The sequence below is a fragment of the Scyliorhinus canicula genome, chromosome 12 (assembly GCF_902713615.1).
Source record: "Scyliorhinus canicula chromosome 12, sScyCan1.1, whole genome shotgun sequence".
Classification (NCBI taxonomy): Eukaryota; Metazoa; Chordata; class Chondrichthyes; order Carcharhiniformes; family Scyliorhinidae; genus Scyliorhinus; species Scyliorhinus canicula.
Window position 1 is genome coordinate 158,090,945 of NC_052157.1, and position 288,358 is coordinate 158,379,302.

The following is a 288,358-nucleotide window of genomic DNA, read 5'->3' on the forward strand; positions in this document are numbered from 1 at the left end:
GGGACAATGTAACTTGGTCAGGTGTATCCCTTTCACTCCGTGCGAGCAGGTTTTTTCCCCCTCAGTCTGTTTAACCTTAAATTGGCTGCTATAACTTGGATCTCATTTCTGGACCCAAGTTCCTAATATCTCCCTCGCGTTACAGGAGGGACACCCTCTTCTCCAGGGTGAGCCGCAGATTTCAGCCTGCCTACGGGCGGCACAGTGGCACAGTGGTTATCATTGCTGCCTCACAGCACCAGAGACCCGGGTTCAATTACGACCTTGGGTGACTGTGGTATTTGCACATTCTTCCCGTGTCTGCGTAGGTTTCCTCCGGATGCTCCGGTTTCCACCCACAGTCCAAAGATGTGCAGGTTAGGTGGATTGGCCTTGCTAAATTGCCCCTAGGTGGGATTACGGGGATAGGGTGGGGGATTGGTGCTGTGTGGGGTGCTCTTTCGGAGGGTCAGTGCAGACTTAATGGGCTGAATGGCCTCCTTTTGCACTGTAGGGATTCTATGACGAACACCGCCTGGGAAATGGTGGCAGAGGCAGTCAGTGCTGTCAGCCTCACTAGGAGGAGACAGCTGGTGATTGAGAGGGGTGGGGGCCACTGGTGAGTCCTCTGCCTGAGAGGGGCAGGGAACCAGGGAGGGTTCCAAAGGTCATGATTCAGGTGTCCTCTGGTTAGGGTGAGCTCTGCTGATTCTAGGGCAAAATCCACAAAATGTGAAATCACAATCGCTGAATACCCCGCCTTCTTCCCCATAACAATTATAACACAAAGATCAAAACTCCCCACAAACTTGAGTCCCTCACCCAGATCCAACCTTTGAAACCATCAAACTGCCCAGGAACAAAGAGATGCAGACAGACACAAAAAAGCCCAACAACTCCCCACGATCACATACCAACCCCCAACATCCAAACACCTCACAGAAACCCCGATCAACTTGGACCCTGGCCTTGTTTTTAACAAAAGCCTCTGCATTCACTGGCACTCAAAGGTCACACTGACCCTTGCCAGAAACCCTAGCCCAAATTGAGTTCCATTCTTATATAGGACGGCCTTAGCTTGATTAAACGCCACTCTCTACCTTGCTAGTTCTGCTCCAACATCTTGATTCATCCTGATGGCGTGACCTTCCTATTTATAATCTCGATGATCCTTCACCCATCTCAGGATCCTTTCCTTCACCTGAAAACTATGGAACTTTACGATAACAGCTTGCGCCGGTTCGTTGGGACGGGGACGGTTTGCTGGGACGGAGCAGCACGGTGGCACAGTGGTTAGCGCTGTTGACTCACAATGCCAGGGACCCAATGCCAGGGTTCAATTCTAGCCTTGGGTGACTGTGTGGAGTTTGTACTTTCTCCCCGTGTCTACGTAGGTGCTCCCGTTTCCTTCCACACTCCAACGATGTGCAGGTTAGGTGGATTGGCCACGATAAATTGCCCCTTAGTTTCCAAAAGTGTGCAGGTTAGGGCAGGGAAGTGGGCCTAGATAGGGCGCTCTTTCAGAAGGTTGGTGCAGACTCGATGGGCCGAATGGCATCCTTCTGCACTGTAAGAATTCTATGATTTTATGGCTATTGACGTAGAGCCCGGTGCACTTGATCCAGCTCAGGAGGGGATGTGGATCCACCCTCCCTGACCATTGACCCAAACATCTTTGAAAAGTATTCTGTGGGATTTGGGCCTTCCATCCCCTCTGGCCACTCCATGCTTCTGAAATTCTGCCTCCTGGAATGATTTTCCAGAAGGTCCACTTTGGCCTTCAGGGCCTTATTCACCTTGGACAAATGCAACACCACAGCTTTCAGAGAGGCAATCTGGTCACTGTGCTTCGAGAGAGTCGCCTCCACTCCCTTTGGCATGATGTCATCCGCTTTTACCAGCTCGTTGGTCTTTTCCAACGCCAACTGAATGGGAGCTGGGGCCACTTCTCATTGACTACTTCTGCTTCTCAAATTCTGCTGCCAAGATACTAGTCAGGACCTCGGCCGTTCGTGGAGTGGTCGGAGCCGCAGCTCCACCCTCCACCATTTTCCCCACAGAAGAGCCCTGAGAAATCTCCGACTCTGGTGACAAATTTCCTTCTTCAGATGTCTTTGCCCTACTCTTTCTGAGCTTTTCCCTGATGTGGGCACATTATATCATTCATCAGGTAGGGCTTTAAACAAATGTACCTCCAGAAACAGGGCGTAAAGGGCTAAAAATTCAGTACTCTGGTGGGAGCTCCCTCGTGTGCGACCTCCCTCTACATACTGCCGCCGGAAGTCGATTTGAAATATTGACCTCAGAATATAGCAGCAGATTCAAGTCTAACACAGCATTAATATAAAACAGCTGCTTTTATATGGTGCTTTGGTCACCAGCTTCCGCAGCCTGAGCTCTTGCAGTTATTGGCACAATGAAGTTAATATGATTGGTTTTGTTAGACTAGCAACCAGGAAGATAATTCTTTCCCCTGAATGTTTGCACCTGTTACCAATCTAGATGTGCCTAGTAAAAATGCTACATTGGCAGGAATGTGATTAATGTGGGACTATTTGATAATGTCATAAAGCATAAGACCCTGTCCCAATTATGCTTTGTGCATTGTGGCATCAGTTGTTGATGCCATTATAGCACAATCACTTTGCACATCCACGTTGCTCAATTTGTCACAGCCACTCGATGCATTAGTTCCCATCTGCATCGAGTTCACAAGGGAATGCGATTTAAAAGTAAACCTAGAGCAACACCACTTCCTTGAGAGAAAGCTTGCAATGTAAAAGGCCCTGACAGTTTGACTGCAGACATATAACAGTACCTATGCAGCATCGGTCCATTTCCCCCCTCAAAGTGAATTACATTTTTCTTCCTCACGCCAACTGCAGTCACTTAAATGAATCTTCCTCCACTTAGATTGCTTCTAGCATGTTGTTTCTGCTGCTAGGTAATGGCCTGTTGATTCTTGGCAATATCTGTACAGGTACCAGAAATGGACGAGATCATGCAGCAACGGCAGTCACCCAAAAACCAAAATACTGTTCAGTAACAAAACAACTTCCGTAGTGTTGGTATTGTAGAGTAAACCGAAGATTGCTGACACCGATACTGTTTTTGCTGATGCATCTGCCAAATATTTACTTATAGCAATGATCACCTTTTACAGTGTATATTGCAAATTCCCTCACAGCATTGCAATGTAAATTGTAAATAAGTGACATTTAACAGTTAATCCAATACAAACAGTAAAATAAAAAAAATACAAAATGAAATTGCTAGAAATCTAATAATCTGGAGATATCCAGTAATTAAGTCAGCATTTACAAAGGTAATACAATGGTAGTGACATCTTGGGAATGTACACTTCATCAGACTAAAATAATTAACAAATTTGGAAGGAGGAAAAACAACAAATACACTGTGGAGAAGGGTGTGTTAAAGACCAACAAACTGTTTAATAGAAAACAGGTGATTATAAAGTTTACTCCTAACATTTAGTTTTTTCGACAGCAGAATAACATTGCTGTTAGAACATCAATCATCCTGTGATTTCCCAAGAGAATGTTGCAGGTTATTTATGCTCCAGCAAGTATACTTTGATGTCACTGTGACCATGAAACCATTGTGTGGAACCTTAGGGTTTACTAAAAGAAATGGTTTGATGCTATGATTAGAATACTGAAACATTGGACTTTCAATCAGGACGGGCTGTGAGGATGAGAAAATCCCTTCATATACCACTCAAGATCTGCCCAAGATGTTGACCAAAGAACAAGATTGACAATCTCTGAGAATATATCTGGCATCTGCCTATCCTAGCATATGACACCACTGATTTGGAAAAGGCAGCGCTGTAACATAGGGAAGGAAACCACAAAACAGCATTTTTAAAATTATAATGCGAGGCAATTTATTTTCTTGAATGTGTGTTTTATTCCCCATTCCCCCTTTCATCCTTTCAGGATGCGGAAATTTGCATTTCATTTTATTTAAATGCTTAAATATTTTTCCTTATTTTTGAAGAGTACATTGGCCTTTTAAACCTGTGAAATGTAAAGAAGAATGTGAGCTTTTCATTTTGAAGTGGTTGGAACCCCGTGCCCATATATTTCTTGCATGATGTGCAGTTTTTTTTTCCCTTTAGTTGGTGTTGCTTTTTGCTAACAGTAGAGGTCCTCATGGCCTCAGCTCCTGCACTGTAAGCTTCTGGTTATTCTTTCATGAGGTGTGAGCATCGCTGGCTAAGCTAGTTGCCCATCACTAATTGCCCGGTGGTGGCTTAAATGCTGCAGTCCATCCGGTACAGGTAAACCCACTGTGCTGTTAAGAAGGGAGTTCCAAGATTTTGACCCAGCAATAGTGAAGAAGCAGCAATATAGTTCCAAGTCAGAGGGCGCGATCTACCGGACGGTCCTGCTGAAACTGGGGTGCGATGTGACCGATAGATCCCGGGAGAGGCCTCTCCGGGATTTCCGACGGCCATTATACCTTGCGAGATCTAACCAGATCCTGTGAGACATCACTATCTAGGTCCTGCCCACAAGGGGTGGGACCCAGTCTTGCAGATTAAGAACCCAATTAACCATGCCGGCACCAGAGCTAACGGCTACCCGGCATCTCTCGGCTTCGCTGAGGAGACCCCAGCCTGTCGCCGATCAGTACTGGTCCCCACAGATGGAGACCAGGCAGAACGGTAGCTGGGGGGGTCTCCCATGCAATTGGGGCCCAGTGTGGGCAGAGTGGCATCTTGGCACTGCTGGTGCAGCCGGACACCTTGGCACTGCCAACCTGGCACCCTCCGGTGCCACTGGTGTGCCAACCTAGCACTTCCAAGGTTCCCAGGTGGCACTGCCATGCTGGTTCACAGGCTGGCAGTGCCAAGGTGCCAGGCTGGCATTTTGCCCACGCAGGGATCGGGCCTGGGGTGCCCTGCACATGTGAGGTGGCTTTCAGGGGGGCTTGATGACCCCCTTATAGGTGAGTTGGGGCGTTGGGGCGGGTCCAGGGGTTGCATCACGAGTGTCAAGAGATCGGTACGCCATTTAAAAATGGCGTCCCGGTCTCTTCCTATATAGTGGAGCTCTGCTTGCCAGAGCTTTTCAGTGCAGGAAATGACGCTGAGTGCGGCTTTTGGTGGGAGGAGGGTGTTACTCGCCAGCGCACTAAAAAAAAAGGTGCCGTTAAGTAGCGCTACGAGCGCTGGGAACAACTCTGCTAATCACACCCAGAACAGACTCATTTTTTTTTAGTTATATCGCACCCAGCATGTTGTGTGGCTTGAAGGGGAACTTCATTCTGCCGCTCCTGTCTGAATCTAGATGGTAGAGATCATGGTCTGGATTCTCCGCCAGCGGGATGCTCCGTTTTGCCGGCAGCCCGGGGGGGGTTTCCCGACGGCGTGGGACTGCCCCACAATGGGAAACCCCATTGGCCAGCTGGCGTAACGGGGCACCCTGCCGGCGGGGTGAAACAGAAATGTGGTGCGATGGGGAGGAGAATCCAGCCTCATCGCTTTGGATGGTAAGGTCGAAGGAACCTTGGTAAGTTGCTGCAGTGCACTTGTATAGTGGACACATTGCTGCCACTGTGAGGGTGGTGGAGGGAGTGAATATTTATTTGGTGGATGGGGCATCAATCGAGCAGGTTGCTTTGTCCTAAATGGTGTGAAACCTCTCGAATATTGTTCGAGCTGCACTCATTCAGGCAAGTGAAGAGTATTCCATCACACTGGATATTCCACTACACTCCTGACTTGTGCCTTATAGATGGTGGTCAGGCTTTGGGGAGTCAAGAAGTAATTCCCCTCAGAATTCACAGCCTCTGATCTGCTTTTGTAACCACTGTATTTATGTGGCTGGACATGTTTAGATTCTGGTCCATTTAACCCCCAAAATGTTGATGGTGTGTGATTCAACAATGGTAATGCATCGAATGTCAAGAGGATATGGTTAGATTCTCTTTTGCTGGAGATGGTCATTGCCTGGCGCTTACATGACACGAGTCTTCAATTCTACTGCCAGGATGTTGTCAGGCCCCACGTATCTTTGTAGTTCCCAGTTCTCATTTCATAGCAGTGCTGCTGGCAAACATGTGCTAAAATGTTCACAATCGAGGAAAAGATCTTCTGCCAAAAAAAACCAAAATTGAACAGACATATGAATGTGTACAGATTATTTTACTGCACAAAAATAAAAAACAAGTAGCAGTGAAACTGTGAAGCTATAGGATGATCTGTTTAGAAAAAACCTCACTCACTGATAGTTCTTTATGTGGAGATGCCGGCGTTGGACTGGGGTGAGCACAGTAAGAAGTCTTACAACACTAGGTTAAAGTCTAACAGGATTGTTTCGAATCACTAGCTTTCGGAGTGCAGCTCATTCGCCTGATCAAGGAGCTGCGCTCCGAAAGCTAGTGATTCGAAACAAACCTTTTGGACTTTAACCTGATGTTCTTTAGGGAAGAAAACTGCCGTCTTTATCCATTCTGGGCCGAGGTGACTTCATTGTAGTGCCTGTGCCCTCCAAAGTGACCCAACTAACCATTCTTTGGTACTGGAAGACGGTCCATTGCCACTTTCTCAGAAGAAGGAGATCATTACAAGTGGTGTTGGATTTTTTTCTTACTCTGCAATCTTTGTTAAGTATTTCAGAAGTGGAATAGAGCAGTCCCAAGTTCTTTTTCTCTTTTAGTCTTCTCATTGGGAATGTGCAAAAAACATAAGGGGCTGGATTCTCCGATTTTGAGGCTATGTCCCCATGCCGGCGTGGGAACTGTGGCGTTTTACAACAGAAAAAATGGCGCAAAACAGCCACCGATCCTCCGTTTGGCTGGGGGCTAGCATCAAGGAAGCGTAGAGCACCTGGCTCTAGCTGCCTGTACAGCCGGAGAATTGCCGGGTCCATGGCTGCATATGGCAGTGGCCTGCAACGGGCGCACCATGCAACGTGGCGCCGGAGGCTCGTGGACCCTTTTGGCCAGCTCGCACCCCGGGCCACACCAGTGCCCCCAGCCCCTGGCAAAGTCCCCCCTGCCCGCTGATTGGCCCTCCCCCGATTGTGGCGGCGCTGGACTGAGTGCGCAGCTGCCACGCCGAATTCCCGATGGGTGAGACCATGAGAGACCCACGCCATCGGGAACTCGGCAGGTCGGAGGTGGAGCATTGGGGGGCGGGCCTCAGGTAACATGCTGAAGCTGTCGATACATCGCGTGCCGTTCTTTAGAGGGGCAGAGCATCGTGAAACGGCGCCGCCCCTGATTTGGTCGTAAACTTTGATTCGCCAACCAATCAGCGAACACGATTTCGGCGTCAGCAACTTGAGAATCCCGCCCAAGGTCTACAATTGATAATTGATTTAAATTAAGACTGTCTGATTCTCATGTAGTGTTCTCCTGGCAAAAATATTCTTAGTTGACAAGTTAATAATAACACATGCTCGTCAATCCCTGTGACATTGCAAATCAAGCTCAATTATTGTCTTCAGCAGATAAATAGCAATTAGAGACTGAGGTGGGGGAGGGATAATTAAGCATATTCATAAATAATTTACCCTCATTTTAAAATCACACATCCTCTCTTTTTTTAAGTTGATTTATTATTTAGAGTTAAATAATCAAATTTCAGTTGAATTAGTCATAGCATTGGAATATTTTAGTGATACATAGCTGAGCACATAGGAACACACAAGTGAGGCATGGCAATGTCACCACAGGTGAGAGGGTGTCATTACAATGTGGAATAGTTACACAGTCAATTTACATTTCAAACATGGATTTAGGAATTTCAAATCAGAGAATGTTGACACAAAAATAGGATCAAAGCATGACAAGAGGAGGTAAGTTTTTGTAGACAAGAAGTGGATGCAGGTAGACCCATCAGGCTGAAAAATTGCATTTTGGAACATATGCCAGAGCACTATTTTCATGTTTAATGATGGCTTGTGCGGCTATTGCTGTGTCATCACCGGCAACAATTATGAACATGGTCAACAATGGATAATGACCAGATAGTCGGTTTTTGTGATGTTGATCAAAAGATAGATATTGACCAGGATAACATCCCCCCACCACCTTTCTTCAACAATAACCCCATGGGATCTTTCACAATCACCTGGGAGGGCAGGTAGGACCTCAGTTTGATATCTCATCAAAAAGACAGCATTTCCGTAGCACAATGCTCTCTCTGGGCTGCACTGCCTTTGGTTTTTCATTGGATCGAGCCACAAATTGGGACTTGAACCTTGTGCTTCAGAGGTGAGAGTGATACCGACTGAGCCACATTGTGCACGGACAATAGTGGCAAACAGATGACTTAATTGCCAGAATATTCTTCCATCAATTCTGAGAACTAAGACAAGAAGTGAGTTGCCTATGAATTAATTAACAAGAACGGCTGGATTTACAGATTACCATCAGAGATAAATTATTGTGGACATTTCTCATGAGGTAATATAGTTTGAATCTTGTGCAGGACCTTGCTCAGTGGCACCATTGATAAGAAGAGGATTTATTATCGTTGTCATAACTCTATCAAAATAAAAATGCTGCAAAATTGTTCCAAATAGTTTGTTCAAATAAAACACTAATTCCATAATTTCCAGTCACTGTCATTCCAATAAGCATTCGAGGCCTTTTTGCATTTTTCTTGTTGGATGCTTATATTGAAGATGGTCTCACTAGTGTGTTGCCAATTGCCACTGTATAGCAATATTACAATGTGCTTTTAGCACCTTATCTGCCAAACAAGCAGCATAACTGGAGTAAGTAAAGGAATTGTAATCTCCTCCAGCAACATATCCCGGCACTCCTACAACTCTGGCTTCTTGTGCATCCCCCGTTTCCTTCAGCCCACTACAGGCATCACTGTGCCATCAGCTGTCCAGACCCGAAGCTCTGGAACCCTCACCACAAACTCTCTTTTCTCTCCTCTTGAAACCTTCTCTTCTTTGACTCAGCATCAATTTTTGGCTGATTACACACCTATGAAGCATCTTGAGATGTGTTACTACATTAAAGTCTCTATGCAAATACGTATTGCAGTTTTCGTGTTGATGTTTAACTCATGGGAACATAGGAACAGGAATAGACCATTCAGCCCGTCGAGCCTGCTCCACCATTCGATACGATCAGACACTTTAATGCCTTTTACACACACTATTCCCATGTAACTCTAAGTTTTTGTTAATCAATCACTTCTCGACCTTTTGGCTAAGATCAAGTGTAGTATCTGTTCTTTTTGGCTAAGATGAGCGTGAGGTCAGGTGTGGTACTGGGTCTGGTGTGTCTCTCTTGTAAGAACCATGGGCGCGATTCTCCGCCCCCCACGCCAGGTGGGAGAATCGCGGGAGTGCCGGGCGATTCCCGCCATGCCGCCCTGGCACCCGCACGCGACTCTCCCACCCCCCCCCCAAAACGGCGTGCCGAGTTTTACAACAGGCCGCTCGGAGAATCACCGCTCGCCGTTTCTAACGGTCGAGCGGCGATTCTCCGGCCCGGATGGGCCGAGTGGCCTGCCCAATCCGACCGATTCACGCCAGCGCCAACCACACCTGGTTGCTGCCGGCGTGAACAGTGCGCGAATGCTGCGTGTGCGGCCTGTGGGGGGGGTGGGGGGGGAAGGGAGGATCGAGCACCAGGGGGATGCTCAGGAGGGGTCTGGCCCATCGATTGGCGGGCTGGCGTCTCTAAAGGACGCACTCTGTTTCCTCCGCCGTCCCACAAGATCAATCCTCCATGTCTTGCGGGGCGCCCGCGGGGAGGACGGCAACCGCGCATGCGCCAAGGCCCGGCGCGTGAAATTGACGCGGCGCCTCTCCTAGCCCCCTGGGGGTGAGAGAATAGGGGGCGAGGAGCAGCCTCCGATGCCAGAGTGAAACACTCTGGTTTTCACTCCGGCATCGGCACTTAGTCTCCTGTTGGGAGAATCGCGCCCCATAAGTTGGATTCAAGTTGGGTTGGTTTTTGGAGCGGGTAGGGAGCTGGATTAGGGGTTTGCCCCTGTCCAGACTCTGAGCTCTGGCTTTGTAACTGATAAAGTAATTTTAAAAAAGCTATTGTTAATCAGAAATCTATCAATCTCTACCGTTGACATACACAATGGGTGGAATTCACCCAAAAAATGGTTTGGCTTTAGACTCTCCAACCAAGGAAAATATTTTACCTGCATTTACCCTATTTCATTAAGTATTTTGCAGGTTTAAATTAGATCACCTCTCATTCTTCGAAACTGTGGAGAATACAGGCCCAGTTTTCCCAAACTCTCTTCATTCCCGGAATAAGTCTAATGAACCTTGCTGCATTCCCTCTATGGCAGTAATATCCTTTCTGAGGGAAGGGGACCAAAGCTGCACTAAGTACTCCAGGTGTGATTTAACCAAACTTCTATTCAATTGAAGCAAGTCCTCGCGACACATATACTCAAATCCTCTTGCAATAATGGCTAACATTCCATTAGCCTTCCTAATAGTTTGCTGCACCTGCATGTTAGCCTTCAGTAACTTATGGACAAGGACACTCAGGTCCCTTTGTGCATTTACACTTTCTTATTTCTTACCATTTAGGACATACTCTGCACATCTGTTCCTTCTATCAGAGTGGATTACCGCACATTTTTTCACATTATATTCCATCTGCCATGTTCTTGCCCACTTACCAAGTCTGTCCAAATCCTCCTTTGGTCGCTCTACATCTTCCTCACAACACACATTCTCACTTGGCTTTGTATCGTGCACTTTTGCATCATGTGCAAACTTGGAAATATAAATTGGAAATATAAATCATTGATATATAATGAACAGCTGGGGCTCAAGTACTGATCCTTGCTATACCCCACTGACTACAGCCTACCAACTCGGGAATTATCCGTTTATTCCTACTTTCTGTTTTCAGCCTGTTAGCCAATCCTTAATCCACGCCAGCATATCGCCTCTTATCCCAAGTGCTTTCTTTTTTGCCAATAAACGTCCTGCAGGCAACTTTATCAAAAGCCTTCTGAAACCCAAATATACATGGCGGGATCCCCCGCCCTGGCAGCCAGCCAATGGGGTTTCCCATTGTGGCCACCCCCACGCCGTCGGGCGCTGCTGGTGAAACGGAGGATCCCCCGATGGAGAGTCCCGCCCATTATGTCCTTCGACTATCCTTTATCAATTTTGTTAGTAACATCATCAAAAACTCCAGCAGGTTTGTCAAACATTATTTCCCGTTTGTAAGTCCATGCTATGTTCAATCAGATCATGATTATCCAAATATCCATTTGTCGCCAACTTTAATAATAATAATCTTCATTGTCACAAGTAGACTTACATTAACATTGCAATAAGTTACTGTGAAAAGCCCCTAGTCGCCACATTTGGGCTTTTCACAGTAACTTGATTGAAGCCTGCTTGTGACAATAAGCGATAATTATTATTATTATTTGGCGCCTGTTCAGGTACACAGAGGGAGAATTCACGTCTTTCGGGTCTTGTGGGAGGAAACCAGAGCACTCGGAGGAAACCCACGCAGACACGGGGAGAACGTGCAGACTCCGCACAGACAGTGACCCAAGCGGGAATCGGACCTGGGACTCTGGAGCTGTGAAGCGACAATGCTAACCACTGTGCTACCGTGCTTTATAATAGTCATTTTCCCTACTGCTGATGGAAGGCTAACAGATGTGGAGTTCCCTGTTTTCTCTCTCCCTCCCTTCTTAAATAGTGGGGTGACATTTGCTGTCTTCTATTCTTCAGGAACCATTCCATAATTTTGGAAGGTGATCACCAATGCATCCACTATCTCTGTAGTGACCTCTTCCAACACTCTGGGATGCATAATATCAGGTCCAATTTATTTCTTCTGAGTTCTGATTGATCTTCATAATTTCAAAATTACAAGCTGGTATCTATTATTTATTTTTACTTTCATCCAACAGACGATGCTGAAAGTTTAACAGAGGTCAATATACGTTGGATGTTTTTCTTCCTTTGAAGAAACTGCTACTTATGTCAAAAGTGACAGGGAAGCATCAGTCCTTTTTAACCCACTTCAACATTTTGTGTGCACGCAGGGGTTTAGTATGAAGCAGATGCAGTGCATGTATCTTCCAATCTTTATTGTCTTACTCAGCCCTCTAGCTGCCAGAACCTGTCTCACCCGATAGACCATGAGAGCAGTTCATACTTCCCATCTCTGTTGCTGCATTTCCTATAACAGGTTTCTCTGTGACTCCCCTAACCGGCAATGCCACAAGTTTTGTGGCATGGCTGGGCGCCTGCAAGAAAAAAGGCAATGTGGAATATCCCGCATGGAACTACGGGGTCGGAATAGTTATCTTCCCTGTGGTCCACGCGGAGTATCAACTCCCACGCTAGGGGCGGGGGAACTCTCATAAACAGTGTATATAAGGTCGGCCAATAAGATAGCAACCAGAAAGAGAAGAATCCGATAGGGAGCTACCGGTAATATATATAACATATTGTAAATAAATCTAGTTTGTTACTTTACTCGGTGTGGACTTCCCTTATTAAACAATGCACAGGCTCAGTTCATTTCAGAACATTCAACAATTGTTAGAGAGAGAGAGAAAACATCCATTCCATTAATCTGGGCTTGATTTAAACCAACAAACTGAAAAGAATCCTCTAATGCAAAGCACCGGACAGCCATTTTTTTTACTTTCTCTAACTTTCTAAATAAACTGAAAATTGTGAAAACTAGGAAATATTACAAAAGTTATTTGACACTTTTACCAATTCAGAATTTTTTTAGACTTTCCCTTTCTCCCCAAAACATAATGGCTGCGATTTAACCACTGCGTTGCTCCCAGCGTGGATCTGGGCTCGCCGGTTATTTAGCGAGGAAGGCCAAAATCAGTTTGCCATCTAACCGGCCTGCTCCCGATGCAAGTTCCGGATCTTGTCCAAATAGGGCGAGCGTGTCATTGACCCCAATTTGCATCAGTTTCCATCTCATTAGCAAGATTGAAGTAACGGCCTCCCCGGGATTAACCGGCTCCACAGCGAGAACTCACGTGGGTGTTGTTTAGTACCCCTTTCTAAAAACGTGAAGTTGCCACAATGGCTGCTGAGGGGAACTGAGGTGGTGAGTAGCAATTTCCATTTTCAGGTATGCAGCTCCAGGGTACTGGAGAGTGGAGGTTGAGGGGCTTGCCTTCTGCGTGACCTTCAAGCCTTCCTTCAACATTGTGGATACCCATAATAGGGGCAACTACAGTTGCTGCCTGGCTATCCTACCAAACACTTCCAGGACTGAGCCCTGCTCTTAGCTATATGCTGAAGCTTCTGACTGTGAGCTGCCTCTAGCTTCACAGCTGAAAGCTATTGCTAATAAGGAATTGGCTTTGTTAGTTGTAAGAGCACTTCACAGCTGCAGATTGTGTTTGCTGTTTGCTCCTGCTGATGGCTGCGGATGCCTGGGGGCTGCTGTTTCCTTCCTTTTCTGTGGCTGGAAAGAAGGACAATTTTTTTCTAAAATACTTGTGACCAGGAACATCGAGCTCAGGGAGCCGTTTGGGTCCAGAAGGCAATCTGGTTTGAGGCAAGACGATGCTGCGGGACCTGTTGTGCGACATTGATCCAAATGGGCTGCCTGATGATGCCGTTGAAGAAATGCTTTCACATGCCATGGCTCAGGCGATGGTTATTGCATCGTATTTTTGTTTGCCACAACTTTAGAGCCATCAGCACCATAGAGACAGCCAACAATCAAACACGCAAGACCTGGGCTTCAGCACTGGGGATATCCTCACTACCAAAAGGTGAGTGCGTGGATCAGGGGAGGGCACCTGAGCACGCTCTCCCTAATGTTCCCTGCAGGGATCTGGGTTCTGGGGTCAAGGGGCTCCCACTGTAGCCAGGATTAGTGTAAGCAAGCTTTTCCAACACAACTGGCCTGAGAGACGGCGAGACACATAAGAGTGGGGTAGGCTTAGGGGAATTGAGGGTCCCTCAATTGGAAGCCCTAACTGATTGCTGGTCCCTCCTTCTCCAATTCCTGACAGAGACCAGAATGGATGGTGGTGTTGATCCTGCAGAGGATGCCCTCACATTGTTTGTGGCAGTCCAGGCGGCGTAGAAGGCAGCAGCGTGCAGCAGGCTGGTGGTGGCACCCCATATCCAGGGGTGCTGCTGCACATCCCAAAGATCTGGCCACCCATCAGGCCGAGGAGGAACCCAGAGGGGGACGCCGGCGATGGCCCAAGGTGTACAGGTACCATTGGTCTTTCAAGGAGATGACTGACATAGAATCATATAATTTACAATGCAGAAGAAGGCCATTCGGTCCATTAAGTCTGCTCCGGCCCTTAGAAAGAGCACCCTACTGAAGCCCACGTATCTACCCTATCCCCGTAACCCCCACTTAACATGTTTTGGACACTAAGATAAATTTAGCCTGGCCAATCCACCTAACCCGCACATCTTTGGACTGTGGGAGGAAACCGGAGCACCTGGAGGAAACCCACGCACACACGGGGAGAACGTGCAGACTCCACACAGCCAGTGAGCCAGCCGGGACCTGGGACCCTGGAACTGTGAATCAACAGTGCTAACCACTACGCTACTTTACTGCCCATATGCCACAGGAGAGTCCGTCTCAACAAAGTGACAGTGGGGCACCTGTGCCATGTCCTCACAGGTGCCATGATACCCCGTGAAGGAGGAGGAAACCCTGTGGCCGTGAAGTACACCGCAGCCCTGAAATATATGCCACCGGTTCATTCCAGGGCTCAAGTGGAGACTTGTGCCGCATTTTTCAAGCCATAGCCCACAAGTGCATCCGTGAGGTCCAGGGGGTAATTGATGCCACACATGTTGCCTTGAGCACATCGGGCTATCAGGGAGTGTCCTTCATTAACAGGAAGGGGTTCCACTCTCTGAATGTTCAACCCGCATGTGACCACCACCTCTGCATCGTGCACTTATGTGCACGCTACCCAGGGAGTTTACATAGCAGCTATGTCCTGGAACACACGGGAGATTCCCAGAGTCTTCGAGGACCATCCCAGGATGATGGTTGGCTGTTGGGGGATAAGGTCTACCCCCTGAGGTCCCGACTGATGATGCCAGTGCGGAGACCGGAGACCAAAGCGGAGACTTGGTATAACGAGGCCCATGTTGCCACCCATCCTGTCATTGAGCGTTGCATCAATTTGCTGAAAATGTAGTTCTGATGCTTGGACCACTCTGGTGGTGCACCCCCAGAGGATCTCCTGCTTTGTGGTGATCTACTGTTCCCTCCAGTACCTGGCACAGCAGCGGGGTGACATGCTGGAGGAGGAGTAATGAGGGACATGGGACCTTGTCTGAGGAGGAGGAGGAGCCAGCCCAGGAGGGGATGGTGTACGAGCCTCAGGAATGTCCATCTGCGTGTGGAACTTGACCTACATCGACTGGGACATGATGTCGAGGCCCTCAGCCATGGTCATCACAGACTGAGCAACGCCTTGGGCACCACCACTCAAGACGCTGATGTCGTACTCCAGGTTTCCACTGCGGTCACCACCCCAGCAGTGCTGGCCTCGGTGCCACGCATTGTCGGCATCATCTCCTGCACCAATAGCCTTTGGGACTCCTCCAATCGGCTATGCACCCATCAGAGTGTCGCTGACATCCCCTCCTGAATCCCGTGGCTGTAACCTAGCGTCTGCATCAGCTCTGGGATAACCTTGTCCAGGGGCTCGGCACCTGACTGGACTCAATTGAGTCTTGGGATCCAGCGTACATCCGACTGCTGACTCCCATGGATGTTCCTGCCTCCATCCTGGGATCCAGCAGACCTCTAACTACTGAATTCCTTGGATGTTCCTGCCTCCATCTGATGTGCATCAGTAACTGTGTGCTGCTCACCAGACAGTGCCCCCCGAAGCCTGTCCACTAATGTCACCCACCGAGCTGTGTGTCTCTACAGTGGTGGAAGGTGGGGCTGACAGCTGAGTCGCCTCGATGGTGGTCTCCTCTCTTCGCCGAGGTTGTCTATTGGGTGGCAGGGGTGGGACAACTCGGGATGGCCCAGCCCCATCAGGTGGAGATCCGGCGAGAGAATGGACATGTGGTCAGTGAGAGGGAAGGAACATGAGACAGGTCATCGGGGCGGACGGCAAGTGGATCCTCACCTCCGTGGCGCAGGTCAACCTTGCTGTTGGTGATTGCTCTCTCCCCACTCAACCCTGCAACCACCAGGGCCCGTTCCTCACAAGAGGTGAGGACTTAAATCCCTGATATGTCGCCTCCCATCTTGGCAGTTTAATGCCTATTATGGGACACCTTATCCTGTGGGGACAGAGAGAGGGCATTGTGAGCTGCATGCTTGATGGATCAGGGGTATCTACAGCAGTTGGCATGTGTGGGCATCACAACTAGATATGAAGGGGTTGTGCTGGTGGGTGCCAGGGGGTGCTGAAGAACACGCACATGAGGAGGGTGTGTGAGGTGTCAGCCAGTGATTTCTTGGGGTGGTGGGATGTTGGGAATTTGAGGGGTGGCAGGCGGATTGATGTCAGGAGAGAGGTGGTAACTTATCATAGAATCATAGAATCCCTATGGTGCAAAAGGAGGCCATTCAGCCCATTGGATCTGCACTGACCCTCCGAAAGATTAGCCTACCTAGGCCCACATTCCACCCTGTCTCCACCTAACCTTTATGGACACAAAGGGACAATTTAACATGGCCAATCCACCTAACCTGTGTATCTTTGGACTCGGTGGAGGTTGTTAGTCTTCCGGCATTGTAAAGCGGTCCTCCTGGTCATGCTGCCCGCACTGACAGTCGCTGCCAGTGCCTCCCAGGTGGTATTGGTGGCCCTGCTGCTGGCCCTCCGAACCCCTCAGGGGAACAGGTTTTCCTGTCACTCATCCACTGCATCCAGAAGCCTGGTCATGTCGGCATCCCCAAAATGAGGAGCAGGTCTGCGTGCTGCCATACTGGTGTGTTGACTGGGAGTGAGTTGTGACGGAGTGTTTAAAATCAGATCCCCCGTGTTAGCAGCAAGCTGCTGAGGTACAGGTCTGGCGAATCAGGTGGAGAGACAGCCAGCAATGCAAGAAGCTCAGTGGGGTCATTTTTGGCACTACGTGCCGGTAAGTACAGGCCACGATCTTGCCAACGCAGCCATTGAGAAATACTCGGCCAATCGTGCCCAAAATGACACTTAGAACTTTCACCATTAAACCACATCCAATATCCTCCAGGCTGGCTGGGTCAATTGGGCTCATTAGCACCCATATTGTAGTCTTAGGCCTCTGAGATGGCATCCAAAGCAAACACGCACAGTTGTGGGTGAACCAAGGTGGACACTATATTGGTGTGGTTGCTAAAGCATTCTGTCAAAATATGCAAAGCAGGTAGATCATGATGCCAATCAGCATGCACTGTTGATTTGACACCAGTGGTGCTGTTTTGGAACTCAATGCTCCAGCTATCATTCTCCTCTAACCTCACAGCTGAACATGAGTTAAGCAACAGAGGACCCCCTGTTATTTAAATTACTTAAAGGGATCATCGACTACTTACAGATTACTTGCTTGTTAATTATTTCTGGCTGCAAACATTTGGTGCTTTCTATTGTTGTATAGAGTTGCAAAGGCCTACAGGGAGTGGTGTGGCTGGTGCTAAAGGATTTAAAAAAAAAATTTAGTGTACCCAATTATTTTTTCCAATTAAGGGGCAATTTAGCGTGGCCAATCCACCTACTCTGCACATTTTTGGGTTGTGGGAGCGAAACCCATGCAAAAGCGGGGAGAATGTGCAAACTCCACACGGACAGTGACCCAGAGCCGGGATCGAACCTGGGACCTCGACACCGTGAGACAACAGGGCTAACATACTGCACCACCGTACTGCCTCTAAAGGATTTTTTGATGACATCACGGGTCCTGCAGAAACTAGTTACTCCCAGACATGATTATTCTGGTTGGCATTCCCACTGGAATATAGCTTGACTTGGAGAATGAATAAAGGCCACAGAGAATTGGACAAGCTGTTAGGAGAGAGGATGGAAAAAGGGCTTTCAGCAGGTGACCATATCCACCGAGACTTTGTAGAAAGCAATACTCCTTTCTGAATCTCAGCAAGGAACGATTTGAAAGATGTCTGTTCTTTAGTAAGGAGGTCCTGACTGATATCGACTGCTGACTGTGGCCACACCAAGGAAGACAGCAGGAGGAGGGAAAAGATTTATTTTACTTTTGACAATAAACTACCCATGGCAGTAACTATCTACAGTCACAGTGTCTATTGGGACAACCAACATGCCAGTCCCTGCTCAGTCTGGCTTGTATGCTCGGTTCTAATGAGCCCCAGCTGGGTGGGTTTCCACCCCTTCCTGGGAAGATCGTACTACATGAACCCCTCAGGGAGATAGATAATGGTTTCCCCATGGGCCTCGTGGGGGTTATGACAAGATGTAAAGGCGTTAGAAGCAATTCAGAGAAGGTTTACTAGATCAATTCTGTTGATTGGCAAGTTGGCGCATGCGCGGGAGCGCCAGCGTGTGCTGGCGTCATCCCAGCGCATGCGCAGGGGGGTTCTTCTCCGCACCGGCCATGGCGGACCGTTACACCAGCCGGCGCGGAGGGAAAGAGTGCCCCCACGGCACAGGCCCACCCGCAGATTGGTGGGCCCCGATCGTGGGCCAGGCCACGTGGGGCCAGTTCCCCCCACGCCCCCTCACGGTCTCCGCAGGCCGCCCGCAGAGCCAGGTCCCGCCGGTACGGACCTAGTGTATTTTATGCTGGCGGGACCCACTGAAAACGGGCGGCCACTAGGACCATCGCAGGCCGGAGAATCGCCGGGGAGGCCGCTGCCAACGGCCCCCGACCGGCGCGGCGCGACTCCAATCCGGCATAGAATCCGGCAGCCAGCGTTGGGCATCGGGGCGGGATTCATGCCCCCCCCCCCCCCCCCCCCCCCCCCCCCCCCCCCCCCGGCGATTCTCCAACCCAGCGGGTGGTCGGAGAATCCCGCCCCAGGTGTGTATCCACTAGACTTCCTGTAAGAGTAAAAGGCAACTTGACCAAAACATTTAAGATCCTGAGGGGTAGTGACCACACGGATGTGGAGAGGATGTTTCCTCTTGTCGGGAAATCTAGAACTCGGGGTCACTGTTTAAAATTAAAGGCCATGATGTGGAAATGCCGGCGTTGGACTGGGGTGAACACAGTAAGAAGTCTGACAACACCAGGTTAAAGTCCAACAGGTTTGTTTCAAACACTAGCTTTCGGAGCACTGCTCCTTCCTCAGGTGAATGAAGAGGTAGATTTCAGAAACATGGATATAGACAAAGTCAAAGATGCAAGACAATGCTTTGAATGCGGTTATTAAAATGAAAGGATTCTCATTTAACTCAGAAATTAGAATGATTTTCTCTCAGAGTGTTGTGACTCTCTGGAACTCTCTTCCTCAAAAGGCTGTGGAAGTGGGGCCTTTGAATATTTTAAAAGTAGAGCGAGATAGATTCTTGATTAACAAGGGGGTGAAGGGTTATTGGTAGTGTTGCTCTTTTTAATGAGTGGAATACTATCCCACCAGCGTCACCAATAATTTTGCCAATAATGTTGCCAAATTAACTAGATATGGCAGTTATTAATGATAATATTGCTTTTCAGAGTCACCAGGTATCAGATGATACCACAAGGCTTTACTGGATATCGATCAAAGACCAAACAACCAGTTAGTCAGTTCAAGTTCAAAGATAGTTTATTTACACACAAGGATTACTTCGACATGCAACATAAAACACTACAAGTGAAACTACACCTAACAACTACAATAACCTATACTTAACTTAAGGGGAACCGGCTCTTTACAGATGAACAAGGCCTTTGTTCGCATCTTGCATGGCTGGGTAGAAGTGGCTTCGTTTCTGCTGGGCTCAACCGCCTGGTAGCAATCGTTGGTCTTGAACCTGTCTTCTGGTCGTAATGCTACACTTGGTGTTAGGCGTAGGTCGGGGCCAAGAGAGACCGAACACATGGCTGTGTCTCTTTTTATCCCTCTGGGATTTCGCGCTCTTTGGGCCGGTCTTTAGCTTTGGACCCAATAATTCAACAGGCTTCGATCACTGCCTTCGATTTTGGCCAATAAAGGGGCGGGTGCCTTGATGGCTGGGCGTGTCCTGAGCAGACATTGACCGTGGCTGTTTGGGCTTTCTTAGCAAAGGGACTGGCGCCAGTTAGTCTGCATCTGTATCGGTTACCTGAGTACAGTCCTTTTGTTCTAGGGAAATGGGCCATTAGAATGCAAACGAGCGGGGGTTTCGATCGCGTCTAGCTATCTGGGTTGCAAATATAACACAAGCTCGGACTGTGTCTGAGTCCTGGGTTGGCCATAATTCCCATGGTCCTTTGCTGGTGGCCATCTGAGATGGCAGGAATGTGGGGTTGAAGTTACAAGCAGATGAGCCATCACCTTATTGAATGGCAGAGAAGGCTTGAGGGGCCGAGTGGCCTGCTCCTGCTGTGAATTCAAATGTTAGGAAAAAAATGTTTCAATGTTTGCAAAACCTCAGAGCAGGGTAGGGGCCACACTGCCTATGCTAATGAAGGTAATGAACCTTTATAGGTGCTACTCACTTATCACTCAGAGCTTTCCGTACCAGCCTCCCCAAACAGGCGCCGGAATGTGGCGACGAGGGGCTTATCACAATAACTTCATTGAAGCCTACTCGTGACAATAAGCGATTTTAATTTTTAATTTTCATTTTTGTGGGCAACACATGTCAACTCTTCCTTATGCTAGAATCAACAGGGTTTCCACTTCCTGAACCTGCAATTGGTGTGTGGTGATGAGTAGAAAATCCTGCTTTTCAATGCTAGTATACTGACAGCAATAATGATGCCGTCATTCTGTGACAGCTTGCTGTGCTGTGCCCAGCTATGTTTGAACCACCACACCAATCCAAAGGGTAGCTCCTGAGCAACAAGAGCCATCTGCTGACAAAATGGCTAATGACCCCATTGAGCAACCCATACACATGAATGCAATAAAAGCCATGCTATGGCACAAAATGTGATTCCATAGAATCCCTACCGTGCAGAAGTAAGGCCATCGAGTCTGCACCAACCCTCTGAAAGATCACCCTACCTCAGCCCACTGCGCCACAACCCCATAACCCACATATCTTTGGACACAAAGGGGCAATTTAGCATGGCCAATCCACCTACCTTACACATCTTTGGACTGTGGGAGGAAACCCACACAGACATGGGGAGAATGTGAAAGCTCCACACAGTCACCCAAGGCTGGATTTGAACCTGGGTCCCTGGTGCTGTGAGGCAGCAGTGCTACCCATTGTGCCACCCTGCCACTCATTGATCAGACTGCTGTACTGAGGGAGTGCTGCACTGTCGGAGGTGCCATTCCTCCTCTGAGTCATTAAGCCAAAGCCCCATCTGCCCTCTCAGGTAGATGTTAAAGACGCAATGGCTTTATTTTGAAGAAGAGCAGGAGAGTTATTTCTTGTGTACTGGCCAAGATCTATCTCTCAATTAACACCACATTATCTGGCCACCATCTCTTTACTCTGTTGGAGCTTGCTGTGCCCAATTTGACTGCAGCATTTTGTGCGTTGCAGCAGTGTCTATGTCTCATGAGTACTGCATTGGTTGTAAAGAACTGTGAAACATCCGATGGTTGTGAAAGGCAGTAAGCCTTTCTTTCCTTCCTCATGGTGTATCGAATCAATGTTTTCAAGGTCTGGGTCACTCTGGATGAACTCTGCACTATCGGCAGAACGGGTGTCAAGATTCCTGCCAATGCTCGCATTCTAAGCATTGTCCGGCATCTTTGACTTTGTCTGTATGTTTCTGGAACAAACCTCTTTGTTCACCTGAGGAAGGAGCAGTGCTCCGAAAGCTAGTGTTTGAAACAAACCTGTTGGACTTTAACCTGGTGTTGTAAGACTTCTTACCAATGTTCCTGGTGGCCTGCAGAATGCTGCAAAATCAAATCATCATGTGGGGATAACAGTTTGTTGTACTTTTAAAACCTCTGATACGTTCGACCAAGTTACTTACTCAAAAGTTTTACTCAGGTGCCCTTAATTGCAAGATGAACAAAGGACAAAACAGGTTCACAGTTCAACGCAATTTTATTCAAAATTCTATTACTCAAGAAAATCTGATTCGGACTCACAGCTGAACTTTGGGTTTTACCCACACTTAGCAAAGGAGGCTGGCAGGCTTTGATCGCTCGATGTTGATGTCTTCTCTGGGTTTGAAACCCAGGGTCCTTTCTCCTTGCGATGGTTGTGCCTGGGGAACTCCCAGGTTAGCGCTCAAGATCTGTTCAATGCTCCTTTCATTATATTGGGAAGCTTGGATTGAGTCATATGTTTAAACCCACCACTGGCCATTGTCCAAGCCAGACCCCAGCTTGTTAATGAGAAAGATAGCATACTCCCGTTTATCCATCGTGGTTCAATCAAGACCTATTGTCCTCTGAAACTCCCCTTGTCTAACCAGCTATCAGCTCATTAACTAATCTGCTGGCTTCTTTTGTCTGTTCTTTGTCCTACTGCAAAGTTGATCACCTGTGTCTGGAAGTTTGTTACTGTGGTAGTCATCACTGATGTATATACTGTATATATATGTGTTTTATGGTAAGGCCCCTGTACTATAGGTACAGGGGTAGATCCCTGCCTGCTGGCTCCACCCAGTAGGCGGAGTATAAAGATGTGTGCTCCCCGTACAACAGCCATTTCGTCAGCTGCTGTAGGAGGCCATACATCTCAGTGTAATAAAGCCTCGATTACATCCTACTCTTGTTTTCTTGTAATTGATAGTGCATCAATTTATTACGCTGAGATGTTTCAGAGATGGACCTCCGCATCAAGCCGGATCGCCTGCAGCTGCATCCTCAAGCAGACAACGCCAAAAAGGACTTCAAACATTGGCTAGCCAGTTTTGAAGCGTACATCGGGTCTGCGCCAGACACAGGCCCAGAAGGACAGAAGCTCCAGATCCTGTACATACGGCTGAGCTCCAATGTCTTTTCCCTCGTCCAGGACACGCCGACCTATGCAGAGGCCATGGCGCTACTGAAGGAAAACTACGCTCAGCGGACTAACAAAACCTACGGCAGGCATCTCCTCTCCACACGGCGCCAACTTCCCAATGAGTCGGTGGAAGATTTCTGGCGTGCCCTGCTCGCCCTAGTTAGAGACTGTGACTGTCAGGCCGTTTCGGCCACTGAACATTCGAACGTGCCGATGAGCGATGCATTTGTTACGGGCATCGAGTCTGACTACATCCGCCAGCGCCTCTTAGAAGGGGCCTCGCAGCGACCAAAAACTAGCGCTCTCACTTACAGTCTCATCACGCAACATTCAGGCCTATGACCCCGAATGCACGGCCCAACCCCCCCCCTGTGCATCATGGACCCCGCAGACGGCCACCCCATCGTGGACCCCATCAGTGTCCGCCCTCAGCCAACCCCACGCCTGTGCTGCACGGCAGCCAACCAACCCCGGGGGACCCAAATGCTACTTCTGTGGGCAGTCAAAACACCCCCGACAGTGCTGCCTGACACGGAGCGCCCTCTGCAAGGCCTGTGGCAAGAAGGGACATTTCGCTGCAGTGTGCCAGGCCCACTCAATCGCCGCTATTGTCCCGGCACCCCCCACGTGCGGCCAGTGGGCGCCGCCATCTTCCCCTCCTCGGACCACGTGTGACCAGTGGGCACCCCCATCTTGCTCTGCTCACAACACGTGCGGCCCGTGAGCGCCGCCATCTTGTCTCTCCCAGGACCAATGGGCGCCGCCATCTTGCCTGCCCCAGGCCACGTGCGGCCCGTGGGCGCCGCCATCTGACCCGACTTGGACCCCTGCCCATCGGGCACCTCATCTAGCCGCTCTTCACCTGCAACCGGCGACGACCAGCTGCGTCTTGCCTTGGCCACGATTGACCAGTCTCGACCACACAACCTCGCGACCGCTTCGACAAAGGTGAAGGTCAATGGGCACGAGATCTCCTGCCGGCTGGACTCCGGGAGCACTGAGAGCTTCATTCACCCCAATACGGTAAGGCGCTGCTCCCTCACGGTACACCCCGCTATCCAGAGAATCTCCCTGGCCTCCTGATCCCACTCTGTGGCGTTCCGGGGGTACTGCATCACCACCCTCATTGTCCAGGGCATGGAGTTCAGCGGCTTGCGCCTCTACGTCCTCTCCAACCTCTGCTCTGCCTTGCTACTCAGCCTGGACTTCCAGTGCAACCTCCAGAGCCTAACCCTGAAATTTGGCGGGCCCCTACCACCCCTTACCGTGTGCGGCATCGCGACCCTTAAGGTCGACCCGCCTTCCCTTTTTGCAAACCTAACCCCAGATTGCAAACCCGTCGCCATCAGGAGCAGACGGTACAGCGCCCAGAACAGGACCTTCATCAGGTCTGAAGTCCAGTGGCTGCTTCGGGAAGGCATCATCGAGACCAGCAACAACCCCTGGAGAGCCCAAGTGGTAGTGGTCAAAACTGGGGAGAAAAATAGGATGGTCGTTGACGACAGTCATACCATCAATCAGTATAGGCAGCTCAACACGCACCCCCTCCCACGCATATCTGATATGGTCAATCAGATTGCACAGTATCGGGTCTTCTCGACAGTGGACCTGAAATCTGCCGACCACCGTAAGGCGGACCGCCCATATACTGCGTTCGAAGCAGACAGCCGCCTTTATCACTTTCTTAGAGTTCCCTTCGGCATCACCAACGGGATCTCAGTCTTCAAATGGGAGATGGACTGAATGATTGACCAGTACGGACTGCGGGCCACTTTCCCGTACCTGGACAATGTCACCATCTGCGGCCACGACCAGCAGGACCATGATTCCAACCTTTCCAAATTTCTCCACACCGCCACTCTCCTCAACCTCACGTATAACAAGAAGTGTGTGTTCAGCACAAACCGCTTAGCCATCCTCGGCTATGTGGTCCAGAACGGAGATCTGGGGCCCGCCCCGATCGCATGCGCCCCCTCATGGAACTCCCCCTCCCGCACTGCCCCAAGGCCCTCAAATGGTGCCTGGGGTTCTTTTCGTATTACGCCAAGTGGGTCCCAAACTATGCGGACAAGGCCTGCCCACTCATTCAATCCACTGTTTTTCCCCTGACGGCCGAGGCTCACCAGGCCTTCAACCGTATCAAGGCCGACATCGCCAAGGGCACGATGCACGCGTTTGACGAAACACTGCCTTTCCAAGTCGAGAGCGATGCATCTGACGTCGCTCTGGCCGCCATCTTCAACCAGGCAGGCAGGCCCGTGGCATTCTTTTCCCGCACCCTCTATGCCTCCGAAATTCGGCACTCCTCCGTCGAAAAGGAGGTCCAAGCCATCGTTGAAGCTGTGCGGCATTGGAGGCATTACCTGGCCGGCAGGAGATTCACTCTCCTCACTGACCAAAGGTCGGTTGCCTTCATGTTTAACAACACACAGCGGGGCAAGATCAAAAACGATAAAATCTTGAGGTGGAGGATCAAGCTCTCTACCTACAACTACGAGATTTTGTATCACCCCGGTAAGCTTAACGAGCCCCTCGATGCCCTATCCCGAGGTACATGTGCCAGCGCACAAGTGGACCGACTCCGGACTCTGCACAACAATCTCTGTCACCCAGGAGTCACCCGTTTTTACCATTTCATCAAAGCCCGCAATCTGCCCTACTCCATCGAGGAAGTCAGGGCTATCACCAGAGACTGCCAGGTCTGCGCAGAGTGTAAACCCAACTTCTACCGGCCAGACCCTGCGTGTCTGGTGAAGGCCTCCCTCCCCTTTGAACGCCTTAGTGCGGACTTCAAAGGGCCCCTCCTCTCCACCGACTGGAACACGTACTTCCTCAGTGTGGTCGATGAATACTCCCGATTCCCCTTTGCCGTCCCATATCCCGACATGACGTCTGCCACCGTTATCAAAGCCCTCAAAACCATCTTTGCTCTGTTCGACTTCCCCGCCTACGTCCACAGCGACCGGGGATCCTCATTCATGAGCGATGAGCTGCGCCAGTACCTGCTCAACAGGGGCATTGTCTCGAGCAGGATGACCAGCTACAACCCCCGGGGAAACGGGCAGGTGGAGAGGGAGAATGTGACCGTTTGGAGGGCCGTCCAGCTGGCCCTACGGTCCAGAAATCTCCCGGCCTCCCACTGGCAGGAGGTCCTCCCAGACGCCCTTCACTCCATTCGGGTGCTCCTATGCACCGCGACTAATGAAACCCCCCATGAACGTCTCTTTGCCTTCCCTGGGAAGTCCATCTCCAGGGTTTCGCTCCCAACATAGCTGGCAGCTCCAGGACCCGTTCTCCTCCATAGACACGTGCGACTCCACAAGGTGGACCCGTTGATTGAGAGGGTACAGCTACTCCACGCCAACCCGCAGTACGCTTATACAGCGTACCACGACGGCCGCCAAGACACAGTCTCCCTCAGAGACCTGGCACCAGCTGGTTCCACACACACCCCCCCTGCCCCGGCACCACCCTCCCTTCATCCTGCGCACCCCACCGCAGCCGCCTCTCCGGAACAATCCGTCCTCCCCTTGCTCCCACCCGGGGATGAAGAGGACGTCGACACGCTCCCGGAGTCACCGAAGACCAAGCCACCGCCTGAGTCGCCACCAGCACTGCGGCGCTCTCGACGGCAGATCAAGGCATCAGACCGCCTGAATTTGTAATATTATCTGTAATTTTAAAGAGAACTTCCTGTGTTTGGTTCTTCACCACCCCCACTGGACTCATTTTTAACAGGGGGTGAATGTGGTAGTCACCACTGATTTATATACTGTATATATATATATATGTTTTACGGTAAGGCCCCTGTACTACAGGTACGGGGGTAGATCTCTGCCTGCTGGCTCCGCCCAGTAGGCGGAGTAAATTTATGTGTGCTCCCCGTACAGCAGCCATTTTGTCAGCTGCTGTAGGAGGCCACACATCTCAGTGTAATAAAGCCTCGATTACATTCTACTCTCGTCTTCTCGTAATTGATAGTGCATCAGTTACATATTCATAGACTTGGAGTGGGTAATCACAAAGTCCATATCGCAATAACAGCTTTATGCCTTGACTTGGGTGCTTTTGCAGATGGCCAGTATCGATTCCAGCCAGGGGGTGGGATTCTCCCTTTTGGGGACTAAGTCCCCACACCCGCCGCAAAACGGGCGAGAATCACTCCGGACTTTTCCCTTGAAAGTCGGGGGTGATTCTTTGTTTTCCAGGGGGCTAGCAGGGCCCCGGCGTGCGTTCCACAGCTCTGGCTGTCGGCGGGGCCCGGCTGTCCAGACCGTACGACCACGCATGCGCAAGCGGCTGCAAGCGGGTCCGTGCATGCGCGTGTCGCCCGACATGGCAGACCCAAACAGTGGGCCCGCACGGAGTAAGGTAGGTCCCCCCAGATCGCGATGGCCCGCTGATCAGTTGCCCCCGATCGCGGGCCTGGCCACCGCTGGGGCCCCCCGGAGTCAGATACCTCCCGTCCCCCACCAGGACCGCCACAGCGGCCACAGATCCGATCTCCCGCTGGGTGGTATGTACCAGATGTAAACCACACCGGCAGGAGTTCTGCCGGCCGACCACGGAGAATCGCCGTGGGGGTCTCTTCCGACAGCCCCCGACTGGCGCCGAGTCAACCGCTCAAGCACGACTGGCAGGTTTCCGGCGTGAACGCCTATTCTCCGCCCCCGCGCCTGCCGCGATTCCAGCACGGAGGCTCAGAGAATCCCGCCCAGGGTCTCATGAGACAGTTTCTGTTCCTGGCCTATGTGTGTCTTTTCAGCCTGCTTTCAATACCACAACTTATCACCAGCTAGACTGTAACCAACCGAGCAGGGGAAAGAAGTAGAGGAAGGGAGGCGGCAACCCAAACAGCCCCTTTCTGTGTTGGCTGTCTGTGATGAACTCATCTAACAAACACAACCCTAATTCCTCATTCACCAACATTCCTACACCTGACCTTCGATCTGTCACTTACCATCACAGCATCGACTTGGCCAGAATGCAAAATTATAAAAGCCCCCACAAAATAAACATTCCAAACCATATGTATGAATGAAGTCATGTTGTATTGTATACAAAAGTCAATGAATCACTGTGGTGCTTATTGCTGGTCTTTCCTATGCCCTTCCCTGTCCTGGTGCTCCTACACATTACTATTCCCAGTGGCTGGAGCATGGCTAGTGGAATGCCACTGCCACTCTACTGAGTCCACAAGTATGCAAATAGAGCTAGCTACCACATATTGGAAAGGATGGACTCCAAGCTGTGCCAAGTTGCTACTATACTTGGTCATGCTGCTTGACATTAACTGCAGGCTTTTTGGCAGGCTCCCTGAAACAGCAAACATTTTGTTGTGCATCCCATTCACCGTAATATATTGGCATGAATAGGGAATTGGCTAATGGGCAGGACACAGCAGGTGGGGATAAGGGGTTAATTTTCAGATAGGCAACCTGGAGACAGTGGGGCTCCACAGGGATCAGTGCTGGGAACACAACGGTTTACAATATATATTAATGACTTGGAGGAAGGAAGCAAATGTATTCTAGCCAAATTTACAGACGACACAAAAATAAGTGGAAAGGCAAGTTGTGAGAGGGATAAAAACAGTTTGCAAAGAGATATTGTTAGGTTAGGTAAATGGGCAAAAAGTTGGCAAATGGAGTATAAATGCGGGAAAGTGTGAAGTTGTTTTTTTTGGAAGGGTGAACAAAAGAACAAGGTATTAATGAAATGAAGAAAAGCTGCAATACCAAGGGACTTTGGGGTACCTGTTCATGAAACACAGGAAGCTAGCACACAGGTGCAGCAGGTAATCAGGAAGGCTATTGGAATATTGGCCCTTATTTCAAGGGGGTTGGAGTATAAGAGTCGGGAAGTCTTGCTGCAGCTGGACAAGGTACTGGTGAGACCACATCTGGAGCACTGTTTTGGTCCCTTATTTAAGGAAAGACATTAGTTCATTGGAGGCGATTCAGAGAAGATTCACTAGCATGATCCCTGGGTATGGAGGGATTGTCTTATGAGCACCTGTTAAACAGGTTGGGACTCCACTCATTGGAATTTAGAAGAATGAGAGGTGATCTCATTGAAACTTATTGGATTCTTAAGCGACTTGACAGGGTAAAAGCTGAGAGGATGTTTCCCTTCATGGGGGAGTCTAGGACCAGAGGGCATAGTCTCAGAATAAAGGGAAGCCAATTTAAGACTGAGATGAGGAGGGATTTTTTCTCTCAGAGGGCGGTGAATCTTTGAAACTCCTTGCCACAGAGAGCTGTGGGGGGCAGATTCCTTAAGCCGAGATAGATAGATTCTTGATCAGTAAGGGAATCAAGGGACACAGGGGAAGGGCAGGAAAGTGCATGTGAGGAATGTTGGATCAGCCATAATCCTATTCAATGGTGGAGAATGCTCGAGGGATTCAACAGCCTACTCCTGTTCCTATTTCCTATGATCTTATCTGTAACTTGTAAATTAAAAGAGAATGTGGGGTATGGGGTAAGTGGGCGTGAGAAAAGGATTAGGAATGAGGATACCATCACCTTTGATGGTTTCAGCCCCGTCACTGGTCACAGCCTCAGCCATGGCACCCCAATGATGGCCAACACGTCTCCTCGTGGAGATGAAGAAATACAGGTTTGTTTATAACCCTCTGATTAACTCCCCCCTGACTCCATTGTGCACCATCTCATCCTGCAAGTGAGACGGAGGTGTCTCAATGAGAGTCCTACAATCTGGCTGATGCGACCGTCACTGTTAAATAGTTTGACAAAGTTTTGACAAAGAGTCATCGGACTCGAAACGTTAGCTCTTTTCTCTCCCTACAGATGCTGCCAGATGTTTTCCCCTACTGTTGAATAGTTGGTTGTTTGTTTGCAACCTGTGAGATGTGGGTGTGAAGCTTCCAGTGGTGCTAAGTATATGTTTGAAATATTAGGAATGAAGTCTAATTGAGGCAGATTGTTGCAAGGTGAGTGATGAGGTTGTTGTGATTTGAACAGTGGCTGAGACTACTAGTGCAGTTGGAAGATATAACTTTTGTAGATGTAGTCACTAGCCTTAATCACTCATTGAATTTATGAGGGCACTCATGCCAGATCCACGGGGCTTAACTTCTCCACGGCTGTCAGCTCCCACTGCCTTTGGACCAGACGTCAGGAAGGCCTGCTTCCCCCCAGTGAATACAGGACATCTCTCCTCCACTCCACTTCCTCCACCGACCTCCAATGCAGTGTTCGAAAACTTTGGAGCCCAGCTGGTCCCGCTGTGCCATTCTTCAGACTTTCCCAGGTCAGATTCTCTTCTACCATAACTCTCAGCACCTGATTCAGTCACAATGCACCTCCCCTATAAGAGATCCAGGCTGGCTTGGAGCAGTGCAGGCTAGGCTAGCTGGTTTAGCACAGTCGGCTAAACAGCTGGCTTGTAATGCACAACAATGCCAGCAGCACAGGTTCAATTCCCGCACCGGCCTCCCAAACAGGCGCCGGAATGTGGCAACTAGGGGGTTTTCTCAGTAATTTCATTGAAGCCTACTTGTGACAATAAGCGATTATTATTATTAGCTGTAACTGCTCCTAGTCACTCACAACATTGGCTTCATTCTGATGCGTCCTGCCAAGGAAGAGCAGGCTAGCACTGACCAGATGTAGAGATTATTGAAATGAGCAGATAGCATGCAGTTAGTATTGCATCAATGAACATCGTTCAGTCATCATTGTTGTTTCCCTGGCTGTTTTCAAGGGCTATCCAATTTAGCCCCCATTACATCCACATAACCTACTCCCAAGCCTTTGACATTGCCCCTCTGTTGATAACCAGCAGTATATATGAGTGTAGTTAAGATTCCTTGTTAATATTTTCCTTCTTTGTGGTGCAGGGAACGACTTTACCATGACAAAACAAATTTCCTTTCTTCAATGTGCAGGATTTTCCAGCCCTTCCCTCTGGTGGGATCCTCCAGTCCCGCCAAAGGCAACCCCCCCCCCCCCCCCCCCCCCCCCCCCCAACGGCGGGTTCCCCGGCGAAGAAGCAGGCAAGACATACAAAGGACCATTGACTCAACGTGACCAGTAGATCTGACCAGTGGCCAATGAGCTGCCTCCGCTGCCGGAAAACACTGGTTGGAAAATCCCGGCCAATTTCTCTTTATGCTTCCTCTCAGTAGAGGCCATGGAGTCTCATCCCAGATCCAACTAAATCGTATTCAGCAGAGTGTTAGTAACACAGGGGTCACTTAGCTCAGCTGATTGGATGGCTGGTTCGTGATGCAGTGTCACCAACAGTACAGGTTCAATTTCGGTACCGGCTGAGGTTATTCACAAAGTCCCCACCTTCTCAAACTTGCCCCTTGCCTGTGGAGTGGTGACCCTCAGGTTAAATCACCACCATTCAGCTAACTCAAAGAGGGGGAGAGCAGCCCATGGCCCTCTGGGACTTTGGCGACTTTCCATTTTCATTTCAGTAATTACCGGTCACAAGTGAGTAGCTTGTTCAGACCTGAACCCTCGGCAGGTCCATCCTTCAACTGGTATCTCATCTGCTCCCACGTTTTGCTGTTTTTCATTTTTGCAGCTCTTTTTCTAATTCATGCTAGTTGTCATTTCTTGAATTGCAGCTACCTCTCCTGTTTTTTTTCTCTAGAGCTTTCTTCATTTCTAAGCCAGTTTATTGTGGGTTAAAATATTGACCCACATCTCATTGATTTCATCCTTTTTCATTAAGATCATAAAATCATAAAAAGTAGGAACAGGAGTAGGTCATTGAATCACGTGCACTTGCTCCATTATTGCTCCATAAGGCTGTGTCCTCAGCCACCTACTATACTCCTTATACACCTATGACTGTGTGGCCAAATTCCCCTCCAACTCGATTTTCAAATTTGCTGATGACACCACCGTAGTGGGTCGGATTTTAAACAATGATGAGACAGAGTACAGGAATGAGATAGAGAATCTGGTGAACTGGTGTGACGACAATAATCTCTCCCTCAATGCCAACAAAACAAAGGAGATTGTCATCGACTTCAGGAAGCGTAGTGGAGAACATGCCCCTGTCTACATCAATGGGAACGAAGTAGAAAGGGTCGAGAGCTTCAAATTTTTAGGTGTACAGATCACCAATAGCCTGTTCTGGTCCCCCCCATACCGACACTATAGTTAAGAGAGTCCACCAATGACTACTTTCTCAGAAGACTAAGGAAATATGGCATGTTGGCTACGACCCTCACCAACTTCTACAGATGCACCATTGAAAGCATTCTTTCTGGTTGTATCACAGCTTGGTATGGATCCTGCTCTGCCCAAGACCGCAGGAAACTACAAAAGGTCGTGAATGTAGCCCAGTCTATCACGCAAACCAGCCTCCCATCCATTGACTCTATCTATAATTCCCGCTGCCTCAGAAAGGCAACCAGCATAATTAAGGACCCTACACACCCCGGACATACTCTCTTCCACCTTCTTCCGTCAGGAAAAAGATACCAAAGTTTGAGGCCACGTACCAACCGACTCAAGAACAGCTTCTTCCCTACTGCCATCAGACTTTTGAATGGACCTACCTCGTATTAAGTTGATCTTTTCTCTACACCTTGCTATAACTGTAACATTATATTCTGCAGTCTCTCCTTCCTTCCCTATGTACGGTATGCATTGTTTGTTTAGCATGCAAGAAACGATATTTTTCTCTGTATACTAATACATGTGACAATAATAAATCAAATCAAATCAAATCAGTAAGATCCTGGCTAATCAGATCGTGACCTTCACTCCACTCTCTTTCCCGGTACACGGAATTCATGACCCTGTTGGTCGTTCTGGGTGAGTGTGCTTAACACTCAATTTGGCTCTGTTTCCTTACTTAGCTCTGGAGTCGCCAGGTGTCGTTAAGACACCGCCACAAGCTCAAGGTGAAGTTCAAAGCAATAAAACCATACACCAATTAGTAAGTCCAAACAACTGAGTTTATTATAATACAATTATAATAACTACCCATGCACACGCTAAAAGGATTAAACTTATTCCTACCGCTAAATAAACTAATACTTATCTCGAAGGAACTGCTGGGTCAGGGAACAAGGCCTCTTGCTCTGCTATGGTCTGCAGACTTCAGGTTGGTATAAGTTAAAAGGGGTCAGGAGTGCCTATCTCTGGTAACGATCATTGTGAGGCACTTGTTGGCGGCTGTTGTCCGAACCCTCTCCTCTCTCTCGTTCAAGATCTTCTTGGCAAAAGCTGGTCGAGGTGCTGGTCTACGGCGGAGTGTTGGTCAAAGAGAGAGAAGGGCTGGAGGGCTGGATCAGAAGACTGAACCATGTGTGGGACCTGTCTTTTATAGGTCCCAGGGGATCCGCGCACCCTTGGGCGGACTCCCTTACCTGCTTGGAATCGATTGGGTCTCTTCCCAATCGATATGTTTGAATCCCCCAATAATGGGGCAGTTCGTCGGTCACTGGGGCGGTTCTTGGGACTTATTGTTTTGGACTTCTCTGGTGTTGAAAGGTCTGGCCTTCCATTCAATGTATCGATCTGTGTTTAACTTGTTTCCATTGTATCTGGGGATCGCCCGGTATCGCCTCACTAGTATGTTAACTGGTATCTTTTCACAGTGCTGTCTGGTTTCTGCAGCAGTCAAAACTGGTTTCTGCAGCAGTCCAAATATACAAGCACTTTGCAAGCTGCTTGCTTTACAACATGTCCATTTTCCCTGCATTCCTTGCAATCTTCCATTTTGTGTTGGGCAGTGGCCACCCCAGGTGGCTACAACCCCAACCCTTGCTGATCAAAATCTACCTGATGATTATGCCACCTGCAATCTTGATTTTACAAACATTTTGTTAATCCATCACTCACAGTTTCTATTCCTGTCGATCTTTGGTATCAAGATTTTCATACATTTTTTCCTTGGCGATATATCACTCATAATCCCTTTTTGCATTCCTTTTTGTAATGCTCCTTATCTTCTTTCAATCCTCATTGTTTCCACTTTCTTTAACAGTTCCTGCTTTTCTCTGCAACTTGCTGTGTTTTCATCCCACCAACAAGTTCTCTTTACCTCTTGTCTTTTGCTGTTTGGATTTCTTTGCACTCTGTGCTGAGTAGCCAGTGCCTCTCCTGGGAAGACTTTGCACTCTGTGCTGAGTAGCCAGTGCCTCTCCTGGGAAGACTTTGCACTCTGTGCTGAGTAGCCAGTGCCTCTCCTGGGAAGACTTTGCACTCTGTGCTGAGTAGCCAGTGCCTCTCCTGGGAAGACTTTGCACTCTGTGCTGAGTAGCCAGTGCCTCTCCTGGGAAGACTTTGCACTCTGTGCTGAGTAGCCAGTGCCTCTCCTGGGAAGACTTTGCACTCTGTGCTGAGTAGCCAGTGCCTCTCCTGGGAAGACTTTGCACTCTGTGCTGAGTAGCCAGTGCCTCTCCTGGGAAGACTTTGCACTCTGTGCTGAGTAGCCAGTGCCTCTCCTGGGAAGACTTTGCACTCTGTGCTGAGTAGCCAGTGCCTCTCCTGGGAAGACTTTGCACTCTGTGCTGAGTAGCCAGTGCCTCTCCTGGGAAGACTTTGCAGTTCCTTCCTTCTGTTGCGTGTTCTTTTCTAACTATGATGTAGTCCACCTGTTGTTTCTCCACTTCCACTGTTGTAGGCTATAAGCTGCTTTCTGCATTTCTGGTAATTGATGCGTCAGTTGGTATGACGCAGCAAACTCCAGGATTTTTGGCTGCTTAACATATTCAAAATGGGCGGCACGGTAGCACAGTTTTGCACTCTTGCTTCGCAGCTCAAGAGGCCTGGGTTTGATTCCCAGCTTAGGTCACTGTCTGTTTGGAGTCTGCACGTTCTCCCCGTGTCTGCGTGGGTTTCCTCCGGGTGCTCCGGTTTCCTCCCACAAGTCCCGAATGAGGTAATTTGGACATTCTGAATTCTCCCTCGGTGTAACCCAAACAGGCGCCGGAATGTGGTGACTGTGGGATTTTCACAATAACTTCATTGCACTGTTAATGTAAGCCTACTTGTGACAATAAAGATTATTAAAAAATACATTAAAAATGTATTTAAATATAACTCTTCAAAGTTCAGTGGGCAAATCTCAAAATGTAAATAATTTAAAACATGCAAAAACATGTAATCAGTGAATAGCTATTTCATGGGATGATGTTCTTAAACTTTCATAACATATTTCTGGTGACGACATTTATGTTCAGTATTTCAAATTACAATAGTCAGTCAGTAATAAATGGGTTAAAAAGAAGAGCAGTCACACAGGTGTGAATCTTCAGCCAAATTTATTAGGCCATTTGTGTTGTAAGCACATTGTTTCTCTTAATTATAGAAGCGAGTCTTCCTGTGAGACGCCAAGGAGTTAGATGTTTACAACCTTATGGTCTGGCTTGAATTCTCAGGGCTAAAGTATAGAACTAACATGAAAGGAATGCAACATGAATAAGTTTTGAAGTTTTGATCAAAGAAACGAGTGCACTGATTATTTAAATACAGACACTTACTTGGAAAGTCAAGTGACAAGACATCAGCTTTACTCGCATGTGGATCAAATCAAATTGATCCAGTAATTGACTCTTTACAAGGTCCAACAGTATTGTAATGGACTGGCTATTAAGTCTCGGAGCATTTATAGTTCGGTCCAAAGTTTTTGGAAGAAGGCAACATTCCGTTAAGAGCTGTTTTACAAGTCTGTAGAATTAAATGTATTAGCCTAAAAATGCACTGGTGCTGACTCTACCAACCTGGGATTAAAATGATTGTAGTAGCACTTGTGTGAACTGGGCAACTCTGAGCTAGTGGGAAATAGGGAATGATCTTTTAGAAATGAACTCCAGATGAGTCTGTCTGGCTGTACCAGAGACAGACTCTATTCCTGTGATGTCCTGAGGATTTGCTGGGCCCTGTTTAATAGAGATCGGCTGTATTTCTTTTACTGGAAGCTTCGGTATTGGGAATGTTTGGAGTTGTCTGGGAATCCTATGAACTTTGGACTTGTATAAATGATATACACTGAATCAGAAACAGCTCACTTGATTTTTACTATAGATAAAATGTATCTCAGGTCATTGAGATACTCCGTCCTCACAACACACACACCCACCCGCCTGCAGAATTCTGAGTGGTCTCAGTAAAGTACATCAGACTATTCTTCCATTTTGATTCAGTGTTTATCTATTTAACAGTAAACACATTCCGATTCACTCCTTCCCATTTATATCATCAGGTAGCAGGAAATATTTGTCAGCAGAATGAGTCTGATGCTATGAGTAGTTAGTAAGTACAAGGAATTTCAAATGGAATTCCAAGTAAGTTATGTGCCGTAAAAGTTGAAATGGAGACTATTTACACAGAGCAGTTGTATTTGAAACCAGTGGTACCATAGTCACAGATTTGAGGGTCTATGAATCTTCCTGGTTAAGGCTATAAAGTAAACACTGAGACAATCCCATATTTTCCATCTGGGCCTTTGTATTTAACATGGAGCCCAGTACGTCTAAACCTGAACAGAGTGCTGTAAGTCTCACTTTTGCTTGAAATAGAGGTGCAATCTACTGCCCGCGTTACGCCCAAAAGGCAGCGCATCATGGCTGGTAAAGGTGGGAGATCCCTCTTCCGGGATCTACCCAGCTCGCCATGCCTTGTGAGATTTAACACGATCCAGCAAGACGTCGCGATGTGAATCCCGGCCATTGTGCACGGATCCCTTTTTAGCAAATCTGCATATAGAGTGAGACAGCTAGCCTCACTCTGATATGTGCTCCCACGGTCTGCTCAAGGTGTGGGGATCTAACCACTTTGCCTTGGAGACCTCGGGTGAGTGCTGTTCAATGCTGGTCTCCACAAACGGTGATAAGATGGAACGGCACTTGTAGGTGTCTCCCAGGGAATTGGAGGCCAGCAGGTGCCTGCCCTTTGGGAAGGGTGGCAACCTGACACTACTGGTGCCATCAGAGAACCTTGGCACTACCAGCCTGGCACCCTGGCATTTTCCCCACAATGGTGATCCAGCCTGGGGGTGCCCTATGTGGGTGAAGGGAGGGTGCAGAGGTCCTGAGGACCCCTTATGGTGAGTTGGGGCTTTGGGGAGGTTCAGGGGTCACTTCAAGGGGTCAAGAGATTGGGATGCCATTTAAAAATGGCATCCCGATCTCCTACTTCACTGAGGCGTTCCGGTGGGCGAAGCGCCTCGGTGCAGGAAACGGGGCTAACTGCTGCCTCATCAGGGAGTTACCCGCTGAGGTCCCAAATCTACCCGATAGCGTGGGGTTTCCCAGCACGCCAAGAGCCAGGAAATGCCTGGTTAAATGCACTCGTTATGGGAGTCTGTTCCCATTCGGGTAGATCGTGCCCAAAATATCACACTCCTTGTAAGTATTATTATTTGGTCACACTTTGTTAGGAACAATATTATTATAAAACACAGTAGGGTACAAATTGAATCTTGTTGTTTTACACATGTAGGTTGGGTGCACTGAGGTTGAATTCACAGCCAATGCCTTGCACTTCAAGGTCATGTGAAAGATATGTGGCGAAATTCTCCGACCCCCAGCAGGGTTGGAGAATCGCCTGGGGCCACCGAAAGTCCCTCCCCCGCCGTGGCAGAGATTCTCCGCCACCCGGGAATTGGCGGGGACGGGAATCGCGCCCCGCCGAACGGCGTGACGTCCGCGCCGATCGGCGAGGCCCCTGCGCGATTTTCCGGCCCGCGATGGGCCAATGTCCCACCGCTGGGAGGCCTCGCCCACCGCCGAGGTTTGAACCACCACTGGTGGCGGCGGGATCGGCGGCGCGACCAGGCCCCCGGGGTCCTGGGGGGGGGGGGGGGGGGGGGGGTGGGCCCGGTCGGCGGGCGGGCCAGTGCCGTGGGGGCACTCTTTCTCCTCTGCCACCGCCACGGCCTCCGCCATGGCGGAAGCGGAAGAGAATCCCCCAGCGCGCATGCGCCGGTGGTAACGGCAGCTGACGCTGACGTCACCACCGGCGCTTGCGCGAACCGCCGAAGGCCTTTCGGCCAACTGAAAGGCCGCTGGTGCCGGTTTTGGCGCCAGTCGTCCTGGTACCAACCACTCCGGAGCGGGCTTAGCCCCCAAAGGTGCGGAGAATTCCTCACCTTTGGGGAGGCCCGACGCCGGAGTGGTTGGCGCCACTCCCCTACGCCGGGACCCCCCGTCCCGCCGGGTAGGGGAGAATGCCACCCATGGGACAGGATTCTGCCGTAATCAGCAGGGCGGGCAACTCCGGCGGGAAGGAGAGGCGTGAACCACTACGGCGCGGGCCACCCCAAAGGTGTGGAATCCTCCACACCTTCAGGGGCTAGGCCAGCCCCGGAGTAGTGTGCGCCGTGCCAGCCGGTGGGGAAGGGGCTTGGCACCACGGCAACCGGCGCCGAAGGGTCTCCGCCGGCCGGCGCGAGTTGGCGCATGCGCGGGAGCGCCAGCGTGTGCCGGCATCATTCTAGCACATGCGCAGAGGGCTTCATGCCCGCACCGGCAATGGCAGACCAGTACAGCCGCCGGTACGGAAGAATAGAGTGCCCCCACGGAACAGGCCAGCCCGCGGATCGGTGGGCCCTGATCGCTGGCCAGGCCACCATGGGGGCACCTCCCGGGGCCAGATCCCCCTGTGCCCCCCCGGGAACCCCGGAGGCCGGCCCGCACCGCCAGGTCCCGCCGGTAAGGACCTACTTTAATTTACGCCGGTGGGACTGGCAAAAAACGGGCGGCCGCGCGGGCCGGAGAATCGGCAGGGGAGGACGCTGCCAGCGGCCGCCGACCAGCACGATTCCCGCCCCCGCCAAATCCCCGGTGCCGGAGAATTCGGCAAGCGGCGGGGGTGGGATTCACAACGCCCCCCCCCAGCGATTCTCCGACCCAGCGGGTGGTCAGAGAATCCCACCCATTAAATCAAAATTCCCAAGGGAAAAAAACAGTTCGGAGCAGTTTTCTTACTTCTCAGTTTTTACTGTTTTCCTTCTTTCTGGGAATTGGATTGGATAATAATTCAGCACGTTCCTGGTAGCCACCGAAAAGGAGTACTAGGTCCATTATATAAGTTAATGATGGCCCAATGCCTGATTTAGGACCCATCAGGGAATTAGTACTGCAAGTAGCAAAGCAAGCTTGCACTCAGAAAGACCTGTATTTGGAGAAGGCACAACAACCACAGAAGTCATCCTTGAAGGAGAGGGATGAAGGAGAAAAAAAGGAAACAACAGAAGAAGGAAGACCACCTCATTGGTTTGCAGCAAGAAATATCGGGGGATAGCTTATACCTCAGTCATTTCAGGAACCTGCTCATTCCACTGCCCCAAGAACCTACATAGAACCAGCATTCTTGGCATTCCTTATTCCCCCTTCACCATTCCCTTCATCCAGAATGAAAGAATGTTGAAACCGTTAAGCCAACTTCTGTGTCTACAACATAAATGAGAATTCATACTCAGAAGTTGCTTTGAAACCACATTGGAGACAAAGGTGTAATTTAATACCATGGGGCGCGGTTTTATGGCCACGCTGCGCCTGCAAAGCTGCTTGCGGCGGCGCAGCATGGATGATAAAAGCCGGGAGACCCCATTCCCAGGGTTTACCCAGCTCGCTACACCTCGCGAGATCACATTAAATGTTTAAGCACAGTGGGCTAAACAGCTGGCTTGTAATGCAGAACAATGCCAGCAGCGCGGGTTCAATTCCCGTACCGGTGTGGTATTGTGTGAAGCAAATAATGGCATGATGGGAAAATAGTCAAGTCTTCTTGGTACAATTGAATTTAACCTAAGACACAGATACAAAATACAAAATGTTCGTCATCAACCGAGAAGCATTCTCAATAAATAACAAGCTGAACAATTGTCTCTGCCTGTATGTAAACAAGTTTGTCCAGTTCTTAAAACAAAGACAAGAAAATGATATGAAACTCAAGTCCCCTAAAGGTCAGAAGGTGACGCCATTGTAATGATTATTACTTATGTTTTACTTTCAATCAAATTCCTGACCAAGCTGTATTCATGTTATCTTGATCCTATAATGTATAAGAATCGCCTTCTTTTCTGTACTATTGCAGACTTGGGACGGACTCCGCAGTTTGTAATTGACTGCCTTCCGACTCCAAGTATCAGCCATTTTCTGCTAGCAGTTCTAATTAGTGAATAAAGTTCAGTTTTGCTTATCTAATGAATGCTGTTTGAATTTCTCTATCACAGTCAAGACGCGGGGAAAATATAAAATACAACACCGGCTTCCTTGAACAGGCGCCGGAATGTGGCGACTAGGGGCTTTTTACAGTAACTTCATTGAAACCTACTTGTAACAATAAGCGATTATTATTATTACTATTATTATTAAATCACGGTTTAGCAAATCTGCATACTAGAGCGTGACACCTAGTCTCACTGTAATGAGCAGATTCCCGAGTTACCTGAGGCATTGGGATCTATCCGATTTGCCTTGGAGACATTGGGCAAGCACCATTCAGGAGTGGTCTCCACAACCGGGCATCAAATGGCACTCATGGGTGTCTCCCAGGGGTTCAGAGCCTTCAAGTGCATGCCCTTTGGGCAGGGTGGTACCCTGGCACTGCCAAAGTGCCCAGGTGGCACTGCCAGCTGCACGGGTGTGATCGGGCCGGGGATGCTCAGGTGCTCTGCTACACTGAAGAGTTCCAGCAAGCAGAGCTCCTCCGTGTACAAAACGGGGCTGTGTGCCGCTTTGGCCTTATGTCCCCGTTGAGGCCCCTTATCAAATACGAGTTGTGTTTTATAACATTGTATTTCTCGGCCCTGAGCGCTGGGAAACATGTGGCTAAATGCTTTCGCTATGGGACTTTGTTCCCATTTAGTTAAATTGCGCCCCCAAATATCACCCAAATGCTCAATCCATAGTTTTTAAAAGGAGGTTTATTCGCCGCTACATCTATGAAATGCACAGTGCTACCATTAAGGTGGTTCAGGTAATGCATGAGCAGGCCACAAAGGTTAAGGGGGACTTTAAGGTGAGATACGTTGCACTTGACGTTGGCAGGGAGGGTACAGGTGGTAAAGGTGAATATGCTGCCAAGGTTCCTGTTTGTTTTCAGTCCCTCCTGATTTTTCTCCCTAAGGCCTTTTCCTGGAAGGTGGAGGCGCTGGTGTCAGAATTTGTGTGGGCAGGGAAGGTGCCGAGGGTGAGGAGGGCTCTGCAACTTAGGCAGAGGCAAAGAGGGGGGTTGGCGCTCCCAAACCTGATGCACTACTATTGGGCAGCGAATCAGGTTGGAGGAGAAATCCTGTACAGGCTCATGCTTGAAGGCACTAGTGAGAGCCCCATTGCTGTTAACCCCGAGGAATTATATGGGGAGTCGACTAATGAGATTTGGAATTAGCTGAGGAGGCATTTTAATTGGACCAGCTGGCGGGGTTGACCGGGGCGGGGGGGATGTACAGGCGGTAGAGGAGGGGTTGGACCAGGTCAGGGATATGTTCTCGGAGGGGAAATTTGCTGGGTTGGAGCAGCTGCAGGAGAGGTTTGAGTTGCCGAAGGGGAGTGAGTTTAGGTACTGGCAGGTGTGAGGCTTTGCGTGAAAAGAGCTGCCAACGATCCCCCACCATTGGAGTACCTGCTGCTGGAGAAATTGCTGCTCCCAGATGAAATGGGGAGGGCAGGATCGGGGACATATATGGATGGTTGGGGAAGCAGGGTAAGGCACTTGTGGAAAGGGTTACGCAGAAGTGGGATGGGGATTGAGGATGGGGCCTCTGATGTGAGGTGATGCGACGAGTAAACCCGACTTCCTCCTGTGCTAGAATGAGCTTGATTCAGTTTAAAGCAGTGCACAGGATCCATATGGCTCGGGCTCGGGTGAGTGGGTTCTTTCCGTGGTTAACAAATGGATGTGAGAAGCGTGGACCAGTGCCAGCAATTCATGTTCACATGTTTTGGGGTTGCGAGAAGTTGGAGAACTTCTGGAAGGTGGTGTTTGGGACCTTATTGAGGGTAGTGGGGACCGAGGTAAAGCCGGACCCCATGGTGGCGGTCTTTGGGGTTTTGGTGGTGCCGGAGCTGCTGGACCGGAAGGGAGCCGATGTTGCGGCATTCGCCTATCTGATCATTTTGAATTGGAGGTCAGATACGTCACCGGGGGTTGTGGCCTGGCCGGGAGACCTGTACGAATTTCTCTGGTTGGAAAAGATTAAGTTTACCTTAAAGAGGTCAGAAGAAGGCTTCAAGATATGGTGGATGCTGTTTGTGACAATATTTGAGGAACTGTTCATCGCGGGGTGGGGGGGGGGGGGGGGGGGGGGGGATCAAAAAGGAGAAAATGCACAAACTGTTAACTCTGTTTTGTTGGAATGTGGTTTTGTTGTTATTGTTTACATTTGGAATAAAATATCTTTTCAAAAAGAAATCTAGGAAATGCACGGAAGCCTGAAGCAGATTCTTCCGTACTCCCAGCCATGGTGCTAAATCTCCTTCACCGGTTACATGCGCTCCATGTGCAATGTCAGCAGTTTGCTACTCGTGGCTAGGCACCTGTGCCCCACATTTGTGTACTGCTCAGCAGAGCTTGGAGTGAACCTGGTTATCTGAATTCTCTCCTGGACTACCCCTTCCACTAGTATCTGCTGCTGCTCACTTTTACTCAATGTCATTCCATGTGTAGATCATTCTGTTGCACTATCTAACTCATTTGAAGTGCAATTGTCTGACCTGGGACGGGTTGAAAGCTTGATGGTGCATTCTCAGGAGATGTTCCAGCTCAGAGGTTTCAGACGGAAGTTCTTGAAAGAACAGAGGAAAGTAAACATAAGAACATAAGAACTAGGAGCAGGAGTAGGCCATCTGGCCCCTCGAGCCTGCTCCGCCATTCAATGAGATCATGGCCGATCTTTTGTGGACTCAACTCCACTTTCCAGCCCGAACATCATAACCTTTAATCCCTTTATTCTTCAAAAAACTATCTATCTTTATCTTGAAAACATTTAATGAAGGAGCCTCTACTGCTTCACTGGGCAAGGAATTCCATAGATTCACAACCCTTTGGGTGAAGAAGTTCCTCCTAAACTCAGTCCTAAATCTACTTCCCCTTATTTTGAGGCTATGCCCCCTAGTTCTGCTGTCACTCGCTAGTGGAAACAACCTGCCCGCATCTATCCTATCTATTCCCTTCATAATTTTATATGTTTCTATAAGATCCCCCTCATACTTCTAAATTCCAATGAGTACAGTCCCAGTCTAGTCAACCTCTCCTCGTAATCCAACCCCTTCAGCTCTGGGATTAACCTAGTGAATCTCCTCTGAACACCCTCCAGTGCCAGTACGTCCTTTCTCAGGTAAGGAGACCAAACCTGAACACAATACTCCAAGTGTGGCCTCACTAACGCCTTATACAATTGCAGCATAACCTCCCTAGTCTTAAACTCTATGCAATGAAGGACAAAATTCCATTTGCCTTCTTAATCACCTGTTGCACCTGTCAACCAACTTTTTGTGACTCATGCAATAGCACACCCAGGTCTCTCTGCACAGCAGCATGTTTTAATATTTTATCATTTAAATAATAATCCCTTTTGCTGTTATTCCTACCAAAATGGATAACCTCACATTTGTCAACATTGACAAGCTAGGATGGCAGATAAACACTAGACATCAGTAGCTGATAATCCTAGACATGAACCTTGCTGCATCCTTGTTGAGGTGAACAAGGGTTACAATTAATAAGAAGACACACAGCTTTTCAGTGCTGCCAGCCTCACTTTTCCTGATGCTTTTGGATCTGCTACTGATCTCCAGGGTGGGTCGCTCTGCAATAATGAGTCTGAAACTCCTCCCCACTCTTATTCCCCTCCTTTGCATTGGGAGCTGCTAGGTCAAGCAGACAGAGAGGGTGTGAGTCAAAGTGGTTGTGGTAAGTGAGGTTGCCCGGGGCTTAGGCATAGAGTGGAAGTGTTGACAGCTGTCTGCATGTCAGGATGGGGATGTGATGAATATAGAAGAAAGTGTGTGTAATGTGAGGTGAGGTAATATTGCATTCTTGACATAGTCGAGCGGTTTCTGTGCTTCATTAATCCCTTGAGCAATGTCATCAGGAGCTCCTTGTCCCTGATAGGGCCATTCATCATGACAAGGTCAGAGGGAGGCGCCAGCCAAAATGCGGTCCAAAACATCCTCAATACAGGACAGGCAAAGGAAAACTGTGCTTCTCACCGGCTGCGAAGGTGGAAGAAGCCTGCAGCAGCCAGATGGTCAAGTTCATCGTGGTTTGAATTGTCATTAAAATCTGAAGACCAACCTTTCAATATCAACAATGGCGCACCGGGTTCCCCTTGTTAAACAACGTCAGGCGCAGGCTTCTACCAGGGTCCATTTATCAACCCCTGTGGCAATGGAGAATTGGTAATGGGGACAAGGCAAAACCTAGTCAATGAGACATGAGGGGACAGATGCATGAAGGTTGTTGAAAAATGAAAAAAAAAAAGAAAATCGCTTATTGTCACGAGTAGGCTTCAATGAAGTTACTGTGAAAAGCCCCTAGTCACCACATTCCGGCGCCTGTTCGGGGAGGCTGGTACGGGAATCGAACCGTGCTGCTGGCCTGCTTGGTCTGCTTTAAAAGCCAGCGATTTAGCCCAGTGAGCTAAACCAGCCCCTGATGGGCTCCCCTATGGGCAGGCAGCTCGGGAAGGTACCCTAATAATGATCTGCCGGACCTCCCCAATTATAGAAATGAAAGACTCATGACATTTCACCTGCAGCTCAGCCACCAACATGCTACCATCATCAAGGCATATGCCCAAACCTTGATTCCCGTAAAGCTGTTAAGGAAAAGTTCGATTCTGAGCTTAATTAAGTCTTCATTGCTCTTCCAAAAGAAGAAAAAATCATGCTTCTGGTCGACCTTAATGCTAGGGTTCACTGTGACTCCGATGTCTGGAGTGGAATCATTGGGAAACCCAAAGTGAGACCCCACCAGATACCCCCAACAGAGACCCTGCCACCAAAGATCCCGTCACCAGAGACCCCACCACCAGAGACCATCCCACCAGAGACCCCAAATAGAGACCCCCAACAGAGCCCCTCCCACCAGAGACCCCCCATAACAGGGAAGCCCCTATAACAGGGAATCTCCCGTAGCAGAAAATCCCCATAGCAGAGAGCCCCTCAGAGCAGAAAGCTCTCCCATAACATGGAACCCCCCATAACAAGGAAATCCCCAGAACAGGGAACGTCCCATGTCAGAGAATCCACCTATTTAAGAGAACCCCCCCCCATCAGTCACCTTGCCTGGAAGCCAAAAGGCAGTCCAAGCAGAAACATTGACAAAATCAATGCTTTTTCACTTACCTGTATCTTACACCCACTACATCACTACAGATGTCTGGAAAACAGAAGCTGTAACTTAATTAAAAGCCAAGACCCAACACAAGGCTTTGAACACTCTCAGATCCTTTGATCTGCAAGGCTTCTATTCACTTCAAAGAGAAATAGCTTTAAGCAGTCTGTAATTGACATGTCTGGATTGATTACTTTTATTTCCCTTCACACTTGAATGGATCTCAAGTACTCTGCTGTGAAACTAACCATAATGTTTAGTGCTTTCACTTCCTCTTTTTCTGGTAGCAAGCACTTAACTGTTTTTGATGTGGTCATGAGCTGTCAATCATAGCTACATATTTATAAACATTGCACTAAGTTGACTTCCAGTTAGTCTTAGACCATAAGACATAAGATATAGGAGCAGAATTAGGCCGTTCGGCCCATTGAGTCTGCTCCCCATTCGATCATGGCTAATAATTTGGACATTCTGAATTCTCCCTCAGTGTACCTGAACAGGCGCCGGAATGTGGTGACTGGGGGATTTTCACAGGAACTTCATTGCAATGTTAATGTAAGCCTACCTGTGACAATAAAGATTATTAAATTAACATGTTTCTCATCCCCAATCTCCTAACTTTTCCCCATAACCCCTGATCCCCTTATTAATCAAAAACTTATCTATCTCTATCTATCTCTGTCTCAAAGACACTCAGTGATTTGGGCTCCACAGCCTTTTCTACACAATCACCACCCTCTGGCTGAAATATTCCCCCTCGTCTCAATTTTAAAGGATCGTTCCTTCAGTCTGAGATTGTGCCCTTGGGTTCTAGTCTCTCCTACTAGTGGAAACATCTCCTCCACTTCCACTCTATCCAGGCCTCTCAGTATTCTGTAAGTTCCAATGAGATCCCCTCTCATCTTCTGAACTCCATCAAGTACAGACCTAGAATCCTCAACCACTTGTCATATGACAAGCCCTTCACTCCAGGAATCATTTTTGTGAACCTCCTGTGGACCTCCTCCAAGGCCAGCACATCATTCCTTAGATACGGGGCCCAAATTTGCTGACAATGTTCCAAATTAAGCAAAATGGTTCCTATAAGTGAATAATTGTGAAATTTGAGCATTCCTTCTGTTGAGCTTCACACTTCAGTAAGCCCTGTCCATATAGATAGGGTAGGATAGATCTTGCCCAAACATCCAAACATACAGCTCAAACCTTGAAGCAGTGAAAACATACCAAGTTCATTTAACAAAATAGACAGTGTAATCTTCCTTTTATTATACTCCCAGGAAAGTTGAGGATAGCTGATTTGTACTTGTGGTTTGCCGAGCTATACACTTGTTATTATGATACTGTTGCAGCACTTATTTGCGCACTTTGTTCGATTTTGACTTCAAAACAAATAGGTTGTGGCTAAAAAAAAAGATCCCTCTGCAGAATCATTCTGTTTTCATTAAAAATATAAAGTTATGGTCCAATTCTGTCACGTACACCATGTATTCATAGTTCTGGTCTCCATTCTTCAAAATTTAACTGTACGATATAAACAGACCACAGCTTTTCTTAGTCTGCTGTATTGAATATGTGGAGCAGTTAACGATGTGTTGATTGCTTCAGACTGTCCTCTACTTGTGTATGAAAACAAGCTGACCAAACCTAGTTATTCTAAATTGCCAAATTATTTTGGCTCAGATATTGTGTTTCATGAAAGTTTGTACAGACTTTTAACCCATTTATGAATGACCTTCATGTTAAAGCAAGCCTCGACCTGAACAGTAATTATACCAGTGGGCTAATAGTTACAGTACCCAATTAAAAAGGCAAATTGCATGTTGGTCTTTATTGCAAGGGGCTTGGATATTAAGAGCAAGGAAGTCTTGCTGTAAAACTATAGGGCTTTGGAGAGAGCACACCTGGGGTACTGTATATAGTTAAGGGCTCTTTACCTAAGCAAGGATACATTTGCCTTAGAGCGGTGCATATTATGGGCATTACATGCTGAAGGGTCAAGCAAAATGAATACTTCCAGGATTCCTAACACTTAAAACCTAAGCAACTCACCATTGTTACTTCCACATGCCAGGCTTGTCAGCAGTAGCTGAGGCTTTTCAATAAATTGGATTAATGCCAGTCACTAGATTGATTTCTGAGTTGAGAAAGTTGTCCTCTGAGGAGAGGTTGAGTAGAATGGGCCTATGTTCTCTGGAGTGTAGATGAATAAGAAGTGATCTCACTGAAATGTAGAAAATTCTCAGAGGGGTTGACAGCTCTATCCACAGGCTAGAAAGTCGCAAACCAGCAGACCTCATGCAAGGATAAAGGTTAGGATTGAGCAGAGGAGAAATCTCTTCCTTCAGAGGGTTATGAATCTATGGTGTTCTTTGCACCCAGAGAGGTGTGGATGCTGACTTGTGGAGTATATTCAAGACTGAGATTGATACGTTTTTGGGGACTATGGGGATCAAGGCATATGGGATAAGGCAACAGAATATAGTTGATATAAATGCTTAGCTGTGGTCTTATTGAATGGCAGAGCAGCCGTGAGGATCTGTATGGCCTACTCCTGCTCATATTTCTTATGGTCTTATGTTCTAATCAATAGCAAGCCTTGCATTTACTCTAATCAACATTCAATAACATTCAATACCTTCAACAACACCATCAAAAAAGATTGTCTGGTCATTTACTTTATTTGTTCTTTTTGCACGTACTTTGTGCCATTTGGTTGTAGCTTTTACATATCTAACCTACATTAAAAAAAAATCTGTTGACACTGAGGCAAAGTTGCTAAAATGGTCCAGCTTGTACGTGGCTGTTAGTGGACCTTAGGTTTGTATGGTCAGATGACTTAGAGGAAACATTGCTTAACATACCTCTCAGAAAATATCTGAAATAATGAAACTGAATGCAAAACCATCTATTTTTATAAGTGCACTGACTGTTATGTGGATAAATATATTTTTCACACAGCAAGAGCTCAGCAATGAGATGGAAGACAGTTGGTCCAATATTTTGACTGTGTTGGTTGAGGGTGTCAGAAAACCTGTTCCTCAAATACTACGTCAGGATCTTCCTTGTACATAAAAACCACTTGAACAATGTTGTACCGCAATATCGTCCACATGTCAGCATCTTCAGTAATCCAGCATTTCCTGAGTGTTGCACTTGATTGTCAGCCAAGCACATGTGGTGGATCTACATCTTCAAAGACAACATAGCTAAACTGATGGATTCAGATTCACCGTTATTTACCAATCTCTCACAAACAAAGCACTACTTTCACCTCGGAGGCTCCGTTTCAATTCTCTGGAGTTTGTCGGGTCTGGGGCAGAGTAAACCATTTGCCTGGGGCCAGTGGGTACTTGCGCCACTTTGATTGCCCACCCACACGTGCTGGCAGAAAATCTAGCACCTGTCAGACCTGGGTGAGGAGAAGAGAGGGAATGTCCAGTTTCCCTTTCCCCTCCTCACACTTTGAAGATGCAGTTTGCTGCTCCCTGTGTAAGGAGGGGGGGGGGGGGGGGGGGGGGGGGGGTGGGGGGGGGGGGGCAAGTATTGAACTGAGTAGAATATTAATTGACCTCTGATCAGCAAAACCTTCCGTTCCAAGGGTGACGAGAGCGGAATCAGTTTTAGTCCTGAGGAATTTAAACTGGCTGTGCTAGTCTGTTTATAGGACCAGAATGGAGGAGAGCGATAGTGGGCTAAATTCACTGTCCCCCAAAGCCAGCAGCTAGAATTTTGATCGGGTGGAAAATAGCGGGTAATGCGAAAATCGCAATTTGCGCCAATTCCAACACCATGCTCTGGTCCCACTGGCGTTCTTAGTGACGTCCACACCCCGCTTCGGCAGGCCCACGTAAAACTGTCATTTGCGTGGATGTGTATGTCATTAACAGGTTGGATACAGAATGCTCCACCCCTCTGCGATGCTCCGCCCCTCTGCGATGCTCCACCCCTCTGTGATGCTCCGCCCCTCTGAGACAGGACTCACACGGATGCAAATTGGTGCAAATATTTACAAGCGGGACCTGGGTGCCATGGCTGTTGAGGGGGAGCGAGAGGTTAAAAAAACTCTCAAATCTTGTCTTGTTTGCTGGGGATGGCTGCCTGGCCTGGGGGGAGTAGCAGGGAACAATATGGTGCTGCATCTGTGCACTCAGGGGGGGCGATTCTCCGAGCCCCGCGCGGGCCGGAGAATCTCCGCAACCGTGCCATGACGCTCCGACGCCGGCGCACGATTCTCTGAGGTGTGGGGAATCGCCGCCATTTGTGCCGGCGTGTTTGGTGCGGTGCCAGCGGCGGGCCCAGATGGGCCGAGCGGCCGTTCTGACATGACAGAGTCCCGCCGGCGCCGTTCACCCCTGGTCGCTGCCGATGGGAACTCTGCGGGAACGCTCGGGGAGGGGAAGGGGGCTCCTTCACCAGGGGGGGCCTCTGATGGGGTCTGGCCCGCGATCGGGGCCCACCGATTGGCAGGCCGGACTCTGCCCCCCCCCGGGCCTACTTCCTGGTGCGGCCGGACCCTGAACACCGACCCCCTTGTTGGCTTGGGGCCGGCGTGTGTAAGAAGTTCCCCGCGTATGCGCAGGATGGCGCGGCCCAACTGCACATGCGCAGGATTGAGCTGCCCCAACTGCGCATGCGCGGGTTGGCACGGTGCCCATTTGGCACCGCGTAAGGAGGCTGGAGCGGCGTGAACTGCTCCAGCGCCGTGCTGGCCGTCTGTAGGGTTCACGATGGCGTTCACGACGGTGCAAACAGTTTGCCTCAATATCAAAGAATCGCCCCCCAGGTTGTCCCCCCCCCGGGATCAGGGTGGCTTGGCTCCGACCTCCAATGCTGCAGTATGTGATTTAAACGCACCCCTCTAGTGCTGCTTACAGGCTGTTCACACTGCTGACTGCTCATTGTGACCTGTAAATGCCCAGGGAACCTCTGGTCATGTGGGAACCACTCAGGCCACCCCTCTGGACACCAGCAGTATCATCAAAGGGATGCGGAGTCACTGATCCACCAGCGGTTGGCTCCCCTCAGAAACACAGGCCACTGCAGAGGAAGCCGGGGATTAAAATATCTCACTCCAACCAAAAGACACCTGCACTGTGGAATTTGGAACTGTCCCTGGTACACTGCCCATCTCAGAGTAGAGGCCTCACCAGTACTACCTACTGTTATAACCCACATGGGCCTTATGGGGTAGGTATGATTAAATACCCCGTGGATCTTGCAGAACACAAGCTCCCCTGATAAGGGGGCGGGGGACTCTGAACAAAACTTGTACAAATAGAGCCGGCCAGTAAGGCACCGACTAGAGAAGACCCAGTACGGAACTATTGGAGCTGTACGTATTAGTAATTGTAAAATAATGTAAGTTTTTGTTTTGACCTAATTCAATGTGGACTCATCATTGTGCTTACAAGGGCGACACGTGGCACAGTGGTTAGCACTGCTACCTATGGTGTTGAATCCCGGCCCTGGGTCACTGTCTTTGTGGAGTTTGCACATTCTCCCCGTGTCTGCGTGGGTTTCACCCCCACAACCCAAAGATGTGCAGGGTGGGTGGATTGGCCACGCTAAATTGCCGATTAATTTGAAAAACAATTGGGTACTCTAAATTTATTTTTAAAAAATCATTGCACTTACAAAACCCAGCCCTCAGGATCACGATCTGTCTCCTCCTGGTGAGATTGGCAGCACCTCCTGTCACCTCCCAGGCACTGTCCCAAGAGCACGAGCTTGAATTGACGGCCACCCTGGGGAAGAGTGTGTCCCTCCTCTCCTCAATGACATGGAGCAGTGAGTCCACTTCAGACTCCCTAAACCTGGGGGCAGGTCTTCTCTGGGTTATCTTTGTGACTGGAATGAGAGTGTGTGGTGAGTTAAGCGCTTATGAACAGCTCCAGCTTGACAGGCTCTTTCGTGTGAATTCTGGCCCCAGTGGGAATGGGAATTGCTTCCAAATCACGCCGGCAGTGTGCTGGCCCATTTGCATGTCCTGAATCTCGGAACAAACAACGCCCCCAACAGGAATGCAAATTGCACGCGATTCAGTTCCGGCGGGAACACTTACACTGGAATTCTCTGCCATTGGAATTCTCTGTTCTCGCCGGCAGCAGGTTTCCCGGTGGTGTGGGGTGGCTACAATGGGAAATCTCATTGACAAGCAGCGGGAACAGAGAATCCCGCTGCCAGAAAACGGTGCACCGCCAAGAAACATGGGCTGGGGGACTGGAGATTCTAACCCTTAGTCTCCCAAACGGAGAATTCAGCCCAATATATTTGTGAAGCCAGGAGGAGCACTCTTACTCCTGGTTCCACAAAGCATGCAAGAGCGCAAACTTTTCTGGGGCTGCTTTTGTAGTAGCCCTTTAATATCAACTGCTTCAGCCACACCCCCTCACAATGATACATGGGTAATGTGTGCACACTGCACGCTCCACCAATGTGTCACTTAGAACTGCAATTGGGGTCCTAATTATGTCATAGGGCACTGATTTGCATAATTAAACTCCTGCCGAGTTAGGGTGGGAGTTGATTAAGAGGCAGGGAAATTCAGCCACTATCATTTTTGTGTTTGATCTGGTGGTTCAGGGTGTCAGTGTGCTGACATGTTGGGCGGAATCTTCCAATCGTGCCAGAAGTGGGAAGAATGTTTGGTGGGGGCACCTAATTTGGCATGAGGCAAAATATCAGTTTCCCGATAGCGAGAACTTTAGCAATTATGTTCTCAGGACTTTAAGGTGGGTCGAGTTTCCTGACAAACAATACCAGGAAGCCCTTTTGCATGCATTAGCATGTCATTAAAGACCAGCCTGCCAGAATTATGTTCCCCCTCGAAATTAAGTTCCCCGTCAGTGAGAAATTAAAGCTTTCAATTTTAAGTCTGCACAGAAGTGCCGTGCATCTTCCATGATTAATTGTGAGGTGTGTGGTAGTATGACTAGGGGTATTACGGTACCTGGGAGTGTGAGTTGCTATTGGTGTAGAAGGCTTGATGCTCATTGGCCCAAGTGTTGGCTTCTCATTGGTCGAGAGGAAGGTAGCTCCGCCTATGAGGCGGAGTATAGGAACCCGTGTTTCCCAGCAGCCAGGTCATTTCTGTACTCCTGCTGCTGGGCACACTGCTTGTAGATTAAAGCCTTCGATTCGGACTACTCCTTCGTTTCTGTGTTCATTGATCGCGCATCAAGGTGCCGCTGCATCATCCTCCTTGGGAGTGTCTGGAGGATGATCAAGGAAGGGTTAGTGAGGAAAGGTGTTCCAGTGGTCAGGCAAAGGTTGAAGGAGTAGTACAGCATGCCCTTTAAATATGGCACCTTGACCCTAGGGGGTGACGGCGGAGACAGCAACTTCCTGCCTGTCACCGCAAGCTCCTGACAGAAGTATATTTAATAAATTGAACAGTTCAAGACCGCTCGTGGTCAGCCATTCCACACCCCCCTCCCCTCAGTGGGAGATTCCAGCCATTATGTCATAGTGTGGAGATGCCGGCGTTGGACTGGGGTGAGCACAGTAAGAAGTCTTACAACACCAGGTTAAAGTCCAACAGGTTTGTTTCAAACACTAGCTTTCGGAGCACTGCTCCTTCACCTGAAGCTCCTTCACTTCTCCTTCACTCACCTGAGGAAGGAGCAGTGCTCCGAAAGCTAGTGTTTGAAACAAACATGTTGGACTTTAACCTGGTGTTGTAAGACTTCTTATTGTGTTATAGGGCAGCAGAAGGCAGCTCCTCACACACAATTCTGAGTCGTTTAATTCCAGTTCAAGCAAAACTTTGGACCTGGAGGGTTGTCAAACAAAGCCAGCAGACAGAGCGGTGGAAAATTTGAACACACACCATCTGCACTCAGACTTGGACCCAACTGAAGATTAGCAGCACCAGCTGTTGTGATTTATGCTGGTCATAATAAAAGATACTCTGCTTCCAGGTCCTTTAGTAACAGGAGCAATTTTATGGGGCATTATCTTTTCCTTGTATTATTTGAAAATGCTCCATGTAGTCAGTCTTCTTCATGTATTTCACTGACTTTGCAAAATATTAAATGTCATTGATATTTCCCTCAACATTGTACGGTGGTAAAAATAATCAATTTTAAAATCCACTCTTGTCGCAAATATATTTGTCTGAAAAGTCGATGACCTGAGACACACCTAACATTGAGTCTTGAGCTTTATTTACATGAGGCTGTGGAGCAACTTGGTATCACCAGGCACCTCCCTGGCAATGAGGATTTCTCAGGTAAGTTCTGGGATGTGTAGCCATCTGGGATGGCCACTTTCGGTGTACAACATGGACGCTCACAGAGACTCTAGGGAAATATGGACAATACTAAGCAACAAGCAGGCACAGAGCCTGAATGTATATTTGGAAGGCAGTTTGCAGACGGAACCAAAACTCTGAGTCGATTAACATATTGATGGCCCATCTCCGGGGAACAAAGGATTAATACTCAGGTAGCCGATACTGTTCCAGACAGACCGGCGCCACTACCCCAACCAGAAAGACACAAACAAAGCAAGGCCAACGGCCACCTAGGACATGCCCAGTCATCAGGGCACCCACCCCTTTATTGGTTTAGATCGATGGCAATGATCAAGAAGCTGCCCAATTAATTGGGACCAAGTTTAAGGCCCGCCTAAAAGTGCGCAAAGCCCCTCCAAGTATAAGAAAGAACCCCCGACAAAGATTCAGTCTCTTGGATTCGGCTCTCAAGCGGAGAGACCCATCCACCAGCATCACCAGAAGCAGTAAATTCAAGGTCAACGCTCGCTACCAGACGGACGACCTTAGCTGTACTCCTGTTATCTCTTCGAACCCAACAGCCTCAGATTGGAACAACGGCCATTGTTCCTCTGACTAAGTGGGCACCCGAAGTTAAGTATAGGCGTTAGCGTTAGAGATAGTTTAGTTTGTAGTACTGTTGTGCACAAGTAGATCTTACTGTGTGTGTAAATAAACAGTATTGACTTTGAACTAACTAACTGGTGTACAGTATTGGCTCTTTGATCGGTATTCGGTTTGAACCTTGAGGCGGTATCTGGAGATACCTGGCGACTCTGAAAGTACACTCATAATTAGGATTAAGAAAGGCGACCATATTGACCACCATATTTACAGCAAGAAAACAGAGCAACAGATGGCTGGGGCAGTTATTGGAAGGGGGAACAGCGATTGAGAAGGTCATGATCACGAGGAATGTGATTGGGAGGAGGGAGGAACCAATCAGGAGAGGGCTAGCAACAAATGGGAGCGGGAACAATCAGCAAAGTCGGTGAAGTGATCTGGAGTTGTGGGGGGTAAATTGGGAGAAGGGGAACTGATTATCAGGAGGGAAGACAATCAGGAGGGATGGGGGAAATGACAGAATTGTTATGACAGAATTGTTATGGGGCTGGTTTAGCTCACTGGGCTAAATCGCTGGCTTTTAAAGCAGACTAAGCAGGCCAGCAGCACGGTTCGATTCCCGTACCAGCCTCCCCGGACAGGCGCTGGAATGTGGCGACTAGGGGCTTTTCACAGTAACTTCATTGAAGCCTACTCGTGACAATAAGCGATTCTCATTTCATTTTTTCACATAGGAGACCATTTGGCTCATTGCGTCTGCACCAGGTCTCCATACAAACATCATGACTTAGTGCCGTCCCCTGTCTTCTCCTTGTAGCCCTGCACATTGTTTCTATTCAAATAATCCTCACATGCTCTTTGGAATTCCTTGATTGAAATGACTTGGAAAGAGGGGAATTGATCAAGTGAGTTTTGATTGGGAGGGGAGGGTCTTACTGAGAGGAGAGGTCAAATGGGAGACAGATAAAGCAATCAAGAGAATGGGGCAGTAACAGTCTTCAGCACTGCACGAGAATGAGGAGGAGCATCCTGCTCCTCTTGGCTCTACATTCAGATCAGTACGTTTCTTCAAATTTACCTTCGTGGTGGCAGCTGCCAGCAGTTTCTTCAATGGAAATAGCACTGCAATATAAATGGTTAATGAAGAATTTATATTCAACATTTACAGGTATTAAGCAACTTGGAATCCAGAGAAGTGTGTTTCATATTGACTTTCATTACAGTATAAGTTTGATACAGATGTAAAGCTGGTGAATAATGGAAAAAAATATAGACTTGGATATTCGATGGCAGCATGCCCGTTGCTGGTTACACTGCACGTGAACCACAATTTCTTGAACCTGCTTACCGACTATCAGCTGCATTTAGGCCAAACAGGTGTTGGGCCCTCCCATTTGAATATGCAAAGGGACCAACGCTTGCTTCTGCCTTCATCAAGGGGCTGGTTTAGCACAATGGGCTAAATAGCTGGCTTGTAAAGCAGACCAAGGCCAGCAGCGCGGGTTCAATTCCCGTCCCAGTCTCCCCGAACAGGTGCTGGAATGTGGCGACTAGGGGCTTTTCACAGTAATTTACTTGTGACAATAAGCGATTTTCACCAATATGTTGTGCGCTTACAATCCGTAGGGCGGCACGGTAGCACAGTGGTTAGCATTGTTGCTTCACAGCGCCAGGGCCCCAGGTTTGATTCCCAGCTTGGGTCACTGTGCGGAGTCTGCATGTTCTCCCTGTGTCTACGTGGGTTTCCTCCGGGTGCTCCGGTTTCCTACCACAAGTCCCGAACGACGTACTGTTAGGTGAATTGGACATTCTGAATTCTCCCTCCGTGTACCCGAACAGGCGCCAGAGTGTGGCGACTAGGGGCTTTTCACAGTAACTTCATTGCAGTGTTAATGTGAGCCTACTTGTGACAATAAAGATTATCATTAGTGAGTGCAGCATCTCACCAACTTTCTTGGGTGCTAAGCTGATGTTTTGCAACTAGAAACGTTGGTAATTGATAAGTTGATAAGGCTATGACGTGTGCAAAGTACTGGAATCGCTTTCTAGAACAGAACAAAACATCAGGAAGGTAATGTTAAAATTAAGGCAGTAGCCTTGGCTGAACGGTTGCACTCTTGCCTCTGAGTCAGGAGGTAATGGGTTCAGATCCCACTCCAGATACGGCCATATAACATAAGCTGACATGCCAGCTGTAAACTGAGGCCCTCTTGTATAACGAGATGAGATGCTAATCTATTGTGCGGGTGTTAAAGATCCTAAGTCACCATTTGAAGAAAAGCAAAGGAATTCTTGGCTAACATTTATCATAAAAAGAATTATAATATCGGAATACAGAGAAAATAAAAAGTAAAAAATGAAGGAAAAACTTGGGCAGCTGTTCCTCAACTTCGACTAACAGTTGTCCAGTATGCCGGAAATCTCCCATACGTAACATGGAAACCAAGTGAGGCAAAATTTAGATTTATATTCTTAGCCTATTTTTACACACGGGCAGCTTTATGTGGCTTTCTCCAGAGTGTGCTGTCTTGATTCTGTTAAAGTTTTTTGCGAAACATAACTACCAATCCTGTTTTTAAAGAAGTACTTTTGCAATAAAGATGCAATGTTTTGCTGGTCACATCTAGTTTTATTCATAGAATCATAGAATATCTAAATTGCCCCTTAGTGTCCAAAAGGTTAGGTGGGGTTGCTGGGTTACGGGGCTAGGGTGGAGTCGTGGGCTTAAGTGGGGTGCTCTTTCTAAGGGCTGGTGCAGACTCGTTGGGCCAAATGGCCTCCTTCTACACTGTAAATTCTATGAATCCCATTAGTGGAGTTTAACCATCTATAACCATGCAGTTTATCAGAGATACTAGTACTCGTAAGTATCCTATTATTTATACATCTCAGATTACCCTACCAAAGATGTTTTTGTCTTGCAAGATGTCTGGAGCCAAAAAAAAGAATCCCAGCCCACAGATATTCCAATTGAAGCAAGATCCTCTTTGCAACTGTGCAAGGCAGTTAACATAGTTGCTGAGGAGAAGTAGTAGATGCTGCTTGGTGGTGATGATGTGAAAGTGAAGCAACACAGTTTCGCATCAACAATTAGAGCTTCTATTGCCCACAGTGGTGCTGCAAACTGAAGGGATAGTGCTCCACGTGACCACTGAGCTTCACACTTTGCCCCTTTGCATAAAATACGATGAACACTTTTATCTGACAATAGTTTCCATACAGCCTTTCATAATTGTAATGTGTACAATAAAGACAAGGCTTTGCTTGCAGCTGTGCAATGAATCTTTAATTGAAGAGATTCTTGATGACATTTAGTTTTGCGCATTAAACACATGGCAGCTCATCCCTATAACCCCGTCATTTGAGGTAGCAAACAATTAATTTGTATTCTCCCTAATGCAATGTAATTTATTTAAACCTTGCAAGAATGGTAAGGAATGTTGCAAATGTGCATAAATCAGGAGATTAATAAGTGGAACATCATTGATATATTGCACTATGGAAGCATGGCACTAATTTGAGCTCATAATTCTCCATATACCAAACCCCCAACTTTACAGATGCCATCTCCGGAAACACATGGCAGTACTTTAGGCACTTCCTCTCCAGGGGATTAAAAAAACAGGAAATATAAAGTAATGTAAATTACCTTAAGGTAATTGACTCTGGAGGGACATTGGTAGAACCAAGAAACAACCTGCCTACCTGCCATTCCAGTCAAGGAATCCTGATTATTAACTACAGTGCAATGCTGCTGTTTCCCATGTCTAGCTTTATTTTTTTCTCACATTCTTCATCCAAGAAAATAAGTATACAGCACAATTTGCATCTTTCAGTTTTTAGAAAGGATATTTGAAGAACGTATGGTATTCGTTTAAGAATTCATAATTTTGAAATAATTTTAAAACATATTTAGAAACATTGAACATGCTACACCGACTAACAGAAATTGTGAAGGTGGGAAATTAAAAACAAACAGGCTACTTACCTGCGTGGAACTTATCCCTCTCTCAACATTTCCAGCTTTATTCAGCAGGTCAAAGAGGCGTCAACCTAAATGAACCTCATGAATGAATTAAATCAGGCTTCAAACGGACTCCAATTGCATTATGGCTGAGGCCTGAACAGGGAGATCGTTGTAGTATTCCCACAAGTCTCAAGCAGGTCACCTCCTGGTCTTCAGGCCAAAAAGGTCCTCCAAGGTGTGCAAAACTTTCCTTAATGGGTCAGGAAGAGTGATCCTTTGAGTTCCATGAGGAAAGTCGCACCCTCCTCTGTCCAGGACTCCACCACCACCCTCCCTCCTCCTCTCGACCCTGTAGCCACCTAAGATGGACACTGGGCTACAAAATGGAGAACTGCTAAGGCTGCAGGGAAAAACAGTCTTAGCAAGGACAAGCAGTTTGCAGGAGACTAATTAGCATTCTGCACGTACAGAAACCAGTTTGTGGCCAGTTGCAGTTTCAGCCAAAGGTGTAAATGGCAACAAGATCTACATAGTAATGAGGTGATCCAGATCCAGACCCCGCACAATAGAAACATTTAAGTATCAATGGATACTTTTGAGTAGATGCCCAGACAGAACGGCACCACTGTATCCAACACAAAGAACCATAGGGACCGCCCTACCCATCGAGAAACGACCCTCAGATTGGGGGGTTTAGAAGATATCGATTGGGAAAGGCCCAATCGATACATGGCAGGTAAAAGGTCCGCCCCAAGGGGCACGGACTTCTAGGGACTATAAAAGTAGACCCCGCACATGGTTTGGTCTGTTTTGGCTCCGGCTCTCTGCTGTTTTGTTGCTCCGGCTCTGCTTTGCTGCTACATCGCATCCTGACTCCAGTTCCATCACCAGCCGTTGAGCCATCAGCCATCGAACTGTAAGTGCCAATACAACGATTGCTACGTGATCCAGACCTTGCTAGATCCTGACAACTTTAAGTACCTGAGAGTTGCAGACCAAGAACGGGACGAAGGCCTTGCTCCCTGACCTTGCCTGTTCCTGTCTAGATAAGTATTTTAGTTGTTTAGTATTAGAAGTAAGTTAGTCTCTTTAGCGTATGCATGTGTATTTATTATATTTGTCATAATAAATATCAATCGTTTGGACTTACTAATCGGTGTACAGATTTATTACTTTGAACCTGACCTTGATATACTTGTGAGGTGTCTAAATACGGCACCTGGCGACTCCTGAGCATAATTACATACACAGAGCCATAGTAGTGTTAAGCACACGGCCTTTAAACGGAGGCGTGTTAATACACTCCAGTAAAACGAGCAACAACCCCCTGTTCCCTCCCTCATTGTCATTTGCTTAAAGAATAGCCAATCATTCCATATCAGCAGCTGCTTTGTGTCCTCTTCCACTCTTCCGGGTGGGAAGTAGACCCAGCCGGGAGTTAAAATATCCTACATCTGAAATTCAGGCCAGCGAGTGAACTTCCCACTTGCCCTTACCACTGCCCTCTTAAAACCAGCAGTTTAAAATTGATCTCAATGTATCTGTCCCATCTCAACATGATTATTGTCGTTTTAGGCTTCATTTTGTAGATTGCTAATTACTATTTCTTCTTGTTTCTGTAGGTCTGGTTGGTTCCTACAGCTGTTTGGCATTGCCCACTGCTTCGAATTCCTGATACCACACTGGCAAAATGAGAAAGGAAGCTGTGAAACCTGACACGGAACATTGGCTTTTACTGTTGTTTCTTCACCTAGTCAATTTCCATATATGAAGCAGGTCTTTTATCTGCAACAGACATCTGATGGCAATGTTTACAGCCTATGTTTTAACTTATGTGGTAAACTTACAAGCCTATAAAAACATAAGTAACAAACTCACAGTTTCTGTGATTTTCAGAGTACGATAAAGCCATTTACTTAATTTGGATATTAGAATTCAATCCTTTAGCTGTTCTTTTTCAGATGCATTTTACTGTGTGATGACAAATTTGAATACTTCAGAATCAGCGCTATTAAGAGAAATGTCCTGCCACTTTTGTCACTGGAGAGTGTTCAGAATTGATTGTGGCACCTGACTCTTTCAAAAAGAATGCTGCCTGCAAGGCTAACTGCAGGCTAAAACAAATGTCAAAATAAACCAGGCTAATCAAAATCTCTGGAGCATGCACAGCAATTGTCCTCTCTAGCCACCCATACCACGTATCTCATTAGTCTCACTTAATTCAAGCATTATTCATTTCAATTAACCATTTCAGTACCAAAAGCTCATTGTATATTCTGTGGTAGCTGGCAGTTGTTTCCTGTTGTGATGTCTCTGTAAATGTTGTGGGATATTATACTGTGGAATTAGTAAAATATTTAGAGTATTTCATACTTTGCCTCAGATTCTTTCACCCTCTTGTTAGAAGTCCATGGATTAGAGACAGGATCAGTTTCCCCCACCAGTACAGTATCACCAAGGAATTGAATACATGATCCTCTGTTTCTGTAATAGCACGTCCGGTGCATACTCCAGCGATTGGTCGTTCAAAGCAATGAACCGGCGATGACAGGCACCAATAGAACTTATATGGAATACTTCTTCGTAATTCTGCATTCATCATCCACAATTAAAGAATCTGAGCCAAACATTCAGTTTTGAAGTCAAAAGTTAATACCTCATTTGAAGGTGAGTTAACTGTTTATTCTTTTAAATTATCATTGTATTTGGGGGTTTTTTTATGATACGGGGCAGCACATGCCTAAGCAGCCAGTTAGCTGGCCTGTGCACATTCCTGTAGTCAGAACAAGAACAAATGTAACAGGTTTTCAGATCTGTATGTGAATAAACTAAAGTATGGAAATTGTGTTAGGCCGTATGGATATGGGAACAACCAGCCAGAGCTGCCCAAGATGGCTCTAATCTAAGATGTCACACGTTATATGAAGGAAGGCAGTTTTCATTTAGTTTGCAGTTTATTTACTTTTTATGCTTGCGCTGTAGCTGCAGTGTGTACTAATTAAATGATGCACTGCAGTAACTGGCCAAGGCTTCTTCAACAGCACCTCCCAAACTCAAGGCCGCCACCACCTTGCAGAACAAGAGCAACATAAGCATAGAAATCGTACCACCTCCAAATTACACACCTTGGACACATATTGTTGTTCCTTCATCATTGGGTCAAAAACTGCCTATCTAACAACCATGTGGAAGTACCTTTGCCACATAAACTGCAACAGTTCAAGTGGGCAGCACGGTAGCACAGTGGTTAGCACTGTTGCTTCACAGTGCCAGGGACCCGAGTTCGATTCCCGGCTTGGGTCACTGTCAGTGCGGTGTCTGCACATTCTCCCTGCGTCTGCTTGAGTTTCCTCCAGGTGCTCCGGTTTCTTCCTACAGTCCAAACATGTACAGGTTAGATGGATCGATCATGCTAAATTGTCCCGTAATGTCCAAAACGTTAGGCTGGGTTATGGGGATAGGGTGGAGGTGTGGGCTTAGGTAGGGTGCTCTTTCAGCGGCCAGTGTTGACTCGATGGGCCGAATGGCCTCCTTCTGCACTGTAAATTCTAGAATATAAGAACCTTAACTTGGCGATAAATGCTGACTTTGCTAGTGACGCTATATCCCAAGAACATTTTTTTTTAACCTGTAAGCAGGGAAGTAATTGTTAGTCAATTAGAGGGAAACAGAAATCAGTTTATAATTTAAGTCATTTGACAACACAAGTCTTAAGGTTGGTGCACAAAAATAATAATAGTTGGTTTTAGATTCAGTCCAGCCGTATGTTTATTGGAAAATTAGAAGGACAAAACAAAAATTAAAAGTAAAACTGTTTATGATTTCACATGCAAAATGCTTTTAAAACAATGCAACAGTCACAAACCTAAATAATCAGGCACAATTAATGTAGCTGGTCTGCTCAGTGTTTTGTTTCCAATGGCTGTCCAGATGTTTTAAATTGCAAGGACTAATTTGAGAAAGTCACAAGATCACTTTGAATGAAAATGGATTTTTGGTTTGTTTGATCCCATCCTTTCTCAAAGTCAGCTGTACCATCTGCCCATTTCAGTTGTTTTTACGTCCACCTGCATAGCAGACAGAATCTTAATTTAACATCTCATCTGGAAGACAAACTTCCGAATTGTGAATTAGAAGTAATAAAAACAGATGTCATTTCAGAGGTCCAGCTAGAACTGTGGAGGTCAGTGAATGGAGAAACTGGGCTATGAATAGGTGCCTACATAATCCACGAGGAACTCACTTTCTGGTCTCCATGTGAATTCATCTTCTATACCCAAATCTTAAAGTTTCATTTCCATTTCCAAAGGGGCACTTTGCTGTTGTGGGAAAAGGAATGATAAACAAAGGTTTTGTATTGCAAAAAGAAAAGCTCTGAGAAAGAATGCACAAATGAAGGAGCAAAGTGAAATTAAAGTTGGCAATCGGAAAGAAGTTAAACTTTCAAACCCATACACAAAACTCCATCGTGACTTTTAAGAATCCAACTTCAAAACCTCAGATGAATAAACCAGTTGTGCACCTGTGTTAATGCACAAGCTGCACTAAGGGGAAGAAGGTGGAGCAAAAGACATGAAATGCTGCTCGGGATCCACTGAATAACATTTAAAGCTGTAACGATGCTCACACTGGTCAGCAATTTGGCTTCTACAAAACAGTGGCCCAAATTGTCTGACTTTTCTCCACTGAGAAAGTGCAGCTCTTCACTGGCACCAAGTGATCAGTTCATTCATTCATATGTGCCCATGGTTTCCACACAAACCTCCCGCCAGCGCTGATTCCAAGTGGAGGATCACTCGTTTTAAACAAAAAAGGCAAATATAAATGATTACAGAGTACTTTCAACTTTGGGATTAGATGTTGTAAGTGGCCCTTGTTTTTTTGATGAAATGCCTCCACTGAATGCACTCTACATTCTGGTACTCTCGAAGCCAAATTTAACAGACTGGAGAGGGTTAAAACATTTGAATTGACGTTGTCAGTGGCTTGGCTGGTTAAAACATTAAGTAGCCAAGTCCAGGATTATCGAAGGGGATGATTTTGAACTCTCTCTCCCCGTCCGTGAAAATGTCGGCGCAGGCTCAAAATCCAGAGGGAAATGAAGAATGTGATTCTCTGCCGCATGTTTGGCTTTTTGAATCTTACCCCCAAGCCCCACCCCCCACCTCGCCATGCCAGTGAGAATCACGCAATGCGAGCCCGGGACCCACATTTTAATACATTAGCATGTCATTAGCGACATCCCCCCCACCCCCACCACGGAATCTGGAGCCGACACTGTCATGACTTCTCGCCGGCATCATTTACACCACGTCTGACCAGGCGTGATTGCAGTCAAGGAGATTCCTCCCGGGGTACAGAGGTAAGGATATCCCCCGGGGGGCAGAGGGACATACAGAGTGCCATCCTGGCACAGATTGGCATTGCCAGGTTAGCACTGCTACCGGGCTGTACCAATCTGGCAGAGCCAACTTGTAGTGGGCACTGCCAGGGCAAGGCCTTAGTGGCAGCCCATTTGCGGGAGTACGGTATATGTACGGTGGGCAGGGAGAACGGACATTGTGGGGAGGGGACGAATCTGCCCATGATGACTGTTGGGAGGTGTGGGGAGGAATCTTCTGGTGTTGACTGTCAGGGAGGCAGTTGGAGGGTGGAAATCTTCCGGCAGTGACTGTCGGGGCAGGGGGGGGACGGCTCCGATAGGTGGCCTGGGTGCCATTTGGCTGCAGCATAGGTCAGGTGTCCTTTAAAGATGGCGCCCCAATCTGCTTGAAGCTGGTTCCCAGCTCTAAGAGTCCCAGCCTCGCCATGGTGATGCCATTAACTATGCCCACTCACTTTTTGTTTCCTAAGCGACTCGAGATTTCCTGAGAAATTCCGTCGACTCTGTTTTTCTCGCCAGGACTGACACTTTGTCATTTTTTGGTAAGATTCCACCCAAAGTTTTGATCTCTGGTGCTGTATGAATTATTCTAAGTCAGTGTGGAGGTGAAGGAAGCATAATTGGCCTCTACGTCTCTGAGATAAGGAAGGGTAAATTAAGCAAGATTCCCCCTCTTAATAAAAATCTGACCCCTCTGTGGGTACAAGGGGGTGACTAGTCCATGGGATGTAAATAAGCAAGGAGTCAGCCACTTCAAAAAGGGGAGAATATTGGAGGAAAAAGTAGAGAAAGAACTTTGAATTTTTGGATACTGGTTGGGGCAGTCTTTTGTTGCAACAAAGAAGGAAAGAAAAGGAAGCAAATTCTGTACTCTAGATCCCACCACCTCATGGGATGTCCTGCCTGAGGTTCTCAAGGACAAGCAGGTTGAAAATTGTCCTGTTCAGTCACATGAAGACCAATGGACGAAATTCGCAACCCTGAGTAGGTAGCATCCCCAAATCAAGGGACAGCAGACAATGTCATATCACCACCAAGAATAAACCTGCCATTTCTCAAACATTAAGATTCATTTTTAGGTATGTAGTCTGGTGGAGGTATTGTATGGTATGTGGAAGAAGGAAAAGCTGCATTGTAATCTGTATCATTTTCAGGCATTTCTAGGGTGGCATGGTGACGCAGTGGTTAGCACTGCTGCCTCACGGCACCAAGGACCTGAGTTTGATCCCGGCCCCGGGCCACTGTCAGTGTGGAGTTTGCATATTCTCCCCGTGTCTGCATTGGTCTCCCCCCCACAACCCAAAACTGTACAGGATAGGTGGATTAACCACAGTAAATTGCCCTTTAATTGGGGAAGAAAAATAATTGGCTACTTTAAAATTTAAAAAAGAATTTCAGGCATTTCTGAATGGCTAATTGATGCCTGGGAATAATTTTACTGCACACCCTCATAGGGTGAAATTACACTGTAAATTGCGACTCTTATAGTGTAATCTGGAGTTTCAATGCGTTTTGCTCCAATGTTGACTCTCCCTGATTCTGGGCTGAATTTTACAGGATAATTAACATCAATGTGAAACAAACCACAACAAAATCACCACTGTCCTTTAGTTAGGAAGTCCTGTAAATATTATGGGAATGGGAGAGAACAGGAAAAGAATAACAAGAAATAGAGGGAAGAATAAACATCATAAACTATGGATCTGTCCGTTTTCTTTCATATGGATTGTTGACAGCCAAATACACATGGTTAAAAGTTTGTTTGAAAACTTTAGACAAAAATCTAGATGACAGAATCACTCTGATAACACTGAAAATATTCATCTCTATATTTTAACAAAATAAAGTTGCCGATTACAAAGAATTTTTTTTAAGCAATGTTTCTGATCCCAAATATTGTACACTCCAAAGATTTTGTTTTTCTTTTGGACCAAACTTCTGATATGATTCATGAATTCAAGTCACAGCTAAAAAAATCTTTCAAGTCCACTTCAGCACAAACCTTGACAAAATCAAGACACCTGCTTTATAAAGATTCCAATATACCACCTATCATATAGGAGCATTAAAGCGATGTCCCATACGCCAGCGATATTGAGAATCCTTCATGTATAGCATTGACTATACAATTTCAGTTACAGTTTACAATTGCTACTGATCCGACAGACAGCTTGCTTCAGGGAAGGAGCACTGACAGTTCAATCTAATTGGAGTATTTAGAACAATGAAAGTTGTCTTAGAACATAGAACATACAGTGCCGAAGGAGGCCATTTGGCCCATCAAGTCTGCACCTACCCACTTAAGCCCACACTTCCACCCTATCCCCCGTAACCCAATAACCCCTCCCAACCTTTTTGGTCACTAGGGCAATTTATCATGGCCAGTCCACCTAACAGCACGTCCTTGGACTGTGGGAGGTAACCGGAGCAAACCCACACAGACACAGGGAGAAAGTGCAGACTCCGCACAGACAGTGACCCAGCGGGGAATCGAACCTGGGACCCTGGCACTGTGAAGCCACAGTGCTATCCACTTGTGCTACCGTGTTGCCCGGTCTTGCCTCAGAGTAAGTGAAACTGATACTTCACCAGATTCAGAGGAGTACAACACCAATGCTAACAAATCTGCTTGCTGATAAGACTAGAAGAATCCAGTGGCACTTCTAAAAATCTTGCAAGACCACAACCATCCAAAATTTTGCAGGTGAATGGGCTGGCAGTCAGATGTCAAGGTGTATTGAGGCTAATCTCTGACAGACACAAATGGTCTGACCCTTCTGACTGAAGCAGGAAGCATAGCTGCCGCAGATAGCATTATGTGGGGAAATATTTATATAAATCTCAATAAAGAAAAAACAATCTTATTGGGTTTGAAACAATGACAAAGATTTTTTTTTCTTTTCTGGCTAACCTGTTTGGATTGTAAGGAAGTTAAATTGTGCAGAATACAAATATCTGAAACATTGCAAATGCTCCGAGTAATGGTCCTCCTTTGAACGTTTGAAAAGATACATTGTTCTATCATTTACAATAAATAAAACAAGGTTGAAACAGTGATCCTCGCCTCTGGCAAGGTACAATATCCATTGGATATGATTTTTGTTCAATTGAACTGTTCATAATCCAAATATGGAAAGTGCTAATGCGAGTCCAATTAAAAATTACAACTACGACAAATTCATGTAAAATGTGTCACATTCAGTCAGTTTCTCAAATGAAGATTAATATTTAATTTCTGGTCCACATGACCCTTCTCCACCACCCATGAAGCTGGAAAAATTTTGACATCGCTGCTCAGCTCTGCTTTGGCTCTGTGCTCACTTGTTCCAGTCATTGGCTTCAAATAGCTTCTAACTGTACAATGATATCTCCATAGGCTCCAGGTTGCAGCTGAAATGGGTTCTCCCCGGCCATCAAGATTGAACTATGGAAGTCATCACTCAATTAATCCACCAGATAAGTCTGTCATTGTTTTTTTGTAAGTTAATTGTTTTTTAATGCAGCAATCTGGCCATGGTAAATATAGACAGGTTGGATTCTCGCCGAATACGATATTCACACAGCTCATGGATCTGATAACATATTTCTGAATTTGTTACTAGTGTATTATTCCATTGAGTTTTTTGTATAACATATCATACTCAATATGACCCCAGCATGTATCCTTTATATGCACGTTTAAAGCTGAATATAATGTAGTATAATGAGTTTAGAAACAATGTTTATTACCGTACAGCATATTCCTTCAAAATTGTTGACAAATTCCTCGAAGAATTTCAGGTAAAAAGACTATTTACAGGTAAAACCCGTGGCAGAGAATATCCAAAATATTCGATTACTTGTTTAGAATCATCAAAGCAGCGTTATTTCTTGAAGTTAAGTTAAAGCAGATGTTTACTGTAAGGTGACATTATTTGATGGAGAAATATAGTTTCTTAAGCAGCTGTGATAAATATAATGGGATAGATTGTCTCATGGCTGTGTAAATTCTAGCAATAAATGCTTCATATAGGAAAAGTGCAATGCTTCATTTTCATGGGTCCATTTCTGATGAAAAGTGAATGTTGATTCTGTTATCACCATATTGCCTTGTCCGGTACTCCAATGTCAACAAAAAACTTACATCTACGCAAAGTTTTACCAATTATTTATGGAACAAAAACAGGCCATTCAGCCTGATAGGTCGTTGACAGTATTTATGATCCACACAAACCTGCTCCCCCCCTTCTTCATCTAACTCCATGAACATATCCTTCTATTCCTTTATCCCTGTATGCTTAGTATTAGGGGGTTGGCCAGCTCAGTTGGCTGGATGGCTGGTTTGTGATCGGAGCGTCACCAACAGCACAAGTTCAATTCCTGTATCGCTGAGGTTATTCATGAAGGCCCTACCATCTCAACCTTGTCCCTCGCCTGAGGTGGTGACCCTCAGCTTAAATCACCATCGGTCAGCTCTCAAAGAAGAGAGTAACCTATGGACCCCTAGGACTGTGGCAACATTATATTATGTACTTATGTAGCTTCCTCTTAAATGCATCTTTATAATTCGTCTCAACTATTCCTTTTGTGAAAAGTTCCACATTCTAATCATTCTTAGTTATTGAAGTTTCTGCTGCATTCCTTATTGGATTTTTAAAAAATAAATTTAGATTACCCAATTATTTTTTCCAATTAAGGGGCAATTGTGGAGACAATAACTATTCACAGTATTCTATGTTTTAACACAAATATCTTTATTAGCCTTAAATGCCAGCTTAGCTCAGTGTAGCATACTTGGAGTGAAGATTGTGGATTCCATTCCAACTCCAGAAGTTACATGCATTAATTTAAAAACTTGGAGTGAGGTAAAATAGCCAGTCAATTCCTTATCGCCCATTTGACCCCATATGTGAGGATATATGGGGCCAAATCCACATCCAACCACACTGAGAAGTACACATCCTTATTCCAACCATCTGAGTCTGGGAATTAGATTCTTAAGTGGAGAATTAAATTGCCTAATGTTTAAACATTCAGGTGTAGCTAGGTGGAATCACTCTGTCCAAAAGGCATGGCGGTAAAAGGCGGTCTATGTCTGAAGTCCTTGTGTGTATCTTTCTTAAGTATAATTTTTAAAAAGCTTTTGCTAAATCTGTTCTCATTAAGTGTGTCTGACACTTTGGAAGCCATTTTAAACCAGCAGCCCGACCAATATTCCTTCTAAACTGTGCAGCCAAACACAAATTGACCCCTTTAAATCACCATGCATGCATGGTCGCACAAGAAAAATAGATGAGCGGTTCATTTAAATAAATCACACTACGAAAAAACTATAACGTATTTGGTCTTCAACCTGACAGAAAATGGATAGCTTTTCTCTCAAGAAATGTCAGTACAAAGTAACATGGCACCATATTAGGATGCTATGTATAGTTCTTTACATGTGGGCAGCACGGTAGCACAGTGGTTGGCACTGTTGTTTCATAGCACCAGAGTCCCAGGTTCAATTCCTGGCTTGGGAAGGAATCTGCATGTTCTTCCCGTGTCTGTGGGTTTCCTCCGGGTGCTCCGGTTTCCTCCCACAAGTCCCGAAAGACGTGCTGTTAGGTGAATTGGACATTCTGAATTCTCCCTCCATGTACTCGAACAGGCGCCAGAATGTGGCGACTAGGGGCTTTTCACAGTAACTCCATTGCAGTGTTAATTATTATTATTACATATACCTTAATTTTAAAATTCTCATCTTTGTTTTCAAATTCCTCCATGGTTTCACCTCCCCACCACCATCTCTGTAACCTCTCCAATTCGACAATCCTCAGCCACCTGTGCTCTAACTCGAACCTCTTGCATAGCTTCCACGATCATCTCACCGCCATTGCCAGCTGCGTCCTTAGTTCTGTTGCCTGGGGGCGCTAAACTCTCGTATCCCTCCCTAATCATCACTGTCTCTCTAACTATCTTGCCTCCTTGATAAAGCTTCTGAAAACCTATCTTTTTGACCAAGCTGTTCGTCACCTGCCCTTATATGTCCTTACGTGACCTGGTATCAAATGTTGCTTGATATAACTTCTAAATGCACACATTGTGCGTGATGTTCTTTATTAATCAATAAGCACATTTGCAAATTCATTTATAGATTCTTAATGGCAATACTGCAATTAAAATAATTCAAGCAATACTATTCTGCCAATAAGACAGTGCCTTTTAGAACTGCAAAAAGACAGGAGATTCACCGAGCCTAACACTTTAAATTCTTTAAAATAGAAAATTTCTATCAGCAGATTTGATTATATGTTGTCAAGTTTAGTTTTATCTTCTTTAGCGCTGTTTCCCCTCCTAATTGTGGCCTTTGCCACTGTAGACACAAACACTTATTAAACAACTGGTGGCTGAAAACATCCTCGTTTTATTTTTAAATGTCCAAACACACGGTTTGAACCATGAAGCTATGTTTTAAATCTCCACGGGACACCGGACTGTGCAAAGTGTGCCGCTGGCGAATCGAGGGTGGCATTTGATGCGTTTAAAATCATGCAAAGACGTCATGCCACGAAATACAAGGTGTGGATTTCAAACACCGCCTCTGCCTGTTTGCGGGACTCACTCCAGGTTCCAAGCTGCCAGATTGGCTACAAAAACAAGTGACCGCGTTGCAAAAGAGTCAATTTCAAAGCGTCTTGCTACGTCACAAGCCAGTGGAAAGGCGCTACATGAATGCAAGTGCGACATTTGAACATGCAGTGCGGCTCGGGTTGCACGAAAAGAAACTATTTCACCAAACATCCATTTGGCGCAATGCAAGGAGCAGAATGGAAGAATTGGCGCCAGGAGCTTGAGCGGCTTTGCGCTGCAATTATATTTTTCAGACTAGTTTAATACTTGCAGAATAAATTAAGACTTCTCTTATTTCACTGTGAGGATATAGAATTATTGCTATTTTTCTTCCCTCTCGGTAGTCTCCTGGTGTTATCTGTTTGTAGGAGGAGCTGCAAGTTGCATACAGGGGAGTGGAGGGGGAGAGAGAGTCAGGTCTGAGCCCAGCAGGCAATGACATCTTGTAGGTTTCCTTGCTCAAACCACAAAGCGAGTAGAAGATTATCTATTCACCCTATCGGTTGAAACAATGCACTGAGTCACAAAGAAATGACATTTTGCAAAGATCTCTGCGACGTTTAGTGAAATTGTAATGTATATTTATAAATAAATGCTCTATTTACAGCTTTGCCACTCCAGCGCAAGGGGAAATCTTTCTTCTCGGAAAGTGCCTGTAAGATTCACGTTTTTTGACCTCGAAGACTATGTTGTGCTGCATGATATTGTGTGTGGGGGGGGGGGGGGGGATAGCAAACGTTGAAAATAGAATTAAGAGGTTTAATGAACGCCAACGGTTGGAGCGTTAATTGCCAGCCGCCTGTACAGAGTAGCAGTGGCTTTAAGCACTAATCTGTGTCGCCAATTAAAACGCAGAAGGTCGCTGGTATGGGGCCTCTGAAATGTTGCAAAGATTCAGAAACGGTCTTGAGTTTAGGGTGGGGTTTCTGAAATGTTTCTCTAAAAGTGTTTAATATTTTTAAGGCACAATTGTTTACCAAATTGATTCACTTACAGTGCACAAATGGATGAATACTTATTTTGTTCGATGTTCTCTGCATAATTGAAAATCGCCTTTACACAGGTTTTACACTGCAAACAATTGATTACCCAAGTTTGCAAACAAGCGAGTTTTCCTATTAGAAACTTGATGTAAACGGCTGTATAGATAGTTGTGTCAAATTATGCACACGAAAATGGCTAGCTTATATGGGTAATTAAGCAAACAAATATATATTTGGCATTATTCAGTAACTGGACACTTTTGCAAAGATTAAATAACAAATAAAAAATAATAATAATTACAAGTTGGTGCTTCTGGCAGTGCGGTGGGTTCATTCAGTGATACACCACCATACACAATGTATGAACTTTGGTTCTCCCTGCACACGGCGGGCCCACAGACATCAACCAGGGTCAACCAATGGAAGGTGCTGGGTTAAAGTCATCCCTTTCCCAAACGAGGAAGAGCAAATTGATAAGCAAAGCTGCTTTAATAAAGACACCTCCCTCGGGCCAGTTGCTGCAGAGGCAGGCAGCTTGGCAACAGTTCTCCGGCCACACGCTACAGAATGAAGCGTGACGCCAAAGGAATAACCCAGCAGAATTGGGGGGGGGGGGGGGGGGGGCGGTCAGAGGAAGAAACATTGAAAAATAATTTCAGCTCCAGCCACTGAATTCACAGTCATCAAAATTATTCATAGATAGATGATTTTAAAATATGATACTGTTCTTTATATATTCCATTATTGGATAGAAGCACAAAATACTTGTCTTTTGGAGCCGTCCATAATGCATACAAGGATGTGCAGAATGCATTGATTTCCCGGTCTAGCCACGCGAAACTTCACAACTGGAGAGTACTGCAGCATTGCCCATTATGTCTTTCTTAGTTTACTGAAGACATCTTTCCAGTTTGTCATTGAGCAAGAATCACACAATCTGAAATAAGTAGTGAAAAGCCCAAGTGTTCTTCGAGGACTATTCTTGAAGACAACAATTGGGTATCTCTGATTTAGCAGAGTCAAGAGGAGGGAATGTAATCGAGGCAAATTCGAAGCTTTTGCACTGTGAAATCTACCTGCCCAACGTTAGAAAACCCGAACCGTTTCCGCATCCGTCTGACTAAAACTGTTTGGCTACATCAGTCCGAGTCAGCTGTCTGTCCAGTTTGTCACAGGTGGAGCCAGCCCGGAATGGTACTGGCTCGGTAACTCTCTCGGTAAAGATAGGCTCTGCGAGAATAGGAAGTCCCGAGCGTTCTGAGGGTGAGGGGAAGGCGGCACCCTCTCGTGTGGCGAGAGAGGAATTCTGTCTCGTGGGGAACAGGAAGAAATGGGTACCCGTTGTCTAACCTGGTGCTGAGGTGGGGAATGGTAGCCACTGAACTGTGAATCGCAAGGAGGCTGGGAGCTCTGTGCTGGAATGGTGGAGAGGTGGGGCAGCATTGCTGTGGTGGTGAAGTGAGCTGAGAAATGCTGATAGGGAACGGTCTCCATGGTCTGAACGCTGCAGTTACCATACGGCGGCACAGAAGCCCACATGTTGCAGTTTAATGTTTGTGGAGGATGTTCCTCGGCGGCCGCTCCTCCGGGCACATCAGTCCCAGGGGTGGAAAACATGCAGGCGTCCCTTATATCCGCCTCGTTCCGATAGGATGGACTCATCACCTGCTGGTCATATGGTGGCGGACGGAAGTAGTGTTCTTCGGCAATAGAAGCAGGGGCTTCAAGAAAGGGACGTTTGCAGGACAGATCTGGGTGGCCATGGGCTTCTGAAAGAAGACAAACAAAAAAGCGTGTCATTGTTGTCCATCCTATGGAAAAATCTAAACAACTGTTACACACCTTTCCGCACCACCAGGCAGAGTTAATGATTAAAAAGGCAGCAACCCACTGAAAACATTCTTCACCTTTGGTTCCACTAACAACACAAAACGTGTTTGCCAATTCATTTTTTGTTTCATTTTATAAACATCTGTCGATCTCCCTATTTCCCTGCTCTCAATTTTTAAATGTCTTTATTTTTTGCAATGATCAAGGTGACAGATGGTATTGTTGGAAAAGTGAACATTTCTTTTGCCATTTCAAAAGTGTTTGGTACCCTACTCTAACTTGTAGCACCAATTAATCCTCTATTATTCAATCTCCAAGAAATGCCTGAGCATTACCCAATTACTCCCTTTAAAAAAACGTTTAGTTCCAGGCAATAGTTTTTGAAAGCTGCAAAGGACAAGAAAAACTAGGAAAAGCACTCAATGATCAAGTAGTATTAGACTACAGCTGGGCTGATAGTGTGACTAAAGAAACCCCATTCCGACATGCAACCTCACATTTTAGGTCAAAGCTCTCCCATACTATTCCAAAGTGAAATAACTTATGTGCTTGTCCTTCCAGCAGATAATGTTTGTGTACAAGAAGGATAAATGGCGATTAGGCGGTTTCCTCAATGAATAAACATTCCTTCATCCCATCAGATGTTCTTGCCCCTGATGTAACACAATGACACATCCTCAAGTCTCCCTCCTGTAACCAAGATAAGTACTGAAAGAAGCCACGTGAAGATGGAGGTTATGGGTACTGGGTATTTCAACCACTGTAACTGTGAAGGGAATCATGATGACCTTTCTAAGTATGTGCTTATTATACTGTGCTGAAGTGGTTCTGTAAATTTTGAATGGTGGCTGTTAGATAGTTCAGCCAGAAACAGCCTGATTCTGAATATGTTTTATTGTAATACACTACTAACAACCCTTTAATTTCAGTGTTTAGTACACCGAGGATTTTGAATGTTTTCTGATCTCCAATCCAAAAATTCCTTGAGATTTAATTATATTTACTGTAATTTGTCCCACTAGAGAGTGTATATACATTCTTCTTCTTCTTGATCCTCTCCCCCATTGCATAACATACAACGATCATCAGCTAGTGCCACTGTAACCAAAAGGCACTTTTGCTGAGCATAGAACGATGAATTGTCCTCTAATATATAAACAAATGCCAAGCAGAAACCTAGAACACAGTTCTGGGGCTAAATGTGCAAATTGTTCTTTGTAAAGCAAGGGGAAGAATAATTGATTAAAGACATCATCAAGACTGAGACCCAGAATGTAGCTGAAGAACCAGAAACAATTGAGTAAAAGCACAATAATGTGTGTTCTGGAGATCTGAAATAAAAGCAGTAAGTTATGAAAAAGCGCGGCAGGTCTGGCAGCATCTGTGGAAAGAGAAACAGAGTTAATGTCTCCAGTTCATTATGACTCCTTCAGAACTTTTTAATTCCAAGAAGCATCATATTGCACTTTATATGTTAACTCTGTTTCACTTCACAGATGCTGCCTGGTCTGTTTTTCCATCCCTTTCTGTTTTTATTTTGGAAACAATTGAGCTCGAGATAGAGATCAGAGTGACACGCATAGTAAAATGAAGGTCCAGGTAGATCTGTGAAAATATCTCCATATCCTCGGCAAGATCGCGTAATTCCATTGGCAGGATAGACACACCAATGTCAGTGATCTCAGTCAGGACAACATCCGCAGCATTGAAGCATTGACCAGGGTGGGTCAGCTCTGCTGGGTGGGCCAAATGGCCCATTCCTGACACCAGACTCCCGAAACAAGCACTCGACTCGGAGCATGGATACAACAAGCGAGCCTCAGAAGGGCAGACGAAACGTTTCAAGGTCACTCTCAAAGTGAAAGGGGTGGGAACTGGTTTTATACTCGACCCTGCATTTCTGATCCTTTTCACGTGGAAAGAACAGGTGCGATTAATTCGATAGTTCTTTCAAAGAGCCAGGACAGGCATGATGAGCCGAATGGCCTCATTTTGATTCTATAATATCTGAAGAATCACAATGAATGGGGTAAAATGCATTGGGGCAATGCAATCTGTAATCTCCACTCCTTAATCTACCGATTGCAGTTCTTTTGCACAATGAGAACTAATTATCACTGAAAAACAGACACACGAACTACAATTGGGAGGCGAGAATTGGGAAGTGTGAGTGTAATCGGAAATTATACAAGGTGCTTTAAATAGTTCAGTGTTTTGCCTTTTAGTGGATATCGCCGTGTAACTTCGCCCAAAGGATTCCAATAACGCCAAACTCTAAACGTGTCTGGAGGAAGGATTCAGCAGAAGCACTGCCTCCTGATCGCACTCTGACAATCTGTGGCCCCCTCTCCCTTCCCCTGAATTCCGAATTCTACATTGAGGTGGAGAGATCCACACATGTTGGAAAGAATTGGGGGGGGGGGGGAGATTCTCCCCCCTCAGCACTCCCGTGTACCCCAAAAGCCTTGGGACCCATTCTCTCAATCAGGAAAATATTTACAGAAAATTTGGAGAAAAGTGGAGATAAAATACAGTCAGACATTTGGGAGATTCGCTAAGGATTTTACCATGCGTTGAACAGAACTACCTGACCAGGAAAATCTCAGTTTAAGATTGCCAGGAACACTGACCAGCAAGATCCCAGTTTAAGATTGCCAGGAACACTGATCAGGAAGATCCAAGTTTAAGATTGCCAGGAACATAGACCAGGAAGATCCCAGTTTAAGATTGCCAGGAAGATCCCAGTTTAAGATTGCCAGGAACACTGACCAGCAAGATCCCAGTTTAAGATTGCCAGGAACACTGATCAGGAAGATCCAAGTTTAAGATTGCCAGGAACATAGACCAGGAAGATCCCAGTTTAAGATTGCCAGGAAGATCCCAGTTTAAGATTGCCAGGAACACTGACCAGCAAGATCCCAGTTTAAGATTGCCAGGAACATTGATCAGGAAGCTCCCAGTTTAGGGATTGCCAGGAGCACTGACCAGCAAGATCCCAGTTTAAGATTGTCAGGAACATTGATCAGGAAGATCCCAGTATAAGATTGTTAGGAACATTGATCAGCAAGATCCCAGTTTAAGATTGCCAGGAACATTGTTCAGCAAGATCCCAGTTTAAGATTGCCAGGAGCACTGATCAGCAAGATCCAAGTTTAAGATTGCCCGGAACATTGACCAGGAAGATCCCAGTTTAGGGATTGCCAGGAGCACTGACCAGCAAGATCCCAGTTTAAGATTGTCAGGAACATTGATCAGGAAGATCCCAGTTTAAGATTGCCAGGAACATTGACCAGGAAGATCCCAGTTTAGGGATTGCCAGGAGCACTGACCAGGAAGATTCCAGTTTAAGATTGCCAGGAACACTGATCAGGAAGATCCCAGTTTAAGATTGCCAGGAACACTGACCAGCAAGATCCCAGTTTAAGATTGCCAGGAACACTGATTAGGAAGCTCCCAGTTTAAGATTGCCAGGAACATTGACCAGGAAGATCCCAGTTTAGGGATTGCCAGGAGCACTGACCAGCAAGATCCCAGTTTAAGATTGCCAGGAAGATCCCAGTTTAAGATTGCCAGGAACACTGACCAGCAAGATCCCAGTTTAAGATTGCCAGGAACACTGATCAGGAAGATCCAAGTTTAAGATTGCCAGGAACATAGACCAGGAAGATCCCAGTTTAAGATTGCCAGGAAGATCCCAGTTTAAGATTGCCAGGAACACTGACCAGCAAGATCCCAGTTTAAGATTGCCAGGAACATTGATCAGGAAGCTCCCAGTTTAGGGATTGCCAGGAGCACTGACCAGCAAGATCCCAGTTTAAGATTGTCAGGAACATTGATCAGGAAGATCCCAGTATAAGATTGCTAGGAACATTGATCAGCAAGATCCCAGTTTAAGATTGCCAGGAACTTTGTTCAGCAAGATCCCAGTTTAAGATTGCCAGGAGCACTGATCAGCAAGATCCAAGTTTAAGATTGCCAGGAACATTGACCAGGAAGATCCCAGTTTAGGGATTGCCAGGAGCACTGACCAGCAAGATCCCAGTTTAAGATTGTCAGGAACATTGATCAGGAAGATCCCAGTTTAAGATTACTAGGACCATTGACCAGGAAGATCCCAGTTTAGGGATTGCCAGGAGCACTGACCAGCAAGATCCCAGTTTAAGATTGCCAGGAGCACTGATCAGCAAGATCCAAGTTTAAGATTGCCAGGAACATTGACCAGGAAGATCCCAGTTTAAGATTGCCAGGAACACTGATCAGGAAGATCCCAGTTTAAGATTGCCAGGAACACTGATCAGGAAGATCCCAGTTTAAGATTGCCAGGAACATTGACCAGGAAGATCCCAGTTTACGATTGTATTGAGTTGAAGGGAAGTCTTAAATGTCGCTGATTATAAGCGGGGGGGGGGGGGGGGGGGGCGAGGAAGCACATTTCCCCGGGACCCCTCCCTGCCACTAAAACCCTCCTGTTGGGTGAGATGTTGGTGAGAGACTCCAAGCAAACGAGTTTCTCAGTATAAACCAGTCTTGTCCAATACTCTCGCCACTTGTGGCGAATTGATGCAGTTCATTGTTACCAGTTCCTCAAGACTGAGTTGTGTTAACGTTGCACTTTCAGCTATGGGTTTGGGTGTCACTCGATGGACCGCGAGTTGTCATTCCTCCCGAACTGAGGAAGGCAGAGTAAACCACGTTGCTGTTCGGCACGGACTGGCATCGCAGCCGGAGGGCCGCTGTATTTACCCCCACATCGTGCAGTTGGCGGGTTTCTGGTCACCCGGGACGCTTCAATGGAATTAGAAGAACAGCCTGCCTCTTGTTATTGCCTATGCTGCTGTTCTCCCAGAGTGTCTCTCAAAGACCACCCATTTCCACCTGCAAGGCCGCTCTGTCCTGCAATCTCTTTCCAAAGGACGGCGATTGGCCGGCTGTCGGGACCCAGTGTCACTGGGGAAGCTACCTGGAAACCTGCTTTGTGGTCACGTCCGGGGGGCTTGTCAATCCCATTGCATTTCCTGGCACTTTTTCTCCTGTGATATTGATTATTTTCATTTTTCTCTTTTCCTTTTTTTCCCTTTGATTTTTAAAATATTCTTCGACAAATGATTTGGGATCTGTCTCTGCAACTGCAAAAGGTTTCACCTGCATCGAAATCCAATTGGATAACTTTGGTGTCGACCAGGGCTGAGTGATGAGTGGCTGGGCTGTGATCGCCTGCCAGCCGGTTGGTAAGGCACAGAGCTCCCTGGCAAAAGAGCAATGTGCCAGTCTGACCCGCCCTGCTCTGCCCGCTGACAATTGTGGAAAATGATTTGATTTGAACCCTGAATGTAATAGCAGCAAAGTGTTGGAAAGAAAAGTAACTTTTTTGTTAAAGAAACCGGCTATTTGTCAGTAAAAATGCTGCTATCCAAGCTGATGATTACATCGGCTTACGGTGATCTACTGTTTCAAAGGAAAATCTGGAAGTTTCAGTAATTTATTGACGCCCGTTATCTTGTACATCTAGAAACAGCTAGTCCAACGAGAAATCAGTGGGTCGTATCAGCTGTCCGTTACAAAAATACCATTACTGTACAGTTATAAAAAACAAACTTCTCAGCGTCGATCAACACAGGGAATGTTTCTTAGTCTGAGCTATTACTAACTGACAGTCTGCTGCCAGACCCTGCTCTTGGCACCTCCCCAGGCTCCCGCGGTACTTGTATTTAAGGGTCACATTCCCTGACAGGATCAAGCAGCTCTTCTCATTTACCTTATCTCTCCCTTTCCTCCCATCCTCACCACAGTCACATTACATTTTCCATTAATGTCAGCAAGATAGCTGCATGTAGACAGACAGGCCGATGTGCAACAAACTATTAACCTTTCAGATGCAAACACACGTGGCGTGTTATGTCTATTTTACACAACCTACAGGTGATGCAAGATTTATAGTTTTAATAAATAATATTCATCGGTAGCACGGGGGAGGGGTGATCTGCGATTTTTGCATTTCCAGCAACGGGCAGCAGTGGAACAATACTTCCCAGTAAATACATGACAGATACATGAATGGGCAGGGAGCAGAGGGACACAGATCCTTAGAAAATAGGCGACAGTTATAATGAAATGAAATGAAAATCGCTTATTGTCACAAGTAGGCTTCAATGAAGTTACTGTGAAAAGCCCCTAGTCGCCACATTCCGACGCCTGTCCGGGGAGGCTGGTACGGGAATCCAACCGTGCTGCTGGCCTGCTTGGTCTGCTTTAAAAGCCAGCGATTTAGCCGAGTGAGCTAAACCAGCCCCTAGATAGAGGATCTCAATCGGCACAGGCTTGGAGGGCTGAAGGGCCTGTTCCTGTGCTGTACTTTTTCTTTCTTCTTTGTTCTAAATCAAGCCCCTCTGCTTTAACCATCCGCACTGGGAAAAGAGGCTGTGATTTCGGAAATGCTCCATTGTGAGCGCTCCATGTGCTGGAGTCACCTCTCGTTGGTAATATTCTTACGCTTTACCATTGCTACATATCTGCCGTGTGTCTGGTATACTGTACACTGTGTGGTGTATAGTTTAGAGAATGTCGGCATATAGTTTGACAATGGATAAAACTTTTTGATGTAAATTTTGGGTCGGTTTTCTGAGTTAGGAGGTGGGCCCTTGTTTGACAAGACCCCAGAACCGACAGTAGTGTGGAGATCCCCGCCCATTTCACAGTCATAAAATGAATGACTAGAAATTTGATAGGTCTGCGATTTGGGGCATTTTCTGTAAAGCTCCCCACAAAAACCTGCATTTTAAAAAAAACGTACACAGCAAAAAGTATTCAGCCAGGCTGGTTAGCATTGCTGCCTCACAGCTCCAGGGACCCGGGTCTAATTCCGGCCTGAGGTGACTGTGTGGAGTTTGCACTTTCTACCCCTGTCTGCCTGGGTTTCCTCTCACAGTCCAAAGATGTGCAGGTTGAGGTGGATTGGCCACAGTAAATTGCCCCTTAGTTTCCAAGAAGTTTAGGTGAGGTTAGGGGGATAGGGTGGGCAGACTCGATGGGCCAAAAGGTCTCCTTCTGTTGATTTAGTACAATAATAAATACTAACAGGAGTCCTATAGCTTCAGGCTACACGTTACCTTCCTATTCACAGGACCTCGACACAATAAAAGCACATTACTGCTGATGCTGAAAATGTGAAGGAAAAACAGAAACTGCCTGAAAAACCCAGCAAAGAGTTAATGTTTCTGATCTCCAGAATGCCATGATTGGTCCACCCACCGGATAGTGGGAGTAAAAATCAAAACAGCGACGAATAGAACAAATATTTGCCACATTGATGAACAGCAAACAGATGGCAGAAGGTTAAATCATAACCGGATCTGCACATTCTGCTGACGGAGGGGTTTTATTTGCAACGTGTTCAGCTGTATCATAGCATTGGAACCAATCAGATAGAAAGAACTTTGGCTTTTGACCACAGAATCGTCCTTGTCATCTGATTTAGCAGCTACTGGCCGGCAGTACATTCCATCACTGGGGGGGTAACAGAACAGCCTATCTTGCTGTTTGCAGTCAAGGAAGAGAAAATGTTGAAAATGAAATGAAATGAAAATCGCTTATTGTTGCGAGTAGGCTTCAATGAAGTTACTGTGAAAAGCCCCTAGTCGCCACATTCCGGCGCCTGTCCGGGGAGGCTGGTACGGGAATCCAACCGTGCTGCTGGCCTGCTTGGTCTGCTTTAAAAGCCAGCGATTTAGCTCAGTGAGCTAAACCAGAGAGGAGTCTGTGCCAGTGTCCAATGTGTGCTTTTAAAAAAACTTCACAAATAAAGGGGATTTTTTGATGAATCTCTTCGAAGGCATTAATCATTGTATCATTGCCATCCTTAACTCTTTACTGCAGCTTCATATATCATCAACCATTACTCGGTACGCACTTTAAACCTTGCCGCCAGTTACCTCTTGGTTTAAAACAGTGATAGATCAGCCCCGAATCTCTCTGCGCTGTAAAGGAGCTGAGCGCCAGATCCTGGGCCCCCGATGCAGTTAACTGAATGGGTCCGTTGTTGTCGAACGGGTAGTGCTGGTGACCCTGAGCCCCGTGAGGGGTGTTCCCTTCCATTTTCGGGGTCAACTGACCATGGTTCGAAATGAGTCTTTGCCTAACAATGCTTTTTGAAATGACTGGATATTCTCTGCAAAGCAAAACAAAAACAAAAGACAAGGGAAGAAATTTGTATTTGCATGGAGTTGATCTCCTGTAACATTACACACAGGGCGCCCGGAATAAACCAACAATCAGTGACAGACATACTGAGCATTTCTGAGATACATGACTGAGGTACCAAAGTGTTGCCCCTGATGGGCAAGTGTAATCACAGTGCACCAAGTTTACATAGAGAGTTTCCATTATTACTGTGCACGGAGACATTTCAATCAAAAACGTTGACACATAAATGTGAGGAAAGGAAGTAAGATTGTTGGATAGGGAAGTCGAGGCTGGAGGAAGATGTCCCGGGGCTCTTCCCACGAGTTAGTACCAAGACGGTTGCTTTTTCTGAGAGACATCTATACGTTCAATGAGCTGGCGCCATTTCAATATTTACAGAACTTGGCGTATTGTGAACTCTGAGGAGGATCGTGATCGATTACACAGACCGGTCGGTGGAATTGGCAGCCAGGTGGAATCTCATCAAGAGGAGAGATGAAGTTTTGGCAGGAAAAACGAGGAAAGGAAACATGAAGCCCAAGGCTTCAATTCCATAGGGGGCGCAGGGAACTGATCAGACAGGTTGAAAAAAAAGTGGTTAACAAGACATCCGGCATCCTGCGCTTGAGAAATAGATACATCATCGCGTCCAAAAGCTAGGAATTTCTGGCAGACGTTTACAAAACATTGTTTTCACCTGAACAGGAATATTTTGTGTTCAATGTTTGGGGGCTGTACATTAGAAAGGACGTGAAAGCTTTCGAGTAGATGTAATGAAGATTTGCCAGAATTATTCCAGAAATTCGGGACTGCAGCTTGAGAACAGACTGGAGGAGTTGTTCTTCTTAGAGACAGTTAAGAGGATATTTGATAGGGCTCTAGACAGAGTGGATAGAGAGAGACTGCTTCTTTTTGGCAGAGGGGCGGGGAGCCAGGAGATGCTGATTTCAGGCGATTAGCAAAAGGACCAAAGGCGACATTTTAGGATCTGAAATGCGTTGCCTGGGAGGAGGATGGAGGCGGATTCAAAAGGCAACTCGGCAAACTCCTGAAGATAAAAATGTGCAGGGTTGCGGGCAAAGGGCTGGGGAGTGGGACTAGTCGCATTGCTCTTGCAGAAAGAAAGTGTGGACTGGACAGGCCGAAAGGCCTCATTTCCATTCTAGGATTCTAAGTCTGGACACAACATTTTTAATGAAATGTAGACACCTGGACTGAAACCGAGATTGATTCTTCACAGAGGCACCTTGACACATGTAACTCTTATGAACTCTGGTGTGGGCGGAGGGTGCTCTTTCCACGGGGCGGTGCAGAAACGATGGGCTGAATGGCCTCTTTCTGTACTGTAAATTCTATGACATTTACATAAAATGCATTGAAGTTACAGCAAGGAAAACAGGTAATTTGACCAAATCCGTTTGTGTTGGTGTTCGACCTCCACAAGAGCAAATTACTCCAATCACCTTGTCCTATTCTGTTCTTTTTAACCCTTCTCCTTTATTCTCTCACCCTTCATCCTCCTTTACTCCATCTGTCAATCAAACCTTGCGTGTTGACACCCCCAGACCATGCCTCAACCATTCATCCTGAAATGCCCAGTTTACTTCTCACTGACCTCTTATTCTAGACTTTCTGTAAACAGAGCCCCAGTCACAGAGTTTTACAGCAGAATACAGTTTACCATCCTTTCATAATGTTTTACACTTCTCGCATTTTGCCCCATAATATACAATGTGTAAAGACAATGTTTCAAATGTTTTTAAAATTCATTTATGGGATGTGTGTATTGCTGGCTCGGTCGGTATTTATTGCCCATCCCTAATTGCCCTTGAGAAGATGGTGGCGAGCTGCCTTCTTGAACCGGTGCGGTCCATGTAGCGTAGGTACACCCACAGTGCTGTTAGCGAGGGTTTTGATCCATTGGAATTGCCTCGAACATGGAAATATTCTAATAGATCTGCCTTCTACCCTCTCTGGGGGTCTCAATACCCCTCCTATAATGGGAACTTATAAAGCCTGGATATAGGTTTGTCATTACCGCAGGAGGGTTATATTCTGGAAATATACAGTGTGAAATATTGGACTCTGTTAACTCTGCTTCCCCACAGATGCTACCGGGCCTGCTGCCCTTTTCCAGCACGTTCTGTTTGTATTTCTGTTACATTCTATATTTGTCATAAAAGCTAGAATTATGTTACAATCTATTGATGAGCAAGGTTAGATTTGGCAGCCGGGAGAAGGAAAAGGGATGAAATGAAAAAGGGTTGGAGAAACTTGTTTCTTACATCCTGCGAACCTATAACTTCAACAACGCCACGCTGTTCTGCAAATAAATGTATGTGGCACTTTTATGAAAACTATCTGCCATGTTTTGGCCCATTCCCACATTTTATCAATGGCCCCCTTTGAAAATTCCTTTGGTTTCAATTCAATTTTCAGATTGAAAACACCCACTGAACGCGTAAAAATGGTATTTCTCATTGAGAAACCAGGACTGCTCCCTCTCTCTCTTTCTCTCTGACACCTCCTCAATTCTGGAAGAGTAGCAGGAGTCCAGGAAGACACCTGGCCCAAAAATGGCATGATGCGATTGATGGAAGAGGGAAACCTGTAGAAAACGAACTTCAGAAAGATAATGAAATTAAAATACAAAGATATCAGCAAGAACGTAATTAAAATGTGGTACCTGCATGTTTGCTGCATAACGTACCTCTGTAAACGAGATACGCGGAGGTCACTGTCATCGCCCCCTCTGAATCCCTTGGCAAATGGGTTGTTTTCAATTTTGAGCTGGGTGATCTATGAAGATAAGCCACCACATATTCATTTGCTCCCGAACAGCTGAGTTCAGTGAAGGTCTGTCCCTTCAACAAATATCGAACACAGTCCTTATTCCACACCCCGCTCGGCACCGCTATCTGATCATGGCATGGAACTGTGACCAACATCTTTTTTGATCACAGTCTTTGCCAGGATTTGTCCCTCACTTGGATTGGTTGAATTAGAATTGGTGTGTGGGGAGCGAGTTAAGGACAGCCACAAATCCTCCGCCGCTTCGTTCGGCGCCGAGTCAGAAAACAGGTTAAACTGCACCAGACAAATCCTGATTTCTGCAGGCGCTGAGTGCACCCAGAATAAACCTCTGTACCCTTTCCAGCAGCCCTATGGCTGGGAGGTGAATGGTCCTCATTCCTAAAGTGGCTACTTCACACTTTCAATAAACAGACTGCCTTCCTTTCGGACAGTAAATGGACCTTCAGAACAGATGTAAAACAAGTTAACAGGTGAGCGGGACAAGACACTTGGAAACAGGAAGCTTTGGACCTCCAGCTCTGCGCCATCTGGACCACACTGGTCGGGAGTTCTAACCCCTTGCCGCCCCGCTGCAGACTCTTGGGGCAATGGAGTTAGGATTCTGACATCTTGATAATGATGATGATCCAGTTTTTTTAAATACTAAAAACGCTGATTGAGACACAGACACCCACACCAGGAGTTTCTAAACAGCGTCTGTTGTCCAGATTGGGGGGGGGGGGGGGGCAGCCGCTCCAGCAGCAGCTTGTGGGGGGGGGGGGGGGACCCAGCCGCTCCAGCAGCAGCTGTGGGGGGGGGGGGGGCCCAGCCGCTCCAGCAGCAGCTGTGGGGGGGGGGGGGGACCCAGCCGCTCCAGCAGCAGCTGTGGGGGGGGGGGGGGGGGGACCCAGCCGCTCCAGCCGCAGCTGTGGGGGGGGGGGGGGGGGGACCCAGCCGCTCCAGCAGCAGCTTGTGGGGGGGGGGGGGGGGGACCCAGCCGCTCCAGCAGCAGCTTGTGGGGGGGGGGGGGGGGGGGACCCAGCCGCTCCAGCAGCAGCTGTGGGGGGGGGGGGGGGGGGGACCCAGCCGCTCCAGCAGCAGCTGTGGAGAGAGATAGTTACACTTCCAACCCGCATGGCTCCTTCAGAGCAATACCATGGACAATTTCACCTTGGACCATCCCTGGTGTGGTTAAAGAAATAATATGTCTGTTGGATATCTATTCCTAAAGGTCACAGCGCAGAACTTGTCGAGTCCAAAGTCTCCAGGCGCATTGTAACCCTTGTTAATTCATTGCACTGTCTAATTGAAGCGAGGTCACGAAGCTCTTCCTCGACCGATTCCATTGCCCAATGGATCATGGATAAGCACAATAAGATAAAATGTAACAACTGGGAAAAAAAGTACTTTGAACAGAGACAAGGATCGGTAAAGCTTTTGGACCACCGCAAAGTGTTGACCTCAGTGTGTCTTATTGTCTAAATGATGATCACATCTGGTGACACTGCACACCAACCCCTGAAGCAATGAACAAAACGTGGCTGCATTTGGTTTCATTTTCTCTGTTAAAGTTTGCTGGCTTCCTGAGGACTGTGTGCTGTCAGCAGTCAAACAGCAGGTCCTGGAAACAGGACATGTCAGCTCAGATCCACCAACTTTTTACACTCCGCCTGTAAAGGGCCCAAACTGGCAATCGCTCCTCTTGCAACAAGCGGGTTCCTAGTTTACGTTTCATGCCACACTGCCAAACTGTTTGCCGTAGAAACAACCACACGGGGGTTGACAGGTTAAAGTGACTGTTTTCGTTATCTACAATGGGGTTATAATATGGTGCGCAATCGATTGATATTAAAAACACAGCGGGCCTTAATTTATTTCTACTTCTGTCTTGAAAATATGGCAATCTGTATGTGAGAGCTGGGAATAGGGCGAATTACAGGCGAATTTTGGGTCAACCCAATGTAACTCCTCTGTTACCAGCCCGAAAGCAAGGGAAGCTGATGTATCCTTTCTGCCCCGTGGTAAACAGGAGTGAGGTCCAAGCAGATTTAAAAAGGGGAAATTTCCCGTGAAGAGGTACTGCTGTGGGGGAATTAATCCATTTTTGAAGATGTGACAAGCAGAGGTCATAGTCTTCAACAATCATGTCCTGTCATCTGGCTCAATCCGGCCTCTGAATTAAAAAGTTGCATTCCATTCCAGGGCATACGCATTAAAAAATATAATGTTAATAATAACCTTTATTAGTGTCACACGTAGGCTTGCATTAACACTGCAATGAAATTACTGTGAAAAGCCCCTAGTCGCCACATTCCCGCGCCTGTTCGGGTACACAGAGGGAGAATTCAGAATGTCCAATTCACATAACAAGCACGTCTTTTGGGATTTATGGGAGGAAGCTGGAGCACCCGGAGGAAACCCACGCAGACATGGGTGCAGACTCCCCACAGACAGTGACCCAAGCCAGGAATCGAACCTGCGACCCAGCGCTGTGAAGCAACAGTGCTAACCACTGTGCTACAAATTGAGGCCGGAGATGTCCTCATTGGGATGGGAAGTTGAATCGTCTCGTCTGTCTGCCCGTACAGGTGGAAAAGATCTCCTGGTGCTATGTTGAGGACCCTGATATCCTGACCTATCCTTCAGTCAACATCGCTGAAACAGAAAAATCCACTTGAACAGTGACCCAGGGCTGGGATTGAACCCGGGTCCTCAGCGCCACGAGGCAGCAGTGCTAACCGCTGCGCACTGTGCCGCCCTGAAAAGTGCGATGTAAATGCGAATTCTGCTTTATGACAGCAGATCAGGACAAGTGGAAGTTTTACATATCTAGGCAAACATATAGAACATAAATCCTTCATTAGACTGGCTTCTGATTGAAGGGTTTGTTAAATATTTACAAATTCTAGCACATGACATTAAGATTTAGGATAAGTAAAGAGTATGTAAAGCTATTTCTACAGTCCAGATTGTTTTCCCAATAGTGCAAGTTCAATTCCCAGTGCCAATGATGCTTCCAAATTTAATCTCTGGAGAATGATAAATAATTACATGTAAAATCCTGGTGAGGAACAATTAAGCATATCAAAGTGTATGATACTATTCAATGCTGGCTGGTTGTATTTTGCATATGACATCAAGATTATCACAGTAGCACAATAATCATTGTGTTCAATAAATTATCAATTTATATATGTCTATACCAATAGCTTTTTATATATTTCTCCTTCAATATTTCTCCTTTTAACAACAATCCTATTCAAATTATAATATTCTCCCTTGTGGTGTTAATTTAATTGAGGAATTATTATTCTATTTCTGATCAGTTGGGGTGCTATTTTATGATGGTAGAAAACACTCTCAATGGAATGAAAGGTTGCTGTTTCTGCTGGAAGGCATGACTTAATTTTAATTTTCTTTTTGGCAGGATAGGAACTAGTCATAAAGACGGTTGGTGTTTTATTTCTGTAGTTACCGAGTTATGATTTCTAAATCCAACAGGTTTTTAAAAAGTATAATTTGGATAGGTTTGCTATGATTTACTGCAGTAATACATGCCTTGGACAGAGTGCAACAAAGGGTCACCAAACTGATTATTAGGATGAGAGAATTGGCTTCTGAGCAAAGATTTATTAGACGAGGCCCGAATTCCCTAGAATTTTGAAAAATGAGAAGTGATTTTACTGAAACATAGAAAATTCTTAAGGAGCTTGACAGGATAGATTCTGGGCAGATGTGTCCCATGTCTGGGGAGTCCAGAACTAGGAGGTCACAATCCCTGAATAAGGGGTTGGCCATTTACGATAGAGAGGAGGAGAAATTTCTTCACTCAAAGGGCAATGCAGAACAAGGCAGCAGCGCGGGTTCAATTCCCGTACCAGCCTCCCCGAACAGACGCCGGAATGTGGCGACTAGGGGGTTTTCACAGCAACTTCATTGAAGCCTACTTGTGACAATAAGCGATTATTATTATTATGGTACTTTGGGATTCTGTACTCCATAGGGCTCAGCCATTCAGTATATTTAAGGCAGAGATCGATAGATGTTTTTGATAATTAAGAAATTACAGTTATTGTGGAACGGTAGAAATAAAAGAAAATGCTGGAAATACTCAGCAGGTCAGGCAGTATCTGTGGAGAGAGGAACAGAGTCAACGCTTCATGTCAATGACCTTTCATCAGAAACAACAATTTGCATTTATACTGGACCTTTACTGTAGCAAAATGACTCAAGAAGCGATATCAAACAACTTTGACACTGAGCCAAAAAAGGTGATATTAGGACAGATGATGTCAAAGATGTAGGTTTTGAGTGTCTTCTTAAAGGAAGGGAGGGATGGTTTAAGGAAGGAATTCAAGAGCTTAGCATCTCAACCGCTGAAAGCATGGCCACCAATGGTGGTGCAATTAAAGTCAGGGATTTGCAAGTGACCAAAATCGCAGGAGCGGAGATATCGCAAGAACATTTAAAAGATAGGGAGCGATGAGCCCAGGATGTGAATTACAAAAATGGAAATTTTGCTGAGCCTGGAGGCAATGTAGATCAGCAAACACAGGATTGGTGGGTGCACAAGACTTGGTGTGAGATAAGGGCAGCAGAGTTTCGGATGAATTTAAGTTTATGGAGGGTGGAAGATAGGAGGTCAGCCAGGAATATAGTTCAATAATAATAATCTTTATTAGTGTCACAAGTAGGCTTACATTAACACGGCAATGAAGTTACTGTGAAAATCCCCTAGTTTTTGGGCAGCACCGTGGCACAGTGGTTAGCACTGCTGCCTCACGGCGCCGAGTTCCAAGTTCGATCCCGGATCTAGGTCACTGTCCGTGTGGAGTTTGCACATTCTCCCCGTGTTTGCGTGGGTTTCGCCCCCACAACCCAAAGATGTGCAGGGTTGGTGGATTGGCCATGTTAAATTGCCCCTTAATTGGAAAAATGAATTGGGTACTCTAAATTTATAAAAAATTTTAAAAAATATTTAAAAAAAGAACACCCCTAGTTTCACACTCCGATGTCTGTTCGGGTACACTGAGGGAGAATTCAGAATGACCAAACTAACAACACGTCTGTTGGGACTTATGGGAGGAAACTGGAGCACCCGGAGGAAACCCACGCAGACTCGGGGAGAACGTGCAGACTCCGCACAGACAGTGACCCAAGTGGGAATTGAACCTGGGACCCTGGCACTGTGAAGCAACAGTGCTACCGTGCTGCCCTCAAGTCTAGAGGTAACATTGGATAATACATACCATTTTAAGAAACATATGGTTGTATATTTATTGAGTAAATACACGTCAACTCATTAAATTAGCATAAGGAAGATTATCTGATCGCACCTACAACTTTTATGCTAATGTTTGTGCATTTTCATTTTGATGGGTATTCATCAGCCATCCACTCCTTTGCTGAGATTTTCCAGTCCCAGTCGTTCCGAGACTGGAAATTCCCACCCGTTATCAACAGACCTTTCAATGATCCGTCAGATTTTCCATCCCACCCATGACAAATCCGTGGCAGGCAGGGCTCGTTTTCTTTCAAATTTTTGTAATATTTTGCTTGCGGCATGTTGCATTCTATGTTTTTCCGTTTGCTTTCTATTTCTTGTTCTGAGACTCTGTTTTCTCTGTTTTCTTCAAGGCGGCACGGTGGTTAGCACTGCTGCCTCACAGCACCAGGGACCCAAGTTCGATTCCGACCCTGGGTAACCTTCTGTGTGGAGTCTGCATGTTCTCCCCATGTCTGTGTGGGTTTCCTCCGGGTGCTGCTGTTTCCTCCCACAGTCTAAATATGTACAGGTTCGGTGGATTGGCCATGATAAATTGCCATTTAGGGCAACAGGTTTGGGTGGGGTTATGGGGATAGGGCAGGGGATTGGACCTCGGTAGGGTGCTCTTTCAGAGGGTTGGTGCAGACTCGATGGGCCAAATGGCCTCCTTCTGCACTGTAGGAATCCTATGATTCTATGAATCCTGAGAAATTCATACTTGTTTTTTACTTTAAGAGTAAATGCCTCTCTGTTGATAGTATCTGAGCAGAGGGATCTGGGTGGCTTTGCTCTTGAATCACAGAAAGTCTGTATGCAGGTACAAAATGTAATAAGAAAGGCAAATGGAATGTTCGCATTTATTGCAAAAGGACTAGGGTATAAAAGTAGAGAATTGTATACAGTGTTGGGGAGACCACATCTGGAGTATTGTGTCCAGTTTTGGTCTACTTGAGGAAGGATGTGGTGGCATTGGAGGCTGTTCAGAGGAGGTTCATCAGATTGATTCCGGGGATGAAGGGGTTGACGTACGAGGAGAGATTAAACAGTTTGGCCTTATACTCACTAGAGTTTAGAAGATTGAGAGGGGATCTGATCGAAGTATATAAAATACTAAAAGGGATTGATAAACTAAATGTAGACCAAATGTTGCCCCTTGTCGGGCAATCAAGGACAGGAGGTCTCAGATATAGGTTGAGAGGCGGTAGATTTAAAACTGAGATGAGGAGGAACTACTTCTCGCAGAGGGTGGTGAATTTGTAGAACTCGCTGTCCCAATAGTGGGTGGAGTCCGAATCATTAAATGATTTCAAGAGGGAGATAGGTTTTTTTCTCATTAAACTAACAGGTTAAAGGGATATGGGGAACAGGTAGGGAGATGTATTTGAGACCAGGAAGAGATTAGCCATGATCTGATTGAATGGCAGAGCAGGCTCGACGGGCTCAATGACCTTCTTCTGCTCCTAATTCCGAGGTTCCTATGTTGTTCCTATGATCTAATTTTCAGCATGTCAGCTCTAAATGATCGCACAACTTTTTCTTTTTGGGATTTTCAGTTTCATCTTAATTGTTCCCAGAAGGAGACAATCAAATGATGGGAATTGCAAATAATTAGTTTCAGAAGCTACTGCTGTGATGTCACTCGGCCAAAAGTAATGGAATCCCAACCCGAGTATTGTGTGAGAGCTCCACTGTGCACATAATAATAATAATAATAATAATAAACGTTTATTGTCACAAGTAGGCTTCAATGAAGTTACTGTGAAAAGCCCCTAGTCGTCACATTCTGGTGCCTGTTCGGGGAGGCCAGTACGGGAATTGAACCCGCGCTGCTGGCCTTGTTGTGCATTACAAGCCAGCTGTTTAGCCCACTGTGCTAAACGACCCCACTTGGCAGCAGTTCAAGGAGGAGGCTCATTGCCATCTTCGAAAGAGGGGTGATAAATGCCAATCTTGCTATTGGCACACCCTAAGAATAAACTTTGATAGATTTGTGATTATTTACTACAGCATGGTAAGTGATTGGGGTTTCTCTGTGTCTTCTGTTCTTGCAGCTCTCGTCCAACTTTATTGTGCTAATTTTTGAAATAGTATAATAGACTATAATGATGCTGTGTAACTCTGTTAGCAGGGTTGTTCTGTAAATTGTCCCTCAGTTGGGGACAAAAAGAGTAGAGAATATAAGAAAAAGAGCAGGAAATGCTGAAAATACACACTATGCCCATCAGTGCCTCCAAACTACTAAAGATGGGTTCATTTTCAGATATGGTTCCTCATCATACTTTTTTGAAACATTTACCTTTTTAATTTTTGCAGATGTTTATCAGAATGCTAATACTTCCAGCATTTTTCTTGTTACTTTGGCTCCTCAATCATCTTACTTTCACTTTTCATTATTGCTATCAGAAAGGAAATGCCACTGGGAACAGTTGAGAGCAGCACATTCATTTTCATCAGTGTTGTACATGAGGCATGATGACATTCCAGACAGGGGCTGGTTTAGCTCACTGAGCTAAATCACTGGCTTTTAAAGCAGACGAAGCAGGCCAGCAGCACGGTTTGATTCCTGTACCAGCCTCCCCAGACAGGCGCCGGAATGTGGTGACTAGGGGCTTTTCACAGTAACTTCACTTGAAGCCTACTCGTGACAATAAGCGATTTTCATCTAATTTTTTTCATTCGCTGATATGAATCATGGACAACCATTCAAGATATCTGGGATCCTCTCATTCTGCCTTCCTAGTGCATCCCCGATTTTCATCGCTCCACGACTAGCCTTCAATTGTATGGGCTCTATTCTCTGGAAATCCCTCTCTAAATTCCTCCAACTCTCTGCTGCTCCCTTCCTTTAAGTTGCTCCTGAAAAACGATCTCTCTGACCCAGCTTTTAATCATGTCCTAATGTTTCCTTAAGTTGCTCGCTGTCAAACTATGTCTCATAACACTCCTGTGGAGCACCCGGGGATGTTTTTAATATAGTCACGTTATTATATAATATAGAACTGTCATGTTGCGCATTGGCCCCTAGTTTTAAACCTGATGAGGGCAGATGATTTGTCCCAAAGTCAACCCATAAACACTGACATTTTATGATTCTTTGGAAATATTTTAATAAAAGTCAGTGATGATCTCTAAACGTGTTGCACAGTCGCTTTGCCCTTTTATGATAGACACAGGATCATTGCTATTCATCCTCTGTCCTGCCCCCAACTATCCTGTAGAGGAGTCAGAAGTTCAAAAGGAAAATGTTTTCCACCTGTGAAAGACAGGACAGTACTATTGCTGGCACCGCCTAAGCTCCTCATGTCAGGGGGCAACAGTCTGTACACTGTCGCCTGCTGATGCCTCTGTGAACTATTGTCCTCTGACCCCAATTAACAAACATTTAGGAAAACATTTTGTACCACACAGTGACCCTTCAGCTAATCGCTGTCAGATCTTTTGGATCCAGTGGATGATAAAAAGGACTAGACACATTTGATAATGGAGCCAGCTGTTTGTTTTAAGGATGTGGATCGGATATTGAAATTGTCTGTGGAAAAAGTAGTGCTGATGGAGGTAGACACACCTGGTGGCTTGTCAATGCTTCAATGGAACCCATTCGTTGATCTCAGTGCCTTATTATTATCACCCATATTCTAGTGACATGATACCACTTTGTTGTCCTTTGTGTTCCAGCGTGTAAGACAGGACTATACTATTGTTGATGTCAATCTGAGCTCTCCTATGTCAGGAGGACAACGGGTCTTTAACTTTAGTATTTCGCTATTTTCAATGGTGTCGGACACAAGGTGGGTCATGCATATTCACCAATGACCACAATATAAATTTACCAGATTCACTAGGATGGCAGCTGGGAAGAGGGTGGTGGGAATCTGGAACTCACTGCCTAAGAGGGAGATTGGGGTGGGAACCCTCACAACATTTAAGAAGCATTTAGATGAGCACTTGAAACACCAGAGCATACAAGGCTACAGACCAAGTGTTGGAAAATGGCATTAAAATAGGTAGGTGCTTGATGGCCAGTGCAGACCCAATGGGCCGAAGGGCCTCTTCTTGTGCTGTAGAACTCTATGCCTTGGTTAAGACTTGGTTCTTCCAGCCATCAACCATAATGAATCCATCAAAGTTCCTTTAGTGTTGCCACTGGTTGCATGAAACTCAGCCACCTAGAGCCTATGGCATTGGCACAGCATTTAACCCAAATAGAAGAGAAGGTATTGTTTAGAACTCAGAATGACTGTGACCATCAGCCTGTCCAATTCGATAAATCCTTTGTAACTTTACTGAAAAAATGGACTTCCATTTATATAATGTATTTTATGACCTCAGGATGTCCCAAGGGGCTTTACAGTCAATTAAGTACTTTTGAAATGCTGATTGCTTTGCTCTGAGAAAGGTGGTGGTCAATTTGTGCAGAGCAACCATTCACAAACAGCAATGTTATAAAAACCCAAAGTCCAAAGATGTACAGGTTAGGTGGATTGGCCGTGCTAAATTGCCCCCTTAGTGTCCAAAAGGTTGGGTGGGGTTACTGGGTTACGGGCATAGGGTGGATGTGTGGGCTCAAGAAGGGTGCTGTTTCCAAGGGCCGGTGCAGACTCGATGGGCTAAATGGCCTCCTTCTGCACTGTAAGTTCTATATTCTAATGACTAGTGATAGTGATGTTGGTTGAGGGTAAGTATTGTTTAGGACGCTGGGGAGAACATCCCTACTCTTCTTCAAACATTATGGCAGCATATTTGATAACTACCTGAGAAGGCAGACAAGGCTCTTATGAGTTGATTCTTATTTAGTCTCTGCTGTGGTGAAGTAATTGGAAAAAATCCCTTTAAAATTGTGAATTATTGGAGATATATTTTGGCTTCTTTACAGTATTACTGCCTAGGAATGCAACTGAACACAGCACTTTCCTGCACATTGGCTTCCAATCAGGAGTCTGTTGTGATGGAGACTGGTTTGATAATAATAATCTTTATTATTGTCACAAGTAGGCTTATATTAACGCTGCAATGAAGTTACTGTGAAAATCCCCTAGTCACCACATTCTGGCACCTGTTCGGGTACACAGAGGGAGAATTCAGAATGTCCAATTCACCAAACAACTGCGCTTTTCGAGACTTGTAGAAGGAAACCGGAGCACCCGGGGGAAACCCACGCAGACGCGGGGAGAATGTGTCGACTCCACACAGACAGTGACCAAGCCGGGAATCGAACCTGGGTCCCTGGCGCTGTGAAGCAACAGTACTAACCACTGTGCGACTGTACCACCCATTTGTGCTATGGGGAATGAATTGCTTAATAATTAAATCTACTTCAAATCAATCCGATGTTATGATAGACAAGTTTCACATAACTGGCCACAGCTTCTACATCAGCTTCTCCAATTTGCTAACACCAGGGAGGCCCATTATTTTACTGGCTCCTTTACAGCAATGGCCATCAGCACACAAGAACGTATGGTTCATCCAGCATGAGCAATTTGCCAGTCAAGTAAGCCACAACTTTCACTTCTTTAGTACCTGGAGCACAGTTAAATATCCCAAGAGGCTTCACAGGTAACTAGCCAGACAGAAATTAATACTGAGCCAAGAAAGGAGACATTAGAGCTGATGACCAACAAAACACTTAGTCAGAGAGCTGGGTTTTAAGCAATATCTTAAAGGAGAAATGTGAAGTGGAGTGGCAGAAATTGCAGCATTAATTAAGCCAAAACATGGGAAAGTCACAAACGTAGGCCTCAAGGTAAAAGAGCGTACAGAGAGTTCCCACGTCTGCTTTTGTGAGACTGGCTCTCTTAACCAAACAGTATTATTTTAGGAGTTTCTGATGAAGTTGGAGTGTTAATATTGCAGAGTGCAGATAATTCACCAGTCAGCCCCATTCCTGTACTATCATAGGGGCTGGTTTAGCTCACTCGGCTAAATCGCTGGCTTTTAAAGCAGGCCAGCAGCACTGTTTGATTCCCGTACCAGCCTCCCCGGACAGGTGCCGGAATGTGGCGACTAGGGGCTTTTCACAGTAACTTCATTGAAGCCTACTCGTGACAATAAGCGATTTTCATTTCATTTCATTGTCAGTGTCCCTTCATTATAGAAGATGGCCATTTCTTGCATGCATAGAGTATATTGTTGTGCATTCCAACAAGGCTGTGGAACCTAAATACAGGCCTGCATGACTTTCCACAGTGCGGGCAAGAATGAACTGTCTGATTTTTGGGGATTGCCTGGTCTGTCCAGCTTGCCATTTGTCCATAGCTGCTTTTTTCCTTTAGTGTTTGAAGGAAACAATATCACAACAGTCAATTCCCGTGATTTGTGACCCCCTCTATTGCAAATTAGTTTACCTGCGTGAATATACATCAAATCATGCTTCGCGGCACCAACACTTTGCTCATCCACGATTTAGACTCTCATGTTAAATTATTATAAACTCTCACCTTCCCTAAGCGTGCACTGTGCGTGCACTCTCTCTGCACATGTACAAGTTCACTATTTGTGATTTCATCCATTCACGAGATTTCACGGGAATGGACCCTCTGCAAATGACAGTACTTGAGATCACTCCCCAAGTAGTTCTTTCTTGTGCATTTTCCTCCAGCCCATGGTGGAGATACCACATTTCCTGAGGTTAATCTTCAAGGAGTCCTTGAACTTTAATCTCAGTCCACAGGCTCTGATGTTGAGTTTCAATTCCAGGCATTTCTGCTCTATGAAGTACCTCAGTGTTGAGTACGTTATCCTCCCGTTTGAGGCCCATGATGTTCCAAATGCATTTCATGTGGAATCTATTCAACTGCTTAATATGTCTGGTGTTGCTAATCCAAATTTCATGGGCATATAGGATGGTAGATATTACCACAGCTTTGTACACAGCAAGTTTTGTGGTAAGAGTGATTACTTGTTTTTTTCCGCAGGTCTTGTGTAAATGGGCAATTGCTGACCTTGCTCTGGCAATTCTACTTTTCACCTTGCTGTCAATGCAGACATTTCTGTAGATTGTGCTTCCGAGACAGGTGAAGTTATCTCCAGCCTTCAGAGTTACAGTAGGTGGGGTTAGTCAGACTGTGATGGTGGTTGGTGGAGTATCTCGTGTCTTCTTTAAGCTAATGGTTAGCCCATAGTCATCAGTCACATTTGAAAAAACAGTCCATGAACCTTTGTTCATATCAACATCATGACTTGTAGTTTGCTTCGGATGCTATTTGTTCCTCAGGTTTGAGGCTGAACTATCTGTGGTGCTCTGTGGGTCAGTTTCGACACATCCAGCTTTCCGGTGGGTCTCATGCATGCATGTTGATCTTTTTGGTGAGACAGCAAATTTCATCTTGCGTTGGAGAATCCTGTAGAGCAGCCTACAGCTCTGATAACCCTGGTGATGAGACCATTGCTCTGCCAGCTGATGGTAAAGCCAGTCTGAACCTGTGTTTCCATCTTGGGAGCATCTATGTATTTTTGTACTTTGCCTTTTGTCTAAAAATGATTGGTGATTGAAATATTTCAGTGGATGCAAAGACTCAGGAAACATGCCATTGCTGTTGCATTTCCCCAGGCCTTGATTTCCCAGTTCATCGTCCCAAGTCTGATAGTCAGTTCTTAACCTTGCATTGAAGTCCCCCATCACAATGAAGTTGTCCTGAAGAGTATTTGCAATAGCGCCAACCACGTCCTTATAGCATCTGTCCACGATAGTCTCTGAACTAGTCATTATAGAGTGTATGCACTGATGATTGCCACACACATAGGGTGGCAAGGAGGCACAGTGGTTAGCACTGCTGCCTCACAGTGGTTAGCATCGTTGCCTAACAGCTCCAGGGTACCAGGTTCAATTCCGGCCTCGGGTTACTGTTTGTGAGAACTTTGCACTTTCTCCCTGTGTCTGCATGGGTTTCCTCTGGATCCTGCGGTTTCCCACACTGTCCAAAGAAGTGCAGTTTAGGTGGATTGGCCATGCTAAATTGCCCTTAGTGTCCAAAAGTTTAGTTGGGGTTACTAGGTTACAGGGTGATAGGAATCAACTATTTCCTGATAGATCTGATAGGTAAAAGAAGGCTATTTATTAAGCCCCAGTTTTAATACCCATTTTAAAATGAGTATTTCAGCACTCATAACCTCAGGTCATGATGAAACAGACAGCTTCAACAGGGACACAGAAAGCCTGACACATACATAAACTCATTGGAGATAAAAACAACATTTTCACTAAGCAAGTGAAATCCATATACACATGTGGTGTATATGGATTTCAGTAAAGCGTTTGATAAGGTTCCCCACGGTCGTCTATTGCAGAAAATACGGAGGCTGGGGATTGAGGGTGATTTAGAGATGTGGATCAGAAATTGGCTAGTTGAAAGAAGACAGAGAGTGGTAGTTGATGGGAAATGTTCAGAATGGAGTTCAGTTACGAGTGGCGTACCACAAGGATCTGTTCTGGGGCCGTTGCTGTTTGTCATTTTTATAAATGACCTAGAGGAGGGCGCAGAAGGATGGGTGAGTAAATTTGCAGACGACACTAAAGTCGGTGGAGTTGTAGACAGTGCGGAAGGATGTTGCAGGTTACAGAGGGACATAGATAAGCTGCAGAGCTGGGCTGAGAGGTGGCAAATGGAGTTTAATGTGGAGAAGTGTGAGGTGATTCACTTTGGAAAGAATAACAGAAATGCGGAATATTTGGCTAATGGTAAAATTCTTGGTAGTGTGGATGAGCAGAGGGATCTCGGTGTCCATGTACATAGATCCCTGAAAGTTGCCACCCAGGTTGATAGGGTTGTGAAGAAGGCCTATGGTGTGTTGGCCTTTATTGGTAGAGGGATTGAGTTCCGGAGCCATGAGGTCATGTTGCAGTTGTACAAAACTCTAGTACGGCCGCATTTGGAGTATTGCGTACAGTTCTGGTCGCCTCATTATAGGAAGGACGTGGAAGCTTTGGAACGGGTGCAGAGGAGATTTACCAGGATGTTGCCTGGTATGGAGGGAAAATCTTATGACGAAAGGCTGATGGACTTGAGGTTGTTTTCGTTAGAGAGAAGAAGGTTAAGAGGTGACTTAATAGAGGCATACAAAATGATCAGAGGGTTAGATAGGGTGGACAGCGAGAGCCTTCTCCCGCGGATGGAGGTGGCTAGTACGAGGGGACATAGCCTTAAATTGAGGGGTAATAGATATAGGACAGAGGTCAGAGGTGGGTTTTTTACGCAAAGAGTGGTGAGGCCGTGGAATGCCCTACCTGCAACAGTAGTGAACATGCCAACATTGAGGGCATTTAAAAATTTATTGGATAAGCATATGGATGATAAGGGCATAGTGTAGGTTAGATGGCTTTTAGATTTTTTCCATGTCGGTGCAACATCGAGGGCCGAAGGGCCTGTACTGCGCTGTATCGTTCTATGTTCTATGTTCTATGTTCAAGGTGAAAAAGCCATTGTTCTAGCAAACATATTTTCAAAGACAGTTTGACATTAAAATATGAGCTGCACCAGTAATCTGATCAAGGACGAAGCAGGCACCATAGCAACATGAAGGCATTATTGTTCATAATGTGGATAAAGCAAAGTCAGCAGAAAACCAGTAGAAACCAGTCTTGATAATAGCACAGAATCGCATTCCATAACGTACACAAATATTCAAACATGAAACATTCAGAACTTATGTTGCACATTAAGGATTGACAGCTAACTGTCAAATCAAATACATTTGATTCTAACCCAAACCAATTAGGACGACATAGAGATAGAACATAGAACAGTACAGCACAGAACAGGCCCTTCGGCCCTCGATGTTGTGCCGAGCCATGATCACCCTACTCAAACCCACGTATCCACCCTATACCCGTAACCCAATAACCCCCCCCTTAACCTTACTTTTTAGGACACTACGGGCAATTTAGCATGGCCAATCCACCTAACCCGCACATCTTTGGACTGTGGGAGGAAACCGGAGCACCCGGAGGAAACTCACGCACACACGGGGAGGACGTGCAGACTCCGCACAGACAGTGACCCAGCCGGGAATCGAACCTGGGACCCTGGAGCTGTGAAGCATTGATGCTAACCACCATGCTACCGTGCTGTCGATAGATGGCTCAAGACTGATAAGATTTCCTTTAAACATGATGGTCCGTACGGCCATCTTTATCCAGGATCATTCTATACTTTGATCTAACTATTCGCTCACATTATTTTCATATTTTCACTTTTCCACTCTAACTCATGAAGTAAATGCAAGCTGTTTTGCTGTACGCAACAAACCATTTCTGTATTATTTTGAAAGTTAAATTATTTATGTTACTTCTCTTTAAGTCCTTTTGTGAGCGAACTTTATTGACAATAGATTTAAGTTTCTCTCAATTGTAATCAAATAGAGGCAATAAAGATTCTTGTTTGCATCTGAGATGTTTAACTCCAATTTCTACTGAGTTTTAGTGTCGCAAGACATCACTAATTCCACATGGTAGATCTCATCACAGGGATAGGGTGGAGGTGTGGGCTTAAGTAGGGTGCTCTGTGTTAGTTTGTCCTCCTCTGCCAGGCAGGTTTTGTTCAAGGCAGCATTGGCAATATTGTATCACGATAGCCTCCTGCCAACCGGGGCTGTTCTACACTGTGGTTGGGAGCTGTTATCTTTATCAAGTTGAGTTGATACTTTCCAAGTAGATTTCCTGGACGTGATCGGAGAATGGGCGTTGGCACCGAAATCCTGTGCGACGCTGCTCCTGCGATTCGCCACAAATCGTGCGCGCATGGTCTACACGGCACAGGTAGGGGGCCATTGACAGAGGCCCCCGCGGCGATTCTCCGAGTGTAACTGGTCAAATTCCCGACAGCGTGCGTTTCTCATGGTCTCACCCGTCAGGAACTGGTCGGGGGCGGGGGGGGATCCTTCACCGGGGCAGGCCTCACAGACGGCCAGGCTATCGATCTGAGGCTATCGATCCGCGGGCGCGCATGATCTCGAAGGGGTCCTATCTTTTTGGTGCCGGTCCGCGGTGTGGGTCCACCATGTTGTGTGAGGCGGCCGACACAGGCCACCGCCGTGCGCATGCGCGGACTCCCGACCGGAAGTGCAAGGCCCCGTATTGGCAGGCAGAGCTGCGTGGAGTACTCCGGGGCCCTGCTAGCCCCCTTCAGGTAGGAGAATCACTCTGGACTTTCTTCAGGAATGTGCATCATGATTCGCCCGCATTTTGACTCTGGAGTGGGGACATAGCCCCATTATTGGAGAATCCTGCCCCATGTTTCTTCATTGTTTGTCTCTCCCATAATAGACTGTAGTGTGCGGATGAATACTTTCTCTCTCTCTCTCTCTCTCTGGTAACAAGCAAGAAGGACACTAGTTGTGTGGTGAATAAAATAGGAGTGCATTTCGGGATGGATGTGTATGAGGGAATCACTAAGGTATGCACACCAGAACCACCTGTGGATGAGTTGGTTACAGTGGGGATAGATTGCACTTGGCCATCCTCATTCCTTCGCTCTTGCATGTCTGTTCCCGGTGGCTTGACAAGTCAAGACAGTTGGAGGTGAGGTTGAGTGCAGTGAACGTCCTGCAGTACCTCCTGCAGCAGCGCTAAAACATTTTACAGCTGTGCACACAGCTGTGTTGCGATGCTTTCATTACTGGTAAGGGAATACCATTTCCTCTGCTCCATTCATCAAGGCAGCTTTTCTTTTGTGCACTTGAAAAAGGGGGTGATTGGAGATCGGTATTTGCCCTCACATGTGGTCACCAGCTCTCGTGCTACCTGATTTGGCCTGTGAAACAATGTAATCACTGGAGTGTAAACACAGCCGTGGCACAGTCAGGTGCATGGAGCCACCGTGTCGAGGGCCTGGTACAGTTATCCATCCAGCTATGAACCACGATGAGGCTGACCCCTGCTAAAAGGGACCACCTCTGACACATACCCTACATATCTGTACTTCTGAAAGAGTAGTGTTACAACCGGTACCCGGGCAAAGTCCCCAGATTTGTTGTGATCCCGGACGGCAGAGCCCTGAATGGTTATGCTCCCAGCAAGGAGTGATAAATTGGCTCCCCCTCTCTTTATTCAACCCCCCCGGTTGCTCACAACAAGGTTGATGTAAAAAGGATCCCTTCCCTTATGGATTTCTTGTCCCAGTCCAAGTGTTTTAAAACATGCCAATTTAACCAGGCTTGCTTGAGTTAAAGAAAGAGTGAGTTTGTTGGTTACTAATACACAAAAAGAAAAGAATAAAATGCAACACACATACACATAGATTAGAAAAGAGAATTGAGTCCGAAATAAAAGTAACCATTTTTAGTTTAAATTCATTTACGGAATGTGGAGGCCTCTGGCCAGGCCAGCAATTACTGACCATCCCTAGTTGCCTTTCAGAAGGTGGTGGTGAGCTGCTTCCTTTAACTGCTGCAGTCCCTGAGGTGTAGGTGCACCTACAGTGCTGTTAGGAAGGGAACTCCAGTGAAGGAACGGCGATATATTTCCAAGTCAGGTTGGTGAGTGGCTTGGGGGGGAACTTCCGGGTGGTGGGGTTCCCAGGTATCTGCTGCTCCAGTCCTTCTAGATAGTAGTGGTCGTGAGTTTGGAAGGTGCTGTCTAAGGAGCCTTGATGAGTTCCTGCAGTCCATCTTGTAAATAGTACACACGGCTGCTACTGTTCATCAGTGGTGGATGGATTGAATACTTGTGGAAGGGGTAGCAATCAAGCGGGCTGCTTTGTCCTGAATGGTATCGAGCTTCTTGAGTGTTGTTGTAGCTGCATTTATCCAGGCAAGTGCATAGTGTTTCATTACACTCCTGACTTGTGCCTTGTAGATGGTGGACAGGCTTTTTGGTGGGGGGGGGGGGGGGGGTGGGGGGGGGGGGGGGGGGGGGGGTGGGGGGGGGGGGGGGGGGGGGGTCAAGATGTGAGTTACCTGCCGCAGGATTCCTGGCCTTTGACCTGATAGCTACAGTATCTATACGGTTAGTCCAGTTCATTTTCTAATTAATGGTAACCCCAAGGATGTTTGTAGTGGGGGATTGAGCAACAGTAATGCCATTGAATTAAGCAGCGATGGTTAGATCCTCTCTTGTTGGAGAAGGTCATTGCCTGGCACTTATGTGGTGCGAATATGACTTGCTACTTGTTGGCCCAAGGCTGGAAATTATCCAGGTCTTGCTGCATTTGGACATGAACTGCTTAAATATCTGGGGAGTCACCAATGGAGCTGAACATTGTGCAGTCATCGCAAACATCCCCGCTTCTGACTCTACGATGGAGGGAAGGTGTACGAATCAGCCTTTGATTTTTCTGCGAGGAGTTGAATCCATAGAATCTCTACAGTGTATTTGGCCCACAAAGTCCGCACCGACCCTCCGAAAGAGGGGTCCACTCTCCCACCCACCCCACCCTATTCCCATAATCCCAAAACCAAATCTGCATATTCCTGGATAGTGGGAGGAAACCGGAGCACCCAGAAGAAACCCATGCAGACATGGGGAGAACATGCAAACTCCACACAGACAAGGCTAGAATCGAACCCAGGTCCATGGTTCTATGGGGTAGCAGTGCTGACCACTGCACCACCATGAACATTGGGGTAACATTGCAACCATTAAGTTGTGTGATTCCAGTGATGCTGACTTTGACAGTTGAGCAGTAGGTTCTGTGATTCTTGGTTCTTCAGGTTAACTGAAAGTTGTTCTGCTTCCTTGTCAACTGTGGCTTTACTGACCTGATTTTGCCTGCATTCAGCAGGGGTACCTAGTCAATGACCCTTACAGCACACACCAACGCAGTGGAACTAGAACACCAGGCCAGCTCACAGAGACCAGAGTAGCAGTTGCTTTTATACCCCTTTTTGTGTATTCCTGGAATGGGAAAACCACAAACTTGCCCAGGATATAATTCACAGGATGGTAGTAGTTTCTGCTAATATAGTAATCAACTGCCATTATCTCCACAGGAGATTACAATTAAATTGCTGCATTGTCTCTTATTTTAAATGTCTGTCTAAAAAAAAGGTGGTGACATTCCATTCTCTCTCTCAGGACTGAGTATAACCACACAGGAATTCCAACAAATTGTGACCTTTCAGTCTCAGCTAGTTTTGGCGTGTATGTCCTTTTAAAAAAAAAATGTCTTGTTTAAAAGCTCAATATGTCTATACATTATTCAGGGCTATGATCCATCATTATGGCAGTAATTAAAGAAATATTGTAGCCTCCGAGGCTGTGCAGATTCCACCACACAGGGTTGGCACAATCTGATAGGATATATGGCAACAGGTTCATGTTGGCATTTATGGTCTGCTTGACTCTGCTCCCACCTTTGCTGATCTGAATCCATCATCGTAACCGTCTATTCCCTCCTCCCATATATGATTATCCAGCTCCCCCTGTACCTATACTACTTGTTTTAACCACTCTCTGTGGCAGCAAGTTCCACTCTTTGGTTAAAGAAGTTTTTTCTGAATTCCATGTTGGATTTATTTTGGAGTCTGTCATATTGATGGTATTTAGTGATGCTCCTCCCAATAAGTGGAAATATTTTCTCTGATTACACTATTGAAACCTTTCATAATTTTAAAGGCCGCTATTATATCACACCATTGGTTCTCTTTTATCAAGAGAAGGGAGACCCAGCCTGTCAGTCCTTTGCTGATTGGTGTACCTACACATTTCTGCTATTATCTTTGCAGATCTTGTCCGCACCCTCCCCAGTGCCTCTATATTCTGTTTGTAATATGGCAACAAAAATTGTATTCAGCAGCACTCTTAAGTGTTTACAGCCTAATCAATGTTCGATACAGGTATAGCGTAACTTTCCTACTTTTCAATTCTGTCCCTCTGAAAATAAGGCTAAGGCTTGGTTTGCTTTTTTTAAATGATCTTGTTAACCTGTGGCATAACGTTTAGTGATTGGTGTATCTATACTCCAAGATCCTTTTGTCCCTCTACCTCCACCTAGAGCCTCACCTTCCAAGTATTAAATGGCCTTTCTAGTCTTCCTACCAAAATGTATGACCTCACATTTATTTGTGTTGAACTTTATCTCCTCCTATCGACTTCAGCTCTGATTTCATGTTGTTTATTTCTTACTCCAGCTCCTCAGCCTTCACTCTGTGGTTCATATCACAGTTTTGGTTATTCATCATAGTTCTCATTTTGATTCCAATCCAACCTGCCAACTGCAGATAATGGAAGCCAAAATATTATTAGTACACTCCTCCCCAAGGTTGGATGAAACGGCCAGTAACAGGTCTACAAATTGTTTCCAAAGGGGAACTGGGCTGTTTAGCTCACTGGTCTAAATCGCTGGCTTTGAAAGCAGACCAAGACAGGCCAGCAGCACGGTTCAATTCCCGTACCAGCCTCCCCGAACAGGCGCCGGAATGTGGCGACTAGGGGCTTTTCACAGTAACTTAATTTGAAGCCTACTCGTGACAATAAGCGATTTTCATTTCATTAAGAGGAGACGAGAAATGTCTTACCTTGTGATTCTGATATGATGTGACGGAAATGAATGTCGTCTCTGTGAATACATGGGTGGAAAAGGCAGTGTTTTTTGAACCAAACGCATTATTTTCGTCTGCTTTTACGATGTGGAGTCTCGGTTGGTATTTGTGCATAGAATTCAAAATAATCTGTGGAGAGGGAGGCAAAAAAGAGTCATTATTGAAATGATAAATTATCAAGATAAATAGAAAAATGGTGTTTGTTATTTGTTCAGATCAGGAGAGTGTGTGAAAGGGCAGGTCAGTAATCCTGTCTCTCCTTCTATTCCATAACAGCCCAGTAATGCAGAGAATGAAGGCAGGAAACTGGGCCTCACTCTTTTGATAGTATGACAGGAGTGGGGCTAATTTAAACAGCACCAATTTCTCCCCTTGCCACCTGTCGGTAAACAGAAAGGTGTTTTTAAAATTTGTTTGCCCTTCTATGATAGAGGCGTATTTCCCAACCCCTTAGTTTAGGTGTATTCCAATATTCTACTAATAACCCCACAGCAAACAAGAGATAGGTTGAACTCAAAGGGTTACTTTACTTGCACACACTCAAAACACAGGAGGAGGGTCGCAAAATTGCTTCTGTTGTACTCATACAATAAAAGAGAGGGATAGAGAGAAGAAAGATTTACAGCGCAGAGACCACGGAGAAAATAAATATTGTTTCACATGGGTTCCATAGTCCATGTCAAAGTCCAATGAGATATTCGTTCACAGAGTTTTGCAAGTTGAAAACCAATGCTGGATAATTCAGTTTCCAGTGGTGTTGACTTGGCACAATGAGATAGCCATGCAGAGGTGAACCAGTCTTACAGGCAGTGGTAGAGAATTTCCAGCAGAAGGAATGTAGATGGGTTCAGGTGTCCAACCTGGGCCAGTGCTCCTTCTCTGTGAGGCTGCTAGTCAGATGGTAAAAAAGCAGACTGAGAATTTGTAGTTCAACAAAACAATATTACTGGTTCCACAAGCCAGAGGCCCATGGCTCTCCAAGATTTTTAAATGTCTCAATCATTAAGAATTGAAAGGAAGATTGGGGGGTCGTTTGCCTTAGTAGAAGAGCAGATTCCTGTTGGCCAGTTTAAATTATGAAATGCAGATGGCCTTTGTATAGCTCACTTTGAATTTGGCCTGTACAGTCCACAGGGGGGTCATTAGTGGCTCTTCAGGGATAACAATGTGTAAATTTCTCCAGTACGACCGGGTATCCTATTCTGTTTGGGGTCACAGACAACACAGATTCAGTCATTTTAGGTCTTTGTCAAGTTGGAAGTGTTTTGAGATAGCAATGGGTGTATCTCTATAAATTTTACTTAAAAGAGATACGGAGTGAGGTTTTAGTCCCTCACAATTCTGCACTAGTGTCACAGGAAATCATTGCACTGTCCTCCAACAACAGGATAACTGTGATTTCTCCTGGATGGATACAGACTCTCCATTTGCTTCTGGTCTCCCTTTAACATGTAACTCTACCTGACCTCCCCTTCTACTCTCAAAAATACAGTTTGAGGACCTTTGCGCATCCTCTCTAGTTGAGCCTTTTCAACGCTGGCTAATGTGAGACTGCATCAGGTGACCCACCCTCAGATTTACCACTCTCAGCCTGGCTCACCGGGTTGTCAGCATGGAGTCAGAGGCCTGTGGGTTCAAGTCCTGCTCCAGAGATCTAGGTGCAAGGCCTCGGCTGACATTCCCAGAGGGATTGCCACGCTGTCAGTCTTTCACTTGAGATATTGAACCGAAGCCCTGTCCGCCATCTCAGGTGGAAAAACACAAAGTGTACAATATCCTATGGCACTATTTTGAAGAAGAGCAGGGTATCCAGCCCAGAATGTATCGCTCAAGGTGATCCAGGCGTTGCTGTTTGTGGGATCTTGCTGTGCATTAATTGACATTTTCCTACGTTACTGAAATGAGTACACTAGAAATGGACTTTATTGCCTCGGGGTCACTGACTGTGCGGAGTTAGAATTAGAATGAGAGAAATACAGCACAGAACAGGCCCTTCGGCCCACGATGTTGCACCAAACTTTTGTCCTAGGTTAATCATAATTGACATTTTCCTACGTTACTGAAATGAGTACACTAGAAATGGACTTTTTTCTGTGTATGATTGGAAAAAAAAGAATTGGGTACTCTAAATTTATATTATAAAAAATAAATTAACTTTATTCATTGAGTAGCGGTTTGGGGCACCCTGATCCTGAGAAATTGAAGTTCTTTCTTGCACCCACTCGCCAAATTCACTTGACTTCTTTGACATCTGAGGAGTGACTTTATGCACATAAACCCACATCCTTTTGTATCGTTCAAAATAAAGCTATGGCCAGAGGTCAGTATGTTTGTCTCGATTGATATCAGATTCCACAATCTTTCATTATGTTGTCAAGACATTGTGACCAAAGCTTCAGGTGTATGTAGCAAAGAAATATTACCTCATACAATTTATCCACATGTACTCTAATTAATAGTCTGTTAGGGAAGGTCCTAACTCATCTCACACAAAATATTAATTTGTTTTTTTAGAGACCATGTTCTAATATTTGCTGATTGAGTTTGGCCAGAGTGGGGTTCAAATCTTCCGCCTTCTGAATCAGAAGTAGAAACACTAGGGCCCAAGGTTCACTCCTGTGTAACAGTAATAACTGGTGAATGTCACTTTCATTTTTATTGTTGATTTCTTCCAGAGAGTAACAGGGACAACAGCTCAAGGAATGTTTGGAATGTTCGGAGCTCATGAGCATTTCTGCTTCCCCAGAGCTCCGGAACACCGGAAGAAAAAGTACATTGAAGGAGAATTGTCAAATACGAATGATTTCTGTTACTGATCTAGCCTTCCAAGAATATTAATAGCTTTTTGAAGGAAATGTAGCGAAATGTACTCTCAACATACGAGACGCGGGGCAGCACGGTGGCGCAGTGGTTAGCACAATGACTACGGCGCTGAGGACCAGGGTTCGAATCCCAGCCCTGGGTCACTGTCCGTGTGGAGTTTGCACATTCTCCCCGTGTCTGCGTGGGTTTCGCCCCCACAACCCAAAGATATGCAGGGTAGGTGGATTGGACACACTAAATTGCCCCTTAATTGGAGAAGACAAATAATTGGGTACAATTTTTTTTAAAAACATAGGTGGCGTGATTCTCCGAGGCCGCGCCATTATCTTGCGCAACGCTGGTACGACGGCGTCCCGCCATTCTCCCATCCGGTAAGAACGGCCTTGTCGAGTTCTGTGCCACGCCAGCCGGAGAATCGCCCGGGACACTCAAAACGGCGATTCTCCGGTACCCCCGCTATTCACCGGCTGCCGGCGGGAACTTTGCGGGAACTCTGGGGGGGCGGCTTGTGGGGAGGGGGGGGGGGGTCCTTCACTGGGGGAGCTTCCGATGGGGTCTGGCCTGCGATCGGGGCCCACCGATCGGCGGGCCGACCTCTCTAAAGGAGGACCTCCTTTCCTCCGCCGCCACGCAAGATCCATCCGCCATCTTCTTGCGGGGCGGCCTCGGGGAGGACGGCAACAGCGCATGCGTGGGTGACTTCATTTACGCAATGCCGGCCATGTAATTTACGCGCCGCTGCTTTTTACACGGCGCTAAGGCCTAGCACGCGTAAAATACGCGATGCCGCTCCTAGCCTCCCGGGAGTGGGAGAATAGGGGGCTGGGAGCGGGCTCCAACGCCGGAATGAAACATTCCGGTTTTCACTCCGGCGTCAGGACGTTGTCTCCATTTCGGAGAATCGCGTCCAGGAGATGCGATTTAACCAGAGAAGAAAATCGATGTCCGGTTTTGGGCGGGTTTAGCGGGGCGCTTTTTGGAAGCTGCAGTGATTAGAAACACCCGACTATTCAGCGGCACTTTGCCAGTTTGTTTGGCCACGATGAGTTTCTCTCTGCCGACGCAGCACTTAGAGTCATTTGCTGCTGGTGAGCCCAGCAGGAATGGCTGCTCACAGATCGGGCGCCATTTTGTCTAGCTGCCTCAATCTTCCCTTTCCCCCCCTTTGCTCTCCCCCCATGCTGATACCCCCCTCCACCCCAACTTGAGGAACCCCCAGGAACACCCTCTCACCGGGCCCCCCCTAGGCACAATCCATGATAGTGCCAACCTGGCACTGCCACAGTGCCAGCCTGTCCTGCCCCCGACCACCCAGGCATCTCCAAAGGCCTCTCGCGAGATTCAACAGCCCCATCACGACACCAATTTGGGCACAACGAGGCTATTAAATCATGCCCAGGGTAACAGAACATTTCCGTTCCCGCTGGTGATTTCTCCAGGCAGTGATCCCAAAGTGAACGAGTGCCATTCTCAGTAGGAATCACCTCTTAATCAGAAGATCATGGAATCAGGTCTCACTCAGAGGTTTGAGCACCAAATCCAGGCTGACACCACTGAGGGAGTTGTGCGGTGTGAGAGGTGCTGTCTGTTTAATTATATGTTAGACCGAGGTGCTGTCTGCCCATTCCCGTGGTTGACCAACACCATTTAAGCAAAATATCTGCTTATTTTTGTGGGACTATGTTGTGTGCAGATTGGCTGCTTCATTTCCTACATTATTAACTGTGACTTGCATTTGAAAAGTGCTTCATTAGATGTAAAATGCTTTGCGACATCCTGAGCTTGCAAAAGACACTTTTGGTTGTTATTTTCTGTGTCCCTACCCCACCCAATGAAATCGTAGGACTTTCACAAAAATTGGGTCGGTCAATGGATAAATTGATCAACTTTACTCTCGTGGTTCTCAAATGAACAGATTAAACAGTTGCAGTGCCACAGTCTCAGATGTTGCAGATTACGGGGGTGATTTTGATACTAAACCGTGCGTGGCATCGGCAGCACAAGTGGAAAATCCCCCGAGAATCGGGAATGTGATTCCCGCCGGAAAGGTCATGTTTCCTGACATTCCCCACCCCTACCTGGTGACATCAGGAGGTTCACCCCCACAAAGGACTGAACCTCATTGTGATAGATCAGCATCAATTTCATTGGCATGAGCGGGACACCCGCCACATAATTCCCCCTCACTAAATATTCATACCTCGCTGACGGGATCAACATCAGTGAAATTGACACCAGGTTTGGCCAGACTAGATGCAATTGATTGGTTCACCCCGGAGCCGCAGAGGTAAGTATAGCCCTCGGGGGTAGAGTGGACATACCAGGGCAGCCCTGGCACTGTACCAACCTGGCAGTGCCAACCTGTGCCAGGAGACAGTGCCATGGGTGGGCCCAGTGGGAGCTCCATTTGATTTGATTTATTATTGTCACATGTATTAGTATACAGTGAAAAGTATTGTTCTTGCATGCTGTACAAACAATGCATACATTACATAAGGAAGGAATGAGAGACTGCAGAATATAATGTTACAGTTACAGCAAGGTGTAGAGAAAAGATCAACTCAATACGAGGTAGGTCCATTCAAAAGTCTGATGGCAGTAGGGAAGAAGCTGTTCTTGAGTCGGTTGGTAGGTGACCTCAAACTTTGGTATCTTTTTCCTGACGGAAGAAGGTGGAAGAGAGTATGTCCGGGGTGTGTAGGGTCCTTAATTATGCTGGCTGCCTTTCTGAGGCAGCGGGAATTATGGATAGAGTCAATGGATGTGAGGCTGGTTTGCGTGATGGACTGGGCTACATTCACAACCTTTTGTAGTTTCCTGTGGTCTTGGGCAGAGCAGGCTCCATACCAGGCTGTGATACAACCAGAAAGAATGCTTTCTATGGTGCATCTGTAGAAGTTGGTGAGGGTCGTAGCTGACATGCCAAATTTCCTTAGTCTTCTGAGAAAGTAGAGTCGTTGGTGGGCTTTCTTCACTATAGTGTCGGCATGGGGGGACCAGGACAGGCTGTTGGTGATCTGTACACCTAAAAACTTGAAGCTCTCGATCCTTTCTACTTCGTTCCCTTTGATGTAGACAGGGGCATGTTCTCCACTACGCTTCCTGAAGTCGATGATAATCTCCTTTGTTTTGTTGATATTGAGGGAGACATTATTGTCGTCGCACCAGTTCACCAGATTCTCTATCTCATTCCCGTACTCTGTCTCATCATTGTTTAAAATCCGACCCACTACGGTGGTGTCATCAGCAAATTTGAAAATCGAGTTGGAGGGGAATTTGGCCACACAGTCATAGGTGTACAAGGAGTATAGTAGGAGGCTGAGGTCACAGCCTTGTGAGGCACCGGTGTTGAGGATGATCGTGGAGGTGGTGTTGTTGCCTATCTTTACTGATTGTGGCCTGTGGGTTAGAAAGTTCAGGATTCAGTCACAGAGGGAGGAGCCGAGGCCAAAGCCACGGAGTTTGGAGATGAGTTTAGTAGGAATGATGGTGTTGAAGGCTGAGCTGTAGTCGATAAATAGGAGTCTGATATAGGTGTCTTTGTTATCTAGGTGTTCCAGGGTAGAGTGCAGGGCCATGGAGATGGTGTGTGCTGTGGACCTGTTGCAGCGGTAGGCGTTCCGGGAGGCTGGAGTTGATTTGTGCCATGACTAACCTTTCGAAGCACTTCAAGATGATGGATGTGAGAGCCACTAGACGATAGTCAAAAGCTGCTTGGCTTTTTTTTTTGGTACAGGAATGATGGTCGTCTTCTTGAAGCAGATAGGGACCTCACCTCAGATTGTTGTAAAGAGAGGTTGAAGGTGTCTGCGAATACCCCCGCCAGCTGATCCGTGCAAAACCTGAGTGCTCGTCCGGGTACCCCATCCGGGCCAGTGTCTTTCCGTGGGTTGACCTTCGAGAAGGTTGCTCTGACGTCTGCAGTGGTGATCTCAGATACAAGTTCATCCGCGGCTTCTGGGGTGGAGGACTCGCTCTCACTGACCTCTTGCTCAAAGCGGGCATAGAATGCGTTGAGCTCATCAGGGAGGGTTGCGTTGGAGCCGACGATTTTACATGTCTTCTTCTAGAAGCCCGTTATGTCTTGCAGACCTTGCCATAGACAGCGGGAATCCGTGTGGATGGCCTGGGACTCGAGCTTGTTCTGGTACTGTCTTTTGGCATCTTTGATGGATTTCTTTAGATCACATCTGGCTTTCTTGTAGAGGTCAGGGTCGCCTGACTTGAAAGCCTCAGACATAGACTTCAGCAAGGAGTGGCTATCCCTGTTCATCCAGGGTTTCCGGTTGGGAAACATGCGGATTTGCTTCTTCGGCACACAAGTGTTCTACACACTTACTAATGAAGTCAGTTACTGTAGTGACGTACTCGTTCAGGCTGGTCGCAGAGTTTTTAAATACTGACCAGTCCACTGACTCTAAGCAGTCCCGTAGGGGATCATCCGATTCCTCAGACCAACAATGCACGACTTCCTTTGATGGACCTCCACTCTGCTGCTCTCCAGCCCAGCATCGCAGTAACTGCAGCCCTCCCCCCCCCCCCCCCCCCCCCCCCCCAGCTTCCAACCCCACTGACCCGGAGAGCTGCAATCCCCTGCAGGCCCCAAGCACTCCTTCCACTCCCCCCCCTCTACAGTCGCCCACACTCCTAAAAATCAACTCCCACAGCCTAACAATCACTAATACTGCTCTTTTAAATTTACTTGCAGGTCTAGCGAACCTCTGTCCTCTGAAGGGAGATCGCGATCTGGAAAGGACCCTGCGGACCCCAACACACGGACCTGCCCCTCGCCTCATCCGCAACCGCGATCCCAGAGACGTCATCCACTTACCGGCCTTCACCCCATCCACGCCGGAGCGTGGTCCGGGCATCCACCAACCTGTGAAGACAAACTGCAGCCCGACAGCGACCCGGAACGCTCGACCGCGCAGACCCACCTACCGACGCAGGAACTGCAAGCAAGGCAACAAATCCTCCATCCACACACCGACCAGACTGAATAACTTCATTGGACACAACTGTTCCCTTAACACTGCAGACTCTCACTGTCTCCCAGGCTTGAAAAGAAGCAGTTATTCCAGAAAGCGTGGAGTCACTCCAGAAGGGAGGAGCGTGAACAATGAGAGGGGTGCTGAACAGGATTGTCGGGGGTGGGGGGGAGAACCCCCGATACCTCCGTGATGGGGGCTGGAGGCCGTTAGACTGTAGTAATGATCACGGCACCCTTTAAAGATGGCGGCCTGATCTCGGTGGAGCTGGTTGCTGGCTCTATGAGGCCCTGCCCCGCTAGCATGGAGGCCCCTGCCCAAGACCTCTGACTTCCCCATACCCCTCCAGTCCACTCCCTCACCCTCCAATCCTCCCACCCACCAACAAACAAAGACAAACAAAAGGCACATTCACCATCATTGCTCCCCCGCCAAAACGTACCCCAATTGCCCAACCAATGTGCCCCACAATTTACACAAAACCCATAAGACCATAAGACATAGGAGTGGAAGTAAGGCCATTTGGCCCATCGAGTCCACTCCGCCATTCAATCATGGCTGATGGGCATTTCAACGCCACCTACCAGCATTCTCCCCGTAGCCCTTAATTCCTCGCGACATCAAGAATTTATCTATCTCTGCCTTGAAGCCATTTAGCGTCCCGGCCTCCACTGCACTCCGCGGCAATGAATTCCACAGGCCCACCACTCTCTGGCTGAAGAAATGTCTCCGCATTTCTGTTCTGAATTTACCCCCTCTAATTCTAAGGCTGTGCCCACGGGTCCTCGTCTCCTCGCCTAATGGAAACAGTTTATTTGCGTCCACCCTTACTAAGCCATGTATTATCTTGTAAGTTTCTATTAGATCTCCCCTTAACCTTCTAAACTCCAATGAATACAATCCCAGGATCCTCAGCCGTTCATCATCCGTGTGAATCTCCGCTGGACACGCTCCAGTGCCAGTATGTCCTTCCTGAGATGTGGGGCCCAAAACTGGACACAGTACTCCAAATGGGGCCTAACCAGAGCCTTATAAAGGCTCAGTAGCACATCGCTGCTTTTATATTCCAACCCTCTTGAGATAAATGACAACATTGCATTCGCTTTCTTAATCACAGATTCAACCTGCATGTTTACCTTTAGGGAATCCTCGACTAGCACTCCCAGATCCCTTTGTACTTTGGCATTATGAATTTTCTCACCGTTTAGAAAGTAGTCTATGATTGGATTATTTTTTCCAAAGTGCAAGACCTCACATTTTCTCACGTTGAATTGCATCAGCCATTTCCTGCACCACTCTCCCAAACTGTCTAGATCCTTCTGCAGCCTCCCCACTTCCTCAGCACTACCTGCCTGACCACCTAACTTCGTATCATCGGCAAACTTCACTAGAATGCCCCCAGTCCCTTCATCCAGATCATTAATATATATGGTGAACAGCTGTGGCCCCAACACTGAACCCTGTGGGACACCGCTGGTCACCGGCTGCCATTCCGAAAAAGAACCTTTTATCCCAACTCTCTACCTTCTGTCAGACAGCCAATCCTCAACTCATGCCAGTAGCTCACCTCGAACACCATGGGCCCTCACCTTACTCAGCAGCCTCCTGTGTGGCACCTTAACAAAGGCCTTTTGGAAATCCAGATAGACCACATCCACTGGGTTTCCCTGGTCTAACCTACTTGTCACCTCCTCAAAGAATTCTAACAGGTTCGTCAGGCACGACCTCCCCTTACTAAATCCATGTTGACTTGTTCTAATCCGACCCTGCTCTTCCAAGAATTTAGAAATCTCATCCTTAACGATCGATTCTAGAATTTTACCAACAACCGAGGTTAGGCTAATTGGCCTATAATTTTCCATCTTTTGTCTTGATCCTTTCTTGAACAAGGGGGTTACAACAGCGATCTTCCAATCGTCCGGGACTTTCCCTGACTCCAGTGATTTTTGAAAGATCTCAACCAACGCTTCCGCTATTTCTTCAGCCACCTCTCTCAGAACTCTAGGGTGTAGCCCATCGGGGCCAGGAGATTTGTCAATTTTAAGACCTTTTAGCTTTTTTAGCACCATCTCTTTTGTAATGGCAACCATACTCAACTCAGCCCCCTGACCCTCTATAATTTTTGGGATATTACTCATGTCTTCCACTGTGAAGACAGAGGCAAAGTACTTATTAAGTTCTCCAGCCATTTCCTCGTCTCCCATCACTAGCCTTCCGGAATCAGTTTGAATTGGCCCAATGTCTACTTTGGCCTGTCGTTTGTTTCTTATGTATTGAAAGAAACTTTTACTATCATTTCTTATATTACTGGCTAGCCTGCCTTCATATTTGATCCTCTCCTTCCTTATTTGTCTCTTTGTTAACCTCTGTTTGTTTTTGTAGCCTTCCCAATCTTCTGATTTCCCAGTGCTTTTGGCCACTTTATAGGATCTCTCTTTTTCTTTGATACATTTCCTGACCTCCTTTGTCAGCCATGGCTGTCTAATCCCTCCCCGGATAATCTTTCTTTTCTTGGGGATGAACCTCTGTACAGTGTCCTCAATTATGCATACAAACTCCCGCCATTTTTGCTCTGCTGTCTTCCCCACTAGGGTCTGCTTCCAGTCGATTTTCGCCAGTTCCTCTCTCATGCCCTCGTAATTACCTTTATTTAACTGTAACACCATTACATCCGATTTTGCCTTCTCTCTTTCAAACTGCAGACTGAACTCAACCATATTATGATCGCTGCTTCCTAAGTGTTCCCTTACTTTAAGATCTTTTATAAAGTCTGGTTCATTACATAGCACTAGGTCCAGAATAGCCTGCTCCCTTGTGGGCTCCATGACAAGCTGTTCCAAAAAGCCATCTTGTAAGCATTCCATGAATTCCTTTTCTTTGGATCCACTGGCTACATTATTTACCCAATCCACCTGCATATTGAAGTCCCCCATGATCACCGTAACCTTGCCTTTCTGACATGCCTTTTCTATTTCCCGGTACATTTCCCAGTACCCCTCTCCAAAATTCTGTGTCCTCTCACTCCTTCCAGTCCATCGCCTCCTCCAGCGGCTTTTGATGCACCACAAGCAGGCAGGGTACAAAACCCCCTTCTTAAAGAGGGCCATATTTATCTGGTTGTATCCGGCCCTCCACTTGGCCAGATCCACACCCAGGTCCTGGTAAATCCGCAGCTCACTCCCCTCCCAGGTTCATTTCTTGGTCAGCCATGCCCACCCCAACATCTTCTCTTTACCCGTGCCTGCACCCCCCCAACCGGAAAATGGAAGGACGGAAGAAATGGAGCAGAACATTGACAGAACAGAGTTCTGAAGACTTTCTGTGACCCAACAGTTAAGCTTGGGGCAAAAATCTTCAATAGAAAACTCTTGATTTTTAAGTGGGCATACTTTATATTACTAGCGCATAGCAGCTGAATAACATCGTAGGGTGCAGTTGCCTCGAGATTGTGGGAGTAGATCAACTATCCAATCAAATCTCATCGTGATATATTGTGAAATGTAATCAATTAAATCTGGTCATTTTTGAACTAATGGCAGAAAAATAACCACCAAAGATTGTTGGAAACACCTAACTGGTTCACTAAAAAGGAACCTGCCACCAGTCTGAACTATAAATAACTTAAGTTCACCACTATGAGACCACCTTCTCAAGCCTTAACGTTCAAGAAGCATAAGAAATATAGATCCATTGGCAACCAGCCGGACAGGATATGATGAAGGTAATTTAGCTCAATCAACAATGGACTTACCTCACTAACCCAACATGGGAGAGCTGTCACATAGACCAATGGGACAACTCTACTTAATATTCCTGTCTGTCCCACCAGCAGGATAGACCCACCAGAGCTGGGGAGCTAAGAGTTGGTTGGAAGTGGACCTGGGAGTCTTCATTAGATCTTCTAAGACTCTTGAATATCCAAGAAGCAAAGTTTCTCTAACTGCCCAATGAAGCCTTGATTTTTCCAGCGTTTTCCTTTGCCAGCCTTCCTTTTCCCATCCGACATAATTTCCAATTCTATAATCCTCAATCCTATCCTTTGGAGCAATACCACAACATTCTTTTTACTGATGACTTCTACTGGCTCCATCTGTCAATGCTCCACCCTTTTTCTATAAAAGTCTTCAATCCTACGTCCCAGCAAGTTACCTGCTTTTCATTCTCATCCCCTCGCAGACTGAACCGGGCAACTTGCAATCTTGGCATCTTATTTGGTCTTAAGCAGAGGTAATGACCCTGTATCCCCTCCAATTCTAAGAATATCTACTTCCACCTTGTAATATCCTCAACCCAATTGTTGCTGAAATCCTGATCGCCCTTTAGCCTGAATCCTATTTGACTAAGCCCCTGATCGTAAAATCTCTACTTGATGTGGTGTCACATCTTGCCTGATAACACTCCTGTGAAACATCTTGGGATGTTTTACTACATTAAACATACAAATTGTTGTTGTTATTCTGTTGTTCATATGACCTCCCTTCCCTCCACTTTACAAAGAATAGTAGAGTCTTCACCCAAAAATGACGCTACATCTGCAGCGGCGGGATTCTCCGTCCCGCCAATCCCATTTTCCAGCACGGTGACCCCAGCCTGCGGCGGGATTCTCCGTCCCGCCAATCCCGTTTTCCAGCACGGTGACCCCAGCCTGCGGCGGGATTCTCCGTCCCGCCAATCCCGTTTTCCAGCACGGTGACCCCAGCCTGCAGCGGGATTCTCCGTCCCGCCAATCCCGTTTTCCAGCACGGTGACCCCAGCCTGCAGCGGGATTCTCCATCCCGCCAATCCCGTTTTCCAGCACGGTGACCCCAGCCTCCAGCGGGATTCTCCGTCCCGCCAATCCCGTTTTCCAGCACGGTGACCCCCGCCTGCAGCGGGATTCTCCGTCCCGCCAATCCCGTTTTCCGGCACGGTGACCCCAGCCTGCAGCAGGATTCTCCGTCGCGCCAATCCCGTTTTCCAGCACGGTGACCCCCAGCCTGCAGCGGGATTCTCCATCCCTCCAATCCCGTTTTCCGGCACGGTGACCCCAGCCTGCAGCGGGATTCTCTGTCCCGCCAATCCCATTTTCCAGCACGGTGACCCCAGCCTGCGGCGGGATTCTCCGTCCCGCCAATCCCATTTTCCAGCACGGTGACCCCAGCCTGCGGCGGGATTCTCCGTCCCGCCAATCCCGTTTTCCAGCACGGTGACCCCAGCCTGCAGCGGGATTCTCCATCCCGCCAATCCCGTTTTCCAGCACGGTGACCCCAGCCTCCAGCGGGATTCTCCGTCCCGCCAATCCCGTTTTCCAGCACGGTGACCCCAGCCTGCAGCGGGATTCTCCGTCCCGCCAATCCCGTTTTCCAGCACGGTGACCCCAGCCTGCAGCGGGATTCTCCATCCCGCCAATCCCGTTTTCCAGCACGGTGACCCCAGCCTCCAGCGGGATTCTCCGTCCCGCCAATCCCGTTTTCCAGCACGGTGACCCCCGCCTGCAGCGGGATTCTCCGTCCCGCCAATCCCGTTTTCCGGCACGGTGACCCCAGCCTGCAGCAGGATTCTCCGTCGCGCCAATCCCGTTTTCCAGCACGGTGACCCCCAGCCTGCAGCGGGATTCTCCATCCCTCCAATCCCGTTTTCCGGCACGGTGACCCCAGCCTGCAGCGGGATTCTCCGTCCCCGCAGCCAGCCAATGGGGTTTCCCATTATGGCCACCCCACACCGTTGGGAAACCCGCAGGCGTAGGAGCTGCCGATGAAGCCGAGCGTCCCGCCGACGGAGAGTCCTGCAATTTGTCCCTCACCTCTTCACTCCGCTATCTCACTGCCGCTTGTCAAATCTCCTCAAAAATCTTAACTTTCTCCCTGGTCACGGTCCATCTCCCCTCCTACAAGGCGGCTTGAAGGACAATGTATAAATCAAAGTCATTGTATAAAAGTACCGCATTAAATGTCAACATAAAAATAGTAAACACTCAATTGGTCAAATTTCAAGACATTTCCTTAACATGCTACAAATGCTGATGCGTGTATGCACCATTTTCTACAGACCATTTCACAGAACAAAGGGCACATGAAGGACTGTAAGTATAGGATAAACTTTGCCAATCAATAGCTCTGTCTTCCACATTATCCATAAACTGTAGACAGCAGCACATTTGGTCACCTAAAATCAATCTAAATTCGGACAATTTCTTTTATTTAAAATACACTCAGTAATGAATCGCTTTTAGTGCTGCTAAAAACCGTAGCTATAAAGAACCACGTCTAGTATAAGTGACCCTACAAACCAGTAACCAGAGCTATTAACTGCATATCACAGGCACTTAGTGAGTACCAGTAAGTTTACTGGGTACAAGTACATGCTCTTGTATCAATCATTATTTTTTGTCACAATGAGGACCGTCTCGACGACAGAGTGATGTCTCCTGTCTACTCCTGTCCCAAATTCCTTTCTTATAATTTGTAAACGGGACAAGTGATTCTGACAACGAGATTAAGCTTGCTCCTTTCAGACCAAAGACCTTAATGAGCACGAATTTTCCAGCCGTTCCTGTTGGCGGGATCTTCAGGGCCTGCTGACGGCGACCCCCCACCAGGTGTTCCCCAGAGGCGGGTTGGGGGGGGGGGGAAACAACGGAACTTCCGCCGCTGGCCAATGGCGGCCGCCTCCCCCGCCATGAGACACACCATGGGGGCACGTGGAAAATCCCACCCATTATCTCTACTCTTTCTCCATTTTAGCACACCAAACTCCACTCTGAGAACGTTTGTGGAGATCTGGTTTGGTGGAGAGCAGCTATTTCATTTTAGCTTTCATTCAGCCGAAGGGCATTCAGCGAGGTTAGATTTTGAATCCTAAAATTTGAATCACTGTTGATGTAATGTTGACTGGAATTAAAATGAAAAGATAATCATAGAATTTACAGTGCAGAGGGAGGCCATTCAGCCCATCGAATCTGGACCGGCCCTTGGAAAGAGCACCCTCCAAGCTTTTCAGGCGCAACGTGGCCATTCGATCGTGCACATAGCAACTTTTCCGTTAGATCGCATACTCTGTGTTTACCATTCACCATTTACCATTTGAGAAAGAACGTAAGTCCTGTACTTTGATTTATCTTCTATATTCTGTCTGTGCATCACTAACATTTGATGTATTTTGGAGTAAGTCATTCAAATTTGGAGAAATTTGTTTATTTAATTAACTGAATTTAAATTCTCCAGTTGCTTTGGTGGGATTTGGAGTTCAATTTCACAGATCATTAGTCTAAGCCTCTGGATTTCTAGCCTAATAACACAACTACCATGCGACCATACCTCAGGGTTGCTAGCTTATCTCAGTGGTCGCTTTCTTGACTCACAGTTAGAAAGTTCAGGTTCCACTTAGTCTTGTGAACATAAATTAGGCTGATATGTGACTGATGTCCTAAGCTGAGGAAATGCATATGTATCTGTTCCGATTGCTTTAAAATATCTCATGCCACTACTTAAAGATGAGCAGAGGCCTTTGATGATGCTCTTACCATCATTTATCCAATGCCACCAAAACAAATCAACTGATTATTTCTCCCATTTCTCTTTGTGGGATTTTGCTGAGTGTAAAACTGACACATTTCCCAGCACAACAGCAACATTACTGCTTCAAGTATATTTCATTGCCTGTTGAAGGTCTGTGTGATTTACTAAGGATTTGAACTATGTCATATCAATTTAAATTCTGCTTTTTTTCTGCAATGTCGTAGCCCATCTCCCAATCCACGATCCCTGGACACACGAGATCGTAGAATCACCCTGTAAATCTGTCACTTCCAAATGATACTGTGCAATATCAATTTGCAAATACTTCAAGCATACATTCTAAGTTCCTTTGGCTGCAATTGTAGCAAAACAAATCGTCTAACAGATCATTAGTGTATAAGGTAAAGGAATTATATTCAAACACATTAGATACTTTTTAACTAATATTACACAGTATATAATTTCATGATGCATATGTTCTTACATTGCAGATTGCTTTGACTGATATTGACATGAAGTCTTTCCCGATGGTTACTGAACAATCAATGCTGAGCATTGAAAATTTTCAGATATTATCTTTGTCAGCAGCAATGGAAAACTAGCATTAAAGCAAGATTCACTTGTGATCCTTTAAATGCACAAATCACAGGAGGTCACAGTTCCGGATCGATGATGGAACCCAGACATGAAACAGCCAGCACAGTATGAGCTGTCCATCTTTGATTTATTCAGAATGGAGGGTTTAGAAGTCATTAATAAAGTGGAGATTGGAGAGATGCGCAAAGCTATCAGTGTGACCCAGAACTCACAGTGATAGGCTTTAGGTTTGGACTGGAATTGTCCAGCGTTGGAATTCACTTTTCCCATTGGCAGCGTGGGGTGATTTCAATGGAAAAACTCATTCACAAGGGACAAGATTGCCACTGCCAGCGAATGGCAACAGCGCCGGGAAACACATGTCTGGGGAATCGGAGAATCCGCTCCTAATCGCTACATTCAGCAAAAAATATGCAATGCAATTCCAATCGACCAGACCATTTTAATCCTGAACAATCCCGTTCCACCCTCTATAAACTCAAGACCATCCAGAACTCTGCTACACATTTCCTAACTCACACCAAGGACGGTTCACCCTGACCTATACTGGCTCCCGAATTCCTCCGTGGTCTCACCAGCCCGACAACGCATTCAGGCCCTTCCTGAATTCTGGCCATGTAAGCATTCCTGATTTTCATTTTCCCACCATTGGAATCTGTGCCTTAAGCTGCCAAGCACCAAACTCTGGAATTACCTCCCTACATCTCTCTACCTCTTATCTCACTTTCCTCCTTAAAACCAAACCTCTAGGCCCTATGGCTTAATATCTATTTAATTGGTTCAATTACAAATTTGTTTGATAACCCTCCTATGAAGTGCTTTTTTTACAACATTGAAGGCCTTATATAAATGCAAGTTGTTGTTGTAGATTAACAATTAAAAAAAATATATATTGTTCTTGGGATGTGGGAGTCGCTGGCTGGGCCCAGTGTCTGTCGCCCATCCCTAATTGCCCTTAAACTGAGTATCTTGCTCGGCCATTTCAGAGGGGGCAGTTAAGGGTCACCCACATTTCTGGTGGCCAGACCAGCTAAGGACGGCAGATTTCCTTCCCTGAAGGACATTAGTGAATCAGATGGGTTTTTTACGACAATCAGCAATGGTTTCCTGGTCATTTTTTATTCCAGATTTCTTTATTGAATTCGAATTTCACCACCTGCCATGGCGGGATTCGAACCCGGGACCCCAGAGCATTACCCTGGGTCACTGGTTACTAGTCCAGTGATAAAACCACTACGCCAACGCCTCCCCATCTCGTGCTTTGAGTATGAGCCTTGGCTCAGTGGGGAGGACTGTCACTTCTGGAGCAAAACATTTTGGATTTCAGTCCCACTCCAGAGACTCGAATAGAAAATCTAGACTGGTACTCCCAGGAGAGCAGGAGCACTTCACCATCAGAAGTGCCAATTTTTGGATGAGATGTTGAATTAAGGGCCCCACCTGTCCTCTCAGGTGAATATAAATGACCCATGGGACTATTTTGAAGAAGTTTGGAGGAGTTCTCCCCCCCCCCCCCCCCCCCCCCACTGGTGTCCTGGGGCCAATCGCTATCACTAAAACAGATTCTCTGATCATTATCATATTGCTGTTTTTGGGATTTTGTTCAGAGTAAATTGTCTGCAATGTTTCCCCACATTGCAATAGAGGCAATACTTCAAAATTACTTCATAGCTTGTAAAGCACTGTGTGATGTTCTGAAAGGTATTTTATGATGCAAATATTTATTTAATTCGGCCCTGTCGATAGTTTATGCTTTAATCAGCAAATGGAAAAAGCTGACACCCTGCTTTGTTGGGGGTGTGGTTTCTACTCTCATCGTCCTGTGACCACTTGGTTTGGCCAATCAACTTCTTTGCAGGCTGGTTTAGAACAGGGCACAGTATCGGTGAATACAAGGTGACAGCGTGCAGCAGCTGAAATTGACAGTGAAGTGCTCCTGGGCTGGGAGACAAAGTTAATTTTATCATGGGTGAACATTGAGTAATTAGTGAGCATTAAGGGTCTGTTTGCGCACTCACGTGTCCAAATGGATCCAGGTGATTGTTGGTTAACTTCAGCTTCTGGAAAGAGACAAGTTGCCTCATCCAGTGTGTTCCAGTTGCTGGTGAATCCGGGTGTACATACAGCCTGCCAGGCATAGCTGGCTCTGCCTTTCCAGCCACCATCCTGGAACAGAATGAGCAATGGTTAAATGTGCAAACTCCGCATGGACAGTGACCCAGGGCCGGGATTCAAACCCGGGGCCTCGGCGGCATGAGGCAGCAGTGCTAACCGCATCCCGACTTAGGTCTATAAGTTATAAATAAACTAATTTATTTCATTCACATACAGAGCAGAACATATATACTTATATTTATTATTTCATTATTTTGTTGAGTTTGTTATTTGCAGCCCTGTTGGCTTTGATTTGTTTTGCTTTGACTTGTGATTATGTTTGTTGTGTGACTATGTAAATGTCTCAGTGGAATGCTTTTTAAAAAAAATAATAATATTCATGAGCTGTGGAAGTTGCAGCATTTTTACCCCTCCATAACTGTCCTTGAGAAGGAGGTGGAGAGCCACCTTCTTGAACCACCAGTCTATGGGCTGGATTCTCTATTTGGGAGACTTGGTGCTGACGACGGCGTGGGATCGCTGGTGTTTTATGCCTGGAAAAACGGCGCAAATCCCCCACTGATCCTCCTCCGCCTGGTGGGGGACTAGTAGGCATGCAATGTAAAGCCCCCGGCTCTGGCTGTGGATATGGCCGGAGAATTGCCGGGTCCGTGGCCGCACATACGCACGGTGGAGGCCTGCAGCAGATGCGCCGTGCAACATGGCGCTGGATGTGTGTGGACCCAGCCTGCCAAATAGTGCCCCCCTTTGGCCAGGCATGCCACCCCTGGACCACCCCCCACCAGTTCCCTCAGCCCCCGCCAAAGTCCCCCCTGCCCGCAGATCGGCTCCACCCCCCTCCAACTGTGGCACAGCGGGTTACCGAAACAAAATAGCACACGTTCCCCATGCCATTGGGAACTCGGCCCATTGGGGCGGAGCATCGGGGGAGGGCCTCAGGTAACGTCCTGAGGCCGTCATGATGGCGTGCGACGTACTCTGCAAGCACGCTGTTTAGGAGGGGATGGAGCCCCCCCCTCCCCCCGATTGCGGCATTAACGGGGAATCAATTACAGCGTTGGAGACTGGAGCCTCCCACCCCATATGTTGTGGGTTCACTCTGCTGTTTGGAAGAGAGTTCCGGGATTTTGGCCCAGCAACAGTGAAGAAAAGGCAATCTAGTTCCAAATTGAGGCTGATGTGTAACGATAGAGGGGTGCTGCTGGAATGCAGCTGCTGCCCTTGTCCTTCTGAGTCACGGGGTTGGAAGGTGCTGCTGAAGAAACCCCGGTGGGTTGCTGCAGTGCATCATGAATAAAGTGCACACTGCTGATGGTGGAGGGAATAAAAGTTTAGGGTAGTGGATGAGCTGTTGATCAAGCGAGCTGCTTCGTTGGGGTGCTGTTGAGATTCTTGAGTGTTGGTGGAGCCGCACTCAGCCAGAATTTGAGTTCAGCAATCAGAGTATGGAGTCACACTGTTGCTGAATTCATGGGCCCAATTTTAGTCTGATCCACTCTGCGGGAAACTGGCCCGAATGGTTTACAAGCTGCTCAAACCTTGTACTGTTCAGAGCAAACTCAGGTATAGTGTAAAACAGGCATTCAATTCCAAAGGGTCAGTTTTCCAGCAGGTTGGCTTTATTCTCTACATCTCCAGGAGAGATTAGAGAAACTGGGATTGGCCTGTACACAGCAAAAAAAGGTAAGAGGAAATTTAGTAAAGGTGTTCAAAATTATTTTGATAGAGTAGATATGGTGAAACTGTTTCCACTGGCAGCAAGATCGGTAATCAGAGAACACAGATTTTAAATAATTTGCAAAAACCCCCGGGAGGAGATGAGGAGAATTTTGTTTTCTGTAGCGACATTATTATGCTCTGGTATCATAGATTATCATAGAATTTACAGTGCAGAAGGAGGCCACTCGGCCCATCGAGCCTGCACCAGCTCCTGGAAAGAGCACCCTACCCGAGGTCAACACCTCCACCCTATCCCCATCACCCAGTAACCCCACCCAACACTAAGGGCAATTTTGGACACTAAGGGCAATTTAGCATGGCCAATCCACCTAACCTGCACATCTTTGGACTGTGGGAGGAAACCGGAGCACCCGGAGGAAACCCACTCACACACGGGGAGGATGTGCAGACTCTGCACAGACAGTGACCCAAGCCAGGAATCGAACCTGGGACCCTGGAGCTGTGAAGCAATTGTGCTATCCACAATGCTACCGTGCTGCCCTGGTATGCATTGCCGAAATGGAAGATGGAAGAAAATCAACATTTAACTTTCAAAAGGGAATTGGATAAATACTTTAAAAAGGAAACATTTCGAAGGCTATGGAGAAAGAGCAGGGAGTGGGGTTTATGGGACAGTTCTTTAAGGGAGAGGCACAGACATGATAGGCTGAATGGCCTCCTTCTGTGCTTTAAGATTCTCTGATTTCTCGGGGTAACTTTTCAAACACTCACCATTTGTTATCACAGAACTTATAACGATGGTCATCGGCAGGCACAATGTCGATCAGCAGAATGTACTTTGTTTTGGGATTCATCCCTGTAACCTTCACCTTGTAACTTGGAAACATCCGCCTAGACAGAATCAGAAAGAAGCAGATTACAATGCAACACGGCGGTTCTAAATCCTGATTGTTCCTAGTTGATCCAAAAACTGCTCCCTCAGCAGAACTGGGACAACTTTCTGCAGCTTTGTACCGCATTCACCTCATCAACTGCAGCAGTTCACTTTCTCACGGGCAACCAGGGATGGGCAATAAATGGCGGCCTTTAAATTGATACCAGGAAAAAGTGGACAGAAAACAGCTAACAAAGGTTAAATTATGAACAAAGTATCCCTTGAACCGGGAGCACAACCAGTTAGCACTGTTGCCTCACAGCGCCAGGGACCCGAGTTCCATTCCTGGCTTGGGTCACTGCCTGTGTGGAGTCTGTATGTTCTCCCCGTGTCTGCGTGGGTTTCCTCCGGGTGCTCCAGTTTCCTCCCACAAGTCCTGAAAGATGCTGTTAGGTGAATTGGACATTCTGAATTCTCTCTCCGTGTACCCGAACAGGCGCCGGAATATGGCAACTAGGGAATTTTCACAGTAACAGCATTGCAGTGTTAATGTAAGCCTACTTGTGACACGAATAAAGATTATCATTAAATTAAAAAATTATGGGATTGATCTAAATGAGGTGTTTGAAATGAATAAAAAGTGTTTTAAGGCAGATAGAAAAGGCTATTTCCTTTAGTGAGGGAATCCAGGAGTAGGCCTAACCTTAAAATGAGGGTTTGGCCATTCATCAGGAAACCCTTGTTCGCACAAATGGAAATCTAGAATACTAAACACAAAATCTGCTGAACCTAGATGAGTTGAAAATTTCAAAACACGTCACAAGATTTTTTTAGACCACGATATTAAGAGTTCTGGAATGAAGACAGGTAAATGGAGTAAAGGTAAAGTTCCGCCGTGATCTAACTTTTAAAAAATATATATTTTATTACAAACATGTATCAAAACAGGTTACAGCTAATAAACGCCCCGGGAAACATACTTCCCAGCAATCAACTGGACAGTCTGTACAGATTTTACCCCTTTTTCACCCCCTCTCTCTCCCCACGATGAACAGCCCCTCAAACACGGTCACAAATATCCCCACCCTTCCTCAAACCCCCCTGAAGAGCCCCTTAACTCATACTCAGGAAGTTGTACAGATCACAAAACCATGCCGCTACTCCCAGTGGCGATGCTGACCGCCACTCCAGTAAAAACCCATCGCCGTGCAATCAGAGAGGCAAAGGCCACGACATCAGCCTTCCTCCTCTCCATGAACTCCGGCTTCTCTGAAACCCCAAATATCGCCACCAAAGGGTCCGGGTCCACCTCCTCCTCCACTATCCTGGCTAAGACCACGAACACTCCCGCCCAGAATCTTCCCAATTTTTCGCAACCCCAAAACATGTGTGGGTGATTTGCTGGGCCCCGGCCACACCTCTCACTCATCTGCAACCCCCTGAAAGAGCCCCTCATTCTAGCCTGAGTTGTATGCACCCTGTGCACCACCTTAAACTGTATCAGGCTCATCCTTGCACAAGAGGAGGTCCCGTTTACCCTTCGCAGTGCCTCACCCCATACTCCCCAATTGATCTCGCCTCCCAACTCCGCTTCCCATTTCTCCTTGAATGTCACACCCGCTCGCCTCCCTGCTCCCCCAGCCACTTGTATATATCCCCAATTCTTCCCTCCCCTTCTGCCATGATCTAACGTAATGACAGAAAGGACTGAGGGGCTGAATGGCCTTGTTCTTACTCTTGTTCTTATGTTCCCATTTAAATGAACAAAGTGATATTCGTGGACAAAATCTCAATGGATTCACATGCTAGCCTATTACCCCCAATTTATCAATGTCATTAGCCTTTTTAAAATAAACACCTGTATTGAAGTAGCAGATAGAAGAATATCATGTGGAGCCCATAATGTTTGTCCATTAATATCATCCACAATTATTTCTGAGTTCATGAAAGAGAAGGTATGATAGAGGAAGTGTGCTTGATTGACTTGAATCCCTGGACTAAGGCGGGATGAAATATGACAAGGTTTCTGCATTGTCCAGTGCTGTTCGGTGGCTCATAAGCACTTGCGATTGTCCAGTAAGCACTCGCTCAGTACTGACCCTCTGACAGTGCGGCACTCTCTCAATACTGACCCTCTGACAGTGCGGCACTCTCTCAATACTGACCCTCTGACAATGCAGCACTCCCTCAGTACTGACCCTCTGACAGTGCGGCACTCCCTCAGTACTGACCCTCTGACAGTGCAGCGCTCCCTCAGTACTGACCCTCTGACAGTGCAGCACTCGCTCAGTACTGACCCTCTGACAGTGCGGCACTCCCTCAATACTCACCCTCTGACAGTGCGGCACTCCCTCAATACTCACCCTCTGACAGTGCAGCACTCCCTCAGTAATGACCATCTGACAGTGCAGCACTCCCTCAGTACTGACCCTCTGACAGTGCAGCACTCCCTCAGTACTGACCCTCTGACAGTGCTGCACTCCCCAATACTCACCCTCTGACAATGCAGCACTCGCTCAGTACTGACCCTCTGACAGTGCAGCACTCCCTCAGTACTGACCCTCTGACAGGGCAGCACTCCCTCAGCACTGACCCTCTGACAGTGCAGCATTCCCTCAGTACTGACCCTCTGACAGTGCAGCACTCCCTCAGCACTGACCCTTTGACAGTGCAGCATTCCCTCAGTACTGACCCTCTGACAGTGCGGCACTCCCTCAGTACTGACCCTCTGACAGTGCGGCACTCCCTCAGTACTGACCCACTCCCAGTGCGGCACTCCCTCAGTACTGACCCTCTGACAGTGCAGCACTCCCTCAGTACTGACCCTCTGTCAGTGCAGCACTCCCTCAGTACTGACCCTCTGACAGAGCAGCACTCCCTCAGTACTGATCCTCTGACAGTGCGGCACTCCCTCAATACTGACCCTCTGACAGTGCAGCACTCCCTCAGTACTGATCCTCTGACAGTGCGGCACTCCCTCAGTACTGACCCTCTAACAGTGCAGCACTCCCTCAGTACTGACCCTCTGACAGTGCTGCACTCCCCCAATACTCACCCTCTGACAGTGCAGCACTCGCTCAGTACTGACCCTCTGACAGAGCAGCACTCCCTCAGTACTGATCCTCTGACAGTGCGGCACTCCCTCAATACTGACCCTCTGACAGTGCAGCACTCCCTCAGTACTGATCCTCTGACAGTGCGGCACTCCCTCAGTACTGACCCTCTGACAGTGCGGCACTCCCTCAGTACTGACCCTCTGACAGTGCAGCACTCCCTCAGTACTGACCCTCTGTCAGTGCAGCACTCCCTCAGTACTGACCCTCTGACAGAGCAGCACTCCCTCAGTACTGATCCTCTGACAGTGCGGCACTCCCTCAATACTGACCCTCTGACAGTGCAGCACTCCCTCAGTACTGATCCTCTGACAGTGCGGCACTCCCTCAGTACTGACCCTCTAACAGTGCAGCACTCCCTCAGTACTGACCCTCTGACAGTGCTGCACTCCCCCAATACTCACCCTCTGACAGTGCAGCACTCGCTCAGTACTGACCCTCTGACAGAGCAGCACTCCCTCAGTACTGATCCTCTGACAGTGCGGCACTCCCCCAATACTCACCCTCTGACAGTGCAGTACTCCCTCAGTACTGACCCTCTGACAGTGCAGCACTCCCTCAGTACTGACCCTCTGACAGTGCACACTCCCTCAGTACTGACTCTCTGACAGTGCAGCACTCCCTCAGTACTGACCCTCTGACAGTGCAGCACTCCCTCAGTACTGACCCTCTGACAGTGCAGCACTCCCTCAGCATTGACCCTCTGACAATGCAGCACTCCCTCAGTACTGACCCTATGACAGTGCAGCACTCCCTCAGTACTGACCCTCTGACAGTGCAGCACTCCCTCAGTACTGACCCTATGACAGTGCAGCACTACCGCAGCACTGACCCTATGACAGTGCGGCACTCCCTCAGTACTGACCCTCTGACAGTGCGGCACTCCCTCAGTACCGACCCTCTGACAGTGCGGCACTCCCTCAGAACTGACCCTCTGACAGTGCAGCACTCCCTCAGTACTGACCCTCTGACAGTGCAGTACTCCCTCAGTACTGACCCTCTGACAGTGCAGCACTCCCTCAGCATTGACCCTCTGATAATGCAGCACTACCTCAGTACTGACCCTCTGACAGTGCAGCACTCCCTCAGTACTGACCCTCTGACAGTGCAGCACTACCTCAGTACTGACCCTCTGACAGTGCAGCACTCCCTCAGTACTGACCCTCTGACAGTGCAGAACTCCCTCAGTACTGACCCTCTGACAGTGCAGTACTCCCTCAGTACTGACCCTCTGACAGTGCGGCACTCCCTCAGTACTGACCCTCTGACAGTGCAGTACTCCCTCAGCACTGACCCTCTGACAGTGCGGCACTCCCTCAATACTGACCCTCTGACAGTGCGGCACTCCCTCAGTACTGACCCTCTGACAGTGCGGCACTCCCTCAGTACTGACCCTCTGACAGTGCAGCACTCCCTCAGTACTGACCCTCTGACAGTGCGGCACTCCCTCAGTACTGACCCTCTGACAGTGCGGCACTCCCTCAGTACTGACCCTCTGACAGTGCGGCACTCCCTCAGTACTGACCCGCTGACAGTGCGGCACTCCCCTCAGTACTGACCCGTCTGACAGTGCAGCACTCCCTCAGTACTGACCCTCTGACAGTGCAGCACTCCCTCAGTACTGACCCTCTGACAGTGCGGCACTCTCTCAGTACTGACCCTCTGACAGTGCAGGCACTCCCTCAGTACTGACCCTCTGACAGTGCAGCACTCCCTCAGTACTGACCCTCTGACAGTGCAGTACTCCCTCAGTACTGACCCTCTGACAGTGTGGCACTCCCTCAGTACTGACCCTCTGACAGTGCGGCACTCCCTCAGTACTGACCCTCTGACAGTGCAGCACTCCCTCAGTACTGACCCTCTGACAGTGTGCAGGCTCCCTCAGTACTGACCCTCTGACAGTGCGGCACTCCCTCAGTACTGACCCTCTGACAGTGCGGCACTCCCTCAGTACTGACCCTCTGACAGTGCAGTACTCCCTCAGTACTGACCCTCTGACAGTGCGGCACTCCCTCAGTACTGACCCTCTGACAGTGCGGCACTCCCTCAGCACTGACCCTCTGACAGTGCAGCGCTCCCTCAGTACTGACCCTCTGACAGTGCGGCACTCCCTCAGTACTGACCCTCTGACAGTGCGGCACTCCCTCAGTACTGCCCCTCTGACAGTGCAGTACTCCCTCAGTGCTGACCTTCTGACAGTGCGGCACTCCCTCAGTACTGACCCTCTGACAGTGCAGCACTCCCTCAGTACTGACCCTCTGACAGTGCAGCACTCCCTCAGTACTGACCCTCTGACAATGCAGCACTCCCTCAGTACTGACCCTCTGACAGTGCAGCACTCCCTCAGTACTGACCCTCTGACAGTGCGGCACTCCCTCAGTACTGACCCTCTGACAGTGCAGCACTCCCTCAGTACTGACCCTCTGACAGTGCAGCACTCCCTCAGTACTGACCCTCTGACAGTGCAGCACTCCCTCAGTACTGACCCTGTGACAGTGCGGCACTCCCTCAGTACTGACCCTCTGACAGTGCGGCACTCCCTCAGTACTGACCCTCTGACAGTGCAGCACTCCCTCAGTACTGACCCTCTGACAAGTGCAGCACTCCCTCAGTACTGACCCTCTGACAGTGCAGCACTCCCTCAGTACTGACCCTGTGACAGTGCGGCACTCCCTCAGTACTGACACTCTGACAGTGCAGCACTCCCTCAGTACTGACCCTCCGATAATGCCGGATCCCTGAGTCCTGGGGGACCATCAAGACGGATTATGCGCACAGACCTTGTGAGTGGGATTACAAACCTGTGGATTTATGACTCAGAAAGCGAAGAATTTCCCGTTGAGTTTCTGCAGGTTCAGGGCTGAAGGATTAAAGGGATCAGAAGAGAAAGAACTTGGATAGATGGAGAAGCCTGCACACTGAAATTGAAGGCGAGGTACAGAGAAAGCATGGAAAGGAAGAGGGAGGAGAGGCCGGCTGTAGGGGCAGCTAATGAGACGTATGACCAGGAGAACGTCACACTGACCAGGATTTATTACACCTGGCTTCTGGAAAATAATTTGTAGCTCAGCCCACATGCCTGAAGTTAGCAGCTAAAGTAGCCTGGCCTTATAAATTTTAAGTGCTTTTTTAATGGCAATAAAAAGAGTGGAGGCATGTGAAATTCATATTGTTGACATATCTGGACATTTTTAAGTGGGTTCACACAGAACTCAAGTAGCAGAATTATAGTCGGCTGAAGTAGCTGAAAGTAACAGAGCTTTTTCAGAGTGGAAATGCTGGTTGAGTTTAGAGGGCGACATGCTGCTGGGATTACCAACCCATCTCTGGTTTTCATTTTGTAAGCTTTTATTAACACCCGTGTCGGGATTTTAACTAACCTTGACCCACGATGAATTTTCTGGAACCAGCCCTTGAATGTGATGTGGTTGAAACGTGTCAGTTATACTCAGAGAATTCAATTAATAAAAATGTTTTACGGGCTTTTAAAAAACCCCTTCATTTCTCTTCTCAAGGGAATTCCGCAGGACTGTTGATTATTTTGATAGGGAGGTTCCTGTGTGACAGCACTCCAGAGATAAGTTGTTTTTAAATGTTTTCTTAGCATTAAGCTTGTCTTTTAGTTTCTCTTCCCTCCCCTCCACCAGCATCATTCCAGATGGCTCACAAGCCATGTGCCACAGTTAAAATAAGTCATTTGTGATCAACCATCGCCTGATTGTTCACCTGGAACAGAGCTACCACAGTCGGCTTGTCTCCTCACCTGCCAGTGTCAGTGCCATTGTTGGTACCAGTGCCAGTGCTGGTGCCAGTGTTGATGCCAGTGCCAGTATCAGTGCCATTGTCACTGTCAGGGTCAGTGTTGGGTGCCAGTGTTGGTGCCAGTGTCGATGCCAGTGCCAGTATCAGTGCCAGTGGCATGACTGTCACTGATTCTTAACCATGATCTGGTTCAATACCTGGCGGAGTTTGGGAGGAATGGGTAACTTTGGACATTTGGTTCCCACAGCGCTCCAACGTTCTCCTCACCTGTTATCTCAGTCTTTGACGACTAATTGATGCAGATTGATTGCTACGATCGTCAATAACTCTATTACTGTATCATGTGACTAGCAGGATGATGGAAGGTGAACAGGACAAACCTTGGTCTTTATTCGCCTACAAATAAATACCTGTGTCCCTCAGGATGTTGAGCAGAGCTCAGTGGGTGCTGGGTCTGTGAGATTGTGGGCGGGATTCTCCGACCCCCCCGCCGGGTGGGAGAATCGCCGGGGATCAACGTGAATCCCGCCCCCGCCGTCCTCCTAATTCTCCCGCCCCCCCAAAAAACGGCCCGGCGTGTGTCGCGCCGCCCGCCTCGGAGAATGGCGGGGTCCGGCGCGACTCAATGGGCGCCGGGGCTGCCCAAAATCTCCGGCCCACAATGGGCCAAAGTCCCGCCTGTCTGTTGCCGATCCCACCGGCGTAAATTGGAGTAGGCCCCTTACCGGCGGGACCTGGCGGCGCGGGCGGGCTCCGGGGTTCTTGGGGGTGCGCAGGGGGATCTGGCCCCGGGAGGTCCCACGGTGGCCGGCCCGCGATCGGGGCCCACTAATCCGCGGGCGGGTCTGTGCCGTGGGGGCACTCTATCCTTCCGCACTGGAGGCTGTGAGCCTCCACCATTCCCGGCGCGGAAGTGAATCCCTCTGCGCATGTGCGGGGATGACCCCAGCACGCGCTGGTGCTCCCACGCATGCGCCGACTCGCGCTGGCCGGCAGAGGCCCTTCGCCACGGGTTGGCGTGGCGCCAAGCCCCTTTTCCCCCGGCCAGCAGAGTGCCAACCACTCCGGGGCAGGCCTAGCCCCTGAAGGATTCCGCACCTTTGGGGCGGCCCGACGCCGGAGTGGTTCACGCCACTCCGTCCCGCCGGGACCCCCGCCCCGCCGGGACCCCCGCCGCGCCAGGTAGGGGTGAATCCTGAAGCTTAAGTGAGAGGAGGAGTTCGGGGGGGGAGCTGGAGGACGGTATTTGGGCAGAAGCCCTGAGCAGAGTAAACACGACCGCAACATGCCCCAGGCTCAGCCTGATCCAGTTTAAGGTCGTGCACCGGGCCCACATGACGGTGGCCCGGATGAGCAGATTCTTCGGGCTGGAGGACAAGTGTGTTAGATGCGCCGGAGGGCCGGCTAACCATGTACACATGTTCTGGTTGTACCCTAAATTCAGGGGGTACTGCCGGGGATTCGCAGATGTCATGTCCCGGGTATTGAAAATTGGGGTGGTAATGAGCCAGGAGGTGGCAATCTTTGGGGTTTCGGAGGATCCGGGAGTCCAGGAGGAGAGAGAGGCCGACGTTCTGGCCTTTGCTTCCCTGGTAGCCCGGCGACGAATACTGTTAGCATGGAGGGACTCAAAGCCCCCGAGGGCTGAGGTATGGCTATCGGACATGGCGAGCTTTCTTGGCCTGGAGAAAGTCAAGTTCGCCTTGAGAGGTTCGCTACTCGGGTTCGCCCGAAGGTGGCAGCCATTTATTGACTTCTTCGCAGAGGGGTAAGCGTCAGCAGGGGGAGGGGGGGGAGGCAAGGGTAGAGTAGAGTAGGGGGATATTGAGGCAGGTCCGTGCGTGAACAGAGCCGTGGTTTGCACTATGTTTAATTTGTAATTTGTGTCTTGACTTCTTTTTTTTTGTACTGTACAATGTCACTTTTTCTATATGTCTAAAATACCTCAATAAAATTGTTTGTTAAAAAAAAGAGTCATTTGCACCCTCCCGCTGGCACGCAGGCCGGAACACTGATCCCATCGCCAGTGTGGGGGGGGGGGGGGGGGGGGGGGAGTCGGAGCTTTGCAATCGCACCGTGCCATAATCTCACCCAGCATGTTCTGCTTTTATAACAACAACAACTTGCATTTATATAACACCTTTAATAAGTAACGCATTCTGAGATACTTATCGCCCAAGTCCTCAGTAGCAGAGGATGTGCCAAGCATGAGGTTAGCTGATTCAGTTCTGCACACACTCTGCTCACTGTCCCATTTCGCTCACACTCAGACTTTGCAGAACAGAACACATGCTGGTGATAAGACCAGGAAGTTTCTGTACAATCTCGAAAGCTCCTTCATTGCCAATGGGCAGGAAAAGCAAAATGTCAACATTTTAACACAGATTGCTGATAAAAATAGAAGTGCTACTGACAGGGGAGAATTTCACTGATGCTTTTCTGTGAATGCTTTGCGGCAATTCCTTCCTGATCACTCTGTGATTTAACAATTCTTGTTGCACCAAAACTGCCCACACCTGGGCAGACAGGTGAGTCGGCATCTTGCCTGGGGACCTGAGACCTGTGTCCCGGCTGCTGTGTGACTACCCCATAGATTTACAGGTCTAACCTGGAGTGGGTGAGACAGTTTGCTGTTTCCTCTACCCCCACCCCCCCAACCCCCCAGTCATTTGCTCAAAAGTGTCCGACCGTTGCCCGTTCCCCGCGTTTCAGTGACTGAGGTGTTAGCCATGGTTCAATGGGTACCACTCGTGCCTCTGGCACAGTAGCACAGTGGTTAGCACAGTTGCTTCACAGTGCCAGGGTCCCAGGTTCGATTCCCGCTTGGGTCACTGTCTGTGCGGTGTCTGCACGTTCTCCCAGTATCTGCGTGGGTTTCCTCCGGGTGCTCCGGTTTCCTCCCACAGTCCCAAAAGACCTAGGCCGGGATTCTCCGAGACTCCGCGCTGCAATTGCGCTCGACGCGGGGGCGGAGAATGGGGCGTCAGACCTGCGATCGGGTCCGACGCCTTCGCCGCCAATTGCACGTGCGCGATCGACGTGGCGCCATTGAAAGAGGCCCCTGTGGCGATACTCTGCCGGCAACTGGCCGAGTTCCCACCAGCGTGGTTCACTCATGGTCCACGTGTGGTCCCCCCACCCAAATCGCTGGTAAGGCTCCCTACCTCCCCCCCCCCCCTCCCAATAGCTGGTAAGGCTCCCTACCCCCCTCCCAATAGCTGGAAAGGCTCCCTCCCCCCCCCCCCCCTCCCCCCAATAGCTGGAAAGGCTCCCTACCCCCCCCCCCCCAATAGCTGGAAAGGCTCCCTACCCCCCCCCCCCCAATTGCTGGAAAGGGCTCCCTACCCCCCCCCCCCCAATAGCTGGAAAGGCCCCCTACCCCCCCCCCCAATTGCTAGAAAGGCTCCCTACCCCCACCCCCCCCCAATTGCTGGAAAGGCTCCCTACCCCCCCCCAATAGCTGGAAAGGCCCCCTACCCCCCAATAGCTGGAAAGGCCCCCTACCCCCCAATAGCTGGAAAGGCCCCCTACCCCCCAATAGCTGGAAAGGCCCCTACCCCCCTCCCCCCCCCCCCCAATTGCTAGAAAGGCTCCCTACCCCCCCCCCCCCCAATTGCTGGAAAGGCTCCCTACCCCCCCCCCCCCAATAGCTGGAAAGGCCCCCTAACCCCCCCCCCCCCCCAATAGCTGGAAAGGCCCCCTACCCCCCAATAGCTGGAAATGCTCCCTACCCCCCCCCCCCCCAATAGCTGGAAAGTCTCCCTACCCCCCCCCAATAGCTGGAAAGGATCCCTACCCCCCCCCCCCCCAATAGCTGGAAAGGCTCCCTACCTCCCCAATAGCTGGAAAGTCTCCCTACCTCCCCAATAGCTGGAAAGGCTCCCTACCCCCCCCCCCCCCCAATAGCTGGAAAGGCTCCCTACCCCCCCCCCCCCCCCCCAATAGCTGGTAAGGCTCCCTACCTCCCCAATAGCTGGAAATGCTCCCTATACCCCCCCCCCCCCAATAGCTGGAAAGGCTCCCTACCCCCCCCCCCCCAATAGCTGGGAAGGCTCCCTAACCCCCCCCCCCCACCCAATAGCTGGAAAGGCTCCCTACCCCCCCCCCCCCTACCCCCAATAGCTGGAAAGGCTCCCTACCCCCCCCCCCCCCCTCTCCCCCCAATAGCTGGAAAGGCTCCCTACCTCTCCAATAGCTGGAAATGCTCCCCATACACCCCCCCCCAATAGCTGGAAAGGCTCCCTACCCCCCCCCCCCCAATAGCTGGAAAGCCCCCTACCTCCCCAATAGCTGGAAAGGCTCCCTACCCCCCCCCCCCCCAATAGCTGGAAAGGCCCCCTACCTCCCCAATAGCTGGAAAGGTTCCCTACCCCCCCCCCCCCCAATAGCTGGAAAGACTCCCTACCCCCCCCCCCCCGAATTGCTGTAAAGGCTCCCGCCTCCCCAATCACTGGAAAGTCCCCCTACCCACCAATCGCTGGAAAGACCCCCTACCCTCCCCCAATCGCTGGAAAGGCCCCCCACTCCTCCCCAATCACTGGAAAGGCTGTCCCACAATCACTGGCAAGGACCCCCACCACAATGCAGCTATGGATTCGCCCAAGGTCTTGCCTTCAGGTTCCTCCCCATTCAGGCAGCCCCTTCAGACCCTATCGCTTGGCTGTGCCAGGTTGACACTCTCAAGGTGTCAGGGCAGTGCCAGGTTGCCACTGCCAGGGTTCCAGGGACCAGCACTCAGAGAGAGCACCTGGTCTTTCTTGGAAGCACTTCAGAACAAAGAAAAAGCCTCTCTGAATAAACTGTGGTTAAAAACAACACCTGCTCAACCTAGGAAGCACTTTGCATTTAATGGGCCGTAAAGAGCTTTAAAAACAAAGTTAAACTCTCCTTTGAAATTACATGGACCTGTCAACCAAGAGATTAGTGAGCGGTAATGGCGAGTGAAATTTAATATAAACGATGCAGTTCACAGCTTTTAGACTTCTCAGCAAGTCCAGAGGCTTGAAAAAATTAAAGGGAATGAAATTGAATGTGAAAAAAATCACTTCAAAGATTTCCAACATATCAAAGGGAAGACCTTTCATCTGACAGATCATTGATATTGACATGCTGAAAAAGAGTTTGAAGGTTCTCAAGGCTACAGATGGAAGGCTTGCAGCATGACCCCCATCCCGGGAAAGAACCCTGATCTGAACCCCTCCATCACAGCCCAAGACCCCCCCGATCCGCCTCTCCTGAAGGACCGCCCTCGGCACCCTGGCAGTAAGTGTAGAAAGGGTACTCACCCCCTTGGTCCACCTTGGTGTCCCTGGCACCTGGTCCCTGCTTTTTGGGACCAGTAGTGATTCGCAGCCGGTGACTTCACGCTTATATAATAATAATCAGATATTGTCACAAGTAGGCTTCAATGAAGTTACTGTGAAAAGCCCCTAGTCCCCATATTCTGGCGCCTATTCGGGGAGGCCGGTAGGGGAATTGAACCCACGCTGCTGCCTTGTTCTGCATTACAAGCTAGCTATTTAGCCCACTGTGCTAAATCAGGTCCTGAGCTTGGGTGGGGCGGGTGAATCCTGGGAGAGTGCTGCATTCGACTATAATCTCGCTAATGAGATTAAAATTAATGTCAGTAAGTTGTGATCACCAGCTGGATCGGGCTGGGGGAATGGGAAACGGATTCGTTTCGGGGCTCTCCTGCAATTCCCCCGCCATAGCGGGATTTGTGATAGGCTCAAAGCGAATCATCCCCAAAGTTTCATCAAAAGACAGCTCCTCGGCCAGGGCAATGTTGCCCCAGTACTTCACTGCTTGTTAGATTAGTTGCTTAGTGGGACTCAGACCTACAACCTTCTGACTCAGAATCCTGAATGCTACAACTGAGCTAAACTAACCCGAAATTCGCATGAGGTGCTTCTAATTTCACATCAAGCATAAGAGACCATCCCTGTCTGGAAATTCTCTAGTTTTTTCTATTCCGAAATCCAAGCAAATCACGGAGTGAAGAGAAAGATTCAACTCAGTGAGTCAGTATCAAAGCAAACTGCTTCAAAAAAGATGGAAATGAAGGAAGTTGAATTTGTATAGCACCTTTCATAGCCTCAGGACATCCTAAAGTGACTTACGGCCAATGAAATGTAGTCACGTGGTGAGGCAGAGTAGTATTTTTCAAACTTTTTTTTCCCAGGACTCACTTTTACCAACCGGCCAATATTAATGACCTGTGCCGGCCGACCTTCACATCCACATCACGTTTGCTTCCCTTCAATGCAATAGGGGAGCCTGCTTGGTCCTCACAAGCTCACTCCAATTAGGTTCACAGGAGGAGAGTGCTATCCACAACCAGGTGCAGAGTTTAGCCGGTTCCTTTGTGCTATCTTCATCTTGGTGAGGACAGAAATTCCAACCTCACGCATGCAGGTCGTTGTGAAGGGCAATAGCAACAAAATGCTTGTTTTACTCAGCACTGGATATTCCTTGGAGATGCTACTCCAGAATGCTGCCAACCTCATGGACTTGTGGCGTGTTTTTAATGTGCTGTCACAGGTGAGGCGCAGAAGTTCAGTCTCTTCATTTGGAGTCAGCTGTAAGTTAATAATTGACTCTAGGGTCTCAAACTCAAAAGGATTTTTCACCCACCGCCTCTCTTTCAAAATCTGAAACTTGACTCGAAAGTAGCAACAAAAATTGTTCAGAAGTGCAGCCAGATGCAACTGAATAAAGCTTGCCAGTCATTTGACAGCTCCCTTACTAACGCTGTCATCTTCAATGTATTGTAGCAGTGTGAGGAACATGTAGTAGCTTTGGCTTTGTATTCGCACTTGCCAAACTTTCAATGACTTTTGGAAAGCATCTATTTTTTAACTGTGCCGAAAGCCATCATCACCTTTCCCTTGTAATTTGAAGTTCAGTTCATTTAGAATTGAAAAAGTGTCTGCAAGGTAAGACAATGTTAGCATCCAACTCTCATTTGCCAGTACTTCCCTGTATATAACATACATGGGCTTTGCATCCTGATTTGCATTGGCAGAATTAACAAATCCAAATCATCTTTATACTGCTTTGTTCCCGATTTCAGTTTTGTCTTAATGGGTTGTCCACCAGATGCCCTGAAGCTCTGTATACAGCTCACACCAGCACTGCTTTGTCCGGCCGTGGACTCTCCTGGGCAGCCCACACCAGCACTGCTTTGTTCAGCCGTGGACTCTCCTGCACAGCTCACACCAGCACTGCTTTGTCCTGCTGTGGACTCTCCTGAGCAGCTCTCTCCGGCACTGCTTTATCCTGCTGTGGACTCTCCTGTGGAGCCCACACCAGCACTGCTTTGTCCTGCTGTGGACTCTCCTGGGCAGCCCACACCATAACTGCTTTGTCCTGCCGTGAACCCTTCAGAACAGCTCACACCAGCACTGCTTTGTCCTGCCGTGGACTCTCCTGCACAGCTCACACCAGCACTGCTTTGTCCTGCTGTGGATCCTCCTGAACAGCTCACACCAACACTGCTTTGTCCTGCTGTGGATCCTCCTGAACAGCTCACACCAGCACTGCTTTGTCCTGCTGTGGACTCTCCTGCACAGCTCACACCAGCACTGCTTTGTCCTGGTGTAAACCCTTCAGAACAGGTCTCTCCAGCAGACTCAGTTGTGAGATCCTGGCCTGTTTGTGTCTTGGCCCTCTCTTCCTTATTACAAAATATTCCATCTTCAGTTCTGCTGCTTGCTTGCTGACTCCTACAAAATGGAGGAATCTCTACTCCGTGATTTCGCGCCCAAAGCATGTATGCACTGGGCTTGTGATGTCAGTGTACATGCCAGGCGCATGACCTGCTCTCTGCTACCGCTTCTGGTAGAAAGACTCAACTTAAAAGCAGTTTGCAGTGCTGGGCGCTTCTCCCATGATTGGGAACGCCGTGACCAATCATTCCGCAACCTATCGCTTCACAACCCTCCTGACATCCGCCTCCGACCCACCCGTGGGTCGCGACCCGTAGTTTGACAAACCATGATGTAGAGAAGTGTAAATTAAGGTGCATTGAAGTAGTTTCAACTTTTGGTGGGGTATAAAATTCATGGTAGAGGATTGGCTGCACCCAAAACACTGCTCTCCCCATCCCAGCCTGTACAATCTCCTCCCCCAACCCCATCCCATAGATGCTCGCAACCTTTCCTCTCTATTAACTTCTATTGTAGGTGTACATCCAGAAATCAAACATCACTACCTGCACTAACCCTCCCTCTGCCAGTTTCAACACTTCCCACTTGTAAACACTCTCCTACAATGACCTGTCCAAACAAGCACCCTGTCTAAAAAGAGCCAAATAGCACCTCCCATCCTATTCCAACACCCTGCCATGTTCCACCAATCCCCCCTCACGCAGTGCAAGCCACCCTAGACATCCAACATTCTTGTCTGTTCCAGTCCCCGCCTGCCTGTATCAAGCCCCTCTGCGTGTACCAGTCCCCCTCCTCAGTCCCAACAAAGTTTAATTTTTGCCCCATTCATCACTATAGAAAACTATAACACACACATTGCAAAGCTCTCTCTCGACATTAAAACATCCTGCTGTCTGGCTCCTAATTAGTTGATGGCGTCATCAGAAAACAGGCTACTACTTAATCCCAGGCCCCACAGTTTTCCAGCACCAGGTTTAAACATAGCTGAATCCTTCCGTCAGTTTTGATCCTGTATATTGCCACAACAAGCTCAAATCCTTTTCAACCACATGAACCTTGCACTTCTGTGTAAATGAGCCGTGTTAAACTGGTCACTGAGCAAATGCTTTTCTAATCTAGTGACAACAGTCAAAAAATATTACCCTCCGTCTTGGTAAGGAACAGAATTATGGCAGCTACAATTCACACAGCAAGATTCCACAAACAGCCATGTGCAAATGACCAGATCATCTCTGTTAGTAATGTTCGTTGAGGGTATGAATTTTGACCAGGACAGCGGGGGGGGGGGGGGGGGGGGGGAGCTTCACCGCTCTGCTTTGAAATAGTGGCTTTGGAATCTTTTCCTTTCACCTGTAAGGGTGGCCGGGGGCCCGGATTTCTTGGGTCATCTGAAAAATAGCACCTCTGACAGTGTAGCAGCCCCTCTGTGTCCACCAGAAGTGTCAGACCTGGTGCATATGCTCAAACCTCTGGAGAAGGACTTGGAGCCATGACCTTTGAACAGAGAGGCAGGTTTGCTAGCCACTGAGCCATGGCTGATATCAGGTCTGTTGCAGAGGGGAGGATGGAGAATTTGAAAGTCTATTCAAACCGAGCTGAGAGTTTTCATTGTTGCGGCTGCACAAAATCACACAGCAGAGCCAAGAAGCAGTTTGCACAGTGTTGGGTTTAGGTACCTTTCGGATAAATTAACCAATTGCTTTTAGAAGCTTTAATTTTATGGTGTTGTTCTGGTTGCACTTGGAGCAGCTCTGCTTTTAGTTCCTTCTCATGGATTTTTACTTCAACACAAAACTTTTTGAGAAGATCAAAGGTGGGGGGGGGGGGGGGGGGGGGGCAGGGGTGGAGGGTTCCCGACAGTCTATTCGTTTTTAAGTATTTAAATGCTTTCAGTCTCTTCCTCTTATCACTTCTCTTCTACCAGTCCTTCCAGTGCTGTGTATACAGTGAGAATCATTCACTTTGAAGTGCTGGATTAGAGTGCGCCAGAGGCAATTCTCATAATAACAAACAATACCAGTTCAACGGGAGTTCTTGCCTCATGTTAATTTTTCAAATCCAACTTCACTGTCACTAACACAAGCAAAAGAAGTGAACTCTCTGGGTGTGAGGGGCTATTGTCTGCAAACACATTAATTTGACGTCAGGCCTCTGACCTGTGGACAAGATGCTTTTTGTGCTCTGCTGGAATCTGTGAGGTTAAGAAATGATTTCTTTGGGTTTTCAACAAGACATTGGTCGCATGGATTTCAGACTCTCTCAGTCGCATCATATGTGAGGGCTGGAATATCCATTTGCTTCATGCTTTTTGACTGCCCTCCCCAGGCTATTTATTTTTCTCCTCTCTTTTAACTCCCCTCCCCATGTCATTAACCGGCATACTCCCACCCCACCCTCTCCGGGTGAGAGGGCATTCACGTATCTGCACTTCAGACACCAGTCAATACAATCATTTCTTGGCATCCACTGAGACCATCACCCAAGGCTGATTACCTTTACCAATCCCGAGCCCCCAATTTAATAATAATCTTTATTGTCACAAGTAGGCTTACATTAATGCTGCAATGAAGTTACTGGGAAAAGCCCCTAGTCACCACATTCTGGCACCTGTTCGGGTACACAGAAGGAGAATTCAGAATGTCCAATTCACCTATCAAGCACGTCTTTTGGGACTTGTGGGAAGAAACCAGAGCGCCCGGAGGAAACCCACACAGACACAAGGAGAACATGCAAACTCCGCACAGATAGTGACCCAAGCCGGGAATAGAACACAGAATCCTGATGCTGTGATGCAACAGTGCTAACCACTGTGCTATCGTGCTGCCCACGGTATTTGGGGGAGTCTCTGCCAGACTGGATCTATCACTGCCCAGTGACAACCATGATTGGCAACTGGCCTTTGGGGGTTCCTGTGCGGATGAGCTGGGACCTGGTTGTTCTATCGATCATTTACTGCTGATTGGGTGAAGGAACAAGAGTGGACTGAAGCTCATGTAGATTTTCCAGCATGGACGAGTTACTTCCATGTTGTAGACTCGCTGCGATTTTCTTTAGTCATAGAACCATGGAACTCCTACTGTGCAGAACGAGGCCATTCAGCCCATCGAGTCTGCACCAACCTTCTGAAAGAGCACCCTACCTAGGCCCACTCTCCCGACCTATCCCCGTAATCCCACAACCTCACCTAGCCTGTATATTTTTATACTTAATCCTACCTCAGGCGATGTAGTCTCACTCCCTAACTTCTCCTAAAGAAGCATCACATCACATCGATGATGCCAAAGGTTAATGTCAGTGAAAGGGTTAAGTGCGATGGTACATTTGATTTTTTTGTCTTGTTTTATTACCCATGTGGTAAGTGTCCCATTTCTACCTAGGCCTGCACCCTGTACATCAACCCTTCCATCCTCATTCTGTTACAATGAAGTGGCTTCATGCCTGGCTATTGTGGAGCTACTAACCATGACACAGACATGCTGTACCCACTCGGCCGCCTGCAGGCCTTCCTTCAGCCTCTGGAACCAGACACAGTTCTTCCTGGTAAATGTCCGTATTGTGATGACATTCGCAAAGTACCGGTCTGCATCAGGAAAATGTATCCAGCACTTCCCTCGATTTACACAAGGGATAGAATGTAGAGCATTAAACATTCCTAACTCCCTCCCTTTCCTGATCAGGATAATGAATTTTGAAAACTAGTATCCAGGAGCAAAACGTACTCCCTCTCTCCCAATAACCAACGATTAATACTTCAGGTTAATCGTTACTTGATCCCAGGGTCACTCTAGAGCAAGTTTATATTCCAGTTTAACAGTACTACATGGAAATCTTATCCTACATTTCATTCTAATCCAAGGAAATGAAATGAAAATCGCTTATTGTCACGAGTAGGCTTCAAATGAAGTTACTGTGAAAAGCCCCTAGTCGCCACATTCCGGCACCTGTCCAGGGAGGCTGTTACGGGAATCGAACCGTGCTGCTGGCCTGCTTGGTCTGCTTTCAAAGCCAGCGATTTTGATAGATGATTTGGCAAGTCTGCTATAAAGTTTTCTCATCAAAACAGTGAATACTGAAAGAATACAGGCATGGAGGTCAGTACCTGAATGAGAAAACAGTTTAACCTTTTGGGTTACAGATTTTCATCATCTACAGTTTTACTTTTGGGCTCTGGGGGTTATTTCAGTTTCTAGCAGTAATAAAGAAAGGAAAATAAATAATTAGCATTTGTCTAGCACACTTCACAACCTCAGGACATCCCAAAACCAACAAAGTACTTGATAAAGTGCAGTTACTGCAGTAATATAGGAAACTCACCATGGTAAGGCCCCTCAAGTGGCAATGTGATAATGACCAAATAATGGTTTTTAGTGATGTTGGCTGAGGTGTAAATATTTGGCAGAACACTGGAAAGAAAAATTCTACACTTTGCTCACTTGGTGCAGTTGGATGTTTTACAGAGGGAGCAGAGCCTTGGGTTAATATCTCATCAGAAAGTGGATAAGGATAGCAGTGACAGAAATGATGTTCCTGAGTTACTGGCTTCACCCGAGTTCAAATTCCTCTTTCTGCTATTTTAATGTAGGTGTCAAACCTGTTAAACAAATTGATACAAATGTATCCAGCATGAAAAGGATGAAACGTCCATTCTGGTAAAATCATCACATTTATGATATCTTCTACAGAATCCCCACAGGGCAGAAGGAGGCAATTCAGCCCATCGAGTCTGAAAGAGTACCCCACCGGAGCTCCCCCCCCCCCCCCCACCCCCTCCCAAGTACCCCACCTGAGCCCCTGAGCCCCCCCCCTGGTAACTCCACCTAACCTGTACTAACATCTTTGGATACTGAGGGGCAATTTTAACATGGCCAATCCACCTAACCTGCATATCTTTGGACTGTGGGAGGAAAGCAGAGCATCCGGAGAAAACCCACGCAGACACAGGAACAACGTGCAAACTCCACATTGTTATCCAAGGCCGGAATTGAACCTGGGTCCCTGGCGCCGTGAGGCAGCGTGCTAACCAGCTTGCAGCAAGTGTTGTTCAAATTGTCCATTCCCCCTCTCAGATTTTACTGAACCAAAAACTATCATACCCTTGGTGGAAGGAGGTGAAATTTCTCTTTTCTTCTGCTGAAAGATGAGTGAGTGACTGAATGGCAGAGTTTACTGTGATTCACTGCCTTTCCCAGGCAAGCCACTGTCTGATTCCACCCTGAATTATGGTGACTGGCTATTGGTTGACAAACATCAGGGTAATTACCAAGCCTCCCTTAATGCAGAACCAAAAATAAAGGGCTAGATCTGGTAAAAGCCATAAACATCAATGATTAGTTACTCTTTATAATGAGGCCTGGAGCTGTGCGTTGTTTGAAGGTAGGATGATATTGTCGGTGCATTTTTAAAGTTATTGTGCTGATGCTTCGCCACAAAGAAACTTTGAATTACAAGCCAGTGAGGAAAAGCAATAGGCTGTCCAATGAATACATCACAAGACAGAGAAGCCTTAGGTTTGATGTCCATTCTGTATTTGGTTAGCTGGGATAACATGGTACAATAGGTCTTCAAGTTGGGAAGGATGAAATCACTCCGAGTCCCTCACAGTTCGGGATGAAATGACTGCGGCAGACAAGTGGATGAGTATGAACATCATGGCAGGATCCAGGTTAGACTTGGCCATTACTGCTGCTGCAGTACATTTGGGGACAGCCTGCTAGCCCTCCTCCTCGTGACTTCAAAAATGTATGTGTCTGATGACCTGATCCGATGCATGGTGAACGTTGCCACTAGGACTGCCTGTTTGTTTTTCGTCATTATCTTGTTTTATTTCTGCATTTCTTTCTCCTTCAAGTATTTATTCAATTCCTTTTTGAAAGCCACTGTTGAATCTGTATCCACCACCCTCCCGACCATTGGCACTTTCCAAATCCTAACCACTTCGGTAAAAAAGGTTTCCGACAGTCATTTTGCCAATTACCTTAAATCTATATTGATAGAAATGATTTCTTTTTGTTTAATGATATTGATGATGATCTTTATTGTCACAAATCGCTGGCTTTTAAAGCAGACCAAGGCAGGCCAGCAGCGCGGGTTCAATTCCCGCACCAGCCTCCCCGAACAGGCGCCAGAATGTGGCGACTAGGGGCTTTTCACAGTAACTTCATTTGAAGCCTATTTGTGACAATAAGCGATTTTCATTTCATCTTCATTTTTCATTTCAATGAAGTTACTGTGAAAATCCCCTAGTCACCACATTCCGCCACCTGTTCGGGTCCACAGAGGGAGAATTCAGAATATCCAATTCATCTAACAAGCACATCTTTGAGGATGTGTGGGAGGAAACCCACGCAGACAGGGGGAGAACATGCAGACTCCGTACAGACAGTGACCCAAGTGGGAATCGAACCTGCGACCCCGGAGCTGTGAAGCAACAGTGCTGACCACTGTGCTACTGTGCAGGGTTTGACCCTATTAATTTTCCTTCTCTGCTCTAAGGAGATTAATCACAGCTCCTCCCGTCTATCCACATAACTGAAGTACCTCACCCTTGAAACCACTCTTGTAGATCTCTTCTTTACCCTCTCCAAAGTCTTCATATGCTTCCTAAATTGTGGTGCCCAGAATTTGGCACAACAGCCCCGCTGAGACTGAATGAATATTTCATGTAGGTTTTGCAAATTTCCAGGCGGGATTCTCCGTTCGGGGGAACCTCCGTTTCGCCGGCAGTGCACTCAGGCCCAGGAATTTCCCGGCGGCGTGGGGGTGACCACACTGGGGAACCCCATTGGCTGGCTGCCCGGACGGAGAATCCTTCCCCTTGGCCTTTGAACACCTAAATGCCAGGATCCCATATGCTTTGTTACCCTGTGCTGCCACCTTTCAAGATTTGCGCACTGACAATCCTCAGGTCTCTCGGTTCTTGCATATTTTATGTATTATTATTAGGATTATAGAATTATATATTTTAACTAGGGAATTCATTTGGGAAAATATATTTATTCAAAGTCAACGCTACGCATCCGTGGTTAAACTGGAACTCTCTCCCACAGAGAGCTGGAAGCTCAACTGAAAATTTCAAGCCTGAGATGAATAGATTTTTGTGGTAAAGGATATGGAAAAAAGGCAGTTCAAAGGATACATCAGCCATGATCTAATTGAATGATAGTACATGCTGGAGGAACAGAAGTACTTACTCCTGTTCCTAATGCCCTAGTGCATAAAATGCTACTATAAGGCATGTATTTTCCTCCAGGTGCCAAGTTAAGGAAATATTCTTCTACTATTTTGAAAAAAATCTGGTGTTTTTCCTTGGTGTCCTGGCCAATATTTATCCCTCAATCGATATTACAAAAACAGAACATTTAGTCATTAAAACATTGCTATTTGTGGGAGATTGTAGGGTGCAAGTTGTATTTACTACATTAGACTCCAAACCTTAATTGGCTGAAATACACTTTGAGCCATCCTGAGGTTGTGAAAGGTAAGAAATGCAAATATATATAAATATAAGAAATGCAAATCTTTCTTATATAACTGTTATTGATTTATAAAACTAATTTTTTTTAAACATTGGGCAGAATCCTACCAGAATTTGGCAACTGGCCAGGCCCACATTGAATACTGTTGGGAAACTCTCCAGTTGTACAGACCAGGGGCGGGATTCTCCCCTACTCGGCGTGACGGAGGGTGCCAGCGTAGGGGAGTAGCGCCAACCACTCAGGGGTCGGGCCTCCCCAAAGGTGGGAAACTCTCCGGTTGTACAGACCAGTTTTCTATCCAAATCATGAGCACCTTTGCCAAAGAAAAGTGAGTGGGTGTGCTTTGGTTTAGCACAGGGCTAAATAGTTGGCTTTAAAGCAGACCAAGGCAGGCCAGCAGCGCTGGTTCAATTCCTCTACCAGCCTCCCCGAACAGGTGCCAGAATGTGGAGACTAGGGGCTTTTCACAGTAACTTCATTTGAAGCTTACTTGTGACAATAAGCGATTTTCATTTACGCCATCACTCTGGCATCACTCTGAGCTGGGAACCAACTCCAAACAGATCTGGGAGCCCTTCACCAGCGCTGCAGTCTAACCAGCCCCAGCCCACATCATCGAGTCTCGGGGACTCCCCATCCCCCACTGACAATCATCGCTGCATCCCCCATCCCCACACTCAATGGCTGTTCTCCTCCCCCACCCCCACACACATACAGCCCCCCCCCCCCCACCCTTCACGGATCTCCCACTAGTGTCCACACCTGGCACTGCCAGCCTGGCCGAGCAGCAGTGCCCTCCCAGGCCTATAGTTACCTCAGTGCCTCTGGAGGGATCCCCTTTGACTGCCTCACACTTGGCCCAGGCTGTTGCAAATCGAGCCAACGTGATGTCACATCAGTGAGTTATGACTATTTATGATGGGGAATTATGGTGGGAGGAGAGGCCGCTAAGTAAGTTTATTGAAATGAGGTTCATACCCACGTCAGCGGCCCGGCGACACAGTGGTCGAGGGTAGCCCCTTCTAAGAGGCGCTGGCGGATGTACGCCGACCCTATGCCTATAACGAAAGCATCTGATTAGGAGTTCGGAATGTTCAATGGCCAAAACGGCCTGGCAATCGCAGTACACCAGAAATCTTCCACAAACTCACCGGGGAGTTGAAGCCACGTGGACAGGAGGTGCCTGGTGTAGAGTGTGTTGATCTGTCGGGTGTAGTTGTCTTTCAAAAGCGCCATGGCCTCAGCATTGGTGGGCGCGTCCCAGATGAGAGGAAAGATATCGGAGTTCAGCCGTCTATACAGGATCTGGAGCTTCCGTGCCTCTGTGGGTGGTTCTGTCGCAGACCCGATGTAGGCTTCAAAGCAAGCTGGGCAGTGGGCGAAGGCTAACTTGGCATTGTCTGCTTGAGGGTGCAGCTGAAGGCGATCTGGCTTGATGCGGAGATCCATCGTTGTAAAATCTCTGCTTAATAAATTGATGCACTACCAATTACGATGAGGCGAGAGTAGAGAGTAATCGAGGCTTTATTAAGCAGAGATGTGTAGCCTCCTGCAGCTGCTGCTGAAATGGCTGCAGCTTGGTGAGAACACACATTTATACTCCGCCTACTGGGCGGAGCCAGCAGGCAGGGATCTACCCCCCGTACCTGTAGTACAGGAGCCTTAACGTATTGCAACAAGTATGTGATATATACAACAGTGGTGACTACCACATTAGCACTGCTACCTCCAAGTGCCAGGGACCTGGATTCAATTCCAATTTTGGGTCACTGTCTGTGCGGAGTCTGCACGTTCTCCCTGTGTCTGCGTGGGTTTCCTCCGGGCGCTCCGGTTTCCTCCCACAATCCAAAGATGTGCAGGTTAGGTTGATTGGCCATGATAAATTGCACCTTGGTGTCCAAAGATTAAGTGGGCTTCACCGGGTGGGATTTTCCGCCCTCACATTTCCGCCCTTGCGATCCTGCCGGGTGGGAGAGTGGGCTGAAGATTCCACCCAATGCTTGTATCACACACTGCACAGTCTGTGCATCTGCTTTCCTGGACTACGTCAAACCAGTGAATGTGCATTAGCCTGAAAACTATGGAATAAATTTTCACTGAAACCGGCCCAGACAGGCACAAAGCTGACGGAGCAGCAAACCAGAGACCAGCAACAAGCTGCTTAACATCTCATTCCCATTGAGTGTTGTGGAATTGTTGGAATGGCAAGTCTCTGTTATAAAAACACTATTTCTGTAAGTACAGTCTGACATGAGAGGGTGAGAAAAGCGACAGAAATATTGATGTTGTAAGATGAGACTAAATTATACAACAGTAGCAAGGCAGTAACCTTACAGAGGTGTACAGCATAATAAACAGGGAAAGATAGAGGCAGTAAATAACTTCACATTAAACTACGGGAAGAGGATGAGGGGACAGAGGCTCAAGCTGGTAAAAAAACTAATTCATGTCAGGAGGTTCTGGACATTGAGGGTAATCAATGCGTGGAATAGATTTCCAGGGAGCGTAGACGAGGCAAAAATTCTAGAATGGTCTGAGAAACGCCTGCAATGAGGAATGGTGTGGTCATTCTGAGTCTGCGATATTCCAAGTGACCATCCTCATCTCTTCTGGGGAAAAGGCCATTCGGCCCACGCCCAATCCTCCCGGTTTCTGTGCAATCTACTTCTATAATTTCCAAGGGAAATTCCAGAAAAAGATTCCCTGTCTCAAATGTTGTCTGAACAATACTTATTCTGTTATTTCAATATTCCAATCCAGATGTGACAATCCCAAGGTTCCAGCGCCATTAATGGTCCAGTATCCCTTGGAGGATTTAATCAACTTTGAGGATAGATTGGAGAGGTTGGGACTGTTCTCCTTGGAGAGGTAGAAGGCCAAGAGGTGATAGATTTGATAGAAATTATCCAAAATTATGAGGGGGCTGGACATGAGGGGGGAAACTGTTCCCCTCATTAAAGGATCAAGAATGAGAGGGCACAGATCTAAGATGATTTGCAAAAGAAGCAAATGTGAGGTGAGAAAAAACATTTTCCTTTTAAAAAAAATTTAGAGTACCCAATTCATTTTTTCCAATTAAGGGGCAATTTACTGTGGCCAATTGACCTATGCTGGGTTGTGGGGGCAAAACCCACACAAACACAGGGAGAATTTGCAAACTCCACACGGTCAGTGACCAAGAGCCGGGATCGAACCTGGGACCTCGGCGCCGTGAGGCAGCAATGCTAACCATTGAGCCATTGTGCTGCCCGAGAAAAAAGATTTTCACACAGTGAGTGGTTTGGGTTTGGAATGCACTGTCTGGAAGTTTGGTGGGGGCCGGTTTAATCGAGGCTTTCGAGAGGGCATTAGATTATTATTTGAATAGAAACAATGTGCAGGGGTTCGGGGAAAAGGCAGAGGAATGGCACTAAGACATGATGCTTGTCTGGAGGGCCAGTGCAGACAAGATACGCCAAATGACCTCCTTCTGCACTGTAACAATTCTGTGACTCCGTGATTTTGTATTTACTTGTAACTTCCGTGGGTTTCCTCCCGCAGTCCAAAGATGTGCAGATTAGGTGGATTGTCCATGTTAAATTGCCCCTTAGTGTCCAAGAGGTTAGGTGGGGTTACTGGGTTATGGGGATAGGGTGGAGGCATGGACTTAAGTCGGGTGCTTTTTCAGTGGGTCGGTGCAGACTCGACTGGCCGAATGGCCTCCTTGTGCACTGTAAATTCCATGATTCTATGAACTTCAGTCCAATCCCCCATAAATTACCAATCCTCATTCAGCTCTTTTCTAATTTTGAGAATGCCTTTTTAGAGTCCGTTGTTCAAGTAGTGGAAAAAGACTGGGCTGTTTAAACTGAAATTTCAATTTAATTTCATTAAGAATTTGTTGGGGATATTCACCAATGTTGATGAATGTAGGTTAAAGGAAAAGGCAAATGATTAGGGCTTTAAGTTAAATCTTTATAAGTAACCAGTTAGGCCTCGACTGGAGTGCTGTACTGTGTCCAATTCCAGGGACCACGCATTAGGAAGAATGTCCAGATCTTGGGGAAGGTTCAGAGGAGATTTACTAGAATTGCACATATTTGAGGAACTTCAGGTATGTGGAGAATTACCGAAACTGGGATTTATCATCTTAAAGCACTGAAGGTTCAGTTTTCCAAATTCTGAAGGATTTTGAAATAGGGAGAAGCAGTTTCTACTGGCAGGAACATCAGGAACCAAAGGCCACATATTTTAATAAATTGACAAATAAAAAACACAGGGAAGATGAGGAGAAATGTTTGACACGATGTTGTTATGAGCTGGAATGCACTGCCTGAAAGACTGGTGGAAGTAAATTCTCTAGCAATCTTCATAAGTGGAATCTTCATGAATTGGAAAAAAAAATGCTGGCTACGGGGTAAGAGTGGGAGAGTGTTTGGAAAGCACGGACAAAGAACCAGCACGGACGGATGGGCGGAATGGCCTCCTTCTGTACGATCCTATGATTAGAAGTAAATCGTAGGAAATGAGAGGGGGAATTTGAAATAAAAAAAACAACTCAGCTTCTTAAATCTGTTTTTGCAACAAGCACGGTGCTTCCAGACAAAATAGCTCCCAGTTCCCTTCAGAGGCTGCCTCACAATCCCTGTTGCCTTCCGGACTTCATCTGCATCGTGTTCCCAGTCAGTGGTGCTGCTGGTAAGTCAAGGCCCGGGAGGATTGAATTGTTCAGATCAGTCATTAATCAAAACCCCGACAAGGTTTCACGCCTCAGCATTTACTGAACATACCGCCTGTTACCTCTCACTTAATTCAGGGAGAATTGTGGATGTGGGAGCTGTGAGACTTTGGCTGGACGCAGTCATACTGGGTACAGCCCGTTGCAAACAGGTTTGCCTCACCCCCAACAACTTTTTTAAAAATGCAAAACATTTTTGCTTCCAAACCGATTTCCACAACTTGCATTTCTGTAGCGCCTTTAACATGGTAAAAAAATGTCCTGAAAATATTTCATAGGAGCTTTACCAAAACATAATTTAACATTAAGTCACCTAAGTAACTATGAGGGCAGGTGACCAAAGTCTTGCCCAAAGATGAGGTTTTAAGGAGCGTCTTAAAAAGGAGTGGAAGGTGGAGAGACCGAGAGGTATAGGGAGGGAATTCTAAAGTGGGTTCCCAGGGGTCTATAGGAGGATCATTGCTTTTGTTTGACCAATGTTAATAACCTAGATTTGTGTACACTGGGCACAATTTCAAAATTTGCACATGACGTAAAACTTGGAAGTATTGTGGACTGTGTGGAGGAAGATGGTAGACTTCAAGAGGACATTGATAGGCTGGTGGACTGGGAAAACATGTCGATGAAATTTAATGCAGAGGAATGTTAATGGGCAATTTTAAAATTATTATTGGACATTTTGGGGATGGGAGCATTACTGGCCAGCATTTATTGCCCATCCCTAATTTTTTTTTAATTCGTTCATGGGAATGTGGGCGTCGCTCGCTGAGCCCCAGCATTTATTGCCAATCCCTGGGGATTTAAGAATCAACCGCATTCTATGGGCCTGGAGTCACATGTAGGCCAGACCAGGGAAGGAGAACAGATTTCCTTCCCTAAAGGACATTAGTGAATCAGATGGATTTTTCCGACAGTCAGCAATGGTTTCATGGTCACCTTTAGATTTTTAATTTCAGGTGTTTATTGAATTAAAATTTCACGATCTGCCCGAATGGGATTCGAACGCGGGTCCCGAGTCTCTTTGGTTACAAGTCCAGTGGCAATACCGCAATGCCACGGCCTCCCCATTGCTGTCGAGAAGGTGGTGGTGAGCTGCCTTCTTGAATTGTGGCGATCCATGTGGTGTACGTAGGTCCACTGAGCTGTTTTTGGCGGCAGTTTGATAAAACTGAGTGATTTCCTTGGACATTTCAGTGGGCAGTCCAGAGTCAGTCACATTACAGTGGGTCGGCAGTCACATATAGGCCAGACCACGTAAGGATTAGCGAAGCAGATGGAGTTTTACAACAATCTGGTAGTATTATAAAACAAAATGGAGAGAGGCAATTGAAACTAAACAAACCAATTTTAGAAGGACCACAGGTACAGAGAGAGAGAGAGAGACCTGGGGTATACGTGGTCAAATCATTGAAGGCGATAGGGCAAGTTGAGAAAATGGATAAAAAGGCATTGGGAAATCCAGGCTTCAAAAATGGAGGCATAGAGTCCAAAAACAAAGAAGTTACGATGAAGCTTTATAAATTATGCATTTGGCCGCCAGTGGAGAATTGTGTCCAATATAGAAAGACTGTGATATATTTAGAGGCGGTGCGGAAAAGATATGGGCAGCACGGTCGCACAGTGGTTAGCACTGTTGCTTCACAGCGCCAGGGTCCCAGGTTCGATTCCCCGCTGGGTCACTGTCTGTGCGGAGTCTGCACGTTCTCCCCGTGTCTACGTGGGTTTCCTCCGGGTGCTCCGGTTTCCTCCCACAAGTCCCGAAAAACGTGCTTGTTAGATCATTTGGACATTCTGAATTCTCCCTCAGTGTACCCTAACAGGCGCCGGAGTGTGGCGACTAGGGGATTTTCATAGTAACCTCATTGCAGTGTTAATGTAAGCCTACTTGTGACAATAATAAAGAAGATGATTATTCTAAAAATGGTGGTTTCAGGGGACATCAGTGATGTGGGTGTGGTGAATCAGAATTGCATAATTCACACTGTTATCACACATGTTGTACCATGCCTCTGTAAGCTCGGCACACGAGCAGTTGCGCGGCTCTGCCCCTAGGGGGAGGTGTACTGGGAATGTACGGAAGTTTGTACTGGGCTCCAGCCTTGGCTCCGCCCATGACTCCTCCCCCCCCATTGATTGTATAAAGCTTGGCAGTTGGAGCCTGCCTGCCAGTTCATCTAGAGTTCATCTCGTCACAGGCAGGCTCTGTTGTCAGACGATTAAAACCACTGTTCACTTCTAACCACGTATCGCGTGAATTGACGGTCTCATCAATTTAATCGTCTTAAGAAACAGTAAGGAACGACTATGGAATCAGCCCTCAAGCCTGATCGACTGGAACTCGACCCACAGGATGCAGAAGCAAAAGAAATCTTTTCATATTGGCTCCGATGTTTTAAGGCTTACCTGGCTGAAGCAAGCACCCCAGAAACGATGGAGGAGCAGAAACTCAGCCTACTGCACGCAATGGTGAGCCATCGTATATCTACTCAGTTAAATTGTACCGGCTCATATACAGAGGCCCTCAAACGGTGTCTGGGGTTCTTTTCATATTATGCCCAGTGGGTCCCTCAATATGCGGACAAAACCCGCTCTCTCTTTAAGGCCACACTTTTTCCCCTGTCAGCTGAGGCTCGCCAGGCCTTCAACTGCATCAAGGAGGACATCGCCAAGGCTGCCATGCAGGCGGTGGATGAATCCGTCTCTTTCCAGGTAGAGAGCGAAGCCTCAGAGGTCGCTCTTGCAGCCACATTAAATCAGGCAGGGAGACCAATCGTATTCTTCTCCCGAAACCTCTCCGCTTCGGAACTTGGACACTCCTCGGTCGAAAAGGAAGCACAAGCCATTGTGGAGGCTATTCGTCACTGGAGGCACTACCTCGCAGGTAGAAGGTTCACCCTCATCACCGACCAAAGATCAGTTGCCTTCATGTTTGACAACTCGCAAAGGGGCAAAATTAAAAATGATAAAATTCTGAGGTGGAGGATCAAGCTCTCCACCTACAAATACGATATTATGTATCGACCGGGGAAGCTCAACGAGCCCCCAGATGCCCTGTCCCGCGGCACGTGCGCCAGCATGCAGAGCGACCGCTTAAAAGCCATCCACAATGACCTCTGCCACCCAGCGCCGGCTCTAGGGTTGCTGGCGCCCCGGGCAAGCTGAACTTCGGCGCCCTTGGGGGGGGCGGGGCCGGGGGGGGGGGGGCGGGGCCGGGGGGGGGGGGGGCGGGGGGGGGGGCGGGGCGGGGGCGGGGCCGGGGGGGGCGGCGGGGCCGGGGGGGGGGGGGGCCGGGGCCCGGGGCCCCGGGGGGGGCGGGACCGAGGAGGGAAGGCGGGGCGGGGTGGCGGGGCCGAGGAGGAGCGGGGCCGAGGAGGAGGGGGGCCGAGGAGGAGGGGGGCCGAGGAGGAGGGGGGCCGAGGAGGGGGGGCCGAGGAGGGGGGCGGGGGGGGCCGAGGAGGGGGGGCGGGGCGGGGGGGCGGGGCCGAGGAGGGTCGGACACGAGGGGGGGACGGGGCCGAGGAGGGGCGGACACGCGGGGGGGGCGGACACGCGGGGGGGGCGGACCCGAGGGGGGGGGGGGGGACCGAGCGGGGGGGGGGGGGCGGACCGAGCGGGGGGGGGCGGACCGAGCGGGGGGGCGGACCCGAGGGGGGCGGACCCGAGGGGGGCGGGACCGAGCGGGGGGGGCGGACCGAGCGGGGGGGGGCGGACCGAGCGCGGGGGGCCGCCCTGGGGGCGGGCGGCCACCGCGCATGCGCTGGTTGGCACCGGCCCAACTGCGCATGCGCGGGACCCGAGTCTCTGGCGCCCCCGAGCACATAGCGCCCCGGGCGACAGCCCGAGTTGCCGGTGCCTTGAGCCGGCCCTGCTGCCACCCGGAGGTCACCCGGCTCGCCCACTACATTAAACCTCGAAATCTGCCTTTCTCCACCGAGGAGGTAAAAGCCGTCACCAGGGATTGCCCGATCTGCGCGGAGTGCAAACCGCACTTCTACAGACCAGACAGGGCCCACCTGATCAAGGCTTCTAGGCCCTTTGAACGCCTCGCTATCGATTTCAAAGGGCCACTCCCCTTGACTAACCGGAATGTGTACTTCCTAAATGTCATCGACGAGTTCTCCCGATTCCCTTTTGCTTTCCCGTGCCCCGACATGACCTCCCACACAGTCATCAGGGCCCTGCATAGTATGTTCACCATATTTGGTTTCCCCAGCTATGTACACAGCGACCGGGGTTCGTCCTTCATGAGCGACAAGCTGCGTCAGTACCTGCTCGACAAGGGCATCGTCTCGAGCAGGACTACTAGCTATAACCCCAGGGGGAACGGGCAGGTGGAGAGGGAGAATGCGACGGTCTGGAAGTCCGTCCGACTGACCCTCCGGTCCAGGAATCTCCCGATCTCCCATTGGCAAGAAGTCCCCCCAGACGTACTCCACGCTATTAGGTCCCTCTTGTGTACCGCCATCAATCAGACCCCTCACGAGCGGCTCTTTATCTTTTCCCGGGGTACTACCATGGGGGTTTCGCTCCCGGCATGGTTGAGGACACCGGGCCCAGTGCTCCTCAGGAAGCACGTCAGGGCACACAAAACTGACCCGGTTGTGGAAAAAGTGCTCCTACTACACTCAAACCCCCAATACACCTTCATAGAGTTCCCTGACGGCCGTCAGGACACCGTATCCCTCCGGGACCTAGCGCCTGCAGGATCTAATCCCACCACTACCACCGCCGAGGTACCCCTCACACTACACCCCACCCAACTCGCAGCGCCCCACGCCCCCGCGCCTACCAGTTCGCTACACATGTTCCGCGCGCCCACACCCGCCAGCTCCCAGCGTCCCCACTCCCCAGTCGAACCAGACGGGTACGAAGCTCGGACAGAATCACCCCGGAGTCCGCCATCGTACCCCAACTCATCCAGCCACCATAAGAGACTGCAACCCCGGTGCTCTGCCGATCATAACGGACAACTCGTTCACCGGACAGGCTCAATCTGTAAACCATCGCCCCTGCCGGACCTGATTTTTTTACAGGGGGTGAATGTGGTGAATCAGAATAGCATAATTCACACTGTTATCACACATGTTGTACCATGCCTCTGTAAGCTCGGCACACGAGCAGTTGCGCGGCTCTGCCCCTAGGGGGAGGTGTACTGGGAATGTACGGAAGTTTGTACTGGGCTCCACCCTTGGCTCCGCCCATGACTCCACCCCCCCACTGGTTGTATAAAGCTTGGCAGTCGGAGCCTGCCTGCCAGTTCATCTAGAGTTCATCTCGTCACAGGCAGGCTCTGTTGTAAGACGATTAAAACCACTGTTCACTTCTAACCACGTATCGCGTGAATTGACGGTCTCATCAGTGGGTAGATTGGAGAAGCTGGGATTATTCTCCTTAGAGGAGAGAAGGTTGAGAAGAGATTTGATAGAAATGTTGAAAACATGAGGGATTCAGGCAGAGTAAATCTGAGAGAAACTGTTCCAGTAATGGCCTCAAGAGTCAGACCAGCTAAATTTCTGTGCCAGAGAACAGACTTGACTCAGTGATCTCCTCTGTGCTGGAACCATATTGTGAATGTGTGATTAAAGGAAAAACATTGTTTCCCAATCTATCCGTTAATGAGACCAAATTATACTTGCACAAAACGATAGAGTTTATTTATCTTACAGAACATTTAACAAACTTGATTGTGCCACTTTTATAGAAGCATTTGTCTCATTCAATTGATGTTCTTGAACATATGTTTCTCAGTTTAAAAAAACAAAACTGACCTCCCTTGTCTTTTAAACATTTAATGAGATATTTTGCTCAGTGTAGGTTGTGTATGGGTCAAGCACTGAAAATAATCAGAGTATATTTCACATTTCAAAATTACAGTGAGTAAAGATCACTCCCCACGCACCCTTGTACACCAACAATGTAATCCTTGACTTTGAGTTCCCAATCGATCTCTTTTCTGATTTTCCATTGTTCTGACGTAAACCTCAGTGTTCTTCTCTGATCTATCTTTTTTTTTTGCATTTTTTTTGCTCTATTCTTCCTATTGCCCAGTTGACTATGAAAACATGTACCTTGCATCCTGACTTCTGCCAATAACATTCGGAATATTGGCGGTTCCCGGTTCTGCGATATTGATCGGACCAAAGACACAATGGAAATGGTTCCGGGACTATTGACTTTAATCAATTGTTGTAACTGACCATCACTGGTTCCGGAATATTGACTGGGACCAATGGCGCACTGTAACTGACCATCACTGGTTCCGGAATATTGACTGGGCCCAATGGCGCACTGTAACTGACCATCACTGGTTCCGGAATATTGACTGGGACCAAAGGTGCACTGTAACTGGCCATTGCTGGTTCCGGAATATTGACTGGGACCAATGGCGCACTGTAACTGGCCATTGCTGGTTCCGGAATATTGACTGGGACCAATGGCGCACTGTAACTGGCCATTGCTGGTTCCGGAATATTGACTGGGCCCAATGGCGCACTGTAACTGACCATCACTGGTTCCGGAATATTGACTGGGACCAAAGGTGCACTGTAACTGGCCATTGCTGGTTCTGGAATATTGACTGGGACCAATGGCGCACTGTAACTGGCCATTGCTGGTTCCGGAATATTGACTGGGACCAATGGCGCACTGTAACTGACCATCACTGGTTCTGGAATATTGACTGGGACCAATGGCGCACTGTAACTGGCCATTGCTGGTTCCGGAATATTGACTGGGACCAAAGGCGCACTGTAACTGACCATCACTGGTTCCGGAATATTGACTGGGACCAAAGGCGCACTGTAACTGGCCATTGCTGGTTCCGGAATATTGACTGGGACCAATGGCGCACTGTAACTGGCCATTGCTGGTTCCGGAATATTGACTGGGACCAATGGCGCACTGTAACTGACCATCACTGGTTCCGGAATATTGACTGGGACCAATGGCGCACTGTAACTGACCATCACTGGTTCCGGAATATTGACTGGGCCCAATGGCGCACTGTAACTGACCATCACTGGTTCCGGAATATTGACTAGGACCAAAGGCGCACTGTAACTGACCATCACTGGTTCTGGAATATTGACTGGGACCAATGGCGCACTGTAACTGGCCATTGCTGGTTCTGGAATATTGACTAGGACCAAAGGCGCACTGTAACTGGCCATTGCTGGTTCTGGAATATTGACTGGGACCAATGGCGCACGGTAACTGGCCATTGCTGGTTCCGGAATATTGACTGGGACCAATGGCGCACTGTAACTGACCATCACTGGTTCCGGAATATTGACTGGGACCAATGGCGCACTGTAACTGGCCATTGCTGGTTCCGGAATATTGACTAGGACCATTGGCGCACTGTAACTGACCATCACTGGTTCCGGAATATTGACTAGGACCAAAGGCGCACTGTAACTGACCATTGCTGGTTCCGGAATATTGACTGGGACCAATGGCGCACTGTAACTGGCCATTGCTGGTTCCGGAATATTGACTAGGACCAAAGGCGCACTGTAACTGACCATTGCTGGTTCCGGAATATTGACTGGGACCAATGGCGCACTGTAACTGGCCATTGCTGGTTCCGGAATATTGACTGGGACCAATGGCGCACTGTAACTGACCATCACTGGTTCCGGAATATTGACTGGAACCAATGGCGCACTGTAACTGGCCATTGCTGGTTCCGGAATATTGACTGGGACCAATGGCGCACTGTAACTGGCCATCACTGGTTCCGGAATATTGACTGGGACCAATGGCGCACTGTAACTGACCATCACTGGTTCCGGAATATTGACTGGGACCAAAGGCGCACTGTAACTGGCCATTGCTGGTTCCGGAATATTGACTGGGACCAAAGGCGCACTGTAACTGGCCATCACTGGTTCTGGAATATTGACTGGGACCAATGGCGCACTGTAACTGGCCATTGCTGGTTCCGGAATATTGACTAGGACCAAAGGCGCACTGTAACTGGCCATTGCTGGTTCCGGAATATTGACTAGGACCAAAGGCGCACTGTAACTGGCCATTGCTGGTTCCGGAATATTGACTAGGACCAAAGGCGCACTGTAACTGGCCATTGCTGGTTCCGGAATATTGACTGGGACCAATGGCGCACTGTAACTGGCCATTGCTGGCTCAGGACTGTTTCCTGGAATCATTTACTGTAACTGGTAGTTACTGACTGGAAGGCAGTGGTCTCCAACCTTTTTAAGCACAATCTCACTATTAGAATCTAAATGTACACAAGATCTCCCAGTTTTTGGTGCACACCCCAGCTGCCCCAAACCATATCCCCAGCATCTTCAGGTAGTCTGTCCTGACAGTGAAGGGGACAAAGGACCGGTCGGCCCAGTTCCCAAAGAACATGGCCTCGCTCTTGCCGCGGTTTACCTTGGCTCCTGAGGCCAGTTCAAACTGGTCACAGGCATTCAAGAGTCTGCGTACAGACGTGGGATCCGAGCAGAAAACGGCGATGTCATCCATGTAAAGGGAGGCCTTGACTTGCGCGGCTCCGCTGCCTGGGATCGTCACTCCTCTCATATCCGGATCCTTCCTGATGGACTCGGCAAAAGGTTCTATGCAGCACACAAACAGGGCCGAGGAGAGAGGGCAGCCCAGCCTGACTCCAGATTTGATCTGAAACTTTTCTGATTCCCACCCATTGATTGAGACTGCGCTGTAGATGTTTGTGTAGAGCAGTTTGATCTAATTGCGAATTCCCTCCCCAAACCCCATTTTGGAGAGCGCTCGCCCAAGATCTCTGATGCAAGGGAGATTGATCCCAAGCCACGGGTAACTCAGCAATCTGCACATTAGAGTGAGACTAGCTATCTCGCTTTAATATGCAGATTTGCTAAAAAGTGATCCCACCACATGCATCGTATCACAAGATTGCGTTCGATCTCGCGAGGCGTTCCGAGGCGGGTTGATACCGGGAGAAGTGTCTTTCGGCATTGAACAGCCACGCTGCGCCGCAGCGAGCTGCTTTTTGGGCACAGCGTGGCCATTAAATTGCACCCCACATTGGCTTGATTCCAGGAAACAATTTCAGGTTGCAGAATTGATGGTGTACCATCGATTGTGAATCAAACCAGTTTCTTGATGGGAATGTTTCTCCTAGTCACACACCTTTTGAATTTGTTGTCGACATCCTCACATCTTGCCCTCCCTTCGATTGGCAAAGGAGTGCGAATGTTCTCCTTTGCTGTTGAATCTTTGAATGCCATGTTTACGAAAACAATCAGCTGGGCCGCATCTGTGATGTCGACTGATCAAACTGCAGTGAGAAACATTCACAGCCGGATGTTCTTAATGTATTTGCTGATACACATCTTCGGACAATAATTCCACCCTTCTGGCTACTGCCAGAGTGTCAAGCTGCACACTCCCGGTGGATGTCATTATTTCATCTTTGTTTTCCAAGTCACTAAACAAGGTGTCGGCAGCAACTATCATAGCCTCAGTACAGCCTCAACCAGACCTTGGATTCATGTCGCATTACATTCACCCCCCACCATCTGGCCTGGGCTTGCAAAATCCTCCCAACTGTCCTGGCTTGAGACAATTCACACCTCTTTAACCTGGGATTACCCCTCTCTCTGGATCTGTAAAGATTCAATTACCTGCAAATGCTCGCATTTAAAGCCTTGTCTTGCATCTTTGACTTTGTCTATATAAATGTTTTTGGAATCTACCTCTTCATTCACCTGAGGAAGGAGCAGTGCTCCGATAGCTAGTGATTTGAAACAAACATGTTGGACGTTAATCTGGTTGGTATTGTAAGATTTCTTACTGTGCTCACCCCAGTCCAAAGCCGGCATCTCCACATCATGGTTTCGAGTCCATCTGACCCTTTATCAAAGCTTTGACAAAGGATCATCTGGACTCGAAACATTAGCTCTTTTCTCTCCCTACAGATGCTGCCACACCTGCTGAGATTTTCCAGCATTTTCTTTTTGAAATCTCCCTATGTTTAGCTGTTATGCTAACCGGGTGCTCCGGTTTCCTCCCACTGTCCAAAGATGAGTGGGTTAGGTGGATTGGCCATGCTAAATTGCCCCTTACTGCCTAAAAGGTTAGTTAGGATTCCTGGGTTAAGGAGATAGGGTGGAGGCGTGGGTTTAAGTAGGTGCTCTTTCCAAGGGCTGGTGCAGACTCGATGGGCTGAATGGCCTCCTCTGATTTACGCACCAAATCTTTTTAACTAATTGTGGATATCTCCTAAAAGAATCAGAAAGTTGCTGCAATAGTTGTTCACTTTAACCTGGAAATTGATACACGGATTGATGCAGTGATGGAAATGATTTCTGTCAGATGAGACATCAACCAAAGGTCCGATCTCCACTGTTAAACGGAGGGAAAATAACTGTCCACACAATATAGAAGTAGGCTGTGGCTAAGGGGTTGACCATGGGACGCCGCCCCCGCCCCCGCCGAGATTGGGGTCCCGTGTCTGGTCTGCAGCCTCCAGCCCTGTGAAGCTTGAAGATGTGATGTGGAAATGCCGGCGTTGGACTGGGGTGGGCACAGTAAGAAGTCTTACAACACCAGGTTATAAAGTCCAACAGGTTTGTTTCAAACACTAGCTTTCGGAGCACTGCTCCTTCCTCAGGTGAATGAAGGAGCAGTGCTCCAAAAGCTAGTGTTTGAAACAAACCTGTTGGACTTTAACCTGGTGTTGTAAAGCTTGAAGATCACACTGACATGCTGATCTCAGACTCCTCACTGCCCAACAACACCCTCCTGGTCTGAGTTTTTAAATTCTGATGTGGCCTTCTCACCCTGCCCTGCTCTGCCTGACAGCAAGGGGGTGCAGGGTCCCGGGGTCCACCCCTCACCCACAGCCCGGGCCCACACAACCTTAGGGGACCCCCACTCTGGGACCTGGCAGCGACAGAGGGGTACATTATCAATGCCCTGACCCCTTGACGCCCCCCCGTGCTCCACCGCGCCAGGGCTGCGTTTAGCCAACCTCACACCAAAGCACGCCTAGTGGATTTGCCGCTGTGGGGGTCCGAGCATCACAGGGGGGGGGGGGGGGGGGGGGGGGGGGGGGGGAGGAAACGGGGCTTCCAGACCATTAATTATGCATGCAAAAACTGAATTTGCAACTTCCCGCCGGCGAGTAGCGAGTTATCAGAACATAAGAACTAGGAGCGGGAGTAGGCCATCTGGCCCCTCGAGCCTGCTCCGCCATTCAATGAGATCATGGCTGATCTTTTGTGGACTCAGCTCCACTTTCCAGCCCGAACATCATAACCCTTTACTCCACTATTCTTCAAAAAACTATATATCTTTATCTTGAAAACATTTAATGAAGGAGCCTCAACTGCTTCACTGGGCAAGGAATTCCACAGATTCACAACCCTTTGGGTGAAGAAGTTCCTCCTAAACTCAGTCCTAAATCTACTTCCCCTTATTTTGAGGCTATGCCCCCTAGTTCTGCTTTCACCCGCCAGTGGAAACAAACTGCCCGCATCTATCCTATCTATTCCCTTCATAATTTTAAATGTTTTGATAAGATCCCCCCTCATCCTTCTAAATTCCAACGAGTACAGTCCCAGTCTACTCAACCTTTCCTCGTAATCCAACCCCTTCAGCTCTGGGATTAACCTAGTGAATCTCCCCTGCAGACCCTCCAGTGCCAGTACGTCCTTTCTCAGGTAAGGAGACCAAAACTGAACACAATACTCCAGGTGTCACCTCACTAACACCTTATACAATTGCAGCATAACCTCCCTAGTCTTGAACTCCATCCCTCTAGCAATGAAGGGCAAAATTCCATTTGCCTTCTTAATCACCTGTTGCACCTGTAAACCAACTTTTTGTGACTCATGCACTAGCACACCCAGGTCTCTCTGCACAGCAGCATGTTTTAATATTTTATCATTTAAATAATAATCTCTTTTGCTGTTATTCCTACCAAAATGGATCATATTTGTCAACATTGTATTCCATCTGCCAGACCCTAGCCCATTCACTTAACCTATCCAAATCCCTCTGCAGACTTCCGGTATCCTCTCCACTTTTTGCTTTACCACTCATCTTAGTGTTGTCTGCAAACTTGGACACATTGCACTTGGTCCCCTGGTCCCCAACTCCAAATCATCTATGTAAATTGTGAATAATTGTGGGCCCAACACTGATCCCTGAGGCACACCACTAGCTACTGATTGCCAATCAGAGAAACACCCATTAATCCCCACTCTTTGCTTTCTATTAATTAACCAATCCTCTATCCACTTTACCCTTAATGCCATGCATCTTTATCTTATGCAGCAACCTTTTGTGTGGCACCTTGTCAAAAACTTTCTGGAAATCCAGATATACCACATCCATTGGCTCGTCGTTATCTATTGCACTGGTAATGTCCTCAAAAAATTCCACTAAATTAGTTAGGCACGACCTGCCCTTTATAAACCCATGCTGCGTCTGTCCAATTGGACAATTTCCATCGAGATGCCTCGCTATTTATTCCTTGATGATAGATTCCAGCATCTTCTCGACTACCGAAGTTAAGCTAACTGGCCTATAATTACCCGCTTTCTGCCTACCTCCTTTTTTAAACAGTGGTGTCACGTTTGCTAATTTCCAATCCGCCGGGACCACCCCAGAGTCTAGTGAATTTTGGTAAATTATCACTAGTGCATCTGCAATTTCCCTAGCCATCTCTTTTAGCACTCTGGGATGCATTCCATCAGGACCAGGAGACTTGTCTACCTTTAGCCTCCATTAGCTTGCCCATCACTACCTCCTTAGTGATAACAATCATCTCAAGGTCCTCACCTGTCATAGCCTCATTTCTATCAGTCGCTGGCATGTTATTTGTGTCTTCCACTGTGAAGACCGTCCCAAAAAGCCTGTTCAGTTCCTCAGCCATTTCCTCATCTCCCATTATTAAATCTCCTTTCTCATCCTCTAAAGGACCAATATTTACCTTAGCCACTCTTTTTTGTTTTATATATTTGTAGAAACTTTTACTATCTGTTTTTATATTCTGAGCAAGTTTACTCTCATGATCTATCTTACTCTTCTTTATAGCTTTTTTAGTAGCTTTCTGTTGCCCTCTAAAGATTTCCCAGTCCACGAGTCTCCCACTAATCTTTGCCACTTTGTATGCCTTTTCCTTCAATTTGATACTCTCCCTTATTTCCTTAGATATCCACAGTCAATTTTCCCTCTTTCTACCGTCCTTCCCTTTTGTTGGTATAAACCTTTGCTGAGCACTGTGAAAAATCGCTTGGAAGGTTCTCCACTGTTCCTCAACTGTTTCACCATAAAGCCTTTGCTCCAAGTCTACCTTAGCTAGCTCTTCTCTCATCCCATTGTAATCTCCTTTGTTTAAGCACAAAACACTAGTGTTTGATTTTACCTTCTCACCCTCCATCTGTATTTTAAATTCCACCATATTGTGATTGCTCCTTTCGAGAGGATCCCTAACTATGAGATAATTAATCAATCCTGTCTCATTTCATAGGACCAGATCGAGGATCGCTTGTCCCCTTGTTGGTTCCATAAGACCATAAGACCATAAGACATAGGAGTGGAAGTAAGGCCATTCGGCCCATCGAGTCCACTCCGCCATTCAATCATGGCTGATGGGCATTTCAACTCCACCTCCCAGCATTCTCCCCATAGCCCTTAATTCCTCGCGACATCAAGAATTTATCTATCTCTGCCTTGAAGCCATTTAGCGTCCCGGCCTCCACTGCACTCTGCGGCAATGAATTCCACAGGCCCACCACTCTCTGGCTGAAGAAATGTCTCCGCATTTCTGTTTTGAATTTACCCCCTCTAATTCTAAGGCTGTGCCCACGGGTCCTCGACTCCTCGCCTAACGGAAACAGTTTCTTTGCGTCCATCCTTTCTAAGCCATGTATTATCTTGTAAGTTTCTATTAGATCTCCCCTTAACCTTCTGAACTCCAATGAATACAATCCCAGGAACGCCAGCCGTTCCTCATATGCTAGACCCGCCATTCCAGGGATCATCCGTGTGAATCTCCGCTGGACACGCTCCAGTGCCAGTATGTCCTTCCTGAGATGTGGGGCCCAAAACTGGACACAGTACTCCAAATGGGGCCTAACCAGAGCCTTATAAAGGCTCAGTAGCACATCGCTGCTTTTATATTCCAACCCTCTTGAGATAAATGACAACATAGCATTCGCTTTCTTAATCACGGATTCAACCTGCATGTTTACCTTTAGGGAATCCTCGACTAGCACTCCCAGATCCCTTTGTACTTTGGCATTATGAATTTTCTCACCGTTTAGAAAGTAGTCTATGCTTGGATTCTTTTTTCCAAAGTGCAAGACCTCACATTTTCTCACGTTGAAATGCATCAGCCATTTCCTGCACCACTCTCCCAAACTGTCTAGATCCTTCTGCAGCCTCCCCACTTCCTCAGCACTACCTGCCTGACCACCTAACTTCGTATCATCAGCAAACTTCGCTAGAATGCCCCCAGTCCCTTCATCCAGATCATTAATATATATGGTGAACAGCTGCGGCCCCAACACTGAACCCTGTGGGACACCGCTGGTCACCGGCTGCCATTCCGAAAAAGAACCTTTTATCCCAACTCTCTGCCTTCTGTCAGACAGCCAATCCTCAACCCATGCCAGTAGCTCACCTCGAACACCATGGGCCCTCACCTTACTCAGCAGCCTCCTGTGTGGCACCTTATCAAAGGCCTTTTGGAAATCCAGATAGACCACATCCACTGGGTTTCCCTGGTCTAACCTACTTGTCACCTCCTCAAAGAATTCTAACAGGTTCGTCAGGCACGACCTCCCCTTACTAAATCCATGTTGACTTGTTCTAATCCGACCCTGCTCTTCCAAGAAATTAGAAATCTCATCCTTAACGATCGATTCTAGAATTTTACCAACAACCGAGGTTAGGCTAATTGGCCTATAATTTTCCATCTTTTGTCTTGATCCTTTCTTGAACAAGGGGGTTACAACAGCGATCTTCCAATCGTCCGGGACTTTCCCTGACTCCAGTGATTTTTGAAAGATCTCAACCAACGCTTCCGCTATTTCTTCAGCCACCTCCCTCAGAACTCTAGGATGTAGCCCATCGGGGCCAGGAGATTTGTCAATTTTAAGACCTTTTAGCTTTTTTAGCACCATCTCTTTTGTAATGGCAACCATACTCAACTCAGCCCCCTGACCCTTTATAATTTTTGGGATATTACTAACGTCTTCCACTGTGAAGACAGACGCAAAGTACTTATTAAGTTCTCCAGCCATTTCCTCATCTCCCATCACTAGCCTTCCAGAATCAGTTTGAATTGGCCCAATGTCTACTTTGGCCTGACGTTTGTTTCTTATGTATTGAAAGAAACTTTTACTATCATTTCTTATATTACTGGCTAGCCTGCCTTCATATTTGATCCTCTCCTTCCTTATTTGTCTCTTTGTTAACCTCTGTTTGTTTTTGTAGCCTTCCCAATCTTCTGATTTCCCGGTGCTTTTGGCCACTTTATAGGATCTCTCTTTTTCTTTGATACATTTCCTGACCTCCTTTGTCAGCCATGGCTGTCTAATCCCTCCCTGGATAATCTTTCTTTTCTTGGGGATGAACCTCTGTACAGTGTCCTCAATTATGCATACAAACTCCTGCCATTTTTGCTCTACTGTCTTCCCTGCTAGGGTCTGCTTCCAGTTGATTTTCACCAGTTCCTCTCTCATGCCCTCGTAATTACCTTTATTTAACTGTAACACCATTACATCCGATTTTGCCTTCTCTCTTTCAAACTGCAGACTGAACTCAACCATATTATGATCGCTGCTTCCTAAGTGTTCCCTTACTTTAAGATCTTTAATAAAGTCTGGTTCATTACATAGCACTAGGTCCAGAATAGCCTGCTCCCTTGTGGGCTCCATGACAAGCTGTTCCAAAAAGCCATCTTGTAAGCATTCCATGAATTCCTTTTCTTTGGATCCACTGGCTACATTATTTACCCAATCCACCTGCATATTGAAGTCCCCCATGATCACTGTGACCTTGCCTTTCTGACATGCCTTTTCTATTTCCCGGTACATGTTGCGCCCCTGGTCCTGACCACTGTTAGGCGGTCTGTACATAACTCCCATTATGGTTTTTTTGCCTTTGTGGTTCCTCAATTCTACCCACACAGACTCCACATCATCCGACCCTATGTCGTTTAGTGCCATAGATTTAATTTTGTTCTTAACTAACAAGGCAACCCCACCCCCTCGGCCCACCTCCCTGTCTTTTCGATAGGTTGTATATCCTTGGATGTTTAACTGCCAGTCCTGAACCCCCTGCAGCCATGTCTCTGTGATGCCTACCACATCATAATCATTCACGATGATCTGTGCCATTAGTTCATCTACTTTGTTACAAATGCTACGAGCATTCAGGTAAAGTGCCTTAATGTTAACTTTCTTATCAGTACAGATATTGGAAGTCCTAAGATGTCCAAAGTTATCCTTCCTTTTTGTTGCATTCCTAGTCTGCCTCAAGCTTAAATCCACCTGCCTACATGTTATCCTCCTGCGTATCTTGCCATTTAACTCCCTGCTCCCTGTCGCTTTCACTTTCCCTTCCCCCCAACTCAGAAGTTTAAAGTCCTACTGACCACCCTATTTATCCTCTTCGCTAGAACACTGGTTCCAGATCGGTTCAGGTGGAGACCGTCCCAACGGTACAGATTCCCCCGGTTCCAAAACTGATGCCAATGTCCCATGAAGTGGAATCCCTCTTTCCCACACCAATCCCTTAGCCACGTGTTTACTTCCCTAATTTTCCTATCCCTATGCCAATTGGCACGTGGCTCGGGCAGTAATCCAGAGATTATGACCCTTGAGGACCTGTACTTCAATTTTCTTCCTAGTGCTTGATAGTCCCCGAACAGGTCCTCCACCCTAGCTTTACCTACGTTGTTAGTCCCAACGTGGACCACAACAACTGGATCCTCCCCCTCCCGCTCCAGTATCCTTTCAAGCCGGTCAGAGATGTCCCGCACCCTGGCACCGGGCAGGCAACACACCATGCGAGACTCCCGATCCGGCTTGCATAGGATACTATCTGTCCCCCTAATTATAGAATCCCCTATAACAACTACTTGTCTTTTTACTCCCCCCTCTTGAATGGCCTTCTGCACCATGGTACCGTGGTCAGTTGGCTCATCCTGTCCAGAGCCCCTTTCCTCATCCATACAGGGAGCAAGAGTCTCATACCTGTTGGACAAGGTCAAGGGCTGAGGCTCCTGCACTCCTGAACTCAGGTTCCCTCTGCCTGCCTCACTTACAGTCACACTCTGATGTCCCTGATCACTTACTGAATGTGAATTACTTAATCTCCCAGGTGTGACTGCCTCCTGAAACAAAGTGTCCAGGTAACTCTCTCCCTCCCGGATGTGCCGCAGTGTTTGAAGCTCAGACTCCAGATCATCAATTCTGAGCCGGAGATCTTCCAGCAACCAACACTTGCTGCAGATGTGGTCATTGCCATTCACAAGGGGAACAGCCAGCTCCCACATCATACATTCCATTACATACTCTTCTAGGAAACTATTGCGGATACATTCTATAAACTGCCTTGACTGACCTGGTTAAACCAATCGACATGTAGATTAAAATCCCCCATGATATCTGCTGTACCATTTCTACATGCATCAGTTATTTCTTTGTTTATTGCCTGCCCCACCATAATGTTACTATTTGGTGGCCTATAGACTACTCCTATCAGTGACTTTTTCGCCTTACTATTCCTGATTTCCACCCAAATGGATTCAACGTTATCCTCCATAGCACCGATGACATCCCTTACTATTGCCCGGATGTCATCCTTAAATAACAGAGCTACACCACCTCCCTTACCATCTACTCTGTCCTTCCGAATAGTTTGATACCCTCGGATATTTAACTCCCAGTCGTGACCATCCTTTAACCATGTTTCAGTAATGGCCACTAAATCATTGTCATTCACGATGATTTGCACCATCAACTCATTTACCTTATTCCGAATACTACGAGCAATCAGGTAAAGTACACATTTTTCCTCTTAACTTTTCTCCTAATTTTCCTTGTCATAGAACCCATATCTTCATATAACAACCTGCCGCGTCGCTTTCCATTTATGTTTTTACTTCCTGTTTTATTCCTTTTAGTATTACTGGGCCTATTCACTGAGCTCCCCTCAGTCACTGTACCTTGTACTGTCACCCTTTTTGATTTTTGACTATGGCGTCTCTGCCTTACACTTTCCCCCTTACTGCCTTTTGTTTCTGTTCCTGTTTTACTACTTTCCGACTTCCTGCATCGGTTCCCATCCCCCTGCCACATTAGTTTAAACAATCCCCAACCGCTCGAGCAGATAGGCCCGCTAGGACATCAGTTCCAGTCCTGCCCAGGTGTAACCCATCCAGTTTGTACAGGTCCCACCTCCCCCAGAACCGGTCCCAATGCCCCATGAATCTGAAACCCTCCCCCTGACTCCATCCCTTCAGACACGTATTCATCCTTTATATCCTGAAATTTCTACTCTGACTAGCACATGGCTCCGGTAGTAATCCTGAGATTACTACCTTTGAGGTCCGATTACTTAACTTCTTACGGTTGACGGCAGTGGAAGAGTGGAGAATGGCAACGGGTCTGGCACGGATCTCATATTACGCGCCACCCACAATTCGCTGCCTGATCGATATTCCCGATATCGGCATCGGGAAATGAAAAATCAATCCCGCTGTAACAATTCAAGTTTTTTGATAAATATGAAATTACTGTGAGTTGATGGCTGTTGCTCAGTACTGGGGGGGGGGGGGGGGGGGGGGGTGCGGGGTAAGGTCCCACATCTTTCAGTGGGTCAGTGCAGACTTGATGGGCCAAATGGCATCCTTCTGCACTGTAGGGATTCTATTCTAGTCTATTCTATTCCAGCTTTGATCTGTAGTTTATTATTAATAATAATCTTTATTCGTGTCACAAGTGGGCAGCACGGTGGCGCAGTGGTTAGCACTGCTGCCTCATGAAGCCGAGGTCCCAGGTTTAATCCCGGCTCTGGGTCACTGTCCGTGTGGAGTTTGCACATTTTCCCCGTGTTTGCGTGGGTTTCGCCCCCACAACCCAATGATGTGCAGGGTAGGTGGATTGGCCACGCTAAATTCCCTCTTAATTGGAAAAAAAATTAATTGAGTATTCTAAATTTATATATAAAAGAAAAATTATTGTCACATGTAGGCTTACATTAACACTGCAATGAAGTTACTGTGAAAAGCCCCTAGTCGCCACATTCTGGCGCCTGTTCGTGTACATGGAGGGAGAATTCAGAATGTCCAATTCACCCAACAGGACGTCTTTCGGGACTTCTGGGAGGAAGCCGGAGCACCCGGAGGAAACCCACACGGACACAGGGAGAATGCGCAGACTCCGCACAGACAGTGACCCAAGCCGGGAATCGAACCAGGGACCCTGGAGCTGGGAAGCAATAGTGCTAACCACTGTGTTACCTTTTATAATGTCAATCGACCTGTCTGGTGAATTTGTAGTTGCCTCTGATAATCTCTTAAAATCTCCTGAACTTTCGTCTCTTGTTACTCGTAATTTACAAATATGTCATCCCAAAGCACTCTCCCCCTCTCTCTATTTCCTCATGAAGTTCAAATGAAGACTGTGTGTGGCATTTCCTCCAGGGGCTCCTTCTTTCTCACAGCCTTTTACCCTCCTCATTCTCCTTTCTCTCCTTTATTTGAAACACAAACGTGGTGCCCTCTATTCTGTTCAATATTGCTCTTGTCCAGCACTGTGACGATTACCTTCTTATTGTAAAACATTTTGTAAGTGTAGAAGAGTGCTGGGTTGCCAAAGACTGGTAAGGTGACCAATGACTTGTAACAAACAATACTTTATTCAGCAGCTGAGCAGCTACCTCACGCTTGTATTCTGCCTGCGCTCTGGGGGGGATGACCACGCTCCCGACACATGACCCTTTTAGGAGCTGCATCATTATGTCATCATGTGACCACGCGGTCTCCATTTTAAATTTAGGGGCGGCACAGTGGCACAGTATTTAGCACTGCTGCCTCACAGCGCAAGGGACCCGGGGATCAAGTAACTGTGTGGAGTTTTCACTTTCTTCCCGTGTCTGCGTGGGTTTCCTCCGGGAGCTCCGGTTTCCTCCCACAGTCCAAAGATGTGCGGGTTTGGTGGATTGACTAGGCTAAATTGCCCCTCGGTGTCCAGGGATTTGCCGGTTAGTTTATGAGATTACGGGGATAGGATGAGGTGGATACTCGTAAATGGGCAGAGTGCTCATTTGAAGGGTCGGTGGAGACTCAATGGGCAGAATGGCCTCATCCTGCACTGTAGGGATTCTATAAAACACGCTTTTTTTAAACATTGGTTGGGTTTTTCCAGACTGCCCAGGAAATGCTGCGGGAATTGTCTGGTGTTGCCACAAGTGAATGGACTTCAGGCTGGGCCGCCGAATCTCCTGTGGCAGGTCCTGCCGTAGCAGGAACGGGAAACCACGGCCAAAGTCTTATGGTGTCAACTTTTAGCTGGGTTCTGGTTTCCATACTATAAAAGGAAGACAAAGACACTTGAGCAGGTGCAAGCAAGATTTACAAGGCTGGGATCAGAACTGTGAGGTTATTTGAAGCAGGAAAGATTAAACATCTGGAGATCTTTTCTCTAGAAAAGGGAAGGTTCAGCGGTGGCCTAATAGAGTCTTTAAAGTTATGAAGGGATCCATAGGATGTTTCCTGTAAAGTCTCAGACAAGAGACCACTCGGAAGTGACGACTGCAGAAAAACGAAAATTTATTTTCCTTGATATATTTACACCTTCTTCTCCCCAAACAGTCTCTCACGCCTGGCTCACAATTGGGTCGGGGTGTTTATGTCCCGGATACCCTTAGTTTAAGAGGGTTGCTCCGTTCCCCTCATCGAGGTGGATTGTACTCAGGTGAGGCCACAGGGTCTGTGAAGTTGCAAATCCCTGGGCCCCCTGTAGGGTTATAACATTTCCACTTTTGCAGGAGCCCAAAACTAGGGGTGATAAATATCACATGAACACTAATTATTTTTTATTGGGAATTCAAAAGAAATCTGCTTACCCGGAGAGTGGTTATAATGTGGAACTCACTGCTACAAAGGTTAATTGAGGTGAATTGCATCGCAGCATTTAAGAAAAAGATGGAGAAGTACAAATGGGAGAAAGAAACACAAAAATATGGTGATGGGGTGAAATGAAGAGGGGTGGGAGAGTCTCATGTGGCACATAAACAAAGGTAATAATAATTTTTATTATTGTCACAAGTAGGCTTACATTAACACTGCAATGAAGTTACTGTGAAAATCCCCTAGTCGCCACATTCCGGCACCTGTTCGGGGACACAGAGGGAGAATTCAGAATGCCCAATTCACCGAACAGCACGTCTTTCGGGACTTGTGGGAGGAAACCGGAGCACCCGGAGGAAACCCACGTAGACTCGGGGAGAACGTGCAGACTCCGCACAGACAGTGACCCAAGCCGGGAATCGAACCCAGGACCCTGCTGCGGTGAAGCAACAGTGCTAACCACTGTGCTACCGTACCGTCCCATCCGGTACAGAGCTGTTTGGCTGATTGGCATGTTGCAGTGTTGTATATTCTATGTTAGATTATGTGAAAAGTAAGAATCTAAAATAATGACAGTCCTCAGCACTGAGACGGTCCTGCATGCCCTGGGCAGCCACCAGTTTTGGCAAATCGTTCTGATTACTGGTGATCAACAGGGAGAGTGGAAAACATTTGCAAGGCAATGGGGAAAGGTTAGAGCAGTGGGACTAGCTGGGTTACTCTGGCAGAGAGCTAGCACAGACATGGCAGGTAGAATGGCCACCTTTTATATTGTGACCATTCTATATAGAATGATGATTCTGTGAAGGTGGCGTTTACAAAGGCATCACTTAAACCAAACTAAAATGCAGCGGCTATTTCGGGGTCTATGCACCAATTTAAAAGCTCTGCTGATTTAAAACAAAGTCAGATCTTCAAAGGGCTTCAATGTGCTACTCACACTGTTAACGACTACAGATAAGTGAAGGTTTGCTCAGTCTCCATGTTCTTTCTTGCTTCTGAAGTTGTTAACGTAGCTGCCAACTGATGGAGAATCCAGGCCGTTTCATTTAGATGCTTTAAGTCTTTTCAGCAAGCAAATGACTAAATAATGATCACTGAATGTTCATATTCTAAAGATTCCTGCACTGTGACATTCAGCTGACCCCCTCTATTCCAATATTCATTATAGACTGACATTTCAACTTGCCAGGGATTTTTTGGGACATTCATATTTTGTTATATAAATAAGATTCTACAACAGTTTACATTTATATGGCATCATTAATTTAGTGAAGCATCCCAAAGGAGCTCACAGGAGCGTTATTGGACACATTTTGGGATATTAGGGCATGTGACCAAAAGCTTGGTAAAAGCATCTTGATAGAGAGAGGTGCAAAGGCAGAGGTTCAGGAAATAAATTTCAGAGCTTTAAAGGCACCAACAGTGAGGTGAAGAAATTCAGGGTTCACAGTGGGCTAGAATTGGAGGAACACAGAATCCTCGTGGAGTTTAGGACTGGGGAGGACAAAGAGATAGACAGGGTAAGATCATGGGGCGGGGGAGGTGGTTTGAATATAAGGATGGGAATTTTAATTTCAACAAACACAGGGGTAATTGGCAAATGGAACTTGGTGCGAGTTAGGATGCAGCAATAGAACTTTGCTGAGTAGTCGTTTATCCCGGTTATTAAATGCAGCAACTGGAGAAATGTATGACTCGCACCCTCCATGTCCTTGATGTGACAGTAAACCAACTCATTATACATCTGTACATCCACAATAATCTGAGAGAGTGTTGTACAGGGGTTAGAGAGTGCAAAACAGCTTATTAAACTCACGCTGGCATATTTTAAGTGTGCACTGTTGTTACTCTTGATTTATGACTCCTGAATCCAATTTTTTGTCACTGGCTATAATTAATGTTGAGTGCGACACCATCACTACTGTAACTGATTGCTCCGGTTCAATTATAAGAGAGGAAGAAAGATGAAATATTACCAGCTGTGTTGATGTGCATATCATAGATAGTGACAGTGATCGAGTGTGAGAAAGGGGAAATGAGAAATGTGCATTTGGTTTGCGTTAAGCTGACAGACTGTTTGCATCAAAATCATATTCATTACTCAATAATACGTTGATACCAGCAGCTGACATAAAACACTAATATCTATATTATACTTTAACAAAGAAATGTCTGGCTTGCCTTCAAATCCACTTGAGGAATATGTCAAATAAATAAGCAATAGTCAAGTGCTTTGAGAAGTCACAGACTGAAAGTGCAAAACCCCAGTGGTTTACAAATACCAGCAGAGTTCAAAGACTGAAATTCTACCTTCAGTTCTCAGTGGTGGACAAAATGAGCATTGGGTTTGCTGACACAACAGTTGCTGCTCACCACGGTAGTTTATTTTGTATGAAGCACTCTGAAACTTTATAACCGACATTACAAGGTATCATGATTATGCTAAGTCTCTCTTCTTCCAGATATTTTCTATATTATATTGTATCGTTTTAGTGCCTCAGTCCAGACTTTCCTTCCATTTTGGGGTGAGCTCTCAGACAGAGTTGAGAAAGACACGATAACAACAACAATTTAATGTTTATATAGCACTGTTAGTGCTTCAGAGGAACATTATAAAACAAGGTGTGCGATTCAGCGGATTCAAGTCAAAGTCTGTGGAGCGGCATGTTTAGCAGGGATGGCTGCAGTGCCGAGAAACACCCGCTATCCAACATAACTTTGCCATTTTCTTTTGGTCTTGGGAAGTTTCTCCCTGCCGAGGCCGGTCTTAGGGGGATTTCCGGCTGGCGAGCTTGGGGCTGTTTTATCCGGCAGCCCCTATCTCCCCCCCCCCACAAACCTTTAGCCCCCCCCCCCGATTATTTGACCCCCCCTCCAACACCCCAATCTTGAGAAAGCTCTGGGAAATACCCTCAACCCTCCCCCCTCTACCTGAACGCTCTCCCTACCCCACACTGGGCACGAACCCAAGCAGTTCCAGGGCGCCTTGGTGGCACTTCCAGTGTGCCAGGCTGGCAGCGCCAAGGTGCCTGGGTGCCAGGGAGTGCCAGAGTAGCACCCTGTTCTGTCCCCAACCACCCGGGGGTCTCTAATGGCCTGGGAGACACCCCCAGGTGCCATTGCAACTGGTCCACGTTTGTGTGTACCAGTATTAAACAGCACCCTAGAAAGGTCTCCCAGGCTCGGCCGGTTAGGCCCGGCCACCAGGTGAATCTGCCCTTCGGGTATTAAACAAGCTGCAAGGCTTATTTCTAATACTGTTAAGTAATGGGTGGCAAGGTAGCACAGTTATTAGCACTGTTGCTTCACAGCTCCAGGGTCCCAGGTTCGATTCCTGACTTGGGGTACTGTCTGTGCGGGGTCTGCACATTCTCCCCGTGTCTGCGTGCGTTTCCTCCGGGTGCTCCGGTTTCCTCCCACAAGTCCCGAATGACATGCTTGTTAGGTGAACTGGACATTCTGAATTCTCCCTCAGCGTACCCGAACAGGGTCCAAAGATGTGCCGGTTAGGCGGATTGGCCATGCTAAAATTGTCCCTTAGTCTCCAGGATGTGCAGGTTAGGTTAAGGGGTTATTGGGATCGGGTGGGAAAGTGGAGGGGTGGAGTGTTCTTTTAGAGGGTTGGTAAAGACCCGATGGGCCGAGTAGCCTCCTTCTGCACAGTAACGATTCTATGATTTTACGACAGTTGTTACCATCCCAGTTAATGTTACTACTGGATGGGAAGGTCCCAGAATTGAACCCTAGCTCAATAGACCAATGTTTTTCAAACTTTTTTTTCCGGGGACCTAACCCAGCCGACCTTTGCGGCCCACACCGGCCGACTTTTGCGGCCCACGCCGGCTGACCTTGACGACCTACGCCGGCCGACCTTCACGACCCACACCGGCCGACCTTCACGACCCACACCGGCCGACCTTTGTGGCCCACGCCAGCCGCCTTTCACGACCTACGCCGGCTGAGCTTCGTGACCCCCACCGGCCGACCTTCACGGCCCACACCGGCCGACCTTCATGACCCCCACCGGCCGACCTTCACGGCCCACCATTTTCTCTTACCTTGTAATGTTTAGGTAAAATGTGGTGAACCTCCAATTTTTAGAGGTCGAAAACATTTTCAGTTTCTGCACTTTTTTCCTGTAAAATTTTATCAAATAAAAACTCCCCCAAACTTGTAAAAAAAGGCTGCGACCGTATTAAAAAAATGCGGCCGCACTATGCGCATCGTTGATCGGGCACGTATGCGCAGTGCGGCCGTATTTTTTTTAAGTGTTCGTGGCCATTTTGAAGGCCGCTTGCAGCTGGCATTATTAAAAGCCGGCAGCTGCGGATGTTGATTGCGGATTTGCGCGATCGGGAGCGCCGCAACGAACGGCTCCGCGACCCTCCTGACACCCGCCCGCGACCCTCCCACAGGTCGCGCCCCCAACTTTGACAATGACTGCAATAGACAGTAACTTTTACTTTTCTTTTAGAGATGTGGATGAACGATGTCATGGGACTTTTATTAGCTTTTAACAAAAGAATAAAATATTTATTAAACATGAAAAGATTGACCATAACACAATACTCCTTCACCGTACGTCTATCTTCACAAATGTGCGCAGAATTTTAAGGATAACACGTGCTATCTTATACCAACCACGTTGTTCTCAGTAAGTACACAGTCCCTGTAAACCAACAGGCCAACTGTGGTCAGACGCACCCCACTCTGAAACAAAGTGACAAATGCCACCCAATACAACTTCTGTGGATTTTTCGTCAGATCCCCTATATGATTATCACTCTGTGAGCCAACTGGTTCACTGAAATGCTGGTTTTCACATGAGTACCTCCAGACTCCACTTTTCAAAAGACACACCTTGGAGTCTTCTCCCAAACAATGCTTTCTTTCAGATGCCTTCACCATGGATCCACTTCCAGGATTTCAATTTCACCTTTCAGTCTTCCTCTGCCTTGAATTGACATGTGCATTCAAGCTTCTACACAATCTGTCAGGTACCCAACCATGCCAACAGAAAATCATTGCTTCACAGACTGTATTAAGGTGTCACCAACCTTAGGATTATTTCAGATGTCTGGCTTCTCATTAGGTCTTCACCTTTCAGATCTGTCTTTAAATGTGAGCCTCTCTCTGCCATTTTCTTTAACTTCAGGGAACAGTACCGTGTTCAAATTCCAGTTCCTTTTGTCCCTTTGGCTTCAGCCTTCTTGTGACCTGTCTTTACATCCCCTGGTTTCTCGAACTATCAGTTCTTTAGATTCTGTGACTTGTTTTCTTCCCATTACTTCATTGTTCTGCATCTCTGCTTCTGCTGGCAGTTCCTACCAGAGCTGCTTCCCCTCTAGCTACCTGGTTCCAAGTGTCTTGGATCCAGCCGAAAAGTAAACTGAAAAAATTCTTTCTAACTTAAATTCGCCCCTGGTTGCTAAGCAGCAGCCTACAACTTTCTTTATGCTTTTTTACTTTCACGCCGTAAACTCTCTAATCACATTGCAGGCACAGTTTAAAATTAAATCAAACCCCCCACACATGCAAGCACCTTTGTTTAACATGAACCTAACTAAAGTTTTAACGTTTTCTTAAATAGAAACAGGACCTTAAGATCACTTTATTTCTAATAGTCAACGATGCAAATATAGATTACTTAAAGATACTTCTATTCTGTTTCCTGACACAGAAAGCATAATGCATACTGAGATCCAAGTTAGGCAGTAGTAAATTGTAACTTTTCCCACCCACAGTGTGGAACCCGTGCACTGTTGAGAAAGAAAGGCAATTCACGGTTAAAAGGGCTTGTAATTGCCCTTTTTATTTGCCTCAATTACTTTCCTGCCAGAGTCACAGGGGTTGCCTGCTGGACTTGGGTCCAACCCAGGGAAACCCGAAAGAGGGCCAGATGACATCAATCCTGACCCAGTGCCAATTTCAGGGACTGTACCACCTCACGCCAGATCCTGCCTCTATTAGACTCGGACAAATCTGCATTTGTAATCTAGTTTAAATTGGTTTGAGGGATGTGTTACTGAGGGAAAACTAAAACAATTCTCTGAATACCTTTGTTAAAAATATAGAACAATGATCTGAATTTTGCATTCAGCAGAAAAGCAAGCTGACCTCAATGAAAACTTTCCACAAGGTTCTAATAATAATAATAATAATCTCTTATTGTCACAAGTAGGCTTCAATGAAGTTACTGTGAAATGCCCCTAGTCGCCACATTCCAGCGCCTGTTTGGGAAGGCTGGTATGGGAATTGAACTCGCGCTGCTTCCTTGTTCTGCATTACAAGCCAGCTGTTTAGCCCCGTGTGCTAAATCAGCCCCTCGAAATCAAGGATGTCTTGGCGAGCTGTAGCAGTGGAATATTGTGGGCAGTTTTGGTGCCTTATCTAAGGAAAGATATGCTGGATTTGGAGGCAGTCCAAAGACAGTTCACTGAGTTGATCCCGGGTATGGAGGGAATATCTTATGAGGAGAAGTTGAGTAAGTTGGACCTGTTTAGAAGAATGAGTGGCGACTTTGTTGAGACATATAGGATTCTCAGGGGGCTTGACAAGGTAGATGCTGAGAGATAGTTTCTCCTTGTGGGAGTGTCTAAGACCAGAAAGCATCTCAGAGTAAGAGGGTCACCCATTTAATACAGGGATGGGGAGGAATTTCTTCTCTCAGAGGGCAGTGAATTTGTGGAATTCTTTACCGCAGAATGTTGCAGAAGCTGGGTCTTTAAGTATGTTCAAGGCTGAGAGATGGGCAGATATTTAATCAGTGAGGAAATTAAGGGTCATGGGGGATAAGGTGAGTAAATGGAATTGAAGGTTATATCAGATAAGCTATGATCTCATTGAATGGCAGAGCAGACTCGATGGGCCAAATGGCCACAGCTCCCCCTATAAAATCCAGATCTTAGAAATCAGGAAGTTAAAGATACTGAAAATCATTCACTTTGAATTAAAATTTTCAGGATAGGAAAATAAATGTATGGGCGTGTAAAGATAAAATCTAAATTGAAGATTTTTATAAACATTTTTAATCATTGTGGAGAAATTTGACATTCCATGAATATGAAATTGTTTTTTCAGGATGAGTGAGGGTGTTGAGCAGTTATTCTGAAGATATTACTGGTGAAACCCCAGCTGCGCCTCTATCAACTTTTCCAGGGTGTTTACAATGAGACTAACAGCTTTAGAATGGAATTCCTTGTCAACTCATTGTTGCACCTGATATTTCAGTCTATGGGTATAAAGAACAAAGAACAAAGAAAAGTACAGCACAGGAACAGGCCCTTCGGCCCTCCAAGCCTGCGCCGACCATGCTGCCCGTCTAAACTAAAATCATCTACACTTCCGGTGTCCGTATACCTCTATTCCCATCCTATTCATGTATTTGTCAAGATGCCCCTTAAACGTCACTATCGTCCCTGCTTCCACCACCTCCTCCGGCAGCGGGTTCCAGGCACCCACTATCCTCTGTGTAAAAAAACCTGCCTCGTACATCTCCTCTAAACCTTGCCCCATGCACCTTAAACCTATGCCCCCTAGTAATTGACCCCTCTACCCTGGGAAAAAGTCTCTGACTATCCACTCTGTCTATGCCCCTCATAATTTTGTGGACCTCTATCAGGTCACCCCTCAACCTCCTTTGTTCCCGTGAGAACAAACCGAGTTTATTAAACCTCTCCTCAGAGCTAATGCCCTCCATACCAGGCAACATCCTGGTAAATCTCTTCTGCACCCTCTCTAAAGCCTCCACATCCTTCTGGTGGTGTGGCAAACAGAATTGAACACTTAGAGTGGTTTCACAGGACGGCGCAACATCGTGGGCCAAAGGGCCTGTACTGCGCTGTAATGTTCTATATTCTATGTTCAGCACATGTCAAAACTCCAAAGTGTATAATGATAGGGAACACTAACAGTTGTAAGGATCCTCCAGTTTAAACCTGGTTTCCCCGTGTATTCCCTTTATTTTCTGTTATTTGGATTTTTGTACCTTTTGCATCTGGACAGTTGCTGGGACCTATGCCTTTCAGGTGGCCTGCACCTTTAATTTTTTTTAAAAATGGGACCGATGTGTTATTTAGTCTGGCCTCAGGAAAACCCCAGTGGGACGAGCTGCTTGGTTTGGCCCAATGATGACTCATTTTGATGGACTTGGCTGGCAGCCAAGAAACTGTTTTAAATTCCTGGATCTTACCTGACCCTCACTCCTGATTGGTGTTGGCCATTCCAGAATATTGTGCTAAGAAAGGCAGACCCCATTTTGGTAGCTTAATTTTGCTTTGAACTCAAGAGCTGAACTGTCTCTCTCTCCCAGAAAGGGTGCAACTCTCTCCAATATCTCGGCTGGGGCTCACTCCAGGTAAACGGAGCAGCCAGCCTTTTCTCTCTATTCATCTGGTGAGTGTTTAAAGCCTGAAGACAGAGCTGGAGGGAACCTTCTGGATTGATTTCTCCCATTAGGTTACCAGACCTCTCTAAGGCCTCATGGAAACTGCTTCTCTGATATTTTGTTTATCTGAGAGAAGCTGTTGGTCAGTCTGCTGGAGTGGGAAACAAATAAAAATTGAACAGACCTGAATTGCAACTTCCATGTGAAGGTCCAGGTTAACACAAGTTAAAGAGACTTCCTAATGGGGATCCCACAGCCTGAGAGTCTGGACTGAATGTTCCAGCCAGAAGATCCAAACCAACTGGTAATTTCAACAGTCCCCATCCCGGGAAGATAGCCGGCTACAACATCTTCAACATCAGCAACAAGGATTCTTATCTCTCTTTCTTCCATTTTAATCCCTATCATTTTACCCCTTTCCCATTCCCTTGTGTGTCTGTCTTGTGGTGTGTTTGGGTAGAGGGTGGGGTGATAAAAGAGGGGGTGTACTAGATTAGGCCAAATCACTGAGTGTCTTTAAGACAGAGATAGATAGGTTCTTGAGTAATAAGGGGATCAGGGGTTATGGGGAGAAGGCAGGAGAATGGGGATGAGAAAAATATCAGCCATGATCGAATGGCGGAGCAGACTCGATGGGCCGAGTGGCCTAATTCTGTTCCTATCTCTTATGGCCTTATGGTCTTATTAGCTGGCCAATACTCTATGATAATCATCGCATGTCTTATCTCTATTGCTGTTACAAACAGTTTTTTGTGTGTTACACTTACAAAACCCATGCCTATAAGTCACTGGAGCAGTCAAGGTTCAAAGATCTCAGAAAATATATATGAATTATTGATTGATTCACTTATGTTGGGATTCCTAAACCCGTGGGGCTGGAATTGACCGCACACTAGCCCAGGGCGTCGGAACACAGTTTTTTCACCATTACCAAAATAAAATCAGGCTAATATTACAACAAAGAGTTAGGAAAGCATACCTTGACAGTGTGGTATTATACAACTCCACAGTATTCAGTTGATTGAACTATTTTGTTAACTTTGGTTAAACTGACACAGATTAGCAACAATGAAACTGCAGTCGAAGGAAGGTCAAGTGTAGGATTTCTCAATTGAATTGTAGTGCGGTGATAAAGTGAGTTACCAATGGAAATCGTCGATCTGGACATTATAATGTTCATGCATTCAGTATGTAATGTTTGGAAAGCAAAGCTAGTTTTTAGGGATTTATATTGGTAAACATTAGAAATAAATCTTACAACACCAGGTTAAAGTCCAATAGGTTTGTTTTGAATCACTAGCTTTCGGAGCACAGCTCCTTCCTCAGGCTCTGAAAGCTAGTCACTCCAAACAAACCTGTCGGACTTTAACCTGATGTTGTACGATTTCTTATTGTGCCCACCCCAGTCCAACGCTGACATCTCCACATCATTAGAAATAAGATATAGTTTTTTTAATTTAATATTTCTGTGAAAGGAAGGGTAAAACTTACAGTTAGATTCATAGAACATACAGTGCAGAAGGAGGCCATTCGACCCACCGAATCTGCACCGACCCACTTAAGCCGTCACCTCCACCCTATCCCCATAACCCCTAATCCTTTGGACACTAAGGGAAATTTAACATGGCCAATCCACCTAACCTGCAAGTCTTTGGACTATGGGAGGAAGCTGGAGCATCCGGAGGAAACCCACGCAGACAGCGGGAGAACATGCAGACTCCGCACAGACAGTGACCCAGCGGGGAATTGAACCTGGGACCCTGGCGCCATGAAGCCACAGTGCTAGCCACTTGTGCTACCGTGCTGGACAACAGTGTTTGTATGTGCGGGGGTTGGTTTCAATTCCAACTCTATTTTGCTTCGAGAGGATTACGTTGTGAAGAATAAATAAAAGGTGTGGGTGTTGCTTAGCAGCTAAGGCTTTGTATGGTAGAGAAGCTTTAAAGTTTTAGTTTTAACTGAATTTGTGGGCAGCTGGAGATAGGACACTGGGGCATGAACTGCTCTCGACTCTGCCAGGAGAAGTTGGACAAGGTGGGAGCTTCAAAGAGGAAAGTTTCCTGAAGAACCAGTTACTGTCGTGATATCCAGGGAATTGGGACAGAAAGAATGAGAATACTGGGCAGGACATAAGCATGTGGCAATTGCTTAGCAACTGGAGGCTCCTTTTAAGGATTGAAAAGTTTTAAGTTTCAGTTTTAGTTGGATATATTGCAGTTGGTGACAGGACACAGTGGAGTGAACATTTCTCAATTCTGCCAGAAGAAAGACTGGACAGGACGGAAGCTGCAAAGAGACAGGTTTCCTAAAGAACCAGTAACTGCCCCGATAACCACAGAATTGGGACAGACAGAATGTCTTAAGACAATTGAAGCTAAGAAAACAGAGACCAAGATATCGTTCAGAAGAATTCAAGGAAAAGTAAAAGAAGTGTACTGAGTTAAAGAGACAATTGCAATAAGCAGATTTGGAGAGGGAAAACAGACTTCAGAGGCAAATCAAACATTTGCTGCCATTTTAATGCACTCTGGGAATCGAGAGTTAAAGCAATTGTGAACAGTTTGTACAGCAGTTAAGCCAAAGAAATCCAAAAGAGGTGGTGTAAAACCTGGACTGGATTCGCTGTTAAAAGTGGAGCTGAAGCTTTGATTAAAAGTGTCATTTGGAAAACGTGGTCTGAACTTTACAATGTAAACAATTAAGGAAAAGCATTATTGCGAGAGAAGATTTTAACGTGTGTTTTTGGGAGTGGAGTTTGGAAAATCTCACATGACAATCATCTGGGTGGATCTGAGGCAATCCACCTAGATGCTTTTCATGTGAGATTTTTCTATTGTCTTAAGGCATTCTGTCTGTCCCAATTCCGTGGTTATCGGGGTAGTAACTGGTTCTTTCGGAAACCTGCCTCTTTGCAGACATTCATTTGAGATTCAGAATGCAGAGTGTATTTGACCGCAGCCACCTTGTGTGTTTAAAGGGACGTTGTGTTACTGAGACTGATGCAAGATTCACTTTTCCAATCATGTGAACCTTAAAGTCTGTGTCTAATTGTGAAGCTGAAGGGGGAATAAAAGAGTATTGTTTTGTAATCCAATTTTGGATTGGATTTGGATTTTTGTTTATTGTCACGTGTACCAAGGTACAGTGAAAAGTATTTTTCTGCGAGCAGCTGAACAGATCATTAAGTACATGAAAGAGAAGGGGATAAATTAAAATACATAATTTTTCCATGGCTAATAAATGTTTTTTTCTTGTTAAAACGAATTGGGAGTCCTGTGACACTGTTTCTCTATGTTTTATAAAGAAAAGGAAAAGTTACAAACTTTTGAGCCAGGATTCTGTTCTGGGGTCTACCCGTCCAGTTATAACAACAACTGGGATCGTAACCATTTCTGTGGGGGGAATTAATTGAGTGTTATGGTGAAATGAAAATCGCTTATTGTCACAAGTAGGCTTCAAATGAAGTTACTGTGAAAAGCCCCTAGTCGCCAGATTCCGCCGCCTGTTCGGGGAGGCTGGTACGGGAATTGAACTGTGCTGCTGGCCTGCCTTGGTCTGCTTTCAAAGCCAGCGATTTAGCCCTGTGCTAAACCAGCCCTGTGCTAAAGGCAGTTAGTTGTGATTAATATTTGTGAATGTAGGACAAGTTCATTGAATCTAATAATGGATGCAATTCTCCCAAAATATTTCTAAGTGTGGCCTCATGTGGGAAACAAAGTGCAATTCCCATTGGGTGGATCGACACAATCCAGATATTTGGAGCCGTGAGCGATTCCTGCCATGGGGCCCGAAGAAGTCGGCAAGACCGGATCCTCAGTAATCGGAGTGCCCTTTGTAATGGGTGCTCCAATCTCAGAAGGACACCACTCCCACCCCAACAATCACTGGCAAGGCCGCCCCCCAACGAGTGGCACCCTACTATGGGTTCATCAAACATCCCTCCCTTCAGCTCACCCTCCCTTTCAGGCCCCCCTTAGTTCCTCCCTTCAGGCCTCTCCCCTTTGCAATGCCACCCTTTCCCCGCTATCTTGTTTGTCTGTGTGTGCATAGAGAGAGTGGGGCGTATTAGGAAGAGAGGGCTGAGAAAGGGGTAGTCGATAATTAGTTACATTGCCCATTTAATTATAAAACTGTCCATAATAAAAGGTTACTTGTGTTTTAAAGTTACAAACCTGTTGTGCGTAGTTTATTGGGCTCAACCAAGGACTTTGGGTATTTTAAATCTCATTTCACCTGTGTTGTGACTCCAGATCAAGTGGGGCTAGAATTGAATATGCACTAGCCCAGCGTGTCATGACACTAGTAAGCACTTCAGAACAAAGAAATAGCCTCTTTTTTACAAACGGTGGTTAGAAACAACACCTGCTCCAAAGAGGAAACACTTAGAGTTAATGGACCATGAAGAACGATAAAAACAAACAAAACTAAACCCACCTTTGAAAAAGCCGGGACCTGTCAATCAAGATGCTTGTAAAAGGTAATGGACCATGAAGAGCTATAAAAATAAACAAAGCCAACTCTCCTTTGAAATAGCCTGGACCTGTCAATCAAAAGGCTTGTAAAAAATAATGGACCATGAAATTAAATGTAAACAATGCAGTTCAAAGCTTTGAGGCTCCTCAGCAAGCCCAGAGGCTTGCAAAAGTTAAAGGGGAATGCAATTGAATATGAAAAAAAGCACTTCAAAGATTTCCAACATGTCAAAGACGTTTAGCATCATCTGACAGATCATTAAACCTGTCAAGGTGGGAGAGACATTAAACGTTTTCAAGGCTACAATGGGAAGACTTTTACCTTCATCTGACAGATCATTGATATTGACATGCTAGGGAAGGCATCAAAGGTTAGAAGGCTCCAAAGGAAAGTCTTTTACCCACATCAGACTGATATTTGATATTGACATACCAGGTTTATCAGTTATCAAAGCTACAGAGGGAAGACTTACCACATGACCCCCATCCGGGAAAAATTTTGACCTGAGCTGCTCCAGCCCAGCCAAAGTCCCCCCCCCCCCTGGAGAATCCCCCTCTGCATCTTGGAAGTAAGTGTGGAGAGGGTACTCACCCACTTGCTTCACCCCCCCCTCCCCCCCTCCCCCCCGCCACTGGTGGGCCCTGCCACCTGGCCCCCGCTGTGATTTGCACGCACAGGATTTCCAGCTGAGTGAGGCAGGAACATCCCAAGAGGCCACAGCATTCCAGTCGGTCTCTCTATTGAGATTGAAATGGATACCAATGCGTTCTGATCAGGATTGCGCCATCTTTGGGTGCAAACCTGATCTCGCCGGGAGAGCGTGACATGAGACCATCAACTGGTTTGGTGCCCAGCGAGAATCCTGTTTTGGATCTCATGCCTGGTTCAAGAGGCCAGTGGGAATCCCGGCTAGGACTAATGGCCCTGGAGAATCGCCACCAATAAGAATTAATTCTTACATTACTAATTGATCACCCATGGCATTGCCCATGGGAAGCCAAGATCAAGTGTAATCTTAAAACGAAGTGGGAAAATTTCACCAAGGCATGCAGATTTAATTCAGTCCCTATTTTAAAATCACAAATGTTATCTTTGTTCCTCTATGTCCATTATAGGTTCCTACATTTATAAAGGGAATTCCAGTCCATAGGAATGAGATATGCTGTCATCTCATTTTCCTGCCGGGGTGGCACTGCCATTAAAATGAACACGTGACCTCAATGTGATAACTTTATTGGCACAGAGTCCATTATAGATGTGGATGTAGGAAACTGTTGGAAAAGTTGACAGGAGTTACACACAGAGGTAGGATTTTTACTGTCTTGTGAATCAATTTATTGTTGACATGTAGAGGGAGGAATTTGATTTGCTCCCAAAGAAAGGTGTGAAATTGGTGGAGTAATAATTTCCTGTGTTGGCCTGGGTCATCCTGGGGTCCAAGTGAAATGCAATGCGGGCCTCATCTAAATATTGCTTTGCAACTGCAGGTGTCGTCATGTCAAGGAAGGAGAAGCGACAATCCAGAGTGTGCTGTGGGAGAGCTCTGTGCTCTTGCTAATATAACGCCGGATATACTTCTGATGCAAGAGATCAAGACAACCAACTCAGTAACCTAGCGCCCATTATAAGCACACCTAACACATGGATGTAAATTGAATTTCTCCCCAAAATGGGCTGCTTCTCCAAATGGTACATGAGACTCTGTGATACAATCACCCATCACAAAATTGACCCAACACAGCCAATGGTATTAGAAAGGGTTCCAAGGTGGGATATTTAAATGGTATGAGTAATATTTTCATGGTCAAAAATAAAGACAGATCAGAAACACAGCCAAACACATGAAGCGTGAGATACATCAAACCAAAATGGGTGAGGCTTGTCAGTTCTTCAGCAGACCCCTAAATTCTAGTTAGATACTGTCAAATTCAAACTCACATTTGCAAAATCCATGTCCAAAGGATTAAAAAATGTCTCCAAACAATCATTTGAAAATGGTGTCAAATAGCCAAATTGAGAGTCTCCGGTAGTTCATTTAAAGACTTTTAATAGTTAGGTCTCAGTTTGGGTCAGTGGTAACGCTCTTACCTCTGAGTCAGAGGGTCATGTGTTCAAGCCCCTTCCAGCATCTTGAGCCCACAATCTAGCTGTCACTTAGTAAACAATTGCTCAAAGCTGCATCAGTTGAAGGCGCAAACGTCGGAATAAAGTGTTAAACTGAAGCCCCAGACAGGTAAATGTAAACCACACCACAATGTGGATTAAAGTAGCTGAGGGGAGTTCCCCCAGTGTCTTACTCTACATTCTTCATGTGACTAACAGTACCAAAAGCAGATTAACAGACCATTAATCTCATTGCTGATTACGGGAATTTGCTGTGTGCCATGTCTGTCTGTCTACAGTACAGCAGTAACTAGACTACAAAGTCATTTATTAACCATGAAAAAACATTTTGGAATATCCTGCGGTTATGAAGCTGAATGTAAATTATTTTCCATCTTTATTGTTGTTAGGATGGGATTAGGATACTCTCCCCTTGGTATTTTGGCCCAGGCACTGACTGTAAATAGCTTGTTCTTGGGTCTCTATTCTTGTGAAGAGCTTTCCATTATGAGGAGCAGAGGAACTGGCTTGAGACAGTTATCATTCATGCTGCTGTCAGTGTGGACATTGCTATGTGTCTGTGACCTGACCTCCTAAACAGAGCCTCCGTTCACAGTAGTAACCGTAACTGTATAAAATGTTGTTTTTCTAAGAGCATGGAATCTTAGAATGCTACATCAGTGACAAAGGCCAGTCAGCCCATCAGGCCTGTGCAAGCCCTTTGAAAGAATCATCCAATTTTTTCTGCTCCTTTGCTATTTGCATAGCCGGGCAATTATTTCATTTTAAAGTATTTATTCAATTCCCTTTCAAAGTTATTATTGAATCTGATTCCACCACCCTGTGTGGAAGTTCATTCAAGATCGTAATAACTCACTGTTTAAAATAATGTTTTCTTCATGACGCCTGTTTGTTTTTGCCAATCAAATGACACAGCTAATTTTCATCAAAAACAAGACGATAATGGTCAATTTACCAAACAAGACCAATAAATATAAAATAGCACTAAATGTCTCCCATTTACACTCACTCACATTAAACCTACCTGCCAGCCTTTGTGATGATCATTTCTGTACCAGCCTCATGAAATTTCTTCCAAAGTTCTTTCTCATGGAGATAAACCTTGATGTTCTCTATGCTCTGCAATTGAACGCATCTCTTTAGTACTGTAAATATTTTTGTAACAACTAACATTATTTAATCCCTCCAATGCCAGTTTGAAACAGGTTAACATCACAGAATATTCTATTCCTGATAAATGGAATGTTAAATTTCCAATTCCAAAAATCTTTTGTTCTTGACACATTAAAGAAAAAAATGAACTTTTAACCAACCAGTGTCAAACATTGGATGCTCTGAGAAACTTAGATCAACTTTAATGCAAGGAAATCATTGAATAGGTTTCCTAAATTGGATGATTGACATGCCCACAAAATGACGAGTTGAACAATAGCGGAAGAATGGCTGAGGTTTGATCATAAAATACATTTTGCCTGCAGAGCTATGGGAACAATCCCAGTTTGCTGGGGGGGGGGGGCAACGTGGTGAGGGTGTGTATTCCGTCATCATATTCGTTTTGAACGTATTTTGCATCTAAGTGATATGTTGCCTTGTGATGTTGCATTGTGGTTAGGAAGAAAGACCATTCTGCACCAATTTTCCAAGCATATAAACTATTTGGAATTTTAGTCCTTTCTTCAGGTTTCAATTGGTTTGCCACAATGAAGGATGAGATGATGTAGCGGGATTGGGAAATTGACCTTTCACCCCTGGAACTGATGGAGTCAAAGTGAACTATCGTAAGTTACTGTGAAAATAAGTTTGGGTCATTCTCAGCCAAGTTGCTAAAGGTTTCGGGTCACAATTCACAGCAAACTGCCATTAATTTGGCGTCACCGGAGAGGATGGTCAGAGTGTGAAATGTTGACAATAAATGCCAAGATTTTGAGTGTTTCATTACCCAGACCTAGCTTATAAAGCTTTAAGAAGGAGAAAATAACACCAAAAATAAAAATTTGTAATTGGAATAATTTTTGTCAGTTCAAATGATATCCAAAGGGACCAGGCTTTCCAAAACTATTCCCTATGGTTGAAGGTGTTTACACGATTTCCAACACATTCATGAATATTTTAATAACTTTCTTACACTTTAGTTAAAACATTTCCCTCAGCTCCTGTAATATTTTGTGAATGAAGTCAACTGAATTTTAAATCGGCAAACTAAATATATGGATGTTTTCTCTCGTGTAGCCTGCACATCCACTGCCATGGCTAGTTCTGTTGGACATTTGAGGCATTGCGACCCACAACCAGTGTAGGTCAGCAGACACAAGGATGAATAGAACTTGGTGCAAGTTAGGATGTGGGCAGCAGAGTTTTGGATGAGTTCTAAAGATGTACGGTGGTTGCCTGGCCAGGAGAGCATTGAAATAGTCACACTTAGAGAGTAATGTTTCCTTAAGTTGTCCTTGCCCCAAAACACCCATCTTGCCCACTCCAATTCCTTATTTGCACATTGTTGTAATGATGTTATCTTCCTCAAGCAATGGATCAGCTTTTGTACCTCCATTAATAATACCCCATTTCTGACCATTCACCATTATTCTTGACCCTAAAACAGTCACTGTTCCACTTTCAGTTGAAAGGTGCGCATTCTAGGTGTCCTGCTTGACTCTGCATTTGGTCAGTCAATACTTTTAACACCTACTCACCTCAACTAGTGACAAATTCTCGATCATGTACTTTCTTTTGCACTTTACCAATGTTGTCCAAACTCTACCTCTACATGAACTCCAGTTCAGACAGAACTCCACCATCTATACTCCATCTCCAACAAACTCCTGCTCCTCTAATAGTCTATTTTTCAGGTTCCAATTGTTCCCCATCCCTCAGCACGTCGACTCTAACCCTTGGCTACAGATCACCTCCCATGGCCTCCTCCACTTCCCAATTCTGCAATTTCTTCCAGCCTCATGTTCATGTTCACACTCTCTGCTCTTTCAATCCTCATGTAGGATGTGTTCCTCCTCCTTTCATTCATAGAAGAGCACCTTCCCACCATTCTCTCCCTAAATCCCATTGCTTTGCTATCTTCTTCATTGTCAAAAGCCTCCTTATAAATTTCAGACTTCTCCTCACTCCCTCCCCGACCCGATTCCTGTTGAAAATCACCTGTGGACATTTTGCTATATTAAAGGCACTATTTTAATATGCTAAAATTTGTGTGCTTAGATTGTTTCTAAAGTTATTAATTTTACACATTAATCTTTTCTGAATCAAAAACTTCTAAATTATGACCATGTGATGTAGGGATAAAACTCCATGAATCTTCTCCTGGTACATATAGCAAAAATTGCACATTCCCAGTCTGCATTATCCATTGATCATATTCAATGGGCAGGAAATCACAGGCAGGAGGAGTGCACTTCTGTAATTGTGCTCTGTGAGTGTGGCCATTTCTGATCACTTCCTATTATTGCTCTCCACCCAACTGCCTTCCTCTGCCCAAATTCCTTCTATGTTCACCCTTGGTGTCTCTTCCTGCTCCCACACCATTACCTCTCGTATTCCCCATGGATCTATCTTTACTGCCTCTTATTTGTCATCTACATGTTTACCCTCAGTGGCATTATCTGAACACAGCGTCAGGTTCCACATGTATACTGATGACACCCAGCTCTACCTCAACATACTTCTCTTGACCCTTCCACTTGCCAGACTGCTGTCTGACATCTAGTACTGGATGAGCAGATATCTCCCTCCCATTAAACATTGGGAAGATTGAAACCATTAACTTTGGTCCACACTGCAAACTCCACACTCTAGCCACCGACTCCATCCATCTCCCTAGAAACGTCCAGGATTGAACCAGACAAGTTTGACACTGAGATGAGTTTCACACCATATATCAGCTCCATAACTAAGACTGCTATTTCCAACTCTGTCAGATCATCTGCTGCTGAAGGCCTCATCCATTTGCCACATCAAAACATATTCCTGGTTAAACTTGAGATCATCCAAAACTCTACTTCCCATATCCGAACTTGCACCAAGTCCTATTCCACTCTCGTCCCTGTGCTCACTGATCTACATTGACTCTTGGTTCAACAACATCTTGATTCATACCCTTGTTTTAAATCCCTCCATGGGGCTGAAATCGCAGCCGGCATTGGGCGGAGAATCCATTTCCCCACACGGAATCGGGACCAGGGCCGGATTCCCGATTCTCCGGGCCCTGAAAAGTGGTGTACTCGGGGAGTACGCCGCGCTACCTAGCACCTACCTGGGGCCATTGCTGGAGGCCCGCCCCACCATTCTGTGCCCCTAACCGGCCGAAGTCCCGACAGCGTAGATCTAATGTGGTCCTGCTGGTCGGGATACTAGCGTGGGAGCTGCGGTCATAGACTGTCAAGCTCCCGTTATACCAATTGTTAGTCAGTCCATGTTGTATAGGGGTGCGTGTTACGGTCTATGATGATTTACCACCCTCATTATCATGACATTTGGGCAAATTAACTGGGAGGGACTGGCTGAATCCGAGCGGCAGACTTTGAATCGGAGCCAAATGTGGAAACTTATGTGAGCCATCAGGTTCAGAGAATTGTGCGATTGACTTGCACTCGTCACCCACGCTGCTATGGATCTGGAGTCACATGTAGGCCAGACGAGGAAAGTCTGACAGATTTCCTTCCTTCCCTGAAGGACATTCATGAACCAGATGGTTTTCCGACAATCAATTCATGGTTAGTTTTTATTGAGTACAGATTTATAGAAATATGGAAGTAGTGTAGCGTGTGTTACGGAACAGTAATTTTATTGTCTTGAAAATGTGACATGTCTATTGAGAGCAATTCCGACTGTCTTCAACTAAAACATTAAGGACACAGGATTTGCTTTGGGAATAACCAATTAGGTTAAATATAAAATAAGTTCTCAAGCAAATCCAAAAATTTTAAAAGGCACCTTTACAAAACTGAGACTGCCCAAGGTTGCTATTGGGTGAGGGTTGGCCTCAAATGTAGATGGGAAATTGGAGGAGGGGGGTCATTTAAAGATCTGTTTTGGACAGGTAGATATTAAGGATGCCTCGTAAGCTGGTGAAGAATTAAACAAAGATCATAATAAATAGGAGCAGGAGTGGGCCATTCACCCCAACCAGCAACAGGATAGCACAGTGGTTAGCACTGTTGCTTCACAGCTCCAGGATCCCAGGTTTGATACCCGGCTTGGGTCACTGTCTGTGCGGAGTCTGCACGTTCTCCCCGTGTCTGCGTGGGTTTCCTCCAGGTGCTCCGGTTTCCTCCCACAGTCCAAAATGTGCAAGTTAGGTGAATTATTGATGATAAATTGCCCTTAGTGTCCAAAAAGGTTTGGTGAGGTTACGGGGATAGGGTGGAGGGATTAAGTAGGGTGCTCTTTCCTAAGGGCCGGTGCAGACCCTATGGACTTACTAACCTCCTTCTGCACTGTAGATTCTATGATTCTATGATAGCCTGCTCCATCATTCAGGAAGATAACATCTGATTCTGGCCTTAACTGCACTTTCCTGCCTGGCACCCTACTCAAGTCCCCTCAGAATCTGATGTATTTCAATAGGATTACCTCTCGTTCTTCTAAACTCCAATGAGTATAAGCCAAGCCTGCTCAACCTTTTCTCATAAGACCAACCGCTTCATTCCAGGAAGCAGTCTAGTCATTGATCTGTCCCTGAACTGCGATGAATGCATGTTTATTCCTTCTTAGGGAAGGAGACCAAAACTCTACACAGCATTCTAGCTGCAGTCTCACTAATACCCCATAGAGGTGTAGCACGATTTCCCTACTTTTATCCCCTTGTAACAAAGCCAACATTCTATGAAATTATGAAACATGCCTTCATAATTACCTGCTGTACCCACATGCTCATTGTTTGTGATTCATGACCAAAGACACCCAGATCCCTCTGTCCCCGAGCATTCTGCAGATTCTTTCCACTTAAATAATATTCTACTTTTCAGATGCAGTGGTGTAGTGTCATTGTCACTGAACTAGAAATCCAGAGCCCCAGGGTAATGTGCTAGGGACCCGAGGTTCGAATCCCACCATGGCAGAAGGTAAAATTTGAATTCAGTAGAAGTCTGGAATGAAAAGTCTAATGATGACCATGACCCGATTGTCGTGAAACCATCTGATTGACCAATGTCCTTCAGGGAAGGAAATCTATCAGACTTTCCTCATCTGGTCTACATATGACTCCAGATCCATAGCAGGATGGGTAACTATTACAAGCTCTCAGGGGTGGACAATAATACTGGCCCAGTCTACACCCATGAATGAATAAAAAGAAGTTTCCTGCAGGACAACCTTATATTTTCCTGCATTTTATTCCATCTATCCCAGTTTTTCCCACTCACTTAACCTATCTGTATCCCTTTACAGACTCTTTCTGTCCTCCTCACAACCCTTCCTCCCTATCTTTGTATCATCGGCACATTTACCTAGAGCCAGTCCCTTCATCTGAGTCATTAATATAGATCAGAAATAGTTAAAGTCCCAGCAGTAATCCCATAGAACCATAGAATCCCTTCGGTGCAAAAGGAGGCTATTGGCCATTGAGTCTGCACCGACCCTTTGAAATAGCACCCTACCCAAGCCCACTCCCCTACCCTATCCCCACAACCCCGCTAACCTACATATCTTTGGACACTAAGGGACACTAAGGCCAATCCACTTAACCTGCACATCTTTGGACCGTGGGAGGAAACCCACGCAGACACGGGGAGAAAGTGCAAACTCCACACATCAGACACCCAAGGCCAGAATTGAACCTGGGTCCCTGGTACTGTGAGACAGCAGTGCTAACCACTGTGCCACCCAACTGAAACTCCACTAATTGCAGTTTACCAAACTGAAAATCAACTATTTATCCCAACCCTCTGTTTCCAATTATTTAGTCAATCTTCCATCCACGCTAATATATCATCCCCACCAACACGAGCTCTTATCCCCGTGTGATAACTCTTTACGTGGCACATTATGAAATGGCTTTTGGAAATCCGAATACATTACGGGTGGGATTCTCCCAGCCACGTGCTTCCCGGCAGCATTCGCGGCTGGCGGGATTCTCCGCTCCCACCACTGTCAATGGGAATTCTCACTGAAGCCACCCCACCCCGCCGGGAAACCTGTGGTCGGGGCTCCAGCCACAACAGGACCAGAGGGCGCGATTCTCCCAAACCGGGAGAAATTGTAAGGCTGGCGTCAAACCCGGGCGGGTTTGACGCCAGCCCCCCCCCCCCCCATTCCAGACCGGGAACCGATTCTGGTCCCCGGTCAGGGCTAGCAGCCCGACGCCGTAAGCTCCGGCATCACGGGCTTAACGAATTTCGTTAAGCCCGCTTGCCCAAGTTAGTGCCAGCTGACGTGTCATATGACGTCAGCCGCGCATGCGCGGATTGGAAGACTCCAACCCGCGCATGCGCGGATGACGTCACTGCGTATTTGCGCGAAACCCGCGCATGCGCGGGCCGGGATGCCCCTCAGCCGCCCCGCGAATGGATACTGCGGGGCGGCGGAAGGACAAAGAGTGCGCGGGCATCGGGCCCGCTGCCCGCGATCGGTGCCCACCGATCGCGGGCCCATGGCACCCTTGGCACGGCCGTGGTACTGCCGTGCCAATCGGTGCCATGGTTATAAAATGCAAGTGTTTACGGCCGTTTTTACGAACGGCCAGACCAGGTGTGTTTGCCGTTCATAAAAACAGCCGTAAAGGGCTGGGAACTCGGCCCATCTATCAGCTGTGAATCGCTGCCGGCCGTAAAAAAACGGCGGCAGCGATTCGTATCGGGAGTCGGGCGTGGGGGGGGGGGGGGGGAGAATAGCGGGAGGGCGTCGGCACCGTCGGGAGTGCAGAGAATCTCGCCCAGAGAGTCCCACTGCCAGAAAATGGTCAGAGAATTCCTGCCACATCTACTGGTTTCCCTGGTTGTTATACCCTCAAATGACTCGAATAAATTTGACAAACACAATCTTCCTTTCACAAAACCACATTGACTCTGGCTGGCAGCATTAGGATTTTCTAAATGTCTTGCGGCTACAGCCTTCATAATGGATTGTAAGATTTTCCCAATGGTAGGCGTTAGGCTAACAGGCCGATTGTTTCTTGCTTTCTGTCTCCCTCCTTTCTTGATATTACATTTGCAGTTTTTATATATTCTGCGGCCATTCCAAAATCTAGGAATTTTGGAAGATTGCAACCAATGTATCCATTGGCCGGGATTTTCCGGCCTCACCCGTCACCAGGAGCTTCCGATCTGGTTGAACACCAATGGACTTCGGCTGTCTCACCACATACCCCATGGTGACATCCCAGCCATGGCCACAATGACATCCCAGCCATAGCCACAATGACATCCCAGCCATGGCCACAGTGACATCCCAGCCATGGCCACAATGACATCCCAGCCATAGCCACAATGACATCCCAGCCATGGCCACAATGACATCCCAGCCATGGCCACAATGACATCCCAGCCATGGCCACAATGACATCCCAGCCATGGCCACAATGACATCCCAGCCATGGCCACAATGACATCCCAGCCATAGCCACAATGACATCCCAGCCATGGCCACAGTGACATCCCAGCCATGGCCACAATGACATCCCAGCCATAGCCACAATGACATCCCAGCCATGGCCACAATGACATCCCAGCCATGGCCACAGTGACATCCCAGCCATGGCCACAGTGACATCCCAGCCATGGCCACAGTGACATCCCAGCCATGGCCACAATGACATCCCAGCCATGGCCACAATGACATCCCAGCCATGGCCACAGTGACATCCCAGCCATGGCCACAATGACATCCCAGCCATGGCCACAATGACATCCCAGCCATGGCCACAATGACATCCCAGCCATGGCCACAGTGACATCCCAGCCATGGCCACAATGACATCCCAGCCATGGCCACAATGACATCCCAGCCATGGCCACAATGACATCCCAGCCATGGCCACAATGAATCCCAACCATGGCCACAATGACATCCCAGCCATGGCCACAATGACATCCCAGCCATGGCCACAATGACATCCCAGCCATGGCCACAATGACATCCCAGCCATGGCCACAATGACATCCCAGCCATGTACACAGTGACATCCCAGCCATGGTCACAATGACATCCCAGCCATGGCCACAATGACATCCCAGCCATGGCCACAGTGACATCCCAGCCATGGCCACAATGACATCCCAGCCATGGCCACAGTGACATCCCAGCCATGGCCACAGTGACATCCCAGCCATGGCCACATTGACATCCCAGCCATAGCCACAATGACATCCCAGCCATGGCCACAATGACATCCCAGCCATGGCCACAGTGACATCCCAGCCATGGCCACAGTGACATCCCAGCCATGGCCACAGTGACATCCCAGCCATGGCCACAGTGACATCCCAGCCATGGCCACAGTGACATCCCAGCCATGGCCACAATGACATCCCAGCCATGGCCACAATGACATCCCAGCCATGGCCACAGTGACATCCCAGCCATGGCCACAATGACATCCCAGCCATGGCCACAATGACATCCCAGCCATGGCCACAATGACATCCCAGCCATGGCCACAGTGACATCCCAGCCATGGCCACAATGACATCCCAGCCATGGCCACAATGACATCCCAGCCATGGCCACAATGACATCCCAGCCATGGCCACAATGAATCCCAACCATGGCCACAATGACATCCCAGCCATGGCCACAATGACATCCCAGCCATGGCCACAATGACATCCCAGCCATGGCCACAATGACATCCCAGCCATGGCCACAGTGACATCCCAGCCATGGCCACAATGACATCCCAGCCATGGCCACAATGACATCCCAGCCATGGCCACAATGACATCCCAGCCATGGCCACAATGACATCCCAGCCATGGCCACAATGACATCCCAGCCATGGCCACAGTGACATCCCAGCCATGGCCACAGTGACATCCCAGCCATGGCCACAGTGACATCCCAGCCATGGCCACAATGACATCCCAGCCATGGCCACAATGACATCCCAGCCATGGCCACAATGACATCCCAGCCATGACCACAATGACATCCCAGCCATGGCCACAATGACATCCCAGCCATGGCCACAGTGACATCCCAGCCATGGCCACAGTGACATCCCAGCCATGGCCACAGTGACATCCCAGCCTTGGCCACATGGACATCCCAGCCATGGCCACAATGACATCCCAGCCATGGCCACAATGACATCCCAGCCATGGCCACAATGACATCCCAGCCATGGCCACAATGACATCCCAGCCATGGCCACAATGACATCCCAGCCATGGCCACAATGACATCCCAGCCATGGCCACAATGACATCCCAGCCATGGCCACAATGACATCCCAGCCATGGCCACAATGACATCCCAGCCATGGCCACAATGACATCCCAGCCATGGCCACAATGACATCCCAGCCATGGCCACAATGACATCCCAGCCATGGCCACAGTGACATCCCAGCCATGGCCACAATGACATCCCAGCCATGGCCACAGTGACATCCCAGCCATGGCCACAGTGACATCCCAGCCATGGCCACAATGACATCCCAGCCATGGCCACAATGACATCCCAGCCATGGCCACAGTGACATCCCAGCCATGGCCACAGTGACATCCCAGCCATGGCCACAGTGACATCCCAGCCATGGCCACAATGACATCCCAGCCATGGCCATAATGACATCCCAGCCATGGCCACAATGACTTCCCAGCCATGGCCACAATGACATCCCAGCCATGGCCACAATGACATCCCAGCCATGGCCACAATGACATCCCAGCCATGGCCACAGTGACATCCCAGCCATGGCCACAGTGACATCCCAGCCATGGCCAAAATGACATCCCAGCCATGGCCACAATGACATCCCAGCCATGACCACAATGACATCCCAGCCATGGCCACAATGACATCCCAGCCATGGCCACAATGACATCCCAGCCGTGGCCACAGTGACATCCTAGCCATGGCCACAGTGACATCCCAGCCATGGCCACAATGACATCCCAGCCACGGCCACAGTGACATCCCAGCCATGGCCACAATGACATCCCAGCCATGGCCACAATGACATCCCAGCCATGGCCACAGTGACATCCCAGCCATGGCCACAATGACATCCCAGCCATGGCCACAATGACATCCCAGCCATGGCCACAATGACATCCCAGCCATGGCCACAATGACATCCCAGCCATGGCCACAATGACATCCCAGCCATGGCCACAGTGACATCCCAGCCATGGCCACAATGACATCCCAGCCATGGCCACAGTGACAACCCAGCCATGGCCACAGTGACATCCCAGCCATGGCCACAATGACATCCCAGCCATGGCCATAATGACATCCTAGCCATGGCCACAGTGACATCCCAGCCATGGCCACAATGACATCCCAGCCACGGCCACAATGACATCCCAGCCATGGCCACAATGACATCCCAGCCATGGCCACAATGACATCCCAGCCATGGCCACAATGACATCCCAGCCATGGCCACAGTGACATCCCAGCCATGGCCACAATGACATCCCAGCCATGGCCACAATGACATCCCAGCCATGGCCACAGTGACATCCCAGCCATGGCCACAGTGACATCCCAGCCATGGCCACAATGACATCCCAGCCATGGCCACAATGACATCCCAGCCATGGCCACAGTGACATCCCAGCCATGGCCACAGTGACATCCCAGCCATGGCCACAGTGACATCCCAGCCATGGCCACAATGACATCCCAGCCATGGCCATAATGACATCCCAGCCATGGCCACAATGACTTCCCAGCCATGGCCACAATGACATCCCAGCCATGGCCACAATGACATCCCAGCCATGGCCACAATGACATCCCAGCCATGGCCACAGTGACATCCCAGCCATGGCCACAGTGACATCCCAGCCATGGCCAAAATGACATCCCAGCCATGGCCACAATGACATCCCAGCCATGACCACAATGACATCCCAGCCATGGCCACAATGACATCCCAGCCATGGCCACAATGACATCCCAGCCGTGGCCACAGTGACATCCTAGCCATGGCCACAGTGACATCCCAGCCATGGCCACAATGACATCCCAGCCACGGCCACAGTGACATCCCAGCCATGGCCACAATGACATCCCAGCCATGGCCACAATGACATCCCAGCCATGGCCACAATGACATCCCAGCCATGGCCACAATGACATCCCAGCCATGGCCACAATGACATCCCAGCCATGGCCACAATGACATCCCAGCCATGGCCACAATGACATCCCAGCCATGGCCACAGTGACATCCCAGCCATGGCCACAGTGACAACCCAGCCATGGCCACAGTGACATCCCAGCCATGGCCACAATGACATCCCAGCCATGGCCATAATGACATCCTAGCCATGGCCACAGTGACATCCCAGCCATGGCCACAATGACATCCCAGCCACGGCCACAGTGACATCCCAGCCATGGCCACAATGACATCCCAGCCATGGCCACAATGACATCCCAGCCATGGCCACAGTGACATCCCAGCCATGGCCACAATGACATCCCAGCCATGGCCACAATGACAACCCAGCCATGGTCACAGTGACATCCCAGCCATGGCCACAATGACATCCCAGCCATGGCCATAATGACATCCCAGCCATGGCCACAATGACATCCCAGCCATGGCCACAATGACATCCCAGCCATGGCCACAGTGACATCCCAGCCATGGCCACAATGACATCCCAGCCATGGTCACAGTGACATCCCAGCCATGGCCACAATGACATCCCAGCCATGGCCACAATGACATCCCAGCCATGGCCACAATGACATCCCAGCCATGGCCACAATGACATCCCAGCCATGGCCACAATGACATCCCAGCCATGGCCATAATGACATCCCAGCCATGGCCACAATGACATCCCAGCCATGGCCACAATGACATCCCAGCCATGGCCACAGTGACATCCCAGCCATGGCCACAATGACATCCCAGCCATGGTCACAGTGACATCCCAGCCATGGCCACAGTGACATCCCAGCCATGGCCACAATGACATCCCAGCCATGGCCACAATGACATCCCAGCCATGGCCACAATGACATCCCAGCCATGGCCACAATGACATCCCAGCCATGGCCACAATGACATCCCAGCCATGGCCACAGTGACATCCCAGCCATGGCCACAATGACATCCCAGCCATGGTCACAGTGACATCCCAGCCATGGCCACAATGACATCCCAGCCATGGCCATAATGACATCCCAGCCATGGCCACAATGACATCCCAGCCATGGCCACAATGACATCCCAGCCATGGCCACAGTGACATCCCAGCCATGGCCACAATGACATCCCAGCCATGGTCACAGTGACATCCCAGCCATGGCCACAATGACATCCCAGCCATGGCCACAGTGACATCCCAGCCATGGCCACAGTGACATCCCAGCCATGGCCACAATGACATCCCAGCCATGGCCACAATGACATCCCAGCCATGGCCACAGTGACATCCCAGCCATGGCCACAATGACATCCCAGCCATAGCCACAATGACATCCCAGCCATGGCCACAATGACATCCCAGCCATGGCCACAGTGACATCCCAGCCATGGCCACAATGACATCCCAGCCATGGTCACAGTGACATCCCAGCCATGGCCACAATGACATCCCAGCCATGGCCACAATGACATCCCAGCCATGGCCACAATGACATCCCAGCCATGGCCACAATGACATCCCAGCCATGGCCACAATGACATCCCAGCCATGGCCATAATGACATCCCAGCCATGGCCACAATGACATCCCAGCCATGGCCACAATGACATCCCAGCCATGGCCACAGTGACATCCCAGCCATGGCCACAATGACATCCCAGCCATGGTCACAGTGACATCCCAGCCATGGCCACAGTGACATCCCAGCCATGGCCACAATGACATCCCAGCCATGGCCACAATGACATCCCAGCCATGGCCACAATGACATCCCAGCCATGGCCACAATGACATCCCAGCCATGGCCACAATGACATCCCAGCCATGGCCACAGTGACATCCCAGCCATGGCCACAATGACATCCCAGCCATGGCCACAATGACATCCCAGCCATGGTCACAGTGACATCCCAGCCATGGCCACAATGACATCCCAGCCATGGCCATAATGACATCCCAGCCATGGCCACAATGACATCCCAGCCATGGCCACAATGACATCCCAGCCATGGCCACAGTGACATCCCAGCCATGGCCACAATGACATCCCAGCCATGGTCACAGTGACATCCCAGCCATGGCCACAATGACATCCCAGCCATGGCCACAGTGACATCCCAGCCATGGCCACAGTGACATCCCAGCCATGGCCACAATGACATCCCAGCCATGGCCACAATGACATCCCAGCCATGGCCACAGTGACATCCCAGCCATGGCCACAATGACATCCCAGCCATAGCCACAATGACATCCCAGCCATGGCCACAATGACATCCCAGCCATGGCCACAATGACATCCCAGCCATGGCCACAATGACATCCCAGCCATGGCCACAATGACATCCCAGCCATGGCCACAATGACATCCCAGCCATGGCCACAATGACATCCCAGCCATGGCAAGTCCTGCTGCAATTGTATAGAACCTTGGTAAGGCCGCACTTTAAATATTGCGCACAATTCTGGTCGCCACACTACCAGAAGGATGTGGAGGCTTTGGAGAGGGTGCAGAGGAGGTTTACCAGGATGTTGCCTGGTCTGGAGGCTATGTGGAGAGGCTGAATAGAATCGGACTGTTTTCACTGGAATGACGGAGATTGAAGGGTGACCAGATAGAGGTCTACAAGATTATGAGGGGCATGGATACAGTGGATGGGCAGGCACTCTTTCCCAGGGTGGAGGGGTCAGTCACCAGGGGGCAGGTTTAAAGTCCGTGGGCAAAGTTTAGAGGAGATATGCGAGGCAGGTTTTTTACACAGAGGGTGGTGAGTGCCTGGAACCCATTGCCAAGGATGTGGAAGCAGATACATTAACGGTGTTCAAAAGGCATTTTGACAAATACATGGATAGGATGGATATAGAGGGATACGGCACAAGGAAGTGCTGAGGGTTTTGGCCAAGGTTGGTATCATGACCGGTACGGGCTTGAAGGGCCGAAGGACCTGTTCCTGTGCTGTATTGTTCTTTGTTCTTTGTTCTATTACTTTTGCAACCTCTTCCTTTAAGGTCGTAGCACACAATCCATTAGGTCCAGGGGACTTAACAGCCTTCAGTCCCATTAGTTTTGCTAGTACCTTTTATCCAGTGATATTATTAAAGTTTGTCCCTCCCTTTTCCCCCTCTACTGCAAAGATAGATACAAAATACCCGTTCCAAGTCTCTGCCATTGCCTTTTTCCCATTACTGATTCCTCAGTCTCACCTGGACCAATGCTCACTTTTGCTACTCTTTTTCTTTGGTTTGGGAAGCTTTTATTGTCTGTTTTTATATTTCTTCATAGTTTTCTGTCTTACTCCTATATTCCCCTCCTAAAGAGTCTTTCTCACTGGAATATAGATTTGTTGTGAGTTGTGCTGGGAAAACAAAGATAGTTTTAAGGGATTTATATGAAGGTATAGTTTTTGGTGGGTTTACTTTGATGTTTTTGTGTCTGGAAGGGATCTCCAGCTCAATCTATGCTGGACAAAGGTGTTTGTATGTGTGGGGGTTGGTTTGAGTTCCAACTGAGATTCTATTGCGCTTCGAGAGGACTATGGTGTGAAAAATAAATAAACCAAAAGGCGTTGCTTAGCAATCAGTGGCCACTTCCCAGAGAGAGAGGGTTTTCCTTTGGTCTTAGTTTTAACTGGAAGTCAGGGTAGCTGCAGATAGAAAGCCAGAATGACAATGTCTCTCATCTCTGCTCGAAGAAGGAGAAGTTGTACAATGCAGTAATGTGAAAGAAAGCAAGCTCTTTGAAACTAAAGGAAGACTGATTCTAGAAACAGTAAATAGAACAGGATTCTGTTCATTGACACCACAGATAAAGCTGAGAAGGAATCAGCTGGTGAGAAGCTAGATTTCGAAAGTAATCTCAAAGTTGGAATGTCTTGCTACAGTCTGTGAAACATTGTAATTGGCAAGACAGTATTGGCTGGATGTCACAGTTTGTGTTAACATTGGAAGCCAGTCATAGAATCATAGAATTGACAGTATAGAAGGAGGCCATTCAACCCATCGAGTCTACAACGGCCTCTGAAAGAGCACCCTACTTAAGCCCACACCTCCACCCTATCCACATAACCCAGCAACCCCACCTAACTTTTGGACACTTCGGGGCAATTTAGCATGACCAATCCACCTAACCCGCACATCTATGGATGTGGGAGGAAACCGGAGCACCCGGAGGAAACCCACGCAGACACGGGGAGAATGTGCAGACTCTGCACAGACAGTGACCCAAGCTACAAATCGAACCTGGGACCCTGGAGCTGTGAAGCGACAGTGCTACCCTCTGTGCTATCGTGTCACCCTTAGTGGAACCACTGTCAGGGAGTTGATAAACTATTGCTGCCAGTGACGTATTTCCTTTGTTATTCCTTATCTCCACCCAAACTAATTCTATATTTTGATCCTTTGAACCAAGGTCATTTCTCACTACTGTACTGATCTCATCGATTTTTAAAAATTCATTCATGAGATGTGGGCAATGCTGGCTAGGTTAGCATGTATTGTCCATCCATAACTACCCTTCATATGGGGCTGGTTTAGCTCACTCGGCTAAATCGCTGGCTTTTAAAGCAGACCAAGCAGGCCAGCAGCACGGTTCGATTCCCGTACCAACCTCCCCGAACAGGCGCCGGAATGTGGCGACTAGGGGCTTTTCACAGTAACTTCATTGAAGCCTACTCGTGACAATAAGCGATTTTCATTCATTTCATTTCACATGGAGAAGAATCAAGTCATGGAGGATTTTATAGCTAAGGGGGAGGATTTTGAACTTGGTGGTCAATGAGCAGTCAGGTGCTAAGGATGATCTTATAAGGGAGCATTCACACAGCCAATTGGTAGGTTAGGTCAAGTTCATGGAGTGTGGAAATTGGAAGGCCATCAAGGAAGGCATTGGAAAAAACAAGTCTGGAGATAACAAAGACAGGGAGGTAGGTTTCTACAACAGATGAAGATGAGCTAGGAGTGAAATCAGCTGATATTCCAGCAATGGAATAGTCTTGGTGATGGATCGGATATGGGTTTGAATCTCAGTTTATGGCCTGACAAGATGCAAAGCTGGGTTGTGTTAAGCAAGCATCATGGAGGGATACAGAATGAGGATCAGAATCTCCTCTGGGGGGGGGAGAAGGTGGTGTGTTTGATCTTGCCACTTCCAACTACCAACTGTCCTTTAAGTTAACCCACAGGAACAGGAGAGATAGTGGTTTCTTACCTGGTCAGGGTCCTGTCCCTGGGGGCTGCCTGGGGACATGCTGCTTGCTCCTGGAGCTCTATGCCCTGGAGACTGCACATTGAGCTCCTGCTGTCCATCTACTTGAGCTGTGGGGAAGCTCTCATCGCTCTCAGCCACAATCTTCTCTTGCAGCATTTCCTAAAGAACCGGCACAGTAGAAAATACACTCACTCAAGGGTACTGTGTACATAAATACTGACTAGACTATTGAAAAGCACACTCCACGTTTCATACTCAAGTTGTAATAACAGATCTTCCTCGTCTGACTTGGTCACAATTCCTTAATTTCCTATTCCTGCTGTTACTACTTTTCAATGCTTTTTTCCTTGAGGTTCCAGCTCTTGCTGGGCGAGGGTCCCACTATTTAGGTGACCAGTTCTACAGTTAAGAGCTGACTTTCAGCACCATACATGGGTGTTTGTCTATTCACCTGCACTTTAGCCAGTGACGATCAGTCAGATGGTGAGGTATCACTTCCAGCCTGACACTGTTCTCATCTGACATCTACACGTGTTCTGTCTAACAGCGGATAGGTAAACTGGAAGATTTCTGGAGTGAACCTAGCCTGCCCCATCCCGAGCTCTCCCCACAGTAAATGTCCATCCATTACTTAGATGACAAAGCCCCTTGTTTTGGGTAGCATGGTGGTTAGCATAAATGCTTCACAGCTCCAGGGTCCCAGGTTCGATTCCCGGCTGGGTCACTGTCTGTGTGGAGTCTGCACGTCCTCCCCCTGTGTGCGTGGGTTTCCTCCGGGTGCTCCGGTTTCCTCCCACAGTCCAAAGATGTGCGGGTTAGGTGGATTGGCCATGCTAAATTGCCCGTAGTGTCCTAATAAAAAGTAAGGTTAAGGGGGGGTTGTTGGGTTACGGGTATAGGGTGGATACGTGGGTTTGAGTAGGGTGATCATGGCTCGGCACACCATTGAGGGCCGAAGGGCCTGTTCTGTGCTGTACTGTTCTATGTTCTATATGTTTTATCAGGTAATGTGATTACCAGGCCTATAACCCTCAGTCTCACTTTCCAACAAATGAAATGAAAATCGCTTATTGTCACGAGTAGGCTTCAAATGAAGTTACTGTGAAAAGCCCCTAGTCGCCACATTCCGGCGCCTGTTCGGGGAGGCTGGTGCTGGAATTGAACCGTGCTGCTGGCCTGCCTTGGTCTGCTTTGAAAGCCAGCGATTTAGCCCTGTGCTAAACAGCCTCAGCTTTCTTTAAAGGTGACAATTGACCCCAAATTGCTTCCCCCCTCTGCGTGTGTGTTCCACACCCAGCGTCCAATAGGAAATAAAGCTTTCACTAATATCTAACCTTACCTGAAGTTTGTGAATTTTTCACTCACGTAATCTACTCCTGAGTTTACTGTCCAATTAATTATTTTCTAACCAGTTAGGAGTCCCTTGCCTCATTACATGCGTGTTTCGCGCATTTCCAGCACATGCACCAACAGAGATCAGGAACCAAGTTCAAAGAGTTTATTTACTTCCAACTCCAGCAGGAGGAGCAGGAACAGGAGCAGGAGGCCACAGCAGACAGGAGGGGAGTTCAGCGACCAGCAACCACCCCGTTTCCCAGATGACTGCTTCTGAATCATGATCGAGGCAGTTACGCCAAGGCGGGATGTCCTGACGCCAAGGGATGGGAGGCTGCCCCCTCACCACAAAGGCATGGTCTGAGGTGGCAATGATCAGTGACCATGACCTCATTAGGAGAACCAGAATCCAGTGCTGGAAAAAATTAATGACTATCTGCGCTCAGCACGGGTGAGTACTGACTGGGCATTGTGCTGAAGAGGTACTGAGCAGGGTGTCCATCTATCCTTATGCACAGGTATGTGGGCTTCATGTAGTCTTGGAGCACACATGTGATGGTGCGTCTCAAGGCTGGAAGATGAATCAGCAGCCGTTGGTCCATCAAAGGTTCAGGACTCCAAAGAGCTGGAGGGTGAGCAAGGCGGCAGATTGTCAGGTTGTGGAGAGGCTGGCAGCTCTAAGGAAGGTAGGAGTCCATTGGTTCAAAGTGTGAGACATTCAGGGGCAGCACAGTGGTTAGCACAGTTGCTTCACAGCTCCAGGGTCCCAAGCTCGATCACCGGCTTGGGTCACTGTCTGTGCGGAGTCTGCACGCTCTCCCCGTGTGTGCGTGGGTTTCCTCCGGGTGCTCCGGTTTCCTCCCACAGTCCAAAGATGTCCAGGTTAGGTGGATTGAAAATGCTAAATTGCCATTAGTGTCCAAAACAAATTTAGCTGGGGTACTGAGTTATGTCGGATAGGGTGGAGGTGAGGGCTTAAGTAAGGTGCTCTTTCCAAGAGCCGGTGCAGACTTGATGGGCCGAATGGCCTACTTCTGCACTGTAAATTCTATGATAAGTTTATGAAGGTGATGACTGAGAATTTGGTCCATCAGAGCAACTTCACATATATGCCACGCACCGAGAAACTTCAATGCAATAAAGGCCAATTATGATGGCAAAAATGTGCCGGAATGTTCAGCGCCATCTCTCAGCACCCAGTGCCACTTCTCAAAACCCAGCGCCACCTCTCAGCACCTAGCACTATCTCTCAGCACCCAGTGCCACTTCTCAAAACCCAGCGCCACCTCTCAGCACCCAGCACCATCTCTCAGCACCCAGCGCCACTTCTCAAAACCCAGCGCCACCTCTCAGCACCATCTCCCAGCACCCAGCAGCCAGCACCATCTCTCAGCACCCAGCACCCAGCACCATCTCCCAGCACCCAGTGCCACCTCTCAGCACCCAGCACCAACTCTCAGCACCCAGCACCCAGCGCCATCTCTCAGCACCCAGCACCCAGCACCATCTCTCAGCACCCAGCACCCAGCACCATCTCCCAGCACACAGCACCCAGCACCATCTCTCAGCACCCAGCACCCAGCACCATCTCTCAGCACCCAGCACCCAGCGCCATCTCTCAGCACCCAGCACCCAGCACCATCTCTCAGCACCCAGCACCCAGCACCCAGCACCATCTCTCAGCACCCAGCACCCAGCACCATCTCTCAGCACCCAGCACCCAGCGCTATCTCTCAGCACCCAGCACCATCTCTCAGCACCCAGCACCCAGCGCTATCTCTCAGCACCCAGCACCATCTCTCAGCACCCAGCACCCAGCGCTATCTCTCAGCACCCAGCACCACCTCTCAGCAACCAGCACCCAGCACCATCTCTCAGCACCCAGCACCATCTCTCAGCACCCAGCACCCAGCGCCATCTCCCAGCACCCAGCAACATTTCTCAGCACCCAGCACCCAGCACCATCTCTCAGCACCCAGCACCCAGCGCCATCTCTCAGCACACAGCACCCAGCACCATCTCCCAGCACCCAGCACCCAGCGCCATCTCTCAGCACCCAGCACCCAGCACCATCTCTCAGCACCCAGCACCAACTCTCAGCACCCAGCACCCAGCACCATCTCTCAGCACCCAGCACCATCTCTCAGCACCCAGCACCCAGCGCCATCTCTCAGCACCCAGCGCCATCTCTCAGCACCCAGCACCCAGCACCCAGCACCCAGCACCAACTCTCAGCACCCAGCACCCAGCACCATCTCTCAGCACCCAGCACCCAGAGCCATCTCTCAGCACCCAGCGCCATCTCTCAGCACCCAGCACCCAGCACCCAGCACCCAGCACCAACTCTCAGCACCCAGCACCCAGCACCATCTCTCAGCACCCAGCACCCAGCGCCATCTCTCAGCACTAGGCACCATCTCTCAGCACCCAGCACCCAGCACCATCTCTCAACACCCAGCGCCATCTCTCAGCACTAGGCACCATCTCTCAGCACCCAGCACCCAGCACCATCTCTCAACACCCAGCACCCAGCACCATCTCCCAGCACCCAGCACCCAGCGCCATCTCTCAGCACCCAGCACCAACTCTCAACACCCAGCACCCAGCACCATCTCTCAGCACCCAGCGCCATCTCTCAGCACCCAGCACCCAGCACCATCTCTCAGCACCCAGCACCCAGCGCCATCTCTCAGCACCCAGCACCCAGCGACATCTCTCAGCACCCAGCACCCAGCACCATCTCCCAGCACCCAGCACCCAGCCCCAACTCTCAGCACCCAGCACCCAGCGCCATCTCTCAGCACCCAGCACCACCTCTCAACACCCAGCACCCAGCACCATCTCTCAGCACCCAGCACCATCTCTCAGCACCTAGCGCTCAGCACCCAGCACCATCTCTCAGCACCCAGCACCCAGCACCATCTCACAGCACCCAGCACCCAGCGCCATCTCTCAGCACCCAGCACCACCTCTCAGCACCCAGCACCATCTCACAGCACCCAGCACCCAGCGCCATCTCTCAGCACCCAGCACCCAGCACCATCTCTCAGCACCCAGCACCATCTCTCAGCACCCAGCACCCAGCACCATCTCTCAGCACCCAGCGCCATCTCACAGCACCCAGCGCCATCTCTCAGCACCCAGCACCCAGCACCATCTCTCAGCACCCAGCACCATCTCTCAGCACCCAGCACCAACTCTCAGCACCCAGCACCATCTCTCAGCACCCAGCACCCAGCGCCATCTCTCAGCACCCAGCACCATCTCTCAGCACCCACCGCCATCTCACAGCACCCAGCGCCATCTCACAGCCCCCAGCACCAACTCTCAGCACCCAGCACCATCTCTCAACACCCAGCGCCATCTCTCAGCACCCAGCACCCAGCACCATCTCCCAGCACCCAGCACCATCTCTCAGCACCCAGCACCCAGCGCCATCTCCCAGCACCCAGCACCCAGCACCATCTCTCAGCACCCAGCACCCAGCACGATCTCACAGCACCCAGCACCCAGCGCCATCTCTCAGCACCCAGCACCACCTCTCAGCACCCAGCACCATCTCACAGCACCCAGCGCCATCTCTCAGCACCAAGCACCCAGCACCATCTCTCAGCACCCAGCGCCATCTCTCAGCACCCAGCACCCAGCACCATCTCTCAGCACCCAGCGCCATCTCACAGCACCCAGCACCCAGCGCCATCTCACAGCCCCCAGCACCAACTCTCAGCACCCAGCACCATCTCTCAGCACCCAGCGCTCAGCACCCAGCACCATCTCTCAGCACCCAGCACCCAGCACCATCTCTCAGCACCCAGCGCCATCTCACAGCACCCAGCACCATCTCACAGCCCCCAGCACCAACTCTCAGCACCCAGCACCATCTCCCAGCACCCAGCACCATCTCTCAGCACCCAGCACCATCCCTCAGCACCCAGCACCATCTCTCAGCACCCAGCACCCAGTACCCAGTACCCAGCACCCAGCACCATCTCTCAGCAGCCAGCGCCATCGCTCAGCACCCAGCGCCATCTCTCAGCACCCAGCACCCAGCACCATCGCTCAGCACCCAGCACCCAGCACCATCTCTCAGCACCCAGCACCATCGCTCAGCACCCAGCACCCAGCACCATCTCTCAGCACCCAGTACCAACGCTCAGCACCGATCACCCAGCGCCATCGCACAGCACCCAGCACCCAGCACCCAGCACTCAGCACCCAGCGCCATCGCTCAGCACCCAGCACCCAGCGCCATCGCTCAGCACCCAGCACCCAGCGCCATCTCTCAGCACCCAGCACCCAGCACCCAGCGCCATCTCTCAGCACCCAGCACCCAGCACCCAGCACCCAGCGCCCAGCACCCAGTACCATCTCTCAGCACCCAGCACCCAGCACCATCTCTCAGCACCCAGCACCATCTCTCAGCACCCAGCACCATCTCTCAGCACCCAGCGCCATCATTCAGCACCCAGCGCCATCTCTCAGCACCCAGCACCCAGCGCCATCTCTCAGCACCCAGCACCCAGCACCCAGCACCATCGCTCAGCACCCAGCACCCAGCACCATCGCTCAGCACCCAGCACCCAGCACCATCACCCAGCACCATCTCTCAGCACCCAGCGCCATCATTCAGCACCCAGCGCCATCTCTCAGCACCCAGCACCCAGCGCCATCTCTCAGCACCCAGCACCCAGCGCCATCTCTCAGCACCCAGCACCCAGCGCCATCTCTCAGCACCCAGCACCCAGCGCCATCTCTCAGCACCCAGCACCCAGCACCATCTCTCAGCACCCAGCACCCAGCACCATCTCCCAGCACCCAGCACCATCTCACAGCACCCAGCGCCCAGCGCCATCTCTCAGCACCCAGCGCCCAGCGACATCTCACAGCACCCAGCGCCCAGCGCCATCTCTCAGCACCCAGCACCCAGCGACATCTCACAGCACCCAGCGCCCAGCGCCATCTCTCAGCACCCAGCACCCAGCACCATCTCTCAGTACCCAGCACCCAGCACCATCTCCCAGCACCCAGCACCATCTCACAGCACCCAGCGCCCAGCGCCATCTCTCAGCACCCAGCGCCCAGCGACATCTCACAGCACCCAGCGCCCAGCGCCATCTCTCAGCACCCAGCACCCAGCGACATCTCACAGCACCCAGCGCTCAGCACCCAGCACCCAGCACTCAGCACCCAGCACCCAGCGCCATCTCTCAGCACCCAGCACCCAGCACCATCTCCCAGCACCCAGCGCCATCTCTCAGCACCCAGCACCCAGCGCCATCTCTCAGCATCCAGCGCCATCTCTCAGCACCCAGCACCCAGCGCCATCTCTCAGCACCCAGCACCCAGCACCATCTCTCAGCACCCAGCACCCAGCGCCATCTCTCAGCACCCAGCACCCAGCACCATCTCTCAGCACCCAGCACCCAGCGCCATCTCTCAGCACCCAGCACCCAGTACCATCTCTCAGTACCCAGCACCCAGCACCATCTCTCAGCACCCAGCACCCAGCGCCATCTCTCAGCACCCAGCACCCAGTACCATCTCTCAGTACCCAGCACCCAGCGCCATCTCTCAGCACCCAGCACCCAGCACCATCTCTCAGTACCCAGCACCCAGCACCATCTCCCAGCACCCAGCACCATCTCACAGCACCCAGCGCCCAGCGCCATCTCTCAGCACCCAGCACCCAGCGCCATCTCTCAGCACCCAGCACCCAGCACCATCTCCCAGCACCCAGCGCCATCTCTCAGCACCCAGCACCCAGCGCCATCTCTCAGCATCCAGCGCCATCTCTCAGCACCCAGCACCCAGCGCCATCTCTCAGCACCCAGCACCCAGCACCATCTCTCAGCACCCAGCACCCAGCGCCATCTCTCAGCACCCAGCACCCAGCACCATCTCTCAGCACCCAGCACCCAGCGCCATCTCTCAGCACCCAGCACCCAGCACCATCTCTCAGCACCCAGCACCCATCACCATCTCCCAGCACCCAGCACCATCTCTCAGAACCCAGCACCAGCGCGGGTACATACATACTGGGGGCCATGGTCTTGTCGGGAGAGTTATTAGGGAATAGCAGGGAGGGAGGGAGGCAGGGAGAGCCGAGTAGCATGGGTGGAAGAATATTTTAGGCTGGATTGTTCGATTCTGCAGCTATGTCCACAGGATCTGTCTGGTCTTACGATCAAGAAGTCAGCGCGACCCCCGCACCAATCCTCCGCTCGGTGGGGGCTAGCAGCCACGCTGTGTAAAGCCCCCAGCTTTACCTGCGGAAACGGCCGCAGAGTGGCTGCGTACGAGGCCGCGCATGCGCAGAGCGGTGGCCGCACGCGGGCCAGGCCTGCAAATACTGCCCCCCCCCGTAACCCCCCCTCGCCAACCCCGGACCTCCCCACACCTGTCGCCCCAGCCCCTGTCTAAGCTCCCCTTGCCACCGGAACGGCTCCACCCACCCCCCCCTCCCGACTGTGGTGGCGCTGGACACAGTCCTCAGCCTTCACGCCAGGTCCCAGAAAAGTGAGAGAACACACGCGCCCCACATCATCAGGGACTCGGCCCATTGTGGGCGGAGCATCAGGGGAGGGCCTCAGGTGATGTCTTGAGGCCGTCCAAACGGCGAGCGGTGTTTTTGAGGGGGCGGGGCATCAGGAATACAGCACCACCCTGAATCCGGCGTAAAAATGGATTCTCCAGCTGATTGGCGAATGCGATTTTGCCGTCGGCAATCGGAGAATCGCACCCCTTACCTTTGGGATTGTAGTCTCCATTATTGGTGGGGAAGGGCAAGGCTTGCCGCCTTATCTGAAGAACCGCTCAATCAAGGTGTCCTTGTGGTTCCTCCCCAAAGGGTCTGCATTGCAGCTTCATCATCCTCGCCTTCTGACTCCTCGGCAACAGCATCTGAGTCCTCATCTGACCCCACATCCCACATCTGCAGATGGAACGCCAGTATCATGGACCTCCTGCTCACAACGTTCCCCCCTGGAGAGAGCAAGATTGTGAAGAGCGTAGCAGACAACCACAGTGAGCACCATTGTGCTCAGCCTCCCCGGACAGGCGCCGGAATGTGGCTACGAGGGGCTTTTCACAGTAACTTCATTGAAGCCTACTCGTGACAATAAGCGATTTTCATTTCATTTTTCACTCACTCGGGCAGGTACTGCAAGGTGACCCCTCATTGTTCAAGGTATCTGAAATTTATCTTCAGCAGCCCAGTGGTCCTCTCCATCACTTCCCCAGTAAATACAGGGCAGTGGTCGTATCTTCCCTCAGCGTCTGTCCTTGATCGCCTGAAAGGTAAAAGGCCACCTTTTCAGCGAGAAACCCTTGTCAACCACCCGTCTAGACGAGCTGAAGCAGCAAAGTGTTTGGGTATCTGCGAGTGACGAGGAAAGTATGATTATGTGAGCTACCTGAGTACCTCGCACACACCACAGAATCTGCGTCCTGTGGCCACATACAATCTGATTGTTCATCAAATCAGACCCTTTCCTGTTCACAAAGGCCCCTAACTAGCCAGCTGGCACCTTGATGGTCACATGGGTGCAATCAATGGCCCCCAGAATGTGGGGGAACCTTGCAATGACTGTGAATCCTCTTTGGATTCAGCCTGGCTGACCTGGCCCATCCTGAAATGGATGAATCTTCGCTGAGTAGACAATCCGCATCAGCATGTTGCCCAATGGGCTCACCCATGTACAAAGAGTGTCAGAGGGTCCCAAACCTCCAGTGCCAGTTAACACAAATATAATTCAAGCTCCACACTTTGATGTACCCAACACAGAAACCACTCCGTCAACACTCAAGTGCAGCAACTCACCTCACCCCTCCAAACGCCCAAAGCCTCTGCCAACATGTTCTGAAGGGCCCTTCTATCCGGCCTTAGCAAAAGTAACAAATGTGATTGCCGCCTTCCTGTGTGGCCCATGTGGTGAGTTTAAAATCACACGGGCAACGTTAAATTGTGGTGGGTTGAGATTTTAATCCCCTTAATTACATTCCTTATCGTCGGTGGGTGGGCACTTGATCCGCTCCCGCACCCACCAAGCGAAACATCGTGCGCAATGCGTGCCTGTCATCATAAAGTGCTATTTCATGGTCCTCTGGGTCAGGTCTTTGTGAAATCCTACCCCTTGTCACAGTACTGATGACTCGTATCTGACATTATATAAATGATTACACTTCAAAAAGTACTTCTTCACCACACCCTGAGGTCATGAAATATGCTATATCCATGTACGTTCTTTCTTTCTAAGGTCCTGCTACTTACTCAAAGGTAAACTACTGTGTAACCAAAAGAAAATGAGAGAAATGGGCTCACAGACGGAGATGTGGCAGAACCAGACTTCATGCTTCTGAAACATGAATGCAGGACGGACAGTAGACCAGTAGTTAACAAGCCTACAGCGCACAGTATTTCACCTGGAGTTCAGTCCAAGAACTAAACCATTTGTGAGAAGTGGACGGGAACACTAATATTAAAATATCAAGATTACAAAAATGAATATGCAGGTAACTTTTTCCTACAACTTTTTCATAACTTGCCAGCAAGCTGAATGCAGATCTGGTGCATGTTAAAAATTTCACTGGCTCTGTTTTTTCTCTTTTAAGTGAACTGTTTCCAGTTTTTCTCACTCGGGAGGAAAAAATAACAACTTTGCTCATTTCAGTGGTTTTTGCAGCCTTCTCACTAATTATAAACCCATTTCAGACCACTTCACGGTGTTCCCAATTGCTAACTTATAAACACACCTCTGTTCACTCATTGGGCTTCCAACCCTTGTCTTGCCTTTGTAACATTTTGCTGCTGGCACTGGTCTCAACCTGGTAAGTGAGAAAGTTGCTGGGAAATTAAACACTAAATGGAAAAGCCAAGATCCAAAGTAAATCAATATAGATCCCATTTAAGGAACAAAATGTTTAAATTGCGGATTTCAGACAATGTAATGTTTGTCCAGGGTGGAGAGATTAGGTTTCGGATCAGGCCTATATCACATAATCATATAGCACAAAACAAGGCCATTCAGACCATTATGTCTGTGCCAGCCCTTTGAAAGATCTATCCAATGATTGCAGTCCCAGTCCTTGCTCTTTTCCCATTGTCCTGCAACATTTTCCCTTTCAAGTTTTTATCCAGTTTCCTATTGAGTCTGATTCCACAGCCCTCCCAGGCAATGTATTCCAGGTCACAAAATCTCACTGCATATAAAAAAATTCTCGCCTCCCCACTTCTTCTGTATCTTCAATGTGATGTGTCTAAATATGTGACTTCTAGTTACCATCCCTCTTGTCAGTAGTAGCTGTTTCTCCACATAGACCTACAAGAACTCTTCACAATTTTGAAGACTTCCTTCAACCTTCTCTGCACTAAGAAGATCAACTCCTGCTCCTTTAGTCTCCACAGGAGGGACCTATGCTTGTGTCACTAGAAGTTTGGCCAACAAAATTTAACATAATTTTGTATTAAATAAAAGTGCAGTAGAGCCATGTGAACATATGGCATATGTACATTACGATTGTACAGTTTCACTGTCTGAATACAGTGTTACAACTCCATGGGCTAGTGGCAACACAATTGAAATTTATAAATAATTCTTAGACAAACACCCAAGGTCTTTGGCCCTAAACTTCCCAATAACTACAGTCACCATGTTGGTAAGCTTAAACAATTAAGTTTATTAATAACAATAACTATAATTAAATATTCAGCAAATACAACAGAGTAGCTATTATCTAATTCCCCTAACCCCCCCCCCCCCACTTAAACTCGTCCCCCCCCATACACAACAAGACAGACAAACACAGAGGGGAGAAGGGGGGTAAAATAATAAGTAAATGGGATAAAAGTCTTTTTCAGATGGTTGTTTTATAGCACACCTTCCTTCAAACTAGGCTTTCAGTTCAATGTTTTTACTGTAGATTCTGTGTACAGCTATGCAGATTTTCTGGAGAAAACACGAGAGAGGGAGAGAGAGAGAACAGCTTCTTTCCTCCGAGATCCAGGACACCACTTCTTCCCATGGCAATCTGAAAATGATCCCACTCAGGCAGAATCCAATCACCACCTGTTTCCGGGACGAATACGGTCTTTTGGCCAATTCATTGGTCACCAGCCAACCAATCAAACCTAGTCCGACTGATCACTCGAAAAGTCTGAGTTCTGCTGTCCAAAGTTTTGTAACTTTTGAACTCCTCACTTCCTCTGCTTGACTGAAAGATATTTGTCCAATAAACATCCATGGCGCAAAATGATAACAATAAAATTAAAGCGAGGGAAACTAAGGAAACAACAGAAAAGACCCTTACAACAGCTGTTAAAACAATCTTCATGTTACCTTCTTAAAATTCTCGCTGAACTATTAGAAATCATGGGCGGGATTCTCCCCTACCCGGCAGGGCGGGGGTCCCGGCGGGATGGAGTGGTGTGAACCACTCCGGCATCGGGCCGCCCCACCTCTGCACCTTTACGGGCCAAGCCCTAACCTTGAGGGGCTAGGCCTGCGCCGGAGTGGCCGGCGGGAACGGCCTTTGGCGCCACACCAGCCGGAGCCGAAGGGACTTCGCTGGCCGGCAGAAGTCCGCGCATGCGTGGAGTGTCAGCGGCTGCTGTCGTCATCCCCGTGCATGCGCAGAGGAGGGGGTCACTTCTGCGTCCGCCATCGTGAAGACTATGGCGAACGCGGAAGGAAAAGATTGCCCCCACGGCACAGGTCCGCCCGCCGATCGGTGGGCCCTGATCGTGGGCCAGGCCACCGTGGGGGCACCCCCCCCAGATTGCCCCAGGCCCCCCCCCCTCCCAGGACCCCGGAGCCAGCCCGCGCCGCCTGGTCCCGCCGGTAAGGTAGGTGGTTTGATTCCCGCCGGCAGGACCGGCATGACAGCGGCGGGACTTCGGCCCATCGCGGGCCGGAGAATCGCCGGGGGGGGGGGCGCTGACAGGCGCGGCGCGATTCCCGCCCCCGCCGAATCTCAGGTGCTGGAGACTTCGGGAGATGGCGGGGGCAGGATTCACGCCGGCCCCCGGCGATTCTCCGACCCGGCGGGGCGTCGGAGAATCCCGCCCCTTGTCTTGAACTTACAACATCCAATTTGGCCATCAATTTAGCATTGATACATTGTTGCCACATTATACTGAAGTAAGGTCAAGCTTAGCGCTACTTGTTAATACACCCATCACCCCTTCGTTCTGCCTGTAAACTCCTGATACTTTAGACAATGAAGAAAGGCTATTGTCTAAGGTACTCCCTCTATAGTACACCAAGGGGCTAGAACCCCTTGGGGGGTATGAACCAGAAATGTCTGACAAGAAATGAAAATGTATATTATAAATATAATATGGAATGGCAAGGTAACTTATGTACAGTACTGAAAAAAATAATCTGTTTCGCCCATTATGTAATGTCATTCTGCAAATGTTAAGAGAAAAATCTAATTCTTAAAAATTCCTGATTCTTGATTCTGATAGCTCAGCTTGTTAAACTAATGAATGGCTGAACCATATAGACTAGTTGCATCTCCCAGTTTGCTGTGCGGTTACAAAGTATTATTTAGCATTGACAGAACAGAAACAGACCATTCGGCCCAATAGACCTGTGCTGGTGTTTATGCTCCACACGGGCTTCCTGCCACCTTCATTAACTCACCTGATCAACATATCGCCCTATTTCTTCCTCCCTCATGTATTTATCACGGTAGCACAGTGGTTAGCACTGTTGCTCACAGCGCCAGGGTCCCAGGTTAGATTCCCGGCTTGGGTCACTGTCTGTGCGGAGTCTGCACGTTCTCCCTGTGACTGCGTGGGTTTCCTCCGGGTGCTCCGGTCTCCTCCCACAAGTCCCAAAAGATGTGCTGTTATGTGATTTGGACATTCTGAATTCTCCCTCTGTGTACCCGAACAGGCACCGGAATGTGGCAACTCGGGGCTTTTCACAGTAACTTCATTGCTGTGTTAATGTCAGCCTACTATTAAAATTCTCTAGCTTCGCCTTGAAGTGAAAGACCTGCACTGTCACTTGGAGTGATGGCCACTGTTGGGACTGCATAGAATCATCAAAATCGCTGAAGTGTCGAAGGAGGCTATTCAGCCCATCAAGTCTGCACCAATCCTCCAAAAGAGCACCCCACCCAGGCCCAATTCCGCGCGCCATCCCCATTACCCTGTAACCCCACCTAACCTCTGGACACTAAGGGGCAATTTAGCATGGCCAATCCACCTAACCTGCACATCTTTGGATTGTGAGAGGAAACCGGAGTACCTGGAGGAAACCCACACAGACACGGGGAGAAAGTGCAGACTCTGCACAGACAGTGACCCAAGGTTGGAATCGAACCCGGATCTCTGGCGCTGTGAGGCAGCAGTGCTAACCACGGCTGCAGTAGAAGAAGAGGGTACCATGGAAAGATGCATATTCCCAATCAAGCAAGTGTGTTCTGGCAGTGTCAGGGCCAGTGAGGAATGCCCCAGAACAGGGCTGGGGCAGTGGTACTGGGGATGGCAGGCTGTGTGCTTGCCGTGGGGACAGCTATTGCTGCTCAGGTTCCTCCTTTGGCCAATGAAGATCAAACAGTCTGTTCCCAGCGCTCCCCATTCCCTGAGCCCGCTGGAAAGCCACCAGGATTGCCTTGGTAGTGACCCACACATGGCTGAGGGCCCACCCCATACTGGGTATTAATGTCAGCAGTGACGGCATGATTAACTTAATTGGCCCTTTAAGTAGCTCAATTGGCTGATGTGCAGGAGGGCCACCCAGCACCATCGTCACTGCTGGGAAGAAGGCAGATACTCCAGCCATTGGCTTTCCTGAGCCATCTCCAACTCCCTGTCCGTATCCAGGAGGTTGAGAAAATTTTGCCTTTTCACAATGTTGAAGTCTTCTCTCAGGTCATCTCTTTGTCTCGTCATTTATCGAAAGGAGAGCTACAATTGTTCAAACTTTCTTTATAGGTATAATCTCTCAGTTCTCTTATGACTCTAGTAAGTTTTGTTTGCAGCTTCTCTGGTGTCTCTTTATTGTTTTTATAATATGGGGACCAGAATTGTCTACACTATGAGTGTAGTGTAACCAAGGATCTATACAAGTTTGACATAATGGCCGGGATTCTCCGAGCCCGCACTGGGTTGGAAATCGCCCGGGGGGGGGAGGGCTCGCGAATCCCGCCTCGCCACTCCGACACCAGGCCGCAGATTCTCCGGCGACCGGCGGAGGGGGAGGGGGAGCCGACTCCTGGGGGTCCTCCACGGTGGCCAGGCCCGCGATTGGGGGCAACCAATCGGCGGGTGTGCTAGTTCCGGGGGGGCCATGTTTCTCCGCGCCAGGCCCCTGTAGGGCTCCGCCATCTTGCCCACGGGGGGGGGGGGGGGGGCAGCGCGGAGACGGCTGTGGCGTGCATGTGCAGATCTCCACTGGCCATGGCGGGGCCACTTTCGCTGCCTTATTAGCGCACAGCACTCCGCCGCAGTTCTAGCCCCCGAGGAAGGGGAGAATGACTGGGCCCGGAGGCCCTTTGCCTCCGCCGTCGCTCGTGCCGGTTTTGATGCTGCCATCAACACTTGGCCGGGATTTCGGAGAACCCCAGCCAATGTCTCTGAATTTCAGTTATACTCCAGAATAAAGTCCAGTGTTTTGTTTTCATTTTTATGGCCTTATTTACCGGCTACAATTGGCATCAGTACTTCTGTGCTGAGGAGAGGAAAATGGCCCATAATAGCACTCTTGATCACTATCTGGCAGCCTCTTTTCAGAAAGCACAGGCTTGTAGAGATCAGGTGTGAATGCAAGTCTTTCTTTTGCCTTCATCATTAAAAGTGCATGCTCCCTCCCCAGTATTGGCAGTGTGTCCTGTAGCTGTCCCAGAACCTGAAGTAATTAACCTGTCCCTCGAACAGCAACTTTGTATTGAGATTTATGATTGCCTCTATTTTATATTACTGCTGAGAATTTGGAAAGAAATCTGACTTGAGCAGAACTGCTGGCATTACTTCAGCAGTTTATGAAAACTTTCATCAGCATTAACTGGGTTCATGGTGTACAATTGCAGTACTGATTTTGATTGGAAGAACTTCAATGTGAGAGTCGAGTAACGGGACAGTTGCCTTTATGTTGTATCCATAAAGCATCAAATCTCAGTCGAAACTGTTCCATTTAATATTTCCCTTAAATTGAATCAGAATTGGATGTGTACCTGGGACATGGCCAGACTTCTCCGGTTGTTGGGATTCTCTATTCCCGCTGGCAGCGCACTCCCACCCGTAGGTTTCCTGGCAGAGTGAGGAGGTTTCAATAGGAAATCCCATTGACGAGCAGAGGGAAGATCGCTAGCAGCAAACGGTGCATCGCCAAGAAACCCACGGCCGAGGGACCCAGAGAATTCAGCCCATAGCTTCACTCCATGGGATTCACCCAGAAAGAAAGGTTTTCATTTAAACAACACCTTCCCAAACCCAGGATGTTCCAAAGTGCTTTATAGCCAATTAAGTACTTTTAACGTGTAGATATTTTTGTAATGTAGGAATTGCAGCATCTAATTTGCATCCCACAGATAACAATAAAATACTGACTAGGTGATCTGTTTTTGTGATGTTGATTGAGGAAATTGAGGGATAAACATTAACTAGGACACTGGGAATAACTGTTAAGCTTCGATGATAAACCTATAATAAGAACGAGGAAGCAAGTTTTGACTTTTTCCACTTCAAATTCATTATGTCCAGCAATCCCTTCTCCAACAACAAAACAGTGCCACCTGTATCCCCTTTATATACTGATGCAGTCTAATAAATAATAAGTCCAATCTATTACGAAGTTCATTACTTCTTTCCAAAGATAGCTTCTTCTGTTGTTAACCATTAAAAAACTAGATCTGAGTAAACAGATGTAAAACGACAATGGACATTTCTGTCCTTAACAACACAAGGAATAGGAGCACAAGTAGAGCATTTGACTCTTTGGGCTCCGCAATTCAATATGATTATGAATGATCAAGGTCTTCAAATTCCCTTCCCCATCCGTTCCTCATATCCTTTGATTCACTGAGAGACTAAAGATCTGTCTAGCTCAGCTTTAACGGATTCCAGTGGGCGAGCAGCCACAACTCTCTGGGGGAGAGTATTCGACGAATTCAGAACCTTTTGAGTGAAGCAACTTCCCCTCGTCTCAGTCTGAGATAATCAGCCCCTTATCCTGAGACTGTGCCCGCAAATATGAGATTCTCCGACCAGTGGAGACAATCTCTCTGTGTCTACCCCATCAATGATTCAATGGGCTCACCTCTCATTCTTCTAAACGCCAGAGGAAATTGACCCAATTTGCTCAGCCACTCACAGCCCTCTCATCCCGGGACTAATTTAGTGAACCTTTACCGTGCCACCTCCAATGCAAATATATCCTTTCTTAAATGTGGAGACCAAAACTATACACAGTGCTCCAGATGTGATCTCACCAAAGCCCTGTACAACTCTCTCTTTCTTTCCACTCTTTCTTCCTTCCTGCACTCCAATCTCCTTTCAATAAATGCCAACATGCCATTGCCTTCCTAATTGCTTGCTGTACCTGTATTAACTTTTGGCATTCTTTGTACAAACGTGCTCAAGTGTCTTTGAACATCCACACTTACAAGATTCTCACCTTTCAAAAAATATTCAGCTCATCTATTGTTTCAACCAAAGTGACTAACTTCACACTTCCCGACAATGCAATCCATTTGCCATCTTGCTGCCCGCTCACTTAACCTGTCTATCTCTCTTTGCAGCCTCTCTGTGTCCAGTTTATCTTTCCACCTAACTTTGTATCATCAGAAAACTTAGCTACGTTACTCTTTGTCTCTTCATCTAAGTCATTAATACAGATTATCAATAGCTGAGGTCTCAGCACTAACTCTTGGGGAATCCACTATTCACTACTTTCCAACTTGAAAAAGTCCTATTTATGTCTGGTTTCTGCTTCCAATCTGCTGACCAATTCTCTATCCGCACTACTATATTGCCTGCAACTCCATGTGTATTTAACTTGCCTATTAACCTTTTGTGACGCACCTTACCAAAGGCCTTTTGGAATTCTAGGTATAGGTCCCTCTAAATCTATATGAATAGTTATATCCTCAAAAAGGCCAATAAATGTGTGAACAGAATCTTCCTTAAGTAAAACTTATGGAACTTTCTGTCATCTTAACAAGGGTGAAAGAAAATTAGTGGTAAAGATATTGTTGGTTTAGGGTTTATTAAAAGGTCTCTTTTGCCTTCTAATAAACTGATGTACCGTCAATGACCACGAGACGAGAATGGTGAAACAATCGAGGCTTTATTGCACAAGATGTTGTGCCTCCTGCAGCTGGAACTAGAATGGGAGCAGCGCAGGAGAGCATACACTTTTATACGCCGCCTGCTGGGACTATAACAGCTGTAATAAATGGGCAGTACCGTAATACATGTAATGTGTTACTAGTGGTGTTTACCACACAAACACAGACAGAATTGCACTGGAAGCTGGGGTCAGGGTATAGGTCGTGTGTTTGGAGGACTGGAAAATAAAATGAAGTCCTAAATTCACATTCAGAGTGAGTGTTCATTAATGAAGGAAGGGCAAGATTCAGCAGAACAAAATTAAGCTTGAACATAGCAATCTGATACCCTGGTACCAGAGATAATTCAGTGTTTAAAATGTCATTATATTTGCAAACTAATTCAAACAATAACATTTTATAAAGGGAATTTTACAAGCAAAATTATTGTAACATTTCAGTAATAGCTTGAAGAAAATGTACAAATGAATCACTTGTAGGAATGAGTCAGAGTAACAATGGAATGCAGGCGTATCATTCATCAACGGATTAATAGCACCAAATGTGGTAGAATCTCAAAACGTTTCAAAACCATTAATTCTCAAACAGCACATTCCAAACTGTAACAAATATTTCAATTGTTTTGTTATTCTGCCCTTGCGCCATTATTGATATTTTTTCTTTGCAATCGTTTTCACGGAATGACAGATGTGCAGAGATTTTATGAACACGTTGCTTGCTGTCTATCATTTGTTTTTCTATAATTTTGCTTTTTAAATACATTCCCAGCTGAATACTCACAATGGTTTCAATTCTGATACCTTGTTCGTGTTTACTTTTCCCAGCTGTTATAGACATTGAGTTTCAGCCAGCAATTTTATGAAGAGTTTCGCTTCATGGTTTTGAGTTACAGGAGGGAATTAAACTAAACAATATACAACATATGGACTCCTCTGGTAACAAGGATCGTGTTATTATGGAAAATTATACCCAATATTTTGTTGGTTTGTAGCACTGTTATATAAAAAATCATAGAATCCCTACAGTGCAGAAGGAGGCCATTTGGTCCATCGAGTCTGCACCGACCCATCAAAAGACCACCCTACCTAGGCCCAATCGCATGCCCTATTCCTGTAATCCCAGCCAACCTTTGGAGACCAAGGGGCAATTTAGAATGGCCAAACCACCTAACCTGCACTATATGTATCATAACTGTTTTTTGTTTCTGCATACTTATCTCATCAATGCTCCAACTATAACATAGACACACATAGTTGCACCATGAAGGTTTGCAACACAGAAGGGGGAAATTTCACCCATTGTGTCTTTGCTGATCCTTTCCTCGAGTAACTCCATGGTGTAACCTTGTTAATTATGCTTACATTCATCTAGGTACTTCAGGTGAAATATTACCCTGAGCTTCTGACATTCACAACACCAGGTTAAAGTCCAACAGGTTTGTTTCGAATCACTAGCTTTCGGAGCACAGCTCCTTCCTCAGGTGAGCGAAGAGATGGGTTCCACAAACACATATATAGACAAATTCAATGATGCATGATGATACTTTGAGTGCCTCTTCAAAGTATCATCTTGCATCATTGAATGTGTCTATATATGTGTTTGTGGAACCCATCTCTTCACTCACCTGAGGAAGGAGCTGCGCTCCGAAAGCTAGTGATTCAAAACAAACCTGTTGGACTTTAACCTGGTGTTGTACGACGTCTTACTGTGTTCACCCCAGCCCAATGCCGGCATCTCCACATTCTGAAATTCTGTCCTTTCAAAATAAAAGTTCTGGAAAACACCACATCCAGCGTTGAAATTGTTGGGCAGAACTTTGAGCCTTGATCAGGAAAAGCTGTGAGATTTGACTGGCTGCCCATTGTGTGCACTACCCATTGTCAAAGGGAAGGACAATTGGGTGGGTGTATAACGAAGGATTTATTTTTATCTAGTGCCTTTTATGGCCTAAGTCATCCCAAGACACTTTACAGCTGGTTAAGTTTGTCTGAAGTATAGGCATGGGGGAACTATATTGCACTCATAATCTTAGATGTGCATTGACTATTTCAATGTTATTTCAATGTTGTCTCATTACCAGCAGTTACTAATTATCCAGAGCTAAAAATATCACAAGAAGGAATGTGTTTCATGATGCATGAGAAAACCATGTCCTTGAAGCAGTAACAAAAGACTTGCATTTATTTAATTTTCCAATTAAGGGGCAATTTAGCGTGGCCAATTCACCTAACCTGCGCATCTTTGGGTTGTGGGGGTGAAACCCACGCAGACATGGGGAGAATGTGCAAACTCCACACGGACAGTGACCCAAGGCTGGGATTGAACCTGGGACCTCGGCGCCTTGAGGCAGCAGTGCTAACCACTTTGCCACCGTGCCACCTAGACTTGCATTTATATTGTACTTTACACAATCTCAGTATGTCCAAAGTGCTTTACGGAAAATGAGGTGCATCAGAAACACTTACTGCCATTGTTAGTATTTGCTTCCATTATTGTTGGAATCGGTGGACATTCACATTTTAGGATTTATTCACATTCGAGTTTGGAATCTTGCACTGGCACTAACCAAGGAGAGCGATTCAGAAAGCCAGGTTGGCAGAAACTAAGCAATCTAAACAGGATTCTGAAATAATATCAGAAAGTGCTGGAAAAAACTCAGCAGACTTGGCAGCATACGTGGAGCTGCCAAACTTGCTGAGCTTTTCCAGCACTTCCTGTTTTTTATTTCAGACCTCCAGCAGCCGCAATATTTTGCTTTTACAAACAGATTATTCTGTCCCAGCTCGAATCTGAACTGCAATTATTCGTGAGATCAGTAGTCACAGCGTAAAACGTGCACCGGATTCAACGTCAAAACCCCCTCACAGAACCCTGAACATATCAGAGAACAGAAGGAAATTTATGTGACATCGCGCACAGATGTGAAATTTGTTTTCATGACCCCAGAATGGGAGAATGTTGGTGAAACAAAAAGACAACAAAGAATGACAAAATCCTGAAGATTACACCAGCAAAGGTTTGGATAAATGAACTATTGTCAAACATTCTGTTTTAGTGAGACCACACCTGCAGCATTGTGTCTAGTGTTGGTCTCTTTATCCAGGGAATGATATACTAGCTTTTGAGGTGGTGCAAGGCAGAGTAGAATGTGCCTGTACTCTCAGGAATTTTGGAGAATAAGAGGTTATATACGGTTCTGAGCGGGGTTACAGAGTAAATGCTGAGTGGTTGTTTTCATTGGCTTCACAGTCTATGAACTAGGGGCATGGTCTCAATTTATGGGTCTGATCATTTAAGACTGACAGGAGGAGAAATTCCTTCACTCAGATTGTGGTGAATCTTAGTAATTCTCGACCCCAGAGGACTTTGGAAACTTGTTTGTAAAGTATTATAAAAGCTAAGAATGATAGATGTTTGGATCCAAGGGAATTAATAATAATAATCTTTATTAATGTCACAAGTAGGCTTACATTAGCACTGCAATGAAGTTACTATGAAAATCCCCTAGCGGCAACATTCCGGTGCCTGTTCGGGTACACAGAGGGCGAATTCAGAATGTCCAAATTACTGAACAAGCGCATCTTTCGAGACTTTCGGGGCAGCACGGTAGCATGGTGGTTAGCATAAATGCTTCACAGCTCCAGGGTCCCAGGTTCGGTTCCCGGCTGGGTCACTGTCTGTGCGGAGTCTGCACGCCCTCCCCGTGTGTGCGTGGGTTTCCTCCGGGTGCTCCGGTTTCCTCCCACAGTCCAAAGATGTGCGGGTTAGGTGAATTGGCCATGCTAAATTGCCCGTAGTGTCCTAAAAAGTATGGTTAAGGGGGAGGGGGGGTTGTTGGGTTACGGGTATAGGGTGGATACGTGGGTTTGAGTAGGGTGATCATTGCTCGGCACAACATCGAGGGCCAAAGGGCCTGTTCTGTGCTGTACTGTTCTATGTTCTATGTTCTACTTGTGGGAGGAAACCGAAGCATCCGGAGGAAACCCACGCAGACACGGGGAGAACGTGTGAACACTGCAGACATTGACCCAAGCTGGGAATCGAACCTGGGTCCCTGGCGCTGTGAAGCAGCAGCGCTAACCACTGTGCTACCGTGCCACCCACACATCTTATTCCTGTTTCAGGGGGTAATTAATTTTTAACACTTACATACCTTTGTAGATAAATATAAGTTCCTATTTCAATTTGATGGGCTATTTGGCCTCTGTTCTGCATTCCACAGTAGAGATTGGTGAATATATTTCCAGTGAAGGATTATTTAAGAAGTATTGTTCCTGTTTTGGAACAAATTTGGTTCACAAAATTGTGTAAATACAGCATTTTGATTGAGGTTGTTAAATTCCAATAAAATAATTAATTTAACCCCTTTTCGAGAATACGTGGGAAGATATGCAATTTTCTAAATTATTTAAGCACACTATCGACACCCCGTACCTTGAAAATATAAAACTATTTCTTGTCAAATTATCCTTTAGATGATTTTAAGCTAAGGAATACATTTGAAGTAAATATGTGCATTCCGATAGCACCAATCGCAACCACAGGACATCCCAAAGTGCTTTACAGCCAATTAAGTACTTTTGAAGTGTAGCCACTGTTATGATGTAGGAAACAGGACAGGCTACTTGAGCACAGAAAGCTCCCCAACAAATGTGAGAAATAATCAGATATTCCATTTTAGGAATGTTATCTGAGCTAAATTATTAGCCATAATCTAACTAAAACATAAAGAAATGAAGTAGCTGGGACTGTTTCTCTTTGCAATACTTTCTCTTTTTATGAATGAAAATTATATTCCAGCATAAAATGTCGAAGATTTAAAATCTTCACTTTGAGACAGTCTCAGAATAAGGGATGAACCAATTAGGACCGAGATGAAGAGAAATGTCTTCCGTCAGAGGGCGGTGAATATTTGGAGTTCTCTACCCAGAGGGCTGTGGAGGCTCAGTCACTGAGCATGTTCAAAGCAGACGTCAATAGATTTCTAGATACCAATGACATCGAGGGATAAGTGGATAGTGCAGGAAGGTGGTGTAACGAAAGACGATCAGCCACAATCTAGTTAAATGGCAGAACAGATTCAAGGGGCCGAATGGCCAACACCTACGTTCCTAAATAAAACACAATCCGACCACCAGATTGCAGGCATTTGTGTTTTACGCTGACACTGTGTAAAATGTATTCTTTTCAGACTTTTCTGCAGAAGCCGCCCTTTCGGATTCATAGCTACATTAAGAGCAATTTGTATAACCTGCCTTTGTACATAGAAGTCAAAAGACATTTCAGTTACTGTGGATATCTTATGTTCATGGGATCATAGCTCATAGCATGGGAACTGTGGGTTGACTGCTTCTGCCTAATCTTTTCTTTTACATCATGCTATAGCTTCTTTTATAACCGTAATATAACATAAATATCATGTACGATGTTCCCTCAGGTCTTTGAATACCTCTTGTCAAACCATATGAAAATGACTCACACTCACTTCCATATAAGCCATTGTACAGGAAGGATCCCAACCCATCCCAAAGAAATTTCAACGACAAAAATATAACTGAAGCTTCGATTAAAAGTACCATGTCAATTAAATATCAATTGTGGCTAATTATGTGCAGGTGGGGGCGTTATTTGGGATGACATTTGATTTGATTTGATTTATTGTCACATGTACCGAAGTACAGTGAAAAGTATTTTTCTGCAGCCGAGGGAATGTATACAGTACGTACATAGTAGACAAAAGAATAATCAACAGAGAACATTGACAAATGATACATTGACAAACAGTGATTGGTTACAGTGCAGAACAAGGGGCCAAACAAAGCAAATACATGAGCAAGAGCAGCATAGAGCGTCGTGAATAGTATTCTTACAGGGAACAGATCAGTTCGAGGGGGAGTGGTTGAGGAGTCTTGTAGCTGTGGGCAATCAGCTGTTTCTATGTCTGGATGTGCGGGTCTGAAACTGGAGGATGGTGAGTTAGGAGGTGTGTGCTTGCAATGTAGCACTCTGTAAATAAATATCAGACTGAGTAAAGTGTGGCTACAGTATCACTCCTTACCATTTGGTTTTCTGGAGTTTAACCTACCCAACCCTTGAACAAGACTTCTCTTTCCACCTTAGGAAGGGTATGTTTGGAACTATTAATTTATGCAATGTAATTGTAACTTTGCAGTGAGAAAGCAGATGTGGCCAAAACATTCAGAAAGGCAATGGATGGATTTCTGCTTCAACTTGTATTCACGCCTGGGCCATGAGGCTGGAACAAGATAAATGTAGTAAACAAAGTCTCCTGAACTTGGATTCAGATAAGACGCTGAATGAAGTGGACGGGATGACTTTTTTAAAGTTCAGATTCAAATCCCAATAGTGAGCATTTTAACAAGTGGCAATTTTCATCCAAATGAAGGGGCGGGGGAAATAAATATCCTGAGACCAAACATTTTTGCATATTTCAATTTAGGAATTTATGAGGGAAGCACCTAGCAATAGTGAACTGTAGTTTCATCTTTTTAAATACAAGTTTCCTCTCTCTTCTAATGAATTGCTGGTTCTATTAGTGAATTAGATTCTACGAGCTAAATGCAACTCCCCTATGCCTTTCAGAAATGCCTTCCTGAAATAACCAATGGATTGTAGCCACTCAAACTAATTAACAATATGATATTCACCAAAATCCAACAGAATTCAGGAGAAACTTCTTTACTCAAAGAGTGGTTAGAATGTGAAACTCTGCCACATGGAGTAGTCGATGTGAATAACAGATATGTTTACGGGAATGTTTGATAGGTACATGAGGGGGGAAGGTATAGTATAGGTTGATCGTATTAGATGAAGTAGGGCAGGAGAAGCTTCATGTGGAGCAGAAATGCTGTTAGAGAGCAGTTAGGCTGCTTTGATGGTGCAAACCCTGTGTAATATGTAAAATTATCATCTTTCTTCTACGTTCATCAGGATTTGGATTAAATATTCATCCTTAAACACTTCAGTGTCATTGTATGAACTTGTGTTTGAAGCCTGCATTTCCTGACTTGATCAGTGAAGCGTGTTTTTACCAGTCGGGGGACCTGCTGATATGTCCTTTCATACATTTTGCCAAAAAGAGAATTGAATAATCCTGCAGACTTTCACAAATGTACTTATGAAACCTGAACCAGGTTCTGGAATTAACTGAGAAATTGAGTGATTCTAAACTTCATTATATCACCGTGCTGTTGTTTTTAATAGCTGCTCTGTTTCATATCCTATCCATCCTTTCTTGCATTTCTGCAGCCGAGGAGACTCTGTAACTGCTTATTTGGGTGCTGACATGTGAAAAAAGGCAATGTGATAGAACACAAACTAGGACATGACATCACTTGTGAAGATATGAACCTGAAAGTAATATTTCATCTGGATTGCAGTGGATCTCAACAGATTTAAACTTGAAACTGCTTCAGTAATTATACTCAAACTCATCACTTCATAGTGACAGAGTAAGTCAAATGCTGTTTTTATTACATGGCATTCCAAGTCTTTTACCAATATTTTGCAAGTTGAGTTCTGTGATTCCGTACGTTTTTCCATGTCAACTAAAAGTTAATGCCCTGGCCTAAACAAAGGGTCTGCTATTCCCTATAATCAGACACACTGCTTTATGGTGAGTGACTGTGTCAAATTCCATTTTTATTACATGCCATGCCTGGATATTTACCAGTGTTTTGGGGATTACATTCTGGAATTCTGGCCGTTTTCTTGTTCTAAGATTGCAAACCGTGGCTTTGGTTATACTAGTTTAATGTTGATCTTCCATTTTCTCATTTCTCTTTTATAAAATGAGGAGGTAATAATAATTCAGATGAACGTAAACTATCTCAGCTTCTCCGAGACTGCTGCCACTTTAATCATGAATGAATCAAAGATTTGTGATAAGTCATTTCCAGGTAATAGTTTTCATACTCCATGGCCCATCACATCACTTTCTAATTACACAATCAATAGTCCCTTTGAATTTTTACTTCAAACAAATGTTCAAAATAGAAATATATCCAAAGCCACAGCCCACATTAAGAGCCCTTTTGGCACTCACACCACCTCCAGCTGCATTGCAACAAAACCACAAAGGAATCTAGTGTAGCAGTAAAACCATATTTTTAACTTCCTGGTCTAATCGATATTGCTCATCTAATGAAGGTTGAAAGGGGAGATTGATGACCCACTAAATGGTAACCATGGTTGCTCAGGAATGATCACATTGCTCATTGACTGCCTTACCTGAGTAATTTAGGCCACATCCAACTGCTTTCCTTAGCTTCCCCTTGTGCACAGAATTACTTGTCTGATTACTGAGGATGCGGCAAAGTATTTTAACCTACGCACTGTTGCACAGTCTGTCGTATAACTCAATTAAGTGTCCCAAACCATATTTAGGCACAGTAAGAAGCCTTACAACACCAGGATAAAGGCCAACAGGTTTGTTTGGAATCACTAGCTTTTGGAGCACTGCTCCTCCCTCAGTTGAGACTCAGGTGAAGGCTTCTTCCTGTGCCCACCCCAGTCCAACGCCAGCATCTCCACATCATATTTAAACAGGCAATCAGAGGCCATTTGAAGGCAGTAATCTCGCAGTGGTTTGGCTTCAAACCACTGCAATCAGGAAAAAGCAAATTTTAAAGAATTGGGCTACCCGGCTTGGACCTCTGGCCTCCTCAACACCTTCACATTCCTGTGTTACTATTTTAAAATTTCCTAGGCGGTCATTTGGCCTCCCAAGAAAATCTTCAAACTTTTTCCTCATGTTAGCAAAAGGCTTACAGTCGCCACTGTTCTTTGTTAACATTAAGATTTAGAAGCTGGTTCAATAGTAGCTTTCAAAAGTGAATTGGGAATATTCTTGAAACACTGGTGCAATGGGCTGAATGGCCTCCTTCACCACTGTAAGATCATAAGACCATAAGACATAGGAGCCGAATTAGGCCACTCGGCCCATCGAGTCTGCTCCGCCATTCAATCATGACTTTTGATACCATTGCCTTCCCCGACTCAGACTTGTCCCCACCATGCCACTTTAAGTAATTGCCAACTGGGGCTACCTGTATTATAAATCTACATCTATGTTTTTCAGCATTGTTTTTCATTTGGTAAGTATTTAATTAAAACATTGGGATTTATTAAGAATAAAAACAGAAAAGGTTAGGAACACAGCCGATCAGTCAGCACCTGGAGATAAAACAGACCACTGTTTCCACTTGTTTAAGGTGATTACACCATAAAACGTTGTGATGGGGAGCATGATATCAGACTTATACTCAATCAAAACTTAAAAGGCAAAGTTCTGCAAATGCTTGGTAATTGAAAAAAAACCCCAGAAAGCTGGAAACACATACAGGTCAGTAAACATCTGTACAAAGTACAGACAACAGCTGTGCAGATGCTAACTGACCAGCTTTTTTAATGCTTTTGTTCCAGATCTGCAACATCTGCGATTTAGTCATGATGAATAAGTCTGATGTACACTCCTTCTCTTTAAAAAATATAACTTTACGCAGGGGACTTCTGGTGACATTATGTTGGAGAAAGATGAGGTGGCTCCTGCTACAGTACTGCACTTTCACATCTTTTCACTTAGTTCTGGGGGAGGGGGTATTTTGTTTAAAAACCGCCACATTTAATGTGATAAGGTACCTACATAGGTGAAATGCCTGGGAAGCCCAGGGGAAAAGAGGCTGAAAATTAAAGTTCGTTGACAGTTGGAGGGCTCTCTGGGCTCGCCAGTGGAAAGAGTGGCGGAGGCAGCCTCTGGGACTCCAGCCACTCCAATAATGACCCAGATGCTCGCGAGCACCTTGGTGACAGAATTTGACAAATACCGGTGGTTTGTGTCGGGGGACCTCAGCAAACTGATGGAAGAGGCTTGCCTCCCATTTGTTTGGTGTTGGGGAAGACCAATGAAACGGTAAAGGCTCACAGAGCCACAATACAAGGCAAGGTAGTGGCCATTTTGAGGCACAGTGACCAAATTGCCTCTCTGGAAGTGGAGATGTCTCTGATGGCTAGTGCGAATAAAGCTCTAAGGGTCAAGGTGAATGATTTGGAGACACAACATTTGAATTGAGGGGCTGCCAGAGGGGATGGAAAGCCCAGTTTCCACAGAGTAATTTGCGGAGATGTTTGGGAAGATGGTGGGGAAGAGTGGACTCACGTCCCCTCCTGAGCTGCACAGGACCCTCCGATAGAAACCTTGCCCCAACCAACCTCCGTGAGCAATAATCATGAGGTTTTACAGCCTCAAAGAAAGACAAAGGGTTTTAAGATGGGTGAGGAAGCATCGTGACTACACATGGGGAGGCCACTCCATCAGGTTTTACCATGATGTGGGAGTGGACTTGGCAAAGAACTGGGTGACGTTCAACAAAGCCAAGGCTGCCCTGTACAAAATAGGAGTCTGGTTTGGGGCAGTGTACCCGACGCAACTAAGAGTGACTTTTGAGGGAAAAGACTACTTTTTTGATGTGCCAGGTGAGGTGGATTCCTTTGCAAGAAGCTTGGGCTGGGCACACGATGAGTGAGGTTCTTTTGGATATTGGTGATTTCATAGAATTTACAGTGCAGAAGGAGGCCATTCAGCCCATCGAGTCTGCACCGGCTCCTGGAAAGAGCACCCTACCCAAGGTTAATACCTCCACCCTATCCCCATAACCCAGTAACCCCACCCAACACTAAGGGCAATTTTGGACACTAGGGTCAATTTATCATGGCCAATCCACCTAACCTGCACATCTTTGGACTGTGGGAGGAAACCGGAGCACCCGGAGGAAACCCACGCACACACGGGGAGGATGTGCAGACTCCACACAGACAGTGACCCAAGCCGGAATCGAACCTGGGACCCTGGAGCTGTGAAGCGATTGTGCTATCCACAATGCTACCGTGCTGGTGATGGGCATGTTAATGTGTGGAATTGTTGGGGTTCCTTCTTCACGTTTGCACTATTACTGTTCCTGTTGGAGTTGGATGATTTACAAGTTGGGCTTCGTTCTGGGATTTAATTTTATGTGGGTTTTTGATCTAAAATACATAACTCCCTGTTGGAGTACTATGTTTTAAGGAGTTTTTTGTACTTTGTGTTTTGTTCTTCTGTAAGCATTATTCTTCACTCTGGGTGGGAGCCGCCCTGATAGCCAAAGAGTTAGCCAATGGGAGCAGTGCCGAGGGGGTTGACTGCAGCTCATTATAATAGTTTAGTTTTAGATAGTGAGCTTGGTGTTTTTGTTCCATTTGTAGTTAGGTTGTTTTAGTTGTTTATGTTTGCCTTGATGTTTCCTCTCTGGGTATTTGGGTGTAGTAGTGTCTGAGGGTGAGGACAAGGGGTGGAGTAGTGGTAGTTTGCTGATGGCGACTGCATTTTTTTTGGTTTAATCTTGTTAGTGGGTTTGACGGCTATCTAGGGCTGGCCTGGTTGCTGTGATTTCTATGTTGCTGTTGATAATTCCTCTTGGTGGAATTGGCTGACTCTGGATCGAGGGGGGTGGGAGGCCCCCAATTCGTTTGGTCAACTGGGATGTCTGGGAGTTGAATGGCCCAGTGAAAAGGTCAAGGATATTTGGTCACCTTAAGTGTTTCAGTGCTGTTGAGAAAATTTACTGGTGTTTCTGCAGAGACTCACTTGTGGGTCAGAGACCAAACAAGTTTGCGGAAGGGCTGGATGGGCAGGTTTTTCATTCAGGGCCTGAGCTGCAGCAATTTTAATCAATTTTAATCAGTTTTCTGCCACTGAGAACTTGGCCGACCCCAATGGTTGACATGTTATTGTCTGTATCTCTCTGGTGGGCACCTTGGTGGTTCTGGTTAATATCTATGCTCCAAGCTGGAACGATAGGGATTGTATTAATAAGTTGCTGGCCTCCAACCCCAAGTTGGATTTGCATCAGTTCATTTTGGGGGATGGCTTAAACTATTCTGGACCTTAGGCTGGATCGGTCCAGGCCCGAATCTCCGATTTCATCAAGGGTGGCTAGATCTTTGTTGGTTTTCATGGGACAGATTGGGGTGATAAATGTTTTTCTTTCTTCTCCCATGTGTACCAGATATACTCACACCTTGCCTGTTTTGTGGTGGATAGGTCCCTCCTCGTTTTTGTAAAGGGGACGGGTTGTTCGGCCATTGTGAGTTCAGACCATACCCCACATTTTGCTGATGTGGCACTAGAATCAGATCCCTCCCAGCGTCCTCCATGGAGATTGGATCTGGCATTGTTAGTGGACAGGAGATTTTGTGAATGCATGTCCCTCCACTGTTGGGGAATATATTAAATTTAATACAAGTGAATCTATCTCACCTCCTACGCTGTGGGAAGCCCATAATGTGGTTATCTGGGGGAGATAATTTCCTACAAAGTGCACATAGAAAAGACAGCGAGGGTGGAACGGCAGAGGCTGGTGGATTCCATTCTTGAAGTGGACCATCGGTACTCGCTTGCTCCAACCCTAGAGTTGTTGGCAAGTAGGAAAAATCTCCAGACACAATTTGAATTATCAACAGAAAGGCATTGGGCCAGCTGCGACGTTTGAGGGGTATGTTTTATGAACCCGGGCGGGGGGAGGCCAGGCAACTCTTAGTTCACCAGCTGAGATAGCAGGCAGCTTCCCAGGAGATTAGACTGGTATGTGACTCGAACAGCAGTCTGGTTTTCCACCCCACATCAGGTCAATGTGGCTTTTGAGTTGTTTTATCGGTGACTTTATAGATCAGCGTCCCCAGTGGACAGTTCGGCCATGACTGACGGATTTTCCATCCCAGTGGGGAAGAGGGAGAGGAGGGAAGAGTTGGAATCCCCGTTGGACCGAGATGTAATTATGAAAAGCATTGGACTGATACAGACGGGTAAAGCTCCTGGCCCTGATAGCTTCCCTATTGAGTTTTATAGGAAGTTTGCGTAGCAATTGGTGCCTCTAATTTTAGATAGGTTTGATGACTCCTTGTCTCGGGTTCGTTGCCCGTTACACTTGCTTAGGCCTCTATTTCCATGATGCTTAAGAAAGGCAAGGACCCTACAGAATGTGGGTCATACTGACCCATTTCACTTTTTAAAATTTTTTAAATTCTCCTCCTTTTTCACATTTTCTCCCAAATTTACACCCAACAATAAATTATCAGTAACAAATGCAATGTCAATCCCCAATAACAACGATCCCATCCTCCCACCAAACCACAGACATTGGCCCACATGTTAACATAAACAAATGACAAAAAGGAATCAGGAATCTGACCTATTTCACTTTTAAAGGCGGACTCTAAGTTACTTGCAAAAGTGCTGACACTGCGGTTGGAGCCCTGCCTCCCAGAGGTGATCTCAGAAAACCAGACAGACTACGCCAAGGGTCGTCAATTGTTGGCCAATATACGTTGTCTATTAAATGTTATCCTCCCCCCTCATTGGTGCCTGAACCGGAGGTGATTGTTTCCCTAGACGCTGAAAAGCCATTTGATAGGGTAGAGTGGGGATATCTTTTAGATATTCTTGGGAGGTTTGGATTTTGACAAAAGTTTATATCCTGGATTCCTTTATTGCATCGGGCCCGACTGCTAGTGTTCGCACAATGCTTTGAATTCAGACTTCTTTCCGCTGAATAGGGGCACAAGGCAGGGATGTTCATTGTCTCCGCTCCTGTTTACTCTGGCAATAGAACTGCTTGCCATAGCGCTTAGATCTTGCAGTAAGTGGAAGGGGATACATTAGGGAGGTGTGGAAGGTAGGCTGTCCTTGGGACCTTTGATGCTTCCCTGGGCACAACTTGAATTTGGATAAGAGGGCTCCCATTAACTCCCCCTCAGTCAAATTTGACTTGCGGAATTGGGATAACCTCCCCCTGTCCTTGGTGGGCAGTGTCCAGACATTAAGATGAATGTGCTCCTAAAATTTACATTTATTTTTCAATGTCTCCCCTCTTTTCTGCCCAATTACATCTTTGTCACAATTAATAAGTTAGTGTCCTCATTTATTTGGTTGGTGAGGCCCCAAAAATACATAGGGCGTTCCTCCAGAGAGATAGGCAGTTCCTGCAGAGAGATAGGCAATGAGGAGCTTTGGCTTTCCCTAATTTATTATTTTACTATTGAGCAGCCAATATTGGCAAGGTACAGGGGTGGATCAGTGATCCGGGTTCCAAATGGGGGCAAATGGAGATCAGTTCCTGCAAGGGCTTTGGTGCTATTCTCTCTGCCAAGATTTTCCTCAAATTCAAACAGCATTTTAAATTTATTCCCATGTCTTTGTTGGCCCCTCTCTGCAACAATCACCTTTTTTACCAGCAGGTCTAAACTCAACGTTCAGGTCATGGAAGGGGAAGGGTTTGAATAGTTTGGTGACTTGTTCATGGAGGAAAGGTTTGCCAGCTTTAAGGAGTTGTCGGAAAAATTTCAACACCCTGGTTCCAATCTGTTTAGATACTTTCAGATTTGTGATTTCTGGGCAAGGCTTTTCCCTCTTTCCCCTTGGCATCACCTCCCTCTCTATTGAATTTTGTCTTTGGCCGGGTTTGTTGTGCAGATGTGGCCAGATCCTATCAGTGGAGCCGGCTGCATTGAATGAGATAAAGGTGAAATGGGAGTGTGAATTGGGTCCTATTGAGGTATGGAGCGGGGCTCTTCACAGGGTCAACTCCACGTCCTCTTGTGCTCGGCTTAGTCTGACCCAGTTAAAGGTGGTGCACAGGGCTCATCTGACCAGGACAAGGATGAGCAGAGTTTTATCTGGGGGACAGGTGTGAACGCTGTTCTGGGGACCGGCTAACCACATTCATATGTTCTGGTCCTGTCCCAAGTTAGTAAGCTTGTTGGTTTCTTCCTTCAACACCATGTCAGAGATACTTAAAGTCGATCTAGAGCCATGTCTGCTGGTGGCCATTTTCGCTGTACCAGGCACGCCGGTGCTGCAGACGGGAGTGAAGGTGGATGTCTTTGCCTTGGCCTCATTAACAACCCAGAGACGAGTTCTGCTTGGGTGGAGGTCCCCTACTCCGCCCAGCACCTCGACTTGGTTGGGTGACCTCTTGTCATTCGTATTTTGGAGAAGGTGAAGTACACAATTAGGGGGTCGGTAGAAGGGCTCTACCTGAGATGGCAGCCATACATTTCCTTTTTAAAAGACCTAGTCACCGTCAGTTGTTAAGAGGTTTAGTTTAGGTTTGTGGGGGGGGGGGGGGGGGGGGGGGGGGTTAAGTTAATTTGTGCATTTGATTGTGTTCCTTGATATTGTAACTTGAGTTAATAGTTTTACATGATTTTGTTTATAATGAAAACATTTTAATAAACATATTTATATATATAATTTAATGGTTCTGTAATTGCCACAAACCCAATGAAAGCGTTCAGTAAACAGAGGATATATATTTAGCACTACTGCACAGTTCCTAGTTTACAGTAGGGTTATCACATTTTCAGCACTGTCTTGGAGACTGAAGTTGAATCTTTTAGACATCCCTGAGAGCAACAACTGGAAGAGAATTAATAGGGGGAGTTTTAAAAAAAAAGTGTGTTCTTAATTTCCTTTAAACAGATTTGGTTATTCGATTCAAAAATGTTGGCGATGGATCAAGAATCATCCAATCGAGTAGCGAGAATCTGTGCTGGTAGTCAAGGCAAAGATGACTGTGTCCAGGAGCAGGAGAGGAGGTGAAAAGCAGCTGGCTATGTGATGATGTGCTTCTTTGCTGACTATTAGATTTTGCAGTGATGTCGAAGCGTTGATATAAACATGAAGGGCCTCGCCCGGGAGGAATGTTAGGGAAATTCGTGGTCCCATGTTCTATATTCTGCAATGTGCGGGGGGAAGGTAGAGGAATGGCACTGAGCCTGGATGCTCGCTTGCGGGGCCAATGCACACACGATGGGCCGAATGGCCTCCTTCTGCCCTGTGCTAATAATTTGCAACTCCCGTGCATTGTCAGACTAGGAGATCAGTGTTCCACCCCCTCCCCCATCTGAGACCTCCTGGTTGATTTTAATATGTGCACGTAATTGAAATGTTTGGACAGTGTCGCCTGCACTCTCTAAACATCTACATGTTTTATTGGTAGGAAAGGTTTTACATATGCCTGTTGTAGAATTGTTTCTCGAGGAGAAAAACAACAGGGGCAGTGAGTGCACAGAGAGACTGGTCATCATCCATACAGGAAACTGCCGCCTGGCCATAAACCTTGCAATGGGGCGACTTAGTCCAGACTCACACAAGGTACTGACGGAGATTGGCAAGGGGTTGTAGAGGTACATCTTAACTAGAAAATGCATTGGTGACCTTTGAACGGCAGCAGGCACTGTGTAAAGTACGCAGCCTATAGAAAATAGAACCAATTATTCCTTTAATCCATTAAAAATAAATGTGAGAGCAGCACGGTGGTGCAGTGGTTAGCACTGCTGCCTCAGGGCGCCCAGGTCCCAGGTTCGGTCCTGGCTCTGGGTCACTGTCTGTGTGGAGTTTGCACATTCTCCCTGTGTTTGCGTGGGTTTCACCCCCACAACCCAAAGATGTAGGGTAGGTGGATTGGCCAAGCTAAATTGCCCCTTAATTGGAAAAAAAAAATGAATTGGGTACTTTAAAATGTAAAAAACAAATAAATGTGTGTGGAACAAATGATATTATTGCTCCCTCTCAGCCTGTTTGACCATCGCTAGATTCACATTCTGATCATCTCTACAAAAAATCATATCACGTTTTTGTTATATTCAGGGGATGTGTTGATTTAAGTGCTCTGTCATGAAGTATTTTTACTTGTAACAAAGGGGGCAGGCGCAGACAGGACGGCCCGAATGGCCTCTTGCGCTGTAACGGTTCTGTAATTGTTATTTATAACAGCTATAAATCTCCTCTGGTTACACCCAGCAACTTTACAGGCAGCAGAGATACTGTGTGATAACCAGTTTTTTCACAGAATAGGAATTCCCTTGTAATTTCAAAATAACCTTTGCCTCTTCTAAATGTAGCGAACGGGAGAGAGAGGCATCTTCTAGTCACTTTCTGGTGAGGTGACGCCAAAGAACGGAATAGTTCTTCCTGCGGGAAGAGAGCGAGGGAACCGAAACTGGGAAGGATTCTAACTGGGAAGGATTCTAACTGGGAAGGATTCTAACTGGTAATGATTCTAACTGGGAAGGATTCTAACTGGTAATGATTCTAACTGGGAAGGATTCTAACTGGGAAGGATTCTTTAGTCACGAAATGTTGAAAATGAGCTTTTCCGACTATATTGTAGGTACGGGATGGCATATCTTTGCTGACTGGGGCTGCTCTACAGAGATCACTAGGTAATCCCATCACATTTTAATGATATAACTTACATTTCTCTGATTTGAGCTTACTCCAGATGTTAAAATGTTATCTCATCCCATTGTAATCAAGCAATGCTTCCTTCAAAATCAGATAGCAAACTATATTTTACATATAATAGCTCCACCAGGGAACCTGAAATAATTTGAGGATTTTGCTTCTTGGCGGGTTTGCTCTTATTCGTCCATTACTTTTCCATTCTATTATCCTGTACTTCGTGATCTCATTTTTATTTCTGTCGAAGCTTGTCGTCTTGCACTCATCAGCACAGACGATAGAACAATAATAATCTTTATTATTGTCACAGGTAGGCTCACATTAACACTGCAATGAAGTTACTGTGAAAAGCCCCTAGTCGCCAGACTCCGGCGCCTGTTCGATACACTGAAGGAGTGTGATACACTGTCCCATACATTTAAAAAAGAACCCAACCACTGCAAATAATAATAAAAAATATTTAATTGCATTGTCCCAAATTATCTTCTGCTGGAGGTGAGATTCTGTGTGAACATTATATATATAATATATTTAAAATCAAAGGCAACTGGGTAATGTTAAGAAAGATAGAAGGAGCATAGTCAATGGTGCTGGTACCGGCAGAGGCGAAACGGCCCAAATGGCCTCCTACTGTTCAGTTATGTAGGTTTGAATAGTTTATTTGGGTGAAAATTATCAACACGTTTTTAAAAGAGAGAATGTGGAGTTACACGTGGAGATTTAGTCCATCAAGTGTCAGAAAAATAACCTGGACTGCAGTCTAGAAAAGGTGATATCAGGAGGTGACCATCGGCCCCTCCAATCTGTTTGCAGTTAGACTCCAGGTGATCGCTTTAACTCCCATTTCCCGCACTGGTTCCGCATCATTTAATATATTTGCCGAACAAATATGTATCAATCTTAATTTAGAAATTCTAAATATCAATCTAATTGAGAATAGCAGGTGCTACATGGTGAACACACGGAATAGTTTATCCCACAATCTCCTCATCTACCTGGTCCATTCAGACCCAATATTTCCGACCACTCGTTCCCGGGTGTGAGCAGCTCGGCACACGGACGTGCGGATGGATTTAGCTGGGTCGCGTTCTGTGCCTTTGTTTTTCTTTCTTTAACCAGTGGAGTGCAATATCCCAACTGGGAAAATAAAATATTCTACAATGTGTATTTCCAGGTAGCCGTTGTTTTCAGGATTGGCGACAGTGTGTTTGGGAGCCCCTCTCGGGGTCACTTTCACTCCAAACAACACGGAGATTGAAAAATCTGTCACTGCACTTCCCAGAATAAATGGAATCAGGTCCGCCCTAGATAAAAATTAATACACTGATCAGGGCTGAATCCGAGAGAGTGACGGGTAAATAATCGAATTAAGCCTTTGATACACCAGAGTAACCGCCTTATGGACACATCCCGTCTCTGTCGGTCGTTATGTTCCACTTAAGGCACATCCCGTCTTCCCCATCTAACTCCATCCACATAATCCGCCATCTCTCTCTATCTCTTGTGTGTTTGCCTAGTTTCCACTTAAATGCACCTCCATACTATTCACCTCAACCACTCCCTGTGCCAGCAATTCCTAAATTCTCATTGCTCTCTGGCTAAAGAATTGTTTTCCAAAGTCTCCAGTTGATGACTTGTTGGCCGTTTAGTATTGATGACCAATGGAAAATATTGATTCCTCCCTAACTCACCTTCCATCCCTCCTCTAAATCCCAAACATTGCAGCAAAATGTTGGTTTGCAAGGGTTTCTATAATTCTGCCGACAATGGCTATAACGGTGTTCCATCGTTGTCCTTTAAATCAAAAACGGTCACATTTTTCGTGAAGGCAATCGATTATAAATGGCCTTGAGTGAATGTATTTTTGAGATTGTCAATGTTCCTTTCCCGCCTCCCCTCCTTCCTCTCTCTGCTTCTCATTTGCAGCTTCTGTATTTTCACTGAGTTCTCTCTCCCTGTATTCCTTCAACAGAATATCACCCAGCAAAACCTTCCGATAATCTAACAGATTTGCCAGTTTTCTGTGCCTCGTTTTAATTCGCATCCAGTTACAATCATTTGGTACAAATGCATGGCGAGATATTTAAATCGATGTTAAAATTCTCTGCTGTTCAATTTTAAACATACATCCACCGGATATTTCCCGAGGTGGGTAACCAGGGAGCCGCCAGCAGTTTGTGAGAGGCACGCCGATGATTCACCGGGGATTGCAGACAATTAGAAAAAGGAGGAAAAGTTTCGGAACTGCGAGAATCCAGGGGCAAAACTTGCAAACATGCAACAAAAAAAATAACCTCAGCAGTTCCGCAATGGAAAAAGTCACCAAAAGATTCGAATCGACAAATATGCGCCACCATCACAATTGGACAGTTTCATTTTTAGTTATCAAAATCCTGGGCGCTTCTATAGCCCAATATTTGTTATTCAAAAGGTTAGATGTTATAGTGACTGGTCTATAGTGTAGTGGAGAATGCAGACAGTCTTCCCAGTTAACTGTGTGTCGGTGCCGACTACATATGGATTATTTATAGGAAATGAGTGAAATAGAATTGATTGGGGAAAGATTTCGAGCAGGTACATTTCATCCGCAAATTCGGAATAGGTTTTAAAGGAGGCACAGCAGAAGTAAGTTTGTCCAATATTCCTAACAGCATCGCCATTCTGGAGCGCTAATATTGGTGTGTTTACAGGAGAGGATTAATTGAATAGAATCTGCAAACACAATAGCTTGGCACGCGCCTGTAATGTGTCTCAATTGCGGGTTTTTAAATTATTAATAATAATTGGGCATTTCTTTCCGATTTATTCCCAATTGCACGGTTTATTTGTTCCTGATTCGATACGTTTTGAACAGCAATGTCGTGCATCCCCCCGGCCATTCCTTAATACCAGAATGTTCAATTGCGGTTGTTTGCCGCCGGCTGGTTACATTCGCCCCGTTTTTAAACTGATGTGTAAAGTGTGGGGGAAGCTCCCTCTCTCCACCTGAGAGAGCAAGGTCAATGTCTGCCCCTCTCCCTCTTTGCTTCATTCGATTTTGTCCAAATTTGAACGGCTGTGTAATTCTAAAATTGTTCGAATACAACACTTTATATTGCGTGTTGTTTAGTTCAGCTGTGTTCCGGGCCCTTTGTGTCTTTATGGAGTTATTTCATTGTTTAAACTTTCTTCACCATTCAGATCACTCGCCCTCAGTGTGGGAGAGGGAATTAGCATATCAGCGCTAAATTAAAGAGCAAATATTCGTGATAAGAGATTCTGTAATCTTACATCACATTTCAGAATTTAGCTTCGTTTTTAACCCTATCTTCCGCAGCATAGACTAATAATAACACCCCTCACAAGGACGTTTATTCACCTCCCTCGTTTGAATTTCTAGTCAATACTCGGCTGCGGTTACTTCTGTCCCAGAGCACAAGCTCAAAATAGTTTTGCAACACCCTGGACTTCCCGGGGTGCTGGTCACCTCGGTAATTTAGCACAACCCAACGTGTCAAATATATTTCACCACTGATCGCCAATAATTTAAACTCGCAACCTTCAAATAACAACTTAGAATGTTTCTGATGGCGCAGAGCGATGATTTATACTGCACTGTGTTCCCAGCCTGGGAGGATGAATGTCTAGCCTGAGAAAGGGTGCATGCCCAGCTCTCCATTCAGACTTGCTGTCAGGCGCTCGTTTGTTTTAAAACAACAAGATATCGAGCCGAAGAAAAACAGTCTTTCTGGCGACTGCAGACTGTTCTTGTTCTGATGCTGCACTCTCAGACACAGAGACATTTATTAAATGCCTCTGTACAGATGGCATTGCCTCTGGTCGGAAAGAACATTCCAATTTCAGAGCCTTCGAATCTCACTCAGCCTAACCTGATACATGGAGAAAATGCCAAACAGGCCCGGGAAGGGCAGAATGCACGAAAATAGCCCAATAATAACCAACTCCATCTGGGTAACATTGCATAACTTTCAAAAACACTGGGAATAAAATACCGTGAACATTCTGCTGATACCTGGCACAGAATTAGCGAAGACAATTCGAATGTTGACATTTTCTGGTTGGAGGATTCGATCACTATGTTTCCCTACTGAACCTTCGCGTTTATCGGTATATTTACATATCTCTAAATATACATTTCTGCCTCTGTGTATATTATACTTTATGTTCCCAGCGCTGTATGTGCACTTCCACGTGTAAATGCCCGCAGAGCGAACGGTGCAAACTCCAAAGTTATGGGCGAGTTAGTTTGTAACTGTAACATTGCTCCAAATGACAACGCTTCAATCAGTGCAGGGAATCGGGATGACATTCCCGATGGATCAGAGAAATATCTCGGAAAAGACATTCCTGCTGAAAATATAACCTCTAAAATGGCAGAGCCCCGCTGTCGATGAAAAATCCAGCAACATAGCAAATGAGGATGTTCTTACTGTTTGAAGATTAACATTGAATTAATTTATAAAGCAGCGTGAATCCCAGGAACACAGGTGAAGTGAAATTGTGGAGGTGAGTATGGGTGTCACAATCACATTTTGTTCATTGATGCGGTCGCTGTATGTCTGACTATCGTCGCCAACACAGATCACATTAGTTTAACCGGACGGTGTAAACTCTGAATTTAAGGGTTTCTATCAACAGTCAAATCGTTTCAAATAACTGGGCGGCGAAAAGTAGATGTTAATAGAAAGGCACAGAGGGACGAGTTTTTCCAAGTGAGGAGTTTTACCCGGGTTTTAAGTGGGGAAGTTGAAGCGAGAGTGAAAAGGACGAGAGACAGAAGGGAGACATCTTTCCAAACACTTTCACTGCAAGGCCGCTGCCACCAGACACTCGGTCATGAAATAAAATAAAATATACAGAAAGGTTACAACCCACCCAGAGGTCAGGCAGACGAGGGGAGAGAGAGAATGAGTTTGATTCACGGGTACAGTGTGAAACAGTCTGCTTTCTGAGAGGCTGGACTGTTAGGAATTACATTTTGCAAAAGTGCAAACGCCCAGAGGCCTGATTCAACTACCTGACCAAAGTTTCAATGCGCCCTCCATTCTCTGTCTTTTATTTGATTGCATTTATATAACTGCAAGGCAGTTTCTCTACAGTGTGCATTTATATTTCCAGTTTTCCGCCCTTTGTGTTTTCACTGAGGAACTGTAGCAGCGCTCACTTACACAGACAACCTGTCTCCTATCCGACTCGTTCAGCGAATTCCCATTCGGAGTATTGCAAAGTGAAGATTCCAAACTGTTTTTTGGGGGGGTTTTTTTGGGGGGGGGGGGGAGGAGGGGGCTCCACCGGATAAAAATACCACCCTGGATTAAAGTCTCAGAATCTTCAGCGCCGGCCGCCCCAGTGAACACAACAATCTCCCAGATCAAGCAGCGAGGCTGACTTCTGTAAAGATCCCCTCGATTTGAGTCGGCTTTACTTTCCAATTACTCCTGGGTGACTGGGAGGGGGATTGTAATTCTCTCTGCGTGTACAATCTATACATCGAAGAGGATTCTCGTGGTTGGAAGCTCCGGAATGCTACTGTCTGTCCGGTGCTCTGCTCTCCCTGAATGAGCTGGATTTGTTTTTAGGCCTGTTTTGCCTCTGTGCTGACGTAGATCCTGTCAATCACACTGAGCCTCTCGGGGAGCTTCTACACACACATGTCTCAGTCTCCACAATCTTACAGCGCCTATAGCCTCAGCATTAACAGAAAAAAACCTGCAGCCGAGTAACGGTCCCACATATCCATCAACAAGTCAGCTCCACTGCACACCAGCTCCTGTGGTAGGACACAATCGTGAAATGTATTAAAACAGAACAAACTGCTTCCACCCCCGCCCCACCCCCAATCCCTAGTTCCAAAAGTGTTAACCAACGCCATGTCTAAACCCCAATAGTAACTCCCGTGGGTGTAAGCCAGGCTAAATAATTGGCCCAATTGTCTCCAAAGTCAACTCACATTGCTGTTAATAAATTGTGTACTCATTAAAATAATCGCAAAGAAACGTTAAACACATTTATACCCCTTGAATTTAGGTTCTAGGTTAATATTGTAATATTTTGACTGATTTGGTGCCAAGTTACCGATTTGTCATCCTTCCTGAATGTCCCAATCTCCCCTCACACCCAGCCAGCCAAACACAGACAGTGGCCCCAATACAATTCCCCATTCGTTTGGAGATTATTACAATTCTCCGCTTCATCATCACCAGGATTCCTCCCACCAAAAAAAAATCCCAGAGCTTGTCATTCTAAAGTTTAACTGTCACGGGATAGGAACTGTTGTCCTTCCGGGAGCAAAAAAAAACATTTGTATAATATTTACAACCAGAATTGTCCACCATCAACATTATCGTCCCAACAAAAAACAGCTTCACATTTCGAACATTTTGAACTCTTCTTTCTAATAAACGTCTTCACCCTTCAAAATAAAACAGGCCAGCTTACATCCCATAATTTTTCAGAAATAACTCAAGTTATTTCACAATGTTACCCAGACCAGATCGGTTACTTGGGGCAACCCGCCGTGTGCCTAATATTTGTAATTGGCCAATATAGAACCAACTCAAGCTTCACCCGGAAATAGGCCAATGTATTCCCTATTTCCCAATGAATATCATTTCTGAGTTAAGCAATTGGCCCCAGATCTCTGGAATGCGATTTCTTTCTAAAACACCGAGTTGAAGTGATTGGAATGTAGTGATAACAGATTCGATAGAGACTGTTTTAGTTACAGTCCATCGATTTCCTGGTTCAATTGGGACATCTCTGGGGGAAATGTTTTGGATGAAACCCCCGAGTGACAATGTGTCTCTGTGTCTGCTCTCATTAACACTGTCAATGGTGTTTTTCAGCTTGAAGAATAGATCAGAAAGGCCCACAGTTTCCTATCAGAGGTTGGAGAAAGGTATTCCGAGATGCCCTGTGCTTTGCAAATGAGCCATGTTGAGGGTTGGGAATGTGCTTTGTATTTTATTGGCCCAGTCTCACTCTGCACTCAGCCAGTATTGAACTCGCCATGTGCTTCCAGTCACCTCGATAATGAGAAAGGCGGAAATGGTTGACCTGGGGAATCACGGTGAGGAAATTAGAGCGTTGAGAATTATTTCAGATGGTCGTAAAACAGGAGGGGCAACAAAAAAAAAAAACAAGAAGGAGATTGTGTCTGTGTCCCATTACAGGGTTTGGGCAAAATAACCTGTCAACTGAGGCCGGCGGTATAGCCCCCCCCTCCCCGCCGCCCCCCCCCCCCCCCCCCCCACACACACACCCACACACATCCCCCCCCCCCCCACATCACCGCCACACACAAGCATATCCCCCTCCCCGCCCCCCACCCCCCACACACACATACCCCCCCGCACAGACATCCCCCCACAGTCCCCCTCCCCACCCACCCCACACACATACAACCCCCCCCCACACACAGACACTCAAATCCCCTTACATTCCCCTCCCCACACCCCCCACACACATACCCCCCACACACACACACACATCCCCCAACATTCCCCCTCCCCACACACCCCCACACACATACCCCCCCACACACACACATACCCCCCACACCCCCCCCCCCCACATTCCCCCTCCCCCCACACACACATCCCCCAACATTCCCCCTCCCCACCCGCCCACACACACATCCCCCAACATTCCCCCTCCCCACACACCCCCACACACACATACCCCCCCACACACACATACCCACCCCACACACATACAACCCCCCCCCACACACAGACACACAAATCCCCTTACATTCCCCTCCCCACACCCCCCACACACACATAACCCCCCCCACACACACACATCCCCCAGCATTCCCCTTCCCCACCCCCCACACACACATACCCCCCCCACACACACACATCCCCCAACATTCCCCCTCCCCACACACCCGCACACACACATACCCCCCACACACACACATACCCCCCCCCACACACACACACCCACATCCCCCCCACACACACACATTCCCCCTCTCCCCCACACACACACATCCCCCAACATTCCCCCTCCCCACACACTCCCACACACACATACCACCCCCACACACACATACCCCAACATTCCCCCTCCCCACCCGCCCACACACACATCCCCCAACATTCCCCCTCCGCACACACCCCCAAACACACATACCCTCCCCACACACACACATTCATCCCCCCACATTCCCCCTCCCCACACACTCCCACACACACATCCCCCCCACACACACACACAAATCCCCTCACATTCCCCCTCCCCACACACTCCCACACACACATACCCCCCCACACACACATACCCCCCACACACACACATCCCCCCACATTCCCCCTCCCCCACACACATACCCCAACATTCCCCCTTCCCACCCCCCACACACACATAGCCCCCCCCCCACACACACACATTCATCTCCCCACATTCCCCCTCCCCACCCCCCCCCACACACACACACACCCACACACACATCCCCCAACATCCCCCCTCCCCACAACCACCCCCACACACATACCCCCCCACACACACACACATCCCCCCACTTCCCCCTCCCCACCCCCCCCCACACACACATATCCATCCACACACACATCCCCCACATTCCCCCTCCCCACCCTCCCACACACACATACCCCCCACACATGCATCCCCCGACATTCCCCCTCCCCGCCCCCACACACATACCCCCCCACGCACACATCCCCCTCATCCACCCTCCCCACACCCCCCACACACACACATCACCCAACATTCCCCCTCCCCCCCACACACACATCCCCCAACATTCCACCTCCCCACGCCCCCCCACACACACATACCCCCCACACACACACACACACACAAATCCCCTTACATTCCCCCTCCCCACACACTCCCACACACACATACCACCCCCACAAACACATACCCCCCACACACACACATCCCCCCACATTCCCCCTCCCCACCCCCCCAACACACACATACCCCCCACACACACACACACACTTCCCACATTCCCCCTCCCCACCAACACACACATACCCCCCCACACACACACACACTTCCCACATTCCCCCTCCCCTCCCCCACACACACATACCCCCCACACACACATCCCCCTCATCCCCCTCCCCACACCCCCCCCCCACACACACACATCCCCCCACATCCTCCTTCCCACCCCCCCACACACACATACCCACATTCCCCCTCCCCACCCCCCACACACACATACCCCCTACACGCACATCCCTCCACATTCCCCCTCCCCGCCCCCACACACTCATACCCCCCCACACACACCCCCCTCATCCCCCTCCCCACATACCCCCACACACACATATCCCCCCCACACACACACACATCCCCCTCATTCCTCCTCCCCACACCCCCACACACACATACCCCCCCCCCGCACACACACATCCCCACGCATTCCCCCTCCCCCCACACAAACACACACACAGCCCACACACACACATACCCCCCCACATCCCCCTCCCCACCCCCCGACACACACATGCCCCAACATTCCCCCTCCCCACACACCCCCACTCACACATCCCCCCCATACACACACACAAATCCCCTTACATTCCCCCTCCCCACACACTCCCACACACACATACCCCCCCACACACACACACCCACATCCCCTCCCCACCCCCCCACACACACATACCCACCCACACACACACATCACCCACATTCCCCCTCCCCCCACACACACATACCCCCCACACACACATCCCCCACATACCCCTCACCACCCCCACACACACATCCCCCTCATCCCCCCGCCCCACACCCCCCCACACCCCCCACGCACATCCCCCCACATACCCCTCCCCACCCCACCCCCACACACACATACGCACCCACACACACACATCCCCCACATTCCCCCTCCCCGCCCCCACACCCCCCCACACACACATACCCCCCCACACACACACACATCCCCCTCATTCCCCCTTCCCACACCCCCACACACTCATACCCCCCCCACACACACATCCCCACACATTCCCCCTCCCCCCCACACAAACACACACACAGCCCACACACACACACATACCCCCCCACATCCCCCTCCCCGCCCCCCACACACACATACCCCCCACCACACACACATCCCCCCACATTCCCCCTCCCCAACCCCACACACACATACCCCCCCCACACACACATACCCCCACATCCCCCTCCCCACCCCCCACACACACATACCCACCCCTACACACACACACAACCCCACCCCCCACACACACACCCACGCACACACACACACATTCCCCTATATTGCCCCACACACACACATTCTCCCACCCCACATTACCTCTCTCCCCACACACACACACACAGCCCACACTCACACACATATACCCCCCTCCCCTTCAGAGACACACATACCCCCACTCACACACATTCCCCCCACAGTACCCCTCCCCCACACACACATATCACCCCATACACAAACCCCCCTCTCCCACACACACACGTACCCTCCACCCAAACACAGATTCCTCGCCACATGCATATCCTCTCCCTCCACACACATACCCCCCACATACATACATACCCCCCACACACACATACCCCCTCACACACACATACCCCCCACACACACATACCCCCTCACACACACATACCCCCCCACACACACATACCCCCCACATACATACATACCCCCCACACACACATACCCCCTCACACACACATACCCCCCCACACACACATACCCCCACACACACATACATCCCACACACACACACATACACCCCACATTCACACATACATACCCCCCACACACACATACCCCCCACACACACATACCCCCCACACACACACATACATCCCACACACACACACATACACCCCACACTCACATACATACCCTCCCACACACACATACCCCCCCACACACACATACCCCCCCCACGCACACATACATCCCACACACACACATACACCCCACACACACACATACATAACCCCCCACACACACATATCCCCCACATACACATACATCCCACACACACACATACCCCCCCACACACACATACCCCCACACACACATACATCCCACACACACATACTCCCCACATACATACATACCCCCCCACACACACATACCCCCCACACACACATGCCCCCACACACACATGCCCCCACACATACCCCCCACACTCACACATACATACCCCCACACTCACACATATCCCCACACTCACACATACATACCCCCCACATACGCACATACCCACCAACACACACATACTCCCCACATACATACATACCCCCCACACACACATACCCCCCACACACACATACCCCCCACACACACATGCCCCCACACACACACATACATCCCACACACACATACACCCCACCCACACATACCCCCCACACTCACACATACATACCCCCACACTCACACATATCCCCACACTCACACATACATACCCCCCACACACACATACCCCCACATACGCACATACCCACCAACACACACATACCCACCCACACACGCATAGTGCCCCTCACACCCACCCACATCTTGCCCCCACACACATACCCCCCACACACACACCCGCATCCCACTCACATACCCACATAGCCCCCATACACACACAGATAACCCCCCACACGCACGCACACATACCCCCGCACATACACACATACACCCTCCCCCACACAGATCCCCCTCCCCACACACACACATTCCTCCCCCTCACACACACAGACATACTACACCCCCCCCCCACACACACACATACCCCGCCCCGCACACACACATTTCCTCCCCAACACACACACATACCCCCCCACACACACACATTTCCTCCCCCCCCACATACACACACCCACACACACATACATTTCCCCCCAACACACACACATTCCCCCCCCCCCACACACACACATTTCCCCCCAACACACACAGATTCCCCCCCCCCACACACACATTTCCCCCCAACACACACACATTCCCCCCCCCACACACACGCACACATCCCCCCCCCCCCCACGCACACACACCCACCCACACACACAGATACCCCCCCACACACATACACCCACCCCCCCGCCCCCCACACACCCACCCCTCCCTCCACACACCCCCTCCCCTCCCACACACACATGCATACTCCTCCCCCCTACACAAACACCTTCCCCTCACACACACACCCCGGCCACCAAAAAAGGTGCTTTGTTTAACCAGAATCTGGGCTCAGCCGAACAGCCAGTTTCCCCTCAACCCCTCACCCCCACTGCCAAGGAGCAAACAGCGGGGACCCTCCCCACCTCCCCACCTCCCCCCCCCTCCTCCTCCTCCTCCCTCTCCCCTTCACCCCATCTCCCCCCCTCCTCCTCCTCCCTCCCCCTTACCCCTACCGCCAAGGAGCAAACAGCGGGGACCCCCCCCCCCCTTCCCCATCTCCCCTCCTCCAGTCCTCCTCCTGCTCCCTCTCCCCTCACCCCCACCGCCAAGGAGCAAACAGCGGGGACCCTCCCCCTCCTCCCCACCTTCTCCTCCTCCTCCTCCTCCCTCCTCCCTTACCCCTCCCGCCAAGGAGCTAACAGCGGGGACCCTCCCCCTCCTCCCCACCTCCCCTCCTCCTCCTCCTGCTTCCTCTCCCCTCACCCCCACCGCCAAGGAGCAAACAGCGGGGACCCTCCCCCTCCTCCCCACCTCCCCTCCTCCTCCTCCTGCTTCCTCTCCCCTCACCCCCACCGCCAAGGAGCAAACAGCGGGGACCCTCCCCCTCCTCCCCACCTCCCCCCCTCCCCCTCCTCCTCCTCCTGCTCCCTCTCCCCTCACCCCTACCGCTAAGGAGCAAACAGTGGGGACCCTCCCCACCTCCCCCTCCTCCTCCCCTCACCCCCACTGCCAAGGAGCAAACAGCGGGGACTCCCCCCCCCCCCCCTTCCCCATCTCCCCTCCTCCCGTCCTCCTCCTGCTCCCTCTCCCCTCACCCCCACCGCCAAGGAGCAAACAGCGGGGACCCTCCCCCTCCTCCCCACCTTCTCCTCCTCCTCCTCCTCCCTCCTCCCTTACCCCTACCGCCAAGGAGCTAACAGCGGGGACCCTCCCCCTCCTCCCCACCTCCCCTCCTCCTCCTCCTGCTCCCTCTCCCCTCACCCCCACCGCCAAGGAGCTAACAGCGGGGACCCTCCCCCTCCTCCCCACCTCCCCTCCTCCCCTCCTCCTCCTCCTCCTCCCCTCACCCCCACTGCCAAGGAGCAAACAGCGGGGACCCTCCCCCTCCTCCCCTCCTCCCCTCCTCCTCCTCCTGCTCCCTCTCCCCTCACCCCTACCGCCAAGGAACAAACAGCGGGGACCCTCCCCCTCCTCCCCACCTCCCCTCCTCCTCCTCCTCCCCTCACCCCCACTGCCAAGGAGCAAACAGCGGGGACCCTCCCCCTCCTCCCCACCTCCCCTCCTCCCCCTCCTGCTCCCTCTCCCCTCACCCCTACCGCCAAGGAGCTAACAGCGGGGACCCTCCCCCTCCTCCCGACCTCCCCTCCTCCTCCTCCTGCTCCCTCTCCCTTCACCCCCACTGCCAAGGAGCTAACAGCGGGGACCCTCCCCCTCCTCCCCATCTCCCCTCCTCCCCTCCTCCTCCTCCTGCTCCCTCCCCCCCACCCCTACCGCCCAGGGGCAAACAGCGGGGACCCTCCCCACCCCTCCTCCTCCTCCTCCTGCTCCCTCTCCCCTCACCCCCACTGCCAAGGAGCAAACAGCGGGGACACCCCCCCCCCCTCCTCCTCCTCCTCCTCCTGCTCCCTCCCCCCTCACCCCCAGCGAAGGAGCAAACAGCGGGGACCCGCCCCCTCCTCCCCACCTTCTCCTCCTCCCCTCCTCCTCTTCCTCCTCCCTCTCCCTTCACCCCTACCGCCAAGGAGCAAACAGCGGGGACCCACCCCCCCTCCTCCCCGCCATTTCCTCCTGCTCCCTCCCCCCTCACCCCTACCGCCAAGGAGCAAACAGCGGGGACCCACCCCCCCCCCCTCCTCCCCACCTCCCCTCCTCCTCCTCCTGCTCCCTCTCCCTTCACCCCCACTGCCAAGGAGCAAAGAGCGGGGACCCTCCCCCTCCTCCCCATCTCCCCTCCCCTCCTCCTCCTCCTCCTGCTCCCTCTCCCTTCACCCCCACCCCTACCGCCCAGGAGCAAACAGCGGGGACCCTCCCCACCCCTCCTCCTCCTCCTCCTCCTCCTGCTCCCTCTCCCTTCACCCCCACCGCCAAGGAGCAAACAGCGGGGACCCGCCCCCTCCTCCCCACCTTCCCTCCTCCCCTCCTCCTCCTCCTCCTCCCTCTCCCTTCACCCCTACCGCCAAGGAGCAAACAGCGGGGACCCACCCCCCCTCCTCCCCACCTCCCCTCCTCCTCCTCCTGCTCCCTCTCCCCTCACCCCATCTCCCCTCCTCCTCCTCCTCCTCCTCCCTCCCCCTTACCCCTACCGCCAAGGAGCAAACAGCGGGGACCCACCCCCCCCTCCTCCCCACCTCCCCTCCTCCCCACCTCCCCTCCTCCTCCTCCTGCTCCCTCCCCCCTCACCCCCACTGCCAAGGAGCAAACAGCGGGGACCCTCCCCCTCCTCCCCATCTCCCCTCCTCCCCTCCTCCTCCTCCTCCTGCTCCCTCACCCCTACCGCCAAGGAGCAAACAGCGGGTACCCTCCCCCTCCTCCCCATCTCCCCCTCCTCCTCCTCCTGCTCCCTCACCCCTACCGCCAAGGAGCAAACAGCGGGTACCCTTCCCCCCTCCTCCGACCTCCCCTCCTCCCCTCCTCCTCCTGCTCCCTCCCCCTTACCCCTACCGCCAAGGAGCAAACAGTGGGGACCCTCCCCCTCCTCCCCATCTCCCCTCCTCCCCTCCTCCTCCTCCTGCTCCCTCCCCCCTCACCCCTACCGCCAAGGAGCAAACAGCGGGGACCCACCCCCCCCCTCCTCCGACCTCCCCTCCTCCCCTCCACCTCCCTCCCCTCCTCCCTTCCTCCCCTCCACCTCCTCCTGCTCCCTCTCCCCTCACCCCTACCGCCAAGGAGCAAACAGCGGGGACCCACCCTCCTCCTCCCCACCGCCCCTCCTCCCCTCCTCCTCCTCCTCCTGCCCCCTCTCCCTTCACCCCCACTGCCAAGGAGCAAACAGCGGGGACCCTCCCCCTCCTCCCCATCTCCCCTCCTCCCCTCCTCCTCCTCCTGCCCCCTCTCCCTTCACCCCCACTGCCAAGGAGCAAACAGCGGGGACCCTCCCCCTCCTCCCCATCTCCCCACCTCCCCTCCTCCTCCTCCTCCTGCTCCCTCTCCCCTCACCCCCACTGCCAAGGAGCAAACAGCGGGGACCCTCCCCCTCCTCCCCATCTCCCCTCCTCCCCTCCTCCTCCTCCTTCCCCCTCTCCCTTCACCCCCACTGCCAAGGAGCAAACAGCGGGGACCCTCCCCCTCCTCCCCATCTCCCCTCCTCCCCTCCTCCTCCTCCTCCTGCTCATTCCCCCCTCACCCCACCGCCCAGCGGGACAAGGTGAACATTTCAAGGTGCCACTGAGGTACAAACTAAACAGAAATTGGGAGAATTGGACAGTTGGAGCAAATGGCCACCTCTGAATTCATTTCAGGCGCATTTAAGGTGAACTCCTGTGAATTATTTGCTCGCTGTTCTTTTCTTTTTTGACAATTCAACATTGGCTCCTGATAAGTTTTGAGTAACTTTGTTTTTATAATATTTGCGGGAGTCCATAACCCAACTCAACATCATCCGACATCAGTCACTAAAAATTCCCAACACTGAATATTCCCAACACTGAATCCTCCCAACACTGAATCCTCCCAACACTCCCAACACTGAATATTCCCAACACTGATCATTCCCATCACTGACCATTCCCAACACTCCCGACAGTGAATATTCCCAACACTGAATATTCCCAACAATCCCAGCACTGAATATTCCCAACACTGAATCCTCCCAACACTGAATCCTCCCAACACTCCCAACACTGAATATTCCCAACACTGATCATTCCCATCACTGACCATTCCCAACACTCCCGACAGTGAATATTCCCAACACTGAATATTCCCAACAATCCCAGCACTGAATATTCCCAACACTGAATATTCCCAACACTGAATATTCCCAACACTGATCTATCTCCAGTTAATATGTGGAGAGAGGTGAAATTGACCGGGGCTGTTTACAAACCGCCAAGTTCACAATCTCACCCCAACCACTCTCCAGATGTTCAGGAAATTGCAGCGACTGCTTCATTAATTGGAAACTCAGAGATAATCTGATTTTCAAATTGGTTTGGGATAAATGAGTTTAAATTACGATTAGACGCAGAGGCGTTATCCAGAATGTACCTGGTAACCCGTTAGTAATATTCAATGGCCACCGTTAGCAACATTAAATAATATTAGAATAATTATAGTAATATTTTTAATCCGATGCACAAATCCTGGGGAGTGTGCTGTTAGGTGAATTGAACATTCTGAATTCTCCCTCTCTGTACCTGTACCGGAATATGGCGACTAGGGGATTGTCACAGTAACTTCATTGCAGTGGTAATGTAAGCCTACTTGTGACAAGAAAGGTTATTATTAGATGTTAATAAACATTCCTGGATTCCATATATTAAAAGTCGGACAGACTGGTAACTTTTCCCACAAATAACTGGATTTTACACCTCTACAACCGCGAGGTTGTTTATTCTGTGTCAGACCCGGGCTAGTTTTTGGTGATGGGAAACTTATTCGGGTGAAATGTTCTCTTTCGGAATTCAATTGTGAGAAAAACGCTCTCTCGCATATTTTCCACTGTCCAAAATGGTCATCAGCGTCAGTCCCCCTTCTTCTAATCGGAAATGAAGCAACATTATTGTAAATAACCAGGAATCAATTCCAGTGAGGAACCCCGTTACATCAAAGGCAACAATGTATGGAAACTTAAAAAAAATTAAAGCAGACACTTTAACGCAGTTCATTTTTTAACTCCACCTTTTGTTGATCTTGTATTTATTTTCATTGAATTGATCATATTTAAAGTGTGAAGGTTTCTACCAAACGCTCCTCACCGAATGTTGTTTTCAATAGAGGACGAGAAGCGTTGTTGCATTTAAAACTTAAACTGCAGTTTGGCTATTAACTAGCGCATCTAAAGCGAAGCGGAATTGAAACACAATTGATAGTCAAGTCCAACCAATTCACCAACAATTTTATACCTGCTCTATCCCACTCCTCCAGGCAAAGTTCCTGGCGAAGTACCGTTGCAAAGTCTCTGGTTGGCAATGAAGTGGCGATGCCCCAATACTGCTTATTATCAGGTGTAATATCATTTTTATTTTCTGATACCAATGTTGCCACAATGTAAGGCACATTGGTGATTTAATCCGCCCGCTCCCTCGAGCACAGCGACATGGATTATATGCAACTCTGGCGTTTTAACCATAACGAATTATCTTTTGAAAAGTAACATTTTATAATTAAAAGCACCAAGATGAATTTTGAATTCATGATGGAACGAGAGTCTCCAAATTCCACCCAGTAGCGGTCAGTGAATTCTATTAAGGTGTCCACAATCCTCCATCCGGCGAGTTGCCATCTGTTACTAATGCTGTTCATTGGAAGTCTGAACAATTTATGGATTGAAATTTACTTAGAAACTTTCTCTTTTTTCTATTATTTGACAGATTATGTTGAGGGGCCGTTTCCTTGTTACATTATAAGAATAAGAAAAGTGACATTGAATCTTTGGCAGAAGAAATATACGTCGGTTGTCTAATTGTATACAACGTGATCTTGCTTTCGACAAACACTAAGTTGGTTCAATAAGATGGTTCAGATCAGAGATCTTGTTGAAGACCAATTTCAGGCTATCACCGCGTCTCCATCTTTCGGAAGCCGCATATTAAAGCGGGAGCGTATTGTGACTGAACCCAAATTAACACATTTGGGACGGGAAGAAATCTGGAGGGAAGAACTTGATCCAGCTCTCCTGTCAATAGACGCCATTCTGGGTCCGCAGAGATTGTGGCTCTGTTTCCCACCCGGATCCATTCTTTCCCAGAGCTGCAGTTTACCAGAAGCCCCCAGGTGAGGGTGTGAAATAAGATTAACATCTTCAAATCTGAACCATCATTGGAATTAATACATCTCACTGGCCGCGCCTGTCTCACTATATTTCATTATTTAATTTTGTATTTTAGAATCACAGAATGACCTCGCCATCAGGCCTGTACCGGATGTATAAAGTTTGAAATTAGATCTTTAAATCGCCCCCCCCCCCCCCCCCCCACGTCCTTTAATTGGGATTCCTCCTCTGCCCCGAAAGTTTCCCAAACTTTGTTTGGGGGGGGGGGGATATTTCTCTGGACTCCAGAACCATGTTTTAAACTATCGCAGGTTAAAATCCTGCAAAGGTTGTCGTCAATGAATTCGCCTTTGGCTGGCAGCTGATGTGTTTAAAATGAGCCCACGGTTCGGTGATCTCCCATCTTCTTGTTGTGGAATGTGTTTTCATTAGACTCAATTTTCGACAAAGCCACTAATTGCCAGCTTTTTAAAAAAATTAATAAACTGTGTTCAATAGCAGCGAGGCTGTGCCAATAGCCAGCGGCGAACACTCCAGAATGGTTTTTCCATCACACCAACAACAATTTGTCAATGTTTTGCGGTGTAGACATGTCGATGTTGTTAGGGAGTGAGCGGGAGCTGAGAGATTCGATATCAGGCAAAGTGGAGACGGGGTGGGGGGGAGGGGGGGAGCCTCAATAAACCCGGTTAGCTCATTGCCATTTACCTTCTAAACCTCGCAGTGAAAGTTATTTTTCAATTTCTTATTTAAATAGTAGCTGGTAATAACTAGCAAACTGCAAGCAACTCAACTGAAGAAACTATCGGATCTGCAGACAGAGAAAATCGATTTGCTCCCAATTTAATCAGGGACCAAGCCGCCATGGGTGTGTTCACTCCTGATTCTGACGTGGCTGCTTGGCTGCAGGATCATTTCTCACCGGATTTTTAAAAACATTGGTGAGGCGATAATTGAGATTATTAACATCCAATTTTGAAGTTCTCTATTCTTTCCATGGCACTGACTGGGCTGCGGGACACTGGCACCAATTTCAGTGAATTTTCCTGCGGTTTTGAAACACTTCAAGCTGAACCATTTTGATATTCTGTTGACAAATATTCTCCCCGAGCAGTAAACACAAACAGATCCACAGTCAGCGTACACGTCAGTCTGGAGTCATCTCTGCTCCAATCGTCGTTCCCAACACTTTGTCCATCCCCACATTCGCCATTCCTGGCGGGGACGGAGGGATACGTTGCAAACGGTGCCCTTCACGGGGACTGAGTCAAAAAGGTTAGAAACGGTGTTTGGAACTGTGGGTTGTTTGGGGGTCTGGAGTTGATTGGCCACCGCCCCCCCCCCCCCCCCATAAAATACTTTTCCTTTGTATTCCTGCAATCTATGAAAGAAATGGTTAAATGGTAGATTTCAGCAATATTACCGACGACCGGTATAAATCAAGAAGGCATAGGTAAATGGAAAGGCTGGCTTTGAATGGAGGGAGATTCTTTCATGGTAACGGGCCAATTGCGTTGACCGAACTTTAGTAACACATTCGTTTTAAACTTAATAAGTAATCATGGTAAATAATGCCTATTCTAGGACTAATGACCCTTCCAGTGATTTACTGTTTTACTATAATAATCCCTACATTACATGGGGCTTGGAGAGAACTACGTTCTAACTGTTATTTGTAATAGTTTGCAATGTGGCGGGGGTGTGGGGGGTGGGAGTGGTGTAATATTTGACAACACAGAGAATCGGCTATCAGGACCAGCTGAAGCGTTAGATAGTGAGATTTCACCACGATTTGCAACACACATATTCGGAGATTGTAGCGATTTGAAGTCGGCCTGTGTGAATGGACGAAAGCAAACAGCCCGCGCTGGAAAAGTCACATTACAGAGTTCCACCTCAGAGAGAGAGAAACAAAACAAAACTCCAAAAGTGTTCAATTCCGCCTACTGAAACTGAAAAGAAAAATCAAAGTTCACGTTTTCTGCAATCGAATTAAAATACCAACATCATTCACAGACCCAGAAACAAGTGGAAAAATAACAACAAAACGACACCACTCCACTAAATTCAATCCGCATTTCTAAGGTGTACAAATATTTTTTTAAAAGGTTACCCAAATGACAATCAATTTTACTTGAGAAGTAATATATATATTTTAAAATCATAAGATGTTGGGGACATAGTTAACAACAATCATTCTCTGTAGTAGAACTCTTGGTAAAATAACTAATCGACAGAGGGTGAATTATCATTAATATGAACATTAGCAAATTCCAGCCGATGTCAATAAGACAGAAATATAATAGTCCACACCAGTGTTTTCACAGTTTCCATGAAAAGACACATTCATTTGGAATTCTAGGTTTGTTTATATTGTCCCTGTGAAATTCGAGATACAGTAACGTTTCTCAAAATAAACATTTCTCATCGGTTCGATTCCTTTCTGCCGCCGCTGCCGGTTACTCATCCCCTACCCTCCCTGCCACTCTTCCTGAAGTCTCCCGGCCTTTAGTCCTTTATATTTCTTGTCTGCCACTTGCTTCCAGTAACATCCTCAAGCCCCAGCCCCCTCCCACACACACACACCTTGATGCTTTCCCTATTTATCATCTTCTCTCTGTCATCGCTGCCAACCGTGAACACACAGCCAGTGAATAATTGCAAGCCAACTTGAATTTTGAAGCAAAATGTTAGCCAATATCGTAATGGATTCAAACGCCGCAAATACTATCACTATTGGAAAAAAAATGGATGTAACTAAACAGCAGTTTAACATATCATTTGAAATTGGGCATTGATATTCAAAGCCATTCGCAATCTGGTATTCAATTAAATTAAATTGCTAGTTGCTGATGTACTGAACTCAGCAGCCCTGTAGGTGTAGCCTGTAGCAGCCCTCCTGACTAAACTTGCATTAAACTCATTCTAGAATTCATCATCGTGTGACCCCCTCCCACCCCCAGTGTGTGTGTGTGTGTGCTAAGATTAGTTTCTTACCAAAAGCACGTTCTGTTTGTCCAAACAGATAATCCACTTTCTGATGAGAGGGGTTGGTGAGCAGCCGTCTTTCTCTCGGTAATAACGGTCCAACTCGCAAACTGGGTCCTGTCGATTTTTTAAAAAAAGAAGTGTTCTACAGACAGGGGCCGTTTCCCTTTGCCAGGAAAGCTAGTGTCGGGTCGGAGGCTGTTAGAGCCCTGGGTGAGTTTAACACAGAATTTTATCTGAGGAGACTCCCCCCGTCACGTGACGCAGAAATCGACCCAACTGGAGTTTGATGGAAAGAGTATTAAAAAGGGCAACTGCTTAACAGCTCCTTCAATGAAACAGTAGGCCAGAAAAATCACAGAACCGAATGGGTGTGATTCTCACAGAATTCCAATCGGCGGAGGATGATTTGAGAGGCAGCAACTCAATGTAAAAAATACACCTTTCTGGCTTGGCCTAATTTGTCTTTCCACACCGTTTGCCTGGAAGTGGCCAGGCTGAGAAGTGACCACAGAAAGGAGCATCCAGGGGTGACCAGTGACTGCAGACGCTGGACAACGAATGTATATTTCAAATATTTCCCCCTCTGCATTTGCTCGCCAGCCACAAACAGCCCTCGCCTCACATTAGACTGTCTGACGTGGTTAATTAGCCCCCTGCACCCCCCTCCCCAAATAATCACACCGCCAGCAAACTTTCCCAAATGTCAGTCAGCTGTCCAAAAGGAAGTTCCCGCTGTGCCCATGACAGAAATCCGTCCACTTAATTGTTCTTCAAATAAGTGAGGGATATGATTAGCAGGAGAGAGGGAGCTGTTCTTATTTATATTAATATTTAACACGCTCCATATTTCCAAACGAAATTTTCCGAAATAGAAGGATGTAGATTACTGGAATGCATGAAGTTGGGTATTTGTAAGAAACTTTTATTTTACCTGCTTAGTGAAAGAATGTGTTTGAACATTCATTATTCAATAGATGAATTATTTATTGATGGACGTGTAGCAAATAGAAGCCGAGAGTTTTCAATTAACCAGACCGCTGAATGGGCTCGGACCTATGAACATAAATTGTATTTTTAATGTTTTAAGCTGGGGAATTGCTTCCTTTTCTATAATAAAATCAATTTGCAAATCCCAGCACCGACCATATGGATATCTCGGTTTTCACATGGAGTTACCCCTGATAGGAACTGGGCCGAATTTTACCCCAAATCCACAGAATTAGTTCTCGATTGGAACAGTTTGTATTTTTTATGTTTGAATAGACAGTTTATTTAAAAAAAAAGAAGTCACACCTTGCTCACAATCTGGTCCCTTCCAATCCTATAGTTTCAGTCCCGGCACAAGTAAATTGACTGAATTCATCCTCAATTATTGACCATTTGGGGAAATGAATTTAACTTTGTAGCAAAGCTCGGTTGGGATTTTATTGGTGTCATCGTGATTTCGTAAGAGGAATTCTGCAGTAAATTCCATGAGATGATCGTGCCGTCCAATCCCCTGGCTTTTAATTGTTTTTATTTTATTTTTCACAGTTTGAGAACATTTCTAATTCATCAATGCCCCCGGACCAGAGTCCCGTTTGTTTCCTAAACACATAAATCCAAACTGACCGAACTTTTATTTGAGTCCCACAGTGTTGCCCCCACCCCTCCTCTCTCTCACACGAACTGTTTCCTAACCCCAGCACTGGTATAACGGGACCTGCGATCTCGACTCGGTTGAATTAGATATTTGAAAATGACTTAAATTTGAAAAATAAAATCGGGGCCAATCGAAATGTCTATGGTAAATACGTGTTTTTTCTACAACTTAAAAACACACAATTTGTGGAATATATATTAAATTACAACGAAGAACCATTTAAATTATTATCAGTTACAGAATGTTAAAGACAAGTAAAATTCTAAATAAATCCTTTAAAATGTTTTTCATATATCGTCCTGTGTTGTTTGCACATTGGAATCAGAATGTGAGGTTTTTACTGGGAAATGTTTAGGTTTTAGGGACTAAACTGAATGGCGGTGACATTCGGAGAGGGTCAGAATCCGAGTGGCTGACCGTGGTGGGAGTCCCGGCCAGCGAGGGGCTGACACATGTCGGGACCCCCACCCCTGCCCTGAGGTTAAGGTGAGACTCAGAAAAGAGGGGACACGGCGCTTGATACCAGCAGAGTTTTTGAGATCATCCACACACACACACACACACACACCATGAAACCCATGATCGAATTGCTGTTTTTAGTATGACACCAGGCAGGTGAAAAGAGAATTCGCCGCAGAATCGGGAGACTGGTTGTCAAAAAGCTCCAACTAAGCCGAATTTGACTGACATTACCCGCAGCCCAAGGAGACATGTTTCTCCAGCGTGGCTCCAGGTTAGTGCGAGGCGCCCATTGTTAAACATGGCAGGTGACTGGAACACAAGGTCAACCTTGACTCTGGAGTGTTGGGAATGCAAAGCGAACAGTAAATGTGTGCTTCATGGAACACAAAACACACGGATGATTTCAGAGTCAAGGGCAAACAATGTGGCGCCTTTTGGGGGATTTTTAAATCCAGTGACATGTGAAATTGTTGTTGCTTATTTCAATTTTGCGTCAATGTCTCTGGAGATAATCTCTATCGCTCTCTGCGGCTGGGCTAAATTGTAGAAACGTTAAAACAAGGCTGGCCTCAGATCTTATTCCTTCATTTGACTTTCGATTGCTCTTCTCACCAAATGCATGAAGCAAAACAATGTTTTGATTTGGGAAACATCTGCACGGATCATTGAGAGCTGGAGATGGGGTCTCCGAACCCCGAATTGCGGAGGTAAAACGGTAAATCCCGTGGAATATAAAATTAAATGTTTCGACTGCATTTTAAAATGCAGATACCACCATCAAACCTGTGGAATTGTGGAGTGCAACACGTGTCCTCGACCAGGAACATGCATCTGTACAATGGGACCTCATTCAAAACTCATTACGCTGCCTCATTATTAAACTTTCGCTGAAGGGAACTTTCCCCGTGTTAATCTAGGAGCTGAGTTTAAATCTCGGTGATATGGACCTCATAATGACAACCCCCAGGAGCTTGCATTAACCAGACCGAACCCTCAATTAAATACATACGTTGTACTGTGAGATTAATTATTCAGATAAAACATTAATTGGTGACATTTGCACTTTGGAGAGAGGGACCTAGAAGGATATGTCCGTTGTAAGTGGACAAAATTGACCCTAAGATCCATTGAAACCAAATCACAGAGCAGACCTTAAATTGGTTGCGTGTGGCGTGTCTTTCTCGACTGGAATTAGAGTCAGAAGAACATAGCAGCGATTGTAAACCGCCCCTTCCCCCATCTCACCCCAATATTCTCTCAAAGATGTGCCGGAAGTGGTGGCGTGGACATGTTGGTTAATGGCTCGAGTTTAACTGCACCAATTTGCAGACGGCAAATCTTCATATGAGAGAGCACGGGTAAAGGACAAGAATGTTTTTCCAATAAACAATCTCTGCAGTGCCAGATTTTACTCTGGGCTGTGTAGAACAAGGGAGGTTCTAGATTTAGGGGAATATAAGACTTGAATGTTTATACTCCATATCCAGTAACAGGGCAGGACATAAATCAACTGATTTATTTCGTTTGAAACTCGGCATTTCGAGACTCAAAATAAAAATATTCTGCAGGTGGTGAAAATCTGAAATTAAAGGAAGTTTTTGGAAACCCTGAACAGGCTAGGAAAACCGGGGGCAGGTTTCAGATCAATGCACCCTTCTGACCCAAGACATGGGGTTCAGCCCGTTTCTTACTTTCCTGTCGTTTGTGTCTTGATTTAAAGTTTCGATCTCACCTGCGAGAGGTAAAATGATTTAACCAATTGTTACACTATCTTACAACCGAGAAAGGGGCCGTTCAGCTCAACTGCCTGTGCTGTCAATGAACTGTCAAGCTAACCCACTCTCTCCCAATCCCATTTGGAAGTTCCTATCGAATCTGCTTTCCGATCATCACCATTCCCTGCCTAAAATAACCTCTCCTTCAGTATTTTGCAAAACTATTTTAATTACCATCAAACCATAAGATATTAGAGCAGTGGTGGCACGGCAGCGCAGTGGTTAGCACTGCAGTCTCACAGCGCTGAGGTCCCAGGTTCGATCCCGGCTCTGGGTCACTGTCCATGTGGAGTTTGCACATTCTCCCCGTGTTTGCGTGGGTTTCGCCTCCACAACCCACAGATGTGCAGGGTAGGTGGATTGGCCATGCTAAATTGCCTCTTAATCGGAAAAATGAATTGGGTACTTTAAGTTTATTTTTAAAAAAGATATTGGAGCAGAAGTAGGCCACTCGACCCATCGAGCCTGTTCCTCCATTCAATGAGCCCATGACTGATCTGATATGAAAATCCGTAACTCAACGTTCCCTCCTTATCCCCATAATCCTTGACTCCCATAAGAAACTCTCCTGATTATAGAGCCCCTGCCCCTGGAAATATTGTCTCTTTATTTACTCTATTTGAACACCTCTATTATACCTCCCCTTAACTTTGTCTGGGGAACAATCCCAGTTTTGTGGAACCATAGAATCCCTGCAATGCAGAGGAAGGCCATTCGGCCCACCGGGAGGAAACCGGAGCACCCGGCGGAAACCCACGCAGACACGGGGAGAACGTGCAGACTCTGCACAGACAGTGACCCAAGGTGGGAATCAAACCTGGGTCCCTGATGCTGCTAACCACTGTGCCACCTTGCCACCCTCTGCATAGCAATTGTTCCTCATTCCTGGGGGCCTTTGGGTCAATATCTTTCACATCCACCCCAAAACCCTGACATCCTTCTTCACCCAGAATGAGATCATTTTTAATCACCCAAAACACCAAAACTCACATCCCTCCCCAGAACCCGAACAGGCGCAGGAATGTGGCGACTAGGGGCATTTCACGGTAACTTCATTGAAGCCTACTGGTGACAATAAGCGATTATTATTATTATTAGTTGTCAGGCCCAACTGATAATGGACTAAAAAATAAAATAATCCATTTGAAAATGCAGGACAAAACTATTGCCAGCGTAACACGTATATCTCGGCATGTCTGCAGCTTTATGGGTGAGCGGGAAGGGTGTATTATATATTTTCAGGAGTTGCACCTATAACTCTGTATCATTTTGAACATTGAGTTGTTTATTTAATATTCATTTTCATAAACAACATTGACCAAAATGCAGAACTGCTGCCCCGCTCTCACACACGGTGCATCACCCCATTGGTTTCTCGCAAGGCCGCGACTTTCGTGACTTTCTGCCGAATTACCCCCCTCCAAAATCTCGCCCCTCGTTCCGCCGACCCTAGCATCCTGCATGGTATTTCGAACTGGAGAAGTGTTAAGATTGCAGACTAGTTACAACTTTGAAAAGTAAACCCAAGCGCCAGGATTCGCAAAGGTTTAATTGCAGCCCTGGAACACAAATCTGGCCTCACAATTGAGGAAACTTTATTGGGCATATTTCACAAAGTGCCCAGCAGGCATGCAGAGGAAACCGCTGCAGTCAGCCAACCAAACTCAGGAGACTTGGAAATTGGATTTCTTCAGCATCATTTCAGTATGGACCCTGGAAATCCACGTCCCACCGACAGGATTAGATGGCAAATCAGTTACAGGGACCAGGAACCTGTTAAAAAAAAGCTCAGACACTGCAAATGGAGTTGGATTCATACATCGCGTCTAATAATGACGTTGGAACACGAGCCATGAAACCACAAAATATGAACTGTTGCCAAAATATTCTATAATTTAAATAAAATATTCCAAATTACGGTGGATTATCCAAAGCCAAAAGTTGGCTTTGAAGCTCAAACAGCTATTTGCAGTCATCCCGGCTTCATAGAATCATAGAATTTACAGTGCAGAAGGAGGCCATTTGGCCCATCGTGTCTGCACCAGCTCTTGGAAAGAGCATCCTGCCTCAGCCCACGCCTTCACTCTATCCCCATAACCCAGTAACCCCACCTGACATTTTTGGACACTCAGGGCAATTTAGCATGGCCAATCTACCTAACCTGCACATCTTTTGATTGTGGGAGGAAACCGGAGCACCCGGAGGAAACCCACGCAGACACGGGGGGGAAGTGCAGACTACGCACAGATGGTCACCCAAGGCCGGAATTGAACCTGAGTCCCTGGAGCTGTGAAGCAACAGTGCTAACCACTGCGTCACCACGCCACCCACAAATTCACAGTACCCAATTTTGTTTTTCCCAATTAAGGGGCAATTTAGCCAATCCACCGACACTGCACATTTTTGAGTAGTGGGGGCGAGACCCACGCAGACACGGGGAGAATGTGCAAACTCCACATGGACAGTGACCCGGGTCCAGGATCGAACCCGGGTCCTCTGTGCCGTGAAGCAGCAGTGCTAACCACTGCGCTACGGTGTCACTCCTATGAGACATTTGAGTCCTAAACTAATCGTTAAAAAGGAAGAAGGGAGGTAACTGAGGAGAATGAGCAGAAAACAGAGACCAAAAACAAACAGTTCCTCCAGGAGAATACACAGGTGATAAATATGAAGTGGTGAAAAGTTAGTTTTGTAATCTCGGAAAGTGATGCGGAAAAATCTCCTATTTAAAACCTGTCAACATTGCATTGAATGAAAAGATACGATTTATAATCATCTAGATAGGAATAATATGATTAGGGATAGTCAGCATGGTTTTGTGAAGGGTAGGTCATGCCTCACAAACCTTATTGAGTTCTTTGAGAAGGTGACTGAACAGGTGGACGAGGGTAGAGCAGTTGATGTGGTGTATATGGATTTCAGTAAAGCGTTTGATAAGGTTCCCCACGGTCGGCTATTGCAGAAAATACGGAGGCTGGGGATTGAGGGTGATTTAGAGATGTGGATCAGAAATTGGCTAGTTGAAAGAAGACAGAGAGTGGTGGTTGATGGGAAATGTTCAGAATGGAGTTCAGTTACGAGTGGCGTACCACAAGGATCTGTTCTGGGGCTGTTGCTGTTTGTCATTTTTACAAATGACCTAGAGGAGGGCGCAGAAGGATGGGTGAGTAAATTTGCAGACGACACTAAAGTCGGTGGAGTTGTATACAGTGCGGAAGGATGTTGCAGGTTACAGAGGGACATAGATAAGCTGCAGAGCTGGGCTGAGAGGTGGCAAATGGAGTTTAATGTGGAGAAGTGGGGTAATAGATATAGGACAGGGGTCAGAGGTGGGGTTTTTTACGCAAAGAGTGGTGAGGCCGTGGAATGCCCTACCTGCAACAGTAGTGAACTTGCCAACATTGAGGGCATTTAAAAGTTTATTGGATAAGCATATGGATGATAAGGGCATAGTGTAGGTTAGATGGCCTTTAGTTTTTTCCATGTCGGTGCAACATCGAGGGCCGAAGGGCCTGTACTGCGCTGTATCGTTCTATGTTCTATGACTGTAAATTTGTGAGAAAAGTTGGTTCATTTCAATATGTCATTCAGAAATTGTTAACTTTGTGATTGAATATTTAGTTTTTATTTATTTTTGAAATGTGGACTTTTCTGGCTCGGTAAACATTCATTGCTCATCCTGAATTGTCTTTCAGAAGGTGGTGGTGAGTTGCCTTCTTGAACCGCTGCAGTCTCTGCAGTGTAGGTACAACCACAGCGCTGTTAGGGAGGGAGTTCCAGGATAGTGAGTGGCTTGGAAGGGAACTTCCAGGGGACTGGTGTTCCCATGTGTCTGCTGCCCTTGTCCTTCTAGATCGCAGCCATTGCTTGCTTGGTGAGTTCCTGCTGTGCATCTTGTAGATGGTACACACGGCTGCTATTGTGCATTAGTGGTGGAGGGGTTAAATGTTTGTGGGAGGGGTACCAATCAAGCAGGTTGCTTTGTCCTGGATGGTGTCGGGCTTTATGAGTATTGTCGGAGCTGCACTTGTGTAGGCAAGTGGAGAGAATCCCATCACTCTCCTGACTTGTACCTTTTAGATGGTGGACAGACTTTAAGGGGTCAGGAGGTGAGTTACTCACCGCAGGATTCCTAGCTTCTGACCTGCTCTTGTAGCCACAGTATTTATATGGCTAGTACACTTTGGTTTCTGTTTAATGGTAACCCCCAGGATGTTGATAGTGGGGGAATCAGCGATCGTAATGCCATTGAATGTCAAAGGGCGATGGTTTGTTTCTCTCTTATTGGAGATGGTCATCGCCTGACAGTTGTGTGGCACAAATGTTCCTTGCATTTGTCAGTGCAAGCTTCGATATTGTCCAGGTCTTGCTGCATTTATATATGTGGACATGTGGAGCACAGAGTCTCGCTTTATGCAGACGACCAGCTTCTGTATGTATCCGACCCAATAGAGGGGATGGAAGAAATCACGAGGATTCCAGGGGAATTTGGCTGGTTTTTGGGGTATAAGCTAAATATGGGGAAAAGTGAGATGTTTGTGGTCCAGGCGAGGGGACAGGAGAGGCGATTGGGGGAGCTGTCGTTTAGATTAGTAGGGGAAGCTTTAGGTACCTCGGCATTCAAGTGATGCTGGAATGGGACCGGCTGCATAAATTAAATCTGGCCCGACTAGTTGACCAAATGAAGGATGATTTTCAGAGATGGTACGCGCTCCCGCTGTCACAGGCTGGGAGCGTGCAGACGGTGAAGGTGATGGTCTTCCCGAGATTCCTGTTTGTATTTCAGTGTCTCCCCATCTTTATTCCGCGGTCCTTTTTTAATCGTGCCAACAAAGTGATCACTGGCTTCATTTGGGCGGGCAAGACCCCGCAAGTAAGGAAGGTAATGCTTGAGCGGAGTCGGGGAGAGGGCGAGCTGGCGCTGCCAAATTTTAGTAACTATTACTGGCCGGCGAATATAGCCATGATCAGGAAGAGGGTGGTGGGGGAGGGGCTGGCATGGGAGCATATGGAGGTGGCTTCAGGCAGCGGCACCTGTCTGGGGGCGTTGGTAACTGCGCCTCTGCCGTTCCCGCCGGCACGGTACTCCACCAGCCCCGTGGTGGTGGTGGCCCTGGGGGGCAATGGAGGAGACATGTGGCAGCAGAGGGAGCATCGGTCTGGTCCCCAACCTGTAATAATCACCGGGTTGCCCCGGGAAGTATGGATGGGGGGGGTTCCGGATATGGCGGAGAGCAGGGATTGAGAGAATGGGGGACATGTTTATAGAGGGGAGCTTTCCGAGTATGAGGGCACTGGAGGAGAAGTTTGGGTTGGCGAGGGGAAACAAATTTAGGTATCTGCAGGTGTGGGACTTCCTACGTAAACAGGAGTCAACCTTCCCGCTCCTACCGCTAAAGGGGGATTCAGGACAGGGTAGTTTCCAGAGGGTGGGTAGGAGAAGGGAGTGTCTCTGACATTTACAAGGAACTTATGGGGTCAGAGGAGATGCAGACCGAGGAGCTGAAGCAAAAGTGGGAGGAGGAGCTAGGAGGAGAGATAGAGGATGGTCTATGGGCGGACGGGTTGAGTAGAGTCAATGCGTCCGCAACATGTGCCAGGCTCAGCCTGATACAATTCAAGGTTGTTCACCGGGCTCACAAGACAGTGGCCGGATGAGCAGATTCTTTGGGGTGGAAGACAGGTGTGCAAAATGTGCGGGAGGACCTGTGAACCATGTCCACATGTTGTGGACATGTCCCAAGCTTAGGGGATTTTGGCAGGGGTTTGCAGATGTCATGTCCACGGTGTTAAAAACAAGGGTGGCACCGAGTCCTGAGGTGGCGATTTTCAGGGTGTCGGAAAATCCGGGAATCCAGGAGGAGAAAGAGCCTTTGGTTCCCTGGTAGCCCGGAGATGGATACTATTAGCTTGGAGGGACTCAAAGCCCCCGAAGTCGGAGACCTGGCTATCGGACATGGCTAGCTTTCTCTGTATGGAGAAAATCAAGTTCGCCTTGAGAGCGTCACTGTTAGGGTTCGCCCGAAGGTGGCAACCGTTCGTCGAATTATTTGCGGCAAATTAATCGTCAGCAGAAGGGGGGGGGGGGTTCATTTAGCTTAGAGTAGGGGGTTAATAAAGGTGGGACCTGCTTTTGCACTATGTTTATAGTTTCATGTACATTGTTTATTTTGTTGTTGTTCCAATGCCAAAAGTACCTCAATAAAATGTTTATTAAAAAAAATGCGAAATACTTGAGGGTGGAGGGGGATGGTAAGTTTGTTTCCGGTAACTCAGTTATGGATTGGCTGTTGATTTTTGTAGAGTCCAGTGGAGGCAAGCTGCAGACGTAAACCTGGAAAGAGTGTGTGGGGTCTTGGAAAGCGAGGAGACCAGGTGTTACACCTCCTGCAACTCATCTTCACCCCTCCCTTCCACCATCGGCATTCCAACGGGATCATCCCCCCTGTGACACCCTGGACCACTCCTCTATCATCCCTAACACCCACAGCACCTTCCCATGCAATCGCAGAAGGTTTAACTATACATGCATTTTGGTCTCAACACTCAGCTAAACAACTTTAGACCATTACCTCCGTCCTCCATTTTTAATTTCCCCCCCAGTGCCGGTCTCTATCTTGTTCTCAGGGTTTTTGCTTTCAGACAGGGTTGACCTTTATTCTGCTATTATTTATATCTCCTATTCTGCAGATCAAGTTTTGTGCCATTAAGGCGATCAATACTGTTTCCTTTGCACGTGTTCATGACATCTTTGTCATTTAATCTCACCCCACCCTCTAACCTATCCTTTATCTTCTCTTTTGCTCCAGATGCCCCTCCTTTTTCAAAAGTATAAAACCTGTCACGTTCCTTCCTCCCCTCAGTGTCGAAGAAGTGTCACATTAGACTTGAAACATTCTCTCTCGACAGCTGCTGCTAGACCTGCTGAGTTTTTCCAGCACATTCGGCATTTATTTCAGATCTCTCACATCCGCAGTATGTTGCTTCCATAACTTTTGATATAATTAGCCAGATTTTGTAAGGAGACGACAGAGGAAGAAATGTCAAAACTTGTATGCAACATTGCCCACTGAGTGCCAGCAACTGTTGAAACATCAGAAATTGGAGCATCTTGTTTGGAAAATAACATTAATATGTTCACACTGGTGTTTAAATGTGTTGGTGGAAGGAACTGTGCTAATAAATATCAAATTGTTGCCCATAAAGAAAGCTCACGTCATTCAAATTTGGCATAATGTTTAGTTTCACTATGAAGATACAATGGAAATCCTAATAATATACATTCTTTGAGAACTTACATTTTTATAGCACCTTCTCACTCTCAAACATTGTGTTGATATGAGATCTTCAGGAGGGCGGCAAGGTGACGCAGTGGTTAACACTGCTGCCTCACGGCGCCGAGGACCCGGGTTCGATCCCGGCCCCGGGTCACTGTCCGTGTGGCGTTTGCACATTCTCCCCGTGTCTGCGTGGGTCTCACCCCCACAACCCATGGGCAGCACGGTAGCACAGTGGTTAGTATAGTTGTTTCACAGCTCCAGCGTCCTTGGTTCGATTCCCGGCTTGGGTCACTGTCTGTGTGGAGTCTGCACGTTCTCCCCGTGTCTGCGTGGGTTTCCTCCGGGTGCTCCGGTTTCCTTCCACAGTCCAAAGACGTGCAGATTAGGTGGATTGGCCATGGTAAATTGCTTTTAGCGTCCAAAAAGATTGGGTGGGTGATGCACTATCCATTACGCAAAGACCAGAGTAGGATGTAATCGAGGCTTTATTACACTGAGATGTGTGGCCTCCTACAGCAGCTGACGAAATGGCTTCTGTACGGGGAGCACACATATTTATACTCCGCCTACTGGGCGGAGCCAGCAGGCAGGGATCTACCCCCGTACTTGTACAGGAGCCTTACCGTAAAGCACCTATAACAACATCCTCTATCTCCAATATATACATCAGTGGTAACTACCACAGTGGGGTTACGGGGTTAAGGGGATAGGGTGCAGGCATGGCCTTAAGTGGGCTGCTCTTTCGAAGGGCCGGTGCAGACTCAAATGGTCTCCTTCTGCACTGTAAATTCAATGATTCTATGATTCTATAACCCAAAGATCTGCAGGGTAGGTAGATTGGCCACGCTAAATTGTCCCCTAATTGGAAAAAATAATTGGGCACTCTAAATTTACATTAAAAAAATGAGATTTTCAACTGCAAAATGAACACACAGAATTCTAGTTCCTCCTGGCATTGAACACTCCAGAGAAACTCAGTTCAAGATTAAGTCACAGGGAAGGTTTAATGAGCTCTAAGTGAAATCTTTGTCATCACTAAATGATTTGAACATACAAGGTATCTTGTACAAGAATAAAATCAACAGACTGCATCTCTGCCATTGTTAAAAAAAGACATCAAATCCACAGCTACTTTTGATTATTGTAAACTAAATTATGATGTACTTGGGACCATAAAGAGCAATTTAATTGCCTTTACTGAAAGGTGAAATTCAAGAATTGATTTTGCTGATTTGTCAGTTACACAAATTCTCCATTTTGGCAGAATATTTGTGCTGTTTCGATCAGAACATAAATAGCAACGACCCTAAAGGATATTCGTGGCATTTTTAAACTCACCTGAAAAATTAAGTCCTAGTAAATCTGTCATCTCAGATTGTCTGAGAAACCTTTGCTATTTGAAAACCTGTGAGGAGGCATTTTGTGGGACACGAGACAAGATGATGAGAAATATAAGGCGTTCGGAATAAAACATGAGAGAAAGTTATTAGTAAGGCCTTAACTATCACGAGCTGTCTTGGTTAAGATGAAGGCTGGTTATCCAAGAACGTTAATTCAATGTAAGGTACAGAACAATGTTGTTGTGAAATAGTCTGAATTTCAACTTTGGAGCATTAGATATTTTTGGAGGTGTACAACTTTTGATTTGAGGGCCGGTTAGTTCAGCTGACTAGATGGTTACCATGGATATTGGAGTGGCACCAACAGTATGGGTTCATGAGCAGTGCTGCAAAAATGGCTGTTCCCAAAGCTCTTATTTAGTTGAAAAAGACACAATGTGTGCACACAAGCCTTCTGTCTGTATTGGACAGTGCCATGTGTGTGAATATATGTGGCGACCAGCATGAGTGAGCCAGGCACACTGCGTGCTTGATTGACAATGTTCAATTGGTTTTTAGTATAATTCTGAGCACAATCAGGGTTCTTTCACAGATGTTGTCCAAGCATTGGACTTGGTTTGAGTTTTGCAAGTACGGGCTGACTGGGTTCGGGCATTGGCCATTGCGAAGAGATGTGCTGTTTGATCTAAACTACCAATCAGTTTTTTAAAAATTTGTTCATGGATGTGAGCATTACCCGTTGTGCCAGCATTTATTGCCCATCCCTAATTGCCTTTGAGGGGGCAGTTAAGAGTCAACTACAATTCTGTGTGTCTGGAGTCACATGTAGGCCAGACCAGGTAAGGATGGCAGATTTCCCTCCCTAAAGGACATCAGTGAACCAGCCATTTTTTTAGGACTATTGACAATGGTTTCCTGGTCTGGGATTCTCCCCTACCCGGCGGGGCGGGGGGTCCCGCATGATGGAGTGGCGTGAACCACTCCAGCGTCGGGTCGGCCCAAAGGTGCGGAAATTTCTGCACCTTTCGGGGCCAAGCCCTAACATTGAGGGGCTAGGCCTGCGCCGGAGTGGTTGGCACTCCGCCGGCTGGCGTGGATGGCCTTTGGCGCCATGCCAGCCGGGGCCGAAGGGACTTCGCCGGCCAGCGGAAGTCCGCGCATGCGCCGGAGCGTCAGCGGCTGCTGATGTCAACCCCGCGCATGCGCAAGGGAGGGGGTCACTTCCATCTCCGCCATGGTGAAGACCATGGCGAAGGCAGAAGGAAAAGAGTGCCCCCACAGCACAGGCCCGCCCGCCGATCGGTGGGCCCTGATCGCGGGCCAGGCCACCGTGGGGGCATCCACTGGGGCCAGATCGCCCTGTGCCCCCCCCCCCAGGACCCCGGAGCCCGCTCGCGCCGCCTGCCCCTGCCGGTAAGGTAGGTGGTTTGATCCACGCCGGCGGGAGAAGCTTGACAGCGGCGGGACTTCGGCCCATCACAGGCTGGAGAATCGACAGGGGGGGGCCCACCTACCGGCGTGGAGCGATTCCCGCCCCTGCCGAATCACTGGTGACAGAGAATTCGGGACACAGCGGGGGCGGGATTGACTCCGGCCCCCGCCGATTCTCTGACCCGGCGGGGGGGGGGGGGGGGGGGGGGGGGGGGGGGGGGGGTCGGAGAATCCCGCCCCTGGTCATCATTGAACATTTCTAATTTTATTGAATTCAAATTTCACTATCTGCAGTGGCGGGATTTGAACCTGGGACCTCAGAGCCTTACTCTGGGTCTCTGGTTTACTAGTCCAGTGACAATTATCAGGATATATACAGTATATATCCACATATTTCGGCAATATGTCCCAAATTTGGTGAATTATATCAAACAGCACATTTTTTTAGCTCTTTGCAACAGACAATGTACGAACCGGACAGAACCATGGGATGTGATTCTGCGACTGGTCGATCAGAACTCTTTCACAGATTAGCTTGGACCTGCGCGATTTGAATTTGAACAAAGCAGGGCAGTTAACTGTTCCATGTTGCATTCTCCATGGCAATGTCTTCCCAGAGTGCACCTGCCAACTAATTGTCACTCTCTCCTCATGCAGTATAAATTGCTGCGCCCCAACAATTGTTGTTGGTAATTTCGTGCCAGCTATCCTGATGAGTACAAGATAAAAAGCTTTGACGGCATGTATCTTTTTTCAGTAATACTCAAGTTGTGTACAACCAAATGATTCGAAGAATGGATTCAATTCCTGTTCCAGCTGAGGTAGACGTGCCCTGAAGGAAAGGTAATGACAACCAAACGCTGCCAAAAAAAAGCATCAGAAGACAATGAGCCAAGGCATTTGGGCAGTGCACACATGAATGAACAAAAAGCTATGATTTATTTTGTGGCAATTCTGAATAGAGGTGAATAAAGATAAGGAGCAGCCAATGTCTGATACAATCCAAGTTTCCATGGATCGTGTCCATGTCTGTAACTGGCCATTTAAAGAAACTGTCATTTTGGGACAGCTAAGAGGTATGTCCTCCTCCACACCAATATTTGTAAAAGGAAACAGCATTACAAATACAGAAATTATTTTGTTCCTCACTCTACATGCGGCTGGATGAAAAGGTTTCAATCTTCCATGTATTGCTGATTGCTAATCACAATCGCAGGCCAATCTGGGCAAATCCATCAACTGAATATAGCTAATGTTTATCATCTCTGGTTGAGTTGATAACTTTCTCACCTTAGTGTTAAACGTGGGTCAACATAGGAATTTGGAGCAAAAGTTGGCAATTCAGCTATTTGAACCTGCTCCTCCATTCGATCAGATCATGGCTGATCTCTTCCTGGTCTCAAATCCACCTCCCTACCTGTTCCCCAGATCCCTTTAACCTGTTTTTTAAAATCAGAAATATATCTATCTCCCTCTTGAAACCATTTAATGATTCCGACTTCACCGCACTATGGGGCAGCGAGTTCCACAAACTCACCACCCTCTGCGAGAAGTAGTTTCTCCTCATCACGGTTCTAACTGAGCACCCTACAACAAAGACCTCTTAGCCATTTACCTTGCCCGTGAAAATCCAGCTCCTGTGAAATAAGATTACTATTCCTCCAATGCTCCTCGGTAGATCGCCAGACGGATAGAGGCACTGAAACTACTCTGAAAGAATTTCAACAAGCAACACGACTGCCCCATACCACTTTGCGGAAAAAGTAGCTGTTTTTTTCTGACAAGATAATATTTAAACCTCAGATACTTTGGAGCAACTTTCTTCTGAACAGATGGGGAGCTGCACCCTTGATTCCCTACACGAGTTCTCCGATTTAAACTTCTCTTCGGAATAAGAGAATCGCATTTAGATGTGGAATTCTCTGGGGTTCTGCTGGAATTTACATACCTGCCTGAGCTGGTGGTGCTGCCTGAAACGAGCGGACTTTTCTTTAAATTTAGAGTGCCCAATTATTAATTTTTCCATTTAAGGGGCAATTTAGCCAATCCACCTACCCTGCACATCTTTGTGTTGTGGGGGTGAGACCCAGGCAGGCACGGGGAGAATGTGCAAACTCCACACGGACAGTGACCCGAGGCCAGGATCAAGCCCGGGTCCTCAGCGCCGTGAGGCAGCAGTGCTAACCACTGCGCCACCGTGCCGCCCCATAACTGAGATTTCCTTATTCCCAACTAACTTGTGCGCATTTCGTCTAAAAAGTTGTCACAAGTAATTGGCTTGGCTGTGTTAGTGTCAGCCTTAAAAGATCCTATGGCACTATTTCTAAGAAGATAAGGGCAAGTTCTCCCCGGTGCTCTGACCAATATTTATTTCTCAATTAACGTGACAAAGTTATGTGATCCCCTCATTATCATATTGTTGTCTGCAGGCGCTTCATAGAATTTACAGTGCAGAAGGAGGCCTTTTGGCCCATCGAGTCTGCACCGGCTCTTGGAAAGAACACCCTGTCCAAACCCACACCTCCACCCTATCCCCATAACCCAGTAACCCCACCCAACTTTAAGGGCAATTTTGGACACTAAGGGCAATTTATCATGGCCAATCCACCTAACCTGCACATCTTTGGACTGTGGGAGGAAACCGGAGCACCTGGAGGAAACACACGCACACACGGGGAGAACATGCAGACTCCGCACAGACAGTGACCCAAGCCGGGAATCGAACCTGGGACCCTGGAGCTGTGAAGCAATTGTGCTATCCACTATGCTACCGCGTGTGCTGAAAGGCTGCATTTCAAAAGTATTCCATTGGCTACAAAGAGCTTTGAGACATGGCAGCACGGTGGCACAGTGGTTAGCACTTCTGCCTCACGGCGCCGAGGTCCCAGGTTCGATCATGGCCCGGATCACTGTTCCTGTGGCGATTGCACATTCTCTCTGTGTCTGTGTGGGTTTCCCCCACACAACACAAAGATGTACAGGGTAGGTGGATTGTACACGCTAAATTGCCCCTTGATTGGAAAAAAAGAATTGGGTACTCAAAATTTATTTTGAAATAAAGAGCTTTGGGACATCCTAACATCCTGAAGGTGCAGATTCAGCCCATCGTGTCTGCAAATGGGTTTTAAAATGCTGCTCTTTACCAAAGTCATTTCTCATTCTTTTGAGTGTCTGCTCATGAAGGTTCGGGCCGAAACCATGTCTCCTTTTAATTTATCTGCACTTAGCACCGGTGTCTACGGTCCATCCATCGTCCACGTGGTGATCAATTAGCATTTTGGTGCTGCTTTGTATTACTGTGTTAGATGTCAAACTCGTAAATTTCAGCCAACTCAGTGGATTGAATTATCTCCCCTTCAGACTTCTTACATAGCGTTAGACAGACCAGAGCACAATATGGCCTATTCTAATCAAGACCATACGCCACGCAGGAAGTGAGTAAAATGATAAACTGCAGAAACGCAAACGTGTTCCCTTGTGGTGATAAAGCGCTGTTGACCTGTTGGAACTGAAACACAAGCTATCATGCGATTACTGGTTATTTGTATCAGTGACAGAGCTGAAGGCGTCTTTGCTACTAAAATAAACAAATACCTTCAAGATTCACCTTCCATCCAGACATTCATCTGATTCTTTTTTCAACCCAAGGATGATCTGGATTAATTGCATCAACCAAGTTTCATCCCTGAATTTGCTGTAAACTTGCGCTACAGTAACGGCGTAACTGCTATCTACCTGTTATTCCAACACCGAAATAATGTCGTGAGGACTTATTTCATCACACACCAAGTCAGAATTTGCTGCCACTTTCCCGCTGCTCCCCAGAGACCCTCCAGAAAATTTGAACAATTATCATAGAACTTACAGTGCAGAAGGAGGCCATTCGACCCATCGAGTCTGTACCAGCCCTTGGAAAGACCTCCTTCCCCAAGCCCACACCTCCACCCTATCCCCGTAGCCCCACCCAATGTTTTTGGGCACTGAGGGGCAATTTAGCATGGCCAATCCACCTAACCTACACATCTTTGAACCGTGGGAGGAAACCGGAGCACCCGGAGGAAACCCACGCAGACACGGGGAGAACGTGCAGACTCCACACAGACAGTGACCCAAGCCGGGAATCGAACCTGGGACCCTGTAGCTGTGAGACTGCAGTGCTAACCACTGTGCTACCGTGCCGCCCATGACTACCCCCTCCCCATCAACAGGAACCACAATTTTGTTGCACTTAAACTTGCTTTCGCACACAGCAGCCAGTTAGACTGAGACATGATGACCCTGGAGACCTGGCTTAAGAAACCTGATTGATGCGTTTATTCAAGAACATTGTTGTTTCTGATGCTTAAAAGTCACATACAAAATCAGTCTGAAGCGAATTCACAGACTCATTCTCATAAATAATGTTGAAAACACAGATGTTTCTGGGAATTTCCTTCAGGCACTAACTAAATGTAAGTCCTTGTTTGTTGTTATGAATATTAAAATCAACGTCACACAAATATTTAACGTTAGTAACTGTTAGGAAAACAAAGGTAGTTTTAAGGGATTTATATTTGCATTGGTAAACGATAGAAATAAGGTATAGTTTTAAGAGTGTTTAATTTAATGTTTCTGTACTTGGAAGGGTAAAATCTATAGTTAGATTTAGGCTGGACAAAGTGTGGGGTTTGTTAAGTTCCAACTGTGTCTCTATTGTGCTTAGAGAAGGCTACTGTGTGAAGAATCAATAAAAGTAGATGTTGCTTAGCAACTGGGACCTTGTAAGGTAGCGAAGCTTTTAAGTTTTAGTTTTAGTTGAATTTGTTGTGAATTGGAGGCAGGCGCTGGGGAATGAACAACTCTCAGCTCAAAGCTGGACAGCAAAGATGCAAGCTTCTGAAGGAACAGGATACAATCCAGATATCCAGGGAATTGGGACAGACAGAATGTTTAAGACGACTAAAGTTAAGAGAACAGTGATCAAGGTATTGTTCAGAAGAATACTAAAGGAGTTGGCATAAAATCCTGGACTGAAAGTACTGGTAAAAGTGGAGCGGAAGCTTTGTTTAAAGGTGTCATTTGGAAAACCTCTGGTCTGGACTTCAGAATGCAAACAGTTAAGGGAAAGCATTGTTATTAGATAAGATTTTAAAGCCTGTTTTCAAGAGTTGAGTTTGGAAACTCGCATGTGATCATCATCTGGGAGGATTCTGAGGAGAAATTCGCAGACACTATTAACTTAGGTTCAGAGCAGAGTGTGTATTTAACCACAGTCATCTGATGTGCTTAAAGGGAACTACTGTGTTAATGAGATCATTGCACCTTAAAATGTACTTTGTAATCCAAGTTAATCTTCAAATCTGTGTGTATTAAATTAAGGGGAATAAAGGAGTATTGTAGCATAATCCAGTTTTTCAGGTTTAATAAATGCTTTTTTTCTTGTCAAAACTAATTAGCGTTCCTGCGATTCTGTTCCTTCACGTTTTATAAAAAAAGTAAAAGTTTGGGGGCAGCAGGGTAGCATGGTGGTTAGCATAAATGCTTCACAGCTCCAGGGTCCCAGGTTCGATTCCCGGCTGGGTCACTGTCTGTGTGGAGTCTGCACGTCCTCCCCCTGTGTGCGTGGGTTTCCTCCGGGTGCTCCGGTTTCCTCCCACAGTCCAAAGATGTGCGGGTTAGGTGGATTGGCCATGCTAAATTGCCCGTAGTGTCCTAATAAATGTAAGGTTAAGGGGGGGGGTTGGGTTACGGGTATAGGGTGGATATGTGGGTTTGAGTAGGGTGATCATGGCTCGGCACAACATTGAGGGCCGAAGGGCCTGTTCTGTGCTGTACTGTTCTATGTTCTATGTTCTATCTTCTGAGCGAGGGTTCCATTCTGGGACCTTCCCACCCAGTTATAACATCAACTCGGATCGGGACAGCAACTAACAACATAGGGAAAGCATAAACCATACATGCAAGAACAACAAGAAAATTCCACTTGTAAAATAATACATTAAGTGCAATTAGAAAAATAATTTCCATGGAGTCTTTCGAGCTGGTTGGCTAGACAGCTAGATTGTGGTTCAGATTGGAGCCAATAGTGTGGGTTTGATTCACATTTTGGATGTGGTAAACTTGGGACCTACCATCACCCCTGACACTCCCAAGAGTGGAAAGCAAATTAAAACCATCCTGTTACAATTGCTAAGGGAAAAGCAGTTCAGGATAAAGTACAATCAGACAAAGGGCTAAGGAACTACGTTCAGCAGAGTAAGCAGCAATTTTTAAAGGAAGGAAGAATATTTCAGGCTCCTACGTACCCATCCTACGTACACAGCCAATGACATGCTTTTGCAGTGTAATCACAGTTGTGAGAAATGCAATTTGCGCATGGAAAACTCCCAGGGACAGCAGTGAGAAATAATCAGATCATCTGTTTTTCAGATGTTGAGTGGCAGGAGAACACCCGGGCTCTTCTTCAAATAATGCCGTGGGTCTTTACATGCACATACCAGGGTCAGACTGGACCCTGGTTCAGTGTCTCATTCAACGGCAGCCCACACAAGAGTGGAGCTCTCCCTCAATACTACACAAGTTGTACCAGCCTAAACTTTGGGCTTTGGGCTGAAATGGGATTTGACTTTGCAACCCTTTTATTCAGCTGAGCCAAGGAGGACACATAAACTGAAGTTAGCTACATTCACCTTATCGATTTGCCCAGTTTGGGCTGCTCTTGAATGGTGATTAGCCAACAAGAATGCATGGAGAATTGGAATGTTCTCTTATTGCCATCTAACACATGTACACTGAAGAAATAAAATACTTCCTGCGTTTGTAATACTTTTTCTTTTTACAAATGTATATGTTTGGTGTGAACATAGCAAGAGGAAAAACCTCTTAGATATCCTTAAATGCCAGTTTCTCTAAATGGCCAGTCACAAACATGATCGTAATTAATCTATGGAAACTTGGGCATTGGCTATTCTACATGTGGGTTAGCATGATACTCACTGTGGCATGTTCTACTCAGAAATTGTGCTATATTTACGACTGAAAGATCAGAGAGTACAATGGACCAATTTGTGGTGTTTATCATTCCATGTCTTCAAGTCTTTCAGCTCTGTGGGTATTCTGTAATGGTACTGTCAATAGACCTCTAACTCTACAGGTTCTGTGCCAACACACAAATGAGGAGCACGAGTAGGCCACTCGGCCCCTCAAGCCTGCTCTGCCATGCAGTACAATCATAGCTGATCTTGGACTTCATAGAATCATAGAATTTACAGTGCAGAAGGAGGCCATTCGGCCCATCGAGTCTGCACCAGCTCTTGGAAAGAACACCCTACTTAAGGCCACACCTCCACCCTTTCCCCATAACCCAGTAACCCCATATAACCATTTTTGTTTATAAATTTAGAGGACCCAATTAATTTTTCTTTTTTTCCAATTAAGGGGCAATTCAGCGTGATCAATCCACCTAACCAGCACATCTTTGGGCTGTGGGGGTGAAACCCACTCAAACACGGGGAGAATGTGCAAACTCCACACAGACAGTGACCCAGAGCCGGGATTGAAAATGGGACCTCGACGCTGTGAGGCAGGAGTGCTAACCACTGTGTCACTGTGCTGCCCTTACCCCATCTAACCTAAGGGAAATTTAGCATCTTTGGATTGTGGGAGGAAATCGGAGCATCCGGAGGAAACCCATGCAGACATGGGGAGAACGTGCAGACAGTGGGTTAAACAGCTGGCTTGCAATGCAGAACAAGGCCAGCAGCGCGGGTTCAATTCCCGTACCAGCCTCCCCGAACAAGCGCCGGAATGTGGGCGCGATTCTCCACAACTAGCTGCTCGGAGAAATGCGGGCCGCCGTTTTTCATGGCGGCCCGCGATTCTCCGGCCCGGATGGGCCGAGCGGCCTGCCGTTCCCATCCTGATCACGACGGCGGCAACCACACCTGGTCGCTGCCGTCATGAACGTGGCGCGCCAGGTAAGTGTGGGGCCTGGGGGGGGCGGATCGGGGATTGAGCACCATGATCGTGCTCGGGAGAGGACGGGCCCGTGTCGGGCCGGCGTCTCAAGGGGACGCACTCTTTCCCCTCTGCCGCTCCACAAGATCAAGCCGCCACGTCTTGCGGGGCGGCTGAGGGGAAAGACGGCAACTGCGCATTCGCGGGTTTGAGCTGCCCAACCCGCGTATGCACGGCTGACGTCATTAGGTGCCGCCGCGGCGTCATTCTTGGCGTGCCGGACCTTGATGCTAGGGACAAGGCCCGGCGGCCGAGTTTCCCGGTACGGCCCTCCTATCCCGCCCGGGGAAGGGAGAGTAGGGGCCCGGGAGAGGCTTCCGACGCCGTCGTGAACCTCTCCAGGTTTCACGATGGCGTCGGGCCCTGTGGAGAATTCCGCCCATGGTGACTAGGGGCTTTTCACAGTAACTTCATTGAAGCCTACTTGTGACAATAAGTGATTATTATAACGGGCTGGTTTAGCAAGGGGCTAGTTTAGCACAGGGCTAAATAGCTGGCTTTTAAAGCAAACCAAGACAGTCCAGCAGCGCAGGTCCAATTCCCGTACCAGCCTCCCCGAACAGGCGCCGGAATGTGGCGACTAGGGGCTTTTCACAGCAACTTCATTGGAAGCCTACTCGTGACAATAAGCGATTATCATTTTCAGTAACCCAAGCAGGAATTGAACCTTGGACCCTGGCGCTGTGAAGCCATAATACTAACGACTATGCTACCGTGCCGCCCCTCCAATTCCAATTTCCCACCTACTCCCCATATTCCTCGATACCATGTAGGACCAAAAATCTCTGGGATAGAAAGTGCCAAAAATTGACAACCCTTTGAGTGAAGCAATTTCTTCTAATCTGAGTCTTAAACGATCTCCTCATTCTGAGATGTGTCCTTGTGTTTACATTCCCAGCCGATGGAACAAACCCCTCAGTGTCCACCCTCTCAATTCCCTTCAAAATCTTCAAAAGAATGTCATTGAGTGTAAAATGATGTCCATAGGTCATGAAGGATATTATGTAATTTATATTAATTATCCATTTTAAGACAGTTCGTAAAATATCCTCTTAAATTATCGATGCTTCCAGCAGTGAAAAGTCCTCCTGTTATGTCTGTTATTTGTGTACTATTCTTTCTCAGGAGATTAATTAGCTGGATAAAATCTATGACAGAATAGATTCAACCTGCTACTGAAACTGATTAACAGGATGACCGTTTTTATTCCTTAGATTAGAGTCATTTAGTCTCCCGAGGAAGAATTCTGCACAAATAACTACAGCAATGTTTTGTCCACGGTATTATTAGCACAGATAATTTAAGAGTGATTTGCAGCGTATACGGCTAAAAAGCTGCACGAAAGTGGAGTTGCCCATTGGTGTTAAAGTAGCTTTTGATCAAATTTGGCACCGAGATACCTGAACAAAAATGAACAATGGAGATGAAAGAGAAAAGCCATCAGTGACCATAGTCATACCTGAGGAAAAGGAGGCTGCTTGTGGTTATTGGATTCCAGTCATCACAGACCCAGGACATTATTGTAGGAGCTCATCAAGAAAGCATCTTCAAGCCCAACTGTTGTCAATGATCTTCCTTTTGCCAGGACGTCAAGATGGACTGTTTGCTGATCATCCCACATTGTTCAGATCCATTCATAACTCCTCTGCTAATGAAGAAATCCATGACAACCTTCAGGAGGACCTAGGTAGCATCCAGATTTGATGTGACAAGTATCAGGTAGCATTAACACCATGTAAGTAGCAGATAACACCCATTTGACACAAAAGAAAGTTCACTCATATTCTTTCGACTTTCAATCGCACTTTCTTCATCTTCAAGTCCCCTACCATCAAGATCTTGTACAAGAAGTTGAACTGTACTACTAATAATAATCTTTATTAGTGTCACACGTAGGCTTATATTAACACTGCAATGAAGTTATTGTGAAAAGCCCCTAGTCACCACATTCCGGCGCCTGTTCGGGTACGCTGAGGGAGAATTCAGAATGTCCAATTCACCTAACAGCACGTCTTTCGGGACTTGTGGGAGGAAACCGGAGCACCCGGAGGAAACCCACACAGACACGGGGAGAACATGCAGACTCCTCCGCACAGACAGTGACCCCAACCGGGAATCGGCCCTGGGACCCTGGAGCTGTGAAGCAATAGTGCTAACCACTGTGTACCGTGCTGAAGTTCTGCTGACAGCAGTTAAAAGGAGAAATGAGATGGGATTGCTCTTCTTAAAACAGACGGGCCAGGGGAAACTTAATAGAGATGTCCAAAACTATGAAGGTTTTGATAGAGTGGATAGGACGACACAGATAAAAGGATACAGATAAATGGAATTGACAAGATAACCAGATGGGAGATGCAAAATATTATTTTTTACAATCCGGTTTGTTATGATCTGAATTATACGCCTGAATGGACGATGGCAGCAGATCCAATAGTAACTTTCAAAGCAGACTTGGATAAGTACTTGAAAAGGAAAGCTTGTCGGGCTATGAGCAAAGAGCAGGGGAGTGGGCCAAATTTGGCAGCTCTTTTAAACTGCCAGCACAGGGAGATGGGCCGAATGGCCTCCTTCTGTGCTGTATGTTTCTGTAAGTTCTAAATCCATCTAATATTTAAAGGCCTGATCGAATCGCCTCTCAACCCCTCAGGAAATTGACAAGCAGAACGTTTCCTTCCTGAGACTGAGGGGAATTCAGAATGTCCAATTCACCTCAGAAGGACGTCTTTCGGGGCTTGTGGGAGGAAATCGGAGCACCGGAGGAAACCCACGCAGACACAGGGGGAACGAGCAGACTCCGCACAGACAGTGAAGTGAACCAAGCCGTGAATCGAACCTGGGCACCTGGAGTTGTGAGGCAGCAGTGCTAACCATTGTGCCACCCAAAGTTGAACTGTATGAGCCATATCAGCAGTGAGGCCTCATCAGCAGGACAGAGACTGGATATTCTGTAATCATCGGTGTGGTGATATGATTTGCATAGCCATTGGTGCAGAACACCGGCTTACCATTGGCCCTGGTCGGTCATGTGCCTCTCGACCGATTGGTTGAGACCAGTCATGTGACAGCTCTCCGATTGGTCGAGAGGCTGAGTTAACCACGCCTCCTTACCGAGGTATAAATAGTCGAAGCGCCCGGCGGTCGTCCATTTTATTGTAGACAACCGCAGGGCTAAGTTCTAGCTTATTAAAGCCTAACTTTTGTACAGCAACTTGTCTCTCGTGCAATTGATGGCTCATCAATCGGCTCACATCCTCAAAGCATCTTCAGTGTCTAAAAGGCTTAAATCTGAATTGTGATGGAATATTCACTATTCACTTGGACATTATCCACTCAATTAGTTCAACAGTTTGTTTGATCATTCCCTCTCACTGGACTCGACATCCACCCTCCCCCATTGGCACAAGATGGCTGCAGTACTGATGATCATTAGGATGAGCTGTACCAACCCACCAAGCCTTCAATGGTTTAGCTCACCAGGCTAAATCGCTGGCTTTTAAAGCAGACCAAGCAGGCCAGCAGCACGGTTCGATTCCTGTACCAGCCTCCCCGGACAGGCGCCGGAATGTGGCGACTAGGGGCTTTTCACAGTAACTTCATTGAAGCCTGCTCGTGACAATAAGCGATTTTCATTTCATTTCATTTCTTCTCTGTGGCCTCAACTACCAGGAAGAATCGAGAGCAACAGTTGTGTAGAAACACCATTCTTTGTAAGTCAGAGACCATCCAGAAGAGGTCATTATTACTGAATAGCACTGTGGAAAGACCATCACCGCAGGAACTTACTGTGGCTAAGAAGACAGCTCATGTGTGGAATCCTCTGATTCCCCCAGTCACATGTTTCTCAGCGACATTCCATTCCCTGGCGGCGGGATTATATCTTCCTGTTGCTTGTCAATGGAATTTTCCATTGAAACCACCCCCCATGGCCGCGAAACCCACAGGCGGGACAGTGCAGCCAGCGGGGAAAGAGAATCCCAGCGAGCGGCGAATTCCAGGCTGTAACTTTCCCAGGGTAGTTAGGGATTGACAATAACCTCAGCCTTGCCAATAACACCTACACTCTGAGCACACAGTGCCTTTCCCGACTCTAGAGTATCCAAAGGAATTTCCAGGCAATAAAGTACTTTTGAGGAGCGGTCACTTGTAATGCAGCAAAGGCAGCAACCAAGTTGTGCACAGCAGGATTCCACATAAACCAATGTAACGACAGGATGTTTTAAACAATTTAGATTACCCAATTATTTTTTCCAATTAAGGGGCAATTTAGCGTGGCCAATCCACCTACTCTGCACATTTTTGGGTTGTGGGGGTGAAACCCACGCAGACACGGGCAGAATGTGCAAACTCCACACGGACAGTGACCCAGAGCCGGGATCGAACCTGGGACCTCAGCGCCGTGAAGCAGCTGTGCTAACCACTAGGCCACCGTGCTGCCCTCAGATGTTTTAATGATGTTTGTTGAAGGGTAAATATTGGCCTGGACTCCTGGAGGACCTTTGTACTGTGAGATCTTTTACATTCACCAGAATGTAGAGGAAGCCTCAGCTGGACCGTTCGTCTGAAAGAAGCTTCTTGGACAGTGCTGCACCCCCTCAGCATTATGCCAGTGTGCCAGGTTAGCCTTACTGCTCAAATCTCTGGTGTGAGATTTGTATTAAAAAATTCTAACTCAGAGGCAACTTGCAATCAGCTGAACTGAACACTTAAGGGAGTGGGAGAGGAGGGGGGTGAGTGAGGGGGAGGGGGAGTGGGAAGGAAGGGGAGAGTGGAGATGGAGGAGGAGGAGGGGAGATAAATGGAGTGAGGGAGGAGGAGGAGTGGGGAAGGAGGCGAGAGGGTCTCCACTCTACGCCTGTCGTGTGGAGCTGGGACCGGAGCTTTCCCTGGGAGTCAGGCGTCGCTCCCTCCTTTTGCGTGAAACATGGAGTTAACGCAGGAACACGCAGAAACCCCCTGGGTTTGGGATGTCTGAGGAATCCCCAATTCCAGCCACACACAGGATACAATGTTCACTGACACCTGATTAAGT

General features: G+C 47.5%; 1 protein-coding gene and 1 pseudogene across 1 annotated transcript; one reads left to right on the top strand and one right to left on the bottom strand.

Moving 5' to 3' along the window:
• The first annotated feature begins 9,160 nt into the window (after positions 1–9,160).
• LOC119975342 lies at positions 9,161–9,362 on the top strand (annotated as a pseudogene).
• Positions 9,363–71,803: 62,441 nt separating this feature from the next.
• tbx4 (T-box transcription factor 4) lies at positions 71,804–205,577 on the bottom strand. The gene is made up of 8 exons (XM_038813550.1): positions 205,422–205,577; positions 188,962–189,056; positions 125,015–125,134; positions 122,467–122,614; positions 104,521–104,673; positions 83,722–83,810; positions 80,762–80,997; positions 71,804–72,772 (listed from the first exon to the last, which is right to left on the bottom strand). Exons 1-8 carry the CDS (start codon positions 205,575–205,577, stop codon positions 72,153–72,155), a joined length of 1,617 nt encoding a protein of 538 aa, XP_038669478.1. The 3' UTR covers positions 71,804–72,152.
• Positions 205,578–288,358: the final 82,781 nt, after the last annotated feature.

Coding starts and splice junctions, on each gene's coding strand:
- tbx4 (XM_038813550.1), bottom strand. CDS start 205,577: ATGCTGCAAGAGAAGATTGTGGCTGAGAGCGATGAGAGCTTCCCCACA. Junction 125,135..188,961: donor ATCATCACAAAGGCTGGCAG/GTAGGTTTAATG, acceptor GATTCTGTCTAG/GCGGATGTTTCCAAGTTACA. Junction 72,773..80,761: donor TCACTGTTTTAAACCAAGAG/GTAACTGGCGGC, acceptor GTCTTCTTTCAG/AAGCCCATGGCCACCCAGAT.